This window comes from Panthera pardus, unplaced genomic scaffold, assembly GCF_024362965.1.
Source record: "Panthera pardus isolate Hobbes unplaced genomic scaffold, ASM2436296v1 HiC_scaffold_22, whole genome shotgun sequence".
NCBI classification, from domain to species: Eukaryota; Metazoa; Chordata; class Mammalia; order Carnivora; family Felidae; genus Panthera; species Panthera pardus.
Window position 1 is genome coordinate 85,072,559 of NW_026526788.1, and position 286,908 is coordinate 85,359,466.

At 53.9% G+C, this 286,908-nt stretch overlaps 1 protein-coding gene across 1 annotated transcript; it reads right to left on the reverse strand.

Annotated features, from left to right (window-relative positions):
• Positions 1-21,472: 21,472 nt before the first annotated feature.
• On the reverse strand, positions 21,473-216,542 carry TCERG1L (transcription elongation regulator 1 like). The gene is made up of 12 exons (XM_053910055.1): positions 216,049-216,542; positions 213,804-213,950; positions 212,866-213,046; positions 175,059-175,238; positions 90,316-90,407; positions 87,174-87,262; positions 73,654-73,808; positions 62,592-62,661; positions 42,729-42,864; positions 30,252-30,341; positions 26,279-26,397; positions 21,473-22,263 (listed from the first exon to the last, which is right to left on the reverse strand). Exons 1-12 carry the CDS (start codon positions 216,412-216,414, stop codon positions 22,107-22,109), a joined length of 1,782 nt encoding a protein of 593 aa, XP_053766030.1. The 5' UTR covers positions 216,415-216,542; the 3' UTR covers positions 21,473-22,106.
• Between the last annotated feature and the right edge of the window lie 70,366 nt (positions 216,543-286,908).

The following is a 286,908-nucleotide window of genomic DNA, read 5'->3' on the forward strand; positions in this document are numbered from 1 at the left end:
GACCGCACGGGATGCGGAGTGCTGGGGGACAGGGGGATGCCCAAGGCCTCCTTGTCCAGCTCTTAACGCACTCCCCACTATCAGGGGCCGCCTGCCAGGCCCCCTCTGCCCTCTGGCCCTCTGCAGGCACCGCACCCGTGGAAGCTCTTCCGGGGAACCCGGGGTCCGCTCTCCTCCCCTGGGGGTCCCCCACCCTCTGCACGTGAGCCTTGAGTGCCACCGGGAGCATTGATAACGCCTCCCCAAGGATATCAGAGGCTCGGGAACCAGGTTTAAGAAGCACAGTTCACAGGACACGGTCCCTCCAGGCATGTGATCTCGGCCGCTGGGCGGTGCCCTCGCTTCTTGGACCTTAGTTTGCGGGTCCTCCGAGGGCGCCTCCCGAGGCCCGGAGTCATACTTAGAGCACCTCTCTTCACGCGGACCGTGCCTGGCGTGAGTCTGGACAGGGGGAGGGGGAGGCCCTGATGCAGGAAACAGTAAGACTGAGCAGCTCCACACGCAGAAGGAGCGGCTACGGAACCCTGAAGTGTGGATTTCCACCGGGAAACCCGGACACCCCTTGTAGGAAATCCCGCCTTCCAGTCGCGTGCACTAACACGGTGACGTCAATGCTCAGGACCAACCGTGGTTGATTTAAAAAAATGGGAAAGAGACTGTGTACTCCACATGCGTCCTTAAGTCGGTTCGCAAGAGGGGACTTCGGGGGTGTTGACCAGTGCTGATTCCATGAAGAAAATGTTTGTCGAGAGCTTTGAGTGCAAACATTCTGAGAGGCAAACGCAGGAGTCAGGGCGATTCTCTGCGCTCCCGTGTCGGCAAACTCAGAGCACGACACGCGCACCGTTACTCCAGCAGGCGGACTGTTGACGCCGGATGGGCCCGTAATCTCCAGGTCTTGGTGTGGGACGCGTGCTCGACGGATGCTGGGTGAAGGAGCAGAAGGCAGGGCGTTGTTCTAGAATTCAGATCTCCACTGTGTACGGACGAGCCTCGCGCGTACATCCGCCGGGTCCCCAGAAGCGGGGGTGTGGGGGTTGCTATTCCACAGACGTTCGTGATGGAGGAGCCAACCTCCGCTCTCCGCGAGAGCCCCCCCGGGACCCTCCGGGACCGCTCGGCAAGCCTCTGCCCCCAGCCTGGAGCACCTCTGGCAGCAGATGGGCTCCGCTCGGGCGTCCTCACCAGGAAGAGGCGCCCTGGGGTTGTGGGGAATCTCTCCCCCGCTGACACCCAGCCGGTGGCTGTGTGGGGGTCCCCAGCATTGAGAACCCCACCTCTGAGTCTCTATAGAGCCTCTGGGCCAAGCGTGAGGCCCCCCCACGCCGAAGTGCTGACAGGTGGCCGCCCTGTGGGTCCCGCCCCTTCTGCCCAAGCCACAGTGGCTGAGGCTGTGCTGGCAGCAGCTGGGGACAGTGCCTTCTCTCCAGGTTTCGACCGGACAGGGTGGGGTGTGGTCAGCCACGGAGCTCCCCGGGAAGCTCCCAGACCCGGAACAGCAGGTGCAGGGTCGAGCGGCGGCCGACTCGCGGACAGTCTCTGGGCCATCTCCTGCCCCTTCCTGCCACATTCACCGCTGCAAGAACAGTGGGGTCCAAGACGGAAGGAGAGACCCTCCGTAAGACCAAGCCCAGCGTTGCATGCGCTTCGACCTGGGAGTTAACAGCACAGCTTTGTAAAGAACTGACCCTGACCCATCCGTGAATTCAGACGGCACTTAGACTCACTGGGCATAGCAGGTGTTCATCTAACACCCGTCCCCGCAGCCGGATGGGCGCACGGCACGGCACACTCTCCCGGCGGAAGTTTCCACGGAAACTCAGCATCCTCGGGGACCACTTCCACCCGAGTGCGCCCACCTGCCACGGCGGGACCCAGGTGCGTGTGGGGACACAGACAAGCTGCCGTCTCAATTCCTACCCCATCTTTTCCTCTTTCTGCCAGGTGGACCCAAGTCCCCCACGACCAGTTCATGATCGAAACAGCAACAAAAATGCTCACTTAAACAGGAATCACTTAAAACAGTAATATTCTGACATGAGAAAGTATCCTTCAGTCCCACAGCCTGAGCGACGGCCTGCAGAGAGCGCCCTGGTGAGACAGGTGCGCCCCGTACCCTCACCTGCGGGGCAGCGAGTCAGACAGGAGAAGCCCGCAGAGGCCCAGGAAGGGACCCTTCCATCTGCCATGGTGCACAGAATCCCCGCGAAGCCCAACGGAATCGAGGATGAAACTAAAGTCCCTAAAACTGAAGCTAAAACCAAAACTTAGAAAAGCAAACAGATTAAATAGTTGTGTGAAGTGTCAGGATATAAAATTAAAATAACGAATAGCCTTCACACAATGAGCTGAATAGAAAAGATAATGGATAAGAGAACACCGTTTACGCTGGCAATAAAAAGAAAAAAATACATAAAAAATAAACTTAACAGAACTGTGAACTTATGGGAGAAAAACTGAAATGTCTCCTGAACATCACACAATGACTGAATAGAAAAGATAATGGATAAGAGAACACCGTTTACGGCGGCAATAAAAAGAAAAAAATACATAAAAAATAAAACTTAACAGAACTGTGAACTTATGGGAGAGAAAACTGAAATGTCTCCTGAACAGTAGAATTAGACTTACCTACATAGAGAGTCACCCTCGTTCCGGGTAAGACAATTCAAAATTATAAAGATGCCGTTTCCTCTGGCAAACGTATAAATTTCTGAGATACCAATAAAAATGCTAATTAGTTTTTTTTCTGAAGCCAAACAGGTAAATTCTCAACTTCATATGGAAACGAATGCAAGATATCTTTAAAAAAAATATCAAAAGCAGGGCAATGAAGGGAGACTTATTAGATCTGAAAAGTATGATAAAGCCTCTGTGATTAAAACAGTGTAATACTGGAACATGAATCAACACACCAATAGGAGAAAATAGAAATCCATAAAGAGACCCAATTACCTGAGGAAATTGAGCATGTGTTCACGGCAACACCTCTCAAATCCTGGGGGAAACAGAGGTGTTTTCAGAGGTGCGAGAGACCCGAGAGCCCTGGGGGCCTGGACGGGTCCTCCCAGCACTCACCGCAGCCCCGGACGGGCCCCACGGTAAAAGTGGGTAATTGGAGAGTGAGGAGAAGGCAGGGTGAACTGCTTTTTAACCTGAGGTGGGAGAAGCTTTCTACGGGGAACTCAACATTTGGAAGCAATAAAATGCAATGGCCTCCTTTTTAGTCGTGTGGTAAAATCACCACAAATGAATCCAAGATACATCGCAAACTGCGAGAAAATATCTACAACTTTGCTCACCATGAAGGACAACGCAGTAAAACCTGCACAAGGTTCGGAACGTAGGAGCAGAGCAGACGCCCCGCACGGGGACCGCGACACCCGAGGACTCCAGTGGCGGGGAGCTTCTCTCCGCCGACACCGGGGAGGACCCGCTTTACTTCTAAGTGAGAAAAACGAAGTGCAACAGGGTGTTCATAGTGTGCAATCACTCACTCTTTCGGAAAGAACCACAGGGAGCATCAAGTGTGGAAATAAGGTGGAGGGGTAGGAACAATGAGACTTCTCTGCTTAATCGGGTGTACGGCTTTAATTTTCAACGACATAAATACCTTACACATGCAAAAAAGTTAACTGAGAAAGGATGACCGGGGGGGGGGGGGCATTAGGCACCTGGTGTGGCTCTGTGGGTTGAGCTTCCGGCTCTTGATTTGGGCTCAGGTCATGATCTCGAGGTTCATGGGATCAAGCCCGGAGTTGGGCTCCATGCTGACAGCACAGAGCCTGCTTGGGATTCTCTCTCTCCCTCTCTGTCTGCCCTCTCCCTGCACATGCTCACTTGCTTGCCCTTGCACTCTCCTCTCAAAATAATTAAGTAAACTGAGAAAGAAGAAAAAAGAAAAGGAGGAACGAGAAGGAAGGAAGGAAGGAAGGAAAGAAGAAGGAAGGAAGGAAGAAGGAGGGAGGGAGGGAAGGAAGAAAAGGAGGAAGGAAAGGAGGAAGAAGGGAGGGAGGGAAGAAAGAAAGGAAGGAAGGAAGGAAGGAAGGAAGGAAGGAAGGAGGAGGGAGGGAGGGAGGGAAGGAAGGAAGAAGGAGGAGGAGGGAGGGAAGGAAGGAAGGAAGGAAGGAAGAAGGAGGGAGGGAGGGAAGGAAGGAAGGAAGAAAGAAAAGGAGGAAGGAAAGGAGGAAGGAGGGAGGGAGGGATGGAAGGAAGGAAGGAAGGAAGGAAGGATGGAAGGAAGGAAGGAAGGAAAGGAGGAAGGAAAGGAGGAAGGAGAGAGGGAAGGAAGGAAGGAAGGAAGGAAGGAAGGAAGGAGGGAGAGGGAGGGAAGGAGGAGGGAGGGAGAGAGGGAGAGAGGGAGGGAAGGAAGGAAGGAAGGAAGGGAGGAAGGAAAGGAGGGAGGGAGGGAGGGAAGGAAGGAAGGAAGGAAGAAGAAAGGAGGAAGGAAAGGAGGAAGGAGGGAGGGAGAGGGAAGGAAGGAGGAGGGAGGGAGGAGGAAGGGAAGGAGGAGGGAGGGAGAGAGGGAGAGAGGGAGAGGGAAGGAAGGAAGGAAGGAAGGAAGGAAGGAAGGAAGAAAGGAGGAAGGAAAGGAGGAGGGAAGGAGGGAGGGAGGGAGGGAAGGAAGGAAGGAAGGAAGGCAGGCAGGCAGAAGGAGGGAGGAGGGAGGAGGGAAGGAAGGGGGGGAAAGGCAAGCCATGACTGAAACGGAAGTCCATGGTCCAAGTGTGTATCATCAGATTCACAACAGAAGTCACACCAGAAAGTGACAAACAGCTGTTACATAGCAAACTCTGTTCGTCCTTAGTGCCATCCAGTCTGGAGCAGTGACAGCAGAGTCTGAATTCCAGCTGACAGGTTATCGTTGACGCAATGCGATGCCAGCTCCGAGATGTGCCGCGTGGTGCATGTGGCACTTGTGGTGGCCCTGGGTGTGGGGCTGCTCGTGGGGGAGACGGGGGGGCCAAGCGCAGGTGGCGGAGCCATCAGATGAGCCCGCGATGCTGCCCTGGAAGTGAAGGCACCAGTGTGAACCACGGTTTTTAAAGATACGTGTTTAGGGGCGGCCTGGGTGGCGCAGTCGGTTGGGCGTCCGACTTCAGCCAGGTCACGATCTCGCGGTCCGTGGGTTCGAGCCCCGCGTCAGGCTCTGGGCTGATGGCTCAGAGCCCGGAGCCTGCTTCCGATTCTGTGTCTCCCTCTCTCTCTGCCCCTCCCCCGTTCATGCTCTGTCTCTCTCTGTCCAAAAATAAATAAATGTTGAAAAAAAAATTAATAAAAAATAAAGATACGTGTTTAAATTAAAAACCTACGTGTACAATTCCATAATTAGCTAGTATAATCACAGGTTGTGTGTATGATCTCCTATGTCTGCACATTAAAAGGAGTCGGGGCTCCTGGGGCGCCTGGGTGGCTCAGTCCGGTGAAGCATCCAGTCGGCTCAGGTCACCATCTCGTGGTTGGTGGGATCGACTCCCCGTGGGGTTCCGTGCTGACAGTGCGGAGCCTGCCTGGGATTCTCTCTCTCCCCCTCCCCCTGCCGTGTTCTCTCTCAAAAATGAATAAACATTTGGGGCGCCTGGGTGGCTCAGTCGGTGAAAGCATCCGACTTCAGCTCAGGTCATGATCTCGCAGTTCGTGGGTTCAAGCCCCGCGTCGGGCTCTGTGCTGACAGCTCGAGCCTGGAGCCTGCTTCAGATTCCGTGTCTCCCTCCCTCTGACCCTCCACCGTTCATGCTCTGTCTCAAAACTAAAATAAAACATTAAATTTTTTAAAAATAAACAAATAAATAAACATTTAACAAAAATAAAAAATAAACAAAAGGAATCAGGGTTCCTGACTCCAGCCCCCGCAGAGCACTTGGTGACCCCACACGTCTCATTTGCCTGCGAATGAGAAGGAGCGTGTGCACGAGGACACAGACGCCCGCCCCCCGGAAAGCCTTCCCCTGGCCGGACCCGGGACACTCGAGCGTCACAAGGAGTACTGGCAGCAGCGGCCGTAACACTCTGAAACATGTACTTTACAAAGACTGTGAGAGAGAAAAGGGGCGGAAAGGGACTGTTCTTTGTTCTAACGCTGGAGTGCACTCTCCAGACTTGGCCACCGGTCCCTCCGGTGAATGGGCCACAGCGATGGAGGCGGGGTGCCAGGGACAAGGTGTCTGTGCGGATCTGAGCGTGTGCCCCCCGCCCCGGAGCACACAGCACCACACAGGAAGGGGGAAGGGGAGCCATTTCCAGGCGCACTGACAGCAGGACCAGCAAAGCGCAGCGGCCTCGTGGCGCTGTGCGTGTCCCCGGAGGAGGCGGGTGACAGGACACGTGTGGCATCTGGGCAGAGATGGGGCAGCAGAGGCGACTCACGGAGAGGTGATCTGCCCATACCAGTGCTGGCACCGGTCCTCCACGGATCCGAGGCCAGGAGAACAGACGGGATGCTGGGAAGTCCGGATTTTATTTTCTTTAAGGTTTATTATTTATTTTTGAGAGAGACAGAGACAGAGCATGACTGGGGGAGGGGCAGAGAGAGAGGGAGACACAGAATCCGAAGCAGGCTCCGGGCTCCGAGCTGGCAGCACGGAGCCCGATGCGGGGCTCGAACCCACCAACTGCGAGATCATGACCTGAGCTGAAGTCAGACTGAGCCGACTGAGTCACCCAGGCGCCCCCATGGATTTAAAAATGTTCAGAGTGACCTGGTGACCAAATCTAACGAGTAAAATTTGGTTGGATCCTGGGCGAGAAAAAGTATAAAAGATACTTTGTAAAACGAGCACAACTTGAGTGCGGACGATTAGCTGACGATTGAGTTATGGTTGGAGAATCTTGGGTAGACGGTGGTGTCTTGGCTGCGGGGACGGGACTGCTTGCTCTTTGGGGACACATGCTGTGGTACTCAGGGGTAACGTGTCTTAAATTCACCTGCAAGTACCTGAGGGAAAAAATGTGTGTGTGTGTTTCTGGCTGCGTGTGTACGTGTGTGTGCACGTATGTGCCTACAGAGAGAGCTCACGTATGACATTGTTGCAAAGTTACGAATCTGATAGGTGTGGCAGTGTTTCTTTAACGATTTTTAACAATTTAAGAATAGAAGTTGGGTAACAAAGAATGATTATAAACACACAAACTGTCCATTTCCTTTAGTCACGGCTGTGAGAGTCGAGTCAGAGCTGGTTCTGGTTGGGAAGCAAGGGACCCTCCGATAGCAGGTGCCTCAGGACAGGACCGCATGGGCCCGGGACCGCCCCTGGGTCTTTCGTACCCGGAGGCTCTCCGGGCACATCGTGGATGGCCGCGACCTCCGCCGGTCATGGGGACGCCTCCAGGTCCTTCCATCCCTGCCCCGGGCTCCGCGGTCAGCTCGCCCCTCTGACCCCGGCTGCGGTTTGTGTTCGGGGCCCAGTCGGAGATCCCTCAAAAACATTCACCTCCTAAGCCACATCCCTTGGAAAAATATGCTTGTAATATTGTTCCGCTCGGATCTACACGCTCATGGTCCCATTTATACAACAGCTACATGATGTTCCATGTTTATGTGCTCATTACAAAAAATTTTACAGCAAAATAAAATCGATATTTCAAAAGGACATTATACGTTTAATGATTTCCGTGCCCCAGATGATCTCACACTTGCGTTTCCCCGTGTGTGCAGGTGTGTAGAAGCGGGGCACACGGGGTCTCTTGGTGCACAAACACAAACCCGGGCCCTGCCACGCCACGGCCTTCAGTCCAACCTTGTAATCCAGTCCTGGCCACACCGCCCTCCTGCAGCACTCTCGTTCCTTCCACGCACACGCACATGCACACACGTGAGTCCTTGCCCCGGGCTGTTCTCCGTTACAGGTGCACGTTTAGCCTGTGTAGCTGGGACCCTACAGTGTGTTCCTGCAGCCTCTGTGCGTTCAGATCACGAGAGCTCAAAGCACCGTGACCCTGGTCCTTGGTTCCAGTGGGGCAGCAGTCCCTGCCGCCTGATGGCCCACACTCAGTTCTTGCTGCCTCCAGCCTGAACCCACCCCTCTGCCAGCCTGGCCCAGGTCCGCTGCTGCTCACCTGCCGTCTAGCTCACTGAAAAAAGCAGAATAAGATGGCTGGGGAGGGGAAGGCTGTCCCTGTGTGTGTCCCTGCGAGCCGAAGGGACCGCTGTGGCCCCGAGGACGGGCACCCAGGCTGTCCATACCGAGGGAGGAGAGAGCCCCGACCGGGACCGAGGATTCCACCCGGAAGCAGGCTGCTCCACGGTGGGAGCTCCCAGCTCGGTCTGGGTGGGCGGGGCAGCCCCCCAGGGCACAAGTGTCCTGCTTGGGACCCCTGACCTCTGCCTCTGGCTTTACTCCAGCCTCCAGGCACTGCTAGCTCTTTTCTACAGAATCCCATGGCCCATTCCATCCTGACGGGAGGCGTCTCTGAGCACTTCCTAACAAGAGACCCTCGTCACCGGGAAAGCGCCTGCTGGCACTATCGCAGATGCGAAGGCCCCTCGAGGCTGGGGCTGGGCACCCTCCCACGGTGCCCTCCCCCGACCTCGACAACCCGCAGACACCTCCCCGACCGCAGGGCAGGTGCTCGCGGCCCCGACGCGGCCCTGGGAGGCAGCCTCCCTCACGTCCGGGCGCGGGAGTCACAGTGGCCGCTCCGTGGGCTCGGAAGGGCCTGGACGTTCCAGGGGCTCAGCACACCCCGACTGCAGGATAATCTGCCCCCCCCCAAGCCCCCGCCCCCGCTGCAGACGGGAGCTCTGGGGTCCAGGGGCTTCGGACAACATCCTTTCCCTGCGTCCCTAACTTCAGCCTGACCGACGGAGCCCCCGATGCATTTCTGTCAGGGAACGAAAGCATCTATCAATTAATCGATGTTTTGTACCACGACTCTGCTGAGGCTATCGATAAATGTTTCTAAAGATGTGAATTTTGTCATTTCATTATTGGACTTTGCTCACAAATGTATATTTTGAGTAGCTGATTCTAAAACGAGGAACGCAGCAGGAAGGCGGTCCGACCTTGAGGGGCCCAGGACCCCACCTACGTCCGCAGGGCCACACTGACGGGCCAGGTCTGCAGGCGCTGAACCCGGCCTTCGCAGGGCAGCAGACCGTTCCCACCCGGATCTCACCTCGGTGAAAGCCGTCTACACCACACAGGACAGCACGAGGGACACAGGCAAATAAGAGCCAAGCGCAGCGAAGCAGCCAGTTCCACCTGCTCGGGGGTGGGACTGCGCCGCGGGGGACGCCAGCTCGGGGGACGCGGACTGGGGGCCGGTGAGCGCGCCGCGGCCTCGCTGAGAGCCCGTCAGCACCGAGACCCTGCCGAGCAAGGGCGGAGTCTGGGCTCTGGTGCCACGCCTGCGCCAGTTCCCAGAGGGGCACCCGGGTCCCGCCGCTGCTCGTGGCCGGCGCGGCCGTGCGAGACAGAGGGACCCTCCTCCCTTTACGTCGGGCCCGTGGGGGCGGGCCTCTCCACTCCGAGCCCCCGGACGGGCACGAGGGCACCGGCAGCAGGACGCCGATGACGCCCCAGGGCGTGACCGCGGTGCCTCGCGTGAGCTCTGGACCCTCCTCTGTTAGCACTGACCCCAGAGCCCCACGGGCGGGGGTCTGAGGTCGGGACCGCACAGGGAGGGGGGCACCCGAGGGACCCAGCTTCGGGGTCTGGCGGCTCCTGATGGAGGCGTGGGCATCTGGGGGGCGATCCTTCTCTGCCCGCTCTCCCACGTGCATGAGCACCCCCCCGAAGGCCCGGCTCCACCTGGTTGAGCACCCAGAGGCCCCATCTCGGTACGTGCAGTGTTGTTCGGGGCCACAATGCACGAAGGCCGCCCCGTATCCCTCCACCCCGTCCGGCTCCTGCATGAAGCCCCCCAGAGGTGGCCCGAGCCTGTAGGAGCTGCAGGGTCTCCTCGCGGCCCCATCGGGCACAGCGCCGGCAGGCAGCGCCCCTCCCCGCCCCCATCTCTGTGTGGTGGCATGGACTTCGGGGAAGGTGGTTCATTCACGAAATTCGCACAGAGGCTTCATCAAGCCCGGGCCTGTTGCGGGCTGGGGGCCTCATCTGCTCCCCCAGCTGTGCTGCCCAGGGCCACGGGGACACACGTGGCACAGCACGACTCCCACGAGGACACGGGATTGGCCAGCTGTGGAGCCCGGGCCACGCCCCAGTCCTGGCCGGGACGGTCACCTTGCCTCTCTGGGCCTCCGCTGCAGACCAGGGTACGGACCGAATGACAACGAAACAAATCAGATGAAGGCCTCTCAGAGACAGGTGGGGCGGGCAGCCTCTGTGTGGGGCCGAGAGCTAAGTTGCCATCCAGGGGTCCGAAGTTTAAGGTGAGGCGTGGACGAAGGTGGTGGCAGCCAGTGGGTCACCTCTGCCCACCCCTCCTCGGCCTGGGGGGGGGGGGGAGGGGCTCCGGACGGTCCTCTGCTGGGGGTTGGAGGGACGCGGGTTGGCAGCACAGATGGTCAGCCCTGGCTGGCTGTGGGGTCAGCCAGCCCCGAGCTTTCTGAGCAGAGGGGACAACCGTCCCACTGCTGTCCCCTGTGACACAGGGAGACCGGCCCCGGGAATGGGTGTGAGTCAGGCTCAGGCAAGGCAGCACGTCTGGAACCGGCAGGTGGGAGCATTTATCACAGGCGGTTGGCCCCACAGGTGCGGAGGCTGGGCAGCAGGGAAGGAAAGGGGTCAGCGGGACCACCGGGGCGGGGCCAGCTCCCCACCTCCGAGCCCCCATCCTGGACAACAAGTGAGCCCAGGGCAGGAGGAAGAGGAAGGCAGGGCCAGGCGAGCCGCCAAGCCCACCGGGGCGAGCAAGCGGGTCAGTGGCTCCAGGGTGCGTGATCCCCAAGCTGCCAGGAGCTGTGCTGGGAGGGGACCCAGGAAGGCGGTCCGCTCAGCTGTTGGCACAGTGCACCCCCCATCACAGGCTTTGACCTTGGCAGGACCATCCTGGAATTCAGAGCAGAGGCTTAGAAATGATGGAATCTGAATCTCAGGCACAGGTGCATGGGGAATCGGAGGCCCGTGGAGGGGGAGGCGTTGATGGCTGACCCTGCTGCTACCTGCTGCGCCCCACCCGGGAAAGGGGGTTCTGCCGGCTGGCGTGCTGGGACGGGGAGCTGGGGACAGGTTCTGCCCGCAGCCACCAGCCCCCGCGTGATCAGCGACCTCCACGGAGCCCACATTGTAGCCAGTCTGCTTTCTGTGGCCGAAAGGGACTTTTAAATCCTAAATATTTTCATGTAAATTTGTCTTTAGACTTATGCTAAAAACACAATACTGTCAGAAGGGAACACATAGCTAAGAGGCTGATTTTTTTTTTTCCTGAAGATATTTTCATTATTTGATAAGGATTTAAATGGATTTTAACTACCTCCCCAGATAGTTCTTTTTAAATGTTTTAATTTTAAGACCTTCCTGGCTTAATACATTATATGGTGCATAATCAGGTTATATATTCTCTGTCCTATCTCAGCCTGAATAATAGGAAAATGGGATTATAATAATACCTCTGCAGGGCAATTAAATGCAGCAATCACGGTGCAAAGCTGGTCTCCTCCCAGCTCGAGCTGGCTGGGGGGCGGGGGGGGGTCTCCCTGCCTCCCACATCCCCACACTTCTGCCTCCACAGGGCCCGGCAGCGGCCATGCCTGGGGCAGCCCAGACCCAAGAGTCCTTTCCCGGTGACAAGGCCGTCATGCGGGTGGCATCGACGGAGCCCGTGGTGTGCCGGCCATCCTCACACATGGCCCCTCTCCCTTAGGGGCTCCTGCAAGACGGGAGCCGCTGTTCGGCGGAAGAAACTGAGCTTCTGAGAATTCCACCGGCCAGCCCGAGCTCACCCACTGAGCACCGACTCTGACCCCACAGACTCCAGGTTTAAACAGCTCTGCCCATTCGCCGACCCTGGAGGGAAACTGAGGTCGGGTGGGTGCTAGATCTGTGGCCCTGAGCAGGTGGCTTCTGCCTGAGGAGACGCTGAGTCTAGACGGAGCGCTTAGCTCAGAGCCTCGGGTGATGTCACCTGCCGTCCGTGCTGCTGGGGGTCCCGCTGAGCAGCGTCTGGACACGGGGCCCTTGAAACAGTCTGCCTGAGCCCCTGCCCCAGGTCAAATGCTCACTGCCCTTCTGTGAGTCAGTCTGCTCATCTGTAAAATGGGGGCAATAATCTCGACTATCTGGTGGGTCCACGTAGGGATTACATGAGTTGTGCCTCGAACCGGAACGCCTGGCGAAGGTCTGCGGTGAGGACATCCGAGCGGCATTGTTGCCCGGAGTGTCATTCCAGCCCAGGGCTCGGCGTGCGGGGCCAGCAGGGTTAACTTCCCCGCTGCTGCCTGAGCTCCACGGTGAGTTCCCGGGGGCGCGGGGCCTCTGTCTGCCCCACGCCTGAGTCCCCAGAACTTACCTCAGCAGGGACGCACCTTCGCCAGCCGTGACCTGCTCGTTCTGCCGTCCGCGAGTAGAGACACGGGGCATTCGGGCAGCCCGTGACCCCCCCCCGCACAAGGGACTCCCAAGTCAGTAGCCCAGGGCTTGCTGTCCTGGCCTCATGGGAGAGCCCCTCGGCCAGCAGAGCTCAGGCCAGCGGAGGGGAGGGGACGGACGAGGGGGGGGGCTTAACGACTCTGCCCGAGGACAATTTACGGCGAGCTGCTGCACCGGAGGCTGCCAGCGGGGGCCGGCGACTTCATTCTGCTTCCCGGCACCCGGCGATGTTGATGCAGAATCGTCGGGACCTTTATGGGCCGTTTCCAGTTCTAAAATACGGCATAAGTGGCAAAGTGATCATGCGCGTGGAGAGAACTATTTATTACGTGTGGGACCGTGATAAATATTTCTTTTATATCCTAAATAAAACCCCCAAATCCTGGGTGTTTTGTGGTCCTCTTTTATATCTTCCCATTATGGCCCTGGCCCTGGGATTTAGCCAAAATTTAGTGGCAGTGAACATGAGCTATGTGGAGCCCCCCCGACCCCGGCAGGTGTCAGCACGGGGTGCCACCGGCTGACTCGGCCGCTTTTGTCCAGAAGGAAGCCCGGCTCGGAGGGAAAGCGGTCGGACACGGCACAGAGGAAGAGCTTCTCAGAACACGGGCCCCTCGGTTGGACACGCCGCTCTCCGCACCCAGAACAACGGCCCAGCACACACCCCTTTCCCGAGAGCAGCGCACGGCATGCGTCCTAAAGTCGGTGAGGACCGTGTGCAAATACATTGGATCCAGACGGCATTTCAGTTCTGTTAGTCTGAGCTACGAAAAATGGCGTAGATCCGGCTCTCGTATTCAATGCGCACGGCGAAGGTAGAGGAAGTCCCAAGGGCAGGGGAAGTGACGCGTTCCTTGGCACACCTCGCCGGCAGGCGACTTGTCGAAGGGACCATCTGAGACGCCCACATCTGGAGACTCCCGGATGCGATCAGAGGACTGAAACGGAGCTCCGTCTCGGAAGGACATGGCTTTGAGAGAACGTGAAAGAGATCCGTCCCTCCTGGGGATGGCATCCTGTGCTTCTCAGGTCCCTGCCTTCTGTCCGCTTGGGGTCGAGGCCACTTTCCAATGACGGTCCCACATCCGGGTAGGTGCACAGGGAGAGCCACAAATATGGATGTTCCCCAGGGTTCTGTGGAGACACTCGCCGTCCCAGAGCCTCCGAGGGAAGGACCGGGCATGGGTAGGTGGGTGACGGAAGGTAGACAGAGGGGACAGTCTGGAGGCACAGATGCGCACACCCAGGCACACACAGACACAGGCACACGCCCCACGCACCTGTACGCAGTCCCGCAGGGCAGCGCTGGCCTCGGTGGGCGAGGAGGGAGCAGCCGTGCCCGGCAGGCTCATCGCCCTTCTGTGGAGTGTCAGTTCTGTCCCCAACTCCACCATCGGGCACCGGGCACCCAGCCGGCTACATCCAGCCCTGCCTCCAGCCCCCTCAAATGCCAAGGGGATATTTTCCTGGATAATTCGGCACAACGCCACTGAAAAGAAAACGTTTGGAATGTCTCTGCCCTGCGACCAGGCAGCTGGTCCTCGCTCGACCTCCTCCGAGACGGTCCCGGCCGGCTGCGGGGGCCCCGTATGTTCCAGGACAGAGGGACAGACTCAGCATGAAGTCCTCTGCTGGCCCGAGCTGTGCCCGGCGAGCTCCCTTCCTAAAGATAGCTACGTCCCAGGACACACAGCAGGTCAGCAGAAGCAGAGAAAACAAGAGCCCAAACTGAAAGGACCAGAGTCCCTTTCCAGCCGCCGCTGCACTGGCCGGCCCGTGGGAGGCGAGTAGGGACAGTCGGTGGCAAGAAGGTGCTCGTTTCTGTGGTGGGAGTAAACCTACGGGAGAAACACCCACCCCTGGGGTTCGAGCAGCAGGGCTGTGTCGTCAGGTCGGGGCCCCGGAGCTGGAAAAGCTCTGCTGTGTGTGCTGGGCACTGGGAAAGGGCAGGGCTGTCTGTTCCTTCTCCCCCAGCAGGTGGGAGCAGGGAGGGCTTTGGAGGAGACGGTGTTTGGATGGAGGAGAAAGAGATTCAGGCCCCAGAGCAGCCGGGAAGCGGGCCCTCCGACCGGCCACCCCGGACAGATGTCGCCGCCAGACAGGCCTCCAAGCTCCAGAGTGTCGGTGTCCCCGTCGGACGTCACCCGCACCCCCACACCCGGGCACCCGCTGGGGTCGCCCTGCCCTGGCAGGAGCCAGCGTGAGGCTCACCGTTTGTCAGGGAGCAGCACCTGTGGGGGGGGCTGGGCTGCCGTTGTTCGGGGCCACGTGGCTTCCGGGGCCAGCCGGCCTGGGAACCCCCCTGGGCTGGTAAGGGCGGCCGCGAGGTGGAGAGACGTCCCCCTGGGTTACGCCCAAGCTGCCAGTGCAGGAGCGCCCGTGTGCCCCCGAGAACTTTCCTCAGCTCCTTCCCCACCAGCGGCAACTTGGGCATTTCCAGGAGCGTGTGATTTCAGAGCAGCTCCCGCGAGGCTCCACTCACCTGCATTGCTGCTTGATCGCGGTAATGAACCTCCCGCCCATCAGTGAGCCGCTCGCGAGGCTTCCTTCCAGGGGCGCCTGGGCCAAGAGGTGACTCCCCCGTGCCCTGGGGAGTCTCGGGGCCGGGGGCCTGGGGTGGGGGGTGCGGCCTGGAGCACAGATTCTGGAGTCAAACGGACTTTTGGGCAAGTCCTGGCCGCAACTCTCTCCAGGAGACTTTGAGCAGATTGCTCGATGCCTCCAGACTTCGGGTTCTCTGTGAGCTGAGGACAGTTAACAAAACCCACCTCGGGGGATTGTTGGAGGCACGAAACGAGGCAAGGAACCAAGGCCCGGCGGAGAGCGAGCATTCGTCAGATCTCCCGTTAGAATGACCAGTTCTGTGATTTATAGGTCAAGTGTCACGGTCATCCCGAAGGAGGAGCTTGTTGGAGTTTCGAAGCCTGCACAGCAAGTCGCTGACACCGGCGGGCCTGCAACAAGGGCCACGTCTGCATTCGCTCGTGGGCCTGCCGGGGGGGGGGGGGGGGGGGGGGGGGGGGGGGGGGGGGGGGGGTGGGGGGGGGGGGGGGCTTGGGGAGGGGGGCTGGTGTCTGGGCCCCTTGGGGTCCGCGCCGCCCCGGAAGGCCGGGAGCTCCACGCTTGGCAGCTGACGCCGCTTGTCACCAGAGACCCCAGCCAGAGACGAGGGCCACGGCACCTTCCCCTCCCCATCCCGCCAGCCTGGGCTTCCCCGGGTCACGGTGGCTCCCAGGGGAGGCCGCCTCCGCTCTGGGGCCTGGCCCGGCAAACCCCGCGGCCCCGCCTCTGCCACGGGGCCCGCCCACACCCCGCCCCTGGCAGGCTTGCCCGCACGCGGTCCGGAGGGCATGCGCGGCGGTGCGTGCGTGTGCGATCGTGCGTGCGATCGTGTGCGTGCGTGGTCATTTTCGGGACGTTCGATCCAGCACAAACTTGCACCAGACGCGTGGACGCCGCCCAGCGCTGCGGGGCGTGGGGGGGGGGGGGCCGCCAACGCCCACGGGGGGCTCGGTCCACAGGCTCCCTCACTTTCCTGCAACAAGCAGGTGTTACTTCGATGATCATTAGACATCGCAATGTTTTCAAAAGTGTGATATGGTGTTTAAAGACTGTTTCTTGGCAAACAGAAAGTGGAGACAGAGAGGGTTTATACCACATGACAAACATCTCTAAAATTCCATCCAAACAACTCTCTGCCTCAAATTCCTCTCCCTCCCCCCGAGCAGGCGTCTCCACCCTGCGCTGGCTTGGGGCGCCCGCCAGCCGACCACCGTCCTCCCACGTCACCCCTCCACGTCCACCGCTCTCCCCTCCTCACGGGCTGTCTCACCGGTTGTCCCGTCCAACACGGCAGTGTTTATAGGCACTGACTCTCCAGCCATTTTCCCCCACCACTGACCCCAAGGAGGCATGACTCCATTATCTCAACAACCTTTCTTGAGTGATCAGGAAGCTTTAACCTGTTCACACTTTATTATTTTTTTTTAAATTTTTTAATGCTTATTTATGTTGAGATTAGAAGAGAGAGAGAAAGCAAGCCGAAGGACAGAGAGAGAGAGAGAGATGGAGGGAGAGAATCCCAAGCAGGCTCCACAGCACAGAGCCCAGCCCAGGGCTTGAACTCATGAACCTCGAGATCGTGACCTGAGCCAAGACCTAGAGTCGGTAGGGTCGACCAACTGAGCCACCTAGGTGCCCCTGGTTCACACTTTAAATACCTTATGGGGAAAATGTCAACCAAGCAAAGGTTAAGTATTTGGGGACAAAAGACAAATGACCGACTTTCTCCCGCTATTGTTGGGGGATTATTTGAAACAGATCATTCAAATGAAGCAACAGGAAAGTAAATAGTAGAGACAATAAACACTTCGTACAAAAATAAACCTTAAGCAAATCCAGGATAAGAAATCTGTCACTGCCGTCATCGATAAAGAAGCCAGTGAGAACGCATCCATGTGCTGTCCTTTTTATTCATTCACCAGCTCCACAGGGATCCCGGCTGCCCAGGGCCCAGGGCACCTGCTGAGGCCCCTCCCTGCAGGGCCTGGGGGGATGGGGTGGTGAGCTCTTCGAGGGGCTTCTGCCCACAGCAAGAAGATCTATGTGGGGAGCACGTGACAGATGTGGCTTCACCGAGAAGGCAACGGAAACTGGGCAAAGAGAGGAAGACGGGGGCCCCGTGGAACCAGGGGCCTGCACACCAGGACCCACGTGAGCGCGACAGTGTGTGGCAGGATAGCTGGGCGAAGGCAGTGGTCCAGTGGGCGGTGACTGGCTGGGTGACGCTTGGGGAGACAAGCAAAGGGGCAGGTGGTGTGAGAGGCGGGTGCTCTGGAGGTCGGGGGTGACGGACGGGACTCAGACCCCATGGCCCTATTGGGAAGCTCTGGCCTCTGGGACGTGGAGGGTTAATCCAACGATCAATGACAGTGACCCACCACTCCTTCGTTCGTCTTTTGACTGGATGCATTTTTACCTGATCGACAGGCACTCAGTTTCCTGCTGGGTTTTAGCAGCTCAGAGGGCACGACTGAGTTGCCCCACGTTACCCGGTGGTGTTTCCAATGAAAGGAAAAGGTGCAAAAATTAAGCAAAGCTGCCATTTAAAAGAAGTCTTCGTCTGTTGTCTTCTTATCATGTCTTAACTACATATCGATGGCTTAAAAATGGATTAATTCCACAGCCCTCAAAGTGGGCAAATGTTTGAAATACAGATCCCAGACACCTAGGAAGCAGCTTTTTCTCAAGCTGGTTCCCCTTCTTCTCCCTGAGGGTTTCCCTGATTACGCCAGAGTTGACCTTTCATCTCCAACCGCATGATGACTGACAGACAGACATGAGCATAAACATGGATGTCGATAGACTATCTGTCTACGACCTTCAATAATCTCATTTTCTGAGATTCAAAATCACGGTCAGAGGAACGAAAATGAAAGTTCCCAAACGTCTGGGTGAAAACCAGAAACACCTGGAACTTCCCATAGGGGCCAGGAGGTGCCTGTGTGTTTCTAGGTGCTAACATCATGGATGTTTTCCACCTCCTTCCAGCACAAAGTCTGGGCTTGTGTGATCTCCTATGTCCTCCCACTGATATGGTTTCTGGCGTAATTCTGTGCCGTCGTGAGCCTCGGATAACTACCCTTGGAGTGTGATGATGGTGGTGATTAAGTCGTGCTGACAGCAAACAGATGGCCCGCAGCAGGAACGACTGAGCAGGGTTTAACAGAAGGGCCGTTAGGGGCGCGGGAGCAGCTATGGTCAGCACGCGCGGCCGGGTGCCCGGGACCAGCCTTCGCAGGGACTGTCCTGCTGCGGGCCTGAGGGAGCAGGACGCGGTCCTCACCGGAGCCGGGGCCCCAGGAGGCCCCCAACCGGGCCGAGCAAGTACCCCAAATCCGCTGCTGCCCACGCGGAAGCACCAAAGGCCAGAGGTGTGGAGGGGAGGCTCCGGGGCCACCGGGCGGGGGAGAGGATCTCAGGCAGCGAGTCGGCCACCGGGCCTGCGAGGCGCTTGCTGCCATGGGTGTAGACAACGCTGTGGCCCCAGCGTGGCAGGCAACCGACCCAGTTCCCACACGTTTGTGGGGTGAGGCGAATGAAATCAGTCACGTGTCCGAAACCCACAGTAGTCCCTGACCAGGAAACAGTAGGGGCAAAGAAGGGAGAGAAAACTTAATGGGAAAGCATGACGCTCAGCCTCTGCTTCTGCAGACGGTCGGGGAGCCCAGATGGCGATCGCACCTTCAGCCGACCCCGCGGTGCCCCTCGTGGCACCTCGGACCCCAGTCTGCTCCCCACGGGCCCTCGGTGTCTGGCAGGCCCAGCTGTGTGCTGACTGGTACCCCGGGCGCCCGCTGAGCCCTCTGGCCCCGGACACTGTCCCTGTCCCACGGGATCCCGGAGACATAACTTGCCCTCGGCAACTGGGATAACAGCCCAGCAAGCGTAGCCACCGTCTTCTCCACCCGATGTTTCCGCGCCACGAGGCGTCAGAAGGGCCAGGGGCCCGGCTTCAAATCGCATCAAGATGGTGCGTTCTGCACTTGGGCCACGGGTTCTCCAAATCCACTAAGCCCGGGTGGCGGGGATGAGGGTTATCGGGTGGCATAATGAGAAGGGTCGCTCCCGTCTCCCCTTTTTGGGGGCCAGTGTCTTGCCCCGTGATTCCAGGGAGACGGCGACATATGCCAGCTGCTGGTTTAAGGCCAACAGGTGACCCCCGCAGGACCCTACCCGACCTCGCCCGACCTCGCCCCGTAGATGTACTGTGCCTTCAGCAGGCCGTCCCAGCACGGGACCAGCCAGCTGCTTCTGGGCCTGAGGGTTCATGGGGGTGCCCGTGGGGCCTGGGCGTGAGGGTTCGGGGGGGTGGGGGTGCCCACGGGTCCTGGGCGTGAACCTATTGTTGCGATGACTGTCCCTTAAAATGCATTTCCTGGTCAAGACCACACTGTGTGGGAAGCCGTGTGGCCCAGCGGCCATTCTGCGAGAGCGTGGGCGGTAACTAGGGGAAGGGAAGGAGCATCTGAGATTCACTTTTGTGAGGGGGAGTTTCTCCCCGGAACAATGGGGGGATTTGGGGGCGCCTGGGTGGCTCAGTGGGTTAAGCATCCGACTTCGGGTCAGGTCATGATCTCACAGTTTGTGGGTTCCAGCCCCGCGTCGGGCTCTGTGCTGACAGCTTAGAGCCTGGAGCCTGATTCGGATTCTGTGTCTCCCTGTGTCTCCGCCCCTCCCCCACTCTCGCTCTGTCTCTGCCTCTCAAAAAATGAATAAACGTTAAAAAAACAAAAACAAAACCAAATGGGCGGATTCACGGGGCCAACCCGGAACAGGGGTCTGGGTCGGTGCACACAGACCAGGAACAGTGGGGAGGGAGACACTGGCCGACGGGCCCACACACCCAGGACCGCCCACCTGGTGACCCGGTCTCAGAGCTCCGTACAAAGAGTGCGGGACGTGCGAACTCCCAGTGCTGCGCCCACCGCGCTCCCCTCACCTCATCGCCCACATCCCAGTCTTGCGCCTCGTAGACCCCCAACCAGCCGGCAGTTCAGCCAGCCCCCAAATCAGTGTAGACGCGTGCCCCGGGCCCCCTCTCGTCTCCCAGGCAAGTTTACAGAACTGTCGTTCGGTCTAGCCTGATGCTCCCCCGTGGGGACTTCCTTCACCTGCCCTCGGGGCCACTCCTGACCCGGGGGTGGGGGCTGAGGCCAGCACAGCAGGACGTGTGACCGCCACTCTGGGCCTGCCCCTTCCTCCTCAGCTGACGGACGGCAAGGAGCTGAGCAGGGGGAGGCAGCAGCCAGGGGAGCAGGGGTCCACCGAGGTCTTCCAGAACCACTCAGGCTCAGCCCTGCCGCTGGCCTCTCCATCTGAGGTTAAATGCTGCCCCGTACGTCCGGCTGCACGCCGAAGGGGTCAGGTCACACTTCACGCTGACAACGCGGGTGCAGTCACGTGGGATCTTGTGGCCAGGCAGCCGGCCTCTCTCGGGGCAAGCAGCCAGTCAGCTGGCTTTCCAGTGGACGGGACAGATGGCAGGAGGGCCGCTGGCTTGTGCGAACCTCAGGGGTTGCCGGGGGTTCCGTCTCTGTCCCGGCTCCGCGTCCCGAGGCCCGCAGAGCCCGCCGTCTCTCCGGGTGCTGTTGGGCGAGGGTATGCCACCAGACCCTCCACACGAGCCACTTTCCCGGCATCTTAGAGGGTGGGCTCCCGGCGCTCCCAGAGCCACGGCCGCGCCTTCTCCAGGGAGGTCCCCATCTCTGCACGGGTCGGGGGGGCTCCTTCCGTGGGGGCTTCTCTGAGCCCTGGGGGTCACGTCTGCTCCTGTGGCTGTCGTCTGTGCGTTCTTTGGCGGTCACCCGGACTCACCAGCCTCATTACCCGAATGCCTTTATATGTGATAACTCTTTCCATTAAATTTCTCTGTTCAGTTTACAAGGTGGTTTCTACTCCAGATTGGACCCTTACCGGAGGGTCGGCCTCCTGGCCCCTGCCCCAGATGCCCAACCCCACTGGCTGCTGCCTGAACCCAAGTGATGGCCCCAGAACCCAGATCTAACCCAGAAGCTAGCCTCACAACACTGGTGCTGAGACCAGGGCTTACCCCAAAGAAGAGAGAAACCCGCCCAATTACGTCCTAATATGCGTGGCAGAGAGCGTGTTCACCGCACTGAAGAGGGACCGGGGAGGCGAGGAGGTGTCGCTGTGCCCTGGGGCAGTGGCAGCGTATCTGAAGAGAGGCCCCGTAAGCCGCGAAATAAACAGGCGACAATTTAGAGAACGCGGTTAATTAGCTGGGTTTTAGCCACCATCGCTCCCCCCAGAACGGGCAGGTTGAAAGGCAGGACTTTTGTTTGTGCTCGCTCAGCCCTTGTGTGCGTTCACAAACACTGTCAGGAGTCTTTCAAAACAGACTGTCTTCAGTTGAAACACTGTTTTGCCGCTGGAGATCGCAGTGGAAATCTTACCACCAAAACACACTGGTTTAAAATATTTATTAATTAAAAAAAATTTAAAATTCTTTTTATACAAAGATGATGAGAAAAATCTCATGCAAACTGGGCATACAATAAAAATAACTCAACTATTCGTATGATGGTTTTGTACAAAATAATCCCATTTTGAGTAGGGCCCCCGACAGACGTCGCGGCCGCCCTGTCTGGGGCCCGGCGCCCCCTCGGACTGCTGCGGGGGTCCGGGGTCCACGTGTGGAGGCGCTCGGGGTCGTCGCTATGACTGGTGATGATGATGCTATTGCTACTACTCGGGACACGGACGGACACCCAGCACTCGGAAGGAGCCCCCGCGCCACGGGGCTCAGAACCCAGGGAACACACAAAGGTCTGGAGAAAAGTTTCGGGTACTCAGATCAACTCATGAAAACACCTTGAGAGGGATATAGATACTTCTGTTGAGCTACAAACCTGCGGTGGGTTTATGATTTGTACAGATTACAAGTACTTTGCATAATTAAACAATTAAGGGAGCGACCTACCATGGCAATTCGAAACGCATCAGACTCGGAACGCCGTACAAAAGAGAGCTTCAATATGAAACAGTAATCCTCCGAGAAGTGCTCCGCTCCGCACCTGTCCTACTGCGCCTCTCACACGCTCATCTCATCTTCCGCAGCCGCAGTCGGTTTTCCTTGTCCCGTTTCTTAAGAATAAGTATGAATTGGTTGAAAAAATGCTCCTGGTCCTTCTTTCTTTGAACAAGACGAAACCTCTGGTCCCGGCCGTACTTCTCCGCAAACTCCTTAAACGTGGTTCTGAAAAACAGGAACTTTCCTGAGGCCTGTCTGCCCGGGAGTGGTTTCCGCACCTCCTGACCCCTGCAGGCTGGCATCACCTCCAGGGGTGGACAGCGGCTACCACCCGATCTAGCTGTCCTCGGGCCACAGGGAGAGGACATGGGGAAGGTCGGGGACAGGGGCGGGACTTGGGGCAGGTCGGAGGAGAGGGGCGGGATCTGGGGCAGGTCAGGGGATGGGAGCGGGATCTGGGGCAGGAAATGGGCATCCCACACCTGCCCCAGCTACTCCCGTGCTGGGCGCCACTCCCCGTGGGGGCCCTTGGGATCCTGACCCCACCGAATACCCGCATGGCTACCTCTCCCCAGCCTCTGGAGATGAACCCAGACTCTCTGGCTTCTTCAGCCTCCCTCACTCGGAGCTCTCAACTGCCCACCTGTGTCCACCACTGCTTTGGCCACACGGGTCCCCTCCTGTCCCCTCTTAGGATGTCCTGGCTGCCACGGGCCACTCAGGCAGCCCCTCTGCCTGGCACACCGTCCCTCACGTCTGCTCTCGTCACTGGCAGTCGGGCTCCGCGTGTCTTTTTTGAGGAAACTCACCCTACAGACGGGGTCCCTCGCAGCCCTCGTCAACAGCCACAACCGTGGTAAGCCCAACTGTGCCATCTACTCCTCCCCGCCCCCCGCTCCACTGGAGGCTCTGTAATCCGTGTTGTTTCCCGCCAAAGGTCCCGGGCGCCTGGCGGCAGTGGCCGGCGTGTGGAAGAACCTAAGGTCAACTGAACGGGCCCGGGAGTCCGACGCAGGGTCTGGGCGGCTCAAAGGGCAAGTGGGTAAGCCCCTTGCAGGGACAAATGGCACCTTCGCGAGCACCGGTCCCCCCAGCCTCCCCCCTCCCAGGCCCGAACTGGCAGCCGGGAACAGGCCCGCAGGGCTACGTGAGCTCCGTCCGGGGATCCAAAGTCCTCCCGCTTCTCCTTGTGGAGGACTTCATACTCCGCTGTGGACATTTCACTCTTGTATCAAAGGATTATGATGTAACAGCTGTTTCACACATAAACAGGAGGGCTGCACTGACATGGCTGTCAGGACCCCGGACACATCCCCACCTGCCACCAGCGTCCCTCTTCCTGGTCCAGCCCCACAGCCTCCTGGGTCACGCCCCGGGGTTGTGCCTGCTCATGCGCGTCTCAGAAAGAAAGCGCTCCTCTCTGCTGCCCTCCTTCCTTCTTCCCTCTTCCTCCTTCTCTGGACTGAAAGTGTACATCCCCCAGGATCCTAGGTGGACCTCCCGGCACCCCCCGGTGCTAGTGTTGGGGGGGGGGGGGTCAAGGCCTTTGGGAGGTGACTAGGTCACTAAGGGCTCACCAGACCCTGGGCCAGAACGCTGATCTCGGACTTCCAGCCTCTAGAACTGTGAGGAATATCCGTCTCTTGAGGCCCCTGGTTTGTGTTCCTGGGAACAGGAGCCCAAATGGACTAAAGGACTAAGGCCCTTGTTTCATCCTTCCTTCCTTCCAAGATGAGAATCACAGGGACTTGTTAATCTCTTCCCTTGTCTGGATAGCAGCCTGCATATCTTCCATTCAGAGGCCGAGCACAGATCTTGTCTACAAGGTCCTGCTCGGGGCACTTCTGAAAAGAAGTGTCCCTGAGAAGAGAGGGAGAATTACAAATCTGTGGCCCCCCAGCCATGCCGTGGGGGCATCCTGGCTTCTGCTGGGCCTTCCAGTGGGCCGGGGGAGCCCCTGAGTCACGGGCACAGCACCCCCCTTTTCCCTCTGGCAGCTGGGGACACAGCCCACCTGCACCTAAAGGAGGGAGACAGTGTGGCCTTGGGAAGAAGCACAGAGTGCAGACCCCACAGCCTGAGCGGCAGACCGAGGGGAGGACCCCCGTGGCCCCTCGCCCCATCTCAGGACCCCCAGAGCTGGGCAGGACTGGGAGCTGGCTCTGGCTGTCCCCGTGGCTGTGGTGGCAGGGTCAGAGCATAGTGTCACTGGCAGAGCCGCTGAACCCCGAGAGGCTGCTTCTAGGGTGCTCAGATGGCCTGTGCTTAGCTCACCTGGCCACCCGTGTGCAGCGACTTGAACTGCACGTATGCTACTAGGATGCCTATGGAACAGTGAGAGGAGAGGGTGAAGCGGTCTGTAAAGTCTTGACGATGTTGCAGAATCAGCCATTCTGACGTAAAAATGGTTTAATAACCATAAAAGTACGTATGCACGGTGCACATTTTTAACACAGCAGGCAGTTTAATCTACCTTTAAAGAAGAGTAAGTTTAACTTTCTGATTTCCATCAGTCATTTTCCTTCTGTGCGTATGTGTGTGTGTGTGAGATCTTTCTCCTAATTGCCAGACGCGTTATGAGTATGTTCTCCTTTGTCTTCATGACAGGAAGGGGAATGTGTTGACTTATTGTTAACATTTTACCAATGGACAGATTGAGAATATTTGATGATGATGGTGACGGAGCTGGTGGTGGGGATGGCGATGATGGCGATGAGAGGCATCTCCGTCGCCAAGCTCCTTCTACCTGCCAGGTGCTATGTTCGCTTCCACATCTGCACCACCCGGGGAGTCTGCCGTAGCCGAACTGCCCACAGATGATGCCGGAAGCTCAGAAAGGTGCAATGCCTCACTCCACTGCAGGGCTGAGGAGGGCTGGGGTGGGGGGCTGTGCCCTAAGGCAGGGGCTCCACACCAACTCCTCTCTCCTAGGGTCACCATGTGGGGACACAGAGACGCCAGTGTTCTCATCTCTAACCACAGGAAATCACAATTTACAAATGTTTAGATGAACATTTGCTCTTCTAGATTAGCCTTTTGTGATGGGGGTAATTCATGCTACATTTTTCCCCATTCAGAAAACATCTGTCCTTCAAATACTTGCAGAGGTTTTATAAGGACCATATAACCAACATCCAATTATTGACCAGGTGAACTAAATAATTATCAATCAAAACATAGGAGCCTATGTCTTCACAGAAAGCAAACATCAATTAATGTTTTTTTTTAAAAAAATAATGTTGTATTTATGCATTATTACTAAAATGCCAAGGTGCCCGCATTATTATTAAAAATAATAATGCATAAACGTCCATTCAGATGTATCTCAACCCCAAATAAAAATAAACCGAAGTCAATTTTTTTGGCTTATAAAAGTTATAGTCCTATATTTCTAAAAGTAGTACAATGTTCATTACTTCTTAAATATCAGCCAATTTTAGGGGTGCCTGGGTGGCCAGTCAGTTAAACGTCTGACTCTTGATTTTGGCTCAGGTCATGATCTCACAGCTTATGAGTTTGCACTAACAGCATGGAGCCTGCTTGGGATTCTCTGTCTCCTCTCTCTCTCCCCCTCCCCCTGCTTGCATTCTCTCTCTCTCTCTCTCTCTCTCTCTCTCTCTCTCTCATAAATAAATAAATAAACATTTTTACACAGAAGCCAATTTTAAAGAACACTTAAGTTCATGCATTTTTCTAAGTTCTAACATCCAGTTTCCTATTGGTTTATTTCACGGGAACAGTGCCAGGTTATTTTAGGTGACTTTGGCAGCAAAATTACTTGGCTCATTTGCCCTGGTGTGTGTCCCTTCTTTCCACCCTGGCCGACTGGGAAGACGTCTGCAACCAACGGCGAGGTTTATTTTACTGCTGCTGTTCGGGCTCTGTATGCCTACTCTCCGAGTTCGTGTTCCATGCGCTTACTTTCTGATCCCTAGATTCGAGGTTAGCCCTCAACTTGAGTGCTGACCTACTGACTAGTTATTTAGGTCACGGAGTCAGGGTGGCCACGCTGGAAAACCAGGCAGGGCAGCAAAATGGAAGGGTGTGGGGAGCAGAGAGAACCGTGAGCCGCGCAGGCAGGCAGGGCTGGTGGCTCAGTCACCAACAACTTCACCATTACGCTTGTGAGGTCTCCGCGATGGTAGGTTACACGATTTAACCAGAACAGACTTTAAAAGCCCTCTTACAGTCATCAGTAAGTCTCCCGCCCCGAAGTCACCTGGCATTTCTGTCTCCATACCTGGGTGACACCTTAGATTCCTCCAGAAGTTTTTTGAATTCTTCTTTGGCGAGCAGCAATTTGTTTTTCTTCTCCTTATATTCTTCTTTTATCCTTGTCTTGACAAACTGTTCAAATATCTTGAAACACACACATACACACACAGAAAAGTATTACAGGTTGCATATCAGAAATGAAATCTTGTGCCTCAAACACAACACAAAAGAACAGCAAGCATCTGTGGCTAAGCCTTTTCTTTTCCATAAGGTGGAAGGCACAGTCCCTCCAGGGAGGGGCTCTCCTGAACCAAGCGTCTACATAAGTAAGCCTGGATTCCCAAGAGAATCTCGGGTCAAACGCTGAATCAGCCCCGCTTGGGGGCGGGGGTGGGTCCTGTTTCTTGTTTCGGAATTCCGTGAGCAGCTTCTAGGGTCATGCGCTGTCTGGCTGACCTTCACATCGCTGCTGGTCGTCCCAGGAACACATGAGGTTTTGTCATTTGTTCTAGTCAATTCCTACAGTGACACAATTGGTATCTGAGCCTCCAAACGTGATTTTAACTTGTGAAAAGAAAGTCAACCCAGCATCTCTGATCCCCCAGCCTCTAGTCTCTAAGAAGACCACTTGTGGTCTGGTCATCAGGGCGGGGGCATCACGCAGACACGGCAAGCCTCTCCTCGGGGTGTCACGGAGCCTCTGGGTGGTCAGACCCAAAGCGAAGACCTGACCCTCGGACACTGCGTGATCCCCAGTTGGACAAGAAGTGGGTTTTGAGCAGGAGAACCCCATCCCCTAGCCTGAAGGATACGAGTATCGTCTGGTGGGCAGGTGCATCATGGCCCCGGGACCCTCTCCCTTGCGAGCTGACAGTCAACACAGAGACGCGACACCGAGGACCCTCTCTGCAGCCGTCAGTCCGTCAATGGATGGGGGCAGCGCATCGTTGTGGTATGAGGTGCCATTTACAAACCGGAGCCTGAAGGAGGTAGGGACAGCTGCTTCATTCCTAATGCCATCCGAGCCTCAAGAGCATTAAAAAGAAAATACCGGAGATGACTTGAAAGTGTGCGCACACATGAATAAAAAGATCAATACAATTTTCACGTGTGACCCTGGAAGGCCTATAAACAGCAACTCTGTCCCAACCGGACCCAAGGCCACTGCCGACATTAGACTTTGACCCGAGCGCTCTGGGGGTCTCCTGCACTCCTGCCCCCGAGGGGGAGGCGGGGAAGACGCGGCCAATGCAGGAGGCTCTCTCGGCTTGGACGGGGATTTCACACTGCCTTTCAGTGGCCACTCGCCTTACGGGATTATAAACACCCAATGCTCCCCTGTCCTGAAGACTCTGCACGGAAAGGAAACATTCAGGAGCAGGACTTAAATGGAGAAGGTGTGCTTATATATTAAAGTAGGACTATATCGGCTTATTTCACCTTCAAGGCAAGTGGTGTGCAACCTCGCCGGCTGTCTTAGAATTTAAACTAATAAAACAGGTGAAGGAAGGGTTATTATCCACATAAAAGTGTGGGGCTCCATCATTAGAGCTTTTGCTCTACTAATTTTAAGTCTGGACAGAAACCCTGCCTGGCCGCGGGAGACCCGCTTCTCCTACCGCTGAGCCGCCCACCCATGGAACCCAAGTTCTTGCCTCTCCCTCTGCCCTGTCGCTCTAGTTACGCCGCTGTAATTTAACATAGCGGTGTTTTTCTCCCCGCTTTGACAAATTACACCAGCTTCACTCAAAGTGGGGCATGACTTTTTAAAAGAGATACCACTGGCCATTGTCTCTCTATGGCGTGTCCTCCCATAATGAAAAGGAAACACTATCTGTTACCGTGGAAACAGGTCTGATGAGCGTGGCCCGACCCCTCGTCTCTGTTTGGGTTCAGTCACTTCTCCTTTGCAGCCCCCTGTGGAGGACGGGCCATTGGCGGTTTGCCCACCATGAGCTCTAGTTTCCGCATAGAAACATGTGACAGCGGGGCCGGTACAGATTCTAGCCGGATGCTTGCCATCAACGGTGGGGGTGGGTGGGGTGGGTGGGGGTGGGGGGTCCTGTGAGGAGCACTGGGGTTTCGGGTGGCCTGGATATTGCCTCCTTCTCCGGCGCGGCTCCAGCACCAGTGCTCATAGGAGCTGCGGCTTCCCCCGCGTCGCGGGTGGTTTCTGATCCCAGGGCTCTCTGATGCTGCTCTGTGTCGACTGCCAGCGAGGCCCAGTTCCCGCTCTTCCTCCCGGGGCCTCCGGGGCCACGCTGCAGACTGGTGACCCTGAAGTTTCCTCTGTCTGATGGTGTCCCCCGAACAGCGCACTCCGGTCTGATCTGATCTGGTCTGATCTGATCACATCCAGGCGTGGGGGCCCGGACATCCCAGCCCAGGTGGCCACAGCTGCACCTGCTGCCATGGGCAGGGGAGGGGGGGAATGCGCAGCCCCATGGTGCTCACACGCACGAGTCTCATGCAGGATGCCCCAGAGCAGTTCAGCAGCACACCGAGTGCTGCGTGCTCCCATCACGTGGGGGGGGGGGGGGTAAGCGTAAGATCCTGGGGGTGGGGGGTGGGCTTCCTCAGCTTCCTTCAAAGGGTCTAACGGTCTCTAAAAACACCCCCGAACTGGCAACAATGGTGCTGACCGCGCCATCAGCAAAAGCACGGTCCGCAGATGGCAGCGTGCGGGTCTTAACCAAGTAAGGCATTCTTCACAACAACAAGCGGACTACGAGTGCTCACAGCCGAGCAGTCTGACCGTTTGCTCTTTAATATCGCACAGAAGAGTGAAATATTACTGATGATTAAAGTCTACAGTTTTCTTCAGCTGTGTGCACGCGTGTGTGTGTGTGTGTGTGTGTGTGTGCGTAATCTAACCTCCTCTGACTCTGTTGTAACTTTTTCTTTTTTGGAGCCACTGCTAACACGTTTCACGCGTTTTCAGATGTTTCCTTCTGGAAAATACAAGCCAGCTGGAATGCCACAAAAAGGTCATTAATTCTAAGTTCCTCAAAGGTCTAAGTTCCGTGTTCCAGTGTGGCCGACCCAGCACCATCCCGAGCCCCGGCGTGTGCCAGCGGGGCCCTGCCATCGGCGGGACGGGCAGGGGTCCGCAAGCCCGAGGCTCCGCCCGCTCGGTGTTTCGCTGATCGTGCCGGCGCGTGCTTGAGGAAACTTCAGGACCCACGACAGAGCTGGAAACGGGGTTGCCCTTTCTGTCCTCTGGGCCCCGGGCTCTGCTGTCTGATAGCACGCGGGCCTTGGAGACAGAGGCCACGTCTGAAACAGCTCTCCGGCCTTCTCTGTTTCCAGCGGCCGATCCGATGACCCGCTTTCCATGTGCGTCATTTCACACTCAGAAGAGTGCAGACAGAAGAGGCAGGACTGGAGCAGGAACCGGAGACCCCAGAGCCCTCCGGGGAACACCAGACCCCGGCCGGGCCGTGCATCAGGGCCCAGGCCCTCAGCCGGCAGTCAGCACCGCCCGTCCCTCTGTCCGTCCGCTTCGTCTTGGAAGCCGTATCGGCTCCATGATCTACGCTGACAAGGAGCCAGCGCAGACCGGCCAGGCTAACGTGTCCTCCAGGCGAGCTGCCTCTCGCCCACCTCTGCCCTTTCTGGGGACCTGCCCTCTGGACCTGCCACCCCTTCCCTCATACACCCTCTTACTGTTTCCGGGACCCTCCTCTCGTTCAATGTCATCGTGTAAGAGCTTAACTGAGTCTTAACACAGCTATCTGGGGTGCGGTCAGTGTTCCCAGCACGTGCATTTTCACCTGTCCTGTGGGGTCACCCCCAGATGGTTTGCTAAGACACTGAGGGGATGACCGTCCCCTGCACCGGCAACCACTGCCACGCACAAGCTCACACGCGAGACCACCGGGTCTACCCCTTCCCCTCTGACAAAATGAACGTGACAGGCGTGTGCGTGTCACGAGCGTCAGGAGGAGCGTCCCGCTCGCGCTGGGTCTCCAGGGCCCGCCAGCCCGCCACCACGTTACCTGCTTCCGCTCCTCAGAGTTTAGCAGGAGGTAACGCGGATCAAACACGATTTTGTGTAATTCTTTCTCCCAGGTAGAAAACGCTGACACCTGAAGAAAGATATTCAACAGAGTTGTTTTTAGCATCTAACACAGAGCCCGAGGTCATGCCGAAATCATCGATGGGGGCAAACAGCATCGGGGTGCCGTGGGCTCAGCGACGCAGCCTTGCACGAGAGCGTTAGGCACGCCAACGTTCCAGGAAATCAACACCTAGAGCGCCGGGAAATTAAATTCTACACTCGTGCCACTATTTCTTCCCTGGATTTCTTCCAGGGCCACGTGCCGCTGATCTGAAGCCCCCGTTCTATCTGTGCAGCTGGAACGCCATTCTGGAACGTCACATCTTGAAATCAGAAATAACGGTAAAAACTTTCAGAACCCCGCAGACCACGACAGAGGGCGATTTCTTATGGTCTGCACTTTGCAACAATTTTAGTTGATTTTTAGTCAATATTTAAATCTTTTTAGGTACGCCATGTTTTTAAAAACGAACCATGTTACTTTACAATAGTTTTAGATTTACAGAAAAGTTAACAAGAATATTACAGAATGACCACATATCCTACTCAGCTTCCCATACTGTGAACATCCTACGTCAGTATGGATGCCAGATCTGTCTACACGGTTGTTAACAAAAGTCCACATTTAAGACTTCTTTAGTTTTGGGGGCACCCGGGTGGCTCAGTCGGTCAGGCATCTGAGTCTGGCTCAGGTCATGATCTCGTGGTTCATGGGTTCGAGCCCCGCATCAGGCTCTGTGCGGACAGCTCGGAGCCTGGAGCCTGCTTCGGATTCCGTGTCTCCCTCTCTGTCTGCCCCTCCCCTGCTCACACACTCACTCTGTCTCTCTCTCTTAAAGATAAATAAATATTAAAAAAAATAACAAAGAAAAAAAGACTTCCTTAGTTTTGACCCAGCTTTCTTTTTCTGCCTAGGATCCCACCCAGGACAGCACGTGACAGTGTCATGTGAGTTTCTCAGACTTCCCTTGTTATTCGGGCCTTGACGGTTTTGCTGGTCAGGAGTGTTGTGAGATGGCCTCTATCAGGATTATCTTTTAGATAATTAGATGATTAGACCAGGGTTCTGGGTTTTGGGGAAAAGCACAGAACAAGGCGCTGTCTTCATCCATCACGTCACAGTACTTCCTGTCACCGTGACTGACGACACTCGGTGTGGACCCAGACCACTGGGCTGAGGCTGTGCTCAATAGCTCTGTCCTGCACACACTCACTCTTTGTCCCCTTCCCGCTGTGCTTTCTGGGGGGAAAGTCACTGTGTGCAGCCCACTCTTCGGGTTATGTTCCACCTCTTGGGGGGGGGTATCCCAATACGAGCTATTTGGAACTCTCAAGGGGATATTTATCGATTCCCCCACATTTACTTATTTATCCCATCACTTATTTGTATCATTACAGGCTCATGGGTATTTCTAACCTGGGTTATAACCCAATATCATCCAGATGCTTTGTTTTTGCCCACATTCTTCCAGCTTTGGCCGTTGAGAGGTTTTCTGACTGGCTCCTGCGTGCCTTTGGCGTACCCCATCGTCGTTTTGGGGGGCCCTTCCTTATTTTCTGAACTTCAAGGTGCCCCGGCCTCATCTTGTGTCTCTCCTGCCCCAGCCCTAGAGTCAGACCATTCTCCAAGAATTGCGGTTCCTTTTGCTGGAGAACAAATCAGAACCGTGACCTGGTGCGAGTGGTTCTCCGCCGTGGGACACGGAGCTTCTAGCTTCTCCCCGCTGACAGAGCAAGGAAACCTTTACGTCATTTACACGATGATGTAGCCACTTAAAAGCATGGACTAGGGATTGCCTACGCCCTAGGCCCCACGCTGCGTGCTGAGGACTCAGAGAAAGTCAAGGTCCTGACATCGGAGAGCCCGTGGCCTGGGGCAAGGCAGACAAGCGAGCTAATGATCCCCTGCGAGGCATCTGTGCCATACGAGGGACACTCCCGGACACGGAGAGGCCACGGCGAAGGGACATCCCCATCCCCAGGGATCAGTTTCCAGAACACTGACTCTTCTGGAACATGGACACTCCTCAGGCTCCCGAAGGGCCGGGGGGTCCAGGAGGGGCTGTCTGGGGTGCAAAGGCGTGCTCGTGAGCTGGGGGTATGTGACAAGTGCCAGCGGCAGAGCACGCTGGGGGGCAGGGAGGGGTCGGGGAGAGGCGGGATAGCCCCAGGCTGACGGAGGACCTGCACTTGACCTGGGGAGCCACGGCGGGCAGTCACACGTGCTGCGCATTTGAGGGAGGCTACTCCGGCCCGCCGGGCGGGGAATGAACCCTGGGCCCAGAGGAGACCGCAAGCTAACGGTGGCTTTACAAAAACAAAACCCGTTCACCCTCTCACCTCTGAGCACATTGACGTGTTGCTGGTAGAGACGCTATTTTAATAAACAGGTGCTTACTTGGTACACCTTAACGTGTGGGGTTTTTTAAATAGACGCTTTCTACCTTTACTAACAAAAGTCAAAACCCCTTGTTAATATTCATGAGCTCCGTTACTGGGCGGGATGACCCAGGCTCCACCCGGGGACTTCTTCCAAGGAGAACGTGGTAAAGTGTGGACATGCCCCAGGGATTGGGGGCAGGGTTCCCGGGGAAGCATCCAGGCAGAGCGATCCCATCATTCTTTGGCTCCCGACCACAGCACCGTTAGGGCAGCTGTGGAGAGAAACTGTGGGCCGCCTCGGCTCAGCCCAGGCACACAGGCTCCTGTCCACCTGCTAGGGACCGGTCTCTCAGCTCGCTAGGGAGGGCAGAGGATGTCACAGAATCGGTGTCACGTAACTAACTCTACCAGGATTATGAGAATTTGGGGGATTCTAGACGTATAATAAAATCATTAAAAAAAATTAATGGTATATGGTTGCCTCCAAAGGAATTTGCAATCTGTAAGAGGAGATAAGCCGCGTCTACAATGACTGTAATTCGCAGTGACAGAACAGGTGTTGTCACATTACCTGAGAGCCATGCTAACAGGTGCTGCCCAAGTTCAGAGGATGGCGGCCGTGGTTGCGAGAGGGACAACCAGGTGTGGGACCCAGGGCTGGGGATCAGAGCAGATGGGACGGATGGATGGCCATGTTGGAACATTCGCCACGTGTGGGGGCACAGCCTTGTCTGTGAGACCCAGCTGTTCCCAGAGGTCCCCGGATCATTGCCGTTAGGATCGATTACAAGCATCGCTGCAGACAGAGCCTGATCTCACTAGGCCTGCGCCTCCCACGTCCCCAAGGTCACGTCTAGGTAAGTTCATTCTACGGGGCCGGGAAGGAGGTCTCCCCACTCTTGCTGGGTGCCAGCAGGAGCCATTCTCAGCCCCAAGGCCACCGTGTTCCCTGCCGTGGCCCCCCACCCCATGCCAAGTGGCTGGCTTCTCCAACACCCACAGGAGAGTCTGTAGGAGCCCCGGCCTTACGTTACATCATGTGATGTCCTTCCGGGTTGGCCCACCACCCTATTCACGGGCCTACCCAGTCTCAAACGAGGGGGTTACTCCGGGGGTGCACCCGGGGGTGGGGACCTTGGGGCTGCCTCAGGATCCTGCCCACCCGGCGGGCCCAGGACCGACTCCAGCACACGGCTCTTTCTCTCTTATGTCCAGCCCACACTTCCCGACACTTTGGCACTTCCCCGAGATTTCGTCTTTGAACAGTGGAATTTTTCAGCAATTTTAAACCCTCGCGTGCAGAGTCCTGCCGTCCCTCTGCAGCCGGGCGGTGTTCTGTGCCGATTCCGTCTCCCCCGCGGGGCCGTGTTCCGTGATCCGCGATCAGCTCCCGACCATCAGCAACTGTGATCCAGGCACGTCTGAGCGCCTGGGTGTGCCAGCCACCAGGAGACTCTGCCGCCAGCCTCTCCTGAGCCCCGCGCACATTCTCTATTTCATCCACGCTGGGGTGTCGTCGCCGGCCAGCATCGTGGGCACGTGCTGGACGGGTCACTGAGTGCTGGGCCACGGCCCTGCCTTCTTCCCGCACAGCCTCCTGCTCCTGGCGTTCCTCGGGCACGCGCCCTCCCCGTCGTCTCTAGGTCCTGACTTGCTGTTGGTTCCCTGGTGTCTATGCTGCTGAGGACACTCCTGGCAGACGCAGCTGTAAGACAGAACTGCGGACAGGCCTTGACCTCCGGGCGGGGACCAGAGGTGCCACATGGCTGGCTGGGGGGGGGGTGTCCCTGTGTGGCACATCTGCACCCACAGACGTCGCTGCTGGGAGCGGCAGGGGGAGGAGGATGAGACGCAGGGGAGACGCTGGCACCATGGCCGCAGGAGCCGGGCCCTCTTCCAGCCGCTGTCAGTGTGCTCCCCGCGAAGACAACCTCGCTGGGAAAACCCCCGAGTGTTTTGCAGGAACCAGCTGCAAATGGAGGCTGGTCACTGCAGTGCTTGGAGACGGTGGTCTGGTCCCCAAACTGCTCTCCGTCCTCCAGCGCTTTTTTCCCTGGACCCCAGCACCCACCCTCCCGAGGGCTCCGTTTCTTGAGATCTGACTGGCCAGCCATTCGTTCAGCCAGGGCCCCCGTGGCGGCTTCTTGGCCAGCCAAGCCCTGAGCTGCTCCCGTGCAGGGCCCATCTTCCCTGAGCGAGGGACCTCCTCGGCCCCCTCCACCTGCTGGGCACAGGCGAGACCCACCCTCTATCAGAAGCCCCCTGAAGGTGACCAAGGTCTTGTGCACGAGGAAGAAAAATCGCCGATGAGACTGTTTCTGACCTCAGCCCCAGCGTCACCAAAGCCTCTGAAACCGGAGGAAAATGGTCTCGCATTGCGTTCCGGCCGGAACGCCAGGTGATATGCCAGCAAGAGCCTCCCGGGAGGCCGTCACAACCAGAAAGGCCCCCGCAGGCAGGACGCCGCGAAGGAAGCAGGCAGATGCTGCTTTTATCTTCAAAGCCAAAGGCCATTTCACGAACTTGTCACTCACTGGATCACACACAAGACCAGGGACCCTAAGGACCAGAGAAAATGAAGGAAGGCTGGAAACAGATGGCTCGTGCCCGGCCCTGAACTTGAGGGCCAGTTGGCAGGACGGCGTGCTCCGGGGCACACTGGGGGGTGGCAGGGCCACCGGGGCTCCCCTCTCATGCCCTGTGGGCAGACGATGAGCCTGTGGACAAGTGGTGTGACTGAGTCGCCTGTCCGTCCACGGCACCGCCCCCCCGCACCGTCCTGTCACCTCCTGAGGGCTCTGTCGGGGTGCCCTGGCTGTTGGCTGGGCTCAGGAACACGGAGCTGGGTGGTCTCAGGGTCTCGGGGGCAATTTCCATCTCAAACACAAAATGCACTTATTTCAGAAGCCAACGGTTTTGCCCAAATTTGATTCTCAAACACGTCGTGTTTACTCTTTCCTTCCTTTGCGTTCGTAAATGTGATACGGAGCCTGGAGGGTGGACGGTCCATCCGCAGGGTGGCTTTTCCCTCTGGTTTTCACGGCCTCCACACCCCGCAGAAGGGCATCTGTCACAAGCACCTCCCAGTTCTGTGACAAGGACACTGGCCTCTGAGACACGGGCCGCACCTGCCTGGCCAGTCGGCTCTTGTCTTAGGCTTCTGCCTGCACACGGTGTCTTGGTGCAGAGAGGTGAGCGAGGCTCCTGTATGACGTCTCCTTATGTCATGTGAAAAACCAAAGAAAAGAGAAACAGGAGAGCGAGACCCCTCACAGGCATGTGAGGTGACGGCCTATTCTCGCAGCTGCTAAGCAGTGGGCTGGGCTGGGCCCCGGGGACCCACCGTGCTCCCTGGCCCCTGGCAGGGCCCCACACTCCGCCATCGCTGGTCCCCTGGGCTCAGGCAAGTTCCCCAAAATATCCATCAGGGCAGCAAAAGGTATCTGTCACCAGATGGAGGGAGGCGGGGAGCAGGTGCAGGGGTCTCCCAGCCACCCCAAGACCACTGGGTGCAGGTGGACGTAATGTTTGCCTAGCCACACCGGAGGCCCAGTGGCCCCCGGAGAAGGGTCAAGAACCTCCCTCCGGCCTGAGCCCACTGACCTCTGCCTCCAGGACCAGAGGCTGGAGACGCGGCCCCTTGTTTAGTCTGTGTCTGCGTAGGGTGTGCCTGCCAGTCTGTCCACGCCACTCAGGAGCCCCCAGCCCCAGCTCAGCTCCCCACCCAGTCCGCCCACGGCTCCCCTCCCAGGACCGGTTCCTCCTGAGCACCGCAGTGCCCCCCCACCCCCCGCCAGCCATCTCCCACAAACCCGGGTGGCACCAGCTCTATGCGAACGAGTTCTGGTTCCGAGAATTTGCATAGCTGCCCTCCACCCTTGTTCCCGTCCTCCCTCTTCCCTCCTCTCCCGCTGCGTCCCACAGGCTCAGGCTGATACCGAATACAGTGTTCGCTGTAATTAGCGATACCATTACCCTCTTTACCCAATTTCCTGGAACGCATGGCTGTGTCTTCTGGAGCTCCTGACAATTAAAGGCAGCGTGAGAGGCCAGAAGGACAGGCGTGCTCCCGGCTCGGCTCGTCCTTGGTGGGGAGGCACGGGCTTCCCTGTAGGCCGCCGGGATGAGGCCTAGGTGCAGGCGGTGTGTTTGGGGGGCAGCCGCAGGCATGCTGGGAGGAGAAAAGCCAAGGACGCTGCACAAATGAGCAGGTGACCACGGCGGGCCACCGGCAACCTCGGAAGACTCCCGTGGAACAGGCCCACGGCTGCCTGAGATTTGTCCCGCGTAGGATGGAGACGTGGGGATTACCTCCTGGTTGAAAACCATCCACGGACATGTCCAATCTCTAAACCTAGACATGGGAGCGGTCCACACGAGCCCAGGTGAGCCAGATGAGCTACAGGTGGGTCCAGAGGTGAGCAAGGGGTCTGCCCGCTTCCCCTGAACTCTGGGCACTTCGACTCCCGCCCTCACCTCCCAGTGCTCATGGGGCTTTAGCAACTGCAGCTTCTTTCTTCTGTTTTGACAGATAAACAGAATTTTGTGCCATCGTTGCACAACATCCTCCGCCGATTTGATTTACCTTTGCGGGTTGTTTTCACCTTAGCGACGGGCGGAATCCTGCTCCGGCAGTGAGAGGGGTGGTCCGCCTCCCTCCCCAAGGGCATCTTCATGATTAGAACAGGGTCTCATCGCTAACCACACGGTATCTGAAGATCCGGATTGCCAAAGGCCACGGCCATCAGTCCAGGAAAGAGGAACCACAGCACAGGAGCGAGGCAAGACATAAACCCCAGGCAAAGAGCTTTAGTATTCAAAAAATGGTATTTACGTTTCTTACTATTCAGTGCTGCTGGGGCTGCTGGGAAACGCCGTGTCAGGAACTCTCAGACGTGGCCACCGAACTACTCTTCCCAGAGCAATTCAGTTTATCGACCACATGTTTGTAGCCCGTAGGAAACAATTCCGCACACAAAGTACACACGTCCATATGATCATCAGAGTATTATTTGAAACAGCAAATTTGGAGAATATAAGAAATGAATGAAAATGCAGGATTTCTGAATTGACAACGAATTGAATATTATGACCTCATCCAAGTGTTTTCCAAAGGATGATATGAATGCTTTTTAAAAATGCTGGAAAGGGGTGCCTGGGTGGCTCAGTTGGTCAAGCATCTGACTTCGGCTCAGGTCATGATCGCACACATGGTCCGTGAGTTCGAGCCCCACGTCGGGCTCTGTGCTGACAGCTCAGGGCCTGGAAACTGCTTCGGATTCTGTGTCTCCCTCTGTCTCTCTGCCCCTCCCCGCTCATGCTCTGTCTCTCTCTGTCTCTCTCTCTATGTCAAAAATAAATAAACATTTAAAAATTTTATAATGCTTGGGGCACCTGGGTGGCTCAGTCGGTTGAGTGTCCGACTTCGGCTCAGGTCATGATCTCACGTTTTGTGAGTTCGAGCCCCACGTCGGGCTCTGTGCTGACCGCTCAGAGCCTGGATCCTGCTTCGGATTCTGTGTCTCCCTCTCTCTCTGCCCCTTCCCCGCTCATGCTCTGTCTCTCTCTGTCTCTCAAAAATGAATAAACGTTAATTTTTTTTTTTTTTAATTTTAATGCTTAAAAAGGAAAAACAGTACACAAATTTATAAGTAGGTTAAACCTCATAAAATCAACTACATTAGAATGTTTGGTTGAACCATGTTCAACTACAGTTCAATCCTGGTTATGTTCTAAGACAAAAATACTTATTATTGATATTTTTAAGTCTAGTTTTAGAAACAAAAGACTGGGAAGAAATGTATCTGAATGAAAATAATGATCTCTTAGGACAGACAGGACTTGGGGTGAATTATTAGATATTCTTTTTTGCAAATTTTCTTTCCATGCACACGTCACTGTGCAGCAGGACTGTGTGTTATTACCGGTGTGACGTGTGCCCCGCGGGGTCCGCGGACTTGCCATAGGTCCACGAGGAGCAGACACCGCAGGTGTCCAGGCTGGGACTCACACAGGTACCTGAGACGCGTCGCCTCCAGGGCCGTCTCGCCTACGTCGGCCGCTGGTCATGAGGATGACGGAGCCCTCCCGCGTGCGTTCGGAGGCAACGCCATGTGCGTGTCTGAGAGCAGGGGCGCCAGACACGGCTCACGGGGAGGGAAGCGAGGTGGCGCTTCCTGCTGCCGGGAGAAGGCCTCCCCCGCCGCCCTGTTAGCCAGAAGGCACCCAGTACTGTTACTTTACGGCAACCTTGTACGACAGCATCATGGTGGACGGCCAGCCCAGTGCAGAGAGAGACCCGTATGGCCGGTGGGTGTGAATGTGTGGTCTGTGACTCAGATCCCAACTCCACGGAGCTCAGCTGCACAGTCAGCCACCATGCCAGCCAGTCTCCCCGAGGCCACTCACCGCTGGGAAGCTGGCCGAGGGTCACCCACACAGGGACCCCAGAGAGCACAGCAGGTCTGGGCCGTGGAGTCCCTAAGGTAGGATCTGGGACTCTCCAAAGGCCCTTGGAAAGCCGTACTTCTTTTTTTTTTTAATGTTTATTCATCAAATTCACCTGAAGCAGGCTCCAGGCTCCCAGCTGTTGACACAGAGCCCGATGCAGGGCTCGAACTCACCAGCTGTGAGATCATGACCCGAGCCGAAGTCGGATACTTAACCCCAGCGTCCTAATGGCTAGGTGCCCCAGCCGTACCCACTTCTAAGGGATACTTTGCAGGAGGAAGATGTTCTCAATAAAATGTTTCTAATACATTTGCCTGAATAGGAGGGATCACATTAATAATCTGCTGTTCGACGAGACCTGCCCCTTCACAGGCTGAAGTTTTTTTTTTCTTTTTTTTTTTAAGGCTCTACTGTGGTTTATACAGTAAAGCAAAACAAAAATAAAACCTTCCTTGAGCCGTCAGATACATATTACAAACACGCAAAGCCACAGGCCCTTCCCCAATCCGTGATCCCCATGGAAAAACCCCAAACATGCCCTTGTTAAACTACGAGAAACCCACAGGACCTAGCTCCATCGTTCCGTAAGTACATGAATTTCTGGACTGAAGCATTGTACAAATGCAATAAAAAACATTATTAATCACTCAGTCCATGAAAAGAGTGACCTTTCTGTGCCTCATTTTCAAGCAACAGGAAATCTTATGGGCTTAGCTATCAAATTCTCTTGAGCACTGAGTAACTTATAAAATATGCTGGCATATTTTATAAAGTCAAAAAGCCATAAATGGTGGCATTGCTTTATGACATCAGCAGTAAATTCAGGTTAATCTTTTCTATTCATGAGCTGCGTGTGGGATCCTTGCAAAATCCTCCTAAGACAGGGGTTCAGGCTTCGCCCAGGTCTCTTCTTTCCAGGGAAAACTCAGAACTCCGGGTGGGTACTTGGCATTTCTGTGTCGTTTTGCTGATTCGCATCTACACGACCTACACGAGGTGCTCATGCAGAAGAATCTACGAATCAAAGGCCGAAAGGAATCACCCACCTCGGTGAGGCAAGAGCGTAGTGAAAATCTCATTAGTAAAGCTGCTCGACCACAGCCGTTGGGGTAAATTCAAGAAACCGCACAGCCCTGGCTTGCCGGCGGGCTTAGCAAACACAGGTAGGTGTCTCAGGCAGCCCTGGGCTCTCCCGGGGGTCGGTCTGAGGCTGTGCTGGTGAGGCCGGGCTGGTTGGCTTCCCAAACAAAGAGGGGGACGTGCAGACGAGATCAAATACGTTCCTGCCTCCATTTCTCCAAGGCTCCTAATGCCATCACGTCTCAGGGAAGAGGGGTCACGTCTCCTGCTGGCTGGGTCAACTGGAACAGACTGGCCAGGTCGATGCAGACACTGAGTTACATATATTTCTGTGCGTGACAAGGGCAGACAGCCACCCGCGTGTTGATCGACGCCTAATGAGACTGGAGACAAGCCTCAGGAGTGTCCACGCCTATGGCTTCTCCAGAGCAGAAGCAGCCCATCCTGGCGATTCTGTCGGGGGAGGAGTGTGTTTTATCACTTCTCCCGAGTGATGCCGAGACCTGTCCCGCAGACGCCTGGTGGCCACGCGAGTGGGGAGAACAGAACGGGGAATGACAGGTGCTTCGGAGACAAGCCCCTTCGTCACGGGCTCGGCGGGCGGGCTCCGGGACCGGCGGGTCAGGGGGCACGTGCGGCGACACCACGGCCCAGTCCCCGATGGCATCCACGTGGACACTGAGGGAATCTCGGGAGGTCGTTCAGCGCCTGCTGCACACCAGACCCTGGGGACCCAAGGGAGCATCAGGCAGTCCCGACCCTGCAGGAGCTGAGGCCTCTCACGGCAGCTTGGACAATGTGGAAGGGACACAGGAGTCACGTGGCATCCTGTGTTAGCCAGGGGACGGGCGGCAGGGCAGGGGACCTGAGGCGAGAGTGGAAGGCGGGCAGGGCGTGGGAGAGACAGGACAGGGTGGTGGTCGGTGGTGACACTGGGCCATGAGGCCAGCCGGACCGTCACAACCCGAGCAGCCCCAGGGGTGGCGGTGACGGCATAAACACGCTGTTGGCAGCATCCGGGACCCCCCGGGAGGAAGGGGAAGCAGCCCGCAGGCCCGCGTCCCCAGCGGGCCCAGCTGAGCAGAGTGCAGGACGAGGCCGAGAGCAGAGCGAGGCCCCAGTGAGGGCCGTCCCGGCTCGGCGGGTCTCTCCCTGTCCCGTCGGAGATATGCAGCCGCCCGGGCGGGAGCAGGGGGCCCACTGCTCCCCGGGCCATTGCACACGGCAGGATTTGTTCCCCAAAGGGTCTCAACGTCTCGAAACAATTGTTTGCGGGGGGAGGCAGGAACTGACGTCCTTTTGAAGATAAAATTTCAGCCCAACACCTGCAGGTTCGAACATCGCGTCTGTTCAAGTAACCCGTCGTCATCAGCGCACGCAGGCCGGCCCCCACGGGCCTGTGCCCCCGGCCCCCCTCCCGGCACGGCCGTGTCCCCTCGCATCCGTGCCAGTTTGGGCTTCGCACACCCCCCCGCGGTTTTGACTTCATGAGGCGACTTCTCCCTCCAGGCCCTCACGGCCAAGGGCTGTATTTCATTTGTAAGCGAATGACAAGACCGATGAAGTGAGAGGCCCCCGCTGTGGGCCGCCTCCGTCCTACCTGTAACACTTAAAGCTGACACGCCCCAGTCGCCCTGCATCGCCAGGGCCTCCTGCCAGCCTCACTCTGGGGAGCCCCGCTCGACCTCCCGCTCCGGGGGAGGTGGGGTCTCCCGACCCCCGGCCTCAGGGCCCGTGGCACCTGCTGTTGGGAGGGGCCGGCCCAGGAGGCGGCCTGGGGACAGCTATCGACCAGGGAGGGAATCTGCTCCCTCTGCCAGGCCTCCCAAGGCCACCAGAGTGTCCGTGATCGTCACCACCGCACAGGGCCCCTGGTACCGCGTTCAGCCTCATTTTGTGAAGAAGTCCAACTGGGCTATTAGAGCTGACTCATTTTATACCCAAGAGCCAAAGCTGGAAATAAAAGTCATTGGAAGGAGATCTGGTTCTAAAATGTTTCTCTCTTAAATTCAAAACAAGGTTCACAAGCCAACTATAATGAAGACATCCTCATTTTACTAAAAATAGTTGAACGGATCCACAGGTGTGACAGTCCCGGCTTGTCCAAGTTAGAACAGGGGACGCCCCTCTGGGGGGCACGGACCCGAGACCTGGCCGGGCTCCAGCAGGAAGCTTATCAACACAGGTGCTGTCTGTACACAACGCCAGTGCCCGTCCCCCATCCGCCTCTCCGGGGCCGGCATGAGCGGTGGGGGGAGGGGGTCGGGCGACAACCACAGCCCTCAAGACCAGAAGCAGGGGTCCCTTTTCATGTCGCTTCGGCCTCAAGTCTTTTCGCACCTGAATTTCACTCAGCCCGATTCCCTGCACTCAGTGTGGGAAGAAAAGCGTCCCTCGGGCTGCGGGGGGGATCGCTCGGCGACTGGCTTCCGAGGGGAGCCGTGATCTGCATTCGGGACCCACCCCCTCGCTCCAGGAGCACGTCTCCGAAGCGGTTCCTTACCCCTCGCTCCAGGAGCATATCTCGGAAGTGGGTCACCCTCTCCTCCAGCGGCAGCAGGATCTGGGGAGGCGGAGTCTTGGTGTCCTTGTCCGCTCCTTCTGCCTCCTCTGGCCCGGGACTCGCGTGGCCTTCTGTCCTTTAGGGCACGAGACACAGACAGTTAGCCGTGCCCTTGGAGACCCACCTGCAACCCCTAAAAGTCCCCCAGGAAACTCTTTAAGAAGCAGACGCTCTGAGAACCTTTCAAAGCCTGGTGCAGGCAGCCCAGCAAAGGTGGCGATTTTTGCTCTGGGGCGAAGACTGCTTTGTTGCGTTTGGGGCAGAGCTGAGGCTGAGACCCTGACCCCAGGGGCGCCGGCAGGGAGCGAAGGCAGCGGTGGGTGAGTGCGAGGGCCCACGAGGTGGGAGGAAGCCCAGAGTCACCGTTTCACTGCCTAGACCCGGCCGTCAGAGGAGGTGAAGAAGCCTTTCCATCTGACAAACCACGGGAGCCCACACCCGGCTCTGTTCCTGTTGTTTGGGTTTGTTTCGTTTCAGGGAAGACCTTCCTTTTGGACAAATGCAGGAAGACAATTACTGGAGACCAATCCATCGACACTCTGGGTACAGAAAACGCCGTCCCGGGGTCTAGCCCGACAGGGAGATTTCAGTGACACAGGGGGAACTCGACCCCCACCCCAGGCAGTCTGCACAGGGATCGGTGCAGAGTGGGACCCACAAGCCCTGGAGCTGTTCCCTCCCTCCGGTTCCCCCCGGCCCACAGCCACCACCCAGACGCAGCGGGCAGCGTCGGGAGCGGGCACAAGCCAGGGCCCGGCGGGCACCAGGGGATCCAACAAGCCACCTTTACCAGGCTGGCGGCCGACAGGAAGGAAAGAGCCCACTCGCGAAGCACCAACCTGGCACCTGCCTTCTGTTACATACCCGGCCGCTCGACGGTGCTCTCGGGTCCACAACTCATGCCAGCAGCATTTGGGAACCTGCTTCCCAAACACCTGGGCATTCGTTGCTGCAAGATGTTCAGGGAACCGCAGACATGGCTCTCTCGCGATGCCCCTCTCACCCCGGACCTGGCCCGCACGGGAGCAAGCCCGTCCAGCCGCCGCGCCTGCCCTGCCTCACAGCCTGGGCTCTGCCCTGAGGCATGTTCTCCCCCTGCCCCGGCCTGGCGAGCCACGCGCTCTGACCCCACAGAACCCTCTGCTGGGCCTCCTTCTGGCCCACCCTGCCCCACGCTTCCCCACAGTCAGGTCCCACGGCCAGTGACTCCCGCAAGGACGGGTGCAAATCCATTGTGTCCCGAGACCCCCTGGTTCAGAGAACCTGCACTTCTGATGCGCTTTGGTCAGGTTAGACCAGCAACTGTAAAGAGAAGTCACCTGGGAAGCGCCTGGACTCAGCACCTCCTGCGGGCCCGCCAGCACCTACATGGAGACGTCAGAGCAGAGGATGTGCCCCTCAAGAGCACGGCACGTCCCTGCTTCTTCGCAAACCCAGCCTTACCCTGGGAGTTAGTCAGCGAGAGTCACTTACGCCAGATACAGGGAGGGGCTTCCTGACACAGGTGTGGCACGGTGCCCCCCCCAGGGGGACTGCGCTCCTGGGGGACACCCAGCGGTGCCTGGAGACATTGGTGGTTATCACCGCCGGGGAGGCGCTGCTGGCACCTGGAGATGTAGAGGCGGACGCGCTGCTAAATGCCCCGCATCGCACAGGACAGATGCCTGTGAGGGCTTGTCCGGCAAATCTCCACCATCACGCATTTGGGGAGGAAGGGGGCAGGCCCACTGAAGGTCATACCATCACTTAGTGGCCGGGACCAAGGTGGTCCCTGCCTCCTGACACCTGCTTTTTCCATCACTGTCTATCCAAGATACCGCGGAAATCTGTTAGTTACCGGCTTCAGGATGTGCCGAGAATATACAACGTTCTATGTCTAACACTCACCAGGGTTGCGCTACGGCTTAATCCAACCTAATACAAAATGTGCGAAGGGAAAAAAAAGAAAAAACATCGGCTCAGCCCATTAGGGAATCTTATTTATAGACCAACGATTTCAGGAGAACTTACATTCTTTGCTGCTTATGTGATTATGTGGAATTTCAAGAAAAAGAAAATTACCAGTGGGTTTGCAATTGTATCATAATCCAAAGGGTATAATTAGGAGTTCTTTGTAATAAATTTTCATTAGTTAAAAATAGAAGTGTGGAAACAAGACATGTATTGTAACTTGAAATAAGATTAATAGGAACGTTGTAAGCCCAGCAATGATCACATTTTACTGCTCATTCAACACAATACTTTGTTCAGAGGTGCTGGGTGCCTTCCATATTGTGAAGCTATGGGTTCAATTAGAATCGGTCAAAAGTAATGCAAACTTGCTAAATATATTTTTAGTAGTCTCATGGCTGAATGAGTGTTGTACCTTTACCAAAAAGCAAATTCTAGTACTTGGGATACAACTAGCTTCAGGCCAAATCACCAGGGACGAGAGGCAGAAACCCCAAGGACACGGTAACTGGTGCCCACGGGTCGTGCTGGCCTGGTGGGTGGGAAAGGCCTCTCATCCGGGAAAGAGTTTTGCCGCATGGCAGACCCCTCGCCAGGTCGACACCCTGCTTTGGGAAATCTTCCAGGTCAAGTGCATAGGTTGAGAAGGGCCTGGTCCTGCCCAGCCTTTCCCCCAGAGCAGGGGTCCCCAAGTCTGGGCCGCGGTGCTGGGGTCCCTTCACTCTGCGGGGCAGCTCCCTGGCTCCCGGCTCCCCCTGCCCTCTGACTGCTACTGAGCTTGTCCAGCTGAACCGCTAATGGCCTGCGTACGTGAGCACACGTGGCGTCCACCCGGCCGCTGAGTCTGTAGCGACAGGGTTTGCCGACCTCGCCCGTGTGCACAGGGCAGCAGGCTATTTGGTAAAACTCACCAGACGCATGCTCCGTGCAACCAGATTCTAGACGCGGCACGTCTGGTCACTGTTTCCTTTTTGTGGATGACAACCTTTAATGAGCTCATCTGAGGCTGAGGGAGCTCAGGCCGCGGGACTTTGCACATCTGCTGTGTGCCCAGAGGCCACCTCGGACTCGCAGACGCGCCTCTCTCCAGGAGAGGAGGGGAAGAGGCCCAGAGACGGCACCGTCTCCGTAGCAGGTGCGCGCTGGGGGGCATGGTGCTCAGCACGTCTGAGGCACCCGCTGTTGACCCCAGTGTCCATTCGCCAGTGTGCCATCATCCTGCCACCCCACGGGGAAGCTCACGAGGGGCTGGACGCATCAAAGGCCAAACCTCGGTTTGCACCGACGGACTGAGGTCCGCACACCTCAGGGTCCTCATGTGGGGCGATGACAGTGCTCACCTCACCGAGCTGTGAGGATTCGTGAGATAACCTGTGAACCCCTCTGAGCACCCGCCCCCCTCCCCTCTCCCCTCCCCTCCCCCTTCTAACACTATCACGCGAGAGGCTGTGCACAAATAGAAGGCATTCACCATAACGCTGCCCCGACGGCAGTACCGGAGCGGGAGGGAGGTGAAGGCCGAAGCCTGGTTCTGGAGAAGAAGCCACACGTGGATGTGCAGAATTCAACGTGCTTCTGAGCCTCCATGGGGACTGCTTGTTGCAAACTCTTAGGCAAGTTATGGAAGTTCTCTGGACCTTGTTTTGGTAAAACCAGGTGGTTTGGACGAGACGATCTTGACACGCCTCAAAGCACCTCCATTCTGTGATGCAAATGGGATCCTGCTCGCTTAGTCCTGGTGAAATAGTCCAGCACCTGGATTCTTCCATAGATTAGCTCTGCCTCCTGGTTTTGACTATAAATTTGGTAAGAGGCTTCCCACATCTTCATCCAGATGGTCATAAAACGTGCAGCAGGAAGTGCCCAGGGCAGTGGCCTCTGGAGGGACCCACCAGCCCCGCCCCGCGGCGACCCTGCGTTCTCCCAGGTGGGCGATGGGCAGGGGGGCGGCCACGGCGGGAGCAGTGTCCTGGCAGCACTGTGTCTGCACGTGCCACGGCCACCACTGGGGTCCCTGCATGAGACGGCCAGCCTGCGGTGCTCTCCGAGGTGCTGGTGGCCCGTCTCAAGTGACCTTGGTTTCATTTAAACCACCTCTCTCTCCCTCCTTGTCCTTGGGTCCGCTTCCCAGGGGGAGGGCAGCTTGGATGGCGTTTCTGCTTTACCACCATCGTCTGCAACCATTGACCACTTGGTGCCACACTCTGCCGAGGGCCGGCTGGCCGGGCGATGAGCTGACAGGGGTGGTTCCATCAGGTAATAAAGACTGTGTCTGGTCTTTGTCCTTGCTTTCTTTGTGAATTTCCTGAGTGACTGGGGTGTCCTTGTTAAGGAGCTCGTTTTGGCCACCCCTGAGGTTACGAGACACAGTGACTCGGGGTGTGCCCTCAGACAGGTTCAAGGGAGGGCCAGGCCCACTGGAAACACCAGCACGTGAAAAGAGGGCTGGAACCCTCAGGAAGGGAGGGGGCTGGAAGTCGAGTTCGGTCACATGGCCAGTGATTCAATCCGTCCTGCCTATATACTAACACCAGTGGGTTTGGAGGAGCCTCCTGGCTGGTGGGCCGGTGTCCCAGGAAGGAGGTGCACCCCAAATCCACAGGGACAGAGGCCCAGGACCCTTCCAGAACTCACCCTATGCATCTCCACCATTTGGCTGTTCCTGGGTTGTGCCCTTTATGATAAAACCACAACCTGAAGTACAGTGCTCTCCCGAGCTCTGTGAATCATTCTAGCAAGTCATCAAACCTGAAGGGAGGTTATGAGAACCCCCGGATTTACAGCCAAGTCAGACAGAAGTGGGGACAGGCTGGAGACCCCCCGTCTGCTGGTGTGTGGAGTGGAGGCAGTTTTGTTTGGACGTCACCTGCGGGGTCTGTGCCGACTGGGGGTAGTTACGATCAGACTCGAGTGTGGGACACCAGGTGACTCTCAGAGAATCACCCTCAGAAGGCAGGCACAGGTTTTTGGGTTTTTTTATTCTGTCAGCAGGTGTGCCTGAGGGCCTGCTGTGTCGCCCCCAGTGGCCAGGGCAGGCCGCATGGCTCCTGGGCTCCTGGGTCATTCATGGCAGACCCCCCCCAACCATGCAGCACTCGGCCAGGATCACCGATGGGTGCCTTTCAGAGGTCGAGAGACTCTGTCCCCAGTCCCTCCTGGCTTGGTGGCTCACCAGCTATACCTGGTGTCCCCTGGCCCGTAGAGGCATCCACCAGGTCTCTGCCCTCGTGGTCCCATGGCGTTCCCCCATGGGCATTCATGTCCAAATGGCCCCCTTTTTTAAGGACACCAGTCATTTGATTAGGGCCCACTTTAATGACCTCATCCTAACTAATTACCTCTGCAACGACCCTGTTTCCAAATAAGGCCCCATTCTGAGGTTCTGGGGCTAGGACTCCAACGTATGAATGGGGCGGGGGACACGATTAAACCCATAACTAGGTCCATCCTCACCGGGCAGGAAAGTGCCACACCCTCCAGGACGGTCCAGGTTTTGTCAACGCGAGAAGCAACGGGCTGGAAATCGGGGGCCCGAGGTCTCCCTGTGTGTGAAGTGGGGTCCCGACATGCCCCCCAACCCAGGAAGCACCGCACCAACCTCACTCTCCCAGGGATGGAGACCGCCTGGGTCATGGCTTTTTTTCTAAAACATTCACGTTGGTTCGTGCAGAGAGGTCTCAGCTTCTCCAGGACATGCCTCTGTTTGCCCACAGCCCACGCAGGTGTCCCCTGCGAGCCTCTTGGTGGCCTCACCACAGAAGAGCCACGTGCTTTCTCAGCTCCTCAGGCTGCCAATCGGTCCACCTGCCTCCTGTCTTCATGGCTGTCTCACCTCTGTGCCTTCGCCATGAGGCTTCATCTTGACACCTGCTCTTCCTGCCCCTTGTCCGCTCACAGGCCTGGCTTGGTTTCCATCTGGTCACCTGGCCTGCACGCCATACCTTACCCTGAGTGACTGAGCCGCTCTCTCCTCTGCACTTGCAGGTGTGGGGTTCCTGCAGCAGGTGGCCCGGACACACGATGCTTTCGTCGGAGCCACCTGGGGATCTGCCTCTCTGGCTGCCAGGCACGTCCCTGCATGCAGCATGAGGGCTTGTTGGTGTCTTCTTCTCCAGCCCTAGGCACGTGCTGGGTGCCCAGAAGGCAGTGGCTAAACTGTTGACTTAGATTCTGTGGTTGAGTTTGTTCCCTGCGATTTCCTAGGAGACACGTTAAATGCAGGAGAGCCTCAGGTCTCACTTCCTAAAGGGGACAGGTGTTGTGGTCTTTAGACGTCTTTCTTACAGCCACAGAATGGTGCCCTTCTGAGCGTTTCCTCTCGAATTTGTCCGGATGTAATTAACACATTTTTGTAAGCCTTCTGAATGCATGGCTGTTCTCTCTGAGAAGAGTTGTCAAAGGAATTCATAAAACAAGGTTGTTTTGTAAATGTCCTGTGGTTTGGTATCCACCGCTCTGTGCCATGCAAAGTGGCTGAGAGCAACGCTTCAGGACCCAGGCAAGACTAGAACCCCTCCATGGCTCACGGTAACTGTCTTCTGGATATTCATTAGCCTCTTCAAGCTTCATAGTCCTTGTCCTCAAAAGGGGAGGAACACGGAGGAAGAGGAGGAGAAGGAGGAGGGGAAGACAACAGAGAAGAAGAAGGAGAAGGGGAAGAGGAAGAAGAAGGAGAAGAAAAGGGGGAAGAGGAGGAAGGGGAGAGGGAGGGGAGGGGGAGGAATGGGTGAGGGGAAGAGGAGACAAAAGAGAAGAAGGGGAAGGGGAAGGACAGGAAGAGAAAGAGGAGGAGGGCAGATCTACACTGTAGGGATGACACAGGAGGCAGAGCGTTTGTTGGGCAAATAGTTTGACCTCAACAGACTTGTCTTTGAACTTGGACTTTCACCCAAACATGCTGTGTATTTTCAGACAAGCATCATCATTTTCCTTTTTTTTTTCATCTGTAAAATTGGAATTATAATAGTACTTGACTCTTAAGATCTGTCGTAAGAATTAACTGCAATAATATGAATACCTGATATTTGTTGACATTCTGTGTGTAAACCTTATCCTCCTACTTTGCCTACATCACTTCATTCAATCCCAGTGCTACAGGGTGACATGGTTATCATCCTCACTCTACAGATGGGAAAACTGAGATGATGCCTGAAAAGTAGTTAGCACAATGGCTGCTCTATACATAGTGCTGCTGCTGCTGCTGCTGATAGTGGTGATGATGATGGTGATGGTGGTGGTGGTGATGGTGGTGATGATGATGGTGATGGTGGTGATGATGCTGGTGATGGTGGTGGTGGTGATGATGATGGTGGTGGTGATGATGGTGGTGGTGATGATGGTGGTGGTGATGATGATGATGATGGTGATGATGATGGTGGTGATGGTGGTGGTGATGATGGTGGTGGTGATGATGGTGGTGGTGGTGATGGTGGTGATGATGGTGGTGGTGGTGGTGGTGATGATGGTGGTGATGGTGATGATGATGATGGTGGTGATGTCGGTGATGATGGTGGTGATGAGGATGGTGGTGGTGGTGGTGATGATGATGATGATGATGGTGGTGGTGATGGTGGTGATGATGGTGGTGATGATGGTGGTGATGATGGCGGTGATGGTGATGATGATGATGGTGGTGATGGTGGTGGTGATGGTGGTGGTGATGATGGTGGTGATGGCTATGATGAGGATGGTGCCACGTGATAGTGGTGGTAACAGTAATGATGATTCTTCACTTTCATTGTCTCTGGCAGCCTCTGACCATGCACACCAACCCTCCGAAGACTGGGATCCAGTCCTCTATGTGGCTGGATGATGCTCATCTTTTATTTGATTTAATAGAAGGGGAGAACTTGTTCTTTCTCCTGGCAAAGAAGGCTGGGAATTCATCATCAAAATACTGCCAGCCTGTAACTCTGGCATTAGACACAATACGAAATTCTGCAGGAATCAAAGTCTCTGTGAACCTCTGCCTTGTGGGGCCTCAAACGTTATGTTGTGTGGTTGTAACAAACAGTCTTCAGATGAGGCGAACTTTGAAAGATGCGTATTCTCTGCTCTTTAGCCCTGACGCCGAGCGTGGTAGCGTGCCCCTGGCCACTGTCAGAAGACTGGCACATCGATCAGGGTGGGCTCCAGGTCCCTTGACGGGGTGGGAGGGTGCAGGGGTGCCGGCTCTTCCAGCAATGCCCTTCACATGCGGATGGTCGGGATCCAGCAGCGGCCTCGAGCAGGGCGCCTCTCCCGGATGAAACGCAGCCACGGGCAGGATCCTGGCTGCGGGGCCTCAGCACCGGTCCCGGGCAGGATGGAGTGAGGAGCCGTGGGAGCACAAGGATGTGGCTGTCCCTGCCTGCACACAGAGGTGAGGCTCAAGGCTGATAGGGACACAAGGTGTGCCCGGAGGAGCAGGACTCAGGCTCCAGGCCGGGCCTGGGACCTCGGGTTCTCAGCGCTGCCCTGCTCTGCCTGACTGACCGCGGACCCCCTGGCAAACCTCTGTGTGTCTCCTCGCCCGGCCCCACCTTCTGGCCCTGATGACACCTTCAGGGGGGTGTGGGCTGGGGACCAGCACAGGCACCCCGGCTCTGCCGAGGCCAACCCCTCCGTGGCGGGCTGACCACTCAGCCGTCCCCTTTCTGTGCACACAGTTACGATTTGCCAGTTACCAGCCAGGACCTCCTACCACACGATGCTCTGCTGGCCACGGCCTTCGGAGGGACCGAGGGGTGCCAGCTGCAGACTTGTCAGCCTAAAGGCCATCTCTGCGCTCGAAGGCCAAGGTCCCCTCCGTGGAAAGCAGCGGCTGAAGGCTGTTTTCTGGCTCATGGCAGACGGCCCCATTCTGGGCTGCATAGAGCTCGGACCCCTGTCTCCAGAAATGGGTCAGTCTGGTTGTCAAAGGGCAGGTTCTGAGTGGAGTCCCGCTTCATGACCCAGCTCCGTGAGGTGCCATGCTGTCCTGGCTTCAGTGCTGGTCTTGGAGAAATCGGAACAAATTCCCAGCAGCTGGGGGTCCTCAAACGCCTCAGCGGATCCTGTGCGGTCTCATCTGGGAACGCACAAGGCCTCAGCGCCCAGGACCTGATCTCACACGATGGCAGCACAGGGGGCCCGCGGATGGGTCCTCGCTGTCCCCCGAGCAGGTGTTTCCTCCTCTGAATCCTGAGCACGCCCAGGCTTGCTGGGGGTGGGGGGCGTCCTCGGCTTGGGGGACGTGGGCCGGGGCCCACGGAGGCTGCTGTGTCACTTGTATTGCAACAGTCACGACAGAACTTTGGGGAAGCACCAGAAGGAACGCATCAGCCCAATCCCACGCACCTCGGGACACAAGACTCTTGGACATTTGAAGCTTTAAACCACAGGAAAACCTCCTGACGTGAAACAAAGCAAAGGCAGAGAAGTTCTCAGTGTCCCCAAATCCTCATGCTACAGCAGGCCATCAGGACCGCGGAAGACAGCCCGCAGACGACGTCTTCACAAGTAGGGTGGAGGCTTCCCTGGGAACTCTCACTGTGGCGGGCACAGCCAGGCCCCAGGGACCAGCGGGCCCTCGGGTATCAGCGACGGCCCCAGGAAGCAGGGAGGTGGCGGAGGCCCAGGGAGCCTGATGTGTCCCCGGGGCTGAGAGGCAGCCACGGGGCAGCGGCTGCCCAGAGGGGTGGTGCCGGACCTGGAGGGGCTCCGGCTTCAGAGAAGCCAGCATGGTGGCCGGGCTTGCGAGCTAAGGGTCCCTCAGGTTAAAACCCGGGACAAGGACAAAGAGAAACTGGAGTGAACTTATTGGAATTACACAGAGACACCAAGGAAAGGGAAAGGAGGGTGAAAGTGGGGGGCACCGTGGACAGGCTCCAAACACAGGGGCACATCCCCATGTCACGACAATGAGACAGAGTGTTCCAGAGCCCGGTGACCAGGAATGCCGCCTTGGACCATCTCCCCAGCACCCTCTCGTTTCACTCGAGCTGCAGAAAAATGTCACCGTGCAACCCCACGTACAGGAGTAAGAGAACAATGATGCCCCTGCAGACAGAAGGAGCAAGGCCCAAAGTCAGCCAAGAATCTGATGAAAATAGTAACCAACCACTTGAAAATGAGCTAACTTTTCTTTCTTTCTTTTTTTTTAAGTTTATTTATTTATTTTGAGACACAGACAACACGTGTCGGGGAGGAGCAGAGAGAGAGGAAACAGAGAATCCCAACCAGCTCCCAAGCTGCCAATGCAGAGTCCCACGAGGGGCTCGAACCACGAACCATGAGATTGTGACCCGAGCCGAAACCAAGAGTCGGATGTTCGACCAACCGAGCCACCCAGGTGCCCCGAAAATGAGCTCACTTTTCAAAGGCTATGGTGGAGGTTATAAAATCACAGCATATATCAGAGTAGATAATTCAGGGGGAAAAGGGCATGTTGTTGCACCAAATAAAGATCTGAAAAGAGAGCTGGATGATGCGGGAAATTACAAATTAAAGGGAAACAAATTAGAAATGAAGCATAAACCAGAAGGCGCACAAACACGCCTTAAGATTAACAGATAAGAACGAGAGGGAAAAACCTCAAGAAACCAGGAAAGGTACAAAGAGGATGTGAAAGAAAGTGACATAGAAAGGCAAAGAGCTACTTGTGTACTTGGAGTGGCCAGTAAGGAGGCTCAAAGCATAAAATGGAACAAATTCTAAAAAAAAAACAAACTCAAGAAAAATCTCCTCGTATTAAAAAGACGTTCACCTACATTTTGAAAAGGTACACCTCATGCCTGGGGCAGTCAAACAACAATCACCAAGACAGGGACAAGCGCTTCGTTGTTGTTGTTGTTGTTTTTAATTTTTATTTATTTTTGAGACAGAGAGAGAGAAACAGAGCGTGAGCAGGGGAGGGGCAGAGAGAGAGGGAGACACAGAACCCGAAGCAGGCTCCGGGTTCCGAGCTGTCAGCGCAGAGCCCCACGCAGGGCTCAAACTCACAGACCGCGAGATCAGGACCTGAGCGGAAGTCGGACGCTTAACCGACTAAGCCAGCCAGATGCCCCTCTTTATTTATTTTTGAGACAGAGAGACAGACAGAGCGTGAGCAGGGGAGGGGCAGAGAGAGGAGGAGACACAGAATCCGAAGCAGGCTCCGGGCTCTGAGCTGTCAGCACAAAGCCCGACGTGAGGCTCGAACTTACGAACCATGAGATCATGACCTGAGCCGAAGTCAGACGCTTAACTGACTGAGCCACCCAGGCGCCCCAACAAGCTCCTTGTTTTTTAAAGGACAGGACCCGTAACAGGTGGAAACACATCAACTGTTTAACTCTGGGAACTCATCGTGAGTTCATCACCTTTGCAGGACACTACCAAGTCAGCACAAGGCTTTGACAATGAGCTTGGAAGGGGAAGAATCCAGCTTTTATCCTGTTTTCTATCTGGGTTATAACTTAAGGGAACCAAAAAGTTTATGAGGCCATTGCTCTTTGTAAAGTGTTCAATCCAGCAGGTGCAAATAAACTGGGACGACTCACACACTGGTGTTTAACAACCCTTACGGAAATGACAGTCCTACACAAATCACCCGCTCACGTCACGAAAAGACAGGTGACCAGAGATGCTGAGGCTCCTGGCGGAGGGAGCTCAGTGCTGCCGTACGGTTTTCTTACCAAACGTGGACCAGACCGGAGCTGGGACGGCCTGTACGTGTGGCTGCACGCACAGAAGCTCAGGGGCGGTGGAGCCCATGGACGTGAGGTCACGGATGCGGGACTTGGGTCGGGGGAAATGCTGATTTCTTTCAAAGCAAATGAAGAAAACCAAACTGGGGCAGGAGAGGAGAAAACCGCAGATTAAAACAGACTCAGGAAGGTGATCAGCAGGGTGTGGAAAGCAAACCTGACTCGGACGCTGGTGTGAAAACGAAAAGAGTAAGAGAAAAGAAAACCATCAAGGGAATTTGAACAATGTCCGGGCGTTGATTTGATCACATTAAGGAATTATTGTTTGCTGCTTGTTTTCAGGCGTGACTACGGATAACTTCTAAAAATCTGGTATGTTAGTCCTGCACCCTGAAATACGTCCAAACGGAATTTATATGAGACCTGGGTTTGTTCCCAAATAGTCTGAGTGGGGGGCACAGACCAGACATGAGCTGCACTGGCCGTGACGTTACTGAGGCCGGGAACGTGGCCCCGGAGGGCGGATGTCCTGCTCTGCTTTCTATACTGAACTTTGCCCCGTTGAAAAGTTCAAGGATGAACTCAGGGCTGGGTCCGCTGAGTTGACCTCACCCGCGTTTTCCCCCGCACACAATCCTGCTCTCATCCCGGACCATCCTCTTGAGGCCGCACCTGCTCTGTGTCTGTCACCATAGAGGCAAACGCCGCCCTGCCGCCGCTCCAGCCACCTCCCCCTGCCTCCCGCCAGCTGAGCGATCTTCGCGGCAGACGCGATCGTCAGAGGGCGCAGAGCTGACCCATTACTTTTCCCAGGTCTGCAGCACGTACATTCTTGCTCATGGGACACAAGAGAAAAAGCTGCCTCGGGCTGTCACACGTGTACACCTCCTGGGGTTAGGGAGGGAGCCCAAATTCTTGATAGCCAGTCTGGAGAAGAGGGAGGTGAGACGTGGGCCAGCACGTGGCGACGTCTCTCTGTGTCCCCGCCGTGACACCGCCATCACGCCGCCGTAAGGGTCAAGTCCACTGGACGGAAGGGCTGCAGGAGACAGGCTCACTGTCACAGCAGGCGCCCGGCTCCAGGCCGCACCCCCTTCCCCTCACTGGCCGTCGGGCGCGCCCACACAACAACGTCTGCTGAGGCAGAAAACGCATTTCCCATTTCCCCTTCGAAGGGCTGCAGTGACTTTGGACATCCTAACTGCAATCGAGGCAATGCATGCAGGTTGCTGATGCTTGGTCGCTCGTTTGAGCGGCTTCTGGGGAGCAGCTGTAGCCGCGATGACCTCTCGGTAGGGACAGCCACCCTGGGTGCGCCACGGTCAGCAGGATGGAGAGGAGTCTGGGGATAGGAAACTCCCTAGATTCCGTTTAAGACGGAGAGTTTGAAAGTGGGAATTTTGAGGAAGAGGTAGAAATTGAAACTGTCTTCTCAAATCAAAGACCGTCTCCAGGAGCGATCCCGTCCTAAGCTCCCTTGGGAGCGGGCGGCAGAGGGCACCGCACAGGGGTCCCGGGGAGGCCCCCGGGGCTCATCGTGGCGGAAGGAGAGAAGGGCCAGTGTGAACCCAGACCCCACACGTCTCCTCGGGCTCCTCCGTCCTGGGTAAGCCTGTCAAAGTCCTGATTGTTTGAGACTCAGCTGACGCCTTGCCTCCCTGACCACCCGATGTCCGCGTGGCCTTGCAGGGACCCCCTGAATGCTTTCGCAGGGAAGGCAATGCAGACGGGCACAGCTCCGGTGTCGATGGCCCGTGTCACGCCCGCGCTGGGCCCTCCCTTCCTGGGCAGGGACTCAGATCAAACAACAGCTGTGGTTCTGTCATGCAGAGGCCCGAGGAGAAGCCAGATGCCCACGGAGGGATAGACCGGAATCGGTGACTGTGCCCGGCCCCGGTGCAGGGGCGGCAGGCGGTCCCGTGCCGAGGGGAAGGGGCTGCAGCTCAGCCGTGGTTATCGTACACCCGGCAGCTTCAGCACAGAGACACAGGATGGCAAGTTCCGGGATCAAGGGCTAGAGCGGGGAGTGCCGACATGGTGGCACCAGGGACGGAGACATTTCTGCTGCAACCAACTGGCCCCGGGGTGCCCCAAGCCAAGGAGGAAATACGGTTGGTCCAGCGGTGCCACGCTGCAGCGTCTGGGATGCTGGGTCCGTCTGGCGTGGCCTTAACACTCCTGTCTTCCTGGGCTAGAGCTGCCGGAGACGGAAAATGACACCCAAGTGTTTGTGTGTCCCTGGGCCCCACACAGCAGGTGCAGGGGGCATCTGCTCGGCGCACGCCCGAAAGACAAGGGGGAGAGCCAAGGATTGGTTATAATCTGGGAACGTGGCCACCTGTTTGTCCGTCCATCCGCTCTGTCTGTCTCTCCAGGAGCCATGGCCTTCCGTGGGAGGCCCCAGGCCTCCTATGCATGACCATTTGACAGACGTGGGCCTCATCTTGTCCCTGAAGTGTCCATCCCACCACAGAGATGGGGGCCATGGGAAGCTCCCAGACGGGACACCGGGGGTCCAGGCACACAGTGCAGCACATACAGCAGGTGCTTAGCATTTGACGGATGCATGGGCCAGAACCTAGCTTCTCTCCGCTGGCCTGCCTGTGGGCGGGTGCCACGTTGGACTTAGGAGGTCACGGCAGGCCGGGAAGGTCCCCAGGGTCTCCTGTGCACCCTGCATGTGGGTGTGCTCTCGACGGCATGAATGGACCCCGCGTGGAAGAAAATTCTCCAGCAGTCCCTCCCCCATGTGAGGGAAGACAGACTGATCACAGACATCAGTTTTATCTCAGAGTTCAGGCACCTGCTGCAGCACTAGAGGTCCCCGGAGACCCCCGGCCAGCCCTCCCGCGCAAAGGTAAGTGATGGCAAACCAGAGTCCCAGGAAGGAAAGGTAGGCTGAGAGTTCTGACGAAGAGCCAGCGAGGGAACTTTGGGGGGGGTGAGGGCTCCGGTCGACTCGGCCTGGCCTCCTGCAGGCCGGATTTCAGATCTCTCCATGGGAGACCCTTGCGTGACGGGTGACAGCAGAAGTCTGCCTGTTCACCCCAAGGCAAGGGGCAGCGCCCACCGCGTCTGCGTGCAGCTGGCGTGCAACACGGGTCTCCTTACCGATGCTGGTATCTGGTCACCCCTTCAAAAACACAGAGGTTTATAATTCTTTTTGAAGAGAAAATAAATGGCAGGAATATGTGTGTTCCAGTTCAAAAAGACAGTGAAATCCCAGCACAACTGATCACTCCATCCCAAAGGCAGCTGTCACAAGGTAACCTGTGTGGGACGCTCTAGTGACCTGTGGCACAGGTTTCTATACAGACCCCACTGGTCAGCTGAAATCATGAATTATGTACGAAGAGTAGCAGAAGGGCAGTGGGCGTTAATCGTTTGTTTTCCATGCTCGTCAAAGACCACAGAAAGACGGCGCACTGTCCTATCTTACGGAGTCGCCTGGAGAAGAACGCGAGACTCCCACCCTGACCCTGGAATGCGGAGCATTCTCGTTCTATCAGGGCCAATTAAAGATACAGTTTTATAGCAAGTTTATTTTTAAGCCCACCTATTTTCTAGCATTATCTGACGGCATTTCAAAGAGGCGATGCTCTCACTTTCTCAACAGCTAACCTCCGTGGGATTCGAGAAACCCGGTACGTAGAAAGGAAAGAGCTTGGCTCCTGGTTGTCTCTGTGGCGCGATGCCCCCGCCGCTGCCCACACTTACTGATAATCGTTTGCCTGTGCGCCGGAGACCAGCGGCTTTCTGACTGCGGTAGGAGGGTTTCCTTCCACCTGCCACAGTTGGCTCTGTCTGGATACGGGCTTGACTGGGGAACAGTGTCAGGGGCAGCGTCTGCAACACCTCCACACTTTATATTAGGCTTGTCTTTTGGATGGTAATGTTTTTTCGTACTAGATGGATTGTCCCAGCCCTAGATTGCCCCCAGGTGGGGTGTAGAACTCCAGGAAGACGGATCATAACCTCGCGGCTCTGCGCGGGGCACCTCGGGATCACGTGTGGACACGGAGGATGGGGGTACCTCCTCAGGTGACCCCAAAGATCCTTCAAGACCCAGCCTTGTCCAGAGGCCCTGCTTGGGGCGTGCCTTGGCCACGCTGGTTTGCCAAGAGAAAATATGCGGGACGTACTTGGGGCAAACAGAAAAAGGACCGGGCACTTCCTGCCGATTCAATGTTCTCTTAGGTCTCCAGCCCACGCTGCTCACGACCCCAAGAAAGCGCCCTATCGATACGACTTTTTTATGGGATGAGGCCAACTTTACCCCTTCTACCCAAAGCCATCAACTGGGCATCCCCAAACTTACAAACTACAAAATTTACAAACTTAGAAATAAGCAATACTCCAAGCCAAGAGACTTCTTTTGGTCACCCACAGGATAAAAAATCTGCGCCACAGCTGTGGGGCCAGTGGTAACTGAAGGAGCAAGGCCACCCTTTCGTGCTCCAGGAAGCCGTTAGTGAGGAGGAACCCGCAGCCCGTCAACTGGTAAAATCAGGCACCTTGTGAAAGAGCTAAAAGCCACACATATCGTTGACAATGTCTTCTCTAATGCATCTTGCGGATAATTTCATTCTGATGTTTAAACTACATGACGCAGTCGCTGGATCCTTGAGATCGTACCGTTCAATCACCTGACATAAACCCTAAGTTCTTAAAATAGACTGCACATGTGAAAAGCATGTCTGAACTTAGAGAAGACCACACAACCAGAAACCGGCAAAACCCGTAGACACTGCACAAAACGGCAAAACAGGGAGGCACGATCACTTTCCCACTTCCCAGTCCCGGGGAAGATGCAGGGTCACATGTCACGGGCGCATCCCATTAAGTAGTAAATAACAAGGCACTTGAAACTGCTCACCAGGTCATGTAAAATATTTTAGTAATTTGAAAGCTTGTCACTGGGACGTATTTCTCTTCCCAGGGAGTTTTGGGAAAAGTATGATCTAGACCCGAATTATTGGAACAATGGAGCTAATTCCATCTGTGGAAGAGTGTGCAAGATGTATACAAGTCGTGTCGGGGTTTGGAAGAAACGCAGGAGCAGAAAGCAACGTCCAATGTTTCCTGAACATGGCGGCTGCTGAGTCACATGCCGTGGGAGGATTTGACACGCTTCTCGATGACGAAAAATTTCATTAGTTATACAATAAAGGTAGGTCAGAAGGGACTGATTTCAGCAGGTCCTCTGAAGGCTTGTTCTCTTAATATCTATGCCAGAATCCGCCAATTAAAAATACACAAACGCAGTCAGGAGCTCGAGAAAAGCCCGCACTCACTGACAATAACCTTCCCAAAGACAGACACGGTGAACGGAGATGCCGGTGGTCTGGCAGCCCAGGGCGATTAGCTCTGAGCAAATGACACGCGGATCAGGCTGTGGGGGGAGTTTGGAAAAACCGCACAGGAGTGAGCCTTCCAAACAGAACATGTGGTTTGTGTAAATGGCTCAGAGATGAATGACCAGGACGGGTGGAATATTCTAGAAGCCCAGTCCAGATGCATTCACTACAGAGGAAGCACTTCCTGCTAGAGCTCAGCGGGGGAAAAGCGTGGCCAGGACAGGGACCCCCAGCCGGGGAAGGAGTCTGCAGGAGGAAACCGGGGCAGCAATGCCCACAGCTTCTGGGTCTGTTCCAAAGCTGGTGCTCATTTGCGGAAATCATTCAGACGAGTAAGACCAAAATTAATGTTCTGGCGTTGCTTGAATGCCAGCTGATCAGCATTCAAGGCCAGTCCCATGGGAACATGAGTGAAATGGGGCCACGTGTAGGCAGATGTCCCAGCTACTCTGGACCCCATCCAGCGTCTCCTCCAACCCAACTCCAACATCATCAAATGGGGGCTCCATGTGCATATTTCTGGTGCCTCGGGAAGCTCGTTTTGTTTTTCAGATCGTGGATACATGGATGCAAAGACCAACAGAGACTGGCTTGGCTGATCCCCATGGTCTAAACATAAAAACAAAGACATGACACTCTACTCCCTTTCCTGGAGCCGTCGGCCCCGTGAAAGGCACATGGCTACAGGGAGCCTCTGGCTGTGCGGACCGGCAGCCCTGGTCCCCTTCGTCCCAGGGAGGAGCCATCCCTGAACCCAGACAGCCCCCTGTCTTGGGGAGGACAGTGCTCACCATCCCCTGCAGTGTTTCTAGAAAGTTCTGTGCTGTCTGCTTGTGATCAGTTGAAATTACAACATGCCTGGGCCCTGGTCAGCAAAATGATTTTTTAAGGGGCGCATAATAGGGAGAGACCCAAAGGCATCGACATGAAAGGAATGGGGACCACACAGGGCTAACTCTGCAGGTCTGGGTCTCCAACCTCACTGGTCCGTCCTCAGTCCCAGAGAAGAGTCCCATCCCGACTGGGGGTCAGGTGTCAGGCGCCCGGTGCCCAGCGCTCGCTCTCCCTCCCTCCCTCCCCCTCCTTCCCTCCCCCTCTCCCACCTTCTTTTGCCAGGGAGCCACCCCTAAGGGCTGAAGAGGCTGGGATGGGCACAGGCTGAGACAAGATGGCATTTTCCTTCATCACTGTAAACAGGTGTCACTGCGGGAGTCTTACTTCTAAGGCACTTTTTTTTTTTTTTTTGGTAGAAATAATATTGAGAGTGTATTTTTAAGACTGTACAACATAAGGCTAAAGAAGAATCAGGTGAAAGAAGGGCGCCTGGCTGACTCTCTGGGTGGAACATGTGACTTGATCTCAGGCCCCATGTTAGGTGCAGAGATCACTTATAAAAGAAAATCTTTAAAATGTTAAAAAAAAAAAAAAAGAATAATTGGGTGGCATGAAAATGGTGACAGATAATGGTTTTCACCAAAACACATAGATCAGTGATGTGGGGTCTATTTTCCTCAGATATATAAACGATGATTTTTCTTTGCCACTATAGTGATCACACTTTCCGTTGTGATGCTATTAAAAAACCACCAATTTTCACAAGTTGGCTTTGGAGTCTTAGCCAGCACCTTCCCCTTGTCTCCCTCGCCCTCACAGCCCCGATGGCAGGCTGGAGCCCGCCCACCCGGCCATCTGCCTCCCTTGTCCACACAACGAAGCTCTTCTTTGCACTGTTTCTGTGTCCAGAGACTCGTCTGAAACGCTTTCCTTTCAAAATGACTTCAAACGTGAGGCTCTTTTCTGCGTGAGCAGGGTGGGGGCTGGGCTCTGTCTGCAGCACCTGCCTCCTCCGTGCTCGGGTTCTAAGACACATTGTGTAAGGAGAACGTACCCACGGTGCTCACCCTCCGGGGGCACGCTGATCCCTGCCCCCGGCCGAGGCCATCCCGTGAGAGGCGGGACAAGGGGGCGGCTGGTGCGTGGCTGGGAGCACCCACTGGGCCACGATGAGGGCCGGGCTCTGGCAGGACACGGGCACCCCCTGAGCTCAGGAAGCGGCCCGTGACTCACTCTTCACGGGTGGCCTTTTATATCCCCCTCCTTCTCTGCCAGAGGCGGGTGCCGGACAACACGGCCACGCCTTCTGCCTGCTTCCTAGGGGCTTAGACACACGGACCCGGGCTTCACCCCTGACGTGCGGGTCAGAAGGGAAGGAGCCACGGAACCGGCCCAGCAGGAGGGGCTGCAGGGGTAGCAGTCAGAGGAGGGTCCCGCACCTGCGTGTGCTGCCCGCACCACAGCCACAGGGTGACAAGCACAGAGAGCTGTGTATTCGCTAGTGTGACCACAGTCACAAGCCCCCCCCTCCCCAATCCTCTGTCACCTTACGCTGTCATCGGGAGCTTCCGCAATCTCGCGCAGGTGGGAAATCTGAGGTCAGGGTGGAATTACTTTGCCCAAGTCACAAAGCAAGAGGCACCCAACTCCAGCCCCAGACCTGCCTGACCCACAAAACGGTGTCCTCTCCTCCCCCCACACCTGGCACCTTCCATCCACGCCTTCAGGGCTCCGGGTGCCAGGCCAGGGCTGAGCACGTGGGCACCAGGGAGGGCCAGTGCGGGCCCGACGCTGGCCATTGCCCGAGGTGCCTGGAGCCCTCCCGGGCACCTGCCTGCCGAGGCACAGGGCACCCGGAGCAGCCACTGAGGAGGAACCTGGGACCTCCTGTTGTCTGTCTACTGGTTACACCTCTTCATTGCTCACTCGGCAGGGCCAGAATGATCCCTTTTCTTTCTACGCCCCCCAATTACCCACTGAGGAGAGACGCAGGAGCAAAAGGCATCGTCACCTACCGGTTCCTCTTGGTTCTCATGTTTCGGTCTTCCCTGCCATCCTCAGACCTCGACCCATCGCTGTGGTCGGCTGGAAGAAAACCAAGTTAACAAGATTGCCGGTCAGCGCCCATCACCCTGGCAAAGCCCGGGCAGCCCCCACTTCCAAGCGGAGTCAGCTGGAGGGTCAGGAAACATATTTCCCACAAAGACTGATATCAAATCCTGGAACCAACCTTCCCTTGGTACTCGCTCCATGTTCCAGCAGAAGAGAGATCTGATTCTCTTTCGTGCGGAGAAGGCATCTCTAGCCGCCGCCCGTGTGCAGAGGCTGCTAGACCGTCCAGAGAAGCCAGAGGCTGGGGACTGGGAAGCGGGCATCACCCCACCCCCACCCCCCCAGCCCCGGCACCTTGGGACTCAGGCCCTGGATAAGCCCTTCTGTGTCACGTGCCCCTGCAGGTTCTCACAAGTGACCCGAGAGACCTGGTCCCCCCTCTGTCCACTGCAGTGAATCACCCCACTTTCTTTTTTAATATTTTATTTATTTTTGATAGAGAGAGACAGAGCACAAGTGGGGGAGGGGCAGAGAGAGAAGGAGACACAGAATCTGAAGCAGGCTCCAGGCTCCGAGCTGTCAGCGCAGAGCTCGACGTGGGGCTCGAACTCACAAACTGCGAGATCGTGACCTGAGCCGAAGTCAGAAGCTTAACCGACTGAGCCAGCCAGGTGCCCCTCTTTATTTTTGAGATAGAGAGAGACAGACAGAGCGTGAGCAGGGGAGGGGCAGAGAGAGAAGGAGACACAGAATCCGAAGCAGGCTCCAGGCTCCGAGCTGTCAGCCCAGAGCCCGACACGGGGCACGAACTCACAAACTGCGAGACCGTGACCTGAGCCGAAGTCAGACGCTTAACCGACTGAGCCACCCAGGCGCTCCGTGAATCACCCCACTTCTGCACACGGCATGCACTTCACTACTGGCCATGCAGCTTCTTCAAAAACCCAAATTGATTTTGAAGACAGACCCCCTATTTCCATCCTGAGGAGGCTGGCCTTGTAAATATTTGATGAGCTTTTGGAATGAAAAAGTAAAAAGGTGCTTCAGCATTTCCTATTTGTCTCCAAAAGGGAAAGAGGAAAAATGAGTATCAGGATGCTTCCAGAGCATTATTATTTCAGTCCTGACAGATGAATGATTTCCAAACGCTCCCTGGCTTCACAACTGATTTCTGCCCTGCTTCTCATTCTGTGTCCATCGTGCACAGGAGACCACTTTCTTGTGCCCGTGTCCCGTGTGGGCAGAGGTGCAGGGGGCTGGGCTCCGTGGAGCATCCCGGGTCTCCGCGTCCCCCAGCCCACCTGGCTGCCTGAACTCCGCCCTTCCTGGGGAGGCTCTGCCATGAGAACGGGGCCACCAACGATGTGCTGTTTGGAATCCCAGCGAAGCCTCCGCCCCCCACCTTTTCATAGGCTTCTTTTTATGTTCAGTGTGGGGCTGCCTGCAGGAGGAGAGAGTCAGGTTCTGGAAGCTCCCGGCTGCCCCAGCCCAGCCCTCATCCTGGTTGGGGTTCCTCCCACGCACAGCCACCCACGCCAAGCTGCGTGCACTACACTACGCCATCACGGGACCAGTGGGCGCTTGCCAAGAACCTTCTGGAAGCACCTTCTGGAAGAGGCTCGCCCAGGAAGGAGACGTTACAGACACGGACATTGTCCAAATGAAGATGGGGAGCGGGGCTCCTTGTGGGACAGTGGGGAGGGGTGTTCCGGGACCTCAGCCCCGGCAGCCTCAGCGGCACCTCGGGAGCCCTCGCGCAGGGAGCCTCCTGCGCTGGTGACGCTTGGGGCTAGACGTGCTGCAGGTTGCTTAGCAGGGGGGACGGGTCCCAGGTGCGACAGCCAGAAATGTCTCTAGAAACTGCCGAACACCCCCTAGGGAACAGAAGCCCCCTCCTGGTTGAGAACCAGGTCTAGAGACGAGAGCATTTGTGACATCAGCTGATATGGGGAGGAGTCACCGTCTTCACGCTCCACACTCTCTTCCCACATGGCCCGTCCAGGGCGCCAACAGTCAGCCCTTCTAGGCCGCTGCTCCAACAGGCACACGCACCTCCCTGCCCCTACCCTGTCCTCCCCACCCGGCCTCTCTGCTTCAGTGGCCCACGGGCACCCCAGCCCTGCACACTCAACCTGTCCACCGCTGTACCCACTCTCACCTGTCCCTGCCTCCATGCCTGCCAGACCCCTGCACCTGAGATGCCAGGACTGGATCCCGGCCCCTCTGCCCCGGGGGGACAGGGGTCCCCCAGGGGCTCCGCCTCAGTGACCCCAGAGCAGCCGCGAGCCTGCCCGGCTGCATCTCAGGGTGTCTGAAGGTGCACCTCCTTCCCAGAGCGCCTGGGGGGAGGGGACGCTGCAGCCAGGTTTCGCAGAAAGAGAGGGACCGTGTTTTGCCATCTGCTGGCCTTTTAGGCAGAGAGGACGGGGGTGACGGGGAGCAGGCAAGGTGTGGCCAGAATAAGAAACCAAGGGGAGCAGAGGCAGACCACGCCCCTTGCTCCACTCCAGTACATACCTGAGAGAGGGCAAAGGGTAGACGTGAAAAATCAGAAGTTTTTTCAGGAAGAATGAGGTCATACAGTTATAAAGCTATTGATTATTTTTGAAAGATCTTTTGTTGGTTTGTTGCGGATAGTCTCGTCGTGAGGAAAGTAATCAAGACACAGAATCCAGAAGCCGTAAAGGAACATATTCGTAACTGCGACTGCCTTTAACGGTACACGACCAGAAGGAAGATCACGCATTCGGCAGAGCGGGGGGCGCTGGGGTCGGCAGCTCCTCCGGATGCCCACTGAGCTCTGGATTCGGACGAGACCGCGGAGCCGCCCGGATGAGCCGCCAGCCTTCAACAACCACAGAGATAATAATGGAGCAGAGACTCCAGAGGCCACACGCAAGGACCACACGTTTAAGAAAATTGTTTGGAAAACTCACAAACGGATGCCTCCAGTTCTCCACAAGCAGGAACCAGAAACCCGAGGATAGGAGAATCCGTTTCCCAGGATTTCCGGGTAATAAACCCAGAAAGTCCAGTCCTCAACAAAAAATTACAACCCATACAAAGAAATAGGAAAGCGTGGCCCATTCACGAGAAACAAGAATTGGACAGAAATCATTCCCGAGGAAAATCACCTCCGGACGGATGAGAGAGATAAATGTGGGAGCTAAAACCATAAAACTCTTAGGGGAAAACACAGGGAGACATCCTGACAGCAGATTTGGTAATGGTTTCTTACCCATGACACCAAACCACAGGCGATGAAAGGAAGAAAACCCGAGAAATGGGACTTCATAAAATTAAAAACTTTTGTACATCAAAGGACACTGTGACCACACAATGGGAGCAAATGTTTGCAAATCACATATCTGCCAAGGGATTAGCACCCGGACCATGGGTAAACTCCTCCCGCTCCACAACAACACCACAAACTAAGACAAAAACAACCCAATTATAAAAAGGACAAATGACATGAAGGCACGCTTCTCTAAAGAAACCATACACGTGGCCAAGAAGCACGTGACAAGATGCTACACACTCTTAACCATCAGGGAAACGCCAGGCCAAACCAGAATGATGCGCCACTTTACATGCACTAGGGTGGTGATCACAATAGCAGTGACAATAATACTAACGATAAAAACGAGATCAGCGGGTTCTGACAGGGATAGAGAAGGATGGGAAGACCCCCGTGTTGGGAACGCAAAACAGCGTCACTGCTGTGACAGAAGAAGTCTTGGCCGCTCCTCAAGAGGCCAAATGTAGCACTGCCCCTTGAGCCAGAAATTCAACTCCTCGGTATAGACACAGAAGAACTGAAAACAGGGACTCAAACAGATATCTGTGTGCCGATGTGTATACTAACACAATTCTTGGTAGCCAAACGGCAACAGCCAAGTGCCCATCAACCGACGGATGGACAGGAAATGGGTCCATCCACACGATGGAATATTAGCCGGCTGGAAACAGGAATGAACGTCCGACAGAGGCTACAGCCTCTGTGGATAAGCCGAGAAGACACTAAGCTCGGTGAAGCCAGTCAGACACTAAGGGGGCAGGACCGCCTGGTGCCACTCGCACGAGGCCTATGAGCCGGCGAGTCCATAGCCGTGGGGGGCGGGGAAGGGAGGCTCCCGGGGCTGCGGGAAGAAAGTCACGGGGACTTGCTGATAATGGTTACGGAGTTTCTGTCTGGGGTGAAGACAGAGCTTTGGAGGATGTAGTGATGGTTGTACGACAATATTAAGGAAGTTAATGCCACCAGATCGTACACTTAAAAATGGTTACAAAGACAGACGCCAAGTTACGTATATTTTAGTACAATCAGAAGAAATTCGGGACCGATTTTTTATGGAAAAAAAATCAAAAGATGAGGAAAAAAAATACTGTAATCGTGCTGTAGCCCAAATGCTGATATCTACAACACTCCATATATTTCAATAAAAGAGACAAAGACTTAAGCATGTCACGGAATACAAAACAAAACAAATGGCCAATAAACCTGTGAAAAGGTTCAATTTCACTCAAAACTTAAAAAACGCCAGTCGAAACAAAGAATGGTTTTAAAATTCAAATGTGGATGATCTCTGGTGCTTGCAGAAGTGTGCAGAATCTATTAGTGGGTCTGGGAGCTGGGCTATTGTGGAGGAAAATTTAAAAGGCATGTACCTTTTGACCCAGCAGTTCGAATAATATGAATCTGTACAATACAAATGCTTGTAAAGATGCTCCTAAGATAAATACATGTGCACAAAGACATTCTTATCAGCACGTCCATCTGAGGGAGAGGGAGCGGGAGAGAGGAGGGAACCTTGCACAGAGGACCTGAGCACTCTGCGGGAGAAGCCTGGGCCCCGGGAGCCAGGGTCAGGGCTGGCCAGATGTCCGAGTCCCGCCTACGGGACTGCCCCACGGGCACGCCCAGAACACAAGGCTCAGCAGGCCTGTCCTTCCGCTCGATGGGGGCCAAGCTTTGACGGGACAGCTGCACCCCTGACCTGAGTTCTCTGCCAATCGCCCTGGGACAGCTCTGTCTGCATTTCCTAAAATCCATGAAATTTGCAACGGATGAGTCATTCACTTAAAATCGTTGTCCCAGGGGCGCCTGGGTGGCTCAGTCGGTTAAGCATCCGACTTCAGCTCAGGTCATGATCACGTGGTTTCTGAGTTCGAGCCCTGCGTCGGGCTCTGCGCTGACAGCTCAGTGCTTCCGATTCTGTGTCTCCTTCTCTCTGCCCCTTCCTCGCTCGTACTCTGTCTCTCTCTCTCTCTCAAAAATAAATAAAACATTAAAAATAATAATAATAAAAAACACATAAAAGCTGCTGCCCTGTGCTCTTCAGGACTGCTGTTTGTGAGCCAACGGGAAGAACGGGCACCCCCGTTCCCTCCGAGACACAGAGGAGAAGCAGCCCCCAAGACCGTGGCTGCCCGGGGCGAACGGAGGGGCAAGGCGGGTGCACTTTCCTGCTTGGCCGCGAGCCCCGAAACCTGTCCCCCAGGCTGGGTCAGGGCAGCTGGCAGAGGTGGGTGGGGGTGTCAGCGCCGGGGGACACGAGGGAATGCCGGGGCAGATCCAGGGCCCTGCACCGTGCCTCCATCACCTCCACCAGCCGGGGGGCTCCTGACACCGAAACTGGTCTCTGCGTTTCTTGTTTGTCTGCAGGTGGTGTTCGGTTTACGGCCTGGCCGCTGGTCTGGGACTCACTTTGCTCCTCCCCCACTGCCCCTGGGCCCCCTGCTCGCTGCCGGGGCCGGGTGTCAGCCCCATCCCCAAGTACACAAATGACTGGTCTGGAAAGGAACTTATGTCTTCCTCCTTCCCCTTCCTTCCCTTCCTCCTCCGTTCCTGGGTCCGCAGTCAGGGGGTGACAGCTTGAAGCATTAGGTTCTGGGGAAAACCACTTTGAAAAATGCTCTTCCCGCGTCTCGGGGTTAACAGCTGCACAGACGGGACCCAGCCCCTGCATCAGCGCTAACTCAGCAGTGTTGCTGACCCCGGTTGAGCCTCTGCCCGGCCGTCCTGGCCACCCAGCTGCAGGAAACAGGGAGGTGACTGTGACGGAGCCTCATGAAGACCCCTGCTGTGATGCCTGTCCCAGCCGCCTGGCACATTCTACTAGGAGTTCAGGCCCCCTGACCCTGCTTTCTGGAGGCATGACCTGTCCCCACTCATCTGCCCCATCTAGGGTCTGGGTCATTCATCCCGCAAAGAGGAGCCACGGGAGGGGCCCCCACGTGTTGTCAGGTGTGGGACACATGTCACATGTGAAGGGCAGCGTCCCTCCCAAATAGCCGGGAAGGCTGAACTCTGCTTGGGGCGGGGGCTCTGCAACCTGATCCCCGGGGACAGGTGATGCCCACACTGGAGTGTGGAGGACGAGTCGCTGAGCCCGGCCACCCGGTCCCCCTGTGGCTCGGAGATCCTCGTGCTGTCCCTGGGCAAACAAAGCCGGGGAAGTCACAGCTGTGTTGACTCACGGGGATGGTTCCACGTCCTACTTGGCGAAATGAACGTCATTAGCATTGTACATCTGTCTTGAATATAAATGACTAAAATGTTTACAAAGTAATTGAAGCCAAGTGACGTCCGTGCCCCCTCTGCTGCAGGTTGGGGACAAAGCGGCATTAGAGGACAAAGCCGCCTGCACCTGACTGTGGGTGTGTCGGGCACAGGGGGCGGTGCGTTCCCCTCACAGGCTCGCAGCTCACGAGAAGCCTGGTGGAGTCGGACCCACCACGGTGCAAATCCGGGCCCCCCACCCGACAGAAGCGTGACCTTGGGCCATCTCTTTTTTATCCCCTCTTCTGTCAAATGGGTATAAAGCCAGTGGGTTGCAGAATGATGACCCCAAAGATGGCCGTGCCCGGTCCCTGGAGCCTGTGACTGTATCAGGTTAGGCTGCAAAGGGAGATTTGCAAAGCAGCCTTCCTTGAGATGGGAGAGCATCCCGGGTCGTCCAGGTGAGTCCAGTCTCACCAGAAGGACCCTGCCGAGCGGAGGAGGAAGGCAGAAGAGTGTCCAGAAGGATCTGAGGCACTGTGCTGCTGCCTCTGTGGTAGAGCAAGGGGCCCGGAGCCCCGGAAACCAGGCGGCCAGAAACACGTCTGCCGACACCCTGGGACTTAAGTACCGTGACAAACTGGCGTTGTGGCAAGCTGCTAAGCGTGTGATGGCGTGTCCCAGCAGCGACGGGTAGTGCACACAGACGGCGCCCGCCCGGTGAGGCTGGGGTGGGCTGGGGCCACCGGGCGACGCACCCGTTTTCCGTGCGCGCGTCCCTGCCCTCCCCCACCCGTGCCACCCGCAGCCCAGGTGCGAGGCCCGGACGGCCGGGAGCCCTCCACCCGGCACGAGAAAGGGGGGCTCTGGTGCCGCAGGTGAATGCGGCCCAAGAGCCGAGCGTCTGATGGGGCCGTGGACACCGAAGCCCGTGGACGAGCGCGAGCGTCCTCTGAACCGAGGCCCCGGCCAAGGCCCCCGCGCGGCCGGCGGGGTCGCAGGTGCGGGCTGAGGCTGGCGCCTCTCCGTTCACTCCGGTTCCGCAGGTGTCTACTCTCAACGAGCCGTGGACTTCGAGAGCCGAACCCAATCAGGACACGCTGCCAGACGGTCAGGAGACGGTCCCGGGCTCTGTCTGACTCTCTGAGCGACGCTACCAGAATGAAGGGGGCTCTGCTGCTCGTCTGCTGACTGACGAGCGGCTCAGCACTTTCGGCAGTGCTGTGTCCTGGACCCCGAAGCCGTCTGGCACCATCAGTCCCTGCTTGTTTGCCTCACGTCCCCGGCAGGCACACACGCTTCTAGAACCATCGCAGCTAGATGTGGCAGCTCTTTCATAAAACTCGTGTATTTCATTTGCCTCTTGAAAGATAATTGGTATCCGCTGGAAGGCTTAACTGTTCCATTCCAGACCAGAAACAGGTATTCATATATTCAAATCCATAATGACTCACAGTCGAACAAAATGTGAAAAACAAAATCCTCCACCAAGAACAATCTCCCCTGGAGCCGATTCTTATAATAATTAGGGTCAGATCACTGATGAGTCATGATGGATGAACAGCCAGGGAAAAATGTCACTTGCTGAAGGCTGGAGGTCATCAACTCTGCCCACTAATCGCTAATTAATCCTCCAGAAACACCCTCTGTCCTAATTGTTTTGCCACAAACACAACAATTTGGGCGGGTGGGTCTTAGGAAATTAGAAATTATGCACGTAAATGTCAATCCTACCCTGCGACAGGAAGTTGCATTGAGGTCATTTGCATATCTTGAAGATTCAGGTTAAAAAAATACTGGTTTAAGAAAATCTCTTCCTCTCTTTACAAGAGGAAGCAAGGTGAAAACTTGTTTTGTAACTACACATAATCTTAGTAATCACATATCTATCTAGGTAGAGTAGTTTGGGTCATGGTAGCAGGTTAATGGATGACAAAATATCCTGATATAATAAATCTAAATTCATCAGATATTTCTGCTTGTGTTTGTCAGACTTAAGACTCAATTCTCTACCTTTTTTAAGTCTAAAATGAGATTCTTGTTAAGAGACTCAAGTGGAGCACTGATCTATGACCCACGTAACTCAGATCCCTGCCGTTAAATTAATTAAACAAGGAGGCCACCAGGCTGACGTGGCTCTGATTCCTTGGAGGTCTACTTAAGCAAACCGAAATCTAAGCCAGTAAATATCTCAGGTTGCAACACCAATCAAAACACTAAGGATGACCGGGGCGCCTGGGTGGCTCAGCCTGCGAAGTGCCCCACTTTGGCTCAGATCATGATCTCGCAGTTTGTGGGTTCGAGCCCTGAGTCGGGCTCTGTGCTGACAGCTCAGAGCCCGGAGCCTGCTTCGGACTCTGTGTCTCCCTCTCTCTACTCCTCCTCTGCTCATACTCTCTCTGTCAAAAATAAATAAACAGTGAAAAAAAGTGCTAAGGATGACCAATCACAAATAGGCACCTGTGTCTGAAGCTGCCGCCAATCAAACAGCTTCCCTTCTTCGCTTCCCCACCTTGTCTGTCCCCCCTCGCCGCCCCGCCCCCGCCGGCAACCATCAGCTGCCCTGAACTGCTTCTGCTTTGGTACTCCCCAACTGGAACCGGCTTCTGCTCAAACAAATTCTTCAAATGTTTAATATCCCTCAGCTAATCCTTAACCCTGTCCTCCACCTACAATCCCCACAAGCCTTGAAATGGCAGGTGACTCAGCGGGGAGCTCTGTGCATGCCTCTGTTTCTCCTAGACCTGGCTTCATTCGACCCAAAGGACAGAAGCCACAGGGCAACCATGCGTTGACTGTTAATGAGCTCCTTCCTCATGCCTACCAATACTTGGGGGGGGGGGGGGGAAGAGAAAAGGGAGGGAAGGGAGGGAGACAGGGAGGGAAGAAAGGAAGAAGGAAGGAAGGGAGGGAGGGAGGGAGAAAGGGAGAGAGGGAGGGAGGGAGGGAGGGAGAGAGGGAGAGAGGGAGGAAGGAAGGAAGGGGAGGAGGGAAGGGAGGGAGGGAGGGAGAAAAGGAGGGAGGGAGGGAGGGAGGGAAGGAAGGAAGGAAGGAAGGAAGGAAGGAAGGGAGGGAAGGAGGGAGGAAGGGAGGAAAGGAGAAATAGCACCCAATTACCTAGAAGTACGTAAGCTAAGGACACTGCCTGCATTATCCATCTTCTACCAATCAAATAAAATCACGGCTACCACAACTGCACCCCGTGTTTCTAATGGGACTGGGCAGTCCTGTGAGGCCCCAAGGTGTGCAGTGTTTTGTGGTCCGTGAGTCAGGGGATGGTTTTCTAGAGGATTTGTTTGCAGACCTTCTGTCAAGAAAATATTCCCTGTAAAAATGGACACCACTCAGTCAAAGGAGGAAACAAAATCACAAACCCAATTCGTAGTGTCCCTGAATGCAGCTAAGTTTTTACAGATTCAGTTCACGATGCACCTAAAGCACTTGTCTTTTCCCAATGTGGGCTGCCCCAGGCTCTCTGGAGAAGGGAGGGCTGTCTTATGTGAAACAGGCATGTCACACCGTCACCTCTCAATCCTGAGGACCACCACCAGCTCCTGAAGGGCAATACTTTCCAGGCTCTCAGCGCTGTTAAAAATGCTAAGAAAGCTTTTATAATACCGCTTTCTAAAGTTGTACTTAACGCCTCTGCCTCTACCTTTGACTAAGAACCGTGGGCAGGTGCTGGCTTGTGTTGGCCCCATGTGATGGAATGAAAACCATCGATAAGCTCAATAAAGCACCCCATAAAAATAAAGACCCCTTTTCCAGGGGTCAAGATCCAGTTTCCTGGCCTCTCGGCCAAGCGCGTGCATCTCAGGTCGGGACACTGCTGCTGATTTCAAGGTTCTCCAGCGTAGCCAATGCTATTTTAACCCACATGCTCAGGGAATGGGGCTTTCCCAACACCGCAGCTAATAAAAAAAATATATGGCATCTAATCAGAAAGTATCCTTGCTGAAAATGCTGAACGTTCTTCTCAGACTCTGGGGAAATGAGATTTACATGGGTTTCTTCAGACACCGTCACCTCCCTGCCAAGTACCCCGTCCCCTACAGCAGGAACGCAGGAACATCCCCCACATGCCCACCTCTCCCTGGAATTCAAGCACCCCTGAAACAAACGATGGATAGATTTTGTTCAAGGCTCTAAAACGAAGGTAGAAGGAAGTTTGCTCTGGTTTGTGAGCATCTGGTCTCTCAAGTGGGGCTCACGAAACAGTTGGAATAAAAATTCAATGTTGGCTGACAACGATGCCAGAAGCTTCCAGAGGCGGACAGAAGGCCTCTCTGAGTTCACAACTTTCCATAATGCGGCAAGGAAGCCCCAGCCAGCCCCCGGGAAGGACGTGCCCTCAGCAGAAAGTGCCATAAAAATTTAATTCCTAAATTCTAGAGTAGCCAAAACAATTCTTTAAAGATAAATTTCCTGCATAACCGGGAAAACCCCACTTCCCATCACGACCATCAGGAACACGCAGTTCAAACGCTAGGAAAGAGGACGCAAACGGCCCCACTGTTAGTCACCTGTCGGGGCCTCCAGCTTGCGCTTGTGGGGCGGGTCCTCGATGATCCTGTTGAGGTCCCCACGGTTCTTCAGGTCCATGGGCTTCTCCCACACGGACAGCTGCATCGTCGGGTTGAAGAAGAAAACCCGGTCATCTCCCGTCCACACCACACACCTGTTTGAATGGAAAACTCACCTCAGTTACCCTCGGAGACATTTAGTTAAGAAATCATTGGCCTGCACCCTCACCCAATAATAAACCCTGTACAAATAATGATGACTGCGTCTGGCTTTTTAGGGGTCCTTCACAGAGATTCTCGTACTTCCCCATTTGATTCACAGGTCGATACTATCCTAACCATCCTTTGACGGACACCGAAGTGGAGCAAAGCAAGCAGCCTGACAAGGTTCAGGCTCCTCCTGGCCAACAGTCTCGGCTTTGACATAGCTCGGACCCTGCGCTCTGCCCCAAGGACTGCATCCTTTGCAGGGGGCTTCCCGGTAAACATTCTTAGGTACCGTACACGTGGGCAGATTCATGGGCCGTCGTGGCCCAAGGGAGTCCGCATCAGAGACATTAAAAGGGCTGCTTTGATTAGCAACTTTGGCCCTCGTTTCCTGGCTTGTTTCTAAAAGATCAAAGGGTGAAGCTTTGTGTTTTCATATGCAGGAATCTAAAACCTCCAGAAGGAATAATATGCAATTTTAGGACCCCGTATCTGGGGAAGGTTATCAGGCAGGAGAAAAGATTAAAAAGAAAAAGAAGGGAAGAAAACAAAAGAATTTATTTCACCTGTTCCGAAGGAGCGTGCGTGGGTCCGTAAGGACTTGGATCTGGGGTCCCAAAGAACGCAGCCGCTCAAGGCCACCAGCCCAGCTTCCAGCTCTGTCCCGAGACTCGTCCCGGGACGGGGCAGGGAAGCAGCGGCGTGCTAGCTTGGGCTCCCAGAAGCTTCCTCTCGGACAAGGCCTCTCCCCTCCCTGGGCCTCAGTTGCCCACAGTGGTCTCTCAGCACCCTGCAGCCCAGGCATCTCTGGACTCCCGGTGCTGGGGGCTGAGCGGGGAGAGCCCACGTGAGCTGAATCCCTCTGGCTATTGATTGTCCCCTGAGGTGGGGGCCTCTGCCCAACGGGAACCCGCCTGCCAGGCACGGCCTTCGTCTCCGATAACCAGCTCCTCCCCTGCCCAGCCAGCGGCACGGAGCCGTCTGCCATCAGGATAGAGCCAGCCGTCGCCAGCCGCTCCGCTCTGCACAGAGGAAACCCCTCCGGCCCTGAATGTACAGCCCAGCTCACCCAGGAAGACGTTTCCCACGGGCCACACAGAGGGCTCGGGCGCTGAACCCATGTTCTGGGAACTCGGAACAAATCAGTCTCCTTCCCGAAGGTGATGCTGAGATGGTCTGTCGATTTACTACCCCAGCCAGGCCAGGTTCAAGGGTATGGTAGGCAGAATGATGGCTCCTAAAACGTCCACATCTTAATCCTTCAAGCCTGCCAGCGGGTGACCTAACATAGCAAGGGGGGGCTTTGCAGATATGATTCAGTTAATATCTTCGGATGAGGGAGGATCCTGGATTGTCCGGTAAGAAGAGCGAGGCAGGAGGGTCCGAATCAGAGGGGGAGACGTCATGGAACCAGAGGTCAGCCGCGGGAACCCAAGAGACACAAAGACCTCCTGCGGCTCTCAGGAGGAGGAAGGGGCTCCTGAAGGCAAGACGCTCCAGAAGCTGGAAAAGGCAAGGAACAGACTGCCCCCTGGAGCCTCCAGAAGGAATGTGGCCCCACCCACATCTGCACTCAGTCCCGTGACACCAGGGTGGGACTTCTGACCTCCAGAATGGTGAGGTGATACATTTGTGGAGTTGAAGCACCTGGGTTTGTGGAGACCGCTCAGCGGCTCGCCTGTGGCCCCTCTCCGTCCTGGGCACCAGCATCGGACCCGCCTCCAGCCAGCAGTGACCCAGGCCCCAGGCACCGGGCCCACAGGCACTGGCCACCACTGGCCCAGGCATCCCAGGAGGAAGAAGACAGCAGCCTACCCTCTGGCTGACATCTTCAGCTCGAGACCTGTCCTTAACCTTCAGGTGACCTTGAGAGCTTCCCTCACCCTGCCGGCCTCTGTTCCAATCATCCGTGTAGGAGGGGGTTGGAAAGGAAGTCTGCATTATTCCAACACCCCCCGCTACGGGGGACGTGAAAGTAAGACGTCGGGGGGTCCCTGCCTTTGTCAGAGGCGGGAGGGCTCCCGGGCCCACAGGGGGTGCTGCCCGCGCTGGAGCTGGAGGTCCAGGGGGGAGGGCTGGGCAACCAGGAACACAGTGTTTCCCATCCCTCCCCCGTCCCAGGCAGCCTGGGTGGGCCTTGCCTAACCCCTGCAGGCCGGGAGGGGGGCGATGGCTTTATAGCACGCAACTCGAGGCATAGAGCTTTTATGGAGCGTGAAGCCGAAGGTAATCACGCTGGCCATAAGTGATGCACAGTTCAGCCACCGCGTGAGCTCCCCAGACGGGCTTCTGGCCAGCAGGGACCATAAACCCTGTCAGGGCCGTGAGCCTCCTTCCTCCTTGGATGCAGCTCTGGGGACAGAAGGCTCCCCGCCCGTCAGGGGGGCCTCGCTCCTCACCACACGCAGCCCTGGTCTGGGCACCCCCACGCCCTGGGCCTGTGACCTCCGGGGACTGGAGGGGGGCTGGTTTTCCTGTCGTCACGGCAGCTTCACCTGGAAAAAGGCTGTGGGTCAAGCCACGTCGGAGGCCAGCTCCGTGCGGAAGGCGACGGCGGGACCCCCGGCCTCTTCCTGCGCGCTGCCCTGTGTGCCTTCGGGCTCGGGGCGCACACGGCCCCACACGTGGTTCGGGAGCCTCCTCGGCGTGGGCTGTGGCTGGAAAGGGAGCTGCAGGCGCAGCGTCGTGCATGCTGTTCGACAGCACGGGGCCTGAGTGGAATGTTCTAAAGCATCCCTGGCCCCTGCATTCGTCTGCTCACTTGAACATAAAAGAGGGGCCACGTGGACCCACAGCGTCTCCCCGAGCCCTGACCTCACCTGACAGAGAATAACCTCTGTCAGCTTGGCTGTGGCTGACACACCTAACGGGTCCCTCGGCGCCCGGCAGCCGGGCGTCCCGTCCCCACCGCCCCCACCAGCCCCGGGGACCCCGCCCCCACGCTGACTGACCTGTTCCCTCCCCTAGAGCCATGGAGGGAGACGGCACTCAGCTGGGAGTCCAGGGGCCTGGAGACCTGCCCTCCGGGGCGGCTGTGCCTCTGCGTCTGTACCACCCGAGCCTGTGGCTTCATGCCTCAGCGTCCTCATTTTTGAAAGAAGGTTGGCGGACTGGGATCTAGTCCCAGACGGTCGTGTAAGTCCCTCCAGGCTTCGATTCCAGTTTCTAGACTTCTCTCGCAATTTTCCAGGTTGGTGTCAGGGACCCCAGTCACGGTCAAGCTGGTGTCCCTCCCCTCAGACCAACGTTCCGGGCAGGTGCGCCCACGCCTGGCTCCCTGAGCCCGGCAGCCTTGGGTCACGGCGCGCACGTCCGAGGTAGCTCTGCTCAGCCAGTCGCAACCTCACCGGGGCAGTCTGCAGCCCCCCACTTCAGCTAGGGTCAAGGGGCGGGTGCGGTCCGTGGTCCAGGGCCCCCAGGCTCGGCCTCAGCTGCCCTGACGCTTTCCCTCTCCCCTCTGCCTGGAAATCACTCCTTGGCAACACAGACATCCAGATCCTGCCTGCCGCTCCTTCTGGGACATCTGATCCGGACAAAGCCCAAAGGGGAGGAAGGATTGTACTCCAGGAGATGTTCCAACAGGTGAAACAGCAGGTGGTGCCTGTGCTGGGGGACACGGTTGCCCCCCTCTGCCCTAGAAAACCTGCACCTTGGGTTTTCAGAACGAAGACCTGATCCCACCAAACACAGCACTGTCATCGTTACGGTGGCTCAAGGACTCAGGCGTGAGATGTTCATGGAGAAATGGTTAACTAGGGCCTGTGGATGTGACACGGTCCTGGGGCACATCAGTTTTGTCCCACAAGTAGCTGGGCCATTTCACATGAGAACTACTGAGGAGCAGGCAGCCTCGGAAAGGCAGGTGCCCAGTGGCTTGGAGCAGAGAGGGGGCGGCATTGGCTCCAGGCCAGCCCCCCAAGGTCCATCACGGGGACCAACCTCAGATCACCCCCAGGCTCTCTCACCTGGCTCTGGGGAGGCTGTCCCACTCACGGAGCGGATGGCCTCCTAGGTTGTTGACTGTAAGTCACTGGTTTCCCAAAGGCCCGGGCAGCGTGCTGGGTCCTAAGAATGTTCTGGTCAACAGCAGGGAGGAGACTTGAGAACAAGAAGCTGAAGACAGATGAGGGAAGGATACCCACCACTCCTGGCTTGGGCAAGCCCACAGCTGTCATGCGGTTGCCATGGGGTTTAAGAGAGATGGGGTTTCAACTCTGGGCCCTCGGCTGCCACTTGCCCATATCATGTTGTCCTGACATTAGACTGAAGGGAGGCCGTGGGTCCAGGCAGGGGTCCAGGCAGGGGTCCAGGCAGGGGTGTCCGAGCAGGTGTGTCTAGCAGGTGAGTTTGGACAGTAGGTTCAGACAGGTGGCTTATGGTCAGGTGGGTCTAGGCAGATGGGCTTGGGCGCATGAGTCTGGACAGGAGGCCTGGGCGGGCTGGGTCCACGGAGGGGTCTGGACAGGAGCCTGGGCCAGCAGGGGGCTCTGGGCAGCTGTGTTCAGAGAATTAGGGACTCCGCTGAAGCCTACCCCAGATAGGCTAAATGGCGTCAGAGGGACCCCTGGGTACCCAACCTCCTCTAGTGTAGACAGCAAGGTAGGAGCTGCCCGGGTTGGACTGACCTCCAGCAGAGCCTGTGGGACCCTGCCCCGAATTCCTCCCAGTGTCTCGGTTTCCAAAGAAAACCAAATAACACTCCAGCAGGGATCAGGGCAAGCCGGGAAATCTGGTTCTCTCGAGATCCGCTGCTGAGGGCTGACAGTCTGACGTCCGGGGTCCTCCCTCTGCTGCCTCTCCTTTCCCCGGTGAAGCCCATGTACAGAGACGCTAGAAAACATGTGCTCCAAAGAGCCACACGATGGCAGGACCCCCGATGTTCTCCGTCAGGTGGACACGGCTCGTTCTGTCCTGAGGGGCTTGCAACCAGGCTCCAGGCACCGCTGTTACCGCCAGGAAGAGACTTCACACCCGGGGACTTAATTGGTACCATCCTCCCCAGCTCCTGGGTCAGTCCCGTTCCGGGGACATGCTGACTCCGTAAGCTCCCGGTGCCGGGTCCAGAGACACACGGCTGGCATCCGAATCCCGGGAAGGGCCAGCACCCTGACTGCCCCAAAGTGTAGAAGCAGTCACTGCCCCCTGACTTCCATCACCGAGCGTCCAGCACAGGGAAAGACGGCGGCTAATGAGACCCTTACTAGGAGATTATTACCAGGAAGAGAGCCGAGGGACAACAATAAACATGGCACCCACTTCCCATCCAGGCTGCAAAGAACCCAGTTCCTGTGCCGTAGGGACACGTGTGGAATGGAACCAAAGAGCTGGTGGCAGGGTAAATAAACCTGAATCCCCAAGAGAAATCTGCCCATCCACTTGTCACGGCTGGTTTCAACTAGAGCCAGCTGTAACATGGAAAATTAATTTTATGTACCATTTCATGCACATTTTAAGTAATATGTATACGTTCGCCTTCTTTAATCATGCTGCATAATTTTTGGATAGCTGCCATAGTCCCTCTTCTCCTTAACTGTCCCAGTATCCCAGAGGATGTAATTGGCACACCACAGCTATTTAAGTCTGGTACAGAACACCCACACTTAGCAGCCCTAACAGACGAAGATCCGGATCCCGTCGAGTGGAATCTGGGCTTGCAGCTGTGGTGCGCTGAAGGGTTCCCACGGTCGCCTTTTGGACGGCGAACCCCCAGGGCTGCAAGCTCCAGGGGTGAGGGGTGTTTCTGCTTCTCTCTCCAAGCATGCCCGCCCTCCTCCCCACATCCAGGCAAAGACTCGCTTCGGGTCCCTGCCTGTCCCAGGAGGACTGTCCTGAGGGGACAGAGCCTGATGTCCCTTGCACCTCACCCCCAGGGCCGAGGGCTCTGGACTGAAAGGCAGGGTGTGGGTGCCCTTCACTCTTCCCTCTCTGTCCTCACCGCCCGCATCATGTCCAGGAAGGGCCCTCTGGCTGGCGCACAGGCGGCTTGGATGGGGTGACAGGTTCAGGGAGGAGTAAAACCTTCCCTCTTGTGATAGTGTGATGTAGACCAAGACATGCACATTCGGTCTTGTTTCTGGCACAGGGTTCCTGAAACCCTAGGCGTTTCCTACGAGGTGAGAGCAGAGACAAAAGGCGAGATGGCCTTCTTGCTACTTGAATCACAAGCCCTTTGTGCTAATGAGGTGACTCTGGGGCAGCCGTCAAGGATGGGGGCAGGTGGCCAGGGAACTAACCATGTGACCAGAGGGTTGGAACTTTCAACCCCGCCCACCCCCCTCCTCGAGGGAGTGGAGAGGGGCTGGGGGTTGAATCCATCACCGATGGCCGATGATTTAGTCAATCGTGCCTACATGACGAAGCCTCCATAAAAACCCAAAAGGGGGAGGGTCGGAGATCTTCCAGATACTGGTGAACACGTGGAGCCTGGGGGAGAGTGGCCCCCGGGAAAGGGCACGGACGCTCCTCACCCTCTCCCCACACCTCGCCCCTGCATTTCTTCCACCTGGCTGCTCCCAAGTTGTATCCTTTTGTAATAAACCAATAATCCAGAAAGTAAAATGTTTCCTGACTTCCATGAGCCACTCCAGCAAATTAATCGAGACACAGGAGGGGGTCTTGGGACCTCTGATCTATAGCCAGAAGCACAGGGGACAGCCCGGACTTGGGATTCGGGTCTCAAGTTGAGGAGGGGCAGTCTCGGGGGACCGAGCCCTTGACCTGTGGGATCTGAGTGGCCTTCAGGTGGACAGTGTCCCATTGAGTTAACCTGCAGGACACACAGCTGGCGTCACCGAATGCTGGGCATGGGACAGTCCACCACGGCAGGCGTCGTGCTCTGGGGTCTCGTGACCCCAGCAGACCCGGGCGCGTGCTTCTGTCTGTGCCTCCTCGGCCTGCTCTCCACCCCACGGCGCTTACTCAGGGAAGAGCCCACAGGTAACCAGGTGGACACCTGCTACTCCAGACGAGGGCCCGGCCACGCCCCGCAGGACCTGTCATCGTGGGGAACCGCTGAGGACGGCTCGTGTGCGCTCAGCTCCAGGACGTGGAGGCCGGGCCATCTCTCCTGCGGAGGCCGGTCAGACCGGTGAGACCCCAGTGTGACACCAGACAGGTCGTCCCGCTGCTGGGAAGGGGTGCCGCCCAAGACGCCGAGGGCACACAGTTCACCCCACCGCGACGCTCGGTGCCCTTCGTCCTGCCGTGTTCCTGAGGGAGGAACGAGGCTCCTGCCCCCCACCCTGTGCGGGAGGCTGAGCGTGTGCGTGAAAAGACAGGAGCAGCGGGGGTGTGGGGGGTGGGGAGGGCAGGAGTGGCCGCTCCCAGGCTCCGTCCTCTCCGCAGCCCCCACGCAGGGCGTTTTCGACGACGAGGGTCCACGGAACCGGTGCGTGCCGGCCTGTGCTCCCGACCACAGTCACTTCCACGTCTTTGCAGAACTCCTGAGAGCATCCGTCTGTCCTTCTTTGGTTACTGCACGACACCTCTCTTCCCATTTTCAGATGAGCAGCACAGAAGCACCAGGAAGTCATCGGCAGAGCTGGGCTCCTGCTCCGGGGACCCGGCCTGCTGTTTGTCCGGCCTCTCGGAGAGGAGACGAGGAGCCCCAGGAGGCTGGCTCTCAGCTGCGGAACAAGGCCCAGGACCCCCAAACTGTCTTCACACAACAAAGGCCCTGGGAACCCCCATCCTGACCATGGCCGAGGCTTCCCGACGAGTCTGCCTTCACGGAGATCCAAAGCGCCGCCTCCCTCACTGTTGCGGGCGCAGGACCTTTTCACGGCTGTGAGTGCTGGCCACTCGGTCCCCTGTCCGGCCAGAGATGCAAAGAACCGGCAGCCTGCCCCGCGCAGGTGAGGGGCCACGGCAGCTCCTGACACGACACTCCATCCCCGCCTCGGCATCAAAGCGAGGCCGCCTGAAGACTAATAAACCTAAGCCAAGAGCAGAGCAGAAGCGGCACGTCTCGCGCTCCATTCCGGTAGCCGCTACCGGGAGGCCTCTTAAGTGCAGATCTAAATGGCAGCCTCCTCGTGCGTCTCCTCCGTCTGCCTTAACGAACCACTTTGACATTTCACTGAACATTAGAATCCCCTCCCCGACAAGTAATGTCTCACCTGTCCCCTCTTCCACAAAACGAAAGGCTCGAATGTGCTAAGGGGAAGGCGAGACACTTGGCGTCTCTTCAGTGGGACGTACGCGAGGCAGCGACGGTGCCCGGGCTCCGGGCTCAGCTGCCGTGACCGCGCGGGACCCGTGCGCACACCCTGCGACGCGACCAGCCCAGCGCCCTCGGGGCTGCGTTTTCCACTACTCCCCTCTTGCCAAACATCATCCATGCATGTGGTGCTTTGGGGAACGTTCCTTTCTTTCTGGAAAAGCGCTACCAACTTCCTCCAAGAACTTGTCTTTTATATTAATTCGTTTAAAGCCAAAAGCGTCCACTACCCAGATTTAGAAAAATCTGGAGAACCTACTTTTAAAACATCACACTCAGCAAGTTAGGAGTTTTGAGTGAATAAAGAGACAGCACCGATAGGTGCTAAAATATCCAGTAAAGTCAGAATAAAAAGTGTGGCATTAACATCAAGTCGGGAGGAGCAGGGAGCGCCCCCCCGGGATGCCGCACCTCCAGTCACCTGTTCCAAGGGGGGCCGCCGGAGCCTGACGCGCACAGTGGCTCCACCAAGCACGTCTCTCAGTGCCTCCGGGGCCTGTCGCTACTGCCTGACCTCTCGCTCCAGGGCAGAAGGCCACAACCAGCCAGCGGCTTCCCCGTGGCCGCACCACGGCCACGAACACGCACCTCTCGCAAGACCACCTCCGTCCTCACGGTAACCGCACGGAAGCCCGGCCGCCGTGGCACCTGCTGTCGGTGCCGGCTTCCTGACCGTGAGCGTCCCCTCGTCTTTGAGCACACCGTGGTCTCGTCCCACGCCGCTGGGAAAGGACTTCCCGTTTTGCTATGACGGCATCGTGGATGGAAAACTTGTACTACGTCCACCCTGACATTTTGGAAAATGGTACTATTTCAAAACCAATGTTCGTTTTTTTTTTTTTAATTGTACAAAAATAGTGAATTACTTGTAAACCCACAGTCTTCTCAAGAATTTTAAAACGTTAATCGCCGGCTTTGGCATTTATTGTCATTTAAGTGAAAACCTCATGAATTTTACACTTTGTTTGATAGTTACTCTTGACTTTTTTCCGTGTCTTCAACAATTCCAAGGAATATGTTTTAATTATTTTCCAATAAACAGAGTAATTGCTACGTGGGTCGAAAGCCAAGTTATGAAAAAGGAAGAGGAGGATGGGAAGGAGAAACAGAAATCTGGAAGACACTAAGGAAGACCGTTCTAGAATTAACACACCCGGAAGCAGGGGCAGATTGGGAAGGACAGCTCAGATGACGCTGTGTCTCTCCCTCTGGCTCCGACTCCCACTTCGAGGTGGATGGGGTGTCCCTTTTTATGAAAGTTCACACACTGTCTTCATTTTCTTCTTTCTCCTTAAAATACCATGCCCCCAATTATGCCATCCTTAAAACCTCCCAAGGGCATTAAGCTAAATGAGCCTCTCAATGGCAGAGTTGGCCGAAGAAATTTTTCTGGGCTCTGAAACCACGTCCAGTGGTTAAGCGGGCACACACTCTCGTCCCCGGTGTCCACTCGGTGTCAGGGCACTGACGTGGCATTTCTGAAGGGCTTAGCATGATGCCAATATTTTTAAGAAGGCTGTACATCTGGCCGTGTCTCCTGGCAGCGAGAAGAGCAGAGAGAATCTTAGCCGGGTGAGGACAATTAAGGAGGCTGTTGGCTCGGCGTTTAACGCACACCCATGAGTCCCCCCTGCCCGGGAGGAAGCAGTGCCTTCTCCGCTCTCACTTCCAGACCAGCGTTCGCACCGTCAGGGTCTTTGCTGACCCTGCTTCTTCCTCCCACACGTTGAATTTCTCAGCTCCAACTGGCTAAAAATGTGACCACAGTGAACAAGGCAACAGTAAGAATAGTTTGATTTCCATTTTACGTGTTTTGAGTAGATTGCAAAACTTTGACTTCTTTATCGTGATTCCAGCTTCCCCCTCACCCCCAGCTCTACAACAGTCAAGAGGATCCTTTCCGAGCCCATTTGGGCTGCACCACTTACCCTGGATCCTCGAGAATCTTCTAGAAATCCTACATTTTCTCTGGAGAACGTTGGTCTGAGGTTAAGGCTCAGGTTCCATAGGTGATGTATAATTCTCAGATCTGACCAGGGCTGGCAGGCTGACCCCTCACCCTTCCCTCCAGAGGAGGGTCTGCTCCCCAAGGCAGGAAGGGGGCCTTTTGACCCAGGGGACCACCACGCAGAGGGTGTGCCTTCAGGAACGAGATTTCTCAAGACCTGAGCAGGGAGCCCTGGGCATTGGACTGTGACAAGAGACCCACTTACGGAAGCACAGAGCTTCTTGGGGGTCCCGCCCCGCTCCTGGGTCACCTGACAGCACCTGCCGGACACACCAACACCCCCCACTCACCTCCAAGGGACCCAGTCACACCCCCCCAACCCTCCCCGGCCTCCACCTCACATTAACCCCTCCTGGAATACTCCATCTGGGTGAGGGTGTCCTTAAAGCACCAGGGGCAGGTTCAGGTGTCCAGACACACAAGTGGCCGGCGAGCACGACAGGTGATAGAGCCCGAATCCCTCACCCGCCGTGGGTCCCTCTGCCCCCTGACTGCCTGAGAAGCTGGCTGACCCTCGAGAAGGGCCGACCACCAGCAAACCCCAGCACGAGGCCGGCAGTGGGCGGCTCGGGTTAAGCTAGTGAAGCAGACACGGCTCCTCCGGGCGGGGAGAGCATCGCTGCCGGTGACAGATGGCGGGTGTCAGTAAAGAGTGTGGTTACAGAGGGTCCCACACGCACGACGCCACGATTAGCAGACGCCACTCCGCTCGCAAAGCCCCCTCCCAGATGGAGAGTGAGAGAGTGGGGGCCCCTTCACCCAGCAAGGTCGGGGGTCCGTCCCCATTTGCAGGGATGTGCAAACCCGGCCCCTAGGGTGTGGAGGGGGGTCCGTCAACACTCACATCCTTCACCCAACGGCGGCGCCACGAAGCCCAGAAGCTCCGCTGCGGGCGGAACAGGGTCGGAAGACACAGACGAGGCGGCAGCTCCCGACACATTGGTTGCAGTAACACAGGTTCCAGCCAGCGAGTGTCATTCTGACTCAGAAAGTGCGTCCCCGTGGCGGGCGGCCCGTCCCTGCACGTACACAGGGCGACCGCGCCTCCGTCCAGCCGGCGTCCTCAAGGCCTGCCCGCCCCATCCTGCCGGCGAGGCGGCGAGAAGACGCCGGAGCCTGGGCCCCGCTGCCGGCCGCTCGGCCGGAGGCCCGGGAAGGGCACGCATCGACGTGTAATTTGCGGGCCGAGGACCCACCCTGCAGCGAGCGATTTCCCCGACCCCACTTAGCACTCTGCGTCCAACACGGTATGACCTACGGGGCAGACAGACCACGGCTTCACAGTGAGAAACGCCCAGTGCTCAAGGTCACACATTCCACCTAATTATAACCCTGCAAGACAAGGGCAGCATCCCCAGCTGGGCGTGACAGGGCCGCTCCCCTGTGCTGAATTTACCCCAGCCCCCTACACACGACTTGTAAAGTGCACCTGCCTTAGACACACACCGGACAGAGTTTGCTTACAGAAGGCCCCAAAAGGCCCCGAGCAGCACGTGTGGCATAATAAGAAAGAAATGTTTGGTCTTCGTCCTTCACTGCACTCCTGGCACCGACCTCCTAAAGCCCTTGGGATTGGCTGAGTGATCGGAATACCTTTTTTTATTCGCCGGGAGCCCCTCTGACCACCGCTGGGTCCATGCAGACGAGGTGACTCCTGGGGGACGGGGCAGGTCACCAGAAAGACCAAGCAGGTGATTCGAAGGTCGGTCCTTCTGTTCCACCCCCAGCCGCCAGGGAGGGGCCGCAGATGGGAGTCCAGTCCCCCGGCCGGTGATGCAATCAGTCATGCCTTCGTAAGGAACCTCCCGGAAAGCCCCCGGAAGAGCGGGGTCCGGGGAGCTTCCTGCTCGTGGACACTCCTGCCCTGGCGGTGGCGCTCTCCGGGGCACGGATGTTCCTGGACGCCCTTCCCCACACAGCTCAGCCACCAGGTCTCTTCCGTCTGCCAGTTGGAGCTGTATCCTTCCTGATCAAACTGCAACCGTGAGTAAACCTTTTTCCTGGGCTCTGTGAGTCATGCTGACAAATTATCAGACCTGAGGGGAGGTCGTGGGAACCCCTGAATTTGCAGTCAGCCAGACCAAAGTGCGGATGGCCCGGGACCCCATTTGCATCCAGATCTGCCGCGAGGGTAGCACTGGGGGACTGAGCCCTTAGCTGTGGGGCCTGGGCAACTCTGAGTTGGAGTCAGAACTGAATTGAATTGTAGGACGCTCCCTAAGTGTTGGGACCACTGGAGAACCGGGTGTGAACCGTGTGTTAGCAGAAGGAGGCTCTTCCCCAAGAGGCGTTTTCAGGGCACACAGCGGCTGCGGCTGAAGACAGAGGGCGGGAGGCCGCCAGGTGCTGGCCGACACTGACCGCCGACCGCGCAGAGAAGGAATGGATGCCCAGTGGCTCCAGTTAAGACCGTTATTTACCACAACAAGCAGGTGATGGGGGCATCGGTGGTCACGTCAGACGGGGACCAGCAGCAGGTGGCTTTCCTACCCAGAAGGCACGTGAAGCCGACCCAGGGCGCTGTGTGTGCTGTCCGAATTAGCTGCTCCTTCCAGCTCTGTCCTACCTTCTAATCCTCAGGTTTTAAAACTAATTTTTATTATAATAACCTTTTTCTTCTGCTTCCAAATTACTCCATTATAAAAGGACATTTTAAAAAACCAAAGACAGTGGCTCCCTCGTGGAGGCTAGTTTGAGCACAGCATACTCAAAGATCAGGAATCCTCACAGGGCAGCTGGAGAGAGCCAGACACATCTTTAATTAACAGCCATTCAGTTACTAGCTTCTTGGAATAGAGGGAAAACAGCTCTTTGAAGCGTAATGCGTGCTACGTTTTCTTCAGACACCGTCTTCCACTGATAGATATGCAACAACTTATTATTCTAACACAGATTTGCAAACGCACGGGAGCAGGATAACTTATCACTTAAATGCTACTTTTCTTTCTGCAGCATTTGACAACAGTATGGTGCTGGTACCTGCCATGAGCCACAAATTAATTTTTTGAAGCACGGCATTATCTAAGGAACGTGCACTTTCTCTTTAGTGCCAACCAACCATCGCTCCCATGGCTTGAGGCATCTTACCAGGGGGATCCGGGCACCGGGGTAGAGGCCACGGGTCTGTTGCCCTTTGCTGCGCTGTCCTCTCTTGTGACTAGTATCGACGGAGGCTCCTTTTAACAGAAAGAGAAGGAGAGCACTTTTTTTTTTTAATTTAAACACTCGTCTTCAATTAGGCAACCAAGTGAAGGGTAACACGGTTCATGCAGACACCCGCTGGATAATGACCCGCTCAGTACAGCTAAGCCAATGGGACTGAGCAATTATGCCGAGAATATGGAATTTAAGGCACAACAGACCGTGCTGAGGAATTCAGACCAAGGCATCTCCCTGATCACCCCGGATTGGCTAGACTGTCTGCTTTTGTAGATACAGAGAAAGGCAGCCCCACCAAGAGATGGCCTGTGGATGCCTTAACATCTCACGGGCAAAACATCACACAGGATTCATCTCCAGAAATGGGCCGACCCAGAGGCTGGGGTCCAGTGCTTCCAAGACTGTGCGCTCTGGGAGGGAATCTAGAAGCTGCAAGGAGGCCTGGGTCCACCCGGACTTCCTCATCTGGGCCCCTGAGGACGGGGGGCGGGGGGCACGAGCCCACGTCCTTGTAGCCTCTGGTGATGTTCTCTCCTTCCCGAGCACCTAGCTGGGGGCGGAGATGGGGGGTGGTGCAAGGGATTCTGGGGCAGAGGTGGGTTTGAAAATCACTCTGTGTCTGTGGCTCTATTTAGAAAACAAAGAATGTTTGAACGTTACACCACCTAGAAGAAAATGAAGATGTATTCTCTAATATTAAAAAGGAAAAAAAAAAAAACTTTAGCGGTGTGGTAAGGACATGTTTTTCCTCTCCCGGCTGTCTCTACAGTTTTAATCTCAAACTTAGAATAATAACACTGTGTTCTTCTCTGAAAAAATCAGATGAGATTACAAAACACCAGAACGTTACTCAAAGCAACAACCAGGCTCTCAGAGGAGACTGTCATTTGCAATTAAAGCTCTGGATTCATTGAGTTGAACTGAATTGAATTGAATTGAACTGAATTGAATTGAAGAAGGCCATCCTAAAATTCCGGGATCTCTATTCCCACCACTGTTCGTGCCAGGACCTTATGGGATGAGACACTGTAGGTGAGGTGATCAGCGGCCCGTGTGGGTGACGGGGCCGGGAGGTCAGCGCTGCACGTGGCAGAGCCGGCCAGCGGGGAGGGCGCGGGCACAGAAGTCCACGCGCTGATACGGGCCCTGAGGGCTGCACCCCCTGTACAGCGCGTCAGCCTCCCTTCACACACAGGAGCTGGAAAGGCAAACGCTAGATCCTGGGGGCACGGGAACACGAGATCCAGACAAAAAGCCGAGAGAATCCCAGTGTCTCCAAAGGCCGGGCCGCAGTAAGTCCCATGCACAGAAACGTGGCATCTGCGTGGCTGACCCTGTTGCCATCTGCTCACCCACGAGCTGGGGACAGAATGGCCCACGTGGTCGGGGGTGAATGGCTGGCCGAGCGGAGCCGGCCAAGAGGAAGGACACAAGTCGTGGGATGAAAATGTTCCCCCGGAAGAGTCCCTGCATGGCCTCCGGGTGAGGGCAGAGGGCAAGGCACGTCTCCAACAGACCTAACGCCCAGGAGACAAGGGGTCAGGATGCCTCTTTCGCACGTATGCTTCCCTGCTGGGGGCCCCCTGCGACCCTTTGCTCACCCGCACAGAAAATTTCACTGAATACATGAGGTTTAATTTATATAATTATCCTTAAGTTGTACAGTTTAAGAATAATTTCTTTTAGACTTTTTGGGGAGTAGAAGATGCCTTTCCTTCCTGTGAGGGGGGAAAAAAAAAGGTCAGGATAAATAATGAGGGTAACGGGAAGGACTCAGACAGTGGTGTTAAAAATATATATATATTGAGACCACAGTTTCCATTACTAATCCAATTAGAAAAACGAGGGGAGATTTTCATTATGGAGCTAATTGAACAGTAGAAACCCAATGAGAGCCTCTGAGTACTAGATTACCCCAGCTAATTACTCGCGCAGATCTGGCGCGGCGTGATTTGTGACGGGGACTAACGTTCAAATGTGGCAATGCTGGGATTCTCTACTGCTAATTACCAGGGTCTCCTTCTTGTCGCACGCGCCAGTTATGACTTCCTGTTGGTGATGAAAATGGCTACTCGTGGCATAAAACCCCCTTTCCATGCTACAGGAATGAAACTGAATTAGAGGTGTGGAGCCCAGTGATGAAGTAGTTAAGGCACTAGAAAGGGCATTTGTCTAATAAACACGTACTACTGGCACGGATGCTGATCTCTTCCAGAGAAATCCCGCATCAGGGAGCAAAAAAGATGTCATCTGCACTAACATTCGTGACCCACTTACGCCATTTAGCGCCAGCCCTAAGGATGAGAAGAGGCGCCGTGTCCGTGACGGTGCCCCCGACCGTCCCTAAGGGGGGTTACCGGCAGGACAGCCGGTGGGTACAGGAGGGTTCGCGGGGCCGGCGGGAGCAGAGACGCACCCGTGGAGGTGAAGTCAGAACGTTCACAAGACCCTGGGGCGACCACAGGCCTCCGAGATACCTGACAGCTCGGAGCGAATGAAATTTGTGATTTTCAAAGGCAGCGATAAAAGCTAGTCCCTCGGGTCTTTTGTGGGAAGGTAAATGTGCCGAGCACATCCACGGTCAATCCTTAAAATGCCACTTGGCAGAGAGGCAGAGAGAAGGGCCTGAGACTGGAAAGTGTGGAGAAAAAAACCGATGTGTGTGGGGCTTGACGCACACGAATTTTAACCATCCAGAAACAGGCTCTGGCTTTGCCCTGTGGGGTCCGTGGCCCTGCAGCCCCGTGGCGTCTGGGGCCCTCTCCCGAAAGCGGGCGCGGCACACCCGGAAGCCCAGGTCACCACACGGAGCCCCGGCCTTGCGAGGCCTGGAGCCAGGACCTGAGGGGAAGCCTGGCGGCTTTTACCAAAGCCCGGGGCACCCACCCCTCTCGTCTGTGATCTGGAATCCACGTTCTCGCTGGATTTGACTCCGCTTCACAGAGCGGACCCCAAAGCATCAGCGAACGACAGGAGGGGTGAGGGGTAGGACCCGAGGGGTGCTCTGGGCCCAGTACCCCTGACCCCAGGGTTCAGGCCTGCAGAGCACAAGCAGAGTCCAGAGACCAACCTTGTCTTCTCCGTCCCCGGCCCGGCTCTTCCTGTCCGCGTGCAGCATCAGGCCGGGAGGACAGGGCGCTCGGCCGCGCTCTCTGCTTTTATCTGTTGGACCAAAACAATTGTATTAGCATCCCGTCTGTCACATCAATTTGGAAAAACAGGGACAAAAAGTGGCCTCGGACGTTCAAACTGGCTGCACACGGTGGACCTCCCGCAGAAAGGCCGTGCTGGCACAGGCCCTGACGGGGCCTTGTGACCAAGTCCCTCCAACGACGCTGAGCTCCCTGGCAACTACATCAGAGCCTGTGCACCGGCCACAGCACTACTGGCCACAGCTGACGGACCAGGCCCCGGGGGGGTGTGGGTTGACGGCCATAACCTGACGGACTTTTCCTCCTTGACGAGGAAAAGGGTCAACATGGGGCCGAAGAACCAGGCTTTCTTAGGCTTTGGGGGCTGGTGGCCATGATGGGCCACCCTTGGCCCCCATCCTGACCAGGTGACGGGCGGGGCCCACGACGGTCACACCCCAAGTCACCACAGTACATGACCCACACAGCACTTTGAAAAGTAGTTGTTTGCGATGAGGGAGGGGGAAAATGGCAAAAACACAGATTCTGGATACAAGAACAGAGATTAGATTTCACCTTCTTCTAAAATGTCCACTCAACCCTCAGACATTTGCAAGCGGGAAACAGGTGCAGTGAAACACAGCAAGACTATCCACTGTTTTAATACTAAGAATTTTAAAAATCCCAAGCCATCTAACCACACACCAACCTAACAGATTCATCCTGGAAGGGGCTTGAAGGTCAGGACCCCGGGGCTGCTGTCTGTCCCGAAGTTAGGAAGGCCCTGGCTGATCGTTCCCTGGGGAAGGGAGGAAGGCGTAGAAACAGCACCACTTCACACGTGTGTGTGCGTGCACGTGTATGTGCACACACATGCACAGAGCAGGGGCAGGGAAGGTCCCTGTGCTCACAGGGCGGGGAAGGGAAGGGCGGAGCTGGGAGGCCAGGTGGGGCCACCTACCTCCACCCACCTTCCTTACCCTGCTGCAGACTCTGGCTTCCTCTGCTGCCGATCCCAGCAAGGAGGCCACGGGAAGGGGCCACACGGGCGGGGACCCCACATGGGCCCTGCATCTGTCCGTGGCGGGCGTCTACACCTGGAACCCTTGGGGCCACAGACCCGGGTCCTGCAGGGCAATCTGTCCCAGAGCCCAGAGGCGGTCAGCGCTGACCACCGGGCCCCGGGGCAGCCAGCAGGGGACACGCGTGAGGGCCCGGCAACCCCCAATGTGGGTCCACCTCCGGATCAGCCCTGGGGAGGAACGATCAAGCTTTCATTGAACTGGGAAACCGAACCTGAGTCAAGAACATTCCAAGCTCACGGGCAGTGGACACATTTTATTGTTGCTCATGGAGATAAGCAGAGCCCAGGGCCGCGCCGACATCTCCAGAACCCATAGGGATTGCTGCCCAAGGCCCGTTTCTCGTCCAGGTGTGAGGAGCAGTGGGGAGCCTGGGCACCCAGGTCTCTGCGGGCCCACGCAGGCCTGTGCCGCCACCCGCACCCCCAGCCACACGGCACGGAAGGCGGCGGGGCCTCACGTCCACGCAGAGGGAGCGGCTAAATGGGGGAAATGACAGACACGGCAGCAAAACACAGCAGAAAGTGAGGCGCTGCCCGGGAAAGCGAAGGGGAGACAAGCAGGACTCAGTTTACCGAATGTCTCAGGAGGGTGGGTTTCTCACCCTGAAATCACAGGACCACTTCCGTCAGTGTTTTCTGTCGTACGCGGGGATGACGCGTCCTCACGTTAATGATGCCTGATTCACCAGCGTCAACGTCAAAGCTCCTTCTGTGCACACTTCCTCCCGCGGCTGCGCACTCCCCCCTCTACTCCGTGGAGACCATCTGTGCGCAAAGACTCATGATCTAAACATCCGGCTACCTCAGCCATGTTGTCTTCCTCCGCTGGAACCAGCCAAGAAGCAAGTGCGGGCGATTCAGCTAGATCACGGGCACACTTTCCGGATACCCTGTCCCCCGCACCCATCCCAGGGGCCCCTGCCTGTAACAAGACCCCAGACCCCAGGGATCCCCATCTGGGCTGCAGCCCATGGCCCCTCGATCCGGCCACCCACCAACTGTGCTCAAGACGGGAGAGGGCTCGTCCAGGAGGCCTTTGAGAAGCGGGTCTGGAGCCCCCAACTCCTCTCCCACCAGCAGCGGAGGAAACAGGGTTGGGAGAGAGCGTGCAGCCAAGTCTAGGTGTGGGCGGGGGGGATGTCTAGACGGGCCAGAGACATGAGTGGGCCTGTGTCAGGGGGACCGTGGAGGACAGGAGGACCCACGGACGGCGGGTGTCCCAAGGAGCCAGGAGACGGAAGCAGGTCGCCCACCTGCACTGCTGCTGAGCCCTCGGGGAACGGCGTTAAAGGGGCTCCCAGAGCCGCCAGGCGGGGCCCCGGACCCGTGCTCCTTATTGCGCGAGGGAGGCCACAGAGTGAGCTGAGCCCACCCTCCTGTGTCCCCGTAGAGACCCAGCCCAAAGCAGGCCTGAGGGGCAGAAAGACTCTGACGTGGAGCAGAGTCCCGCTCTTCGGTGATGGCCCGGGACTCCACCTGTTTAGCTACGGCACCGAGCCCGGCTTTGTGGCCAGAGATGAGGGGACAGAGCCAGGCCTGAAGGGGCTGTGCAGGGAGAAGAGATCGGGTCTCATTGTGCGTGACGGACTCCACGCCTCCCTGTGGTGTCTCCGCAGAAGGTCACAGCACTCGTGAACCAGGATGTGCATCGCTGACTTCTCCGCGTGAGAATAACACACACACCGTGGAAAGTGTGCTAGGAGACCTGACCACGGGCTGGGGTTCGCCCAGCTAATCTCAAATGCAAGTTGCCTTACTGAGGTTTGCTCCTTCGTTATCTCAACACAACATGAAAACAGTTGAAAATAGTTGATCTTGGTGAAAATCAGCTTCCGGAATCTGGCTTTGGAGGTAATGGATTTGCACGGCTCCCTGTGACTGGCTCTCTGAGGCCGGTGAGATCATTTCAAAGCCCCGCATCACAGCCCCAGACCCCAGACTCTGCAGGACATGTGCTCCCACAGAGTCTGCATCTTCTAACAGTCCTGGGTTTGCAGCCGCCCGCGGCACCGTGGGCTCTCACGCGTGATCGGGTCGGCGTCTGGGCCGTTCCGCCGTGGAAATGCTTGCTCTGCGGCTCCCCGTGGGCCCCTTGTGGGGTCCGCTCTGACAGGTTCACGGACTCCCTGCTCTGGGCCTCTCCACAGACTCCGCTGATGTCATAAAACACTCCCCGGGGTGTCAGGGAGAACGAGTTTATGGAGGGAAATGTACCAGCCGTGATAGCAGAGGCACCGAGGCCCCCGGGCCCGGGCCGTGTTTCGCCCACGGAGGGAGGCGGGTGCTCAGAATTTCAGGGCTATCTGCCTATTAATCATGCCCAGCTCCGCGATTTGAAGTGCTCTCAAATGGCCTGCTGTTCGATTTTCCTCCCGGCCGGGCTGAGAGGCGAGTGGGCCTGGAAGGACGGACGGAGGAAAGGTGTCTGCTGAAAATCGCCACGTCCGTCCACTGACAAGTAGTTATTTGCTGCTTGTGTGGAGTCCGCACAGCCCTGGTGCTGGTGGGGGAGGTGCGGGGCAAGTGAGGTGAGCAATTATACGTCCGTCAGGGTGACCCGAGGAGACCACGGAGGAGGACTCGGAAGGCGAGCAGTGGCGGTCATTAACCCCTTGGAAAAAACCGAGGTTTCCGGCCCCAGATCAAAGGCAGCTCTCAGGGCACAGGATGGGGCAGCAGGCCTGCTGGGAGCTCTGCCCTCCATTCAGCAGATGCTACACATATTAGATAAAGTGCTAGGCTTTTTTAAAAACATTCAAAAAACTGTTTTTTTTTTTAAATTATTAAAATGAACTGCAGACAAGTAAAAGTGCCTAACTTATCAAAAAGATATGAGAAACGGATCAGTATCTCCTCATCCACAGGAAAATCCTACATTCAGTCTAGTTCCAACTCAGTAAGTACTGACCTCTCTTGCTCTGAGTCTCTCCACCTACAAAATAAACTAACCTCCTGAGTGTCTTCCGGTCTGGGGACTCGAAGAGTCATCTCCATGCTGGGAACTCTTGGGGGTATATCTCAAGGAAAGAGAAGTGACCTTGGGGGGGATGGTGAGAACAGTTTTTGGGGTTTCTGCTGGGGAGAAGGGCCAACTCTGGAAAATGGATTAACCCCAAGGAAGAGGGCAGGAGAGATAATGAACCGTTTCTATTCTGAAAGCCAGTAATGACCTCTGATGGACGGTTCCTTTGGAACCCACCCTCTCCGATGGATTTGGAATTAAGTGGGAAGTCTCCTCGTAGGCCGAGGGACCCCTAACTCACCCACGTCTCCCCCAGGGTGCCACGAGGTTGAAGGGGACCGCGAGACATCCTGAGTCCTCTGGCTGTTGCAGACCATTGGCCGTACAGGAAGAAGATCCACATCACCGACCCACCACGCACGCCGGCCTCAGCCTGCAGCATGCTGGACGTCAGCCGTGAGACGGGTTCAACAGAGGCCCACGGCGGGGGAGCCGTGCCTACACACAGGTGTCTCCCCCCAGTGGCCTCCACTCCCGAGAAGCCTGTACACGTGGGTGTCAGGGGACACCCCTGCAGTCACGGCGGCTCCGTTGTCTGTGTTTGCCACAGTCTGGCGACCTCATTTCCGTGTTTGAATGTTCTCACCTCCGAGAACAGGTAGTTCATCACGTGCAAACAGCAGTGTCTTATGGAGAACAGTGGGTGTGATTTCCACCTTGCACACGGTCTCCCCACGAGCACCATCTTGAAATTATCTCCCCGACGCTCGAGCAAAGCAGGGGCGATCATCTCGTTTTACATGTAAGGAAAACAGACCAGGTGAGCCGTTTCCCAGGTTACAAAATAACCCATCAGGGAGGGCAGACTTGGTTTGTCAGTTTAAGTGGCATCGGGCTCCCCTAAATATTTGACAATAAAATAAGGAGAAAAGTGCAATTGATGGTTACAATAATAAAAATGACAGACTCCGGCCTGTCGTGCATGGTTCCAAATGAGGCTGGGAGAGCACGTTGGTTTTCAGAGTCTGCTTCCGGGGAACTAACGCCTCGAAGGGAGACCCCGCCCCTGCCCGGGAAAGTGGGGCTTCCCCTTGACTGCTGCCCCGTGGTGAGTCAGCAGGGGCTGCCGGTCCGGGGTGCCGACGGACAGACGGATGCAAGCAGGAGAGGCACGGACTCCAGAGGCTGAAAACAGGTGGGGTCCCAGCCTCGGCAGAGTGACAGGGGAGCGGCTGTGACGGCCTGGAACAGGAGGTCACTCCTTCCGTCCCTCTGCCCTTCATCGTGCCACCGGCCCCGAGGAGCCCCTCACCCCGTCCCTATGGGCCTTAACAAGGTCACCACGGAAGGACGAGCCCTGCTGTGAGGACTGTGCGGAAAGGGCAAGGCTGAGCGGCTGCCCTCGGGTTCTCAACCCCCAGCTCAGGGGCCGGAAGGAGGAGACGGAGACCCAAGTTCCTGGGAACCTCCCCGCCGTGCCGGCAAGCTGGGCAGTCAGCGTGGCCGCGCACAGAGGAGACAAAGGTGGGCGGTCACGGGGATCCCGTTCTCCTGTCCCCTCCTCTCACCAGGGACACCCAGGCCGGGTCTCCCACCCTCTCAAGCCTCTCAGGCCACACAGAGCGGCCGCCACGGCCAGGATCGGGAGGCCACGAGTCAATGTCCCCGGACACCTGGGAGTGTGGCTGCCTGGGTGTGAAGACGAGGCTGCGAATGTCCACTCCCAGCAAGCCCACCCCCCCGGGCAGCAAAGGCAGAAATCCCGAGACTGCTCAGAGAGTCTCATGGGGACGGAAAGACCTGGTAGCTGCCAGGCAGCGGAGCCTCAGGGACCGTGACCTGGAGCCTGCTCAGCGGGTACAACATGGGGAGGCCGGGACAGCACGTGCAGGGAGGGCCTAGGGTGCAAAGGGTCACTCAAAGGGGCCAGGGGTGTCAGAAACCTGCCGTGTCCTGGCCCGCCTTCCGGTTCCCCCAGCAGAGGCTGCCACATGAGGTCTAAGGGCACCTTCTGGAACTCTGCTGCAACTGAAGACTATTTTCCTATAAACGGCAAATCATTTCTGAGTCCTTCTAAATTTTTCATGGACAGTGATTCCCAGAGTTGACAAGCTGCAGAGAAAACTCATTTTCTGCCCGTTTGTAACATCCTGGATCTCACTTTGCAGGAACAAAGGGTTTTAAAACACTCAGTTTAGAGGCCGTGAGCTTGGCTGTGACAATGGCTTCACCCCGGTGACGGGTTTCTGTCCCCTCCGTCCCCCGCCAAGCTCCCACACCTGCACGTGCAGATTCTGCTGCTGGTCTGTGTGGGTGAACAAGGAGCTGATGTCTCCCCTGTGGAGATGATGGGTCATCCTCACCAGATGATTCTAGAATCCGAGCCCCTGCAGCCCTCGGATGAAGGCAGGCTTGTGATGGGGCACGCCCACCTTACAACGGGATTACGTGGAAGAGGCCAGGCTGTGGAATGCTGGTGGGGACAGCGCGGCCCCCCTGTGTCCGGCAGGAGGCAGAGAGGAGTGGGCAGTGCCCCTCTCGCCTGGACGTGGTATTCTGGCCCAAGGGGAGGTCGGGGTCTTCCAGAGGAATGGCTCCAATGCTGTGCCACGGCCGGAGACCTACTCCAAAGTCAGCGGGGCCCCGAGCAGAGCAGGTCGGCACCCGGGAGCATCTGTGTGGGGAGGGACCGGGAGGGCCAGTGCCCGAGCCACCTCGCTGACCCCAATTAAAGTGTGTTCAGCGAGTGACCGAGTGACCTACAGGTGAGTCCCACGCAACTTCAAAACCTATGTCCGAAGCTATAATTATTATCCAAAAGTAAGGATATTAAAGGCAAGAGGGACACAGCGAAGGAGAATTTCCATGAGAAAGGAAGCTGCGAGCCCTCTGTCCACTATGCAGTGGACTTTGCCACCAACTCGGACCAGGAAGAGGACAGGAACGGAGCAGGTGGAGACAGGGGTGCGGAGGGGCCTGTGGGTGGCACAGGGGTGACGTGGAGATAGGCAGAGTGGGGGGGAAGAGAGGGAGAGGGACTCCTGTCACACGCAAACCGTCGTTTACGTCCCCTCGGGCTCCGGTAGAACGTGCCCCAAAAGCCCAGCGTCCGAGCTTTTCCAAAAAGCGCGCCCGTTTCACAGTCCGGCTGCATCACCCTCGCAGCACCGACCGTCCGGGCCGCGCAGAGTGATGGCCTCGGAAGGCCGAGGTCACCGCCTCGCTCCCTCCACGCGCACGCGGGCCGTTCCGCCAGACTGGCCCCGCGAGGTCACGGCAGCGCTGGTCACGGCGGTTGCTCCGGGGACGTGAGCTGCTTGGGTGCCCCCTGAGACGGACGCTGCCCCCCTCCGCGCAGATGTGTGCGTGGAGACAAGGCTGGTTTGGGGATGGCTTCCTAGCCGTCCCAGAGGAGAAATACGCTGGCCGCGGTCCCCTGCTCAGTTAGTAACTCTCAGGCCCACACGGCCGGAAAGGAACGGAAGAAAAGTTGTCTCTGTTAGGAAAACCACGCATGCCACGCACTGCTTCCGAAACACAGACGACATCTGTGAACGCTGCCCCAAAGCACGTCTTTGGCGGGAGCCCCTCCTCTGACCCCGAGGGCACGCGCCACGTTCTCTTGCGCTCTTGCTTCCTCGGTGGGTCGGGGGCAGGGTGCGCGGTCCCACTCACATCCGCACGCCTTCCAAGGCCCCAGCCAACACCTGCTTCTGGGGCGCTGAGCGGGTGAGCAGGCAAGGGGCTCGGGGACGTGACCCCACAAGGCTGCGGGGCAACAGGCTTCCCCTTCCGCACCCCCGTCGAAGCCTTCGAGACCCACCCTTCTGTGTTCTTCAGTCTTTCACGAGGCCCGCACCCCAAACGGTAGCCACCCAGCCCCTCCGGCCTCTGGGGTCAAGCAGCTCCCCTTGTCTCCTCTGCTGACAGACCTCGGCCTGTGGCCACCTCTAACCTGACCAGCCTGTCCGTCTGGGACAGCCGCCCCCGGCCCTCCGCCCTGAGCCCTTCTCAGGCTTCCTGGCGGTCTCCTCGGAGCTTTCACAAACCCAGGGCCTGAGGTCCGCCCCTGGGCCGGCAGACCCTCGCCTCACCCCGGTGGAGGTTTCCCGGGCTAACGCAGGAAGGAGAAAGCTGGCGCGAGGCCCTCGAAGTGGCTTTGGAAAAGGCCGGCTCGCAGCGTGCACACCTCTTCCCGTCAGCCGAGCCGCGATCGATGTGAAAATGAGCCTCTTGTGGCTCTGGAGTGCTGCTTGAAAGGCCGGGGCTGAGTGTGCTTCCAGGGGCCTCGCCGAGAAGGCGGGGCTCCCTGACCTCGTGCACAGGACACCCTGCTCTCACAGGCTCTCGCCTGGATTCGGAAACTGGCCGTGGAGACACCGGGGCACGCGGTGCGGAAGCCCCCAGTCGGGCAGACGTGCTGCTAAGCACCCGCCTCGGCATAAATGCTCCCAGGTTGACGATCCGGTTTTCCACACTCGATGGCTCTCTTTTATCAAGTTAAACAACAGAATCAACAGATGGGACTCTGCTGCACACTCCAAAGAGCCACAAATTAATTGTTTAATGAGAAAACAAAGCAACTCTGATAGAGCCGCGCAAAGCTCCGCATCGGACTCAGATGTGCTCGTGAACGCGTGTTTGGGTCCCGCAGGGACGTGCTCCCCTCGAGGGACAGGAGTCCAGCCCTACTGGCAGCCAGTAAGTGTCACGCATGGGGGCTCGGGGCCCCCAGGATCACACGGCCCCTGGCTCTGCCCACGGTAGGAACAAAGCAGGTCTGTGCGGGGTGAGCCAGGCCCACCCTGCACAGCAGGCTGGCCGCCACGACCCTGTGGCCCCCTGGGCTCTGAGCCGCACCTGCGGGTGGCCCGTGGCCAGGACGCTCTGTTTCCTTCTCTGGGTTGTGGAGACAATCCGTGCCATGATTACGGGCAGGACTGGCTTAAGTTATAAACAAAGAAGCATCAAAACGTGGATCATTTCAGTCGGTTTTCAGACTTTTCTTTCAATTTGAGAATCGCTAAACAGGGGTATGAAGAATGAGTCCCTCAGAGTGCCCTGTGTCCTGGAGAGCATGGCCCCTCCCTCCCCCAAAGGCCACAGGCAGCCTGGGGTCCACCCTGGTGGTGGCATCTCCAACCTCATGACCCTGAAAGTTCAGGCAAGGCCCCGCCCACCAATGGGGCCACCACGGACAGCTGGGGTTGGGGGTTCCCAGCAAGCAACCTCTTCCAATCCCAGGTTACTGAGCAAGGACCACACAACATACTCGATTTGGGTTTTGAGGTTCATGACAACTTTGCCAGTCTATGATCTACAGCAAGGGAACAGAACCCTCAACAATACAGCACCATGAGTTGGCGACGGTTTATGGGATGGTCTCTCCGTGAGGTCACAGCCCACACACCCCTGGTGGTCCCGCCACAGAGGGGTGACCACCATTTTCACCTCAGTGCCCCCGGACAGTGGTCCTCCCCAAAGACAAAGGGTTTACTGCTGTTTCTTCCTCTCTTGCCCCGAAGCTGGTGCCCGGCACTGCCCTGCTCTAAGCACCGCATGAGGCGTGAGGGGGAGCGAGGGACAGGAAGGGCACGTCTGAGGCCAGCGTGAACTTCGGCGGTCAGCGGTGAGTGGCCAACCGACGTGTCGCCAGGGCGCCTGGGGGAGGCCAGGCCAGTGGGGCGGGCAACTTGCACACACAGTGAGCACGGAGAGAGTCCCCAGGACGTTCCACGGAGACCCCAAGATGGGAAGGCGTGAGGACAAGGGGGCAGGAGCGCCACATGGAGACAAGGAAGAGCAGAGGCAAAGTCCCGGAGCCAGAGTCCCCTGTGTCAGCTCCGACCCTGGGGCGGGGCGGTTGGAGGGGCGGGGCCAGCGGGGAGCCGGCCCCCCGCCGCCCAGCGGAGCAGTCCCCTCCCCACATCTGCACGTCCACGAGCATCAAGAGATGGAAAATGTGAGGACAGTGACTGGGGCCAACGTAGACAATGCTTCCAGGATACATCACGCATAGAATGTTCCTGTTTCTGCACATAACAAAAGTGACTCAGCTGTATTTTCACACTGAAAATTATTTTTCAAGCCCCCTAATTACTGTTCCTATTACTTCCCAGATAAAAGGAACCTCGAGGGGGGCCTATGACATCCGCGGCTGCGTTCTCACAATGCGGGAACCGAGTCTCGCAGCCATACGGTTCAAATAGTGCCTTAACGCTGTGGTGATGCGGGCGCGGGTATCTGAGGCTTCAGATGTTCAAACATCTCCAAAGCACCTTTTTGTAACCTTTAGTTACAAATGAAAGAGAAAGCATGACTCAACATATGCATACTTTAAATTACATCATTAAGTTTTACCAAACGGGAACATTTCTGTAGAACGATGGGATCCAACATTAAAGCAATTGTAACATGATAGGGAGGTTTGCGCTCCATATTTCTGGAACAGGAATCATGATCGCTGAGTGTGTCCGGTCATGGCCGGGCTGTGGCCGCAGGCTCAAAGTGAGTGTGGGGCTGGGTGTCTGGGTTCAAGAGCGCCTGCTGGCTGTATCTCCTGACAGGCCCTTCCGCGCTCAGGCCAGGAAGGGCATGGCGCCCCCCCAAAGTCACTGCCCCGTGAAACTGACCGGTCTGCCCCCCTACCCCCCACTGCTCTGGGTCGGCCCAGCTGGGACTCCCCAGTCCTCCAGCCCCACCACAGATGGAGCCCGGCCTGGGAGGACAGAACTGCGCTGGGGCTCAGCGAGGAACCCCTCCCCCTTCACCTGGTCGAGGAGGCCCAGGAATCAGGGAGGATAGGGCAGCGGCTGACGCATCCTCAGGGACCAGACTGGACAGGGGCTCAGGACCCAGGCTGGGCCTGGGAATCAAGGCTCAGCTCAGCCACTTCCTACCCCGAAGTATGGGGACGAGGGGCAGAGGGCAGGCCACCAAGGAATGTGCCCCTTTGGCGTGTGGATTATTTCGAGCCAAAGACCATTAAGGCCCAAGGAACAAGAAAGGCCGTTGATCTCCCCCTTCACTGCCCTGGGGAGTTTAAACAGGGGTCTGTACCAGGAAGACAGCTCTTCCCAAAGGTTTTTACATAAGAAAGACTTCTCCTCACAGGGCCCTGCAAACACCTGGGATTCCCACTCCCCATGAACTGTCCTCCCTTGGAAGCCGGACCCCACCCCTTGTCCTTAGCTCAAGGGGGCACGTAAGCCTCTACTGCCTGACGCTGGAGGGGCCTCTCGCGTCCTTGTGGGGCTCCGGTCCGCACAGGACCAAATCTGTGTTTCTCCTGTTAACGTATTTTATGCCAATGTAACTGTTGGACGAGCCAAGGACACAGAAGGGAAGGTCTTCCTACTCTCCAGGGAGAATCACGTCCCTTCCCTGAGTTTCAGTGTTCCCAACAGAATGGGACAAATAATGTTCGAGCTCTCATATCAGAATACCACACGTCAAGGGGACGTTCCAGAGGCTGGGAGTTCCAGATCCAGGTGCTGGCGTTGTGGGAGCCTGGGGGAGCCTGGGCCTGGCCGGCAGGTGCCACCTCTTGGTGCGCCTTCACACGGCAGAGGAAGAGCGCTTTCTGGCGACTCTTCTTACAAGGGCACTGATGCCATCGTGAGCGCACCCCCCCCCCCCAAGACCACATTTAAAGCTAATGAGCTCCCAAGGGCTCCACCTTCAAAACCATCACCCTGGAGGCTGGGGTTCAACAGGCGAGTTCGGGGAACACGGGCATCCAGTCCATACACAACCACAGGGAAGATCCCGGTGACGGGCAGTCCTCGGCCACGGCCGGCACGCACGCAATGGGATTCTAGCAATTGTGGCGGCAAAGTCATCCTAGAGCAGCTTCATCTGGGGTTGGGCGAGCACAAAGGACCCCTGTGGGTCCGCAGCAGAGGGGCTCTCTGGGCCCCGGCTCCCCCCATGGTAAACTCGGGCCCCTTGGGCCCTTTGACAAATGCAGCCTGTGTCTCCAGCGGGGTCTTTCAAAAACTTGTCGTTGCAACTGTTCTATCACAAAGAGTTTAAGGGAAACGTTGACAGTTCCTTTCAAATGTATTGGGAAAGAGCACCCAATCCTCCCAAAGCATCCTGGCTGTACTAAAATGCAGCCGGGTATCAGGACGCAGAAACCAGTGGTCCTCTGACGTAGCAGTGAGTCTAACCGTGCGCAGGTGCCAGCTTTCCCAGGCTTTGAATCAAGCCACCTGCGGAATGTCCTAGACCCTTCCCCTGGCCCCAGGGCTCCTTGTGAGCAGACATAAGAAGCAAGTCCTGAAGAATTTTCTCACGTGTCCTAAGAGCCGCATCCGGCACTGGCATCGTATGGCAGAGATGAAACACGTAACAAGGGGACATCACAAGACCGTGGGAGGGTGCCCTCCTCACCCGGCGTCTTTCTGGTCCCCGCGCCTGCCTGGGGGTGGGGGTGGGGCGGGCACCGGCTGGCCCCCATCACGTACATAAATTGAAAGGATTAGCGTTTATTTAAAAAAACGTCTTAGCTATAAATCATGATTTGTGATACATTCGTCCCGACCGAACTCATCTGCATGGTTTCAACGAACAGGTACTTACCAGGGTGTATGCCCTGTGCACAAAAGTTGTGTTTCTCGTAACTCTGTGTGCCTGAAACAGCAGGAGACAGTAAAGGACGGTCGGGGGCCACCGCACATCCGATCTTGGTGGCCCGGCTCATGTGCCTGCCGCCCCAGCACTCGCAGTCAGCTTCTCCGAAGAGCTGATTCGGAGTCCGCTCGGACTCTGCAGTCGCATCTATGTGAAAATGCAGCCCTCACCTAGCTGATTCATGCTCACGCTTAGATGTAATAAAATTAATACTGCACTTCCCATTTCAGTTGATGAAACTAACTCAGACTTTCTAAAAAACCCAACTTCCTTCAAGTATTTTCTTTATTTTCAGAAGGGAAGTTATTCCAGTCATTTGATACAAATGGCTTTAATTAGTTTGAAGGCAAACATAACCTTTAACGAATACAGGCTGGGGATCGCTCGTCGTGTGCTGAGGGATAAAAAGCAGTGCTGCGCGCACAGTGATTTGTGATGTGAGCCTGTGTGATCTGATTCGGTGGCGTCAGAGTAAACCCCCGTCCCCCGAAAAGAATGATCCCCCCCCACCCCCGCGGAGGCCACGGGAAGCCGGCCCATCTGCTCACGCACACAAACCCAGTTTTACAACAGGGGGCGCCGGGAGCAGGACACCCAGCACGTCTGTGTTCTGCGCGCTCTGGTGGCCTGAAAATCAGACTTGCGCTGCCTTGGAGAATGGTAGATGCCTTCTAAGGAACCTGCATTTTTAATGACTTTCTTGTAAAGGTATTAAAAATTAAAAACAGTTAATCCTACTCTTGCCATGAAACACGTGGTAAAAGGAAACCTTCATCTCAGAAATACTCAAATGAAGTCTTGAGTTGACCTTCCCCCGGCTCCCCTGGGCTGGTACCACAGCGGGCAGCTCTTCGTGGACTAGAATCATCGACCAGCACATCTACTGCACGTCTGACCGTGGACCCTTTCAGTGGCACCCCCTCCTCTCAAGACAGACTCGAATCCCCTCCCTTCCCCTTCAGCATCTTGTTCTCTAGGAGCCCCCGCTGCCTGAACCCCCTCCCCAGAACAAGGGTTCCAGTGCTTTCCACACCTGCTCTGTGCAGAATGCCTTCCCCACCCCTCCCCCGCACACAGCTCAGCTCTCCTCCTCCCTGCGACTGTCCGGGACTCTCCACGGTGAGCCAACATCCTCGCTCTGCCCTCCGCTCTATTTCTCACGTCTTTACAGACTGTACTAAAATTGTTGGCTAATGAATCTCTCCTTCTTGGGAGATAAACTCCCGAGGCAGAAACCATGTCTTAGCATTTTTGTCCATCATGCACCTGCACGGGAACTGGGGGTTTCACGGGGATCCCCCAGCTCCGTTAGCCAAAGTGACTTTTCTACCTCGGTGACCATTCCTTCTCTCTGCGTCTGGCCAGGCCGAGCTGTGGGCTTTTCCATCTCACCCGCTATCTGTGCCTGTGTCTGTGTCTGTCCCTGTCCCTGTGTCTGTGCTTGTGTCTGTCCCTGTCCCTATGTCTGTTTCTGTGTCTGTCCCTGTGTCTGCATCTATCCCTGTCCCTGTGCCTGTCCCTGTGTCTGCATCTGTCCCGGTGTCTGTGCCTGTGTCTGTCCCTGTCCCTGTGTCTGTGTCTGTCCTGTGTCTGTTTCTGTGTCTGTCCCTGTGTCTGTTCCTTGTCTTTGTCTGTGTCTGTCCTTGTGTCTGTTTCTGTCTCTGGGTCTGTCCCTATCCTTGTGTCTGTTCCTGTGTCTTTGTCTGTGTCTCTCCCTGTGTCTGTGTCTATCCCTGTCCCTGTGCTTGTGCCTCTGTCTGTGCCTGGGCCTGTGTCTGTCCCTGTATTTGTCCCGGATATTACTGTTTCCTAGAATTTGTCTCCCTTTCTGCCTGACAGCCCTTGTCCTCTGTGCAGTAGAGAACGCCAATGCTCCTGTCCTCTGCAAAGCCTTCCCATAGATGGCTGCACAGAGTAAAGACCTTATTGTCCTTCTGTATTTTCAAATATATATATTTCTATTCTAGCATATCACATTTAAATGACTCATTTCATGTCTGTGAGCTCTCCGAAAACAGAAGCCATGTCTTTTAATCTTTAAATCTACTTTAAATCAACTGTGTGATGGATGCAAAATAGATGCTTAATGAATGCTGGATGGCTGATTACACTTATACTCAAATGAATGAACAACCACCCTCTGGAAGAGAGAAGCGGGCTTATCCATCTGCCCCCTCCCGTGTGCAGAGCAGTCAAACAAAAGAGAAACAAATCAGCAAATAAACAAGAAACTGGACATAAAATTCTGCAGAAGCCAAGGCAGCTAGTGTGGGGATTCTCCATTCTAGAGAAACACTGATCGTTCACGGGTCCCACCACCGAATGGCTACCTCCCAGCACACCCAAACTCCAGCAAGATCTGCCTCTGGACGCTCCCTGAGGAGACCAAAGTCATAGTCAACTTTGTACCGGCTGACTCTGAAGGCCGAACGGGCAGCCCGGGGCTGCCAGACACCTGAGCACGTCTGCGGCACGAAAGAACGAGGCCACCCGTGGGACGCAGGTCGGGGGGCAGCGGACCTCACGTAATGGAGGAAAACGTGAGTGTTCTTATTAGGGTCTGCTCGTGCTTTGCATGGCGCCCTCAAAGGGGGTTAAGAAACTGCTGTATCCATGAAACAAGAACAAAATGCTGCCAAAAATAACTCTCAGAAAACATAACTAACCCTGGGAACAAATATATAAAGGCGGTAATACACGTTATATTCTATTACGTATAGATACACACACACACACATACACACACACGCATATATATATATATATATATATATATATATATATATATATATCTTTCTTAGTATATTTACATAAACTTCCATTTCAGCTTCCACCTATATGTGTAGTACAGATATGACTTTATATTAATATATGTGTATATACATAAGAAAGACCATATCAACTATCTCCAAATAGAGAAGAATGTGACCGAGACTTTTAAAAAAGACAGAAATGTGACCTTGGGTTTGGCAGTGGGTACTGGCTAGGACACCAACAGCACGAGCCACAAAAGAAAAAAACTGATAAATTGTACCTTCTCCAAAATGAAAAACTTGTATGCATCAAAGGACAGTGTCAAGGACGTGACAAGAGCCACAGGATGGCAGAAGGTATTTCCAAATCACTTCTCTGAAAAGGGTTGAGCATCAGAATATACAAAGAACTGTTACAACTTAACAAGAAGACAACCCAATTCAAACGTGATTTGCTCAGAAGGCCCCAGACCTGCCCGCCTCTCGGCACTGGGAGCCCCGCAGGCACCCTTCCCTTGCAGCCCGCAGCCTCCCGGCACCCTGACACGCGCTCCGGCCCCCCCACAATCACGCACGTCCACCAGACACACACCACAGCACCACAGGTAACCGGAAGGACGGGCCAAAAGCACTTTGGATGGAGGACCCATGTCCCTTAATACAGATGACAGTGACTTCAGTGACAGCAGGGCGTGCCGGTCAAGGACGCCATCACCCCCACCCAGCCACCGGTGCAGGAGGGTGTGACACACGGAGGGGCGAGGACGGGAGTGGCAGGTATTTGCTAGGGCTCATCCAGGGTCGTCTGATGTCCAGGGGGCCCGGCCGTGAGCACTCGGTCTGGCGCTCTGCTCTGCTGATATTCAACCCCATGGCCTTGTTAAGGACTGGCCCTCATCCCCACCCCCGTCACCCCTGCTCAGTGTAGGATGTTTGCTAGGAGGAGGTGTGTGTGCCCTGCGTTCTGTCCATTCCACAAGGAAAAACTAAAGGCCGAGATAATCTGCCCCTTGCGGGTCTCCTTGGTTCTCCCTTGAATTTCCCAACTTCCTTCCACCTCCCCCCCACCCATCACCCATCTGCCAGCGACAAAACAGCCCTGCGTGGGATGTCTGGGCCACGTGAGCGCCCCTGCGGGCCCATGCAGCACCTCTACGAAGCGCTGGGTCCCGCTGCCACTTTGGGGCACTTGGGGTGAGCCCGTCAAAAGAAGCCAGAGAGCCACAAGGTCCCCGGCAGAGGGCAGCGCCCCACGCGGCCCGCACAGCCACTGCCCCTTCCTGGCTGGTCTCCGGCCTGGAGGGGAATCGGTCTGGAAGTGAGTCAACGTACGCTCTCCTCCTGGGAGGCATCGTCTCCGCTCCGTCCCCAGCGCACACCGTCACCGCCCACCTCTGGTGCGATTAGAGCCCTGAGCTCGCGGCTTTTGACAAGAAGGAGGACTCGGCAGTCCTGGCGGTTAATTGGCGGTATTATTTATGGGCGTTGAATGCTCTTGAAGTTCCCTGGCCGTTTCTGATGCAATTAGCTTCACTGGTGGCAAGGTTTATGAGTTGAAATGGTGGAAATCTAAGTGCCGCCTGGTACAACAGGACACGATAAAATATGGGCACGCGCTGCCACTTTCCACGCAGAACGCCGAGAAAACGGGCTTCAGAGTTTTTACGGGAAGATAAAGAGGCCTCTGGCTCAACTACTGTATCCACACTGGAGACGCACAGACCACAGCCAGAGGGCGACGAGCCTCCGGAACACAAGGCAGATTCCGCTCGTAGCCAGCCCCGCATCTAAGTGTCCCAAAAACAAATCTGAATTTCTGTATTTCGGTGACTCCTACATTCAGTAACGGGCACATGATTCACATTAATCCAGGACAATTATTGCAGAAAACTCAAAAGACGTTTCACATAAATGCTTAGATAGTTTCGACTTCGAGTGTTTTGCATGTGACAGTTACATATGTACGCGAATGCGGGACCTGATTCCCTACCTTTCTTTTTTAAATCAACTTGTTAATAGATAATTACCCAAGGCCTAACTATTCAAATTCCAAACAATACAGAAGAATATAATGGGAAATAGCTCCCTCACTCCTCACCCCAGACACACAACTGTCTTTGGAACCAGCGGGTGTCAGCCCTGTCTTCTGTGAGCTTCCTTGGGTGTTCTGTGCATTTACACACGAATACGAGTGCACCTGCTTTCTTTTTGTTTCTGTACACAAACATACAGTCACACATTCTTGCGTTGTGCCTTTTCCCTCAAATCTAATAATGTATGTATCTTTGAGATCCAGGTAAAGGGAGTCTGCGTTACCCTTGGGAACAGCTCTAAATAGTCACTGTATGGATGACTGAAGTTTGCATAGCACTCCCTCCCTCCCCATTTCTAGGTGCTCTGCATGAAAATTAGCGGAACGTGCTGATTTTTATTGTGTTCTATTGTTTTGGGCATGAAGATTTTTCCAGTCTTTTGCTATCACTGCTATTATTGCCCCCGCAGGTAAAGCCCCAGAGGCCAGTGGCGGGGTCAGAGGCCATGGTCTCTGTGATTTTGACCTTTGCCGGATTGACCATCCCATTTCTCATTTTTAAAAAATTTTAAATGCTTATGTTATTTTTGAGAGAGTGCGAGAGAGAGAGAGACAGAGTGTGAGCAGGGGAGGGGCAGAGAGAGGGAAACACAGAATCTGAAGCAGGCTCCAGGCTGTTAGCCTGTCAGCACAGAGCCCTATGTGGGGCTCGAACCCACAAACCCTGAGATCACGACCTGAGCCAAAGTCAGACGATTAACCAACGGAGCCAGCCAGGCACCCCCTATCTCTCATGTTAATCAGTGACCACACCTCCCACCGAGGGGAGTGCCTGGCTGCCTGGCTTCCTGGCCACACAATGGGGCATCAGGTGCCGCCTGGGGCCAGTGGGAGACGTGATGCTTGTCTTAAGAGAGATCGCTTTACTTTGTTTCCTCCATTGAACAAATGTTTGTGGAGAACCTCCCCGAGTGCCGGCCACAGTTCTGACGCTGCCGGGGAGTGCACGGGGAGCAAACCACATGAGATCCCCTGCCCCCCGGACGTCCGTTCTGATGCAGACAGACCTGGCATCATTATGACTGTGGACAGCATGGCCCCCGGACATCCATTCTGTGGGCAGCACCTTCCACAGCTGCCCTTCCTGTAGCCAGCGGCCCCGCACACAGACACAGACACACACACGTGCACACACACACACACACACACACACACACACACACGCTGTTTTAAGATCAAAGGGCAAAGAGAGCTGATGGTGGAACCTGGCAGACGACACACCCATGTTACTAAATCCGACCCCCCCCCCCCCGACATTTTTGCTGCCCCTCTTCCTGGGGTCCTGCCAGCAGCAGAGACCCCCCAAAGCCAGGGCCTCTGGTGTCCGCAGATGCTGCCTACGTTCCCGCTGGCCCAGGCGAGTGTCGGGGTCAAGCGGCTGGGGACCTGCCCCAGCAAGCACGGGGACGGTGGTGAGACGGGGAGCAAGTGAGTCCTCTCGTCACATTGGCCAACCTCCCAGGAGCCTGGACCCCTGAACGGTAAGCCGGGACCACGCCTGGCCGTCCTCACGGGGCAAGCGGTGTGGCCGTCCTCCTCGCGTGAGCTGCACATCTCCGCTCAGAAACCACAGCGGGACGCCCACAGCAAGGCCGATCATCCGAAAGGCTCAGGCCCCTGTGAGTACAGCCAGAACCCGGCTTATGAAATCAAGCTCAAATTGAAAAAAGGAAATCCCCGATTTTCAAGGTTGATTAGAGTTGGGAATCCCTTCCTGAAATGGGCGCCATTTCAGGCGCGAATGCGAGCTTATTCCTAGGGATATTCTCCCGGATGGTCTTGCAGCTCTGCTTCTCCCATGGCTTCCATGGTAGGGGTGGGGTGGGGGCAGCACAGGACCAAGAAGGAACCCCCTGCCTGGTCCGGAGCGCCCGTCAGAGGGGCTGTGGTCCCACCCGTGCCGCCTGAAGCTGCCACACAGGCAGACACGCCTGCTGGGTGCAGTGATGCTGAGGGCTCTGCCCAACGGCACAGGCATTCTGGAAAGTTCTGCCTTGTGGTTTTGTGGGATTACCATGGGAAGTCACGGTGTGCTTGCCATGTACATGCTTCCTGATGGAGTATATTCAGACAGGCTGCTTGTTATAAATAAATCCTCACCGGGGTGCCTGGGTGGCTCAGTCGGTTAAGCATCTGACTTCAGCTCAGGTCACAATCTCAGGGTTCGTGGGTTTGAGCCCCGCGTCAGGGTCTGTGCTGACAGCTCAGAGCCTGGAGCTGCTTCAGATTCTGTGTCTCCCTCTCTCTCGGTCTTTCCCCTGTTCACTCTCTCAAAAATAATTAAACATTAAAAAAGAAAAAAAAAAAAGGAATGAATCCTCACCTTACCATTGTACACATCTGAGGACTGAAGGACGTTTTCACCCACCTGCTTCCCACCTGGTCCCGAGGGACTGGGCACCCACATGCTTCCCCCGTGCAGGTGAGAGCAGAGGAGGCTCCCCTGGGAGCCGTGCCCCCCTGGCATGGCTGGCCCTGCCCTGCCGGAGGCAGAAAGGTGCCCCCACCGCACCTGCCACACTAAGCGAACTCCCCGTTCACTTCCCCACGCCGCATCCTGAGCGCCCAGGAGCACCCCACCCCCACCCTGCAGAAGAAGCCGAGGAGGGGTGGTGGGGAGAGACGGCACACAGCGCCTGTATCTTTGCAGAGTTGAAGTGAGCACAGGGTCAAGTGCACACAGTGCCAGGAGCTCCCCGGGGGTCTGGGAGGAGCCTGAGGAGGGGGCCCTGGAGCTTGGGCTTCATTCAGGTCTCTGCAAACCCGTGGCTGAAGCAGCAGGACTGTTTGCCTTATCTGCTATTTTAACAGACCACGTCCATGCTTCCAAAGCCGTTCACGACACGAGCATGATTTTAATAGCTGCCTAATCTCTCAACAGAAACGTAGACTACAATTTGCTCAGTCCCTGCTGTTGGACACTTAGACTTTTATTATTTCTGATTGCCCTATTTTACACCATATTCTGTGGCTGCGGACCTGTCATCATGTTCTAAACTTTCAGCTGCCATTTCAAGCTTGAGCTGGACAGGTCACTTTGCTAAGGAGCCTGATCCCTACCTCACCCCATGTCCAGGCGAGCCCCGTGCGAGTGGTCCACTCAATCGGCTGATTTTTAGAGGGGAGGAAAGAACGGATCGAACAAGAAGGCGTCAAGCCCCAAGGCTATGCAGGAGTAGCCGGCTCGACCCATCCAGGGGGCTGCAGCCCTGTCCTGGATTGCTGACAACAGGGCTTCTTAGGACCGGGTCCCAGGATTGCAGCTGCTGGGCTCAATTATTTGTAACATTAAGCATCTTGATTGATATGAACCCATTTCTTTCTAGAAGCATTGTACCAAGTTACATTATCGACAGCTACATGATACTTTGCCACCTGCTTGAAGAAGCGTGTAGAAAAAACTCACCAAGGACTGTTTGTGACGGGTCCACATTAGGAACACTTTGTCCAACAACAACAACGTATGTTTACGCCCATACCACGGAATATAACAAATACGTTTATGCCCATACCACGGAATACTCCTAGAGCAGTTAAGATTGGAAGCTCTTTCTGTGTCACTGCATTTTGATCTCCAAGGTACGTGGCTAAGTAAAAAATTAGAAATACCTGCACTACAGAACCCCATGCAAGACAAGCATTCTCCACACAATCGTGAATGAAAGCGTGTGCACATAATGCATTCAAAACATTCTATCACATGAACCTTCTAACAGACGTCTCTTCTGTGAGAAGAACAGGGTTGAGAGCAGGTAGATTTCTATATGCTTCTAAATTGCTCCCCTTTCTTAAACAGAATATATTCACATCTTATACTTTAATTAGAAAGAAGCAAACATTTAACTAATCAAGTCTCTAGCCCAGGAGACCCACACCTCGTTTGAGACTGCCTGACAGAGCAGACCAATCAACCGCCACCCTAAGCGGAGGTTTGGGCTGAGAGGTTTCTCTGGTCCTCAGACGATGGGAGAGTGGCGACGGCCCCACTGGCAGGCACACGTGTGACGCAGCGCGCCGATGCCACTCAGGAATGCAAGAACCATCGCGACAACAGCCCCGGAAGAATCTGGAAGAGCTGGGGCAGGACTCGTCAAGGAGCCGCAGTGGGAGTGAGTGGTGCTCACACTACATCAAGGGCCCCCGGACCCTGTGATTCCCTGAGTGCGTCTGCGGCGAGAGGCCCCTTCAAGGCGGCCGGTGCGTCCCCGCAGAGCGCCGCACAGCACTCGACGTGGCTCATTCTGGTGAAGGACGAGGGACCGGGCGTTAAAGGAGGTTGACGGCAGAGAAGTGCCAGATTGCTCTTTTGTCATCGGCCAAACCGTTCCTGGTAGATTCTCTAAATTGGCCCCACCCACACGAACACGTTTCTACTTTAAGGAAACGCGTGTACAGGACTCACCGGCTCTCCCTGCCGTGCGAAACCGCTCGAGTTTGGAGATGATTCATCACTGTGTCAGAACCCATCAGCGTCAGCGACGACGACTCCTTCCTTTTCGGGAGCCCGCCATCCCCAGAGCCTCGGCGTGGCCGGGATCGGAAGGAAGGCAGGGGATTCGAGGTGGGGGACACACATCCCCTTCCCGGCTGCCGTGCCAGGGACCTGACGCTCATCACTTCTGCGTACGCCCCCGCTGGTTGGCCTGGCCGCCTGAGCCACCCTGGCTCTGGGTGTCCAGGGCACCGCAGTCTGGTCCCAGGAGCCACTTCCCAGCTACAACCACACAGCCAGAAGGGACAGCTGGTGTCTCCACCACAGCACGGCTGAGACGGCCGCCGGCGGGCGGCACATTAGGCCACAAACCAACACGTGGGCTGCTGTGACCACCCTACCTGCCAGGTGACCACAGGTCATCAGGCTCCCGGATCTCAGCTCCACCAGGGACCTTTGGGAATCCCTCATCAGGGTCCTGGTGGGGGTCTCCTAGAGTCCAGGACGAGGGTCCTGGGCACCGACCTGGCACCCTCTCTCCTCACACCGTTCCTTGAAGGGGGACAGAGTTTCGCTGCCATGGAAAGCTGGCTTGCCTGGGGATAAAGTGAATGCTTTCGGAGGAGAGGATTAACTATAACGTTTGCTCTTAATTACAGCCGTTGTAATCGGGTCATCTGGCCCTGGGCGTGCTGCCACCACCAAGTGTGGCCTCCGGGACATCCCAGAGATCAGTAGGATTTTGAAATCCTCTGGTGGACTTCACCAATCTTGAACACTTCTGCGCCCTCACGGGCCGCCGATGCTGCTGCCAGGCCTCAGCAATAAAAAGCCGACCCTGCAGTGGGAAGGGTCCTGGGGGGCCCTGGCTGGGAGGATCAGCCTTCCTGGATCCCAGGACAAGCCCTTCCCCTCCATGGCCTGTGCAAACCGGAAGGAAATAAAGGGGCACCTGGGGGTTCCAGGAAAGAACATGGATCTCGACCCAGACCCGCCACTGGCAGGCGCCAAAAACTAGTGACTTACTTGTCCTCATAACCTCCGAGTTATGAGGGAGGCCGAGCAACGGGGGGGATCACGGTTAGATTCTTCCCCCGCCTCCCCCCCCCCCCCACCGCCAGGTGCCAGGAAGCACCTGTTGAGCTCTTTCCAAAGGGAGGAGTTTTCTCGAATGCTAGCTGACCCCCACTGCTGGCTCACCGCCCATCAGCTCCGATGCGATGCGGGTCTCAGGTAAAGCGCATGCCCGTGTCCTTCCACGGGAGCCATCTGTCCAACGTTCTTCCTCTGGTGGCTAAAACGAACCACGGAAGCCGCGATGTGATAAGGGGAAATTTGTTTTCAGAGCAGAAGGCTTCCCGTAAGGGAGAAGCCCCCTTGGTAGGGGACTTTGTCCATCAGCCTTGTGCTTCCCAGGCCCCCAGTCAGTGGGGGGCCACAGGCCAGACCTGTGACCGCCCAGCCGGTGAAGAGTCCCCGCGGGAGCAGAGAGGAAAGCCGCGGCAGGACGGTGGGGGAACCGGGGGTCGGGGAGGGGGGCAGGACGTCCTGCGCTGTGTCACGTACATCACACACTCTCCCAGTATTTCCAACAAATTTCACTTTGCTCATTGTACTAGTGTCCTGGGGCTTCCTGAATAAATTAGCACAAACTGACTTAAAACAGCAGAAATGTGTTCCCTCATGGTTCCCGAGCCCAGAAATCCTAAATCGAGTGTCAGCAGGGCTGTGCTCCCTCGGAGGCTCCAGGGGAGGGTCCCTCCTGCCTCTTCCAGCTCCTGGGGGCTCCAGGCATCCCTAGGCTTGTGGCTGTATCGCCCCTCCCCCAATGCGGATCCCTTACTCTGGCCATGTGGCTCTGTTCCCCATTTGTGCATCCTTCTCCTTTTCTTGAAAGGACACCAATCATTGGATTTAGGGCCAGCCTAAATCCAGCCCAGCGTCCTTCTGGAGTGGGTTTCTTTTTAGAGGATGCTACAAAGTATGGTTCCTGCTTCCAAGTTATTACAAATTGAAGCCACCAAGGGGTTTGCGCAGAAGAGTCACAAATGTATAAACTGAGATACTCAAAAGCTTAAATGTCATTTAGTCCTTTATACCAAGAGAAAGTCTGGGGAATAATGTCACCCACCTCCCGACTTTGTCAGTGGATGGAGGGAGAGGTTTGCAGGCAGGCTGGAGACGCTCCAGACCCTGAGCCCAGCATCACGTCCGTGGACCCAGGGCTCGGCCGGTCCACGTCCAGGGTCTGGCCCGGGGCCGGGCTCCATCTCCACACTGGCCCCCGTGTTCTCTCTGGGGCCGCCGTGGGAAGCCAGCCGCGTCACATCAAACGGCTCATTTCATAACCAGACCCATCCTCCCTCAATCCAGTCTCATCAGACCTGATTTCATTGCCTTTTGTGCTTGATAAGTGGCTCCCTTAAAGAGACAGAGAAAATGTTCACCTTAGCACTTGGTGCTTTCATCCCCGCAGACCTCTTTGGAGGGGCGCTGCATAATTAAACAGGGACGCAAGGCCCGGTCGTGAGGCACGAATCAGATGCGTCCTGGCGACCTGGCAGAGTCACTTACCTCTAAAATGTGAAGCTATAAAACCTAAACGGGCTTTCAATTCCTCCTGACGTCAAAAAACAATGGCAATAAAATCAAAAAGTGAGGGAAAGGAAAAGGGAGGCAGGCTCTGGGAGCGGCACCGGCCACGAAACCACATCAGACGCGAATCATTCCCACGACGATCCCGCGGAGCGGCCTCGTTCCCACGTGGCTCCCACACGGACACTCGTCAGTGGGCAGAACGTGTATTTGGAAAAAGAATAGAAACTTCCTCCTCCGCAGCTCCAGCTGCAGAGGGCACCTCTTTCCGTGGCCTCCTGTGTGGACCTAATGAGGGCCACAGCCTGGAACGGTGGACCTTTCCCCGGAGCCTCCACGACGACGCCCCCGGGGCCTGCAGGCCCAGTTTTGCACAGACCCGACTGCCTTACAAGCCGTGCTCGAGTCACCAGAGGCACAGGAGCCCGAGACGCAGAGCCGAGGACGTGGCTGCTGTCCTGGGGCCGAGGTGATGGCCCCCGCCCCACCCACCCGACCCCCAGGGGCTGCAGATCTGACCCTGCAGACACTCACGGCCCCCACCATTCCCATCTGGGCAACTGGCGGGTAGCCCTGCGTTCTAGAATAACCAGCACAGGCAAGGTCGCCAGCACACATCCAGCATCAACTGCCCTGCCCTGCCGGGTGTCCAGCCAAGGTCAGGGAGAGAACCCTCACAAGAAGGCTGAGGGGCCCCCCTCAGAAGGACCAGGTCTGGCGATGGGCGTGATGGCCCCACAGACAGCTGTCGACCTGGGGTAGACTGAACGCAGCGGGGCGCAGCGGAGGGTCCTCTGGGTGGACACGGAGGCGGTGCGCTCAAGCACGGGGCACGGGGGTTAGGGATGGGCTGGGGGGCTTGTCACTGCCTCCAAAGCCCCCCAACATCCAGGAAGGACAGAACTCGGGACGGGACACCAGCCCTCCTGGACAGGCACCTGGGCAGCAACCAGCCATCAGCGCGAAGGGCAGCTGCTGATCCGGGCGGCCACCAGGAGGGGCAGAGCGGTGGACCTTTGATGCACGTGGATGCGGCCAGCACCTGGGAGGCCGATCGGGAGCCCGGGCAACGGATGAGAGTCCATGAAGACAGAGACCCCCATCGCTGGGCTCACGGCCCGCAGCAGGGGGAGGGGGTGAGGCAACCGGGCCTTGTGTCCCCATCAGTGACTGAGGGCCGGACCATCGTGGCTCTCGGAGCTGGGGGAGACAGGTGGGCACGGTGCGGGCTGGAAGGGGGCGGGACACAGCCTGGGGGGTCTGCACATGGGGGTGAGGGAGGGGGTGCCTGGCCTCCGCATGTGGTCATGCAGTCATCGCTATGAATCAAATTCTGGGCATAATTTTAACACAGGGACCCTTGGGACCAACCCCAACCACAGAGCCGGCCCCACCTAGCCCCCCAAGGACAACAGGGCACAGGACCCGGAGGCTGGGAGAAAACAGATCGACCTTCCTAAGTGACCTCTGATCTTCTTGAAGGTCCAATCCTGCACCCTCCTCTGAGGGATCCCCCACATCCTGGACCCTTCCCTCAGGGATGCCCCAGATCCTGGCCCTCCCCTGGGGGATCCCCAGACTACTTCCATTGGAAAGCTCTGAGGGCTCTGTCGTCCGGTCGCCCTGGCCGCCATGTCCGGGAGGGGCTGCTGGCCTTCCTTCCTCTGCTCCCCCTGGGCTCTAGCTCCCCGGTGCCAGCAGGGACACGACCCAGTCCAGGACCACAAGCTCCACGGGCATGTGCTCTGGCCAGGCAGGAATGGCGGCGTGAGCCCCCCGGCCACCGAGAGACCCCGGTTCACACAGGGCCTCTGTTGCCACAGCACCGTCTCCACGGTCTGTGTTTTAGCGGACAGATTTTCACCGTAGGAGTCAAGTGCACACAGTGGGGATGCACAAACCCTGTGTGATCCGTCCGCGCCCAACCACCGCCAGTGAGGAGCAAAGGCCAACGTCCACCTCCAGGAGGGCTCTCGGCCCAGCCCTCACACCCCTGCAAAACCATGAGCCTTTTCAGGAGAAACGAGAACGAAACACAAAGTGGATACTCGCCTACTGTAATTAGGATAAAAAAAAATTGGAGATTTGCTTAAAAAGCATTAGGGGATCATTATTAGAACTTTGAGGAACAGACATTTTTCTACGCACATGGCTTGACTTGTAAAATAATTCTATTATCACAAATGTGAATGTTCTAGATAAACGTCCTCATAAATACAAAATGTACCATCCTCTCTGCCTGTGCGGGAGCCAGCCTCCTCCAGGATCGTCCCTGCCCTGCACGTCCCGGCAGCTGAAGGCCCATCTGTCTTCCCCCTATGCTGACCAACACCCCGGAGCAGCGACCCAGGAATCATTACGTTTTATAATCATTTAAATTCTTACGACAACACATTATTAAATAAGCCATTTTATAATTATCTAAATAAATATCAGCAAATACTTTTAAGCTGAAGGAAGACTTTACGGTTTTAATATTAATTTTCAGAGGTAAATGCTTTCTCAACGTTATTGTCTAATAAATCAGAATCTCGACAAGGCAGCTCCCGCGGTAGCAAGATCCCAAATATATTCCCACCTGCAAATGCAGCTTTCATCGATCAGAGCTTATTGGGAAGCTATCGTTATTTTACCGGGCCGGCCACACCGACAAAAGTGACGATTAAAAATCTAGAGGATGTTGGGGCGCTTGGGTGGCTCAGTCGGTTAAGTGTCCCACTCTTGGTCTCGGCTCAGGTCATGATCTTCTGGTTCAGGAGATCGAGCCCTACGTCAGGCTCTGTGCTGAGAAGACCCTGCTTGAGATTCTCTCTCTCTCTCCCTCTCTCTCTGCCCCTCCCCTCCCTCCCTCTCTCAAAATAAATAAATAAACATTAAAAAAAAAATCTAGAGAATGTTATCCTTTTACTAGTTTTCAAAAATGTGTTTCTGGTTAAGCGAGGAACATCAGTGAGGTAAGACTGGCCGGAGAAAACCCGGCCCGACCCGAACTGGGAGCTGCGGGAGCCCACTGCGCAGATGGGGACACGAATGCTGGAGGTATGCGGTGCCCCCAGCCTCCAGCTCTGAAGCAGGTGTCCGCTCACAGATGGACACCTCCCAGTCCCTCGCGGCCCCCCAGCCCGCCACCACCTAGGGCAGAGCTGAGAACCTGCCCAGCTCTCACCTCACCCCCTGAGGGGACCACAGCCCCGCAGAGCCCTCTCCAGCAGGGGACTCCCAAATGATGGGGACTCCATGGGCAACATCCAGGAGAAGACAGGAGAAGTATGATCGTCTCCGGGTGGGGTCGAGCTGTGCCACTCACGAGTGCCACTCTGCCCAACAGATACTAAGAAAACTAGAGCGGAGCCTTGCAGGATTCGATTGCCTGTCAGGTCTGTCCTGGGGGCACACCCTCCCCTTCCTCCGCCTACGGGGACTCCCTCCCCTCCCCCACTTCTTATTATTCTTTCTTCCAGCTATGCTAACTACCCCATCAGGCCCGGGTTGCAGACACATTTTGCTTATTAATAATAAATTATATCTGCAGTCAATAACTCATTTTCCAAAAATTAATTTAGGAGCTACAGTACACAGTTCCCCATGTAAAATCAAGCAGGCATGGCAAGCCACTGAAACCCCAAGTCATTATATCACGTCCTTCCCATTTTCTCATTTTCCTCCAGTGAAGATTTACAATTTCCACAAGGAGCTGCCATGCACTTTAATGTTTTAATCAAAATAAAATGCCTAGAGACGTTTCGTTCAATCTGCCCCTCTGACTCACACCCACCTGGGGACACTCTAAATGCCGGTTTGCAGACGTTGCCCGCCGTGTAGACACGTGTGCTCTGGGAAGGGCCGTGGAGGGTCGTGGGGTTGACGGGGAGACAGGAGGATGCCGTCTGGGTGCTGGAGCGGTCAGGGCCACAAATGCAGGGATCAGGCCAGCCTGGAGGGACAGGGGCCACCCTGGGCCTTCAAGGTTTCCACAGGTAGGACTCTACTTAGACTAGACTCCCCAAATCAGGACAGAGTCCGATGAGCCTAGAGAATCTGACTGGGCCCTTGAACATGCAGCCAATCACAGCTCTATCTTACTGACCCCTGTGCCTGGGGTGGGGGCGGGATTCCTACTGCGATTCCCTTCCTGGCGTTGTGGACCCATGCGGTGCTGGGTCCCCGTGTCTCACTGTAACACTCCTGCTACCACTGACATGAGTCACCGTCGCCACCATCACCACCACCGTCGCCTTCACCGTGGTCACCGTCATCACCACTGCCATCACCATCATCATCACCGCCGTCCCCACCACCATCACCGTCCTCAGTACAGCTGCTAACACTCGTGGAGTCTTACTCTGTACGAGGCCCTACGTTAAGCATCCTTAGATACGGTGCTTCGCTTAATTCTTCCATATACCTCTGCCCTTCACAATCCGTACCTTCAACTGAAGAAACTGAGGCTCAGAGAAATGAAGGAGCTTCTCTAAGATTAGATAAAGCTAAATTTTGAACCCCAGATATGTGCCTTCAAGGCCATGGATTCCAAGCCCTCAACCACTTAGGGACCTATGCTGACCAGGGCCATCCTCCTCGCCTCTGGGCCACACATCTCTTCTCCGGTACCGGCCCCGATTTGGGGAGGCTGAGGCTGCCACCCCCAACCCCGCTTAGCCTACACCCTAGACCCCCATCCAGGCCCCATTCGTGCCCCCCACCCCCCAACCCTTGCTCTTGCTGGGTCCTAACCGAGCTGGAGGTGTCACGGTCCACTGGACAGCAGCTGGCTCTCCTGGAGGGAATAAATGAAATAGAGCCAGTTCTAGAAGCCCACCCCACCTCAAGTGGCTTCTCCTCCGAGCCTCCCCAAGGCTGGGCCGGGTCACGCACACTGCACCGTCACACTCACGTGCGGTCCCCTGGAGGCAACCCAGCGCCAGGGACCGAGCGTTGGAGCCACAGGGTCAGGGAGGACTCAAGATCCAGGGAAGGAGGAGCCACAGAGAGTCAGGGAGGACTCAAGATCCAGGGAAGGGAATGTGACTGGAAGCACACACAGGCAGGGCCCCAGCCTAGGACTTAAGGGCCAAGAAGCAAGAGCCCACCCTCCGCCCTCAAGGCCCCGCAGGGGCGGTGCTCCAGGACGCAGAGCCAAAACGCACAACACGAAGGACAGGTTCCCACGGAGTGTCCCCTGTGCTCAGCCTGCTCTCTCCCCCGCCCCCCATGTCTCTGTCTCTGTCTCTGTCTTTCTGTGTCTCTCTCCTCCCTCTCTCTGTATGTCTCTCTCTGAGTCTCTGTGTTTCTGTCTCTCCCTGTGTCTCTCCCTGTCTGTCTCTGCTCCTCTCTGTGTTTCTCTCCCTGTCTCTCTCTCTGAGTCTCTCCCTGTGTCTTTCCCCCCACCGTATGTCTTTCTCTCTGTCTCCCTCCTTCCTCTCTCTCCTTGCACTGTGTGTCTCTGTGTGTGTATGTGTCCCTGTCCCTGCCCCTTTCTGTCTCTCCCCCCCACTGTGCGGGTCTGTGTGTGTGCGTCTCCCCATGGCACCCGCTCACCTACGGACACCGCCCGTGGTGGAGAAAAGCGGAAGGCCGGGAGGCAGTTTCCCCACCATAACCCACCATGAACCATCAGCAAAAGGAGACATTTTCAGAATAAAATTAACTAACGTGCAAAGGGACAGAGAGCCACAGTAATTATCTGCATCTGCACAAGTTCAGATCCATCCCTGGTGACAAGCCGGCCTCCTTTGACGTCATCAGGTGTGCTGGGGGCGTCCCTGTGCCTTCCTGCTCAGTGCTCAGTAAAAACCCCTCAAGCACTCTGAAGTCAGACACCGAAGAGTAGAGGCTCTCAAACGGAGGAAGCGGAGGGCCAAGGCCATGGGGCAGTGAGAAGTTCATGGACGGTCTCCCATGTCTCAGAGCTGCCACCGAAATGGAAGGGCTCAGTGCGGTGACAGTGATGCTCGGGTTCAGATCTGACCAGGGAGTGCCTGGCTCAGCCTGGGAACAGAATTAGGACGTGGATGCAATTTATTCCGCCACAAAACCTTTAAAAGAAGGATCCGTGGTGTGAGTGGTGTAGACCGATGGGGCCTTGGGTGGTAAAAGCTGGAGGGGCCAGAACTCACACCAGATCTGGCGCAAGCTCTCACGTCTGACGAACGGCACGACAGGAACACCCTGCTACGTGGTGACGTCTTCACTCGCCTCCCAGACGGTGAACGGAAGCCAGGTCCTGTGTTTCAGCCACAGGAAGACATTTGCCAGAAAGATCACGAATGGACTCTCTCATGCATGTGATGTACGTTATTAACATGTAGGGCTTCAAACTGCATAGCCAGAGAAAGGGCATCACTAGGACGTGGCCTCAGGCCTGGCAATGGGGCACACCCCGACAAGCCAGAGAACTGGCTGCCCACCCCCAGTAGCCTCTCGAATGCACAGTGACTGGTGGCAAAGGATTGTCCGAAAAGGTTTCTGTCTCGCATCTGTCTCTCTCTCTCAAAAATAAGTAAACGTTAAACAATTTTTAAACATAAATAAATAAAATAACCACTGTGCCAAGGTGGCACATTTGGGGGCAACCTGCCCTTGGGCCCCACAACGCTGAGAAGGACCTTTGAGATCTTTTCCTTAAGACCCTGCAAAATAAACCGTGTTGTGGGTCTGGGAGCACGGGGGGGGGGGGGGGGGGGGGGGTGGGGGGGGGGGAGGGGACAGCCTTCTAGCCCAGTCCCTGAGTCTGTGTCAAGATGGTGTCAGCAGGTGGAGAGAGGGGACAAGGAGGCTGAAAAGGATTGTGCGAGGATTGTAAAACAGCAAAGTAATCCAATTAGCAGAAATTTCCACAGCATTAATCCTAAGTGAAATTGTCTTTTTGCCTTTGCTGGGAAGCTACACGACCACCGTAAGTCCTTCTGGTTTCTTTCCCGGGGTCAGGAAGCAACGACAGATGATAAAACACAGCAACTCTAAGGATTTTGTGCAGAGAAGCACCCAAACAGGGTCAAGGACACGAGGTCAAGCAGCGAGAGCTGCTGCCACCTGCAGAAGCATGGGGAGGGGGGCCTGCAGAGAGAAACCGCTTTGCCCCTCTGGCTGTGTGGACACGGGAGAAAGGCACGGCCTCGCCGTGCCTCAGCTCCCTCATCTGGGGAGGGAATCATAATAAACACCTCCCAGTGCCTTCTCCCTGAGCCAGCAAGGAGAACAAGATGGGTGAGTATTTAGAGCCCTGCCTGCCCTAAGGTAGGGTTAGTGATGGCTGCTACACTTGCCGTTACTCTGGGGTGGGATGGCTGAGAAGTTTAGGGGAACAGCTTTGCGCTGAGTTGGCTCAGAGCGAAGAATTCTGTTTCCAGACTAGAAGGGTACAGTTGCTCCCGCCGCTAAAATCTGCCAGCTGAATTCAATTCTCTGTGTTGTCTTGGCTCCAGGAAAACTCACAGACACAAAGCACGAAGAGTCTGTGACTCAGGTGTGCACTGGATCACATCACCCTCATTTCCAGGCTGGATAAGAAGATGTCGGTCTCACCCCTTGTGTGAGGCGCGAACCCGCGGTCAGGCCGGCTGAGTGCGTGTCTGCCTCCTTGTCCCCTCTCTCCACCTGCTGACACCATCTTGACACAGACTCAGGGACTGGGCTAGAAGGCTGTCCCCTCCCCACCCCCCCCCCCCCGTGCTCCCAGACCCACAACACGATTTTGCAGGGTCTTAAGGAAAAGATCTCAAAGGTCTTTCCCAGCGTTGTAGGGCCCAAGGGCAGGTTGCCCCCAAATGTGCCACCTTGGCACAGTGGTTATTTTATTTATTTTTAAAAAAATTTTTAATGTTTACTCATTTTTGAGAGAGAGAGACAGATGTGAGCAGGGGAGGGGCAGAGAGAGGGAGACACAGAATCGGAAGCAGGCTCCAGGCTCTGAGCCGTCAGCACAGAGCCCGACGCGGGGCTCGAACTCACGAACTGCGAGATCATGACCCGAGCTGATGTCAGATGCTTAATTGACTGAGCCACCCAGGCGCCCCAGCATATCGATTATTTTAAATGAAAGTTACCTAGGAGATAGGCTTGTACAAGGACACTCAGACTTCCCTCTGTCCCCTGAAAGCAGGGAATAAACGTCCCACACAGAAGGTGCCCTCCCTGTACCAGGAGGAGGAGACTTCCTCATCACCAGAGGTGGGAAACGAGGGCTCAGAGGGCGTTATTACTTCTTACTCATTTACTACGCCAGCCACATTCGGTTCAGCACTCTTCCTGACCGAAGCTACTGGAGACAAGTGTCCTCTGTCCTGTCGATCCCCCACAGATTTATTATCTCTTTGTCTAAAAAGTATAGAAACTGTCTGTCTTGGCTATTTCTCTAGGTCTCAATTGCATTATTGGGCCTCCGTGTGCACACGATAAAACTTTGGGTTTTTTTCTCCCATTAATCTGTCTCACGTAAATTTAATTCTTAGTCCAGCTAGAGGAATTCTGAAGGGTGAGGAAAAATGTCTCCTTCCCCACGGTGTCCACACCACACGACCCGAAGTGAAGAGCACTTCAAATGCATGATGGGGAAGTTCACTCATTCATCTTGGCATACGCAAGACCAAAATCACAAGCCCCCAGCTAATGAGCTTATCATTAAATTAACCTCCAAAGTGGAATGACAAACAGAGAGGGTGAAGTTCCAGGTGAAACATCAAATACACATAGACAATGTGAAGGGTCTCAGACACCCGCCGGTTTATACACACACACGGCTGCTATGCCAAGATTCTTAATTACACCTGGAACTACCAAATTAGGCCTATTAACTGGTGGCTAATAAAACAGCTAATTAACTTGTGAATGCTGTGAGCAACCACAGATGCGTATAAAAGCTCATTTTACAATCAGATGAAGAGAACTGAGGCACGGGTACTTCTGACAGTTGGACGGCATGTGCTGGGGCAGGTGCCGAAGGCGCCCTGTGTGGGGCCACACCCCTAGAGCACTCTCCACAGAAGGGCTCCAAACCCACTCTCCTCTCAGCCACTTGACCTTCAGCTGCAAGCTGGAGCTGAAGACTTTAATTACTAATCAGCTTGAAAATGCTCCCGTCTGCCCCTGGGAGGCAGGAGGCCCAGAAAGCCATTCCTTAATCAGCCCCAATCAGCGGCTGCATGGGCAGTGAGGGGTGTCTGTGGGACTGAGGACCGGCTGCAGCCCCCGGAGTCTAGGACGGGTCCCCTCCTGGGATCAGCATGGCCCTGGCGCCCAGAAAGAGGGCGCATTTCAGGCTCACCACCTGCACATCGACCCTCCCGTGACCTTGGTGGGGCTTGATATCCAGGCGGCCCACTTGTTCAGAATTTCCAGAGAAATGCAAATATTGAAAATAGATATAATTGGAACAATAGTTCATACTATAAAATTTCTTCACTGGAACTAGATATTTGTCAATGCCCATAGGTGTTTAAACATGATTCTGTTCTGCAAAGTCCTCGTGACTATCAGCCAGGGGCTCAGCCCTGGAGCCTCAGCTCTGATCCCAGCTCAGCTGGGCCACCCTCTGCCTGGCTGGCTTGGCTGTGTCCCGTCTGTGGAAGGGGGACAAGAAGCAAAGATGCCGAAGCTCCTTGCTGAGAAGGTTCAATGAGCTAATTTATGCAAAGCACTCAGAACTGCACCTGGCCCAGGTAAGCCCTGAGCAAATGCGACTGTGTATCCTGCTCTCTGCTGTGTTTGCTGAACAAAAGCCCAACTGAAATAACAATTTACACAGAAACGTGAGAAGTCAGTGGAGCCTGAGCTCGGGGCTACTGACGGGCTGCACCGGGCACAACACACGGAGAAAACAGAACCCCTGCCCCAGGCAGGTGCGGCGCGAGGACTGTGGTCCCAGGTCCCGAGAAGGGCTCACAGCGCCAGCCTGTCCTGCAGGGCGGACGGCTCCAGTGAGCGTGGGAGTGAATCGATAACACAGCAGAGGTTTCCGTGCAAGATGAGGACACACCTTTAACGTAACATCAGCAAAGCAAAACACAACAACGTCTCTCGACAGAACTGGGCACTCACTGGTGAATTTCCAGCTCCTTGAGAAACCCGCAGGCTCCCGGTGTCCCGGCAGGGGTGGGGGGCTCACTTCCGAGCCCTAGGCCGGTGTGGCTGGCTCTGGAGACGTCTCCGCTCCTCTCACGGCCAGAGGCCCGCCGGCACCCTGCCCCGCTTGGTCTCTCTGCCTCGTGGTTTGGAAGTGTCCCTCCTCCCAGAGTAAGGCCCTCCTCCTGGAAAAGCAATCTTTATATTTGCTATTTAAGAAAGGATTTACCATCCTCGACACTTTGATTTCCACTGATCAGTGAGCATCAGGAGGGAAAGGGACTGCCTCCCTCCTGGGATTGTTTGCTGCAAGGCTCATCGGGCCCTTGGCTCTTGGGAAGTGAGGAATCCACTGGGGGAGGGGGGGGAGAAGCTTCAGTTCAGCCTAAAGGAGGATTCAGAATCCTCGAGATGGTCGGGGAGGGCGTGGGCGTCCACTCTGCCCCACACGCCTCCAGCGCCCCCCAAATGCCTCAGGAGCTGTCACGGCAGCCCTGGTGGTGGCCCCGCTCACGGACGGGCAGCTGGCGCTCCGAGCCAGGCTGAGCGGCTGGCCCAGGATGGCACAGGGCCAGTGGAGCGCGGGCTCAGCCAGGCTGGCGGCCCCCTCCGGCACCTCTCTGGATGCCTGCCTGCCGCACTCAGGTCACAAGTGGGACACATCCCCATACAGACGTGTCCCAGTCAGTGCCACTTTATTTAGTGGTCCTGACCCACTAACTGATGTGGGAAACAAAGGCAGAAGGAAACGGCAGATAGGAGAAACGTCCTTATAACCTGCAGCCCAGTGACAGATACTTGTAGAGCAGAACATCTCTCCAGGAACTCCCTATGACTTGATGCTAATACTTTGCTGGAGGGCAAACAACCTTAGCTTGATGATGGCTAGGCCTCCGGTATCCTGGGAATCTTCTTTAGCAGATGAAAGTCTCACTGGAAACGCCCCCTGGACTTTACCTCCCCCCCAACTCCACAGTATATCATTAGTCTCTCCTCCTGGCCGTGGGGCAGCTCTTCCTGCCCACAGGTCCTGTCCCCATGCTTCGATAAAATCACCTCTTTGCACCAAAGATGTGTTTGAGAATTCTTTCTTGCCCGTCGGCTCCAGGCCCCACAAGCCCCACTATCACCCCAAAAACCCCATCACTAATGATTTCTGATCCTATGGAAACTCCAGGCCGTGGGTCAGCCAGGCTTTCGTGTCACCCGCACACCAGTGACTCCCCTGCAGAAGCCACCACACCCCACGGGGAGCCAGGACGCACGCCAGTCACCTAAGACTCTTTCTAAGTCATGCTAGTGTTTCGAGTTGGGAATTCATCGCTAGACAAACATAACTGCTGAGAGAAAATTTCCCTAGATGTATATTTAAACATAAATGGAAACTGTCACTCCAATGCAGCTTGATTAAAATGGAACAAACAAAATTGGTGAAAGCAGCAGCCTTTCTGTCTGGGGAGGTCCTCGTGTGTACGTGAGACCTGGGGGGTCTGACCAGTAGGGACCCTGGCCTGAACTGGGCCGTGCTGGGTGGAGGGCCGCTGGAAGGAACGTGGTGGGGGATGCGAGCTCCAGGGGTGCTTGTCCCCCAAGAGAGCTGGCTGCTGTTGGATGGAGGCAAGAACGAGGGGAGAACATGGTCGTGGGCCCGGGGTTCACGCTCATAGGTCAGAGACCCGGAAACTAGACACAGAGAAGGACAAAGCCAGTATGTCGCAAACAAACACAAAAATGTCTTCAATGGCAAAACCGCACGACCGAGAAACAGAGTGACCAACTGGAGTTCAAGGGAAGCCAGGCCTCTTGCACACAAGCAGCGACCTGAGCGAAACTCCGCCCTGTTTAAGTCAGAGAAACAGGACAAGAGTCCTGAGCAAACAGAGAGCGTGTGCAAGATCTGTGAAGTCAAAGCGGGTCAAGTGCACGCAATAGGAGGTGACACGGGGACCGCAGGTGCCTGCAGAGACGGTGGGCACGGCTTTGGGAGCGTCAAGCCCACCACAGACCCCACCGCCGTCGCTGTTTCACATCAGCGAGGCCTTCAGCTTGGACACGATTCGGCCTCTTCCCGGAGTGGTTCTGAGAATCTTGGATAAAACAGGCTTGCCCCGGCCTTGTGGACTCCAGCGGGTCTTATCATGTTATCCTGGGTTACAGAGCACGAAACGGAGTCTCCTCCCGCCAGAGTCAGGACGGGAGCCAATTTTTCCAACAGCTTTCTCTTCCACTTTACTGGGACTCTAACAAGGGCAGCAGGAAGACAAATGGGAAACGGACCTCAGGAAGCAGCCCCACACTCGGAGCAGGACGTGGGATTTCACCTGCGCCGACCAAGGTGGGTGGACAGACACTGATGGCACTTATGAAGCGACGTATGTTTTGCGGACCACGGGCCAGCCACGGGAGGCCGGCCACATGAATTTCCAGCGGTCCCCACAGCCGGGCGCCCCCGCCGGGCTGCAGGAGGAAGACGTTGCTGCTCAGGGACCGCGGCTGCAGGGAAGGGGACGGGAGGCAGGGCTGTGGTCTGCTGCAGTCTGGCTCCCAGACACCGCTGGGGCTGTGGCACCTCGCAGGGAACCCCATCTTCCCACCTGGCACTATTGTGTCGGGAGACCAGGGCGGTGGCCACACTGCAAAGCCAGGGGAAAAGTGGGGGGCCCCCGCAGGCCGAGTGTGGCTCCCGTCTGGCCCCAGGTGACAACGGGCTTCTTAACTGAAGGTTGAAAGAGGGTGAACCCTACAAGTAGGAGCGTCAGGCACAGTCAGGGTCCCTGTTGCTTGTGGGGTCAGCGGTCTGTCTCTTCCCCAAGGCCATCCCTTCTTGCAGACACCTCCCCCCCCTTCCCATGCCCCCAGGGCGTCCCCAGTGCGTCCACTTTCATTGTTTTAACAGCACAGGAGTCTCGCTTATACTTCTCTGTAAAGTTCTGGGAGTGCGGTACTGGGAAGTGCCAATCATCTGACAGATACATGAAACTGCTAGAGAACCGTGTTTTGGGGTTTTTTAAATTTTTTTAATGTTTATTTCTGAGACAGAGAGAGACAGAGCATGAGTGGAGGAGAGGCAGAGAGAGAGGGAAACACAGAATCCGAAGCAGGCTCCAGGCTCCGAGCTGTCAGCGCAGAGCCCGACGTGGGGCTCGAACTCACAGACCGTGAGATCATGACCTGAGCCAAAGTCAGATGCTCAACCGACTGAGCCACCCAGGCACCCCAGAGAGCCGGTTATTAAAACACATAACAGGGGTGCCCGGAGGTTCAGTCGTTAAGCGTCCGACTTCGGCTCAGGTCATGATCTCACGGTCGGGGAGTTTGAGCCCCACGTCGGGCTCTGCGCTGACAGCTCAGAGCCTGGAGCCTGCTTCGGATTCTGTGTCTCCCTCTCTCTCTGCCCCTTCCCTCGCTTGCACTCTGTCTCTCTCTCAAAAATAAACAAACATTAAAAATAAAAATAAATCTTCAGACTTTAAAAAATAAAATGAAATAAAATAAAGCATGTAACAAGACAAAGCCCCATGGAAACACCATAGCCCTATTAGCTGTCCTCCCTCACCCCAGAGAGTGGGGAGCCCAGGGGCTCCTTGCCTGCAAAGACCCCACACCCTTTCTGACCTGCAAGGAGCCACGGCATTGCCATTGCGCGTCAGTTACAGCTGATGCAGGAAAACTCTGAGTATGCTCAGATCTAGCAACACTTTAATTCGCCTCTGTAGTTGCTTTCCATGGAGACACCACCCCTTTCTCAACCTGCGGATTTCAGGCACCGGGTGTGGAATGTCAAGGCATCAGTGGTTGACACAGGCCCATGCATCACCCAGAACCCACTTCTCATCCAGAAGCCGACCATCAAAGCACAAGGAAGGCAAGCTGCTGTCAAACAAGGAGGCAGAGGTGGGTGTGGAGAGGAGACTGCATGGGATTCTACGGGCCCTTGGTACCGAGAGCTGCACCCACGCAGCCTCTGGAGACACGCCTGAGTCGGTGACCGGCCGCGGCACCTGCCCTGGAGGGCTCCGCTAAGGAGGGTCCACGGCCAGGAAACAAGAGCCCCCTTCATAGGAAAGCTCCCCCTTCTTGAATTCTTCATAAGCACAAGATTTGGGGAGACGCACTCCCTCCCCGATCAGACAGAGCCCTATGACAATTTCTATGAATTCTGATTCCTGGGGAAACACTACCCAATTCCATCTAGTTAATCAATATTGGCCTATCTTCCATTATAGTTGATTCTGTTGGTTTTCATCGGTTTATAAACGGCAATTAATTTTCTAGGGTAGGTTCTGAGAATATTCCTCTTTTTATCATCATATGCATTTCTGTGGGGTTCTCCTTTTATAAAACTTCCAAATATGAATCCTGTAAAACCCGGACCCTGGACTCCACCGTCGGGCACGTGCCCACCTGCGAAGCACGCTGCAGACACATACCGTGCGATGACGATCCTCCCAATGGCTCTCATGGATGGACATTCTAACTGCCCCACTCATAAACGGGAGAAGGCACAGCGTCAGGAGTACATGGACGTCCCCCTGGAATCCCAGATCAGGGGAAGGGGGGCAAAGCCAGATTCACCCAAGTCACTTTTTTTTCTAAGTTTATTTATTTATTTTGAGAGACAGAGAGAGAGCGAGCAATCAGGGGAGGGTCAGAGAGAGGGAGAGAGAGAATCCCAAGCAAGCTCCATGCTGTCAGCGCAGAGCCCCACGTGGGGCTCGAGCTCACGAACCTTCAGATCACGACCTGAGCTGAAATCAAGAGTTAGCCACTTAACCGACTGAGCCCCCCAGGCGGCCCCCAAATAACTTGTAAATGCGCTTGTGCTGTCCTTTGCGGGGACACCAGCACGCCCCCTGTGGCCCTGATGTATTCCAGCTGTATTGAAAACTGACAGAGCGACCAGATAAATGAGTCCAGTGTTAAAAAGAATCAATTGTGTAAATACAGAAAGATATTTAGGTGTGGTAAAAACAAGTTATCAGGTGTAAATTAATTAAGTTGCTTAAAGACGAAGAAGTCTGAAATCAGGAACCCACAAACATCACCGTGTCCCGCGTGCAGGGCTGGGCGGCCCTCACACCCGGAGCCCTGTTGCAACCACGGTCCGTTCCTTGCTCCGCTGGATTTTCAGAAAAAGACCCTCAGAAAAGGGCCCTTCCATCCTGAGCTCTGGGCCTGGCCCCGCAGGCAGTCGATCGCAGCCCCCCAGCGCGGGCCCCGGGCCAGCAGGGCAGTGCGTGCCAACGGTGCCCTCTAACCCACCTACTCCCCCAGGGTGCTCCACCCTGACCAGCTGGTGTAAGTAGCTTCCCCTCAACGGAGGGAGATTCCGGTCACTAGTCTTAACTCATCAGGACACCCCCGTTCAGTGGGCTTTGTGCCCCAGACACCAGTGGGAGACTCCTGGGGGGCCCCCTGGGAAAGCTTTTCAAGGGGACTTGGGCACAAGGGGGCAATGAGGAAGGCAGCCCAGGGACCTGAGCACACACAGCCCCCACAGAGCTTAGGATCCAGGCCACAGGCTGCAGGGAGGGCCACGCATCACTCAGCTCACCAACAAATACTTGCTGAACACCTACTATGCGCCAGGCCCCTCATCGACACGGGATCACACGGGAGACGGTGAAGTGTGGACACAGTCCGACATCCACACAGCCTGCTGCTGGCCGAGGCCAGGGGGAACTCAGACGAGAAATCATGCACCAGCACAGGTGCCTGTCAGCTGGGGGGTGAGGTCAGAGCCCGGACTGAGTCAGGGCTCGGGTGGAGGGAGGCCCTGCCCTCTGGGGGTAGTCAGCACCCACTTCCTGCCCTTTGCACACCGACTGGCGAATCATTAAGGACCGTGAGACCCACGTCGGCCCAGTGGAGTTCTTCTCCTGTTTCTGGTTTGGACTTGAGATAAAGAGAGACGAGCTGGGCTTCCTGAGCCCCATCTGTGAGCCGGGGACAGGCTCCAGACAGAAGGGGGAGTGTAGAGACCCTGGGGGTTGGGGACACTGCCCTGTGCCCCTGGGACCCTTCCTCGGCTGTGGGGAAGGGGCTTGCCTGAGCTCCCACAGCAACTCCAACCTTGATAAACTGTCCATCCCCTTGGCAGTGCTTGAAGGCCAGGGTAAGGGAGGACGGTGGGTGGTGGGGGCAGGGTCCCGGGGGGCAGACCCCACACTTTGCCAACCGCTCTTCTGGACAAGTGCGTGTGTCTAACATCGTGGCTTCTGTCCTGGAGTCAGGGCCACCACCCGTCTAGGGGACATACAGTACTGCTCCATCGGGTGGTCCTGCATCCCTCCCACCCCCGGCCAGCGTCTGCCTGTCTCCATTTCCCTGCAGCCACAGAGCAGCTGGGAACTATGTCCCACCCGAGAACAGGTGTAGCACCCTCCTGGCCAGGGAGCCTCTGGGCAGGAAAGCTGTGGGAGTAAGAGCAGCCTGGGACCGGGAGGGCCCCAGGTGTTGGGACACACAGGTGTCCCAACCAGCGGGACCCCTTCTGAAGGACAGGACCCCTCAGCCTCCCCACCTTGCACCAGGCCCGGCCAAAACACGCTCCAGTCAGTACCCTTTGATGGCCGATCGTGCCCATGCATTAACCACAGACATTTATTAGGGGCCCAACTTCAACAACACCCTGAGTCAGGCATTAGGGACACGCTGATGAGAAAGTTGCCTGTAACACCCAAGGCAGCTGACCTGACAGCTCACATTTTCCGGGTGACAGCAGGAGGCACACTGACAGGTCCAGGAGGTGCCCTGAGTCGTGCTCCGGGGAGAAGACAGGAAACACAGGAAAGAAAGACCCCGTCCAGGTGACGGCGTTCCCCCAGAACCCACTTCCGCCGGGTAAGTAGAAGCGAACGGGCAATTTCCCAAAGACACACAGCAGGGAGGCCGCCTTTGGAAGTAATGTGCCATTTTTTACAGCTGGCCGGGTCCCCGAGCTGAGACGCGGGTCAGACACCAGAGCACGTCACACCCAGACAGGGAGTCCGTCGCCCTCGCCGTCCTGCTGTCCCGAAGGCAGAGGAGGCATCTCCACAGGCTGCTCGGCCCGGCCCGTTGCCACAGCACACGGGGCTCCATGTGGCCTCCCACCGAGAGCCATCCTGCAGCCAACGCGCGTGGCTGACTGTGGTTGGGGGTGTTCCCGTTTTTACCCAGGGCCTGTGGCACGCGGAGGACGGAGTCCCATCCCTCATTCCTCAACAACCCCAAATCCGCAAGAAAACGGCCTCACTCAGTCTGGACCGCGACCGTGCAGCCCATTACGCAGTAAATATGAAACGGCCTTACAGGTTCCAGCCCATTAAGACGGCCGTTGCTGGTGTTAGTCTGGCAAATGTGCCGATTCATCAAATGAAAGAATGACTGATGCCCACTCAGTCATCCGGGGTGTCCAAATCTGACAAATGCTTCAGAATCACCACAAATGGTGTCCTTGTTTGGGCAGCGGTGGCCGCCTTTGGACCATGACCCACTTACCATTCACGTATGAATCCGTGCTGTTCTAACGGGCCGTGAGCCTGAAAAATGTGTTGGCTTCTTCCCGCAGGATCCAGCATTCTGAGAAAGGCACGTATCTCTACCGGCAGATAGCAAACCCACTAGAATTCTCCACCTACATCAGAAGCCCCCGCCCCCCAGCGAGGGTGTGGACGCCAGTCCTGAGACTCCCTGAGGACAGAAGGCAAGTTCCAGGTTTTCAGGTGGCTCATTCAGCACAAGGGACCTTTGCAAAGGCTTCCGCACGAGTCCGAGTGGGGCTCCGTTGAAACAGCTCCGGCTGTGCGGGACCGTCCCCCTCGGGGAGCGAGACCCTCGTGCCACTGTGCCACAGCCTGTCACCCGGCCTGCCCCCCTCCCCACGTGGATTAGAGGCTGGACCAGGTCCTTCCCGACTCAGCCTCCGGGCAGGTCCCGGGAGACGCCCTGCAGATGCTCTGCGGGGTTCACCGTTTCTCCAGGGCAGGTTGCGGGCCGCTGGCCCGGCGGGTAGGGTCCCCCAGGGGGCACTGAGGCAGAGGACAAGCTGAGCCGTGTCCAGCACAGGGGAGACCCTGGCGAGGCGTGCCAGGGCGTGGGCCATCTCACCCCGACGGCCGCCCCCCCATCAACACCACCGCGGGGCTGAGCCCGGCTCCGGGGAGGGCGGAGCCACCGCCCAGAACGACTTCCTCTAAAGTGCTTGCAAGTCCATCCTTCCTCTCTCGCCCTTGGCCCTTTTTTCGTAGAATATAAACATATCCCGTGTTTTTTACCTTAAAAACCAACAGCTACGAAAATGAAAAAACCAGAGTGTGTGTGCTCACACCCACATACACATGCACTCACACACAGACGTACACTCATGCACACACGCGCACTCACACGGACACATGCACACACTCACACACGTGGTTTTGAGCCAGGTGAAGTCTAGTTATCACTTGATTAGCTTTTTCCCAGCAAAATCTCCTGGAACATCAGACCCTGTGCTCGGCGGAGCCTGTGTCCTGCCCCCTCTGGCTCCCACCAGGAGTCTGCTAACGGGATAAACTTTGCTCTCCCCAGGGTGATTTTTCGGACGCCTTCCCAGGCTCTCTTGGGCTCTGTCCACGCGGCTGTCTGCACACTCGGATGCGGGGACCAGCCTGCCCTGGAAAGCATCCTCCGGGACGACCGGCCTGCAGGTGTGGCCTGAGCTCCGGCCAGCCCCTCGCAGCCTCCAGGGTCATCTCCGAGTCCTCCGCTCCCCGGGCCCACTGTTCCTGGGGACCCGCTGTAACCGGCACCCTGAGGATGCACACTCCACATGCCCACCCCAGGTCCCCCCGCGGCACCGTGCTGGCCGAGTCCTGGCCGTCCTTCCAGGCCCCCCGCTCCTTGCTCTGTCCTCTGGGCGGCGGCGAGGGCAGCCCCAGCCCACCAGGGCTCTACGGAGGACACTTGGCATCTCAGAGATCCTTCCCGCTGTCTGCGGGTCCTGCAACATTCCCAGCTCCTGGCAATGCTGCCCCAGGGCTCCCCCGGAGCTGGTCTCCAAGCCCCAGTGGAGGCCCTTCCGTCCACCCTCCCGGGCGCAGCTGAGCACCTCTGGCCCAGTTATCCGACCGCCTTCCAACTTCAGCTTTCTCTCTGGGACACGGACAGTGCCCCCCTCCAGGGACCGGCGGGAGGGTGACGGGGGACACACCTGACGGCAGCCGGTGTCTCCCCAGGGCCCGGTGGTCTCCCCGTCCCCGAGGCCCCTCCCCCAAGCCTCCAGAGGGAACACCAAAGGCAGGACAGTCTGGCAGTAACAAGGCCTCACATGCAAAGCCTGGCGGAGCGTATCTCTGCTCGGAGCAGAGCGTGTGGACTTCGGGCCCTCTGCACTCCGCAGTGAGCAGACGTGCTCGGCGGGCAGCTCGCAGGGGCAGCGAACACCATCCTGCACTTTGACTCGTTCACGTTGTCCACGTGTCACCCTGGAGAAGTCTGTGTATCATCCCATCTCGCAGCCAGGCACAACGAGGCTCTGGAACCCGCAGCCCCCGCGCAGGGCGCCGCTGGCCGTGCAGAGCCCCCCGGACGCTGGAGCTTGCACTTCCTTCTACATCAGCGGGGGGCCGGCGTACGGGAGGGAGAAGGCTTTGCGGGGAGCAGGGCCGCTGCAGCCCCATGAAGCTCCCTCTGTGACGGGCCCTGCGCCCCAGACACCAACGTCCGGCAGCAAAGCCCAGAGAACAGACACCCGGCCGGGCCACGCAGGCTGGAAATGCCGCACTACAAGCAGCGTCGTGGGGAGGGCCCCCCAGGATGCGCTCAGAGCGGGAGTTAAGTCTGTTCACGCCAGCACAGTGCTCTCCCCACACACAGAGAGGCGAAAATCAGAGGCGTCCCTCACGTTTTTAGTGTCATGACCTCAGGGACGCCAGCCCAGAGCATTGCTTCTGCCTTTTGAGCTGCCTTCGGGACACCCAGCTGGCTTTGATTTCCGAGCAAGGATGCACTTTAATGCTGATGGCCAAAGCAGGACACGTGAAGGGAAACCCCAAATCCCACAGCTGGAACGGAAGTGGTCAATCCAAGCACGAGGGCAAGGACTCCCTGAGGGGCAGATGGAGAAAATGCCCAGGTCAGGATGCCACATCCCTGGACGCCGACCAGCCCCTCACAGGAGCGATGCTCTGATCTCTGCACAGCAGGATGCCCGAAGTCAGCGTTGGGCCACGAAGGCAGGCAGACTCAAAGTTAGCGACTTGTTTTAAATCTCCCTATGAGATGAACTGACTTAAGGAACACGCACCCCACAGTAACCCACACTGGACCCCAGATATTAACTGTTCTTCAACCTCTACCTGGCCTGGTGCTTCCTCACTCCAAAGAACCCCACTCGGTCCCAGAAACAGGTGACTACCTTTCCAGAATAATGGGGAATCCAGAAAATGATTGGGTTTTCGACATTTCCTTTGGACCCTTTAGAGTTAGGATTACACCGTGAAAATCAGCATTCAGGAGGAGCGGGCTTTCTGCTTGGCAGTCGGGGAACCGAAGTTCTTATTAAGCAGACAACCGAAGGAAGTGGGCCATCATGGCTGGGACAGCTGGTGGCAGAGGGAGAGACACATCCCACAGATTCAATTTCAAGGCACTCAAGGTAAATTAGCCGCATAGTAAATACACGTGATCAAAAATCATTATGGTTTAGAAGTTTTAAAGCCGAGGCAACAAAAACTGGGTTGACCTTGAACACAGAGGAATCCTGTCCTTCTGCCTAAGGGTAGATGGACAGACAAAATGCTCTATTTTAATGTGGGGGTGAAACCTGGGGGGGGGACTCAGGTTTCCGGCTTCAAACTAAAAGCACCAAAGCCAAACAGAAGACCCAAATGTGGGGGTTCTTACACTGCTGGCCTCCGTCACTCCTGCGGCTGGCGGCCACTGCACCAGGCCAGGCAGGCTCTGGGCGGGAAGGAGGCACCCCTCCCCTCTCCCCGGTGCTCACCTCCTGCCCCAGGTGTGTCCCCTGCCTCTGGCCTCCTCACAACAGCAATGTTGAAAACTGGCTTGGCCCTTGGCCCTCATAGGCCACAGGAGAGAGCGACTCTCCATTCAGAGGCCGGCTCTCCAGAACTTTCTGTGGGTGTGGTCACGGGAAGGGGGTTTCCTTTCACGTGGAGCTGGCCACCAGGCTTGGAAATGCGATGGCTGGTCTGAGCTCAACCCAGCACGTGACCCTGTGGAGGGCCGCCCTCTCGATGCCCGTCCACGGTGGTCTCAGGAAAGACGCCCCCTCACTTCTCATTCTCCTGGGCGGGGCTCAGAGCTGGCAATCAGGAGGAGCAGAATGCACTCAGCTGGGCCAGGAGGTGTGGGCAGAAGTGGACGGGTCGCCCCCACACACTGGTCCTCAGTCTCCCTGCCGTCTGGGCTTGGGCAGGAGAGCACAGCCCCTCCCCGACCCCAAGCGCGCACGCGCACGCCGGAATCAAACCCAACGTGGCCAGCATCTCCACGGACCACCTGGCTCAGGCTCGGGGGAGGAAGGATGGAGAAGCTCGAACCATCTGCAGCCGCAAACCTCTGTGCTCTGCATCCAAGTGACCGCTCAGCTCAGCCACACAACCAGACCAGACCGAGAGTCTGCAGCAGTCAAGCTGGCCGTCTCGCTGGATTGGCCGTTTGGGGCTGAACGGATGAGCAGACATGAGCACACATCTAAGACACACACTGTGGTTTTTCAAAAAAGAGGACAGTCATATTCATTAAAATATTAATCACTTATAAGTGATATTCTTTATTTCACATTTTTTAAGCAGAAGGGGAACCTGTTCTCCTGGTGTCTGCATAGCATTTATATTTCAACTTGAGCACCGCTATATTTAAAGCCAGGGCTCACCAGTGATTCAGACGGGACAGGCTGGGACCCTTCTCATTCACGGATGGTCCTGCCGGCTCCTACCATCACCCTTCTCCCCCTCCTGGTCCTCCCTGGGTTCCCGCACCCTGACTTTCATTCTCTGCTCCCTGATGAGGCTGCACCTGTCCTGCCCAGCCCTTAGCCACCTGGTGCTTCTCAGGGACATTCCAGTAGCATCACCTGGGCTGCCTCCACGTGCCTCAGAGCAGAGGAAAGGGACTCTCCACTCATTTGTGGGTCTCTATTCCTGGTCTAGCCTCTGGGTCATCATCACTACAGGGTCCAGCCAGGGCCCTGCTTCTCTAGGATGACCTCCGTTGAAGGACAGAGCCCACATGGCTAATGCTTCCTTCAGAATTCCCTTTTTTTTATTTTTAATTCCCTTCCTAATGGATGGGTTGGGGAAGTTAAATGCCTTCACATATCATACCAAGATCTTTAAGAAGGGCAAGTCGTGGTGGTCAATAACACATGTTTTATGCTTCCCACCCTCGATGCCCATCGCCAAAACGCCTACTCAAACGTTCATCCCACAGCGATAAGGCGGTCCAACCTCACTACTCACGAGTGAAGGCCAAAGTAACAGGGAAGGTTAAGAAACAGGTACAAATGCCGACTACTCATCAGCTGCTGATTCTGGGAGGTGAACGAGACCCCAGGATAACCCGAGATATACAGGGCTCTTCTACCGTGAGAAAGCTAATGACTAAGAACCACGGCCCGGTACGCGTGGCCTCCTAGCTCTCGTAGCAGCCTGGCTGCGGAAGGTCACGACTGCACTTGGCTGCACTTTCCACACTTCCTGTCGCTGCATTTTATGAGGACAGGGTAGTTCATCCCTATCCTCCCTGCACAGACCCGGTCCTGAGCCCTGAAGCATCTCTGGAGCAGAGGGAGGACTGTCCTGGGTCACCCACGAACCCCACACTCAGCTTCTCAGCACAATTCCTGGGTGAGTGTGGTGTAGCAGGGAGGCTCCAGTCATCCTGGAGAGTCCTCGCCCCAACCGCAGCCAGCCGTTCCACAGCCCAGGAGAGCAGAGCGAATGGAGACACGCCCCAGGCAGCGGAGCTAACACCCTTTCACCCCGGGCCACACAGGCGCATGCTCTGTGGACTGCCGCTGGCCCCAGTCCTCACCCTCGACAAGCGCTGGCTGCTCTCAGAGCCTGGTGCTGCAGGTGGTGCCAAGGCTCACGCCTTCGATGTGTCACACAGGCCACACACCTGCTTGGTCAGAGCACGTGTTCCGGAACGTACCTTTAGAGACTGTGACACAGCCTATTCAAAGCACCTGGGGTTTTGCTATTTAAAGGCACTTTTGTGAAACATTCTATAAAGAGAGTAAGACCTTGCTTACATAATTAAGTTTCTACTTTACCAGTTTATGTGTACACACAATAGTTCATTTTACGTGTCAACGCGACGGGGCCGAGAAGTACCCAGACGTTTGATCGCATGCTGTCCCGGGTGTGTCTGCCGGCACGTTTCTGGATGCGGTTAGCGTCTGTGGACTGAGTGAAGACGCTGTCCCCTCCCAGGTGTGGGTGGACACCGTCTGATCGGTTGAGGGCCCGGATTGAACAAAACGGTGGGGGAAGTATGACTTAGCTCTGCCGGACGACTGAGCCAGGAATCTATCCCCTGCACCCTGTGTTCCGGGTTCTTCAGCCTTCAGACCATACCTCTGGCTCTCCTGAGTCTTAGCTTGTAGCCCGCACAAACACGTGAGCCAGTCCCAGCTAACAAATCGCATTATATCCCACTATGATTCCCAGGATGTACCTATATAGTTACACAGATACATAGACATACGCGTCACCCTGTTGGTTCTCTTTCCCCGGAGAACCTTAATACACAGACAGACACGTGTGATGTGCGTGCACGGGCACATGTACGTGTGGGACATACACAAACATGTATCCGTACAACGAAATACATGTGCACCTTTAAAGTCTCACCTTCAGTTTCACAGACAGGCTCGAGATTCTACTTGTTAATATGCAAATACATGCTGAAGGAAAACCTCATCCATTTCTCATGGGGCATCTCACTGGCCCTGCTTCCTGATTTCGGCCACACGAAACCCAGGGCAAACACGGGGCTCCGTGGCTATGTATCAGGGATGCCGCACCCACACCTGCTGAATCGGAAGCTGCATTTTAACCAGGTCCCCAGGGGATTCCCAGGGGTGGAAGCGTGAGGGGCGCTGGCCTAGAGCACCTCTGAGCCGGAGAAAAGTCTGTCCCCACGGGCTCCTGCTTCAGAAGCCTGCCGCCAGCCTATACGCCCACCTCAGGGCCCCGGCCAGAGGGAGCCGCTCCGTCCCCACAGTCGCTGGCAGGGCCTGGATGCCGCTCTCCGGTGCGGCTCCGAACCCGCTCACGGGCCGTCCAGCTCCCAAGCGCCTCATTCTACCTGTGTGAGCATCACCTCGCCCGCACCTGTCCTGCCTCTGAGGCCGAGGCCACAGGACGGCTTCCCACTCGAGCCTGACGGCTCGTGCCCATGAGTCTGAACCACCGGGTGCGAGTGGCAGTGAGTTCAGCAGTGGCCCTTCAGTACATACGAATGAGAAGAGTATTGGTGCTGGACGCCTGCTCAGAGACAAGAGGACAGCAAACACCGACAATTAGTACAGCATCCCAGCTGGGCTGTGTCCTCACCCCCGTTCACACCTCTGGGGTCTGAGGTGGGGTCACCCACCCGGATCCCACCGGTGGGCTGGCCGCCTGAGCTCTGTTCGGACACTGGCCTGGGATTATCCCTGAGGCGATCGGCCGTCTCAAGGGCCTGCTCAAGGCTGCTCGTGGCCAGAGGACCCAGGAGCAGCGGAAGCACAGAGCTCCGCGGGCCGCAGGGAGAGGCGCGGGCGTCCACCAGGCTGGGGAAGGTGGCTCCCGAGGGGAGGAGGTGCCCCCGCCCGTGCAGGGGGCCTCTGCCGAGAGCCGGGTGCAGGGCCCGCACAGGGCACCTCCCTCTGTGTGGGGAAGCCCCCTGAAACTACACGAGATTGGGATTTGGCCTGAAAACCACATAAAAAGGTGTTGTCAGTAGACGGTCCGGCCCAGGGGACCGCAGGCAGCGTGACAGTCAGAGCAGTAGGGGGACTGTGGCCTTGTCGGCCTGCCCGGCCAGGGCGAATCAGCCGACAGGTGCTCAGTAAGTGGGAAGCGAGAGGCCCTCGGCTGGGGTCACGTGTGGGTCCGGGAAGGCTCGTGGGAGGCTGGGATGTTTGCACGGTTGACGCCGGGGGCTTCTGACAGTCACGAGCCACCAGTCCGTCCAGCTGTCCTCAAGGTGGCTCCCACGTTGATATCAGTACCGGGTCTCAGACAGCAAAGAGAATTCAGTCAGTGGAGACAGCTTGGTGAACGCCTACCGTGTGACAGGCCTGCACAATGTCACATCTGGACACAAATGTCATTGGCCTTGCTCCAGTGGTAGACAGCTGGGGCTCAGAGAGCGTGCACCCCGGGACCCAGACTGCTTGGACCGCCGGCTGCAGAATGCTGGTCCCAAACCGCCACGGCCACACTGCGGAGGGGAGGCAGTCCGTCCACACCCCTGCCATCATCCCCGGCGTCCCGGCTGGCAGGCGGCCTGAGGAGGAGGAGGACGTGTGGAGCCCAGTAAATCTCCCATCCCTCCGCCTGGGACCACCCAGGTCCCACAACCACCTGCCAAGACCTTGACCTGCCAGGAGCCCAGTCAAGGTGAACCGCTACCCAGATGACTGGGGAGGACCGCCACGGGCGCCTGTTGCCTCCTGCCACCAAGGTTTTGTCCGTCACACACACACAGAACAGATCACTAATGTTCCCCACACCCCCGGCCCTTGCACGCACACAGCTGAACCCCGCAGGACCGGCCGGGGCGAAGCCTGCACACTCGACTGACTGCGTGTGCTCTGGTCCACAGCCCATCTTTGTTCACAAAAAACTGAGTCACGGGAGTTGATGAATCCTGAAGTAAGTTTAAAAATAGTGTTTGTTCCTTCTCTTCAAGATCGCATTGGATAGAAAGATTTCCAGGAGTGAAGTGACTGTGTGCACAGAAAGCCCTTTGCCAGGAGCTGCTTGTGGGGGTGGGGGGCGCCTGCAAAGCCCCCCTCCCTCCGGCTCACGGGACCGAGGCCAGGGAGTGAGCTCGCACTTCTCACCTCTGCGCCTGAAAGCGCCAGGTGTGACCAGCCTGTAGTCTTTGTAAACAGCTTTTGGAACAGGCTACACAGCAGAGTTACTTCAGAGAACGACGTATACATACACGTTAGAACGGGATACACAGCTACGGGAGACGCTGGCCGTCCGAATGTCACAAATAGCTCTGCCTGGGGCCAATCTCCCGGCTCCTGAGACCGAATTCCCCTGAGGAAGATCGTGGGTCCGAGGCTGTCAGCGTGCGCAAGAAAGACGACTCGAGGCCCCAAAATTCTGGCACAAAGACACTTTGTTCTGCTGGAAGCTGTGTCTGAGCCTGTTGCGAGGCCTCCGGGGCAGTGAGAGCTCACTGTTACAATTTGTAGTTTCTGATTATTAACAAAGTTACACTGACTCTGTATTTTCATTAACTCGTGTATTTCTACTTTCTTGATCCCTTTATGTTTCTCTGCATTATGTTTTTATAAGAGCTAATGTTAATATACCTGTGTGTATAATATACGTATAGAGAGAGAGAGAGACTTAGGAAATTTAGATTATGCATTCACATTTCTGTCTTTTTATAACTTTTTTCTTCCACTGTACAGTTTACTAGTCTTTTTTTGGTCCCCATATTTTCTCTCGTCAGTGCTGGTTTTTATGTGCGACTTTATAATCCATTTTTAATGCCACATTAAAGCATAAATTTTGAAACTATGGAATACAGATTGCAGGGGAAAGAGGATCTGTCATTTTAATTTTCATTAAACATTTAGGAACGTCCTTAATTCCTTACAAACTCTTGAAGGCAGACCATCAGGTACTTTTGCTGTGATTCCTTCCTGCTGCATCAACCCCAGTCCGTCGCTCCTGAGACTCAGGGCACCTTTTAGGGACGCTGCCAGGAAAATATGCCACGGTAAGACAAGCTGATTTCACAAACGTCATTTCAGGAATGGTTGCCATGACAAATAAGGACAAATAACTTTTTTGTTGTGGTCGTCTATCACCAGCGGTTAGGCACACGGAAGGGTAAAATGGCGAATGGGATATGAAGGGCTACGGAGAAAATGACTAAAGTGTTTTATGGGAAAGTTCTGAGAAAACTGGAGAGGCTCCGGGGGTCAGGAGAGCGGACCGGAGATGAGCTGAAGGGGCTGTACGTGTGCAGGACGCGCACACTCCCTCCTTCTTGCTCCGATGTTGCAAGCAGTGAGCGCCCCCTTGCAGAACGCCCCTGAGGAGCCCCTGCAGGTTCAGAGGCGCGGGGACAGCGGTGTAAGGAGGTGGCCACTTGCCACGAGTGGAGAGCCGAGAGTGGCAGGCAATCCAGCGCATTTGCCACACGAATTTCAGTGACGACCCCTTGACAGGGAGACAGGCTGGCGGGGCCTTCTGGGAAGCCACTGGGCACCATTTTTTTTAATTAAAAATTAAAGAGTGCTTAACTTTTGGCCCAACAATTCCATTCCTGGGAGTCTGTTCCAAAGGAGGTGCACAAGGGGCACCTGGGGGGGTTTGGCTGGTTAAGAGTCAGACTCTTGATTTCGGCTCAGGTTATGATCTCACGTGAGATCAAGTTCCACCTCAGGCTCTGTGCTGACAGCTGGGAGCCTGCTTGGGATTCTCTTTCTCTCTCTCTCTCTCTCTCTCTCTCTCTGCCCATCCCCTGCACTCGCTCACTCTCTCTTTGATCAAAAGCTAAAAGCAATATTTATAGGCCGGTGAGTCACAGAAGCTCCCAAGTGGGGAGTGTTCACATGCACTTTCACAGAATGAGGGGATCCACGTGTGCTGATAGGGAAGCCATTCCAATAGAAATGATTATGGGAGGGGCGCCTGGGTGGCTCAGTGGGTTGAGCAGCCGACTTCAGCTCAGGTCATGATCTCGTGGTCTGTGAGTTCGAGCCCCGCGTCAGGCTCTGTGCTGACAGCTCAGAGCCTGGAGCCTGTTTCAGATTCTGTGTCTCCCTCTCTCTCTGACCCTCCCCCGTTCATGCTCTGTCTCTCTCTGTCTCAAAAATAAATAAACGTTAAAAAAAAAATTAAAAAAAAAAAAAAAGAAATGATTATGGGAAACTATCAGTTTTCCCATAAACACTGCAGAAGAGACTACCCTTCTCCCTGTGTGTTCCCGGCACCTTGTTGCTGATCGGTTGACGGTAGCCGTGGTTTACCCCCCCTACGCTCTTCCATCCGTCTCCAGGTCTGTCCTCACACCAGAACCACACTGTTTCGATTACTATCCCTTTGTGGTGTGTTTTGAAACCAGGAGGTTGATGCCTCCAACTTGGCTCTCTCTCAAGATTTTTTGGGCCAGTCAGGGTCTTTCCGTGGCTCCACGTAAATTTTAGGGATTGCTTCTACTTCTCTAAACAACATCACTGGGATTTTGATACGTACCGCACTGAATCTGTAGACAGCTCAGATTTCAAAAATAAAAGTCTTTCAGCCTGTGGACATGGATGTCTTTCCATTCATTTGTGTCTTTAATCACTCTCATTCAACTTTTATAGTATCCGGTGTGGTCCCTTCAACAGAGAGTCGGGAAAACTGCCCAGGCACACGTGAAAGAATGAGATTGGCTCCTCATCGCACACCATACACAAAAGTCAACTGAAAATGCATGAATGAAAGATTTACATGTGAGACCTGAAACCATAAAACTAAGTGAACAGAGAAAAAGCTTCCTGGCTTTGGTTTGGCAATGATTTTTTGGGTCTGACACTAAAAGCACAAGCAGTAAAGTGTAATGAATTGATTGAATTAATTTCAATTAATTGATTGAATTAACTGAAAAGGCAATCTACAGAACGAGAGAAAATATTTGTAAACTATACATGTCATAAGAGATTGATACTCAAAATATATAAGGAAGTCCTACAACTCAATAGCCAAACAAATGAACAAATCACCGACTTAATTAAACGTGGGCAAAGGACTTGAAAAGACATTTCTCCAAAGAAGCTATACAAAGAGCCCACAGGCATCTGACACTGTGTGCAACGTCCCTGGTCATCAGGGAAGACAAAGTCGTCACACCTGTTCGGGTGGCTGTTCCCAGAAAAGCAAAAATAGTAGGTGCTGGTGAGGATGTAGAAAAATTGAAACCCTTGTGCCCTGTTGGCGGGAATGTGAAATGATGCAGTGACCAAAGGGGGGAAAGTTTATGGAGGTTTCTCAAAAAATGAAACATGGAAATTACCATAGTATCCAGCAGTCCTGCCGAAAGCGTATCTATCTACTGACATCAGGATGTGACACCAGGATCTTGCAGAGACATCTGCACCCCTACGCTCACTCAGCACAATTTACAAGAGCCAAGACACAGACACAAGCTAAACGTGCGGTCACAGATGAACGGATCAGCAGCATGTGGTACGTGCGCGCAGTGGAACGTTATACGTGACAGCACGGATGAACTTGGAGGACTTTATGCTACACGACATAGGCTACGCACAGAAGACAAATACTGCACGATTCCACTTCCAGGATGCACCTAAGAGTCAAAGTCACAGCTGCAGGGAGAAGGGAGCTGTCCAGGGTTCTGGGACACAGAGTTTCAGTGATGGAGGATGAACACACTCCGAGCTCTTGAACGACACGATGCCTGTCGTTAACATCACTGCCTTGTGCATGTAAGAGCACAGTAAGTGGGTAGGCGTCATGCGAGTGTTCTAACCCACAATTTTAAAAAGAACTACTTATAGAACAACGTTTATAATGCCCTGTTCTTGCAAGCCTTCTGAACAGGCCTGTGTCTGCTTGTAGCACAGAAATAGTCTGGGAAGTTCTGCAGAGGCCACCAAAGGCAGACAGTGGGGCCAAAGTAGTGATGTCTTGCTCTGTGTACCTTTGTTCTCTATGAATCTTATAACGTGAAAATGCAGGGGCCCCTGGGTGGCTCAGTGAGTTAAGCGACTGCTTCAGCTCAGGTCATGATCTCGTGGTCTGTGAGTTCAAGCCCCGCGTCGGTCTCTGTGCTGACAGTTCAGAGCCTGGAGCCTGCTTCGGATTCTGTGTCTCCCTCTCTCTCTTCCCCTCCCTAACTTGCACGTTCTCTCTGTCTCTCAAAAATGAACAAACGTTAAAAAAAGAAAAGAAAATGCATTTGTCTATTACTTTAAAATAACATGATCTCTAGGAAACAGTTTCTGAATTAAAGAAATCTACAGAAGGTATAGCAAAATGAGAATGCAAATGGTGTCTTTCCATGTGAACAAACGAGAGAGATTTCATCACATGGAGGGTCACCTAGACGCCTGTGCCAGGCAGTGAATATACCTGCAATACCTAATTAAACCCCAAATGCCACGGTGATTCTTGCCCTCTCCATCTCCCAAGATATTGTGTATTGTGTCTTGCTGACGTGCAAACCTCAGCTTTTGAACCTTGTTAGCCCTGCTGTGGTTGGTGGTCCTCAGTGTCTAAACGTATGTACAAGGTCATACACCCCAGTCTGTGATCTACAATCCAACGGATTCAACCATAAAGACCATTAAAACAAGGTTCTCAGAAAATAAGTCATTACTGTGATTTGTTCAAGCAATGTAATGAAAACAGCCATTTGGTAACGGGCCATGGAAGCCAGGCTCACAGTGAGAACGGGGCACGTGCTGTCATGGCACCAGGAGGTCACCACTGCTCAGAGAAGAGCCTTTGAAGGTGCTGTCCCACATGTGTCACAGCATCCAGCTCTTTGTCAGTAAACACGACATGTGTTCCATCACAGCCATCCCCACAGGGTGGAAGGACTGGAGGTCTTTTTATCCGCGGTCCCCCTTGGGTCACAGCTGTGGACTACCCAGGGGTGGAGACACTGAATAGAGACAACTGAGTCCATGGAAAGAGCCTTCCAGGAGCTGAGGCCCCGAGAAGAAAAGGACCAAGTCAGGGAAGCAGGAACATCTACCTGCCCCTATAGGCTGGTGCAAGTAACAGGTTCAACTGACATGTTGGTTTGATATGAATTGAGGACCCACAATTCTTATAAATTCCATCACATGGACACCTGCTTCCCCCTTGACCCCGATGGATCCTTCTGAACAGCAAGGGCAGTGAGTAGGGCTCTGTGTCCATGGCCACCGTGAAACAATGGGAAGAAGTCTCATCCGAGAGAGAGAGAGGCTTTCTGCAAGTTATGTGGGCTCCTATTGGGAGCTTTTCCTGGTACATTCATTATCTCTGGTTTTCCTTCCAAGATTCTGCGAAATAGAAATCACACTTGTATTTGCAACCCTGCAGCATGAGCCCCAGCAGGGCGAGTAAGGACCTCCGTTAGAAGCACACTTGGGGGAGGCCTGTGAAGACTGCTCTGAAGTCCTGGGGGCTGTGCTGGAGAGACGGGCCACCCTGTCCTCGTCGGGAAGGCGGGGTCAAGACAGGACAGGGCCCGGCTGCTGCCTCAGCTCCACACAGCTGTGCCGGAGCCCCTCTGCCTGGCAGCACTGGTCACCGGCACGTCCCCGGCACAAACCACACACCAGGCACATGTGCCTGCTGGTCCCGGAGTCTCCTTCCTGCCATATACTCGAACTCTGAGAACACGAAAACAAAAGCCCCAACTAGCCTGTGTGCTTTTTCATATGCTGTTAACCAAACAGGGAGCCTTCCCCAAAGGACACTGTATTAAGGGCTGCCAAACGCCAGGAAGCTGGGATATAACGAAACGCAGAGCTGAGCGGTCACCTCCACCCAGAAACAGAAGTCAGGTCTGCAGCTGCCTTTCGAAGGTCTAATTCTACGCCTTCGCTTGAATGCAGCCTTTATCAGACATAAAAAAGAAGTAACAGTCCAAAACCTGTTTGCTTCATGGGAACCAAAGATATGCAGATAGAAAGGACCTGCCGTAAAAGACGTTTATGTAACACCCAGATTAAAAATGAGAATTAAATGTCAGCGTACATCTTATCTCCTAAAAATAAAGGCATGTCAAACAAAGAATACATTCCCTTGTTATCTGTTTATTTATTTATTACTCCGAAAGAAAGCTTGTTGCAGATTTGACAAGTGGTCAAATAAAGGAAACAAGTTTGGTAATAATCAGACATCTCTCACCAACACCACACTCGACGATTTGTATCTGCAGGGGCTTCCGAGCCCCACGCACCCAGAGGAAAAGGAGCCAGAGGTCCGCAGGGCAGCATGAGCAGAGGGTCCTTACGGGACTGACCTTGAAGACCTCAAGGCCGGGCACATTGGGGAGAAATCGCCTTCAGCGCTGTGGAAATCTCACCGCTTGGCTTCATGCCCAGCTTCCTGCACAACGAACTGTGGTTCCTTCCCAGTCTGCAGAGACCCTGCACCAACTCGGGTTGGAGTGAGGATCCCCCTCAGGGCTCCTCGTGACCCCCTAGCATGCAAGGTCTTCAAAAAACCTCCCAGGACATGGAGTAGAGCAACCCCATCCAGACAGACACAAGTCAGGTGGTGCCAGAAAATGGGGTACTTGGGGTTGGGGAAAGTCCCTCCCCAGAATATCCTTCCTGCCCTGCCCCTGTGAATGGACATGACTGTAGACCTTAGAATTTCTGACGCTGAGAACCCAGCAACACCACATCGACCCACCTTTAATTCTGTGCAGAGACGCACGGCCTCATTTCAGGACTGCATTCCCAGCCTGACGCAGTCCCTTGTTACACCCAGTTCTGGGCACGGGCCGTGCACAGAGCAGGCACGCGCCAGACTGCCAGCAGTGTTCCTGCAATGTGACAGACACCTGTGTCCTGCTGCTGGTAGTGGGCGCTGTCATCCACATAGGAATTAAGTTTCCTCCTACTCCTATACTTTCCCCGTCCGTTCATTTATGGAATACGTTTATGGGCTTATTTTTCGTGTCTCCTGTGGCTAACCCAGAAGCTTCTGGAAAGCAGGGACCCTTGCCTCTTCTTCAAACTGACCATCTCCAGAACCTGGCACAGTTTCTGGCACAGAGTGAGTGTTCAGTACGTGTCTGGTTGATGAATGGATGGACGGGTGAACGGGTGAATCGATGAATGAATGGGTGAATGGATAACTGGGTGAATGGGTGAATGAATGGGTGAATGGATAAATGGGTGAATGGGTGAATGGATAAATGGGTGAATGAATGAGTGAATGAATGAGCGAATGGATGGGTGAATGGGTGAATGAATGGATAAATGGGTGAATAGGTGAATGGGTGAATGTGTGAACGGGTGAATGGATGGGTGAATAGGTGAACGGGTAAGCGTCTACCCAGGAAGTCAGGCCCAGGACAAGGAATAGAGATGTGACAGTGAGCACAATCCCATCTGGGTGGAGTTCAGTCCCATAGGAGGGACACTGGTCAAACCTTCTCAAAGCACAATACCCAGCTTGAGGCCTCAAAACTTCAGGGAGACACCTGTGCTTCAGGGCCTCCTGATACAGATATGGAACGGCCAGAAAGACAAGATGGGGTCAGGGTGGGCAAAGGGGGTCCCTAACAGGTGAGACATTCCCACAGGTGTTAGGAAGGAGAAGCAGACAGGAGCCGGTCCCCTGGGAGGGCACAGAGGCGGCGGGTCCCTTGGCTGGACTCCAAGACGCTCCACGCCACTGCTCCCACACAGATGGGACCCACGCCCGTCTGGAATTTCTCCTCAAATCAGGGGGAACAGCTGTGCAGACCAGGCAGAGGCGAAGAGGGAGCAGGAAAGACAGACTGAGGCGAGACGATCCAAGAGAAAGTCAGCAGGGGGACGGAACAGAGCGGCAAGTGAGACAGAGTGAGTCACACGGATGCCACGTGTGCCACAGGAAGAACAGAAAAGTGTGGGGGTGAGACACCTGCTCGGAGAAGGCAGAAACGCTCTGGAAGGTGCAAACAGGTGTTTTAAAGCTTCAGTAGATTTGGAAAACAAAGACAAGGAGGTCTTCCAGAATGTGGGGAAAAGTCAGAGAGGCAGAAAATACAAGAGAAAAGAGACAAGGAAGGATGACCGGTGACAGCTGGCAGTCCGCTGACAGGAGCCCCCAAACCAAGCATGTAGCAGCGGGGGAGGGGAGTTACAGAGAGCGCGAGGTTCCTACCACACTGTACGTAGTATGCATTTTACGTTCTAACGTACATAACGTATATAATGTACTTAATACACGGTACAACATACAACACATAAAATATCACGCATCGTGTACAATACGTAATACGCAATATGATGTGCAGCGTAATATAAAAATGTAATATGCAATATATACTAAGAGTACTGTGTGAATGCATGTCTGTGTATGTATAAACAGAAGAGAATTTTCCAGAAAGCCAGAAATCTCTCTGTTGAAAATGCTCATAGAATGTTCCACTGAATTAATATTTAGAAATGTGTAGATAGCATCAGAAAATCACTGAACGTCAAAGATAAACGAGATCCTGTCACCATAGCACTTTTCCAAAAACAAAACAAAACACCAAGACAAGCCACCTACGAAGTCACACAGACTGGAATGCGGCCCTTGGTGAGTTCAGAAGGGACTCTGAAGATCTTAGAAGATGACACGGTCATTTCTTTAAAATTTTGAGGGAGGGGCGCCTGGGTGGCTTCGTTGGTTAAGCATCCAACTTCGGCTCAGGTCATGATCTCATGGTCCGTGAGTTCGAGCCCCGCGTCGGGCTCTGTGCTGGCAGCTCAGAGCCTGGAGCCTGTTTCAGATTCTGTGTCTCCCTCTCTCTGACCCTCCCCCGTTCATGCTCTGTCTCTCTCTGTCTCAAAAATAAAAATAAATGTTAAAAAAATTTTTTTTAAATAAAAAAAAAATAAATTTTGAGGGAAAATCAGTTCAAGCAACTATTAGCATCACCTGACAACCTACAAGTCAAGCGTGAGGGAACGTGAGAAAATGTGAACATCAGAGCAGGACATCGTGCTAGGATCTGCCCCGGGAGAGGGCAGGCGTGACCAGGAAGGGGACGGCGCCAGATTCAGGGGCAGAGGCTCCACACCGAGCCCACCCGCAGCTGCCCTGGGGAAGGGCAGGAAGGAGACAGAAAGGGCGGTGAGCAAGTGGAGAATGTCCCTGGTAAGAGGAGCGGGGAAACAAGGAACGGCAGGGCGCCAGGCAGGAGCCGGTGGGAAAGGCATCCCGGACATGGTGGAGAGAAGCCCCTGACGCGACAGGAGGGGCCTGTCTGACGTTGATGCCACAGCGTTTTCCCCGGGGGGTTGGGGGTGGGGGGGACTCTCCATGGCTGCCATCTATTTCATCAGGATGCTGAAATCTTACGTATTTTCCTAATTAACACATGGATCCAGGTTAGAACAAAGCAGGAAACTAGGGGCGTGGCTGTGGGCAGGTGTAACCCTTCCCACCCTTGACGATGGAGACGTAGAGCTTAGGACTCAAAGTTGAGGGGGAAACGGGGAGGTGACTATCCCCACGTTATTAAGAAAAGGAACAGAGTCACCATCTTAGGGACGGAACTCACCTTTTTACGGAAGAGGAATTAGACATTTAAGTATTCGATTTACGTTGCCACTTATTTAAGACTATTTGGTTTGAACTGTCTAAAGTGCTATAAACAGCATCTCGGGGGGTGGTGTAGGGAACCATGTTCCGGCCGTGGGAGCCACGAGCCTCCAGTTTTCTCCCACCTCCGCGTCCGTGCCCTTTGGAAGTCCACCGTCACCAGCCCCGCACTGGCCGGCGGTGCAGCCGCAGACTTGACGTGGACATCTGAACATGGCTCGCGCCTCGAGGCTCACCCGCTCTTGCTGCCCCCCGAGCTCCGTGTGAAAAATGTGGTCTTGCTCAGGGGAGGCACGTGGCCAGCGCCCCTCTCTCCCTGGCTGCCCACTGGGCACATGATCAACGCCAGCCTCGGTCAGCCAACCACGGCCAGGGGCAGAGTGACAGCTGACGGCGGTCCCCGAGGGCCACAGCCAGGAGCAGAAGACCTGCCACAGAGCCCGGCCTCCGGCACTGACCACGTCACCAGTCAAATAAATACTGGCTGTTTTAAGCCGCAAGTTTTGGGGCACTTTGTTATATTGCGGTAGAGGACGGTCACAGACATGGGTACAGAGGAAGCTACCAAAGCAAAAACCTAACAAAGGTGGTGTTTACGTAAGGACGGGTCAGAAAGCGGGCGTCACACTCTGTCATGTGGTGCGAGTGACGAGGGAGCATTAAGCCGGGCTGAGGGCAGAGCCCGAGCTCACAGCCCTGCGTCCCGAGGTGGGATCTGCGGGACTCCCCTGGGCTCTCCGGCTGCCCAAGAACAAAGCAAAGGGAAAAACCCAGGGTAACTGATAGAGATCACAGTCCTGCAGGACAGGCGTCTCCCTCAGTGTACGTGTCTCGGTAAATTACAAGAAAAAGGCAATCTTGTCAACAGCCTAACCTCCAGACCCCTGTAGACTCAGTTTCCTGGAGCCCCAACGTCGTGCTCCCCTTCAGAGTGATGTGGGAACAAAGGCCAAAAGGAGATGGCAGGTAACATTACATTTCCTTCTAACCTGCAGCCCTTGGGCAAATACTTGAAGCAAATACAGAACAGGGGTTTCTCCAGGGCCCCCTGCTGCCCTAATGTTCATTCCTTAGTAGAGGGAAAACAGCCTTAGCTCCACAAGGGCAAGCCCTCCCCTCAGGGATCTTAGGCTTCCTCGTTAGCACATCAAAGTCCTTTGACTTCACCTCCCCAACTCATAACCGATCACTGCACAACTGTGGGTGCTGCTCTTTCTGCCCCCGGGTCCTGTCCCCGTACTCTAAGGAAGTAACCTTTTTGCACAGAAGAGGTCTCAAAAATTCTTTCCTGGCCATGGGCTCCAGACCCCACCATCACCCCAAAACCTCATCGTGAACACCCCTCACCACTGCCTGTGGGATGATGTCACCCACGGTCCCGGAGGAGGATTCTGAGAAAAACACCGTGTGAGCCCGCCGTCTGCTTGGGATGAGCTCCAAGAAGAAGAAACTAGCTGAAGAAAGGAGCGGTCTGTTTTCAAGAAGACTTGCCAGGGGCCAAGACTTGCAGGGTCGGGGAGAGCAAACTGCTTATCTCTCGCCCCCCCGTTGGTAAGTGACTGGTAACCGCCCCCCGATCAAAGTGCAGTGAGGCCGAAGCCGGAGACCAAATACACAGAGCTCCTGTAAAACACCGCGTAGGACTCGGGGGGTCTGGGGCCCTGTCTGGTAGCGGGACAAGAGTCTTGTGAGAAGTCTGGCAGGGATCATCCTCCAGTTGCTGCAACTGGAACGGAGACGGGCCTCAGCAACCTGTCTGTCGCTTCTGCCGCATCTCATGTATAGAAAACCCGCACATTTTTAAGAGTGTCGTACTGCCTGAACTCAGCCCAGCCTGCTGACCCAGGAGGTCACGAGACGAGTACGTGGCCACTCTCCGCACCCCGCTGCACATCGGGCACTTTGCCAGCCAGTCCGCTCTGCAGCCACTGACACCACACGGTAATCTTCATCTTCCACACGAGGCCAGAAGACGTTGTCTGAGATTGGCGGGTCAAGAAACAAAGACACCAACGGTCCAGCTACAGTGGAACATTAACCGGCAAAAATGCACGACCTAGAATAAAAGTAGCAGGCATTGAGGGACGCCCCCTCTGGGGTGGGGGTTCCAGGTGCCGGGGGCAGGAGACCCTCACCCTCACCCTTCACCTGGGTCTCTGTCCCCATGAGCACAGGCGTGTAGATAAAAATAAATGTGAGTAGGTGTGAAATCACAGCTACGGGGAATGAATGCCACAGGTCAGAGGCGCTGGACGCATCCCATCCTATGACAGGCATGTGCTCCGTCTGGGGCTTCAGGACCATCAAAGAGACAGACTCCCGGCAGCCCCCGGGGAGGTAACGGTGCAAAGGGGGAGAGCAGGCTGGGGGTACGTGAGGGAGGGTGTTCTTGCCGCCTGCAGAGATTATCTGAAGTGTGCTGGGTGAAGGGACACACAGAGTGCAGTGTCACCAAGATTCGCTAAGGGGTGTGGGGGGGGGAGGGCAGGGTACAATTAACTCCGGCTCCAGAGCGGCCAGCGGCCAGCTGTGTCCCCGACCAGCCACAGCCCGGACTTCAGTCTCAGGGATGTGGGAGCATGTCCTTGGTAGGTTTGGCTCAAGAGCATCAGCTGGGCCCCTCCAGCTCATGGCCACTGGAATCACGGCGTGACTGTGCTTTGAGCACAGGGTGACTGTGCTTTCCCTGTGGACAAACTGTCAGTGTGGCTTCGACACACTACGGACTGCAGGGTCCAGGGTCCCAGTCCTGCTCGGTCACCAGGAGGAGTCTCACGGCATTTCCCCCAGGCAGGGGAGGCAGTCATTAAAGACCAGCACATCTCGCTTCTCGTGACCACAGGTGGGGTCGGGTGTCTTCCTGCCCAAGACGCCCCGGCCTTGGGGCAGCAACGCAGGGAGCAGGAGGTCCTGCAGGGCCTGAATGCGGAAGGCTCCGGCCCGGGGTGAGGAGAGGCCCCATCTGGGTCCCCAGGGCATCCCCTCACACCCTCCCGGCCAGGCCAGCGATGGGCCAGCAGGATGTGGCGAACTCCCCAAGGGTCTCACTGGCACCCATGCCCCGCGTGTGGAGCGGGCGCCTCGGCCCATGTCACGGGGAGAGCGGCTCGGAGGAACTAATTACAGAGACCGGCGAAGGGAGGCGGCAGGAGCATATTAATTACAGCATTTAATCCATTAGGCAGAGCCGCCAGCTTAACCTCTTTAGAATTCTTAGAGTTTGTCTATGATTAATTATTTTTGGAAATAACAGCCAGCATCATAGCTTGTTAATAGGCTTAAAATAATAAATTTCAAAAACACCGTGAGACGTTTGCACGGGATTTAGCTTCCAGAAGGCCAACAGTAATTTCACGAGACACACGGCCTCGTTCCCCTGACTCGCTTCCTCTGCACGAGGCCACGGCTGTCCGCACGCGGGAGCCAGAAATGCCGCCACGTCAGCAGCTCCTGGCCCTCCCCCACCGGGGACAGAGGAGTGGGGGTCCTGAGAGATGCAGGCTTGCACATTAGCAGGCCCTTCGTGGTGACAGCCCAGGCCAGAGACGGGCTTCCCAAAGCAGCCACTGTGATCCATTCTGATTACCCGTTAAATATTACGTCTTCACAAGGAGCCGGTCCACGGTCCGCGTGCGTGGGAGGGATGTAGCAGGTGTTGCACAGATTGGGAAATGCACCCGGGCCGTTGTCATCTTAAGAAGGGAGCTGTGTGAGGTTGCACTGGGATTCAGCAGGGGTTCGGGCTGAGGGGCTGGCTGTCAGCGTCACTGATGTCTGGACTCTGACGCTCCTGAGCCCGAGAGCCACTGCCGGGAAGAGGCTGGTGCCCCCAACAGGATCTCCATCCTGGCCACCATGCTGACAGGGCACCTCCCGGGGCTGGGCCGTGCCCGGCAGGAGGGAGGTTACACTTCAGCCGGGCCCTCTGGGGCTCCCAGTCCGGCAGGGAGCAGCCCTGCACGATTCCCCGATGGCAGGTGGGCGCAGTGCTGTCCGGGGCACGAGTAGCACGTAAGCTGAGCGCAGGGGCCAGGCTGGGGCAGGTGCACTGGGGAAGGCTTTCTGGAGGTGACACCAGCTGGAGGTTTGAGGGCAAGCAAGAGCTGGCCAGGACCACCGTGGACAGGGGAGTGGGGCTCCCGAGAGACGCGGCGAGTGCTGGGCTTGGGCAGTGATGGAGAGAGACATGCTGGTGAGGGCGCAGTGGCCGGGCCAGGAGGCATCCTCGCAGCAGGCCAGCACCTGATGCTGGAGCCCGAGGGGCTGTAGGCTGGGAGCCGCATGGTCTGGACGGCGCCCTGTGCTTTTTGTGGCCCTGGAAACAGGCAGGGAGAGCTACGGGGTGTTTCCAGAGGGGAGCCTGGGCACCACCTTCTGCCCTCAGGCGGGACCACCCCCCGGCCAGACGCCCTCACCGCTGCAGACCCTCCACGCGCTGTCCTTCTCGGGGCCCTGCGGGCAGGCGGTTGGCGGCCAGTGACGCAGCCCAGGGACGTGGTTACCAGCAGTCCGTGTTCAAACATAACCAACTAACGCCCTTTCCCGACACCGTCTCCACCCACCGCTCGCGAATTCCCAAGCCGGTGGATGTCGGGGCGCAAAGTCACAGCACCTCTCAGATGAGATGCAAAGGGGCAGTTCCGTGCCCCCACGGCACACGCTGCGATTGGCACGTTTCCATCACCAGCAGCAGCCGACGCGGCGGTCCTCAAACCTGCCTTGTGTCGGGCAGACGCAAAGTGTCTTGTGTGTAAATTCATTTCTATTAATTACTGTAAATTAACTATTTATATACTTAAGTATGATTATGCATGAGCTGTAGCAAATCACATCTGTGCTCTCTTGCTCACCGTTGTCAAATTTTGCAACACGTGCACATAAATCAGCGTCATCTGACCTCATTCTCCTCCTGCCTGGGGACTCACTCCCTTAAACGACCTCAAGGGCCCACAGAACCCCCCTGGACGAGCCCCTGGGGCACAGACCCAAGCCTGTCACCTGAGGACAGGCAGGACTAAAACGTCATGTCACAAAGGGCTGTTAGCACGGGTCATCTGTGACACCCTCTCCCCACAGCGCATCCTTGGCCCCCCCATGTCTGTCCCCTTACTGTTTTCCAGACCCTCAGATCCACTTCTCACAGCCATTTCCCCCCGTCCCCCACCCCTACCCCATGCCCAGCATCACCAAGGCCACCCGGGCCCCTGTGTGACCCTCACACGCACGCACCCTCACGCCTGCACACGCACCCTACAGCTCACACTTACTGGCACACACATCCTGGCACGTGTTTTCACACACACGTGAATCCAGGGTCCACAGCCTCAGCCGCATGCCGCTCTGGGGTCCAGCAGCCGGATCGCTCTCCAGAAAGTGCCACAGGAAGCAGACGTCATCCTGACCTGGCAAGCACTTTGGGGTGTCACCCGCAGCCGTGAGTGGGGAGGACCGTCCGTGGGAGGAGCCTGGGAGACCGAGCTCGCGTGTCAGTGAGGGCTGGGGGCCAGGGAGCCCTCGCTCTGGGCTGAGGACCCCTGACTCGCTGGGTGGGGACCTCATTCTGGCTCGAGCTTTTCCCGACTGAGGAGTTTGCTACATGGGAGCAGCGTGAGCTGACAAGCGTCCCCGCCGGGGCCTCAGCTCCGCTCAGGCAGTGCCCGGCCCAGCAGTGAGGGCAGGACCCTACACAGAGCACAGGGCAGCTCTTCGGGCTGGAGGGACATAAACAGCCACCGTGACAAACACAGGCCCTGCTCTCAAGGCAAAGCGGGGGCTCCCGGCGCCCACTCCTTCCGGGAGACATCAAAGGGCCTCCCGGAGGTTTTCGCCGGGACGGCCCCGCTGCAAACAGAACCAGAACACCCCTCACCTTCCCGTGTCATCGCCGCAAGAAAAAGATTTACAAAATGATCCGACACACACGAGCCAAATAACGCAAATAGTTGTATACGCGCTTGGGAAATTAATGAAATCGCTTTCCAAGTCACAGATGTACCAGTTACTAAAATGTGTCGGAGGACGTGCGCGTGATCACACCGGGTACCAGATTCGCTTTCCGCGGGTCCCCCTCCACGACCATCCCGGCTTCACCTTGTACCAGGCCATGACTCGTGCCCCGAGGGCCTGGAGAGGAAGGGCCGCCCAGGATCCCCTCCCCGCGTTAACTGCACAAGAACCCACACCTCAAAACCTGGCCTCCTCACCCAGACTCAGCACCTTCTCTTCCTGACCCCAGGCTCAGGGCTGCAGGGGCGTGCGCTGCCTTTGAGTCCTCTCTCCTGCCCTCCTCCGTTCCCCATCCCCCCAGGCCCACGGGCCCTCGCCTATACCCCATCCCCCACCCCCAACCCCATGGGCCCTCGCCTGTACCCCATCCCCCATCCCAACTGCCTGATCCTGGGGAAAAGGCTGGAACCTCAAGACGACCAGGCCAATGCAGCAGGGCAGCGGAGGGACTGAGACCTGAGACCTTCCCTTGCAGGACCCGTGGACCCTGGGCCTCTGCTACAATGACGGCCACAGTCATGCAAATTTGCAAAGCTACCAGGAAAGAGCTAAAAATTACTTGGAAACATTCACATAGAAAATTACTGAAATTAGTCGCTTTGACAGAGTGCTCCTGCACTCTCCCCAGGAGGGGTGTTTAACTGCTGGGCTCTGAAGAGGTTTGCACCCCAGAGAGATCCCGGCACAGGGCCGCGCAGGGTCGTGAACCGCCCCCCAGCAGAGCTGCCCGTGGGGGCTGCAGAGTAAACGGGCGCCTGCACTGTTTGTCCTCCCATAAAGGGTTCATCAAGACACGGTTCACGTACCATAAAACTCACCCACTTGAGTTGGACAAGTGGGTGGTCCTTACTAGATTCATGGAGGTGTTGAAACCACCAGTTTCAATCAGTTTCAGAACACTGTCACCCCGTACCCATTTGCAATCACTTCCCGCTTCCACACACCCTCCCCACCGTCCCTCTGCCCTACAGGACCTGTAATATTCTCCTTTCTGTCACTGGATTTCATGGTGGTTTGGGTTTGCATTTCCCGATGACTTAATGGTACTGAGCATCTCCTCATGTGCTCATTGGCCATCCGTATGTCTTTTTCTTCGGAGAAACGTCTACTCAGATCCTCTGCTCATTTAGTCACTGGGTTCTTCATCTTGCGTGTATACTTTCACAAGTAAGTGAATCTTTAACAAACTTGATAATTCTACAGCGCATGGAAAGGGACAGTTACATACGCAGAATCAATGCAGACTGGATGGTTTGTGCACATGCTGTCAGACCACAGGTTTCTTAGCACAGTCTCTAGATCCCCTCCAGGAGCGAGGGCACAACCTCAACGGCCATGAAACTCTAACACAAGGACGCCGTAAGCCTCCTGCCACCTGTCCCTTCAGCCACTGCCCATAACCTATCTTCCGTGTTTTATACCATAGATACTCTTTCCATTTTCCCCCCAGATGCCGCGTTGAGAAGAATGAGTACAATAAAAATGTGAGCTTGTTTGATAACATTACAAGGACATTTGGGCCCCGTCTGGGATCGGTTCAGCGCGAGGTGGTTATTAAGTATGCAAGGGGGAACGTCACGTAGACATTTGGATGCACAAGTCGGGAAGTGGGGAATGGTCCAGCGTCCCAGGACAGAAATTTGGGGCAACAATGCAGACGTGCTAATTTAGCCCCAAAGCTGGATAATTTTATTGGAAGTTGCACCAGCGCAGGTGCTTGTGTTGGAGAAGCCAAGTACGGGTCTGGAAGGTAGGAAACGATGACCCAGCTGGGGGAGCTTGGCATTTAAGGGTGGTCAGTTGACAGGAGTAACACCAGGTATGGAGGAAGGGCATCCGGGAAGGTGGGATTAGCCCTGCATGCGGGACGGCCTGGGGGCACGCTGGCAGAGCCATTTCAAGGAGAAAGTGATTAACTCTGCAAATGTAGATACCAAGCCAATAGCAGTAGGACTAAGTATTCACCACACCATTAAGATTTTGGAAAATCCGGGTCTTGGTTACCTAATACAAGCAATTTCAGTGGAACCGATGTCTGCTTGGATTACGTTCAAAAGAAAATCAGAGTTGGGGCACCTGGGTGGCTCAGTCAGTTGAGCGTCCGACATCAGCTCAGGTCATGATCTCATGGTTCCTGAGTTCAAGCCCCGCGTCAGGCTCTGTGCTGACAGCTTGGAGCCTGGAGCCTGGAGCCTGCTCAGGATTCTGTGTCTCCCTCTCTCTCTCTCTGTGTCTCCCTCGCTTGTGCTCTGTCTCTCTCTGTCTCTCTCAAAAGTAAATAAACATTAAAAAATAAAATAAAATAAAATAAAATAAAATAAAATAAAATAAAATCAGAGAGAAAGAAGCTGAAACCAGCACGCATAGGCCACGTATTTGGAGGAATGTTGTTTAAGACGAGAGGGAAGCAGGCTGATGCTACAGGAATTCGGGGTCCCGGGGTCTGCCTTCCCACGTCCACGCGGCCCAGGCGCCCTGATGGATGGATGGCGCTCCCACAGGCTCCTGACGCTCAGGAAGATCACCGACACCACTCTGGACTCCGTCTCCTGCACAAGCATCCCGCCGACCAGCCTGCTGAGTGAACCCCTCAGTTGGTGCAAAGTCGGACCCCTGCCCACCCCCACCACCTGCTTGACCCAAGCCTCCAGCATCTGTTATTCATGTCATTATCACAGCTCTCTGTTTGTCCAAAGTCACGTAAGTAACTTAATGACGACTCCACGGGACCAGTTAATTACTGCGAAGAACTGACAGGGCTGGGGCAAGAACGTTAAGTCGCGGACACACTCACAGGGGCTGCACCTGACGGCCATGGCCGTGTCCGCCCTGACCTCGGAGGCCGTCTGGCTCCTGCGTCTTGCTCCCCTGGATGCATGGACCCTGCTTTGTGGACTCGTGGCCCCTTGGAGGCAGGGAGCCCCCTCAGGGTTGCCCTTACCCTGGCGTCCCTCTTCACCACTGAGCAAAGCAATGTCAGGGAGAGGAGTGCTGTGACCAAGCTCGCAGAGCCCTTGAGACTCGGACCCCCGAGTCCCTTTTGTGCCGTTAGCCTTAGCATCACTAAGCTCTTCGGGCCAGGGGCCGAGCCTGGTTCCTGACCCGCCGTGGGCTAGTACCTAGCCCTGCTCTCTACGGTGATTATGCCCACAGGCTGCCCCATCATTCAACGGACACTCACCAAATACCCATCATGGGCCGGATGGTTCCATGGGCTGAGCCAACTGTGAAGTTGTAAAACCCTCCACCCTTCACCCCATTTCTCTGTGTAACCATCATCTACAAGTCCACTCTGGCTCTGTGTCGTCTGGGCCAGTGTCACTGCCCAATCGTTCAAGAACAGTGGTCCCGAGGACAAAAGAAGCCTGGGGAGAGCCCTGAAGAATGGTCTAGAGTTGGAGGGCCCCCACCAACATCTCAACTCCTCGCGAACTAAGGGGACTCCTTTTATAAAAACCACCATTTCAGGCGCCGCCCAGGCCCGGGCCCTGCCCCTGGCCAGAAAGGTCATAGTTCCAAGATGGCAGAAAGGTCTCTGGGTCTCCAGCTTGGAACCCTTACTAATTATGACCTCTAGAAACACCAGGCTTTATCCAAGCTTCATGTCACCGCCCCACCTTGTTCCCAGGGCACACACATTCCCCTGGGCCACCGGCCACACCTGCTGTGCCACCATATTCCCTGAGGGCGCAGCTCCCCCACACAGGCCGATGGCCGCTGCCTGCTTCCGCTAAGTCTCTCTCGGCCCTGGGCCTGTCAGGCTGAGGGTGGTCTCGGGCCAGGTGCAGGCCTGGAAGGAATGCCATGAAACTGGAGATGCCAGAACCGCCCTTTGACCAAACACAGGGGAGAGTCAATGGGAGGGAGCCTAGCGCCTTGGAGCCTTGAGGGGAACGCCCTGAAGAAGATGCTAGAACTTCCGCCCGAGTCCCCAGCAAGCCTGAGCCCCCGCGGCTGAGAGGAATTATACCCCACGGAGACGCCTCTGCACCCTGATACTCTCCTCCCCCTGCGGTGCTCGCACCACACCTGCATCCAGAGTCTGCTTCCGGGAGCACCGTCTGCTCTGGGCCAGCCCTCAGCGGGACTGGCTGGTGCCGAGAAGGGCCGGGTCCCGGTCTGCGAGGCAACTCCCCTGACTTAGGGCACCTGACTTAGCGTCCTCCCGGGGGAAGACGGTCTCCTCTCTTTGCTCACAACTGCACACGTGGAGCCTAGCCTCGCGCTGGGAATACAGCAGGTGCCCAGAACTGGGGGGGGGGGGGCTGGTGGTTTATTGAGCAGGGAACAGAGCGCAGTAATTCATTCAAGAAGGTGGAGATTTCCTGTCTACACCGTGCTGCCGAGGAACCGCCACCTCCGGCTGTCCCTGCCGACCCAGCAGGTGCCACTTCCAGCTTCTAAAGAAAACGGGGCCAACAGAGGCTCCTGCTCACATGGTGCTTGAACCTGTGAGACCCCGACAGCGGCCTCCACCTGGCTGGCTACAGTCTAGTGTCTGCGAGCTCCTGGACAAGAATCGTCCTTTCCAGGGAAGGGACACACACACACACACACACACACACACACACACACACACACACTGGGTCCTTTCCAGCAACGAAACATGGGTACTACTGTAATTTCAGTTCTTTTTTAATTTTGATTTTAGAGACAGAAAGTGTGAGCAGGGGTGGGGCAGAGGGAGAGAGAGAGAACCCCAAGCAGTCTCTGTGCTCAGTGCAGAGCCTGACATAGGGCTCGATCCCACGACCCATGGATCGGGACCTGAGCTGGACGCAAGATTCGGACGCTCGACGACGCCCCCCGGGCACCCCTCGAATTTCAGTCCTTGAAAAGCCTCAGACGGAACTTTTGGTCCCCCCTGTATAAATTACCAAACCGTCTATGTCTCCACCAGAAACCGCAGAGCACTGCTTCACGCGGGCACGTTGGCCACTGTGGCTGCGGGGCTGGTGCACGCTGGGGGTGGGTTCAGAGAAGGCCGCACAGGCCGCGTCCTCCTGCCCTTCCAGGCCATCGCAGGATACCAGCTGTGTGCCCGGCACACGAGCGCCTGGGGACAGAAGGCGGTACTCCGCCCTCGTTTGCGGGATGGTTCAGACACTGGTCTTCGCCCCGTGAAGACGGCTGTGCCTGCAGAAAGCGGTGTGCACCTGCCCAAATGCCCATGTGAACGCCGCACCCAGACCTGCTCCTGGGCCGGCAGAGCCTCCGGGAGAGGACAGGGCAGAGCGGCTCTACTATGTGCTTAACCGTGAGGGCGAGCGGACCAGAGCAGGGGCCCCGCTGAGCCCACTGAGGACACATCTTGCCTCATGCCCGACGGGAAGCCGGTGGAGACCACGTGGCCCCCGAACGACCCTCTTAGAGACAGTCCAGCTAAAGCCACCGACCCGGCCGGCTGCGCGGGCTTTCCTCCAGCGGCTGCACCGAGCACGATCGTGAGGACGTGGAGGGGAGCGGCGAGTGCTGAGAAGTGGGTGCTAATCCCGCTTTGTCCCGCACTGCCTGCATGGAAAATAGATGTGTCAACGGTTCTCAGAGGCCGAGGGATTACGGGCAATTTTAATTTTCTCATTTATGCTTCTTGACTATTTTCTAAGTGTTCTAAGTGAGCATTAACCACTTTAATAATTGGGGAAATCTATGAAGGATATAATGAAAAGGACAACAACAGCCACAAAAAATGCCTCCGGTTTTCCAGCAGCTAGACCGGAGGCCACTGTCACCAGGGCCCTGTCACAGCTATAAAGGATGGACAACCTGTTCTGCCCCTGTAGGCGCATTTCTTGCTGTAACTGGAGTCAGAGGCGGGGCTGGGAGTGGCTGGGCCAAGGGAAAGGGGAGAAGGAGCTTGGCGGGGCGGGGGGAGAATTGAAACATGAGGGGCCCCTGCCCGGGGTGATTGGGACGTGCCCTGCACACCGCCGCCCTGGGGGCCGAGTCCCGTGCCCCTAACGCTGGGCTGTGTGCAGGAGACTCAGACGGACACGCCCTCAGAGCCCCCCTCTGACCCAGGGTTTGAGAGTCCGTGGGCCGCACGGTGACGTGCCACATACTCCTTACGGCTACTGACAGAGAGGATTCCCACAAGTTGTCGGCCCCCAGCATTAACCCCGGCCCAGTTTGCCCCCAGGAGGTGGCAGTCTTTCCGTTCCACGGCTCCTCTGGGCAGTGGGAAGTGACCGCACCCCGCACCCCACCAGGACCAGGCCTGGCGCTTAGGGACCATGGCACTGAGGCTCCTCGTGGCATGAGCCCACAGTCACGGACTCGGCATGGACTTGGCCTGCTGGGGGGCTGGATTTCGCGCCCTGGAATCTCTTCTACTTTCCCAGGCCCTGATGAGACCCCACTCCCCACGCCCCGTCTCTGAGGGGCCCGGGCTCCACCCCTCTGAATGCTCACAACAGGCCTCTGGTGGCCCGTAGGTCCTTCCAACATCTGCTTGGTCCTTCCAACATCCCAGCAAGGGAGGGGGGTGCTGTTCTGCTCCCCCGGTTCCCTCCCCACCGCCACAGTCTCATGCACACAACCTGCCTCTCTCTCCTCCCCATCCTCCCACCAAATCATGTGAAGAAACTTTGGGTGGGTCTGTGTGAAGCAGGAGAGAGAGAAAGCAAAGGAGAAAGTGTCCCTGTCTTCACAGGCTCAGCCGGGGACAGCGGGTGGTGGCCACAGGCACGTCCACCCTGGAGGCAGACAGCAGACTGGCTGGGGCTCCCAGAAAGGCGAGGCTGATCATTCTACAGCAAAGCCTGTTTTATTAAAGTGAATTCTATGCAGGCACAACAGAAATTTAAAAATCATGAGAGACACAGAGAGAGAGAGCGAGCGAGAGAGGAAGGGAGAGAGGGAGAGACAGAAAGCCTGGGAATGCCTTATATCAGTAAATTTAAAAGTTTAGAAGAAATGATCAAATTCCAGGAAAGAAACATATTCCAAAACTGACTCCAGAAAACAAAGAAAACTTAGTCATGTGGTTAGAAAAAAATATCAAATTATTACTTAAAACTCTTCCAATAAAGAAAATTCAGAGGATCAAATAGATTCATAGGAGAATTCTGTCACCCTTCAAGAAACCAACCATTCCAGGGGCACCTGGGGGCTCAGTCGGTTGAGCATCCCACTTTGGCTCAGGTCATGATCTCACGGTCTGTGGGTTCGAGCCCCACTTCGGGCTCTGTGCTGATAGCTCAGAGCCTAGAGCTGCTTAGGATTCTGTGTCTCCCTCTCTTGCTCTCTGCCCCTTCCCCGCTTACACTCCGTCTCTGTGTCTCTCTCTAAAATAAAAGACATTAAAAAAAGAAAGAAAGAAACCAATTACTCCCGTTCTACATAAATTCTTCCAGAACAAAGAGAGAGAGAGAGAGAGAGAGAGAGAGCGAGAGAGAGAGCGCTTACTACTCTCCGAGGCCAGGACGAGCTGGTCTCAAAGGGTCACACGCTGACTGCAATCGCATGGAACCCATCACCACAGCTCAGAGGCCGCCCAGGGACGAGCGGGGCGGCAGTGGAAGGGGCTGATAACGAGCTCAGGGGTTTCTGGGGGTGCAGACGTTCTGGAACCAGACGGTGGTGTTGGGGACCCAGCACGCGACCCCTAAAGGACACTGAGGCGCACACTGCAAAGTAGCTGATGGTTAATTTCACGTGTGAAAACTCAATAAAACTGCACATCAGCCTCACTCATAAAGGAAGACAGACTTTCAGAAGTTGTCTGTGGGAGATGTTTCTGAGCAAGGACCCGGAGGTCTTTAATCCAGCACGAAGGAGCAGGGCTCCCAGGCCAGGGGCCGGGACGGCAGGAGCCCCCTCCTGCCCAAGGGGACGGCGGGGGCCGCCCAGGTGCAGCAGACCAGGGAGGGACCTGGCGTGTGTCCTGTGGGTGCCACCAGCTGACCTGACCGGGGAAGAGAGCAGAAAGCTCTCTGGGGCTGGGCTGCGTGGGGAGGGCTGGCTGACGGTCCGGACCCTTTGTCAGCCTCTTCTACAAGATGAGGGGCTGCTCCTCCCCGCTCCACACCCACGTCCTCCCTTCACCCCCCTTGAGGGGGGAGGGCCTCCCCACCACAGGTAGCAAATGGTGACGCCGGGCAGCTTCCCGGCCGGTACAAAGGACAGTCCCCGAGAGTGGGTTACACGGTCCTTCTCAGGCTCCGTGCCTGAAACTCTTTCTTATGTTGGATGGCACAGGAGATCTGCCAATTTCTGTGCAGCACAGAGCAAACGAGATGGCTTCTGAAGACCCCTGAGTGGCTGGAGAAGGAATGAGGAGCACGTTCCCTGAGTAAAGCCGTGCGGGTGCCACGGGCTCAGGGGTCTGAGCAGACCGGAGAGGTCGATGATGCCTTTAGGGGGAAATGCAACATAATGACCGGGCTGTTTCCTTCTCGGGGCAAGACTGTATTCCCAGGACGGATAACAGGAAAGGACCACGGTCTGTGCGTGTTGTGTAAGCAGGGAAGGGGCTATTTTATGAAGTGGTATAATTTTAACAATCCCGCCTAACTTGACCAGTGGAAGTCGCTGCGTCTCCTCCGGCTGCCGAGTCTCCTGCCTGGAAAAGACACTGAGCCGCTGCCGTGAGTGTGCACATGAGCCGTCTGAGCCCGAGCGGGTGTGCAGGCAGCACCGGGGAGCCCAGGTCTGGACTTGTGAGCCATTCGCCACCAGGTAAGGGATGGGAGAGGCAGGCACAGGATAAGAGTACGGAGCCTGGAAACGGTCTGGCAGCAGACAGGGCTCAAGGCAGGTGCCGCGGACGAGGTCGGCACTCCCCTGGACTTCCAGAAATGGGCTGGGGTGTGGATGGAGGGAGAGGAAAGGCCACAGAAAAGCAGGGGGGAAGCACAGCACTTAGACGTCAGGCTGCGGTTCTAACCCTGCGTGCCTGCTCTTCTCCGAGGGCCCCCCGTTGCCACAAAGGTGGTCCTGCAGCCCGTCCCTAGATGGGGCCCACTGCACGGGGGGGGGGGGACACGGTGTCAGGAGGGCCTGGGACCCACATGGCTGCCAGCCCTTCTCCGCCACCAGCTGGAGTGACAGACATCAGGGAAAGGACGAGGGTCCTGCCCGTGGGCGTCCGCCCGAGGGGAGGGGTGAGCCCCCAGCAGCTAGAGTGACGGTCTCAGCAGATAGGGTCCCAGCAGAGCGCGGTGCACGGCTCAGGGTGTCAGTCTGCTCTCTTCCCCCTCTGTCTCCCCTCTGGGTTCAGGCGAGACGGGCTAAGGATTGAGCACCAAGCTGCACTTTGCTCCCCGGGGCACCCTGCCGGCCCACATGGCCTCGGGGAGAGCCACCGCCTTCTGTGTGTCAATCTCGTGACCGATGGCCCACGGGGGTCCCCGATCAACTAGTTCACTGGGTGACAACGTCGACTAGCGCGTTACTCCCTCTGGATGGGTCTGCTGCAAAGCCCGCAGCGCCCGGCCGGATGTTCGGTGCAGCGACAATCCACTGGAGTCGGGAGGGACCGCCCCGGGGGAGGAGGCCGCGGTCCGGCACTTCCCGACAGACTGTTTGTGCGGCAGGTACGTGCCCGCAAGAACCTTTAAACCGTCACGCTGGCCCCCGAGGAACGCTCAGCACACAGCGGGTGGCTTGGCTGGCCGCCGTGGGCGCACCAGCGAATGGCAGGACGGCCGAGGGCCGAGTCCTGGGAACCGGGAACCAGGGAGACCACACTGGGCGGGGAACGGGGTCTTGGGTCAGTCATGACCCAGTCCGAGCACTGCTTGTCCTCCCACTGCTTTGGGAGGAGGGAGGAAATCGAAGCAGGGCTCGCTCACGATCGCTCTGTGATGGGACCCCCCGCCGCCCCCCCCCCCGCCGCCCCGAGAGGGAGACTGCAAGGCCACTGGCCGACTTCCTGGGGGTAAGTAGCTCACACTCCCCATCGCCCGCCTTTATAGAACTTCAAGTACTGTCGGGGTGTCTCAACAGCACGCGTCCTTCCTGGCTTAGCAGTTTCCCAGGAGCACACTTCTCTCAGGACCTAGGACCATGCTGAGCCTGCAGACCGCCCGCCCTATGCTGGGGGACAGCGTGAGCTGGCCCTGCACCGGGGGTCAGCGCAAGCCCGGCCCTGCTCTGGGGGTCAGCGTGAGCCCGGCCCCGCACCGGGGGTCAATGCGAGCCCGGCCCTGCATTGGGGGACAGCGTGAGCCCAGCCCTGCTCTGGGGGACAGCGTGAGGACCACATCCCAGCTACTCCTGCCGCGGAGGGTGGAGGACCGGCCAGAGTTCTCCAGTTCATTATGTCAGTGGGCTGACAGTCAGCAGGGGCAGGTCCCGGAGCCCCGCTCACCATTATCGCGCATCCCTCAGGGCCGGGGATCCCAGCACAACACGGACAGCGGCTTCACCGTCACAGGGCTCTCCCAGCGTCTACACAGACAGCCTGCGCCCTGGCGCCCAAGTCCAATGCCTTGGGTCAGCCTGTCCGCACTGATAGCAAACCTTGACTCTTCTATCCCACCCTCCCCACACCTGCCCCTCCTGCCCCCGCCCCCCAGGATGACCCGACCCTTCCTCCCTCTGCCGCTCCCGTGACCGCAGTCCCACTCAGGCCAGCCCGGGTCTCCACCACCCCTCTGCTCTCTCCAGATCCCACCCAAGCTCTGCCAGGTCGCCTCCGAGGCCAGGAGAAGGCACGCACCTTGCGACAGCGGTTTTCCCACACTCGGAGGACTTCCTTCCTCCTTCCTTTCGCCTCAGTTTCTACTGTGTTCCAGATGGCTCGGGTTGCCAGAAATCCGGCTGCTGGAACGGCTACTATCAGGGTTTAATCAGGGGACGTGCGGATACTATGTGGTCACAAATGTGACTTACAATGAAAGTCATAAGAGTAAGACGTTTCGTCTCATCCTCCTCAATGCTGTTCTCCTGGGACTTTCCAAATCCCTGAAATAATTATACTTGGTGCCCATACATTTTATGCAGAGTGTTTGTGTGGCCCTGATATTATTTCCTCACCAAGTGGGTCTGTTTGAGAGTCGAGACCAAAGCAGCTCAGCCCAGAGACCCTTGTGGGTGGGTCCCTGGACCGGCCGCCTCCGAGGGCACGTCAGGGCACGATGCCCCTTCCCGAGCCCTCGAGCGGGCACCGCCCCCTGCCTCGGGTGGCCACTGGCCACGGCCACGGATGCTACTTCAACGGTGCCGTTCTCCCAGATGCGATGGAAGGCCCTGGAAGGAACCCGACGCGAAGACAACACGCTGGCTTGTGGCCACAGCCACCAGGCCTCCTTGGAGGAGGTTTTCCATTAAAGCAACAGCCGACACGTGGCTGTCGTCTCACTCCTCTGGCTCAGACCAGCCCATTTTTCCCACAGTCCCTCCAGGGTCCCCTGTAAAGACAGAGCCCTTGGAAGATCACCAGGCCCACCAGGGTCTGTACCACGTACACCGCTGTGTGTGAGTGTGGCTTGGCCACCGTCCTCTGCCCGGGCTGGCCACAGCCTCCCGGTGAAGGCCCCCGTGCAGACGGGACCGGCCACAGGGCTGGATTCGGTTAACAGCCCCACCGCCGGAGTCCTGGTCACCGACTTTTAGCATAAAATGGCTCGATGGATCGCGGGGTGTGAATGTGGCTGCCGGGAAGGAGGGACTGACGGCTCCGGGACAGGGGCTGGGAGCTTGCTGCCCTGCCCTTCCCAGCACCGGGACGTAGGTGAGGCGGCCTTCACCAGCCCCCCACGCTGCCTCCCGGCCGTAAGGATCAGGATGGGTTATATGGGGTCCAGGAGCCTTTTCAGGGTGAAAGTCTGGAGTTTCAAGAAACTCAGATCTGACAAGAATGTAGCGACTGAGGCATGGCCTCTGCTTTGAAGTCCTTCACCACTAATGCTGAGCTGATGAGCAATGTCAGGAGCACCTCTCTGGCCCAAACGGTGCTGAGAAAGCCCGAGGCGTGGAGAAGTCTCCCTGTGTCACGACCCTGCGGGTGAGGCCTGGGCCGGGTGGGGTGGGGCACGGGGTGAACCCCGTCAGAGCAGACTGTCACCTCTCCGGAACAACACGCTGTTACTGGGTGTACCGCGTGCAGCAAAGACGGAGACAGCTCCGCCCTGAGCACTGGCCTTGGTTCTAGACTCACAGTGAATAATTCACGCAAAGCCCCTGCCCTTCTGGATCCGACACTCAGGGTTGGAGGGTGGAGAGAAAACAAGCCAGAAACAGACATTACGGATAATTCTGGATGATGAGAAATGCTACAAACACTGCAGAATGGGGTACCGGGGGTCTCGGACCTGAGGCCTGAATGACAGAGGAACAACCAGCCATGTGTAGAAGACACTGAAGGCAGAGGGAGTGGCCAGTGCAAAGGCCCTGAGGCAGGGCGGGAAAATGGAGACTGGCACCAGTGGCAGCCAAAGCACAGGCCAGGATCACAAAGGGTGGGTTCCAGAGACTCCGGAGTTTGCTCCAAGCTCCTGGAGACAACCCTCCTGGGAGTCTCAGGCAGGGGAGGCTTGATCTGGCACATATTTCTGAGAAGCCACCTGAGGCTCCCACGTGGAAACCAGCTTATACCGAAGGGCGCATTGGGAGCAGAGACTGTGTGAAGCAGCCGCAGTCTGAGGGTGGCGCTGGCCCAAACGCAGAAGGCGGACTTGGGCGTGGGCTTCAGGAGGGGCAACGGCGGCTGGGCTGGACGTGAGGGGTCAGGCAAGGGGAGGAGCCAAGGGCGGCCCTCAATCGGGCAGACTGGCGGGTCCCCTGGAAGAAGCAGGCTTAACCAGAACCCAGCAGGAGGAACACATTCTCGAGTTCTGTTTTGTCTTATGAGCAGGCCCGTGGGTCGGGAATCAATACTTCCTTCATAGGAAAATGCAGTTTGAGACATCGATCAGAAAGTGCAGGTGCCCAGTAGGAAAGCAGATCCGTCAACGCTGAGGTCAAGGGAGAAACGGGCCCTGGAGACAAGGCTGAGTGAGTTACTATCCCCGAGGGTCTGGGACACCAGAGAGGCCGTCTGGCACCCTGCAGAGCCCTGGGCACAGCGCCCCGCCCCCTAGGAACACCAGCAGGGGAGGAAAGTGCTTCCAGAAGGCAGGAGAAGGCCACGGTGCTTGGCATTGCGGAAAACGGCCCAGACGCCCACCAGCACCGGGACACGGGACGCATTACGCGGATTCCCACAAACGACGGAAGGCTTTACCTAAGGGACGCGATTGCGTTACAAGCACATGCATCCTGGTATGACTGAAACAAACAAACAAACAACAACAAAACCGTCATTTTGAGCAAAAAAGGCAATCACAGAAGAACGCGTGGATTATGATATTTACGTAAAATTCAAAAACGCCTAAATTACACGACACACGTTTAGAGATAACACATGCACAGGAAGCACATTTCTAAAAACGTCAAAGCAACGACTGGCACACAGTCCAGAGTACTCGCCCCGGGGCAGTCAGGAGTCGAGGTTCCGGGGCACAGGGGTACGGAAACGTCTACGTTCTCAGGCTCAGAGGGAGGTATTTGCGGGTGCTACTGTGTCGGCGTTCTTTCCGCGTGGCATAAACACACGTGCTTTTGTGTGTGCGACGGATCTCCAATTTTTCCTTTCAAACCGAGAGTGAACCAGAGCTAACTGAGCTGAAGAGTCAGGCATTTCTCAGGGTGGGTGGCAGGAGGGGACCAGCCCCGGGGCGAAAACAGGCCAGGGGAGGACCTTCCCCAGAGCACACGCGCTCGGGAGGACGCTGTTTGAGAGTTAAGGCCAAAGCAGCTTAGCCCAGAGACCCTTGCGGGTGGGTCCCCGGACCGGCCGCCTCCCTCTCTAGGGCACCTCAGGGTTCTAGGTCCCTTCCCGAGCCCTCGAGCAGGTGCTGCCCCCCTGCCTCCGATGGCCACTGGCCACGGATGCTGCTTCAACGGTGCCATTCTCCCAGATGCAGTGGGAAGGCCCAGGAAGGAACCGACGCCAAGGCGACGTGCCCGTGCTACGGTGTGTGGCCACAGCAACCAGGTCCTCCAGACCCCAGGCCCTCCGGGCCCCCGCCGTGGGACGTCCTTTCAGGAAAATCTGCACTTTATGTGTGCAAAGCTCATGTTGCCAACTTGGCCATTTGTAGCTGGAACCCTTGACCTGAGTTCACCGTGGATAGCACACTACACACAAAGCCTTTTTGTTTGTTTAAATCCAATACCTTTTCTGCTAAAAGCATCTCGATCCCTGTATCACAAACACGTACGTCTTTCTCACAGAAGCCAATGAGTCCCAGGCACTTTGGGGGGTAAGTAATTTCGTCGTGACGGTATTTCTGTCTCTGAAAGTCTCTAAAATGTTGATAGGTGCCACAACGTTTTTGATTACAGTGAAGGAGGAAACGATGCCTGGATGAAACCAGAAAAGGCTTCCTCCCCAGTCGCCAGGTCATTGTCATGAACCTATTTTAGCATCTGCACATGCCGCTAACGAGGGGAGCCACGGCCCCATGAAGGCGGCGTGGCGGCTTTTCCTGGCTTGTCGCAGAGCTCGGGCGGAGCGTTTCTGATAGAAGAAAGAACAGTCACTTCCCAGCTGCTGTGTGGCAGGACAAAATGTGAAATTTAAACCATTAAATAGTTCTGGAAGCAAAAGAACAGGTGGTAAATGGTCTGCAAGGCAGATGGTGCTTTTTAATCGTTGTGTTCGATCGTCATCCGCTCGGCTAGCGACCGTAACTATCACTCATATTTTACCTTTCTCACTCGAATGCTTGCAAAATGGTGGCAAAGGTTTAAAAATAACTACCGTCATTCGTAAAAAAAAAAAAAAAAAAAAAAAATCAGTTCATTTATTTCCTTAAATAGGGACACCAGTGGAGCCCGGCTGCACCGTGGCCCCACGTGGCTGGAGGACAGAGGCTCCAGGCAGGTTGGGGGGGGGGGGGGCTGGAGCCCCGGAGGCCAGGACAGCAGCCCTCCACTGGGTGCCTCATCGTCCCCAGAAACCCCAGGGTCTCCATAAATGGAACACAAGGTACATCTTTCCCCTAAGCTCTAACACATAAAGGCCAGTACGAATGGAGGGAGGCAAGCTGCATTCGGCTGCAAGCCCACAGAGAGGTGACCGAGGACGCCCGCCTCTGCTGGCCCTCCAGCTGCCACACGCCCTCATCCAGGGGCCCTGCGCTGCCAGCATCGGGGACGGGACAGTCGTGTCTCCAGGCCGCCTTCCCCGCCCCGTGAGTCACCCGTGACTTGGGAGCACCTGTGTGAGCAGCAGCCGATCGTGTGGCTGACAGAACTGTGGGTATTCAAGGTGCCCACGTGCGGTCTGCAGGACGGTCGCCCACGTCGGGAAGCCACCAAAGGATGCGGTGCCCGGAGCCACGGGTTCAGCAGACGCAGGTGGGGCCCGGACAGGAGGACTTACAGGCCAGGGAGGGGGACAGACGACTGACAGACGCCAGCGCACGGCCCGGGGGATTCCCAGGAGTGCGCGGGCCCTGCGAAGAGCCACGGCCAGGACCCACTGAGCCGCGCGAGCAGGCAGCGGTCTGGAAGGAAACAGCCGTTTGCGATTGGTGAGGAACAGCGCGTGGGGCTTTTCAAATACGGTGTCTCCTTCAAAACGTTAAACCACGTAAAAGGCACATAATCAAGTGTGGCTCTTACGGCTGATCGTCTTGGCAGCCACCAGCCTGTTTCCTTCAGGCTCCTTCAGTTCCTAGATCCCTGACTCTCCCAGGGGAGCCTAGTCACACGCTAGTGCAGGTTTTCACGCTTCGTTAAGTGCGGTTCTAGAATATAATCCAGGGTTTCTCAGCAGAAGCACTACCACCTTGGGCCAGATACTTCCGTATCATGGGGCTGCCCCGGGGGTTGTGGGGTGGGGAGTGCCCCTGGCCTCTGCCTCCAGACCCAGGAGCACCCCCCCCCCAAGTGATAGTGACCAAAATCTGTCAAACCCCATACCTACCTCCAGGTGAGAACAGAAAGCTAACCCCTGTAGGGCCCCTAAGGCTCTCTGGCTTTCACGACCGAGCCAAGAGCATAACGAAAGTAGTCTAGCTCATTTACCGGATGGGAATGTTGTGAATAAAAACAAGGTTATTCATCTGCAGATGAAGGAAAGTTCCCACGCTTTTATGAAATCAGCTTCAATATGGAGCACGCTTCACACACAGGTGCGTCTGTCTTCGTCTGTGAAATCTGCTTTGCTGGGGTTGCTGCTCTGTCTCCGCCCCGCTGGCCCCACCCAGCCCTGACGGGACACCTCCTCCTCCTCCTCCCCCTGTCCCCATGCCCCCCACCCCGTCACCTGTGTAGGGGTGTTGGGAATGTCCCAGCTGGCCGCCTGAGCCTGCACCAAGAACGTCCTTCAACCTCACTGAACCTCACCGTACGGAGTTCCTGACTGTGGTTAAGACGAGTTCTGAGGCACGAACCGCTCAGGCGCCTCTAAGCTACGTTTCCCAGAAAGCGTTCAGGGAAATTCTGGAAAGGCTTCACCCCAGCTATGGCCAGTGTCGCTCACTGACGCCAAGGGGACACCGCCAGCTCAACACTGCTAGGCGTTGTTATCTCGCAAGCACCCTGCTTTCCGGGGCACCCAGGGAGGCCCACGCCCACACTGGCTCCAGGGAGGCGCACAGAGCTCCGCGGTCGCCCAGCGGTGCACAGAGCTGGGCGTCATGCGTCCGGACCAGCCCCCTGACCTGTATTTCATTCCCCCTCCCCGGCCCCTCTGCGTCAGCGTGAGGTTTTGGGATCAATGCCACGGGCCGTTTGAGAAGCCACCTCTGGAGTGCCGCCCCTCCCTCCCGCTTTCCGATGGCACATGTTGGCAGTTACGTACGAGACAATGTAGCCGCTGGTCTCCTGACTGAATACGCGTTATGGCAAATTTGATTACGGGGCCTTATAAAATGCAAACACAGAAAGACACCTAATTATTATGTCACTTTATAAATCATAGGAGGCATGGAGAGTGAAGCCACCCAGGGGCACGTGGGTTTTGGTTCTGAGATTAATTTTCTCAGAAAATACGAAGTCATCCTTAATGAATGCCAATGGACTGATGGATTTTAACTGAAATCTTGACACAACTGTAAATTATGTTCCACACAAGAGATTATTTATGTGTTTTATTTATTTTCCCCATCACACCCTCAATGCGTGTTCACTAACGGCCTAAAATAAGATTTTGTTCTTGAGACTACAATGTCCCAGCGACCAACTAATTTATCAAGCCGGTAGGGAAATACGGGCTCCAAAGGTCTAGTAAAAAGGCGACATTAGACTTAGCAAAACCAATGTCAGCAAACCAAAACGGGAAAAGAACGAAACCAGGTTTTCCTGTTTCTACCATGAACTTGGATGCGTGTGTGTGTGTGTGTGTCTCACAATCTAGTGATGCTTCCTATTAGCAATAACCTAGCAATTGATGATATTAATGCTAAAATTAGAATTCTAGCAGAGGATTAATATTAGGACACACAGAATATTTTTTAAATTTTTTTAAGAGAAAGAAGAGAGCAGAAGCAGAGGAGGGGCAGAGAGAGAGAGAGAGAGAGAGAGAGAGAGAGAGAGAATCCCAAGCAGGCTCCACACTGTCAGCTCAGAGCCTGACACGGGGCTCAAACCCATGAACCGTGAGATCATGACCTGAGCCGAAATCAAGAGTCAGACGCTCAACCGACTGAGCCACCCACGCGCCCCACCATCTTACCCAGGTCTTATCGCATGCGAACCCAACACTGGAGCAGCAGTACCAGCTCTCAAGATTGAGTCCTTCCTAAAAGTCCTTCCGAATCAATGTTGTTCTTGCCACATTTAAGGGAAGGACCTGAGCCCGCGTCCACGGGTGGCTTGGACACACGGCCCGCTGGTCACCGTTAACGGACACACCTACAGCTGTGACCACACACGGACAACGGAGCTGCAGCCAGCCCAGGACCCGGAGCCCTCCGTGTCCCTCCCGAGCCCCTCAACACGCACCTGGGTTCCGCCGGGGACAGTGGAGTGTCTACCAGCCCCACGTCCGCCTCGAAGACTTTCCGGAAGAAGCGCGCAGCCGCGGTTAAGGAACCCAAGACCCTTCACGGCCACGCACGCCTCACGGTCAGCCCTGCGCCGCGGGGACCGCCCAAGCCCCCCACCCCCGTGCTCAGAACGAGCCCAGCCGGCAGGCCCGGGGGAGGGCGCGGCGAGCACTGCGCGTCTCCGTGTGTCACGGACTCAGACGCTTAGCTAGTTTCCGGCGTGCCGTCTTCGCTTCCTCCCGAGCCCCGTGCACCAAAACTGTAAACCTCCGGGGATCCTGACACTGTGAGTCACTACGGTAGTCCCCAGAGACCCTTGGTAAAGGGAAGCCTCGTCTGTCCAGACGGAGACTTCGAGCTAGGCTTTACGGCAGAAAAAGCCCCGCTTGGCTTAGCAAGAGCTTCTTCGAAGGAACCAGGGTCCATCTGTGCAATCTGACGACGAGCAGCACCCGTACGACCGCTACCGACTGTCCCTGCCTGGGGGGCCGCGGGCACGGGAGTCCAGGGCTCTGCGGCCAGAGGCAGGTGGCTCCCGCCCGCTCCCCACACCGTGAGCTCTGGACCGGCTCCAGGCGCCGAGCGCCCGTGCTCTGTGCTTACCGGAGAAGGGGGTGGTCCGCAGGGGTATTTTGATGGGGGCCAACGTCAGGAAGTGGCAGGGCTGCGTGCTGGGGGGGGACGGGCCCCCAAGTCCCTCGGGCTCCACAGACAGCACGGCGGCGGCGGCGATGGCAATGGCGGGGCTGCTGCCGACGGGCTTGAGGCTGTCGGGACCACCACCTGCAGAAGAGGGACAGGGAGGTCAGCCCGGGGGTGCCCGGTGGCCGCCAGAGAGAGGCACCGCCTCATCGGGCCACACTCGAGCGCCCGGAGAACACAAGCAGCCCGCACCCCGTTCTCGGAAGCCGATACCCAGAAACACACGGGATGGTTCCCGACCTGTCACAATGTCGACTGGGCACAGAGCACACGCACGCTGCCGTGCGACGTTCAGAGGCACAAAGCCCAGTCACCAGGGGACGTGCGTGCCCTGGACAGAAGTGGCTTTGCCGCGGTGCACGCGCGTGGCACACACAACCGGGGCTGCTGGCGCCAAGGTCACAGTGACTCGGAGCCGCGAGAGGGCCCGGGAGGGGCACAGAGAGGCGGGCGGCGGGCCCGGAGCGGGACGCCGCTGCGGGTCGGCGTGGGGAGGCTCAGCTGCTCCCCGAGGCTGCCACCTGCCCAGCCTCTGCGGCGGAGAAACGCGGTACCCCCGTCAGCCTGGATGGCTCCTCGTGAGGGGTCGGGCCCCGAACTCGGAATTCAGGCCGTTTGTTGTCTGTCCTGACATAACTGGAAACCTGTGACAGTTTGCTTCTGTCTGTGCCTTTCCTGTAAAGTTTTAGTTATCATTTATTTATTTATTTTTATTTTTACATTTACATCCAAGTTAGTTAGCATCTGGTGCAATAATGATTTCAGGAGGAGAGGCCAGTGATTCCTCCCCTACACGCAACGCCCAGTGCTCCTCACAGCAAGTGTCCTCCCTGATGCCCCTTCCCCCACGTAGCCCATCCCCCCACCCACCACCCCTCCAGCAACCCTGTTTGTTCTCTGTATTTCAGAGTCTCTTTGTTTTGTCCCCCTCCCTGTTTTTATGTTATTTTTACTTCCCTTCCCCTATGCTCATCTGTTTTGTTCCTGTAAAGTCTTTTGGTCCCTAAAAGAATTGTGGTTTCTAAGAAATATTCTGCAGCTACCAGCTTACATTGATGGTTCCAGTTCTGGAAAGCAGTTTGGAAACATGTTTTTAAAATGTTAATATAGATCACAACTTTTGATCTAATGTTTCCCTTCCTATAACCCGCCCACATGTCCAACGTCTTCAGATAAAGGTTTGTAGTGAGAAATTAGAAATACCAGCAAAGGGCAGGTGGTTGTATAAACAACGGTGCATCCACTCAGTGAGACACTGAACGGTCCACTCAGTGAGACATTCTCACTGTGTGAGAATCACACGAGGAGAAACACTCAGTGCCACGGGGGACGACCCACAACATGCTCCGTAAATAAAGCAAAGTACAAAATCATTTCTATTTCTACACCATTCAGTCAACAAATCTTTATTTGGTTGACTAGATGCCAAGCATATTCTAGCTCTTAGGGACGGAGCAGTGAACCAAACAGATAGAAGACCTGCCCTCAGGGACCACACCTCCCAGGTAGGGACGATACACGGAATACGCTTTCCTTGTTCATTTGCTTTGTGTTACAGGTTGATGGGCACACTGCCGAAAAGTAAAGCAGGGAGAAAGGATTGGGAATTGGTAGGTGGGTTTCATCTTCACACGGCGTTGTCAGGAAGGTCTGCCCTGGGACGGGAACCCACAGGTGACAGCCTGCAGGAGGCAAGAGGGGACAAGCAGGCCAGGGAGAGGTGAGGATGTGCGAAGGCCCTGAGGCAGGCGCCTAGCCATTGTGTTCCAGAAGCCGCAAGGTGATCAGGCAGGTGCAGCGGAGGGGCAGAGATGAGAAAATGTGAGTGGGGGGTGGGGTGTGGGGGTCGGCGCGTCAATGACGGGAGGGTATGATGCGCAGTGGGGGGCATGCTCTGACTTCCATTTTAATGCATCGTCCCGGCTGCTTCGTTGGCAACAGACAGAAGAGGGCAAGCTGGGTTCTGGCTGCCCTCTGCCAGACCCTCCTGAGTCTGTCTTTGTTTCCGCCTTTCCGTATTTTTCACATTCCCTTTGACGGGCATATACAAGTTTTACAAATTTAATTTCTATAGAGTAGTTTCCAGTTTATGGAAAACTTGAGCAGCAGGTACAGGGAGTTCACACACGTCCCACTGCACCCGGCTTCCCTATCACCCCGTCTTCCGCTAGCTGCTGCACCTGCTGCCACTGAGGAGAAAACACTGATATGCTGTTATGAAGGGAAGCCCCGGGTTTAGAGCAGGGTGCACTGTTTGTGCTGCACACGTGCGAGTCATAACGCCACGTGCTCCCCTCCACCCTGTCGCACAGAAGGGTCTCACTGCCCTAAAATCCTGTGCTCTGCCTGTTCATCCCTCCTCCCACCCCACCCCTCAAGACCACAGATCATCTGTCTGTGTCCTTTTGCCTTTTCCAGAATGTCTTATGTTTGGAACCACACGTTATGTAGCCTTTTTAGACTGGCTTTGTCCACGTATCGACGTATCTTTGACGTCTGTCTTTTCATGGCCAAGATAGCTCCTTTCCTCTTATCACTGGGCCACATTCCACTGTTTGGAAGGACCACAGGTTACTTACCCATCACCTGCTGAAGGACATCTTGGTGGCTTCCAAGCATTCACAATTATGAATAAAACAGCTATAAACGTGTGTGAGAACGCGAGTTCTCTATTTGGGCAAATACCAAGGAGTGCGCCCGCTGGACCGTGCGGTACGACAACAGGTAGCTCTGTAAGAAACCGCCAGACGGTCTCTCAAAGTGGCTGCACCATTTTGCATCCCCAGCAGCAGCGAACGAGAGCTCCTATCGCTGCTCATGCTCGCGGGCCTTTGCTGTCCGTGTTCTTCTGGATCTTGGCCGTTCTGACAAGGGTGTCGTGGTATGTCCTCATTGCCATGTATGGAGTTACAGAAAAAAACCAAAAAACCACTGTCCTGAATATATGATCTTACTTGATAATAAAAACCCATTATAGAAACTTTATAAGATGGAGTGAATAAGCGTATCAAAATGTCCCCGCAGCCTCCCCAGCTGAGCACCGCTGGTCTTTTGTTTTGCAGGAATCAGCAGCTTCCTGGCCACATGGTCCGGCCACCGTCACAGCGCAAGCACAGCTTTGTCGCGAGCTTTACAAAATAAACACTTCCCCTACCATCAAATGGCTCACCCACGTCCAATTAGTAATCGGGGTCTTGTCTTCCAGGTGCTAGACCTGGCACTCCAATTTGCCGTATTCACTACTATCCCCCGTCCTAACAGACATTGCCTCCTATAAATAAACATGACATAAACGACGGTTTGCCAAAAAAGTTCATTTCTGCATATATTGTTCTAGGATAGATGTTCAGGGTCAAAACAGTGTATTTTTGGGTGCATGTATCACTTTAATGAGGTAGTCGACTTTTGTGGAAGTCGACACACTGCGGAGGCCTCTGCAAATGTTTCTTATTAAGTGTGGCTTCTCTCCCTCAGGATCTATACGTTGAGATGCTCTCACCAGAGGTGTTTAACCACCTATTTGCGCTGCTCAGAGACAGACTTGCCGGTGTAACTCAGCACCAAGTTCCATGGCCCCGGGGACGTGTTGCCTGGCGAATCTGTCTAATAAACTCAACCTGTTCTTTACAATGAGGATGACCTCTTAGCAATAAATGGCAAAGCAACTGCTGATGTTCTCAGAGAAGCAGAGGCTAAACGCAAGAGCGTTTTGTAGATGAAAGTGTGGGGACGTTTATACTATCGTGTGATTTTGTTGTCAGGAATAATACGTCGCTTCCTGATTTCAAGCTATACTATGAAGCTCTACTCACAAAAACAGTATGGTACCGGCATAAAAGCAGACAAATCAGACAATGGAACAGAACCAAGAGCCCAGAAACAAACCCAAACATAAATGGTCGACTAACATTTCACAAGGGAGCCAAGAACACTCAGTGGAGAAAAGACGGTCTCCTTAGTAAGCGGTGCTGGAAAAACTGGAGAAATGAACCTGGACCCCTATTTTTAAAAAATTTTTTTGATGTTTATTTATTTTTGAGAGAGAAAGACACAGACAGCGAGCAGGGAAGGGACAGAGAGAGGGAGACACAGAATCCGAAGCAGGTTCCAGGCTCTGAGCTGTCAGCACAGAGCCCCACGTGGGGCTCGAACCCACATACCACGAGATCATGACCTGAGCCAACATCAGACGCTCAACTGACTGAGCCACCCAGGCACCTCTAAATTGTTTTTAATGTCTATTTATTTTTGAGACAGAAAGAGAGAGAGACAGAGAGACAGAGTTCAATGGGGGGAGGGGCAGAGAGAGAGAGGGAGACACAGAATCTGAAGCAGCTCCAGGCTCCCAGCTGTCAGCACAGAGCCCGACGTGGGGCTTGAACCCACAAACCACGAGATCATGACCTGAACTTAACCAACTGAGCCACCCAGGCGCCCCGGAACTGGACCTATATCTTACACCACTCACAGAAATTAACTCCAAGTGGATTAAAGACAGAAACATAAGGCCTGAAACCATATGAACCTAGAAGAAAGCAGATGTGTTTTGGAAATCGTACCTAAAGGTCAATCAATGTGAACAAAACCAGCAAGCAGGACCATGTCAAACGGCAAGATAAATCATCAACGAGGTGAAAAGACAACCTGCAGAATGGGAAAAACAGTCATTTGCAAACCGTACATCTGATAAGGGGCTTATATCCAAAATATATATTAAAAGAAATATAGCTCCTACCACTCAACGGCAAACGAATAAAAATCCCAAATGATGCAATTTTTTTTTTAACGTTTATTTATTTTTGAGACAGAGAGAGAGCATGAACAGGGGAGGGTCAGAGAGAGGGAAACACAGAATCTGAAACAGGCTCCAGGCTCTGAGCTGTCAGCACAGAGCCCGACGCGGGGCTCGAACTCACAGACCGCGAGATCATGACCTGAGCCGAAGTCGGACGCTCAACCGACTGAGCCACCCAGGCGCCCCCCAAATGATGCAATTTAAAAATGGCAAACGATCCCGATGGAAATTTCTCCAAAGAAGATACATGAAAGGCCAACAGGTATGTAGTGAGGTGCCCCACACCACTCATCACCAGGGAAATGTGAACCTGAACCACAATGAGGCATCGCCCGCACCTGTTAGAACGGCCATCAACCCCAGATAAGATGGCAGGTGCCGGCGAGGATGTGGACAAAGGGGAACCCCCCCCCCCCCCCCCCCCGCGCTGCTGGTGGGCATGTAAGCTGGTGCGGCCACCGAGGAAAACAGTGTGGAAGGCCCACCAAAAACTTAAACATAGAACTACCCTGAGATCCAGCAACCCCACTTCGGGGAATTATCCCCAAAGGTAGCGAAAACGCTAACTCACGGATCTATGTGCACTCATACCCCGACTCACAACAGCCAAGACACGGAGGCCACCCAAGTGTCCGTTGGATGAATGGATGAAAAAAATCGTACATAATAGACTGTTAGTCATAAAAAAAATGAGGAAATGTTATCATTTGTGACAACATGGATAGACTCTGAAGGCGTTATTCTGAGATCGTTCAGAGAAAGACACGTGCCACACGATTTCACCTATATGTGGAATCTTAAAAACTACAAAAATAAAAACAAAAAACCAAACTCATAGAAAGAGATCAGTCCTGTGGCTAAAGAGGCAGGGGGTGGGGGAGGGGGAAGTGGAGGGAGGTGTCAAAATGTAAAACTTCCAGTTATACTATAAACAAGTGCTGGGGACCTCACGGACAGAGTGGCGACCGTGGCTGACACCGATGTACGATTTATAGGAATGTGGTTAAAAGAGTAAATCCTGAGTTCTCATCATACGGAAAAAAAAGTTTTCTTTCTTTCTTTTCTTTTTGTCTCTATATGAGCAGGTGGGTGTTAGCGGAGGCTATCGTGGTGACCATTTCACAACAGATGTAAATCACGCCAACGTGCTGTACGCCTTAAGCCTATACAGTATGTCAATTACTTCTCAATAAAACTGAAAAAAATGAGCCAATCACAAAGGAACACTGGTAAGTTGACCTGAGCTGCCTCTTCAAAACGCAAAAACAGCTTGGAAAGATATTTTTTAACCTGCTTTCAATTCACTTGGTTACATATGAAAACGCAACCCTCTCCAGGTCACAAAATCGACTGATTAGTATCAGTGAAGTCAGGACGTTAATAACCAACATCGGCAAAATGATGGTCATAATTGGTGCGTGGGATGGAAAGGAGGCCTGGTCTTCCCGCTGCAAGGGTTTGGCCAGGCTCCAGGCGGCGGAGTAACGTGCGAACTCACCGTGTGACACACGAACCAGGCGGCCGGTGTGGGAGCAGAACGCGCAGCCCGCCTCCAGCACGCCGGGAGCGCGCGTGAGCCCGGCCACGCATGCGCGTGCGTGGAGGAGCCCGCGCGGGCGGGCCGCGCATGCGCGTGTGTGGAGGAGCGTGTGTGCGCCTGCACGTGTGTGGAGGAGCCCGCGCGAGCGGGCCGCGCATGCGCCTGTGTGGAGGAGCGTGTGTGCGCCTGCGCGTGTGTGGAGACGTGCGTGCAGGAGCCCAGGCGGGCGGGTGCCTGGAGAACGGTTACAGGTGAGCGCGCGGTAACAAAATCCCGCGAGCCCAGCTTCGGGAGGCAGTTGGCCGCTTTGTGTTTTTCCTCTCGGTTTCGTTTCCCGCACCCCTCGGCCGGGCATTTACCAAGCATCTCTACCTGCCAGACTGCGCCCAGCTTGCGGCTGGGAAGACGACCGGATGCAAACAGATAAGCGCCCGCAGGTGCCTCCTGCCCGTGGACACCGGCCGGCAGGTGCGCGGAGCCAGTGAGAGCCCCGGGACGCCGGCTGCTCCCCCGAGGAACGCCCCCTGAGCCACGTCTTGGAAGATGAGCAGGCACTGGATAAATTGTGTCGACTGATAATAATTATCATAACTTGCTTTCCCCAAAGGACTGCACAGAATCCCTTAGTTGAGTAAATAAACAGTGAGATAAGAAGTCCAGCCAAAAGAAAACTGCTAAGCCAGCTAAAAGATAAGCCAGGAATGCTATCCCATAAGGATTACTTATTAAAAAATCAACGTTTTAAGCAGAACCGTAATTAACCGTGAGCTCTGCTTGAGGACGGGCTGAGGCGAGTGCAGGCCGGCTGCTGGGGGAGCTCCGGGGGCCAGGCCCTCGGCCCCAGGCTGCTGTTTTATCACTGTTCCCACTGTCTACCTCCTTCTCTGACTCCCAACTTGCAAACGAGCTCTGTTTGCATGTTTTATTCCCAGTAGTCCCTCTAGTACCGCATGAAGGAGAAATTCTCCTGTCTTTGTGGCCAGAGACAGCGGGGTGGGCGAGGCTGAAGGAACTTCACAAGGGCACCTGAACCCCAGAGCGGGTGTGTCTGACCCGAATACCCCTGTGGAGCTGGCGCCGGGGCCCCGCCTGGCTGGCCATGGGCAGTCCGAGACACATGGTGGACAGCTGTGGCTGGACGCCTTCCTCCTTTGCTGGCCAGAGCCCACCGGGGGCCACACGCACAGGGAGCCCTTGGTCATGGCTGACACGCTGGCTTACTTAACCCAACACCAGCCTCAGGACCCTGGAGGGCAGGCAGGCTCTCGTCATCAGCTGTGCTCACAGGCAGACTGGCTGCGGACACCCTTCCAGAAGCTTCCTCCCAAACCGGAAGTCAGCCAGCAGCTGCGTTTTGCTTTTCTCAGGACTGGACAAGGAAACAAGAGAAAGGCTGGTGGCCGTGGGAGCCGGGACGTGGGAGCCTGACATGGTCAAGGAGTCTAGAACCAGTGCAGGTACACGTTCTAGGTACACACTCAGTTCGGACGGCGCTGTCTGTCCTGGTCCCCGGGTCTTACCTCTGCTCCAGGCGTGCTCTTGGCCCACAGGGCCTCAGCTGCATCCTGCAGACCGAAGCAGGGGCAGGCGGTGCTGGAGGGGATACACCCCTGCTCTGGGCCTCCGGCCACCCTGCGGAGGGACGCATCACAGCGTCACCAAACACGAAGTTGGGGTTTGAACCGCTGGTGGGTTGCGGAGTAGATAAAGGCTAACCGATTAGCTTCTGCGTCTTCTCGGAATGGGAGGCAGGCAGTGCCTGCCACACGTCGTGTGTCTGTGAGAGCGCCCGCAGAGGCGAGGGCCCCTAGGTGTCCAGAACACAGAGGGTGCAGAGTAAACAATGGGCGGCTGGCAAGTCCTCGGAGGAGGAAACCTCGCCTGACAAATGCCAGCTGCCGCCTTCTCTGTGCTGAGCCACACATTCCAAAAAATAAACAATCATTAGTTTATTATGTCTATTTAGCAAATGATTTCAGCTCCGGTGGAAATCCTTCAGGCGATATATCTACCAACTGGTAATTATTTCTGCAAAAACGACTGTTCGATGAGAGCGGTGACTTCAGGCTCCTGGTGCGTGTGCATGGTGCTCACGGAGGCAAGTCCAGGGACTGCGGCGGGCAGAGGGGAAGGACGCAGGGCTCGGCCTCGAGGCTCCAGCTGCCATCGCCCTTCCTGGCCCCTGAGAGCCTGGACACTCAGCTCCCGGGAGTGAGGACATCCTCTTAGCAGGATGATGACGGGCTCTGTGCGTCCACACGATAAGCCAGCTTTCTGAGGAGCTGAGTCAGAGCTGGGTGGCATTTTGTCTCCTTGTATCGACACTCGGGTGCTATGGTGAATGTGGACCTATAGAGACCCCATCGACATCTCTAGTCTCCCCCCAACATTCTGCCTTGTTATCTTGGGTGAAGCTGGGCAGACTCAGGATCTCGGAGTCAAGCCCACAGCTGTGGGTGCAGAACTTGAAAATCCATGGTGGTGCTCTGAGACCCACACCCCCTGATCGTATGATGAAAGCTGTCCATGGTTCTTGGATCCTGGCACTGAAGGGGCCACCAGCCCAGATGAATTCAGCTCCTTCTCACAGCCACGGGGACCCTCTGGGTCTCCTCCCAAGGAGCTAAAGAGCAGAAGGTGTAGCTTTGACACGTGTGTCTCTACCAGGGACACCTGACGATGGTTGTTCAGGACGTTCACTTGATCCCAGCACATCCATATGAATGAGCACCCCATCCCCCAGTGGACAGAAGCCCGAATTCCTAATCACTGAGTTAACCTCCTGGGAGCAGGAGCACGGAATTAGGTCTCCTTGCCTGGGTGCTGCAGACGGTACAAGACAAGGACAGATGAGCTATTTAATGCTAACCGGGTGGCAAATTCACTTCGCTTTGTGCATCAATTTAGAAATACTAACTTGTTTTATTTTTATGATGTCATGTAACTTGGTACACAATAACGTGAAAATTCATTTCATTAAAACCAGAGATTAATTATACTACCCCAAAGAACAAATTGCCACTAATACTGGGTAATCTAAATGTACTGATTGTGGTAATAAACTGAGTCAGGGAAGGAAAGGAGAAGAGAGATCAGGGTGGCAATTTGCTTAAGAAACAACGGACCGTCTAATGGTAGCTTCTACTGAACGCTGTGAGCCCAGGCCTCCTCCGCTCTGGGCCAGCACCTCCCATGGCAGCCGCTCTCTGGAACCCCAGTACCATCACAGGAAGGAGGTGATGATGGCCGGCCAAGCTGAACCCAAGGGCTGGCTCGGCAGAGCGCCTGGCCTGCTCTGGACTCACTTGCCATCAGAACACCCAGGACCCAGGCACCCCTACCACACACATAAATTCCTTGGGGGCGAGGCTGTACCTGTAAGACATGACCAGGTACTGTGCACGCAGTAGGTGCTTACTGGATGCATGCCAATGAAGCGGCTCCAAGACAGCATTTGTCTCCTGAAGGACTCACTCCATAAGTGGCTTAGCGGGTTTCATGGGTCCATACGGACTTGTGAGTCTACTGCTGAGAGGGGCCTGCCCTTGGGGGGCCAACGGTGCACGCTGTCCCTAAAGGCAGCGCGTTTTCCTGTGGAATGCAGTGGCTTTGGTGAAAGATTAACCTTTCGCCTAAAAATAAATGTATTTACATTCCTGACAGGAAGCCTGAGGTTTTGCTGACCTTGAAGCAGGACAAAATCTTATTTGTTTGCACGACAACAAAAGTTGTGTGAAGGGTTCTTTAATGCGTTAAGCAAAACTATGCTGTTTATCATCAGGCAGCTGTTTCAACCCACTTCACTATGCTCAGCGCACACATGATTTACACTCACCTCTTACCTGACTCATAATATCCCCTGGCAGTCATAAAGCACAGGAAATTATTCTCAGCCCGTGTCTCTCTCTTCAGAGACACATTTAGACAGCGATGCCATCAACCAGCTGACGAGTTTTAGGAACCTTCCTGCTTTGCTGCGTCTATCTTCATTATGAAATTAAGATGATTGAACGCCTCATAATGGAGACACCAAATATGCCTTTCCCCTCACCACCTGCCACGGTGGTTCTGTCCCCTGAACTTCCCCAGGTAGATGCATGCGGCTGTTCACTTGCAAGACGGCTCAGGAAGGTAGGTGGGGCGTTCACGGACCACGCCAGGGTGACCGTGGCCACGCTGACTACTTTCTTCCTCGCGACCCAAGCGCCGTCCCTAAACACAGCCTCTGGAGCAGGGTTCCGTACACATCCCCGATGACACACGGTACTTGAGAATGAACATTTTAAGACAGAAGCTGCCGCTGCTGAAAGATGCTGCACGGAATTCATGTTTCCGTTACGGCAAAATATGCCACAACCATGTCTGTCCTTGAAGAACTGATACCCCAAGTGAGACGAGAGTCTGAGTTTTCAGAGTCCAGGCGCAGGTAGAAATAAGGGTAATCACAGTTCTGCTCACACCGAGACCGCAGGGAACAGGAGGATTCGCGGGGCCATTCTCAGAACTTCCGCTCCTGCAGCCCACACGCTGACCGCCAAGGACGAAAGGGACTTGAAATCAGCAGGCTCATTACAGAGATTGTGAAAGATACGGAGGAGGTTTTAGTCCACTTTTGAGCCCCGGCCCCTGAATCGCGAGGACCCTCGGTGGCAGGTGTGTGCCCGCCCCAGAGCCCCAACAACAGCCCCTGTCACGGAGCCACTGCAGCTACAGGGATGGGCGGCAAGGACCTCCTGCAGGAGGTGAGGTGGTGGCTGGGCCAGATGCCAGTGACACGAGGGCCGCTCTCTGCTTCTTGCCACGAAGGTCGGTGTTCCCCGTGGCCGTGTTCATGCACTGCCTTAGCGGATCATACTGAGTACCTCAAGGATGGCCTGCCTCATCTGGGGAGCAGTGGCTAACAGCCAAGGGCAGGGTTTATGGTGCAAAGTCAGGCGCTAGCTGGGCTGGGCAAGGACGTGAGGAAAGGACACAGAGGCCTGGGCACTCTTCCGTAAAAGGGCCGGGCAAGGAGGCTAGTCCCAGAGGTCACATCTCAGCAGATCTTAAGGAAGCAGCAGGCGGTGAGCTACAAGGATTTCTGGAGGAAAGGCGATCCAGGAGGAGGGAATAGCAGTTGCAAAGGCCATGAGGCAGGTGCTTGAAAAGTGGAGGAAGCCAAAGGGGCAGGGGCTTCCTGGGAGGTGGGGAGGAGTGACGGGGTGGGGGGGACCACCATGCGCTTTGGGATTCATTCCCCATGTGGACGGGGGCTTTGCTCACTTGCCAAGGCTCAGGCTGAAGAAAAAGCTAGAAAGCTTCACAGACGCTCCCGGAGAGAAGCTGAAAGAACCAGGCTGCTCAGGAGGCCACGTGCAGTGGCTACTGGCTGCACCCCGTCCCACGGGGCCCCAAGGGCTTCGACTGGGGACCCTGACCCCACAACTCCAAGCCTGCGGTCTTGGGAAGGACCTGAGCTCCCAGAGCCTGCATGGGTCACCTGTCTGTAACGCACACCTCCTCGGGGTCACATCTGTGCAGTGCAGGCAGGGCACCCCACCCCCACCCCCAAATTATCTCCACACCTGAGCCCCTGGGGTCTTTTCAACACTCACAGCTGACCACCCTGCTGCCTCCAGGCTGCCCCGAGAGAGGCCGTCAGGTCCCTGAAGGCTCAGGCTCTGTCCTGCCACAGGAGCTCTGCCTGGTCACCCCGATGCTTTCCCATGTCCCCCTTCATGATGACCCACGCCCTCTAGTCCCCAAACACTTCCCACCCCCTCCCCCCCCCCCCCCACATACCGGACATCGTCAGCTGCGCACGCACTTATGAGTTCATCCCCTGAAAGCCTGTCTCTCTCACAGCCTCAAAGCATAACAGACAGGAGACCTTAGCCGGCTGGTTTAACAACGCCCTTCCAGAACCTGGTCTGGCCTCACGGCAGCACCAAGTGTCCCCAGACACTGTGGCGTCCACAGAGCCTGTGTGAGGAGCCGGTGACCAGTTCCCCTTATAAAGCGGTATGAACTGCACACAGTTCATGCTCAAGTAAAAACGGGTCATCGTCCTTGCAAGTTTCAGGTGTTGCAAACATGTGCTGCCTTCACAACGGGTCGGAGGGAGGGAGGGGGGACAAAAGGAAGGCAGAGGCAGGCAGGTAAGCAGGAACATGAGATGCTTGGTGCACTGTATTGTCATAACCACCATTCCTACGTGTAAATCCCAGGCATCGCGGTATGCCTTGACTTCTTATGACCAAAGCACTCCCAGGAGGGGCCAAAGAAACTCAGTACCATCATTGGCAAGAGCAAAGCTCACAAGCCCTGGAAGAAATGACGTTTGGCGAGATAGATGTGTGCCACGCATGTGACAGCACCCGAAGCGGAGAAGACCATGGTGACATCAGTCTGGAGTCCATGAAAATTCCCAACAAAGGAGATGGAAAATCAAGATGGACCCAGAAGGAACACAGGCCACCCAGTGTCCTTCAACAGACCCACCTCAACATACTGAGTCCCCAAAATGATCCAAAGGAATGGAAGGTGGATGAGTGAGTTCAGAGCTTTAGCGGGTCCCCAGTGGCCATAACACCCAAGGCAAACTTGTCTCAGCCCACATTCAACCTCCCCTTCTGCCTTCCAATGTAGTGGTGAAGCCACACCCTCAGGCGTGCACCCTAAGCCCACTGGAGATTCCCACCGGGAGTCCACTTGGGGGAAGCTTCTCCCCGTGTAGTGGGGCCCAGCAGAGCGAGCCTGCATCCCTCAATATTAAGCTGCGCACGGCATCTGCACCTGCACAGGAAGACACCTCTGCACACACCCCCGTCCCCTCTGTGGCTGCAGTGCGTGGAGTCAGCGGCACCTTCACCCGAGGGCCGTGGAGAAGCCCTTGTGACAAGCTCAGGGTGGGCAGCGGTGGGCCTCACCACCAGAGACTCTGCAGCCAGAGGCGGACCGTGGCAGGCTGTCCTGGGCCCTGTCTTTTCCTTCCTCCGGACATAACCGTGGAATCCAAGCCAACCCTGTGACCCCGCCCTTCCTCTCCTCTCTAGACCTTTAGACTCAGTCACAACGTTTCATTCATAAAATGTGTGGTCCTCAGCAGGAACCGTTTCCCTCTTCGTCAAGTCTGCATCAGTGTCTCTGTGCCTCTTTCTTGTGATCTCAACGGCAATCATCTACCGCCAACAGTCACTAACCTGCTTCCTTCCCTTGCAAACTGTAACACTCCATTCTCTGCATAGTCCAAACCACACTCGGTCTTCCTTTTAATGAATCAGCAGACGTTTTCTGAGTGTCCATTATGTACGAGGTCTCGCAAACACGCGCCTAAAGGACACCGTGCATCCCCCACCCTGCATAATGAAACGTTGGAGGCAGACTTGTCTCTCTTTCCTGGAGAATGAATGCAAATGGGCTAATTAGATCCGAAGAGATTCCAGGTTCATTTCCAATTAAAAAAATCCTCTGTATTGAAGATAACACTACCTGAAGTGAATACTTATTTTCCTTAAAAGAGTGACTAATGTATTGTTTATATAAGAGGAATTCATATTGATGTAAGGAGGAACAAGGAAGTTACAGGTAAAACTCGGGACCACCAGGTCATTATCCCAAGAAGAAATACAAGGGTTGGTCATTGGGAAACACTCAGATATTTATTCTTTCCAAAGGCAGATCTGACTTGACATTCGTGAGGCTTAACCTCCAGAGCATTCATGCACACAAACTCTCCCAAGCCTCTATCCTGAATTCCTATTAGTGATTTTGTCTTCTCTTCCTTAAAAAGGAAACAAAATTTGCATAAACGTGATGGTCGGAAACACCTGGTCCTCCACTTCTTACCACCTTCCTTCAGTATCTAAAAGTAAATATTGCCCAGTACTGCTGAAAACCCATGTTTCTGCAAAGCTGCTTGGAAAGAACTGATCCCATCCCCCTCTCCTGGAACACACGTAGGAGCCAGATACTGAGGTCTTACGCTTTCAATTTCCTCAGAATTCTAACTGAAATCACATTTACATGAATTCAGCAAATTTAATTATGAAAACTATGACCATGACTGCAGGGCATCTTAGAAATAGGCATCGCTTTTTAGGAGATCTAGTGCCATTTTCATGTCGTTTGTTTTCATTTATAGTGTTGGTAATACCTAGTAAGCAGAAGAGAACCGATTCCTCATTATAGAAACCAGTGAAAGTAGCCTTGGGTGTCGCACCAGAGAGACTGGGTGTGCCTATCTGAAAACTTTCCACCAAGAGTATTTTAATCTATTCATGAACGTGATACACTAAAATGTTAACAAAATAATAAGCTAGAATGTAAGACCTATGGAGGCAGACCTTTTAATCTTCTTTGTTTACATCTGTCCAGCATTAACAGATGCCCAATTTTATCGACCATGATGAATGGACATTTATGAAAACAAATAATGTATCAGACCATAAAGCAAATCTCAACAAATTTCAAAAGAACTGTTGTTAAATAAGCCACCTGTCTGACCACAACTTATTTAAATTATAAATGAATAACAAAAAGAAAATTGTAAATCTTACAAATTGTAAAATTAATTAAACAGATATATCCTAAAAATCCACGAGACATAAAATTGCAATAAAAATTTAAAATCTATAAAACTGAATGACAAATAGACATTTACAGATTTACGGGAAGCACTGAAAATGGTATGTGGAGAGAAAGGGGTAGCTTTAAATCTTTTATTAGAAAAGAAGACATAATTATTGTGCAAATATACAACTTAAGGAGTTAAGAAAAGAAAAATCTGAGTAAATCCAAAGAAAATGGAGGAAACTAGAACGAAGGGCAGAAATAAATAAGATTGAAAAATATCTATAGAAAATATCTTTAAAGGGTAAATGTTATTTCTTTGAAGCTCTAACAAAATGGACAAATCTCTAGTGAAATTGAGCAAGTAAACTTTTTTCAAGTAAAGAGGTTTGTATGAGCGCCTGCCTGTCTCAGTCCATTAAACATCCGACTCTTGATTTCGGCTCAGGTCATAATCTCACAGTTTGTGAATCTGAGCCCTGCATTGGGCTCTGTGGTGACAATAAGGAGCCTGCTTGGGATTCTCTGTCTCCCTCTGTCTCTGCCCCTCCCTCCGTCTCTCTCTCAAAAATAAATAAATAAACATTAAAAAAATTATATAAAGAGGTTTGTAAATAAGCAATATTCTATGTTTAAAAGGAGATAACTATTAATACAGTATATTAAAACAAAAAGTAAATAGCATAAATAACTGTATACCAAAACAGTTTGAAAATTTAAGTTCACGTATGAATTCTAGAAAATATATATATAACTTGCCGACCCTGGCAAGAATAAAAAATAGAAAGCATGAAGAGTCTTAAGACCATTAAATACATTAAATCAGGAGTTTAAAATCTTCCCACAAAGGAAAAGCCAGGACTTTATATTTTGACAGAAAAGTCCTACAAGTTGTTGTGTTGTTTTTTTTTTGAAGCATCCGTTTCTAGTGTGAAACACTTCCAGAGAATTAAAAAAGAGGGTCCTCTTCTCAATTTATGCCATGCAAGCGATACAACTTCCACACTAAAACCAGGTGAGTAAGAAAAAAACGAAGGTGCAGGAGCACAGATCAACCACCCTAAACAAAAGAATACCAATAATGCAGCACTCTATGTAAAAATGGCAATTTGTAAAAAGGAGCTTGGATTTACCCAAGAATGCAAGTGATTTAACATTAGAAATCTTTTTTTAAACTTGATTGATTGACGGATTGATTGAGAGAGAAAGAGTGCAGCAGGGGAGGGGTAGAGAGAGGGGGCAAGAGAGAATCCCAAGCAGGCTCCGCACAGAGCCGGACGTCAGGATCGAAGCCACAAACTGTGAGATCATGACCTGAGCCGAAATCAAGAATCAGACGCTTAACCAACTGAGCCACCCAGGCGCCCCAGCATTATAAATCTTTTTAATAGCATGTACTACAATAACAAATTAAAAGAAGAAAAATGTGCTTATGTTAATAGAAAAAGAAAAAAATTGACAAAAATTTACTTCTAAATCATGATAACAAGCAGTTACCACCAGCAAATGAGGAACAGAAGGAACTTTCCTAAGCTCAATAAAGGGTAATTAATAAAATCTACAACATGCATCATTGTTAATGGGAAGGATTAAAAGCATCCCTTCAAAATGGGAGCTGCACAGAGCACCTACAATCACGACTAGATTAGTTATTGCACTGACAGTCCTGGACAGCAAAGGTAAAAATAAAAATTCTGAAAGTAGAATTAAAAAGCATGAGAATGGAAAGGAAGAAACAAATCCTTTTCCTAATCATCTTGCAGAGCAAGATGTGGTTCTTGCAAAGCAGTCTCGTGTCCTATAAAGCAAGGCAAAGACTGTGACAGTTTGGCTGGAGAAGTCTTTAAGAAGACTGGGGAATTAGGGAAAGTTTATGCTAAATGCCTACAAAATACATATGCACAGTGAAAATGTGAAAATAGTTTCTTGTGGTGCATTTATGGTAAGTAAACTCTGCTTCATCAGCTGGATTTTGAAAAAAAAAATTAAAGGTAACATTTAGTAATTTACTAAATTATTCCATCACGGAGAAATACATATTAAAATATTAAGTCAGAGTCGAATGCAAAACTGTGGTTATAATATCACATCACATCTGGCAATGCGGCCACACAGCAGCAGCATTGCTCAGAAACATTCCCTGGAGCCTTGGGTGACTTTTTTTCCTTCCTTCTACATTTTGCTAGTTTCTAAATTTTCCCATACCTAACAAATGTGGATAATTCTTAAGTGGGCAAAAATGAAATATGTTAAAATGAAAGGCAGTCCATTTGTGCGTATAAACACCACACACGCTTATTACCTTCTAAATATTCTAGATGTAGGATACAATTGGTGCCTTAACGGTTTTTATAAGATCATAGACATGGAAAGGTCACATTTAAATTCAAGTTGTTTGCAGAATGGGCATTGAGTAAATTTCCTTGAAATGCTGTCTCAACACCTTATTGAGCAGGCATTCTATAAAATATCCCGACAAATAGATCTCTAAGGCCTCCACAGATACACTTGGTTATTATCTTCCTGTGCTGCCCTGTCCCACACAGGGACATTAGCCACATGAGGCAATCAAGCATCGGCTGGTCTGCACTGAGGTATGCTGTGCGTGTAAAACACACTCGACTTCAAAGACAATATAAAAAAAAAAAAAGGAGGTAAATACATCATTAATATTTTTGTACTGATGACGTGCTGAAATGACAATGTTCTGGATATGTTGAGCTAAATAAAATTAATTGCTAAAATTAATTTCACCTCTTTCATTATGCTTTTCAAAATATGACTACCAGAAAACTAAAAATCCTATATAAGGTTCACGTTACATTTCCCAAGGGGAATAGTGCTTTTTTTAATTTATTTTTTATTTTTAAAATTTTTTTAATGTTTATTCGTTTTCGAGAGATAGAGACAGAGTGCACACGGGGGAGGGGCAGAATCTGAAGCAGCTCCAGGCTCCAAGCTGTCAGCACAAAGCCCGACGCAGGACTCGAACCCACGAACCGAGAGATCATGACCTGAGCTGAAGTAGGACGCTTAACTGACTGAGCCACCTAGGCGCCCAGGGAATAGTGCTTTAGAATAGGTACCAGCCTATTGAAACTTCCCCTGAGAAGAAACTAGGGAATAAGCATGTCTAAATTAGATCTTGAAGTCCACAGTTATCATGGAATTCTGACACTCCCCTAGTTATTTTCTGAATGGGGATCAGCACTAATACAATGACTCAGGATCAAATCTGTAACTTACAATTCTCATCTTTAGACAAACTGTTCCATTACTTTGGGGAATGTCACCCATAAATTCAAAGAGTAAATGATCCCAGGATGCAAACCCCTAGTTCTGTAGAAGGAGACGACTTTAATTATTTCATTATCTAGGCAACCTCTCAATTGTTGTTGATGTCTGAATACTTCACCACTGGTTCTAGGGACACAACAGTGTTCATACAGATGGAGCCTTGAAGTACAGTCTAGACACAGAGAAAATATAAAGTGATGACTCAGTCTCCAAGAAGGCACTGTCCCCACCCCGCCTGGAGAAGAATGTCTGCCCCAAGCAGCTGAGAGAGCGCCAGCATCCAGGATGATGGGGACATGACCACTTACATCGATTACTAATGTTACAGTAACAATGTATCTAAGTCTTGAAAGAAGCCCACTTTACAGATGAGGAACACTGAGGATCACGCAGTTAACAGGTGGCAGGTCACCCTCTGAACTCAGGCCATCTGCCATCTGTGATGCCACGTCTCTAACGCAAACTTTCAAGCCACTTATTAGAAGATGTCTTTCAAATGTAAATATTTTTCTGACTTTCTGCCTTTGGCACAATTCACAGGGATTCCTGGCTCTCCCCCCACCCACAGTTTTCTCCGGAACCGGAGGGAAGCATGAACCTACTCGCTGGGTGCGGGGCAGACTCTAAACTGGCCACCGCAAGCCCAGAGTCCCTTGAGGGCTTCCTGTTTTCTGGAGGGTCAAACACATCTGCATCGCCTACTAAAATGCCCGCTTCTCAGTCACAGAAAGGCGGTGTGTTCCCCCCGCCCTCCAAGTAAAGTTGGGGGTCCTGGAAGGTCTACGTGCCTTTCCTCTCGCCGCAGAAATCGCCGGGCCCTGTTGGCACAGGGGCTGCGACGTCACGGCTGTGCTTCCCACTGAGCTGGGCTGAGTCCTGGCCGGCAGTGATTAGCTCTGTGCACATCCTACTCTACCCCCTCGCCCGACCCTGGCACCTGGACATCCAGTGCCAGGGCACGGATCAAGCCGCCCAGAGCAGGTTACACTGTGGGGATGCCACCTCCAGGGAGTGCCTGTGCTGGCCCCCGGGATCCACAGGGCTGTGTATCCAAGGAGGAAATGAAAGCCATCTCCTTGGGTTCTCCACCTGTCCAAGGCTGCGCGGCAAGACAGAGCCCTGCTCCTTCCCCGGTAGGGCAGGGGCTGAAAGAAAATGGGGCACGGCCATAGCCAGGCCCTTTCTCGGTGGCGCAGATGGGCACAGCTCCACTGTCTTCCTTCTGCGGGGCTCTGCTGAGAGGCCCTGGAAGCAACTCGTATTCTCACGTTCAATGCCATGAAGGAGAAAGAAGCATTCTCGTGTATTTTGTGGCACTTTTCTGATTATAAAGTAACAGCTGCTCATTAAAAATGGAAAATAAAAGATACTCTATAGTTGGACGTCAAAGGTTCCCCCCCAATCCAGCATCCAGAAATAAGTACTACCGTTTTGGAGTGTTTCCTCGTCATTTATCAGTGTGTGTGCCAGTGAGTGTGCGTGTGTGAACGGTGCTCTCAAACTGAACTATCCTGCCCATACACTTCAGAACCTGCTTTTAAACCTTTTAAACTAATTTTTTTTAGTTTCTGAACCAAGCTTTTAAACTAAACTAAACTAAAAAGCTTTTAAACTAAGCTTCTTAAATTAAAACAAACAAGAACATTCCCTTTTGTCTAAATAATCTTCCAAACAGGATTTTATTCAAGGTTAAAGACCATTTACTTTTTAATACTGATGTATCCTAACTCACTGGACCAAATGTCTAGTCATAGACATTTGCGATTTGATTTTCCTTCTTAGTGGTATAAACAATGATGCGCTGAATCGCTTTACATATATATTTGCTCTTTCTTGAAGAAGTAGAATCATTGGGTGAAATTATATTAACTTTTTTAAAAGATCTGAAGGTCAGACTGCATGACCCATTACATTCTAGATTTCGTAGCATTAAGAATAAGTGTACGTCCCATTGCACTATTGCAAACACGGAACAGAGCCAAGGGTCTTGAAAGTCTGCACTAATTTAACAGGAATATTATATTTGGTGGTTTAAAGTTGCATTCCTTGAATTACTTATGAGTCATCCACATACCGCATAATGATCATTGATAATTATTCTCTAAGTCATCTGCTTATGTCTGTTCATTTTTTATTATGTATTAGAATGCCGTCCTAGGTAACAATTCTTTTAACACTCATTGCATTGATCTGTATGGAGGTTAGTACCACGTTTTTAAAACCTGATGCAACTTGAGAATAAGAAGTGAAATCCATCTTACAGATTCTTAAAAATACATATTTGTCCATCTCATGTGCATATTCCATGATCAACCCTTATAAAACGATTTTCTCACATTCCAAAAAAGTAGTTTCGTTAGCATTGTGTTACATCCACAAGCTAATGTGAGAAGAACTGATCACTTGGCCACGTTCCATTTTCCCATCCAAACACATAAGGAGTCTCTCCAGCGAAAAATACCATTTTCAGTTTTCTTTGTTTAGAGTCACACACAGGTGAAGATTCTGAGTCATCTGCCCCTGTCGATGGCTCTCGGCTGTGTGCAGGTACTTGATGTATTTTCCACGTGCACTTGCCCACAGCAGCCTCTAAACAACTTTTAATATGTAGGAAAAATATTGTCTTTTGTATGTTTGCATTTTATCCATCTGTCTTGCTGAACTGCCTTTCTAGTTCTCTGTTTTTAAGCTGAATGTTGTGAGTTTTCAAAATATTAAAGCGTATAAACTTCGAGCGGTATTTCGTATTTGTGTTTCGTTTCTTATTGCATTGGCTGGGACTTCCAGCAAATAGTCAAAAGATAAACAGGGATCGATTACCATGGGAATAACGGTGATGTTTGCCATGCGATATGGCAGTTTTTAGATAAACATCACATATCGTGTTGAGAAATTACAGTTCAGTTTTTAGTGTTCTCACTTTTTTTTCAACGTTTTTGTTTGTTTGTTTTTTTTTTAATTTATTTTTGGGACAGAGAGAGACAGAGCATGAACGGGGGAGGGGCAGAGAGAGAGGGAGACACAGAATCGGAAACAGGCTCCAGGCTCCGAGCCATCAGCCCAGAGCCCGACGCAGGGCTCGAACTCACGGACCGCGAGATCGTGACCTGGCTGAAGTCGGACGCTTAACCGACTGCGCCACCCAGGCGCCCCTAGTGTTCTCACTTTTTAAATGGTTGTTGAGTTCTATCAAACAATACATCTTCCTAAAATGCAGTTAAAGAATATTTTTTTCTCATTAAACCTACAGACATGACGTTGTTGCCAATGCCCTTATTACTATACAATTTCCACAACCATGAAATGTGTTCCACTGAAACCTGGCAGATGTTATTGTTACTATATTGTTACATTTTCAATAATGCTTTTAGGATTTTACAGCCACCTTTCCAACTGAGATCTGTCCAAATCATTTATTCCCTTCTCTTTTTTTTTTTTTTCCTATTTTTGAAAAACATTGGTGAAATGGGTGGCCGACTTCATAATCTGTCAGCATCTCACCATTTTCTACATTCTGAAACAAACTCTGTATGAGGAGAAGACCCTGGCTGGAGTCCGGGAGACTTTACAGGTCACACCTGGGGGTGCCAGGCTGCAGAGAGAGACAGGTGCAGGGAGCCGTGAGGGCGAGTGTCTGAGCACCTGTCCTGGGGGCTGTGACCCAGGCTACCCCACCCTGATCCGAGTTGAGTAGCTCATTGCGTCCCAGAAAACAGTTCACCTAATTATTTAAAAACTACTGGTATTGAGCAGAAATGTTTCCACCTAATCTGTTTTTTTTTCTGACCACGGGTGGGGCGTGCTTTTTAAAATCATTTTATTTGTTTTTAAAACTACAAACGTATGCCTTTATTTTTATCATTTGCTTCCTCACATTTTCCCTATTTCTGTCTCCCTTCCTGCTGCCTTGACGGAAGGCGAACTGATGCTGGGCTCTCCGAGCGGCACGGCCGTCACACCTACCGCTTCTCATGCGCACACATCGTGTGTGGTCACTGCATAAAGCGTTTATTTTTGTAGCACTGATTCCTGCTTTATTCATTTATTTTTGGGTGGTGTCTTCACTTCCCGGATGCTGGGGGTCTCCTTACAGTTCACCTTCGATTTTCAAGTTCGATGAGAGTGACAGGCGGGTGATGTGCACAATCCCTCTTGTAACTCCTTCAGGTGTGCTTCCGGGTGTTATTTTCTTGTTCTTTTTCCTTTAATTTTTACTATGAAAACTTTCAAATAGTGATACAATAGAGAACAGTGTGACGAACCCCAGGGCCCCAGGGCCCCACAAGTGTCAGCTCACGGCAGGCTTTAGACCTGTCCACGCTCACACCCCAGCCACCCCAGCCCCACACCCGGATTCTGATCCGGTAAACCCGTGACTGGCTTCAGCTCCGCCCACATGGGGTAACAGGTGTCTCTCAATTAGAAGGTTCTTTTTAAAAGCATAAGCATGGAACTCTTATCACACCTACAAATTACCAAATTAACAATAATCCCCTAGGGGCGCCTGGGTGGCTCAGTCGTTAAGCGTCCCCAACTTTGGCTCCGGTCATGATCTCGCCATTCGTGAGTTCGAGCCCCGAGTCGGGCTCTGTGCCGACAGCTCGGAGCCTGGAGCCTGCTTCGGATTCTGTGTCTCCCTCTCTCTCTCTCTGCCCCTCCCCTGCTCACACTCTGTCTCTCTCTCTCAAAAATAAAAATAAATAAAAATAAAAACATTAACGATCATTCCTTAGAATTATTAAACACTTATTGTTCAGATTTCTCCAGTTGTCTTACAATTTTTTTTGTTTGGTTTATTCCAACCAAGGTCAGACAAAGTTTACATATTTTACTGGGTACGTCTCTTATGACTCTGTTTAAAAGAAAAAAAAAAGTTGGGCACCTTCAGACATAATTTACGTATAGCAGCATTCGCTCTTTCTAGGAGTAGAGCTCTCTGAATGTCCACAACTGCAGTCATGCAGCCACCCTCACAGTCTGATACCTGTCCACACCCCACAACATGCCCTCTGCCCCTTTATGGTCAATACCTTCCTGCCACCCCAATCAGTCCCTGGGAACCACTGATCTGGTTTTGGTCTTACAGCTTTGCTGTCCATGGCATGTCACAAAAACGTAATCGTATGCAACACACATTTGATTCTGGACTCTCACTTAGCATAATGTCTTTGGGATTCAGTGACATCGCTGCGCGTACCAGGGGTCCCTTCCTCGCTGTTCCCGTCAGGGCCCATTGTTTGGACGCGCCCAAGTTCGTCAGTCCATTCAACAGTCAACGGGTATTCGGATTGCCCCCAAGTTTGTCGCTCACCAAGAAAGCCAGTACAAACACTCGTGTCTAGGTTTTTGTGTGGACACGCCTCTCTGTTTTTCTTGGGTGAACACCTAGCAATGACATCATGGGGTATATGAGACCCTGCCAAACTGATTTCCCAGGTGACCCTCCTGTGTCGAACTCCCACCAGCAAGTTGGGAAAGTTTCAGCTGGTCCCCACCTTCACAGGTGCGAGGGGCCGCCAATGTATTGTCTAAATCACAGCCGTCCTGATACAAAGGGGCGCCTCGTCATGGTTTTTCATTGGTATTTCCCTAATGATAGAAGACGTTGAACACACTTTCATGTGCACAACTGTCATCCATGCATCTTTGTTGGTGATGTGGCTCGTCACATATTTTGCCTATTTTTGTTGGGTTGTTTGTTTTCTTATTGTCAACTTGCAAGAGTCCTTTGTGTATTCTGGATATCAATTCTTTATCAGATAATATGTTTTGCAAATATTTTCTCCCAGTGTGTGGCTTTTCTTTTCATTCCATTAAAAGTCCTTTCAAAGCACAACATTTGATGTCGATGAAGTACAATTTATTGATACATTTTCTTGTATGGTTCGGGCTTCTGGTGTCCTGTCTAAGCCATCTTTGCCTAATTCAAGGTTAAAACTTTTACTTTTATGTTTCCTTTCAGAAGTTCTAGGGGTTTGGCTTTTATAATCAAGTCCGTAATCTATTTTGAGTTAATTTTTGTATATGATACAAAGTATTGGTTAGGGTTTGTTTGTTTGTTTATTTCAAAGATGAATGTTCAATTGTTCCTAAACTGTTTATTGCAAGAGGCAAGTTTTCTGTACCGAATGCCTTTGCACCTTTGTCAAAAATAAATTAACCCTACCCGTGTGTGCCTGTTTGTGGAAGGTCTCTTGCTACGTTCTATCGATCTCTGTTCCTATGCTTCTTCTTCATTCCTGCATCTTTATCGTGAACGTTCAAATCAGTTATGCACGATTCCTCCGCAATGTTTTCCAAACTGCTGTGGCCGTCCCCCTTTCTTCAGCTTTCCAGATAGACTCAGCTTGTCAATTTCAAGGACCTGGCATTTTGTCAAGATTATGTGGAGTTTATAGATCAATTTGGAGACAACTGATATCTCACCATTATTAAGTCTTCCAGCCCATTAATGCAAAACATCTCTCCACTTATGTATGTCTTTGATTTCCCCCCATCAATGTTTTGTAGTTTTCAGGGCATATATTTTAGTAGGTTAACCCGTTTTTGGTGTTTTAATGCTCCTGCTATTTTATTTTAATTTCCAATTGTTCATCAACAGTAATACAGGAACCAAGTGGATTTTCACAAACCTTGTGTCCTGCAACTTGCTAACGTCACTTATGAGAACTAGTGGCATTTGGTAAACTCTTTGAGATGGTCTATATGCAATCATTTTGTCTATATATTTTTGCATTTTGACTGTATGCTTTTCTTTTCTTTTTCTTTTTTTTTTTTTTTTTTTTTTTTTTTTTGTATTATTGCATTGGTTAGGACTTCTAGTAAAATTTTGCATGGGAGTAGGGAGAGCATAAATCCTTGTCTTGAGAAAAAGCATCAGGAATTCACTAATATAATATATTATATTGTAAATATAATACTAGCTGTGACTCTTTAAAAGATGTCCTTTCTTCGTCTGAGGAAGTTCCCTTTAATTCCTAGTTGACTTCAAGGTTTGTTTGTTGTTCTTATTTTTCTTAATCTGAAGAGATGCTGAATTTGACAAATGTATTTTCTGCATCTATTGAAATGGTCATATTGCTTTTTTTTCTCTATCCTTTTGATAAAGTAAATAACATTGATTTGCTAATGTTGAACCGGCATTGATTTCCTAGAAGAAGCCCTGCTTGGTCATGATGTATTAGCAGTTTAACATATTAGCTAATATCATGTTCAGGATATTTGTATCTCTGTTTATGAAGTATACTGTTGTGTAACTGTCTCTCTTTGCACTACTTGAGTTCTGTATCAGAGGAATGCTGACCTCAAAAAGAAACATATGCATACGTACATTTAATTAATTAGCTAATTAATTAATTAAAATTGGGAAACGTTATTCCCGCTTTTATTTCCAAACAAGTTTACTTAAATTTAGTATAATTTTCTTCAAATATTGGGTAGAACTATACTGAAGCTGTCTGGGTCTGGAGTGTTCGCTGTTGGAAGGATTGACTTTACGAATTCAATATTGTTAATACAGTGCCATTCGTGTTTTTCATTTCTCGAGTGAGCACGGGTAGCTTGTGACTCACAACAAATTTGTCTCCTTGATCTAAACTGTTGAGCTTATCATCATGAAGTAGTTTATAATACTTTTCTGTTTCATTTTTATGTTAAGACTCATAGTGATGTCCCTCTTCTGATTCCTGACATCAACAATCTGTGTTGTCTCTCTTTTTTTTCTTATTCTCTCTAGCCAGGGGGTTTTCAGTTGTATTGACCATTCTATAAACAAACACATAAATAAAGCCATTGGTTTCATTGATTTTCTTTATATTTTTCTGTTTCTGGTTTCTTTGATTTCTGCTCTTGTCAATAGTATTTCCTTCTTTCTGCTTGTTTCTGGCTAATTAGCTCTCTCTCTTTTCTGGTTTCTTAAGGTGGAAGCTTTGATCATTGATTTCAGAACTTTCTTCTGGTTTTCTTTGTTTCTCTGTTTTTGGTAAGAACATTTAAGATCTAGTCTCCTAGCAACTTCAAAGTATATAATACAGTGTTGTTGAGTATCAACGCCAAGCTGGGCCTCGGATCCCCTGAATGTATTTGTCTTCTAACTGCAGGTTCCTGCATTTTGACCAACATCTGCCCTGGTGATCCCCAGTCTCCTCTCTGTTTCCGTGAGTTTGGCTTTTTTAGATTGTGCTGGGAAGTGAAATCACGCATATTTGTCTTTCTCTGCCTGACTTATCTAGCACGACACCCTCAAGGTCCATCTGTGGTGTCACAAACAGCAGAATCTCTTTCTTCCTCATGGCTGAGTAACATTCCATTAAGTATACGTACCACATCTTTTTTATCCTTTATCAATTAATCCATAGACAGACACTGAGATCGCTTCCATACCTTGGCTGCTGTGAATAATTCCGCAATAAACATGGGAGTGCAGGTGTCTCCTCAAGATCCTGATTTCAATTCATTGAATATATACCCAGAAGTGGGATTGCTGGATCATAGGAAAGTTCCATTTTTAATTTGGGGGGGGGGGTACCTCCATATTGTTTTCCACAGTGGCTGCACCAATTTACATCCCCAGCAACAGTGCAAAAGTGTTTCCTTTTCCCATACAGCCACCAATACTTATCTCTTGTCTTTCCGACAGCGGCCATTCTCACTGTGGTTTTGATTTGCATCTCCCTGATGATGAGGGATGTTGAGCATCTTCTCATGTACCTGTTGGCCATCTGGACGTCTTCTTTGGAGAAGCGTCTATTTAGTTCTTCTGCCCATTTTTTAACTGGATCGTGTGCTCTGTTGTTACTGAGTTGTAGGAGTCCTTTATATATTTTGAACATTAGCCCTTGACAGATGCGTGGTTTGCAAATACTTCCCCCCATTCCATAACTTGTTCTTTCATCTTCTCGATTGTTTCTTTGGCTGTGCAGAAGCTTTTAAGTTTGATGTCGTCCCACCTTTTCATTTTTGCTTTTGTTGCTTGTGCTTTTGGCATCATGTCCAAAACCTTGTTGCCAAGAGCAACATCAAGGAGTTTTTTCTTTGTTTTCTCCTAGGAGTCTTACAGTTTCAGGTCTTACGTTTAAGTCTTTAATTTTTGTGAGTGTGTAAGATAGGGGTCTAAATTTGCCTTTTTTATTGAAGTATAGCTGACCTACCACATTATAATAGTTTCAGGTGAATGACATAGTAATTCAACATTTATATATTATGAAATTTCATTTTTCTGCTTGTGGTCACCCAGTTCCCCAGCACCATTTACAGAAGAGACTATCCTTTCCTCATTGAATATTCTTGGTTCCCTTGTCAAATAGTAGTTTCATACATATGTAGGGGTTCACTTCTGGGCTCTCTAGTCTGTTCCATTGGTCTATGTGTCTATTTTTATGCCAATGCCATGCTGTTTTGGTCGTTGTAGCTTTGCATTATAGTTTGACATCAGGACATGTGATGCCTCTGGCTTTGTTCTTTTTTCTCAGGATTGCTTCGGCTGTTCAGGGTCTTTTGTGGTTCCATAAATATTTTGGGATTTTTTTCTATTTCTGTGAAAAATGCCATTGGAATTTTAATAGAGATTACATTGAATCTATATATATGGCTTCGGGTAGTATGGAGATTTTAACAATATGAATTATTCTGATCCATGAACACAATGTTTTTTTTTTTCTTTGTGTGTGTGTGTCTTCTGCAATTTCTTTTGTCAAAGTCCTATGGTATCCATAGCACAGATCTTTCACTTCTTTGGTTAAATTTATTTCTAACTATTTTATGGGTTTTAATGCTATTGTGAATAGGATTGTTTTCTTTCTTTTTCAGATATTTTAGTGAAATACAAAGGCAACTGCTTTCTGTGTGTTGATTTTGTGTCTTGCAACTTGACTGAATTTGATTAGTTCCAACAGAGTTTTGGCTTACCCTTTGGGATTTTCTCCATATAAGATTATATCATCTGCATATAAAGATAATTTTACACCTTTCTTTCTGTTTTGGATGCTATTTATTTCTTTCTTGGCCTGATTGCTCTAGCTAGGACTTCCAGTACGACGTTGAATAAGAGTGGTGACAATGGACATCTTTGTCCTGTTTCTGATCTTAAAGAGAAAACTTTCAACCTTTCACTGTTGAGTACAATGACACCCGAGGGCTGGTCACATAGGCCTTTATTATGTTGAGGTATGTTCCTTCTGTACTCAGTTTGTTGAGGGTTTTTTTTTTTTTTTTATCATGAAAGGATATCGTATTTTATCAAATGCTTTTTCTGCATCTATTAAGAGGAGTATATGATTTTCATCTGTCAGTCTCTTAATGTGATGCACATTTATTGATTTGCAGGTGTTGAACCATCCCTACATCCCGGGATGGATCCCACCTGATCATGGCGTCTGCTCCTTTTAATGTGTTGAATTCAATTTGCTAATATTTTCTTGAGAATTTCTTTTTTTAATATAGGCATTTTAATGCAATAAATTTCTGTCCATACTCTGCTTTAGCTATGTCCCACAAGAATTTTTAAAATTGACTTTCATTTACATTCAATTCTAAATATTTTTAAATTTCCTCCATCACTTCCTCTTTCCTCTTTACATCTTTCCTCTTTCCTCTTTCCTCATCACTTCCTCTTTCCTCTTTACATCACCTGGCAGTTTCTCATTTAATTTCCAGATACCTGGAAATTTTCTGGACTTTTTTTTCCCCTGCTACTGATTTCTAAATTAATCATATTATGGCAAGAGAACAGATGATATACATCTTTAACTATTTAAGGTTTGTTGACTTGTTTTCTGGTCAGGAATATGATTTATATTGGTGAATCACACAAAAACCATGCACGCTGATCTTGTTAAGCAGAGTGTTCCATAAATGTCGATTTGATCTGGCGGATGGTCCTGTGTGAGGTCTCTACGTCTGTACCGGTATTTCGCCTTCTCACTCCGTGAATTCCTGAGAGATGAGTGCTGCAGTCTCCAGCTACTATTGGTCTACTTCTTTGTTCAATCCCTCCTCGTTTCATGTATGCTGATGTTCTCTCACTGGATGCAGGCGCGTTTAATATTTATTTTTCGGAGAGAGACGGACAGACAGAATGGGAGCAAGGAAGGGGCAGAGAGAGGGCGAGACACAGAACTTGAAGCAGGCTCCGGGCTGTCAGCACAGAGCCTAACGTGGGGCTTGAACCCATAAACCATGAGATCATGGCCTGAGCCAAAGTCGGAGGTTCAACCGACTGAGCCCCCCAGGCGCCCCACATGGAGACACGTTTAGAGTTGTCATGCCTTCTTGGTATGTTTTTAAGGATGTTTTATTAGTGACATAATGTCCTTTTTCATCCCTGGTAATACTTCCTGCCCTGAATTCCAATCTGCCCAATATTAATGCAGGCACGCCAGCCTTCTTCTGATTGGTGCCTGCATGCTGTGTATTTCCTATAGTCTCACTTTTATCTACTCTATGTGTTTATTTTTAAAATGACTTCCTTATGGACATCACATACTTGAGGATGAATACTGCCTTTCAATTTGGGAGCTGATACTTCTGTATTTAAATCTAGCACATTGTAGTTACTGTTTTTTTTAACATTTGTTCCATCTGTACTTTGATCCGTTTCTTCCTATTTCTGCCTGCTTTTGTGTTATTTGTTATGATTCTAATTTTATCTCCACTATTGTTTTATTAGTGACAACCTTTTCAATAATTTGTGAGTGCTCCCTTCATGCTTTATAATATGCATTTACTTCACCAGAGTTTGCCTTCAAATAATAATATAACCCTTGATGTGTGGTGTGATAGACTTACAGCTCTACACCTCCAATTTCTCCCTTCCCTTCTTTGTGGTCGCCGACATATATTTGATTTTATATATGCCATCTACATATATTATATCACTACTGCTCATCCTTTACACAGTTAGCAACTAAGAGCAATTAAGAAGAAGGACAATATACATTACCTTACTGTATTTAATCTCTAGGATTCTTATTTCTTTTTGCACATGCTAGCTTCTCCCTGCTATCATATTACTTCTGCCTGATATGCTTCTTTATATTTCTTGAACTAACTACAGGTTTACTGACAATGAATTCTCTTCAGCTTTACTTTGTTTGGGAAAATATTTATTTCACCTTGTTTTTGAGAACTGTTTTATCTTGGTAAAAAGGTCTTGAAGGCAGATTTTTTTACATTTTATTTATTTATTTTGAGAGAGAGAGAGAGCAACAGCACAGGAAGGACAGAGAGAGAGAAGCCCAAGCAGGCTCCGTGCTGCCAGCACACAGCCCAAGTCACGGTTTGAACTCACAAACTGTGAGATCATGACCTGGGCTGAAGCCAGGAGTTGGACACTTAGCCAACTGAGCCACCCAGGTGCCCCTTGAGAAGAGATTTTTTATCTTGGTCCTTTTCCGATGTCATTTTGTGCCTTCTGGCTTATATAGGTCCTGACAGTAAGACTACAATTTTAATCTTTGTTTCTGTGTAATGTGCCTTTTTTCTTTATTTGTCTTCAAGATTTGATTTTAATCTTTGAATCAGAAGTTTTAAAGTGATTTGTCTAGTTTTCAGTCGTGGAGTTTGCTGAGTCTCTTGGAGCCATGCTTTGACAATTTCCCTAATTTTTTTAAATCATGTTTGGTCATTATTTCTTCAAATAATTTTTTTTTTTTTTGCCATGGTTTCTCTCCTCCTCCTCAGAGTTCAGTGAATACATGCGTTAAACCATTTGTTATAATGTCAAACCTCTATCATTTCACTCGTTTTCTCTTTGCGCTACCATTTCAGTAATTTCCATCGATGTGTCTATACATTGGCTCATTCTTTCCTCGGACGCAATCATATCTAGTCATGAACCCACCAAAGTAGTCTTCGTTTCTTATAACATGCTTTTTTTCCCCTAGTATTTCAGGTTGATGTTGTTGTTGTTTTTATTTTCCATACCTGTGATGAAATTCTCCATCTGTTCATGTCCTCCTTTTCCATAAGCGCGTGAAGATATGAATCGCAGTAACTCAAAGTCCCCGTCTGAAAGCGCCAACATCTGCGGCATCCGAGGCTCTGGTTCTGTCGCTTGCTTTATCTCTTGACGATAGTTTAGCATCTCTTGCTTTGTTTGTGTGTGTTGTGACTTTTTAATTGAACGCCACACATCGTGGATAGAAAACAGAGAGTGGGGCAAATAGGATTTACTCCTAGAAGTGGGCACGCCCTCTCTTCTGAGAAGCTGCTAGTGAATGAGGCACGTCCGCGTATTCGGGGGCTGACCTGGATTTGGATTTTGTTGCCGCAGTTGCCTTCAGTGTCCCATAGGCTTCAAAGCCCTTTAACGATGCCTTTTGCTGAGGATAAGCTCTGGGGTATCTGACAGACTTTCCTAATATCTGAGCACCCGCCCCCTCAATTTTCAGCCATCCTCATATTCCTGCCCCACAGAAGGGTCCCTCTCAAGGTCTTACCCTGGTAAGTGGCAGACGGCTGTCACCCTCACTCATCTGTGCTAGGCTGGGCAGGAGCCCTGGTCCAGTCTCAGATGCAGATAACGTTATCTGGGCTTCAAGTATGAGAGTTTTCTAGTGTTTCTGCTGCTTTGAACAAAGTTGAGGGATTTTAAAAGAGTTTGTACCTTCGTACTCACATCTCTCATTTCTCGTCTCCCTAGTTACACACAACACAATCTGAGGTAGTCTATTCAAATCACTGTTATTATTGTAATTCCTTCTCTAGGAAGAATATTGCTTGGACTTTTTCACTCGTTCCTGTAACCAAATTAACAAGTATTCTGTACGATTGACAGATGGTTGATAGTTATAGATACTTTGAAGCCTAACTAATCCCACTCTTGGTTCTTGCCTTAGATTAATTTCTCAGTTAGTAGAAGATATTAAAGAGAGACTATACATTTTTATGACAAAATTTTCCCAAACTTCTCATATTCTATAGAAGAATTCTGAAGTTGGTAGTACTGTCATGGTTTGGAAATCAGAGGAAACAGAGGATCAAGTCTGCCTTTCAAAATCTTACTGGTAATTGCTTGAGAAGAGAGGATCAGTATTGACACATTCCGAATCACCATATAAAACACACGTGAACAAAGTCAAAACACAAATAGCACAGCAAGAGAGTAAAAAGAGAGTAAAAGAAAGGAATTACAGAGAACAAACTGATGGCTACCAGAGAGGAAGAGGGTAGGAAGACGGGTGAAGTGGCTGATGGGGATTAAGGAGTGCACTTGTCCTGACGAGCACCGGGTGATGTATGGAAATGCTGGACCACTATATTGTACCCCTGAAACTAACATCAGTTAACACCGTATGTTAACTAACTAAAATTAAAATAAAAACTTAAAAAATTATTTTAAAAAAGGAATCACAAAATACCATTAGAAACAGGATACAATAGGGGCGCCTGGGTGGCGCAGTCGGTTAAGCGTCCGACTTCAGCCAGGTCACGATCTCGCGGTCTGTGAATTCGAGCCCCGCGTCGGGCTCTGGGCTGATGGCTCGGAGCCTGGAGCCTGTTTCCGATTCTGTGTCTCCCTCTCTCTCTGCCCCTCCCCCGTTCATGCTCTGTCTCTCTCTGTCCCAAAAATAAAAAATAAAAAACGTTGAAAAAAAAAAAAAAAAAAGAAACAGGATACAATAATATGGCAGAAGAAATATAAAAATAGGAAATCAACTCTAAATATGCTGAGCTACATCTCTAAAAGGCAAAGGCAGAGGCTGTGCCTTTAAATGATTAACCTGAGCTTAAAACAAATGACGAGGCAACACTGACAGGAAAGAGGAAGCCGTGTCGTGGGATAGTTGTCCAGGTAGGACAGAGGCAGGATTCACTTCCGACAAAGTCGAACTTGAGGTGAAAACTTGCTGCGACAAAGCTGATCGTGGCTTACTCGAGAACGTCTTTTCCCTGCTTACGCCTACGACTTTCCCGTTGGACATACGTTTCTTCAATCACAAACTTTTTGCTCATGATTCTCTAAAGCTTCCCCAGCAACCAATCGCATCTAATACTGTAGGATGATGTGAAGCTGTGTCCACTCCTGTGTTAAGTGGTGCCCCTACCATGCATAAAATTTATCAGGAAATAGCGAGAAAGATATCCGGCCCGGCCACGGGTAATACTTGAGCCGCACTCCCTTTCCTATGGAGGTCAAATAAAAATAGACGTGCCGTTTGCTTTCTACTTTACACATCACTCTCTCTAGCTATTCTCATCTTTTTTGTTGTCCCAGATACATACGCTCGAGACTTTTCCTGCGTTGTCATCTGTCATTACGTCCAGAATTGGTTCTTCTCTTTATTGATTTTAACGGCCAGAGTTCAAAATTTCCCTGTATTATCTCCTCATCTCTTCAAACTATCTTCCCCACGACTTTGCACCTTGACCAGCTCCCTTTCAATCTCATCTTTCGCTGCTTTTTTCATAAAACTTTTTTTTTTCCTACTGAGGTAAACCAAAAGTTGGTTTACCCAACATATTTACAAGTTCCTGTGCAAGAACCTCTTCCTAGGTTTGTTTCTCTTCCTCATCTGGTGAGTAAATAAAACTTTCATGAAGCAGAGTTCCGCACTTCAGCTTCCATTTTCTCTCCCTCTCTCCCTGGTCATCTCTGACCAGGCGTTGTTGGGGGATTTTCCCAAGGGAGGGAAGCCGTGCTGGTGGCCAGCCGCCTCTCCTCCCCAGCAGTCCTGCCCTGAATCACTTTCTGATGTCTGGGAATGAGTGAGTCCTGGCTCGTTTCTCAGTGCAACCCATTCACACTTTAATTAGGGATAATTCCTTAAAAAGCCGCTAAATTATTCATCAGAGACTTAAGTTTCTAGTACAGCTGTAACTTTGCATATTTTTAAACGCTGGGATTTACTTTTCAATGAGAAAACTCTCTGTCTTCTCTGTGTCTGTTCTGCTTCACTGTGCTGAAGGGACCACGGGTCCTCAGCCAAGGAAGGATGGAAAATTCCGCAGCACTCTGTGAACAGCAGCGGCTTCCTCACAACAGAACCAGAGGGATAATGGGGCCCGTCTGCTGATCCCAGATCCAAGCCCACTTACCACCCATCCCTTCTCCCCCTACCTGCCTCTGTGGTATCGCCACACCCAGCTGCTTATAATGACCGGATGCAACATTTCCCGTGTGTTTGTGTCTGGGGACATTCCACTCCCTTTCTTTGGAATCCCATTCCCCTCTTCCTGCCCCGTTAAAGTTCTGCCACGTCTTGCTCGTGTGTTTCCGGTGGCGTCACCCTCCTGGGGGTCTTTCCTGACAATCCCCCTCCTAAGATCTCCTCGAAGGTCTGCAGCCAGCATACATGATCCGTGTGGTGTAACTTTATCTGCCAACTTGCCTAAGCCCCACTGGAGCATGATCTCCCTCGTGGCGCCTCGCACGGCCCTGGCTCAGGCGTCACCCCTGCGGGGGGGCGGGGGGAGGGGTGCACAGTGACAGCCTACCTGATGAAAGAAGGCGGGAATAGGATATTAACTACCCGCTTCCATGATTAAAACTGGTCAGTGGGCTTTTTTTCAGACCTGCATATGATGGCGGACCATCACTATTCTGGTCAACATGAGGGAGACTGGTATGTATCAAAATAAAGTTAAGTCCTTTATAATATTTACTAGACTTCTGAAGACTTACCCAAATCCGAAGTTGTGCTAATATTACATGAGACCCTGTTGCTGTGCAGTTCATTCTTTTTTTTAAAATTTTTTTAATGTTTGTTTATTTTTGAGAGAGAGAGAGACAGAGACAGAGACAGAGACAGAGACAGAGACAGAGTGCGAGTCGGGGAGGGGAAGAGAGAGGGAGACACAGAGTCCGCAGCAGGCTCCAGGCTCCCAGCTGTCAGCACAGAGCCAGATGTGGGGCTTGAACTCACGAACCGTGAGATCATGACCTGAGCTGAGACTGACTGAGCCCCCCAGGCACCCCAATTCCTAACCAACAGTACATCTGGGGGGTGCGATATTAATAGGAGTCTCAGGGATCACCTACCCACACCAACACCTCTACCTGTTTCGACCTCTAATTCAGTTCGACAAACAACACGCTTACTCAAACAGCCGCATTCTAGCGTCATATCACGTGGGCTCACGGTATGCTCTGACCGTGCCCCACACACAGCACAACACTGCGTACAAATCATTACTTCGAAAACAATTATTATGCAGAAATTGCTATGCATCCAAGAAAGGAAAATGAGCTTCCCTCGGTAGGCCTGTTCAAAATGAGGGGGACTGACTCATTCTTCTGGTTCTTTTGGAGTTCTAACAGTGCTTCTTTGATTAATTGAAAAGAGATCAATAAAATAGATCTATGATGGAAGGCCATTTACTTATGAATATAACGATTTATAACAAGACCGATCAATTTAAAATATCAATTATGTAACATATTTATAGATGATACATTAATATACCACATATAGTTTTATATCTAAAATGTGTAACTATATAATAACAAATTAATATAATATTTAAATGTATCAATTTATAACAAGATATAAAATTTCATAGCAATTTTAATAATCACTTTTAATTATACATCCAAAACTTGACATGGAAAATGTTTCATAAAGTTTTATTTTCTTATTAACTAGGGTGCTCCTGACACGATGCATTTTTTCAGTTGACCTGGAGCTGACCTGCCCCGCCTCGCCCAGTTACTGGCACCCCTTCCCAGTTCCTCTGTTATGCAGTTAGTAACATATAAACAAACCCCTAAATGTGCTCTTTGGACACAAGACATTTAACACATACTTTCCAGAACAGTGATCCCTAAAAATTCTGAAATTTATCAAAACATCAAGTTTTTCACAGAGTTCAGCAACTCCCCTCTCAAAACACATGCATTTAACTGTTATAAAATTATCTATGAAGGCAGACAAATATTCCCCCAGAAGACAGCAAAAGTGTAAGTGCTATATTATTATGGTTTATAAGTAAAAAGAAAAAAAACAGGGAAAAATGAAAGCAGAGATTTGACAGATGGGAAACCAAGTCAGAATGGTTATTCTATTATCCACCATGTTAGTAAGAAATATTACTTTCTTTTGTTCTTTAAGATAGATTAGCCAGAAGGCAAAGGTAAAACCAACACAAATATGCTGGGAAGAAAGTGTGATATGTTTCCCAAACAATAAACGATCTCCATATGAAAGAAAAGCGGCCGTCAGCTTCTTCAACTGGATATTTCACACATTCATAGTAGGGGTTTCCTAAGAGGACTAGGTCTACTGAAAAATGTCTCTCTGATATTCAAGGATAGCACTCAAGCCAGTTAAAGTCACAGAATCTTGATATACGACGTGCTATTTGATCATCTTTTATGGTCATTAAATTAAATAGGAAACAGGATCATCTCAGCGTAAAGTGTTTATAAATGTATGTATGATACTCATTCAGATTTTAATAACTCAGTAATGCATAATTACAAGGACAGAAGGGAAGATTCAGTCAAGAATCATTAAAGCCTGTGAAAAACACTAATAGTTGAGTTGTTCTTCCTGATTTATTACTAAACAAGATCTATAAGCAAGTTAGAATACATAAGATAGGCAAAGAGAGAAGAAAATAAATACGTCTCCTAAACCAGCACTGCGTTATCCACAGGAACATGTCCTTATTACTAAATTTTAGAGACACATATTGAGAAAAGCTTGGTAGGTAGGAAATTATAGGGAGATAATGTAATTCTGAAGTCATAAAATATTCCATAATGGAAGGCGTTGCAAGATAATCTTGGCATGGACAACATTTGCTTTTATAATATGATCTACGTTAAGGTGATTTTAAAAATCAATTTAAAAATTCATAAGATGATTTTATTCCCCTGTTGCTATATAGGGTTATTATACAATCCTTCATCCAGAAATTGTTTCATGGAAGTCTGTTCCAGGACAAATGTTCTTTCAGGCCACCAGACTCCAAAGATAGAACAAAATCCATCTTCCAAACGGTATATTTTTACAGGCCAGTCCCAATATCACCCCCAACGTGCAGGCAAAATTCATAAACATCCTGCATGTGCCCCTGCCCCTAGATCAGGGAGCTTGCTACACGCACCTCAGTCTGCATGGCAACACGTGTTTAACGGGTTCGATTAGCGCTCCTATCAAGAGCTATCGGCAGAAGATTTGGTCCTATTCTAAAATTTGAGCGCCAAAAATATATGATTCTGTGCAAATCCCCTCTACCATATCTTCATCTTAAAAACAGATTCCATAGTCTAAAAATGCAGTAAATGGGATACCTAACACTCAGCTTCTTCATAAAAAGGAATCACGCTCAAGAAAAACTCTATAACTTGAAGTAACCATTTGTTTAAAACGACAAATATGGTTTTCATACCTAAAATTAACATGACTAAAGCAAACATATATATGTATATATATTTGCTGTATAAAAGTATGTATGTATGTATATATATACATATGTATATGTGTGTGTATATATATATATATACTATATATACATATACACATACACACACACACATATATATATGTGTGTGTGTGTGTGTGTACAGGGCACCGGGCACCAACCTGGTATCGGCTGAGGCGCCAGCACCAGTGTGGGAAGAGGCCTGGAGGCAGGAGCTGGTCTGGACAGAGACATCGCCACTTGATTCGCCAATAAGTGAGGCTTTTCGTGCCCATGGAACAACCTTGATTCCTCAGGATATATCCACGTTGAGTCCAGAGCAAAGGAATTGTTAAAAAAGATCTGTCCAAAAATAAAGCAAGCATAACATTTAAGACAAGACACACGATAAAAGCTAAACAGTACTATAAAATATTTCTCTTTCCTAACATTGATCGAATATTGGAGATTCTGTAAGTGGGCACTCTGTAAAAGCATCATTCTAAAATCTAAAGATCCACAAGGCTCTGATACCAGTCACCTTCTGGATAAAGTCTCCTGGGCTGGTCTTCAACTACTGACTTCGTCACTTCACCCTGGCAGCCAGCTTACAGATTGAAGAATCAGCCCACTGAGGTCAATAGTCTGTCGTAGAGCAGCCACCATATCAGCTGCATTCAGTTTTCCGAGTAAACAAAGTGTGGCCATTAGGTTCGGATTCAAAAGCCAAGATTGAGCATCGGAAAGATGGACACTCAAAGCAATAACAGCAAGAAAACCCCGCTTTCAGAATTTATACTTAAATTATATAATGTTTAAGGCTAGATTTCGATCAACGGTTATAGATTCAAAAACTGAAAACTTTTAGAAGTAGATTCTGATTGGAAGTAGAAATCTCATATTGTTCTATGGAATCCACATTTTTAAGTTAAAACAAAAGGAACCCCACCCCCCCACCTCTGCTGGTGCTTTCGAACAAACTGATTTTACTCTGAAAAGGTTTCTCTCTAGACCTACATATTACAATCAGAAAATGCACACTGTTTTCTGCTGTTGTGGTGAGACCCAACAAATTAATAATTAAAGGTCCCCTTATCTAATTAAACTGCTTGCATTTTACCTTACAATTAGGTATCCTTTTGTCTATCCAACTTTTCCCAACAGGAGGAGGAAGAGCGGCTGGGCAGACGTGTGGGAAAATGGGCACCAGCTCCACAGTGGAAGAAGGGGTCAGTCCTATGGACGGAGAATGGCCACCAAACAGCCACTGAAAGCCAAGAGAAGAGAAGGGAGTGCTCATTAGCCTAAATAGATCAACTAGGTCGTACCACAAGATACCGGGGGAAATGCTTTTGAAAAAGAATTTAAAAATGTATGCATTTGACTAGGAGAGAAATTCCCTCCTTCAACAGTGGAGGAAAACTGTAAATGTTCACAAAATTTTAAAAATTTAAAAGTTTTCCTATTTGAATCATCACAACGCATCACCAACATTGCATTCTTCCATACCGAGAAAGAATTTCCAAGCACAAAACCGTAAGAATGTGGTAAGAAATGGGTTTCTGCCTTGAGATAATGAGAAACCACAGTGGAAAGACGAAATGCTGGGCATTCCTCTTACAATTCTTGAATTCTTTTCATAAGCAAGCAGGGAGTTATATTTTATGATAATCTTTTCAACACAACATGTTGTATTATGCTTATCATTTAAAAAGCCAACACAACTAATATTTTCAAAATAAAATCAGCTAAGGGGTTAAGATTCAAAGTTTCCCAAGGTTCACAAATGCAAATACATTCCAAGGCAAAGAAAAGGTAAGTGAGGTTATCACATAACCGAAGATCCCAGTGCACAGAATAAAATAGCAAACACTGAAAGGGGGCAGACAATTTAGGAGACAGTCTCCCTAATCCAAATAACTGAATCTTCATCAGTGGAGAACCAGTAAGATCACTGCTCAATGGTACGGAACGTTTCGATATCTATTTGTTTTAAGATCATAAAAGCGTTTTTTATTTTCCTGTTATGGGAAAATATTCTTCTGGTTCTAAATACTGTTATTTAACAGAAAACATGTAGCACGAAAATATTTAGAAGATAAGAGTTTTGGATTTTTCTTTTTAAATTTACACACACACACACACACACACACACACACACACAAATGCAGTGTTCTATACAGAAGAAAAAAAAAATCGTAGTTCCTTGACATTATACACCTCTAGTGGTAGCACTCTGATATAACAACCCCTTCAAAACATGGAAAAAGCTACCAACGTTTTATTCAATAAAACCCAATATGAACTGCATCACACATCAAAATGTGATATCCAGCACCGCATATGTGATGTATCATTAAGTCTAAAGAGCAAATTAGGAGGAGTTTAATAATATCTTTTAGAAAAGGCCACAAGATAATATTGGAATTAAATTAATTAAATGATGTATTCTAACACACCACTCATTTGAATATGCTAATGAAGGTAATCTTTGGAATAAAATACATGTTATTCCCTGATTTAAATGCATCTGCATAGTTAGATAGCAAACAATGGGTCTTGCCAAAAGCAGGCTGCCTTGCTCTGTTGCACCATTCATCAAAGGCACAGTCACTTTTTCTTTTTAATTCCAGGCTTTCGACCCCAAACTCTTCTAAAGTGCATTACGGCATTAGCTAATCTGGCGGACTCAGGCTGACCAAGGTGGGAGGGGAAATCGCCCGTAATATTTCCCAATATTAAAGGCAGGATTTCCTTGCCGGCTTCCATTGGTTTGAATTCTCTCAAGCATTGTCCTGAGTCTATTTTCAAAAAAAAAAAAAAAAAAAAAAAAACCCACCCAGATCAGAATCAGAAATAGCTATTGATTCCCAGCCTGCTTTTCAAGTCTGGCAGAGACTGTAAAAGTATTAACTTCTCTGCGATAAGTCAGCCCCGGCTCGCGGCCGCCGCGGCGGAGACTTCCGCACCGCGCTCTGGACAGCGACCCCGGCCCGGGCGAAAGTTGCGGCCAGGGCGGCCCAACTTGGCCTTGGGGTGCGGGGTCCGGAGCGCTCGGCCCACACAGCCCGGCGCCACCGGCCGCGGGACCTGCCGGGAGGCAGCGCGGGCCGTCGAAGCATGAACTTTGTCGCCGAGGCATGGCTGCCAGGCTGCGCCCTGATGGCTCGGGAAGCCGAGGACCACCGGGGGCGGGGAAAGGGCGCGCGAGCCGCAGGGCCAGGGGCCGCCCCCCCCCCCCCCCCGCCGGGGCCAGGCGCGGGCCGCGCCCGGGGGGGGGCGAGGTGGGGCGAGGTGGGGCGGGGGTGGGGCCCAGCCGGCGACCCCGGGGCCGGGGCCGGGGCCGGGGGCCGCGGACACGTTACCTGCCCGTGCAGCAAGGGGTAGTGGAGCGCGGCGGCGGCGGCGGCGGCGGCGGCGTGGTCTGGCGCAGAGGGCAGCGGCAGCAGCGGCGGCAGCAGGGGCTCGCCGGGGGCCGGCCAGCCGGGCGGCCCCGGGAGCAGCGGGGCGGCGGGGGGCTGCGCCGCGGCCAGCAGCACGGGCGGGGGCGCGACCCCGGCGCCCAGCCGGAGCAGCCCGGCCGCGCCGGGCACCATCCATACCCAGGGCGGCGGCGGCGGCGGCGGCGGGTCTGCGTTCATCGGCCAGAGGAGAGGCTGCCGCCGCCGGGGCTGCTGCTGCTGCTGCTGCTGCTGCCGCCGCCGCCGCGGGAGCCTGGCGCCCACCAGCATCCTGCATCCCCGCGCGGGCGGCGGCGGCGGGGGCGGCGGGGGCGGCGGGCGCCCGAGGTGCGGGCCGGCGGCGGCGCGGGCTCCGGAGCCAACTCACTTGGTTCCGCGGCGCGGCCGCTCGCTCCGCCCCTGCCCCGCGCGGGGAGCCCCTCCTCCCGCCCGCCGCCCGCCCCCTCCGAGCGCGGCCGCCCTCGCCGCCGCCGCCGCCGCCCCCGGGGCCCCGGCCGGGCCCGTGCGCCACCCCCCCCCCCCCCCAGTCCCTCGCCCCTACTCGAGGCTGCGGCCGCCCGCGCCCCTGGACCCCCAGCGGCGGCGCGGGCGGAGGCGGCGGGGCGGGGTGTGGGGGGGGGGGTGGCGCGGGCGCGCGGACCCGGGTCCCGCGGATCGCGCCCCCGGCTCCCGTGCGGCGCGGGAGGCCGCCGAGTGGCGCGGACGGTGCGCACGGAGGGGCCCCGAGCTCGGCCGGGCCCGGGAGCGGAATCCACGCGCGGCGGGCAGCGGAGGCCAAGGCGGCGGCGGTGGAGCCGGGCGGGGCTGGGGGCGCGAGCAGGCACCGCGCCAGCCGCCCTCTGCCCGGATTAAGCGGGGCCGGGGTCTCGGGTCTCAGGGCTCCGAGGGGGTGCCGGCCGCGGGCCCGACGCCCCGCAGGCATCCATCCTCACTGGGGGCGAGTAGATTTATCTCTCGGGAGAATCTTCCCAACATTTCCCTGAGTCCCCAGCAGGTCCTCTGCCCCGGCGGCCTGTGCCCCACGCCCCACTAGCTCCGTTGCGACGCAGCAGGCGGGTCGCCTCCGGGCCTTTGCACAGGTTGGCCCCGCGGTCGGACCGTGAACTGGTCCTGGATTCCCCCAGGCACAGGATTGTGCCTGCACCCACCGCAGGCGGCTTCTGCCGAGCACCCTGAGCTGCCTGGGGCTAAACACGGATCCCTCCTCCCAGGACCCTCGCTCAGCCCGGGGCACAGCCTGAGCCCGCACAGCCGGCAGGTACAGCGCCGGTCACACGCAGTCACCGCCAGGCGGCGCGTCGCAGCCGCTCGGGCCCACCTCCTGCTGCAGACCCTGGTCCCTCGGAGCGCCATCAGCATCACCTCCGTGTGCTCCTGGCCCCAAACAGCGGCTCGGACACCTAGCCCAGCCCTGGGAGACTCGTGTGCTAATAAATCGCTTAGGTCGCTAAGCCAGCAAAGCCCACCAGCAGCGAGCAGAGCCCGGGCTTCTGTGCAGCATTTGATGAAGGGGCTTCCGGCCGCCTAAAGCGGAAAGGAGGGCGGGCTTGGGATGCACGCATCCAAGAGCTTGTCTGGAAAGCTCACCCTGACCTAGAGGGACAGCATGCGCCCACCCACCCACACCCACGGACACAGTTGAGACCCCCTCGGACCGCATTATCTCATCACCTCTGAACTGGTGGCCACATCCCCCCCCCCAGGGAAGGTAGACCACCAGGGCGCCTTCAACTTGCTTCTGGCCTTGTGTGCTCGTCCTAATTTGCCTAATTTCCTCCTGGCCTGGCACGATTTCTGGTAGATCCGGGCATATGCTAATTTACATAGCTGGCATCCCCCTACTTCCCTCCATGCAAACCAGCTTTCAATTAGCAAGTTTAGCTTTCTCTTTGATGCGAAAGTACTGGCAAGATTTTGGGTTTTTTCTCACCTAAAATCAGAAAGCTCTGCAGATTAGAGTCTGTTACTATTCAGCTTAAGCCCTTAATTCATGTGCATATATTTGTACGTGCATACACACGTGATCTTGACGGCCACAGCCAGACTAGGCTTTTCGGGGCGGGCGTCTTTAGGCAGGCTAACGTGGACCTCTTAAGGGTCCTGCTTGAACAGGAGTCTTCGTCCCTTCTTCCTCACCGGGGGACTGGAGACCGGGGACCACTCGTGGCAATGTCCAGCTCGTTTGCTTCTGCGTGAACACAGGGCTACGCGCACTGACCCCCTGCCCCTGGGAAGGCAGGGTCGAGCCACCATCCCAGGCGCTTCGGCAAGCACTTGGGGAGGACTCTCGCCCCATCCCTACACAGCACTGTCCTTGGAGCGGTTCTACTGAAGGCAGCTTTTGTCACCTGCTGATATCTATTCCCTCCCCGGGGATTCCAGTGCCCTGAGTGCAGGTGCCTTGGGCAACCACTTGGCTCTGAATGACAGCTAGAAAATCCCAAGTAACTGTTCACTCACATAAGCTCAAAGCAGTCCAAACTCTTTTGTCGTTTCCTGCCATGGGCTTAACTGTACCCGGTTATTACAACGCTTTGAATTCTTTCCTGTACCGTGCTCGATTCTGGCGACAGCGTAGATGCAGAGTGGTTTCCACTAATGCATTAACGGATATGATGGGGGACCCGGGAGACGGGCTTATCTCCCACTTCTGGCTCTTGTCCCACTCAGCCTCATCCCAGGGTCTCCCCCCTACACCCCACTCAGCCCGGGAACAACCCTAAACCCTCCGAGACAGTAGAAGCTCTCCTCATAGACACTCTAATCCCAGCGGGATTTAAAGGACTCTCTTCCAGCCGGAAGCCCTGTTCTCCTTGAGGACCAGAAATCAAGGAGCTGCCCATCCGCAGGTGGAGGCTCTGTGCCAGGTAGATACTGTACTACTGGTAAGCAGGTCTGCTTGCCCGCCAGTGCCCCTGGGGGAGGGGGGGGTGCGCCCTGGGCGGGGCACATGGCTGGCACCCCACAAATTCAGGTCGGTTGTCTCAGTGAGACATTTTCTTTATAAAGACTTTTATACACAACTAGTGTCAAGGTCTCCTGACCAATAAAAACAGCCTTAAGTCCACCTGTGTTATTCAGGGAAAACCAGCAGAAATTTCTAGCTGAGACCGACAGGGAAGAGGAGATCCACACCATGAGAAAACATGTCAGTTATTGACATATGCTAACGAGTTCTGGATTGTTTCTCACCTTTCAGGAAAAAATAATGTTGAGGGTTAGGGAAAGATCAATGAAATAAGATTTTGCAGGCTCTAAAAGGTTTTTCTTTTTATTCCAAGTTATTTGGTTCTGTTTTCCTAAATAAAAAGTAATAGAATCTGAAGAATGGGAAAGATAAAGATGTTCCCTTCCAGACCTTCAGAGTTAAAACAAGCCCCCGGAGCAGGGGAGGAAGGTGGAGGCGTCCCCCCCAGCAGCGCCCCGCCCACCCGCCCACACTGCCAGAACATGGTCACAGAGCAAACACAGATGCCACCTCGTCCTCCCCTGCTGAACACTCACCAACTGTGGCATGACGAGGTCCTGGACAAGAGCCAGGAAGGCCGCCACAGCAGGGGCAACAGCTGAAAACGTGGTGCCTGACTCAGTGCCGGGTCAGAAGAAGAAGCTTCCGGGTAAAGCGCTGGTGGACGTGGGAGAGGGTGCAGCTGAGCATCTCTCCTGGAGGTGAGGACTTCGGGGGTGACCGGCGGCGAGGAGAAGGCGGCCCCAAGCAGGACGACTCAGAAGCCCCTGTGGGAAATCGGGGAAGATGCACCGTGTCACAACTGGAAACGCAGTCGGGAGTTCGGGGGCAAAGTCGTGGATGGGGTGCGGGGCTTGGATCAGCCCGGGAGCTGAGGGTGACAGCTGTCGGCGTCCCTGGGGGCAGGGATGGGGGTGGGCTCACCCCAGCTGATGACGTGTCTTGGGTATACATCACACGGAATGCATCCTATAATATCGCATCTCACACTGAGTTGCATTTCCTAACAAAATAGTTTTGATTCACCTTGTGCTGTATATAATTTAAATCTTATTTTTCACCCAACTTCATAGCGTGAGCATTCCTCCACATTATTAAAAATTCCCAGAGGAGCCCACTTATCAATAGCGGATGATTCGGAGTTAAGGTGCCCTAATGGGAATTTGGTAGCCGACACAACTCTGCCTGTGTTTCATTTTGTAGTTACAAAACTCTGTCTATCTGTCTGTCTGTCTATCTATCTATCTAATCTGTCTATCTATCTAATCTGTCTATCTGTCATCTATCTATCTAATCTATGTATCTGTGTATCTATCTATCTATCTATCTATCTATCTATCTATGTGTCTATCTATCTAATCTATGTGTCTATCTATCTGTCATCTATCTATCTGTCTGTCTGTCTATCTAATCTGTCTGTCATCTATCTAATCTGTCTATGTATCTATGTATCTATGTATCTATCTGTCTGTGTGTCTATCTAATCTGCCTGTCTATGTACCTACCTACCTCCCTATGTATCTAATCTACCTATCTACCTGTCTATCCATCCATCTATCCATTCACCCATGACACATGTAAAGCGTTCCAAATAATGGAGGGTGTAGAGGCGTGTGGAACAGAGCGAGGCCGCTGTGAAACCAGAGCCCTAGGCGGTTTCTCCCTGGATTCTCAGGGCAACTTGGGAACCATGCTCCTCTCCCCGTGCCCCCAGCCTCCACCCTGCCCGGAGGCACGTCCCCAGGTCCACACTGATACTGGGTCATGGCACCTCTTGGCTCACCACGTGCACCTCTTGGGTCAGCTCAGCTGAAAGTCCAGGGATGGCAGAGACCAAATGCGCTTCTCTTTCCTGTCCCCCAGCACCCAGCGAACGGAAGGTCTGTGCGGGAAGCTCCACTGAGCCCCCGCCGGACCAGGAGACAGATCTGTCACCTGACCGAGTCCCAGCCAACAGACAGTGACACAGCCGGGGCTTTGCGGGTTGTTTCCAAGGAGAGGGGCTGGGACCCAGCCAGGCCATCTGCCAACCCACATGCCAGGTGTGCCCACCCAGAGGGGCGGCTTCCTGAGATCCACAGCGGGGCAGCCTGGGCGCTGGGCTCCAGAGAATGACAGAGAGAGACAGCTGTGCCTCATGAAGTGACAGCACCAAACACTCGCGCGTAAAAAGCAGAAGGCCCTGGGCAGGGGGTACAGGAGGTCCTACGTGCTCTGAGAGCACTCATTCCTTGCTTTCTGCTCTTTAGACAAGGATGACCTGAGAAGTCAGGGAGGTCAGGGACAGGGGGAGGGGGGGCACCCCCAAGACAGGCTCCGGCAGTGCTGGGGGTGAGGGGGGTCTGTCTTAATGCCCTCGCAGCTCCCGGCCCCTCCCTGTGCCTTTTACTGTCCCACCACTGCCCGGCAGCCCCAGCTGCTGGGTGGGGGGTTGGGGGTCTACAGTCTCAGAGCCTGGGTTACCCGGCCCTTACGATGAGGAGGGAGGAGACACACAGCGCAATGAATTCGCACAAGCCCGACGATTTATCTGCCTCGTTGTTGGCACACATCTGGCGGCATGATTTGTGGGTTTTGGAGACTCGAAATGGTTTGCACTCTCACTACGAAGCCCGACCAGACAACGAGAGAGCGCCGTGATGCATGCTAAGCAGACCCAAATTTCCCATTCCGACGCAAACGTTTACACTTAGGTGTGCTTTTATTTCGTTCTGTCAAAACACATTGACCTCATGCCAGACAAAGCCTCCGTGTTAACCCGGTTCCAATCTGCCCGGCGTGAAGTGCTCTTTCCCCAGATTTCTTAACTAGGTCGGAGAAGGGGGTGGGGACTCCCAGCATCCACGTCCCTATGGAGAGGCACATTTGACCACCACTCCGCTTAATTGCCCTGTGGCCTTGCCACATGCTGACCTGTAAGAGGGGCCACGATTCGAAAACCTGTTGGAACATTTCTGCTGATTGGAAATAACTCAGGAGGAGAAGCGGTGTGGTCTGAACCGGGAAGAACGTAGAGTGTCGAGTGTGTTTTTCACACAATCTGACTGTTTCGGGGCATAACCAGTAGCACGAGGTAACGGGAGGTCAAGGGGAAGCCTGCCACGCCACCTCCAAGCAGGTGAGAGGCTTTGGCAATTACGCACCAAAGGCGTGTCGTTCCTCTTTGCAGGCTAATCAGCTTCCTCTGTACACGGGGCGCACTTTGCAGATTCCAGCCAGGTTCAAATTATTTTTTTTACTATGAAATTTATTGTCGAATTGGTTTCCACACAACACCCAGGGCTCATCCCGACAGGTGCCCTCCTCAAAGCCCATCACCCACTTTCCCCTCCCTCCCGCCCCCCCCCCATCAACTCTCAGTTTGTTCTCAGTTTTTAAGTCTCATATGGTTTGCCTCCCTCCCTCTCTAACTTTTTTTTTCCCTTCCCTCCCCCCCCCCCCCACCAATGGTCTTCTGTCAAGTTTCTCAGGATCCACATAGGAATGAAAACATATGGTATCTGTCTTTCTCTGCCTGACTTATCCCACTTAGCGTAACACTCTCCAGTCGCATCCACGTTGCTACAAAAGGCCATATTTCATTCTTTCTCATTGCCAAGTAGTAGTCCATTGTGTATATAAACCACATCTTCTTTATCCATTCATCAGTTGATGGGCACAAACCCCCCAGCACAGGATCCGGATTCACAGCATAACCCAGAGCACATTTCTTTAGAGGCACGGGACAAGATTCCCGGGGAGCGGATGGTCTGCACCGCTCCTGGTGGCTCAGCACCTATCTGCCAACACGGGCCCGAGCTGACCGGAATTCTGAAGCCCCACAGCCCTCGCTCCCCCCAGCAGCATCCAAGCTGCCCGGATGCAGGGGCCATCATGCCGGCCATCACGCGGGCTTCTGTGTGCCCTGGCTGTGAACGTGGGGGTCCAGCCCGCGGTCAAGCTGCACGCCGAGCTCCGAGCACAAAACCTAAGGGCGGAAGTGGGTCAGGCTGAGCTGTCTGTCCGTCCTCAGCCTCTGTGCCTGATTCCACTCTTCCCTTCTCTTCGGAAGCATCTGGGCCCCGCAGCCTCTCTGCACAAATGTTTGGTTTTATCCAGCACCTCCCACTCCCGAGAAATGGCAGGTCTGAACTCAGCGACCATAATCCTCCAAATCCAAATTCTCCCTTCTCGATAATAAATCACATTTCAACCGAAAAAAAATCGAGGATACGACTAAACGTGCTCTCTGCACCATTGATTGTCTTAATATTTTTCACCTTGATAAAATATTCTTAGGGCAAGAAAAAAAAATAGAAGTTCATAGAAGATCATCTGTTTTTTCTTCCCTGAACCATTAAATTAAGTCATTCTCTGCATTCAGCAAATTCTGCCACTTAACCTTTTCTCTGACTCCTCCAACTCATTAATAAATATATCGAAATATACTTGCTTTGGGACTAATCTCTGGGGCACCCGACTTCTGACCTTCTTTCCACGTTCAGAGTTGGACAGGGCAGAAGTTTGGAGTATTTAAAGAGCTAAGTGGTAAAGTAGAGGCACAAACATGGAAGTCCCGGGCCCCGAGGGTGAAGTTTTCACAGGGCGCTGGTGGAGGGACAGCAGGGCCACCGTGCTGCTGAAAAGCTGCCCTGTGAGCTCCTGGGGCTGCCACCGTGCCAGCCTTCACGTGAGACATCCACAAGGGGCTGGGGGCAGGTGGCCCACGGCTCCCCCTTCAAGTCCCCTCAGCAGGTCATAAAGATCCTGTGGCTCCCAGTGTCCCCCTGGCCAAGGCCCTGACACAGCTGGACCTCAGGTGTCCGCGTGGGAGACGGGTTTGGATGGAGTCAGCAGTCTCCAGCAGTGTTTGTGCGTGTGTCTGCGGGGCCCTGTGACTTGGGACAAGTTCTGCCACCTGCCCAGACTCAGGTTCCCCAGACAGAAGCCAGAAGCAGGTCGCACAACTTGGCAAGGCTCCCGTGGAGGCACAGCGAGCAAATGCTCACGGGGATGTTTGCCGGGGGTTGATAAAGTCCCTGGGTTTCACTGTTGTTCCCTGTGCAACGGCACAGGCACAGCTCCTCAGCTCCTTTGGCGACACCGTGTCCCCACTGCCCGGAACGATGCCTGGACCACGGTGGCTCAGGGAGAAAACATCCACATCTTCGTCCGTCCCAGAATACCGCGGACGGGGGCTTGTGCAGGAAAACTCTCTCCTCAAGGCTGCGGGAGGCAGGTCTGGTGCCGGGACGTCCTGCTTCCTGGCTGGCAGACAGCTGTGACCTCACATGGCAGACAGCAGAAGGAAGCGAGTTCTCCTGGAACTCTTACAGGGACACCAAGCCCCTCACGGGCTCGTGACCTCAGCAAACCAAAGCCCTCCCGAATGCCTGATCCCCGAATACCACCACACTGCGGGGTAGGATTCCAGCACATGAATTTGGGAGGGGCGGGGACAGACATTCAGACTGTAACAGCACGCATACAGAAAACCCCCTAAACTCCATTCCACAATAAACAAGACCTGCCGGGAGCCCGGGGGAGGCCGGTATTGTCAGAGGGACTCTGTCCAGAGCCTCTCTGGACTCCCAGCAGCAAAGCTGGCTGAGAGATTCACCCACCCCGAGCCCCCGGACTCGGGACGCCCCGCACCCTGGGCCAGGTGCGGAAAGGGCCTGCCCCAACACGCCTCTGGGGCCTCGGAAGGGACACCTTCCACCGCAGTCAGAGAAAAAAGCAAAATAATAACAATAAAATAAAAGATCCCTGAAAGGGGGAAAAGAGTGACGCGTACTGGGCCCCACAGCCCTTCATTTCGAGGGGAGAGCTCTGTTCACGGGACCAGACACGGTCCGTGCATTCCCGAGCCAAGCCCAGGCTGGGATGCAGAACCCTTCTAGATACTGCTGCAGCTTCGGCTCTGGGGGCTTTGGGGGGCAGGAGGCCACGCACACTGGGCTCCCGGGCCCACCCACAGGTGCCAGAGCTCCACGAACCCCACATCCCACCAAGCCCCACGGCCGCCCCTGGGGGCACGTGAGGCCCTTCCGTCAGCCGAGCCGGGGCCAGGGTCCTGGTTCCACGGCCGTTGTTCTTTCTACCGTCAGCAAGGTGAGGACCCATGCCAGGCGGACAGACTGCTTGGGGAAGGGGACGGCTGTGACGCATGAACGTCCCAGCCCCGCCGGAGCGGCCAGAGCCTCAGTGGGGCAGCCCCCGGGCCCCAGGCGTTTCTTTCGAGGGGCTCCCCTCCCTCCCTCCCTCCCTCCGCCTCTGCCCCTGCTTGCTCTCTCTCTGACCAGGGCGACTGCTTGGATTTGCAGAAGTTAAGTGTCCACCCAAGTGCCAGCCCACTGCATCAGCAGCACCGGGCCGCGAGGGCCCGAGGTCAAAGGTTCCTGTTCAACCTCAGCCCTGTGCCACCCGAGCAAACGTTCCGATCTGACAGACGGGGCGGGCGAGGGCGGGGCCCACAGCACAGTGACGCCACGTTGCTTTTCCTCCTTTTCCTCATGAAATCGTGAGCCGCCTGAGTGCCAGCACACACCTGGTGTCCTGCTTAGCTCACCTCCTGTCCCTCGACCTCCTGCCGGGGACGTGCCGGGTCAGTGAGCCGGCCTGAACCCCTGTGTGGCCCTGCACCCCCCTAACTGTGCAAGTCCCCCGCTCCTGATTCTTTGGGACAGCGGAGAGCCTTTCCTTCCCGCCCCTCCACCCCCACAGGCTCCAAGGACAGTCCTCCCTTCTCTGTCGGGGTTCCATTTGCCAGCCACCGAGGAGCACTTTTGCACAGCCACGCCCCCCGCCTACAGGCTCTGCCCAGGGGCCACCTGTGGCCCCTGGTCCTTCTTCCCGGAAACACCATCCTCCTCATCACTGGCTCCCTGCTCACTGTCCGCACGGAACAGCCTGTGTGGGGCCCTCCTGTGGGGTGGGCGGGGGACAAGGCACTATCCCTTCCTTCTGCAGCCAGAATCTCTAGACTCTCAGCTTGTACGCATCACGTTCTCAGAACCAAAGCACAGTCGGCCGGCGGGTATATGCACTTGCTGAATGAGGCTCTTACAAAGTCTACATCGTGAACAAAGTTTCTAGAATGAAACGTGGAAAGAAAGTATGAATGCAACTCTTGAAAAATCCAAGGCTGAATTGGTTAAAAACAAACAAGTAAAGGAAAAGGTCAGGGGCCAAAAATGACAAGAAAACCCAAAACGGAGCCGTGACAATCAGCGGCTGTCATCTGACCACGTGGCATTCACTGCCCACGGGGACGCCTGGGCCCCCTGTACTGTCGCTACGGAGAGCACACTGGGGATAGCAGCTACCCCACGTCGTGCTGGGAACCCAGGAGTTGTGACGGCCACCGCGTGAGCCAGGAAGAGCGTCCCGCGAGGCGCGACAGGAGCCTGCCCACTGTGCACCTGCCGCCGGCTGTCAAAGGAAACGTGTCCTCTGGAAATTCATAACTGCAGACGGTCCTCACGTGGAGTCAGAATTCACACCGCCCCCGCACAGAAAACCATTTGAAGTGGCCCGTGAAGGAAGGAGGCCCCAGGCACCTGGCAGTGAGGAGTATCAACCTCTGGGAGGAGACAGTTAGATCCAGGCCCCGGAGGTAAGCCTCAGAAGGAGATCAAAGGCACCTGTCTGGACGGGAACCCCCCGGGGAAAGAAGTCGTCCTCACTCAGGTTCGAAGCGAAGAAATTAAAACGGAAGGATCAGACCCCAAGACGAAAATGTCAGAATTACTGGACCTGGAATATAGAATCTGTGTCCTTGACACATTTAAATAAAATCGAAATATTTTAGCTCACTCTGTAGAAACTATTTTTAAAATAGTTTAAAGTAATGTCTTGGGGCACCTAGGTGGCTCAGTCGGCTAAGCGTCTGACTTCGGCTCAGGCTCGTGGGTTCGAGCCCCGCGTCGGGCTCTGTGCTGACCGCCCGGAGCCTGGAGCCTGCTGCGGATTCTGTGTCTCCCTCTCTCTCTCCCCTCCCCTGCTCACGCTCTGTCTCTCTCTCTGTCTCTCAAAAATAAATAAACATTAAAAAACTTTTTTTAAAAAGTAATTTCCTAAAGTTGCAGCTAAAGAACGAGATTATGAAAAACAACTAGGTGAATTTGTAAAGTGATTTAATGACCCTCATAGAGAAAAGCTCAGTGTCCATGGCATGTGGATTAAAAAGCAGAGAAATGGCCTGAGAGAGGAGGAGCCTGGGGGCGTGAGTGCGGGCCGGGAGGTTCAGAGGATACGGGAAAAGGGCTCGTGTGTGTTTAGTAAGAGTTCTGGAAAGTGACCGAAGGAAGAGAAGGGGGGACGCAATCTGTGAGAGATAATGATCACTTTCCAGAGCTTACAGGAATCACAGGTCCCTGCTTCTGGAGGTGCGAAGGATCCAGACGCATTTTCCACGTGGGTGGCCATCACCGAGGAGGCCCCAGGACAAGCCCTGATCGGGGGTGGGGCAGCAGGACCGACGGACAGCTTCCGGAGCAAGGATGCAGCTACAGTTCACGCAGCCGCGCAGGTGGGAGGGAATGTGCACACGGCACCAGCCACACCCTCGGAGCAGCCGCGCTCTGCGAGTCACAACAGCTCTGCCGCCCTTCTTCCCAAGTCCGGAGTTACGAGATTGGCCGGGAACGATGCTTCTGGCAATGAATAACATGCAGGGAGCACTCCTGGACCCGACCAGGAAGACATGCTGTCTCGAGATGACCAAGGATCTTCACGGGCGCCTGTCGGAGAATAAACCAACACGCGGGGCCTTCTGGTCTACCCGCTGTCGTAAATCTTCTCGGATAAACCCTAATACCTCGAATGGGTCCCACGGATTTTCTAAGACATTTTAAAATCAAGGTACTCGCATAGACAAGACCCCACGTGAAGTATTTGCCCAAGGCCCCACAATCACGAGGGGCAGTGCTGCGTACAAGCAGAAAGGAAGAAAGCTGGTGTAGGTACACTGATATCAACGAATACTTGGAGACAAGAACTACGATCAAAATGTGCAGCAAATAATGAGTAACAAGACAGAACCTTTCGAAATGTGTACGTACCTAGCAACAGAAACTCAGAATACATAAAATAAGTATTAGCAGATTTTTTAAATAGACAACTTAGTAATCATCCCGGGGAAGTCTAACGCATCTCTCTTAGCAACTGGTAGAACAGCCAGGAGAGTATGGAAATCAGCAGGGTGCATAAGAAATGAACATAAGATAACGGCGTCCGCCTTTTTGATAAATACGGAACACGGGGCCCGACATCTGTGGAAGACAACGGCAAGGGCAAAATAGAGCTTTGTGTAAACCGACAAAGACTGAGAGCGTTTACTCCAATGGACCCTCGCTATCGGGAGTTACAGAGAGGCTCTGGATAGAGAAAGCAGGGTCCCAGGAGGAAGGTCAGAGATGCCGGCAAGAACAGTGAGTAGAGGAAACGGTAGACACGTGCGTAAAATATGCACCTGCACCCACCTGACAATCCTTGGTGGAGGAAAAAATTAAGTTAGGAATAACATACTGGGCCAAAAAAAATAGCACATAGATCTGGAGAGAAATAAAGACGCTGAATTTTAACCTTGTTAAATTAAATATGCATGTTAGAATTTCTAGAGCGAATACTAAAAGAATAAAAATAGAGTTTGGCAAGCTTTTAAAAACCAATATATAAAGAAATTATTTGCATTTCCATAATACATGCAAGTGGAACATAAAACTTAAAAATATGTAATATTTAAAATAGTAATAAAAATGATGAGGTTCCTGAGAGTAATCTACCAGAAAATGTGTAGCTTCTTTATGGATAAAATCGTGTAACATTGTTGAGATATTGAGAAAAATCTTAAAAAGTGGCTAAAACATATATACAGATATGAAGACTCATATTTTAAAGCTGTCAGTCCTTCCCAACTTGATGTATAATTTTAATGCAATCAGGATAATCAAAAGTTGTTTCTTAATAGAACTTGAGATACGAATCCTCAAATACATCTACAAGCACAGGGTTAAGAGTAACCAGATGTGAGGCACCTGAGTGGCTCAGTCTGTTATGCATCCAACTCTTGATTTCGGCTCAGGTCATGATCTCATGGGTTGTGAGTTTGAGCCCCGCATCCGGCTCTGTGCTGACAGTGCTGGGCCTGCTTGGGATTCTCTCTCTCCCTCTCTCCCTGCCCCTCCCCCCTCTCAAAATAAATAAACATTAAAAAAAAAAAAGAATAGCCAGACGTAATGAGCCATTCAATAAGGAAAACTACTCAAAGGTCTTTTCAACAAATGGCGTGGAATTCCTGGATAAAAGTATGAAACGCAACAAAACAAAATTTGAACTTTTGTTCTTCAGAAGAGACCATTAGGAGAATTAAAAAAAAAATTTAATGTTTATTTTTGAGACAGAGAGAGACAGAGCAGGAGCAGAGAGAGAGAGGGAGACAAAGAATCTGAAGCAGGCTCCAGGGTCCAAGCTGTCAGCACAGAGCCCGACGCGGGGCTCGAACTCACGGACTGTGAGATCATGACCTGAGCCGAAGTCAGATGCTCAACCGACTGAGCCACCCAGGTGCCCCCCCCATTAGAAGAATTTTTGAAAACAACCCACACACTGGGAGAAACAAAATTCATAGCACATATATCTGACAAAAGATCCAGAAAATATAAAGAATATCCAGCCTACACAGAGAACTTCTGTGCATTAACAGCAGTTCAACAAGAAAAGTTGATGGGACATTTTATAAAATTCATGGCTGATGCCCATGAATGTCACCAAGCTCTGAAAAGTCACAAAACATCATTAATTACTGGGAAAATGCAAATTAAAACCCATGGGAGATGCACCGCACATACCCCCAGGATGAATAAAATTAACTAACAAACAAACAAAACTGAGCATTGCAAATATTCTGAGGCTGTGGTGTAACCAGAGCTCACATACTGCAGAGAATGCCGATGGTCCCGCCAGCGTGGGATTCTCTTGGCCAGTTTCTTTCAATGTTAACCTTGGTCGGGTGACCTACAGTTTCATTCTGAAATACGATAAACATGTGAGCAGGAAGACTTGCACAAAATGTCTGAGCAGATTCAGTCACGACAGCCCCAGACCGGAGACCTCCCAAACGTCCATCAACAGCGGACAACGGATTTTGGCACATTCAGACACTGAATTACTACTCGGCGATAAAGTAATGAAAGTCCCTGAAAACTGCAACATTGATCAGCATTGAAAACATTATGTTGACTGAAAGGAGCCAGACGTAAGAGAATACGTACTTAGTTCCATTTTTTTACAAAATCCAAGAACAGGCAAAAACTGATCTGCAGCGATAGAAATTACAACGCAGGTTGTGGTGCGGGTGGGGATTGACCTGAAAGGGACCCAGAGAAATTGTCTTGGAGGACGGACATGTCGTGGATCCTCCGTGAATGGGGTTACGTGGGTGCAAACATTTATCAGAATTCATCAGACGTTACCTCAAGATACGTGTGCTTTACTCTCTGTACATTTATCTCATCAAAACATAGATAAAGGACTCCTAAGCAAGAAACACTTGTTTTATGCCTTTACAAATTAAACTTTTCGTTTGAGCTCGTTGCTGGTTCGCAGGCAGTTGTAGGAAATCATAAAGAGACATTCTGTGAACCTTTAGCCAGTTTGGTAACATCTTGCAGAACTGGGGTACGATGTCACAACCAGGGTACCGGCATGGACACAGTCAAGAAACAGAGCACTGTCATCGTCCCCAGGACCCACACACTGCCCTTCCAGCCAAGCCCACCTCCACGCCCTTCCCGCCACCTCCTTACCTCCAGGTGGACGCTAATCTATTCTCCAGAATTACAAGCGGGTCCTTTTGGGATTGCGGTGCGAATAGAGTCACAGGGCACGTAAACTCTGGGGTGGTGTTGTCATTCCGAGTAATGCTCTGAGGACTCACCCAGCTTGTCATATGCATCGACACTGCATTCCCTTTAGCTGTTTGTTCAGAGGTATTTCATGGCCGTCTGGATTGGTTTGCATTTTGGGCTGTGATGAACAAAGCATCCGTAAACATTCATGCACAGGTTCTTGTAGAAACACATTTGCATGTCCCTGAGAAATGCCATTTCTGGGTCATATGACAGTTTGGCGTTCAAAGAAACTGTCAAATTGTTTCCCGGAATGGCTTTACCATTTCATGTTCCCATACGAAAAATCAAGTTTCTCCTCATCCTCACCAGCACTTGGTGTTGTCGCTTAGAAAAACTCAGCAGCCATTCTGACAGATGTGGAGTTGGTGGGTTTAATTTGCTTTTCCCTAATTGGTGGTAACATCGAACCTCTCTTCCTGCGTTTTTGCCATCTGTATATCCTCTTTGGTCAAATCCTCTCTATACCTTGGGCCATTTTCTAGTGGGATTGTTTTTTAACATTGAGTTTTGAATATTCTTTATATATTTGAGATAATCCTTTGTTGGACTGCTGATTTGTAGACACCTTCTTGCAGTGTTTACCATTTGTCATCTCATTAGCAAGGTCTTTTGCAGAGCAAAATATTTTAATTTTTATGTCTGGGGTTTTTTTTTCATTTTTTTCCATTTTATGAGTCATAGTTTTGGTATCAAGTCTAGAAACTCTTTGGCTGGCCCTAGATATCGACGTTACCTCCTGTGTTCTTTTAGTCCTTCCTAAAAGCTCCATGGTTTGTGTTTTACATTAAGCCCATAACTCATTTTGAATTAATTTTTGAACAACGCGTGAGAATTAGGTTGTTTTGTTTTTATTTGTTTGTTTTGCCTGTAGATTCCGGTTGGAAGCAGTTGCTGAGAGGCCCTCTTTCCTCTCTGGAATTGTTTTTACTTCTCTGTCAAAAGTTAGTTAGGCAGGAAAAACCAACCCGAATGCGCAGCAGCTGACGATGCGCACACGAAGTGTGGTAGATCCCTACAACGGAATGTTAGCGATCAGCAGGGAGAAAGCGCGGACGTGCTACACGGGTTGGCCGTGAAACCGTGATGCCGAGTGAAAGAAGTCAGACACGAGAGATCACGCATTATATGACTCAGTTCTTATGACGTGTCCAGAATAGGCAAACACGTAGAAACAGAAAATAGATTGGTAGTTTCTTTTTTTTTAATCCTTGACTCCATATTTGTTGTATTTCTTTTTTTTTTTTTTTTTAATTTACATCCAAGTTCATTAGGATATAGAGCAATAATGATTTCAGGAGTAGAACCCAGTGATTCATCCCCTACATGTAACACCCAGTGCTCATCCCAACAAGTGCCCTTCATGACCATCACCCATCTAGCCCATCCCCCCACCCACCTCCCCTCCAGCAACCCTCAGTTTGTTCTCTGTATTTAAGAGTCTCTATGGGGCACCTGGGTGGCTCAGTCAATTAAGTGTCTGACTTCGGCTCAGGTCAAGATTTCACGGCTCATGAATTCAAGCCCTACATCAGGCTCTGTGCCAACAACTTGGAGCCTGGAGCCTGCTTTGGATTCTGTGTCTCCCTCTCTCTCTCTGCCCCTCCCCTACTTATGCTTTGACTCAATCTCTCTCTCTCTCAAAAATAAATAAACATTTAAAAAAATTAAAACAAAAAAGAGTCTCTCATGGGGGCACCTGGGTGGCTTGGTAGGTTAAGCGTCCAACTTCAGCTCAGGTCATGATCTCACTGTTCATGGGTTCAAGCCCCGCGTTGGGCTCTGTGCTGACAGCTCAGAGCCTGGAGCCTGCTTTGGATTCTGTGTCTCCCTCTCTCTCTCTCTGCCCTCCCCTTCTCATAGTCTGTCTCTCTAAAATGAATAAATGTTAAAGAAAATTAAAAAAAGAATCTCTTCTGTTTTGTCTCCCTCCCTGTTTTTATATTATTTTTGCTTCCCTTCCCTGTGTTCCTCTGTTTTGTATTTTATATTCCATATATGAGTGAAGTCATGTGATATTTGTCTAAACAGGCAGTTTCCTAAGGTTGGAGAGGAAGCAGGATAGGGAAATAAATGATAGCTAAATATTGGGGGGGGGTTCTTTTTAAGGCGATGAGAATGTTCTAAAATTTACTGAAAGGATAGTTGCACTAAAAACCACGGAAGTGTGCACTCTTTGTGGGCAATGTGTCCCCAGCGACGCTGTCTGGGGCGTGAAGAAATCCTTCGGGCCGGGTCGCCCTGTGTGGTGGGGGCTGTCCTGCTGTTACCAGACCTTTGGCAGTGTCTCTAGTCCTTCGCCATGGGTTCCAGTAACAGTGTTCTGAGTCACGATGATGAAAGAATGTCTGCAAACATTGGCAAATGTCCCTTACAAGGAACCCCCTCAACATGGAGACCCAATGCCATTGAGTCAGAAAACAGCAAAAAAAAAAAAAAAAAAAGCAAACGTTGAAGCCACGTCAAGAGACCCACTGTCAAGACAGCCAAAGCAGAGCCACCCTGGAGTAAAGGCCGGTGGTTATTATGCACACCCGCACACCCGCCCAGCACTCACGTGACTGACAGCCATGTGGACCACTTTGGGAGTCTTCTCCTTAAAAGATGGCTTCCTCACTCCTGGGGTTCTGTCTCTCTGTCCTGTGCTTGATCAGGATCCACGCAGAGGCTGGGAAACAGGGCCCTAAATCTCCCCACCGCTAGTTCAGTGAAAAGGTGGGCATGACTTTGCACAAAGACAGATGCCTGCGCTACTCCAGTGGGCGTCCCTTTTTTCGAATTCATTTTGACCAAGACGGTTCAAGCTCCCTGGTGAAGACCCCCTCCCCATGGCTGACAAAAGCATCATGCCCCGAAGGAGGGTCTGGCTTCGGTCCTCTTACACCTCCACTTTGTGCAGGAGCGACTTTAGTGGATGCCACAGAGTGTCTCCGCTCTCGGGGAAAGCCAGGCTGAGTTCCTGCCACGGCATCAATGCCTCCGAAAGACACCCGAAAGGGAGAATTCCTTGTTCGTATTCCTTAAGGAGGAACACAAGCAAAGCAGCAACCAGCCACCAGAGATGCCCCTCCTGCTATTCCATTCAAACTGGACCTTCCGTAGGAAGAAGCACTAAAAAGCCGTATCTCGAGATTGATGGGTTGCACCACAAGAATAATTCCACTTTTACTATCAAGTGGCAAGATGCTTTTAAATAACATCAGTCACGCTGCTGTGGATGTCCCCTGGGAGCCCGCTTCACGAAGAGCCCATGAATAAAAGACACAGAAGAAACCTCAGCAGAGGCTTGGAGGGGTGAGGGGTGAGGGGCGCACGTCTGCCGGCCCAGAGACCCTCGCTGTGCGGTGAAGCTGTGTCAGGGCCAAGTCACCCTGATGTGGATGGGGTGTGGTCCCGGGCCCCTCCTAAGACCAAGCACAGACTCCTTAGGAGGTGAAATTCCCGCTAAGGATGAGCACACCGCGCGGTCACACGTGCAAACCCGCCTTGGAAGTCACGGAGAAGAATGGGTTCTAAACAAGCAGGGTTTCACGTGGGTTTCAAACCACTTAGTTTTGTGGGGCTGGAGTTGCGTCCTCTGTTCCCTCCGAAGCCTCCTCCATGGGACAAGACTATTCACCAGCAAACACTGCCAGCCAATGGGACCGGCTGAGGAAGGACAGGGGCCACATCGAGGCCACAGAGGATGAGTCTCCCGGGGTGGGCTGGGGGGCAGGTGTCCAGCCTCAAGGGTGAGAAGGCAGTGGAGGAAAAGAAGGACAGCATTGCCCATTGCAGGGGGAGCAGGATGGGGCCTGGGCAGGGTCACCAGGGTCATGTTAGGGGCGACTTCTCCATCCAGCTGGCCTGGGCACTGGCCACTCCCAGCATGCAAGAAAGTTTGCTCTGGTTTTGGCCTTTGCTGTCCTCTCCTAGAGTGTTCTCATCCATCTATGCACATCCTACTGTCTCTCCAGTGTCTACCTCCAGGTCACTTTTGTGGGGACCTGGCACTTCCAGCCAAGGTGGTCACTGCCTTTTCCACGTTCACACAGCATTGGCACTGGTGGCCATGAAACATCCATGTGGGCCATTCCTCCCAAAACTGTAGGCCTCGGATTTATTCAGGACCCAGCGCAGTGCCTGGCATACAGCAGGCATCAGTGTGTGACACAGTAATGGATGGAAGAAAGAAAGAAAGAAAGAAAGAAAGAAAGAAAGAAAGAAAGAAAGAAAGAAAGAAAAGAAAGGAAAGAAGAGAGAGAGAAAGAAAGGAAGGAAGGAAAAAAGAAGGAAGGAAAGAAGGAAGGAAGAAGGAAGGGAGAGGGAAGGAAGGAAGGAAGGAAGGAAGGAAGGAAGGAAGGACAAGAAAGAAGAAAGCAAGAAAGAAAGAAAAAAAAGAAAGAAACGAAGGAGGGAAGGAAGGAAAAGAAGGAAGGAAGGAAGGAAGGAAGGAAGGAAGGAAGGAAGGAAGGAAGGATGGAAGGAAGGAAGGATGGAAGGAAGGAGGGAAGGAAGGAGGGAAGGAAGGAAGAAAAGTTTATGCTGTCACACACGGCTGTAGTCCATGGCTGGTGATGCAATCAGCTTGTTAAATGCACACCCTCACCACCCCAAATATGATTGCATAAAAACAAACAAGAAGATGCAAATATGTAAAAAAAAAATATTTTCAACAAATAAAGAAAGGGTGCTGTTGGTGTCGTCATCTGTCAGTCCCTGCACGAAATCCTTCCCAGCAGACGGGAGCTGGCGTGGGAGCAGCAATGACGGTAGAGAGAGCCCAGGCAGGCGATTCTAAGACCAAGAAGTGCCCCAGGACTGCTCCCGGTGCCGGGCGTGGCGGTTCAGGGGACGGAAGGCCCTCACCCAGCTACCCCGCCAGCATCGAGCAAGCCTACACTCGTTCCGTTGATGGGGAGAGAACCATATTCCATGCCAAGGACAGATTTTCCTGATGCGTTAATTACCATCAACCCACACACTATTTCATCCTTTTTCACAAATTGCCAAGAAGGGGTTGCCGTGTGAAGCCTCAGCATCGGAGGACAGTTGGCGCGCGGATCGCTAGAAGTTATTTAGAATATTTTATGGGGGCGGATGGTGGGATGCAAAGACGTGGAAAAATGCTATGTGTGCCTATTTTCCATAGCAGTGTTAGTTACTTCTGTCCACTCGGTGACCCACTCCACCTTGGCAAAGCGCGTTTGGGTTCCAAAACTCCCACGGCACGTGACGTCGGTCCTCAGGTGTTCTCGGATTTGTGAATCTCTCCATGAGGAAGATGCCCGGTCCCGATGCCTCCATTTACCTAGTGTCTGTTTTCTTTTTTATTTAAATTAAAAATTTGAAAACGCTGGAAAAATACACAACACATAACAGTTCTCCAAACACTGGGAAGTACACAGTTCGGTGGCACTGCGTGACAAGTGTCGTTGTGATACAGGTGTCCCCACCATCCATCTCCAGAACGTGGTCGATCGGCCCATTAAACACTAGCCCCCCGTTGTTCCTGTCTCCCAGCCGCAGTCCCCACCATCTACTCTCTGTCTCTCGAAGGACAACTTGAGGGACGTCATACAGCATTTGCCCTTTGGTGCCTGGCTTATCTCACTGAGCGTCGTGTCCCTGGGGATCATCGGTATTGTAGCAGGTGTCAGGGTTTCTTGCCTCTTTTCGGCTGAATAACGTTCCGTTGTTTGGATAGACCACATTTGGTTCATCCGTTCATCCCTGGTGGCATTTCCATTGTTGCTGCTTTTTGGCTAATTGTGAATAATCCTGCTGTGACTATGGGTGTACAAATACCTTCAAAGACCTTGCTTTCGATGCTTTCGGGGACACACCCAGAAATAGAATCGTTGGACGATACAGTCATTTTATTTCTAGTTTTGTGAAGAACCACCCTGATGGTTCCCACAGAAGCTGCCCCATTTTGCATGCCCACCAATAGTGCCCAGGGTTCCAATTTTTCTTCATAAACTCTGACACTTGTTATTTTCTTTTTCTTTTTCTTTTTTTTTTATTTATTATTTTTTTTTTAAGTTTTTTTTTTTCAACGTTTTTTATTTATTTTTGGGACAGAGAGAGACAGAGCATGAACGGGGGAGGGGCAGAGAGAGAGGGAGACACAGAATCGGAAACAGGCTCCAGGCTCCGAGCCATCAGCCCAGAGCCATCAGCCCAGAGCCATCAGCCCAGAGCCTGACGCGGGGCTCGAACTCACGGACCGCGAGATCGTGACCTGGCTGAAGTCGGATGCTTAACCGACTGCGCCACCCAGGCGCCCCTCTTTTTCTTTTTAAATAGTAGTGCATGTGGTAATGTATCTCCTTATGGTTTTAACTTGAATTTCCCTAATGATTAAGGAAGTTCAGCATCTTTTCATGAGCTTACGGGTCATTTTTATGCCCCTAGAAAACTGTCTATTCAAGCGCTCTACCCATTTTTTAATCAGGTTGTGGATTTTTTGTTGTTGAATGTAGAAGTTCTTTATCTATTCTGGATATGCGCCCCTTATCGGATACATGGTTTTAAGGTCTTTTCTCCTACTCTGTGGGTGCCCTCTTCACCCTGATGCACACGTTTCCGGTCTTGATGAGGTCCCACTTAGCCATATCTTTTGCTGTTGGCCTGTTCCTTTCTGCATCCTTCTCGGCTCCCAGCTCTGTCGTCGTCTCCCGTCCTCCGTGAGCTGCCGAGCTCCAGAGGCACTGCACTTTTTGGGAAACATGGGCATTGGAGTCTGGCTACTAGAGTTCGAATCCCCGCTCAACCACTTTCTGAGTGACAGCAAGCAAGGCATTTTACACCTGCCACTCAGCCTGCCATGGGAAATAGGACAGGCCCCCTAACGTTTCCCTTACTGTGTTGTAATGACACGGGCAAAGCCGTGCTAAATATTCACTCTCTGTAAAGGTCCTTGCACCCCGCTTTCAGGAGCACGTGGGCTGGGTCTTCACGGTCAGGGAAGCCCCGTGGACATGTTACATATTCCCTGAACATCGGGTAAACAGAGAACCCCGTCCCCCATCCCATTTCACATCTGGTGACTCAGGCTTCCCTTTCTTTTCTCCTCTGCTCTCCTCCATTTGTACATAGGATAGATGGATTTCTCTGTAAGTGCACCTGATATAAATGCCCCGTAGGTAAGATTATCCTCAGAAATAAAATTGTATGTGCTTTTTACCCATCATTGAAATCAGGTCCAGCTAAAAAGTAGCACAAATAAATATGTTTGCTTTGTGTGTGTATCTTGTTTAAGCACTAATGTTTCCGGTTTTCTCTCTCGCACGTAGAAGTGCTGGGGACAGCCACCCAGGACAAAGGGTCTGCTCCCAGACGACTCTGAGCCTTACTGGCGTGTTCCAGACGGTCGCAGGTGGAGCTCCAGCTACGGATAAGAGGGACGAAGAAAGGGAGAAGAAACGCCAACAGGGGCGTGCCAGCTGATGTTTAAGAAGGTTTCCAAAGACTGCCACGTGCCTGAGGGCCCCCTGGCCTGTCTTTCCTCCTGTGGCCACACCTGTCTGCCAGAGATTCTGGGAAGTGCAATGTTTAGATTTATGAGATGCAGGTGTCTCAGCTGAGAAAGTCTCTCACTCTGTAGGAAGGAAAAAGGCTGTTAGGTGACAACCAGCAATCTCAACCACAGAGAATCTCTCATGAGAGTTTATGCTTTGAGAAAAGTGCAGACTTCCAAGGAAGCTGTGTCGGTGCTTTCCGAGCAGACTTGGGGACAACCTCACCGACATTTTCGACGACACGAGATACGAGAATGCCCTTTTGGGAGATGCTGCACCCCACACTGAGTGGTTAAGTGCCTGTGGGCACCCTGACTCCCATGGTCATTACTCTCTGACCTCGAGCTCTCTGTGCCTGGCACGTTGCAGGCATTCACATTAAATCTGCGCAACTCGTAGCTGGGGTATCATTTTTGTCTTGTACACAGAATGAAAGCGAGGAGTCCAGCACCCTGGTCATGCACATGCACCGAGCGAACAGCCAGCTCGGGGTTGGGGGGCCAGGAGAGAGAAGCCACCTTCAACGGGCTCAGGCACCAGGTGTTTTGGCTGGTCAGCCGTCCCCAGATCGCCCCCTTTCCAGCCACATACACAGTGCGCTGTGATTTCTTCACAAAGGTTCCCAGAGGCCGCCAGGCATTTACCCCATAGGGCACACATCGTTCTCAAGACTGGCAGGTTCTCCTGGAATTTGGAGAAATGCACGGTATTTCTCCTGTTATTTTTGGATACGTGAATTTGCTATAGGGAAACACTAATCATTTAGATTTTTGCTTTTTATAGGTTTTGTTTTTTGGGGTGTTTTGTTTTGTTTTGTTTTGTTACTTCTTAAATTATCTTTCCTGGGATGTATGTTATACGTATGCAACAAAATGCATCCATTTCCAATGGCTTGACAGCTATAAACACCGATGTAACCACCTCCACAATCAAGATGTAGGACATGTCCGCGACCCTCAAACAGTGCCCTGTGAATATCGTCCCGCAAGCCATCCCCCACCACAGGCTCCGGGCAACCCCTGACCTGCTTTGCGTCCTGTTAATTAGTTTTGTCTGCCCCAGAATTTCACATAAAAGCATTTTTGCAACTTTCACCAATTTATGTCGTTTCTTGGGCTCAGCGTGATGTCTGTGGGACTCACGCGTGTTTTTGTGAGGACGAGCTGCACACTCCTGTTTATTAATAAGTAGCGTTCCGTGTCTAAGTATACCCAGACCTGCTTATCAGTTTGTCTGCTGATGGGGTTTTTAGTTGTTTCTAACTTAGGGCGTCATGAGCAACACTGCTATAGACATTTGCATGCAGTCATTATGCGGACATATGTTTTTATTTCCTTTTGGTAAATATATGAATGGAATCTCTGGCTTATGTGAAAGTGTGTGTTTAACTTTATGATCAATTGCCAAACAATTTTCCGAAGTGGTTGTACCACATTTAATCTCCCCAGAAACGCAGAAGGGTTCCAGTTTTTTTTTTTCATATTCACCTAAATGTGTTTAAGATTTTCTCCTTGCTACTGCACCTGTGAGCCTGTCTCATTGGGGCTTTAATTGGCCTTTTGATGATTCCTGATGATACTGAACATCTTTTCATATGCTTATTGGTCACTTTTATATATTGCTTTATCAAGCTGTCCTCAAATATTTTGCCAAGCTTATAATATTAAAATTTTAAATTAATTCCACCGAGGTTTAATTTATGTAGAATAAAATGTGCTGACTTAAAGTGTGTAATTCAATGTGTATAATGTAAGACCTTATTTGCTGAAGTGCCTGTCCAAATACTTGTCCTATTTTCTCTCAGAATGTTTATCATGTTATTGGCTTGTATGAGTCAGTTATTGTTTTGGATATGATTCCAAGATTCAGGCATTTTTCTGGAAGAAATGCTCCTTGGATTGTGGAAAGCCTATGGTTAATTTATAGGTGTTAGTATTAAAAATAGATGTTGGTAATTCTTTACATTGTTTTCATCACTTTTATGGATTTTCAGAGGTCCTAGCCATCATGGAAGTGGCGTCTAAAAAGACGGGCCCCACTGACTTACTTTGACATTATATTCTGTTAATTTGACCCATCAATCTACCCTGAAAGCAAATCGCACATGTTCTCGATTAAGGTAGCTTCATCGTAAGTCTTCAAATCAGATAGTATGACCATTATGAAAATTAAAAATAACCAGCAGAGCCAAAACAATTTCAGAAGAGAACAAAATCAGGGAAGTTATACATGAATTTTGCAAGGGCAAAGAATACAAGGTCAATAGTTTATTTTAGATACCCTTAAGCAGGGTGCGGAAATGCCCTTCTATTCATAGTTTGCTGATATCATTCCTCAGGGATGGATGTTGGGTTCCATCAAATGCATTTTCCACATATATTGAGGTCATTTATTTTTTACTCTTTTAATATGGTAAGCGACATTGGTTGATTTTTTAATGTGAAATCACTCTTGCATTCTGAGAATAATCACCACTTGATAATAATATATTATTCTTTTATATATTGCTTGATTTGAATTGCTAATACTCAGCTAAGGATTTTTACATCTATATTCATGAGGAAAATTGGTCTGTAGCTTCCTTTTCTTGTAATTTTCTTTTCATAAATGAGCTGGGAAGAGTTCCCCCTCCTCTATATTGTGAGGGATCTTACGTAACGTTAGCATTACATCTTTCCTGAACATTTGGATAAGATTCACCATGAAAGCCATCTGGGTCTGCAGTTCCTTTTGTGAATGAGTTTTCAGTATAAATTCAATTATACTACTAGATAAGAGATATTTATTTTTGTATCATTTGTGTTACATTACTGTTTCTCAAGGAATTTTCCAACTTTGTTTATATTTTTATATTTATTGGAATATAGTCACTCATGCTACTATCCTATTGTCCTATTAATTTCTGTAGGATCTATAGTGATATCACCTCTTTTACTGAAGATATTAGTAGATTGTATTTTTTCTGTTTTTAAAAATAAGTCTAGCTAGAGACTCACGGATTTTATTGATTTTTCAAATATCACTTTACATTTATTTCCACTGTTTTTTGTTCACTTTTTTACTTCATTGAGTTCTTCTCATATTTATTGTTCCCTTTCCTCTACACTCTTGAGTTTATATTGTTCCTTTTTCTGCCTGCTTCTTCATGTACAAGTTTAGATGATTAATTTTAAAACTTTCTTCTTTTCTGACACAAGTTTTCCAAGCTCTAAATTCCTTTCTACGTCAGCTTTATCTGTATACCATAAGCTTTGATACATTGTGCTTTGTATCACTGAGTTCAAAATATTTTTGCTTAATTTTCAAATATTTAGAGATTTCCCAGATATTTTTCTTCCTGATTTCTAATTTAATTGCAACTGGTTCACAAAAGATAGCTTATGTGATTTCAATTCTTGTAAATTTATGTGGATTTGTTTCAAGGAAACATATTATCTATCTTGGTGAAGTTTCCTATGTACTTGAACATGTGTCTTGCTGTTGGGTGGCGTATTCAGTGAGCACTAGATCAGGGTGACTGATGGCACTGTTCGAGTCCACTGTTTCCATACCAAGTCTATAATTGTTGATTTCTATTCTTTACTTTTGAATCCTGAGCTTTGGTCTTTAAGTATTGGAAGTCTCATTCTGGGCACACACACACACATTTAGGACGTTATGTCTTCTTGACGAACGGATCCATTTCTTGTTGCAGAAGTTTGCTATTTACCTCTTACGATAATCTCTCTCAAACATGTTTTGTGTAGCAACAATAAAGCAGCTGCAGCCCTTTTATCATTAATATTTACATGGCACATTTCATTATCTTTCCATTTCCAAGTGTTTCCTTTTTTTATATATTTAAAGCACATTTTCTGAAGACTGCATAGGTTTGTGTTGTATTGTTACCCAGTGTGATCATCTGCTTTTTTATTGTAATTTAGACCATTTACATTTAGTGCAACTATTGACAGGGTTGGGCTTAAGTGCATAATTTTGCCATTTTCTTTCTGTTTGTCCCATTTGTTCTTCTTCAGCTTGTTCCCCTGCTTTTCCTCTTTTTTTACTAATTGTTTAGATTAATTGAGAAATTTTAGTATACATTTTCTCTTTCCCACAGGCTTATTAGCTAAATCTTCTTGTTTGTCTTTTTAGTAGAGGCTATAGAGACTGAGCATCATTAAAATATCACAATCAGCCTTCAACAAATACACAACTTCACATTTAGTCCCATAAACTTACAACCATATACTTCATTTTTCACTTCCTCCCCGCCCCCCCCCCCCCCGTATGTTACCTGTACTCACTGGACTCCAGTATGTGCTGCGAACTCCACAATACATCCCTGTCTTTATTGTTGTTTTCCCTCATGTCTCTGATAGATGATCTGGTGTTAAACAAGACCACCTTCCTTTGTTTGGCCAGTCAGAACACAAACATCTTCCAGCTCCTGTGAGCCACAGGAATCGCTCGTTTTACATCCACAGGCAGTTTTCTTTCAGTCGTTCTCACTTTTTATATAGATTTCCGGACTGTGCATGTGCAGCTTAACATTCAGCCAAATTTTCATAGGACTAGCCAACGGGAGTCCTATGAAAATTCGTGGAGCCCCTTCTTTACATAGCTTCTTCCTGTCCAGTGACCTGCTCTGCAAATTCCAGACACATCAGCCTTGCTAAACTCTGACTTTTGTCCTCAACTCAGAAAGACTGTCATACACCATCTATCTGTATGTCATGCACACAGGCCTCCACTGCTTGTGCCACAGTCTGGGAAATACCTCCAGGGAGAAAGGTGAAGTGATCATAGGATCTCAGGGACTACACTCCTGAGTTGCCAGTTAGTGAAAGACTCCAAAATCATATTTATATATTTTGTCCAGTTTTCTAATTTATGGAGTAAAGATAAGTTAGTTTTTATAAACTAATTTGTCATAAACAGAGGTGGAATGAGAATCATATAATATTATCTTACACTTTTCTTTCCCACATTCTAGCTTTATTTAAATACTTTTTGTTTAAAATTATTTTTGTTTAAAAAAATAAAATAATTATTGTCTCTAACCATTATATATTTCAGCTTTAAAAACTATAGCCCTGAGGGTTTTTTTTTACACACTCTCTTTTACGAGGTTTTATTTATATGTTCTTGCCTTTTATATGCTATGATAGCATTCATTATGCAATTTTGTGACAAATTTTACTTACACTGTCTTTATTTTTCCATGTTGCAAAACATTTCTGACAAACGTGATTTTAAACAGCCACAGAATAGCCCATATGTGAGTGTCCCACGTCCCCGTGATGAATATTTAGGACCTCCCAGTCTTGCTAATCTGCACAATACCGTATGACTGTCTCTGAGTATAAATCTTTGTCTTCACATTACAGAAGGCCAAAAGGTAGGGGCCCTTTTAACATTCCTGATACACATTGTGAAGTCGCTGGTGTGGGAGTGTAGTCAGTCCATCTCGTGTCGTTACAGAGCATTAATCGTTTTTGAAATCGTTCAAGCCTGGCAGGCAACAACTAACCCTTTCTTGTGGTTTCAATTTATATATATTGGATTCCTACTGAGGTTGAATCGTTTTTAAAAACATGCTTATTAACTAATGTCCACGCGTATGCCTTCTGTTGTGAATGATCGGCTCATGTTCCCTGCTCCTTATTCCGTGGTACAAATGTCTTCTCCTGATGCAAACTCCGCCAAGAAAGTTGCCCACCGTTTTTTCCCCTCCTCATACTTCAAGGCTTGAATCAATTATCTTTGCCTATGAAAAGCATCTTATTACCTCTGTGACATGTCTAATCCCACAGCCTGCTCTACTCCCAGAGCTCATCCTATGTCTTGATTGTACGACTGTGTCCTTTTATAGGATTTTGTTGAGGACAGGAATTCTTTCCCAACTGTCCATGTACAGCAAGCCCTCACCTGGATGAATGAATGAATGAATGAATGAACGAACGATTCGTGCTCTGATGATGCTGAGGCCCCTGCCTCCGTGTTCACAGGTGTGAGGAACGGACAATAGCAGGGATACTTGGTTCTTCGTCCGAGGGGGAGCTGAGGAAACCGGCCAGTGTTCTTGTGTGGCAAATGTGAGGCAAAACGAGGAAACCGGCCTTTGGCGAGGACAGAGGCAGAGATAAGGACAAAACACGTTCTCTGAGTGAAGAGTGTGGTTGGAAAGCTGACATGGCTGTTTGGCAGGCCCAGCCGGAGCAGACAGCCTGCTGGTCAGACTCCGCCGCCTTCCGCGCAAAGCCACGGTCCGTGAGTCAGGGCGAGGCTTGGGGACACAAGTGAGAGGTCCCCCGACCGCCAGCCTTCCTCCTTGCAGAAGCCGTGTCTTTGAGGCAACGCAGTGCAGCCGCGGGCTGACGGACCTTGTTCACGGGCACGCCCAAAAGCGTTGGAGGGAACGAGGGCACACGTCTCCGGAGGAATCCGTCGGGTCTCCGTGGGGCCCCCCTCCCCTGCCTCACTCGCTGAGGCGCCCGCGCCCTGGGCTCCGGTGCTATGGGAACGCTGGCTGCGTGCCCCCTTCGCCGATGAAAAATGTCCATCCTTTCTTTGGATCACGGAAAAGCCAGATTAATGTGATTTTTCTTCCTTGATTCTAAGAAGTACATTTAAATGTCAACCGTCTGAAAGGAAAAATGCACTTCAGTCGATACGGTGTGCGGTATATTTCCCATAATGCGAGGTTTCACGCAAGGTCAATAGTATATGTAAATTTTACTCATTAAAATAAAGTCATTTTTATGTTTTCCTCTGGCACTGAATAGTTAAAAGAAAGATGTTTTAAATTGCCAGCTTGTCTCATTTTCAAGAGTAATTGAGATCCCGAAATAACTTGGATGAAACCTTTTTAAAAAATGTTTACAGAAATGAATTTTTCTTTAGTTCAAATAATGGGAAGTCAGTGTCTGCTTCTGTTTCAGATTTTTGTTTAATTTAATTCCACCAATGCTCTTCTCCTTTGGTTCATCCCTGTCCAAATGCATCATTTTATCTTTTTAGTATTGATTATTACATCCCCGTGTTGTAAAAGCATGTCGTCAGGCAGCTGCATTTATGGTGAGACGAGACAGTCCATTTCAGAAAGAAAAATCAGGCTTTGGCTTTCTGAGACTCATGACTATGATTCATTCTTCCCCCGGACGTACAGTTTGCTCCCAGGAAGGTGCCACTCTCATTTCTTAAAAGGGAACACGTCCACTCCTTTGCTTATTCCTTCCCTGTGAAGTATGCAGGGTGATCATTCAAGCCACAAAACAGGAGAACAGTAGTTCCCCAAGCACCCAGGGGAGCGTGTGGCAGAAAGGGCTGGCAGGCGGCTTGCTGTCCCTTCCTGCGACGAGCTCTGTCTAAGGCAGGGGTTGGCGGGGTCGATGGCTCCACGGCGCCCACGGGCAAGTCTCTCGTGCAGCTCTTCTGGCCTCGGTGAGCACCCTGGCCTCAGCGGGAGCGGCCCCCCGGGCCTGTGTTTGCAGCTCTCAGCTCAGATAGCGCAGGTGCACCGGTGACGCTTCAGCACCGCGTCTGCTTCGTGACACATGAGGCCCACGCGCAATGGCCCGAAACGCAAACATTTATCCGGCTCGTGAGTCATGGGTCTCTGGCGGGTCTTTTGGTTTCAGCTGGACTCGCTCACTCGTCTGGAGGTGGGGTGGCTTCCACAGGCCCACGATGGCTTTCTTCCGTGCGCCCCCTCCCCCAGCACGCGGTGGGAACGTGGTGCAAAGGCAGGAGGACAGACGGAGAAGCCCAACCCAGCAAGGGCTGTCCAGGCTTCTGCCCGTGCCGTGTTTGCTCACAGCCCCTTACACAGCACGTCCCCGGCGGAGGCCGGGGATTAGCGTGGGGGGACCGTGAGTCGTCACAGGGTTGGGAATCTACCACAGCGGGATTCCCTTCTGGCCAGCACACGGGGGCTTCACCCTGTCGGTGCCCTTCCCCCTGACAAAGTGAGCTTGGTCTGCGCTTGGGAGAGGGGGTCCGCCTCTGCAGCAGGGTCTCAGGGGCACCAAATGCTTCCGTGGCCCAGAGTAGCTGCCCCTTGGCCTCTGTGGGCCCGTCCACGGGCCCCAACAAGGGCCCGGCCTTGGCACGCCGTCACCCCACCTCAGTTATCACCTGCAGGGGCCGTGGGCGGGGCTGACCCTTGGGGGCAGGGTTAGGGAGAGGATAAGAAGACAGGACATGGAATGGGACGGATGGTCCATGACTGAGGAAAGGGGTCTAGATGGGGAAGCCAAGCCTTCGATGCCCCCGCCGCGGCCTGAGGCTGACTCCACGCGGTGAGACAGAAGCCTGGGCGGGACCCTCCTCCCGGGCCGCACGGGCACACCTTGTTCTGACGGGAAGGCAGAGACGGAGCCGGCGGGTCTCTGTGAGGAGGCCCCTGCGTTTGTTTGCAAACTTGACCCCCACCCCGGACGCTCACCCGGCTTTCCCCAGCGTCCTCACCCGGGACGCGACCTCTTCCATCACGGGCAGACGATCCCTTGAGATTCAACAGCGGCTCGCTTTTAATTCTGCCCTTTCGAGGCCAGTTACGTGGTCTTGGGTTACTTAGGCGAGATCTGGGGCCTTCTTGGACCCCGCCTCCCAGATGGCAGTTACGAGTCCTGCTCTTTAGGATTATCTTGAGAAATAGAGATTTTGCACACCTACTCACGTGTGTGTCTACACAGAAACGTGCATATATGGTTTTGGCATGTAGCACGTAAACTTATCACTGACGTGCCCTGACTTTCAAAATCACGGTGTCCTCAAGGCACACAGGGGGGACGTGTGGCCTAGATTTGGGGTTGTCTCTGTGGTTTTGCTTTGTTATTGTTTAAAACAAGGTGGGGTCCAGAGATGTTCCCAGGGAGCAACTTGCTCAGAGCATCGTCCTGGGGGAGGCCTGCTCTCTCCCGTCAGCCCCACGGGACACCTGCTGTCCCCCACTCAGCCCTGCAGGAGGCCGGCCCTTCCCAAACTCAGCCAGTCGGACCCCGGGGCTCCTGAGGGAGCGTCACCAGGGCTCCAGGAGCATCTGGAGGAGGTGACAAAAGCCTGCGCACAAAGCGGGAGTTTCCTGTGTTAAAGGGAGCCTGGGGCGGACGGCGGGGGCGCCGGGCCCATCAACACCACCCGGGGTGATGCCAACAGCTTGGTGTCACATGTGGCAACAGGCACCGAACTAAATACAATCAGTTAATAACCATTTGCTGAACAGTTTGACTTTTCCACTTAACCACAGCTGTGTGTTGAACTGTTGGTAAATACATAACGTCACAGGGCCCAGTGGTGGGCGTAGCCTAGGTTCCTCGAGCACGGACACAAGACCACCCTGCAGAGCTCACTGAAACGCGGGGAACGCGCAGGATCAAACGGGCAGGGGCCGAACCCGGGGGGCTGGCTCGGTATTTAGTGCGATCTTCCTGCAACTCTAGCCCAGGGGCCCCAGGAGGAGTTGCCAGCAGCAGGCGAGCACAGCGTCTTCAAAACATCAGCGTCTGCAGAGCTGGGGGGCCCGCACCCCAGGGCCTGGGCGAACCTCGTTCCTCCACCCCTGTTCCTCCCTCTCTGTCCTCCTCCAGCGAACACCCCGCTTTTCCAGAAGGACAGCAATCTGGGACGGCGGTTCTCCAAGTGTGCTCCTGGCAAGGCAGCACCAGCTTCACCCGGGGGCTTGATAGAAATGCAGATTCTCAGGTCACGCCCCAGACCACCGGCTCCAACGCTCCAGGCTGCGTCCCTTCAGGGTGTTCTGAGGCACCCAAGGTCTGACACCCATTGTCCCTGACGTCAGGTCACCACCGAGGGATCTGGAGCATGGAGTTTGCCTCAGACGCCGGACCCTGAGGACACAGGGCATTTTATTGCCTGATGGGCTTCCTGCGGTCCTGAGATTTGCTCGTGGAAATCCTTCCTCCCAGGCATCGTGCAGAATCTGTGGATCCCACAGGGGCACGGACTGGGAGCTGCCACAGAAAGCTGGTGTGAAGATCAACCATCTCTGTCGTCCCCAGTTTCAGGTGGGGACAGGAGCGGTGCCGCCCGCGTGCACAGAAACAGTGCCCCCTTCTCCGGGTCTAAGGGACCCCGCAGGAGAACGAGCAAGCTAGTTAATATGCAGACAGGCCAGTGAGGACTTTCGCGCCCCCAGGGGGGTGAGGCTTCACCAAAAATAATTGTCCCATTCCACCAAGAGAAAATCATATCATACAGGGAATCTGCAGTTCAATTCTCAGGGGCTGGCGGTAAAACTGGAGATAATTGCGTGTGTTTACTGAGCCAGGCATCACTCTCCGCCCGCATGTGCACACACGCATGCAAACCTCCAGCAGGACTTGGAGATGGCGGGCCAGCCGCTTACTTGGCACATGGAGACACTGGACAGAAGCACCGAGTAGCCTGACCCGGCTCACGAGGCTCGGAAAGGGACAGGGCAGGATTTAAAAGCAGCAGCCGGACTTTGGGGGGTGCCCCAGCGCCCACGACACCAGGCTCCTGGGGCAGAGAGGAGACCAAGCCCTCGGCTGGTCCTCCAGCGGGGGCTTTAGGAAATCACTGAGCGTGCTCCCCCAGGGTCCCCCCACTGGCCGTGCGCTGTGCACACACGGGGCCGGCTCATCTCCAGGGAGATGCTCACACGATGGTCACAGGGAGGCACCGTGGTCCAGGCAGGCCCCCCGTCGGCCTCCTCCGGAGGGAGTCCTTCCAGCGAGGACACTGGCAAAGCCCCACCAGGTCTCGGTAAATGATGAAGGGTCACGTTAATGTCAGATCGGACCGGTCACTGCAGGACACCACGAGCTGCCCGGCAGGCTCTCCTGTGGCAGCCTCCGATCCCCAAGGCCCTGGAGTTTGCAGGAAAAGCAAGCAGCAGTTGGAAGCGGAACCCGCCTGGCCGACCTGCAGGGGGCGAGCCACCCGGTCGCTGCCCTCACTGGCCTTAGCTGCGACTCCACACTGAGCACACCTCCGCGGGGGGCCTTTTACCATCCGGCTCACTGCGCGGCTTGTCCTGGGCACCTGCTGCAGCCCGGGACCCTCCCCTCACAGGGCTCTGCAGCTGACCCTCAGCAAAATCCCAAACGCCCCTCCACGGCCCGACCAGCGATCTGTCCACACGGCTCCCACAGGGGCCTTTGCGGGGAGTGGGGTTTCCCAAAGCCAGTGCCTGTCGGATCCCCACCCCCTGCCCCCATGACACAGCCACCCACGAACCGCCTTCATGCTGGCCTCCCTGTCCCCTCCAGCTGGTGGCAGCCACCCCCACCCCCCCAGTTCTTGACCTCAGCCCCCTCCAGCCTGACTCTTGTTAGAGGAGGCAGCACGTAGACTGGGGTCCGTCCTTCGTTCATGCCTCTCTCACCGAGTGTCCAGGCCTCCTGCATCAGATCCACCCACCGGCGTGTTCACTAGGCCCCACCCCGGCGTTCGGGACGTCGTCTGCCCTCGAACCCGCGTGGCCGCCACTACGCCATGACTGAGGGTGAGCGCGCTGAGTCCCCGCGTCCCCCTCAAGCGTCCCTCGCTGCCACGGTGGAGGGGGGCAGTGCACGTGCCGCCGTGCAGCCCCCCGCCCCTGGCACGCCTCCCCCCGGGTGCCCTGCCGCGTCCGCCAGGTGGCGCCCGCGCAGCCGCACGCGCGGACCCTCATTCGGCTGTAGCCGTGCGGGGGGGTCAGTCTACATTCCAGGGTAAGTTACGCAGGTCACGTCCGAGGGGGACTTTGTGCTCAGTCCTCATCCCCCGGGGATCAATGGCCCTCCGGAGGCCTGCTGTTTGGTCACCATCTATCCCCCGACTCGGGCCATCGTTGCGTGAAGCCCGTTTCTCTCCCGGGCCCCCTGCTCGCCCTCCAGCGGGCGCGCTCCGCTGAATGAGGATGCGTTTACATCCCTCAGCGTCAACGCAGACAATCCGCCCCGAGGTGCAAAGGTAGCGGGAAGCAGAACCGCGTCTCCGCTGCCGGACACGTCACGTGGCCGTGCCGAGCATCTCTGTGTGCGCGTGAGGGATTTTATTGCCCATAAATCTTGAAGAGCCAAAGTGTACTTGTCCTTGCAGGAAGGGAATGATCCCTTGGTAGCACCTCGTGGTCTCCGAGGACGTACCTAGTCCCTGAAGCTGGAGACCGAACTTCGGGCGGGTCGGGGGTGCGCCTGGGGGCTGTGGAGCGTGGGGGCCGCCTTCCCCTGGCCGGTGACCCTCTGACACCCCTGTGCATCACGGGGGAGCACGCGGGAGCCCATGCACCTGCTGTCAGGAAGGCCCGGTGCTCGCAGAGGCGAGGTGGGGAGAGCCTCCATCAGCCTTCATTTGGCGGGGGAGCGGGATCTCGGGGAGGGGGAGCAGCCAGCCCGATCCCTCGGTGGGGAGCCCCGCAGACCGAAATTGGCCTACATTCGAGGCCCTTCCTAATCGAAACTTGTTTCTCCTCCCAGAGCCCGATGAGAGCAGCCGAGGACCGACACGCGGACGGGAACGGGGTCACAGGTGGGCACACGGGGTGTTTGCAGGTGCGCGGCAGGGGGACAGAGGCCACCGGGTCCTCAGCACATGAGGAGCCCGCATATGATCTCAGCACCACCCTCCTGGCTTCCTGGGAGGAGAGCTTCTTAAACATGAGGATTTCTTTCTGTTGTTACTTTGACCTACTTCGCTCCTGTTTGTGTGGTTATTGAGAATGGGCCACGCGGAGCCCTGTGGCTTTTTTGGGTCACCTGGGGGAGGCAGGCAGGTTGATAGCTTATCACAGCCTGCGACGGGGCTCCCAGCTCTACCTGGGGTTCAAATCACTGCCTGAGACCTGAGCCACGGAACATTTCACTCTAATTTGCAAAGACTTAAAAAGCTGCTGCACAGAACAAATCTAATCGGAACCTGTGCTGTGATGACCGGTCTCAAGCACTTAGGGCAAGCACCCATCTGTGCTCAGTTGTGCAGGGCACTGCGCTCACTCCTTTACACACATAACCCCTGGGGCGCTGGGGAGGGGGGAGGGGCTCAGTCGGTTAAGCACCCAACTCTTGGTTTCGGTTCAGGTCATGATCTCACGGTTCGTGGGTTTGAGCCCCAGGTTGGGCTCTGTGCTGACAGTGCAGAGCTTGCTTGGGATTCTCTCTCTCCCTCTCTCTTTGTCCCTCCCCTGCTCATGCATTCTCTCTCTCTCTGTCTCTCTCTCTCTCCTCTCAAAATAAATAGATAAACTTAGAAAACTAAACACACAACTCCTTTGATCCCCACAGCAGACCTGGGATGTAGCTGTTTCCATTATTATCATCCCCATTTTACAGCTGAGGAGCCCAAAGCACAGAGAGGTTAAGCAATTTCTGGAAGGTCACACAGCTAGGAGGGGACAGCAGGGATTTGAACTTGGTCTTGGCATCTGTGTTTATACCTTCACTCTCCAGTCTCCAAACACATTATGAAAACCACATGAAGTGGGGCACCTGGGTGGCTCAGTGGGTTAAGCGTCCGACTTCGGCTCAGGTCACGATCTCGCAGTTCGTGGGTTTGAGCCCCGCATCAGAGGGCAGACAGCTCAGAGTCTGGAGCCTGCTTCGGATTCTGTGTCTCCTCTCTCTCTGCCCCTCCCCCGCTCATGCTGTCTCTCTCTCTCCTTCAAAAATAAATAAAAACATTAAAAAATAAATTAAAAAAAAAACACATGAAGTCAATACCGCGGGTCTGGGCTCAGCCATGCTCAGGATCCATGGAGCAGGGAGGGAGGCACATCTAGGTGGTGCTCTGTGACAGCACTCGACTGAGGACTGTCAAAAGTCATTCCCGTACAAGCTGCACCCAGAGAGGCAGGCTTATCCAGACCCATGGGGTCCTCCTCACTGAGCAGAGGGAAAGTTCGGTGGCAGAAGAGGACGGTCTGGTTCCAGGCCACTTCCCTGTGCCTTGAGGAAGATCCCCTGGGGACAGGTTGTGCTTGGGACTTGCAGTCCGGCTGGCGTTGGACCCCGCAGCCTCCCCGCATCAGGACCTGGAGGCCGTGGGGAGCACGGTGCTGGGCTCCAGGGAGCGGCCTGGGGGCGCTGGAGGGCCTGACGTGGGGACGTGGGACAGAGTCCCAAAGCGACCAGAGCAAAGCTCCATAAACCGTGTTTCACTGGCCTTATTGGCATGGATCCACTCCTGAATATAATAATGATAGTAATAATAATAATCAGTAATCTCGTGGGACAAATAGCACAAGAATTAGATGATTCTAGTTACTGTTTTGTCTTTTCTGAGTCTTTGGCTGTTTTGTCAGAAACAGGACGCATCAAGGGGCACCTGAGAGGCTCAGTCTATTAAGGATTTGACTTCAGATCAGATCATGATCTTGTGGTTTGTGAGTTCGAGCCCCATGTCAGGCTCTGTGCTGACGGTTCAGAGCCTGGAGCCTGCTTTGGATTCTGTCTCCGTCTCTCTCTGCCCCTCCCTGCCTCATGCTCTGTCTCTCCCAAAAATAAACATTAAAAAAATTTTTTAAATCACTAAAAACAGGGCGCCTGGATGGCTTAGTCGGTTAAGCGTCTGACTTTGGCTCAGGCCATGATCTCGGGGTCTGTGAGTTCCAGCCCCACGTCGGGCTCTGTGCTGACAGCTCGGAGCCTGGAACCTGCTTCGGATTCTGTGTCTCCCTCACTCCCTGCCCCTCCGCTGCTCACACTCTGTCTTTCTTTGTCTCTGTCTCTCTCAAAAATAAATAAACAGTAAAAAATTTTTAAAAGAAGCAGGATGCATCAATGCACTACATACTTAGTCTTAAATTTCTGAAACTTACTCGATGCGGGATCCCTGACCTGGGCAGCTGCTCACAGGAGAAAGGATTTTTTCTTTTCTCTGAAAAAAGAAAATCTGTAAGTAAATTAGTTGTGGGGCCACCGATAAAAATTAAATAAATGTTTAGTTTATTGTGAAATTTGAATTTTCAACTGGAAAAATAGCCTGGGAAAAAAATTAAATGATTTGAGTCCCAGCTCAATAAAATCCCCCAGAGGCAGCTTCTGGGAAATAAATTAAGTAGTGAGTGAATTGTACTCGACGACATTCAAACGATCTATTTTTTTATTTTTATTTTTTTTAATTTTAATGTTTATTTATTTTTGAGAGAGAGAGAGTGAGTGGAGGGGAGGGGCAGAGAGAGAGAGAGACACAGAATCCGAAGCAGGCTCCAGGCTCTGAGCTGCGAGCACAGAGCCCAACGTGGGGCTTGAACTCATGAACCGCGAGATCATGACCTGAGCCGAAGTCGGTCACTTAATCGACTGAGCCACCCAGGTGCCCCCAAACTATTTATTTATAATTTGGCTTTCCAAATTAACAATTTCACTTAAAATAATTCTCCCACATAAGGAAGTGGCCGAGTTATGTGGCCCGTTGTGGAGCAGGTGACAGAGGTCTCAGGCTCCCTTTGTGGGGGTCTCAGTCCCCAGTTAGGTTCACTCCGTGTAACATCTGGGCAGATGGACGCTAAAGGTTTCCCTGAATATGGGCCAAGACAAGTTAAGAGAAGGCTAATTTGTGCTTACATGCTTTGTTATGCCGAAGTGCGTCATCAGTGAGGGTGTTCTAGAGAAACACCACCAGAAGTGTGTGCTTGTGTGTGTGTGTGTATACCTACACCTGACCTGTACCTGTATTGACCATCTATCTATCCTTCTGTGGAGAGAGGGGTATAGGGAATGAGAAGGCTGTAGTGTCAGGTCCTAATCTGTAGGGCAGGCTGGAGGCTCGGGCAGGATCCGGGGCTGCAGTCTTGAGGCAGAATTCCTGCTCTGAGACACCTGAGTTTTTGCTCTTAAGGCCCTCGCCTGATTGGATCAGGCCCACCCACATCATGGAGGGGGACCAACTGTGTGTCGTCCCTAACACCACACCCAGACTGCTGTCTGGTTCACTCAGTGGCACTACAGCCTGGCCAGGTTACACGTAAGACTGGATCACCCTCCTCAAAGCTGTCAGGGCTCCATCTGAGAACAGACATACCTCCTGTTTTCTTAGGAACAAAGGTTGAAAACTCTCCCCGCCACGTGCCAGGCTTGTCCCAGAGCAGGGGTGCTGTTAGGTCACATGAGAGCCCTGACTGCAGAGCCTCAAGCAGGCAGGGGGTTCTGGGATCTCTCCTGTCAGAGCTGGAAGAGAAGAGACCCCCATCGGGCACACAACGGAGGCAGAAGGAAGGGCAAGGGGGGGAGGAGAGAGATCCTGGGACCAGGCTCAGGGCAATGTCACCTCCCCAGGTGCCTGCCCTCTCTCAGTCTGGGCCAGTTCCCGCTATGCAACTCCATTCCGGGGCACCCCTGAAGTCTGGACTGCTTTATTCCGGGGCACCCCTGAAGTCTGGGCAGCCCCATTCCGGGGCACCCGTGAAGTCTGGGCAGCCCCATCCGGGGCACCCCTGAAGTCTGGGCAGCTCCATTCCGGGGCACCCCGGAAGTTTGGACCCGCTGCTCCTTTTTGCCATCTCTCCACTTAATGATACAGAAATGAAAGCAATCTCCAGCTCTCAGGACTCTCTCCCCTGCTCTTCTCTCCATGCTTGGGAGAAGGTAATGACCGCGTGCACTGCCCTGGCATGGGGACGGTGACCGCGGTATGGGGCCTGGGGTCGCAGGGAAGCCCGCGAAGCATCCAGTTTATAACTTAGAACCTCTTCACCTAACATTTGGACTTATTTTTATGGTAAAGAGTATCTGAAGAGGTTTTTCTTTTTCCGAGTCTAAAAAGAAATTTGAGGTTATTTTCAATGTCACCTTATTAAAGTAGAAGCTGAAAATGCTTTGAAGCCGTGCCAGACGCAGTAGCTTCCCGATCACTGAGGCTTTTCCCAGCGTGAGCCGAGAGCCCCTCTTCTCCCCTCAGCCACGTGGCGGGATAAGAGCCCTCCTTCCAAATTGGTTTATCTCCGCCCACGGCAGCTTCTAGCTCAGTGTCAGGGAAAGAAGCCCTCCCTCGGCAGTGTCTCAGCGTAGAATGGGGGACACGCGGCCAGCATGGGACGCCGTCTCCAGCAAGACGCCACCGACGTGCCCGTGCCCACCTCCGTCACGGTCGGCTCTGTGGGGGTGGGGGGACACCATGCCGCAGGGACACAGACCCCGTCCTCAATCCCCTAGCTTCGTTTCCACCCCGAACTCCGGCTTCCACACGACGCACCCCCTTCGGTGCTCCTGGGACCGCCGTCCGGCCCTGTCGCTCCACGGTGCCGTGGCCTCCCCCCGAAAGGGCTGGATGGGGAGGGAGAGTGGTCCCGAGTGCCTGACGCCGTGGCTGTGGTGAGTGGGAATTTGATAGACTTCCCCAGAGGAGGTGCCCCAGGGCACGAGGGTCCCAGGAGGGCTGGCCCAGCAGCCCCCCACGTCTAGAAGCCCACCCCACAAATCCTGCTGGTGTTCCAGCTACCTGGTGTCATTAAAACACTACACCAAGAATGAGTTAACACAACACAGGTGTATGGGCCTTCGGTAGGGATGCCTTCTATCAACGGGCGACTTCAGCTGTACGCATGGCTGACATCTCCCACCAGCCAACGTGCTACTCTCTGGGTTTCATTTCTGTGCTCACAAAATTGGTAGTTGGCACCCGGACCGTCACTGATTTTCATCCCCGTTGGAGCTCTGTGTGAGGGATGCAGGGCCCCCACCACGGACCCCACGGGCCTCAGTTACCCCGGGCACCTCCCTTGCCCTCAGCTGGACACTAGGACCAGAACGGATGACGATGACCACAGATGACGCGCCCTCACCCCACTGTCAACGTGCACTCTCCTAGAGATGCTCACGCCCCGGCAAGGGGACGCCCGCAGTGACCACGCATCACACGCATAGCTCATTATAACCACAAGCCCGACACTTTGAGACCAACCACATCATTCCAGATTTGGGCTCCCAAGAGCCTTTGACACGCTCAGAAGATGTAACATATTTTATTTTGTAAGAGATACTGGGTAAGCAGAGCCTTCCTCTGCTAATTATTTGTCAGGCCCCAGAAAAATCAGTCAGCCATTCCCATGGCTTCCCCGTCATTTCGCAAAGACGGTCTCCGACTTTCTCCCTCCAGCTCTGCTCGGGGGGCCCGCCGCTTGCAAATGAAGGTTTAGGTGCAGAAATATGAGGGCGCATCCTGGCAAGAGAATCTGACAAAATTATTAGTTATTGCGTGGAGACAGAAGGGGATAGGATCAGAAATGTGTTCGCACACAGCAGTATTTTAACAACAAAGAAACGAACGGGAAAGATAGCATTTTCTACGGGAGCTTTAAAAATCAATTACTGCAGATTTCCAGTGGAGAAATATGTCTGCTCAGCATAACTGTTTTCATCTCCCACATTAACAAGAAATATTCTGCTGATTCCCTGGCTCACCATCCCGCGTGGCCCCGGTGCCGAGGGATCTCCTGTTTGCCCCCAGAGGGAGAGGGCGGCCGCTATCTCCCCTGGTTTCTAGAGCCCACTGTGCACTTGTGGGCCCACGGGCTCTCCGGCCGGCCCATTGCGTTCCTGTCCACAGCATGAAGGGATGACGGGTGGAGAGCCGGGAGGACAATGTAGTTCGCTGCCCGGGGCCCCTCGTGCGTGCGGTTTCCCTCCCTCGTCATCGAGCATTTGTGGCTGTGGGAGAGGAACGGCCAGTGTCACCCGTGGGAAGGGAGCCCCTCATGAGCCGGCCTCGCGGCGCTCACCTCCGCGGGGGGCCCTGCCAGGTGTGTGCGTGGCCCCCCGCCAAGGCCAGGAGCACCTGCCTCAACCCAGAGCCTGCGCCTGGTAGACACCCACGTGAGTTTCGAGGAGGCTTCACACGCGAGGGCTCTCTTCCCCCACCGTGGTCCCTCCCGCGGAGCTTCTGAGCCGATGACTCAATAGACGTGTTTGAGTCAGTCCCCGTTGGAACTTCTCAAGGAAACAAAATGGCAGGTGCCAGCCCTTGATTTCGAAAGAAGGGCTACGTGAGTCACCCAAATAGGCCCCCACCCAATTTGTAACTGTCTCTGAATTAACTCTGCTCACAGGCTGCATGGCGGCCGGCAGAGACCTGAGCTCAGGGGACCCCCGTCCCTCTCCCCGTCAGCTGTCTGTCATGTGTCTCTTCGCACGGTCTGCAGGCCAGCAGGGGCTTCCTTTTGAAGATGAGGAGGATCGAGAACTTGGTGAAATCCCCCAGAGCAGATCACGCCCCTCTGGTCGAGCGATGGTTTAGGGAACTTGTCCTTGTCCACACAGCACGGAGACGGGAGTGCCCCCGTGAAAAGTTCCTGGTGATCCATGGCTCCCTTGAAGGTACTGTGGACAAGATTTCGGGCCACTCTGCCACGAGCCTCACCCTGCCCCCGTGGCGCTCCCACTGCTCAGGCACCCTGGACGGGGCAGCCCGCCCCTGCCGGGCAGTCTTCAGAGTCTGAAGGTGTGCACGTGTGTACGTGTGTGCACGTGTGGCTCCGTGCGTGTGTACGTGTCTCTGTGTGTGTGCATGCATGTGTCTGTGGGGCTGCACGTGCGTGGGTGTCCATATGAGCGTGCACGCGTGTGCACGTTTGCAGGTGCGCACGTGTGTATACGCGTGTGCATGTCTCTGTGTGCATGTGTGTATGCACGTGTGTGCACAGGTGTGTGTGTGTAAGTGTTCTAGCGGAGAAGGGTTGCAGGTGGACGGCTCCGGAGAAAGGCGCTCTGAGCCACCCCCAGCACCCCCAGCACCCACATCCGAGTCGCCTACATGGTGAGGCAAACGCAGAGGTCTGTTCGTGAAAGTCAGGCTGCGGAAGGGAAGGTAACACGCAGAAGTGTTCACGAGCAACGTGAGACATTAAAAGATTAAACCAAGAACAACTTCGGCAGAAGTGCCTGCTTAATTAAAATTAAATTCTGGGGGCGCCTGGGTGGCTCAGTCGGTTAAGCGGCCGACTTCGGCTCAGGTCACGATCTCGCGGTCCGTGAGTTCGAGCCCCGCGTTGGGCTCTGTGCTGATGGCTCAGAGCCTGGAGCCTGTTTCGGATTCTGTGTCTCCCTCTCTCTCTGCCCCTCCCCTGTTCATGCTCTGTCTCTGTCTCAAAAATAAATAAACGTTAAAAAAAATTAAATTAAATTAAATTAAATTCTGGTGGTGGTATAACATATGCCCCATTTAAAGCAAACCCAACATAAAATATCCCTAATTCACATAAACAATAAATTAGCAAGCGGTCATTTCCATTAATACCGTCCTTCTTCCCTTTGCAAAGCTTTCGTTCATTCATTCGTTGCACAAACATTCCTGAACACACACTGGGGCTATAACCATCAATGAGACAGTCACATGCTTGTCCTTAAGGAGCTCGTGCTGCAGACGGGAGGCACACGTGCAAAGGGGCAGCTAGAACAGAGCGTGACAAAGAGCCTAATGAGAGCTGTGTTCCAGTGACAGCAGGAGCCCCAGGAGCCGGCAGAAGCCCAGCGTGGTGCGGGGGGTCGGGGGTGGGGGGAGGGAACGATTACCGGGTGCAGGGACCACGCTCGGGTGGCGCTCAGAAGAGGGAGATACTCGCGCTCGAGGCGGGTGTATCTGTCAGCGCGGGTGAGGTCGCACAGTCACCAACATCTCCACACCTCGGCCTTGGCAAACAGAGTTGAATTTCCTGCTCATGTGAGATCTGCTGTGCTCCTGGGAATGCTTTAGGGTAACGCCCCTTCGGGTGGTGGCTCAGGAACCGGAGACAAAGGCCAGACCCAGAGGCTACATGATCTGGGCGCTCGGCTTCCTCTGTCTGCTGGAGGGTCTCGCGTCGATGATTAAAAACTTGGCCTGGTGGTGACGCACGGTGGTTCTGTCCCCGCCGGCCGTGTGCCCTGCCTCACCCTGAGCGGTCACGGGAAGGTGCCCCTTCCGCTAGTCGGGAAGGAGGAAAGGACCGGAACTGCCGAAGAGCAGGAAAGCCCACCGGCGTCAGGAGACGTGCAGACCCCCGAAGCGTGAGCGCAGAGGGTCATCGGAGAGCCTCGCGTGGGGACGCGCGGCTGCCCGCGAGGCGGAAGGGGACTCAGCACTTTAGGGGTGACCCAGCATGCCAGGCCAAGGACCCCATCCCACTCCTGGTGCGGGACCACCCGAACGGTGCACGGTGCCCAGGGAGACCAGGCCAGGACTCAGCTCTGGGGACAGGAGGGGACATCTCTTACAAAACGTAAGGCTCGCCAGCACTCGAGGGGAGGAAAAACATGGTGACATCATGCGGAAGACATTGCGGCTCCTCCCATCGCGATGTTATCTGCACGGTAACATTTGAACAAGATGTGACTCATGGACAGATCAGAGGAGTTCCTGTGGGCGAGAAAGGGACACTCGGAGGAGGGTCCTGTCGCCAAGTAGCAATCACACATCGGGGGAGACTTCGGAGATCAGCGGCTTCTTTCTCACAAGGTCGCCTCGAGCCTCCTGCAGATGGAGAGAGGGGCACAGATGTTCCTCAGCGCCGCCTCCGCTCCGGATGGAGACATCCCGCAACCCAGGAGTCCACCAGGAGGCGGTGCTATAACTGGAGCCAGGCGCTTGGGATCTCGGGCCGCGGTTGTTGCCGAGTCCCTACTTCCCAGGGGAGGAGCCGTGCCGTCTGTGGGTCCCAGCGTCTTTGTGGGTGGAGAGGTGGTGCCATCCACGGGGAGCACCCTTGGGACCTGGAAGGCAACGATGGCAGCGACGCTGAAGGGGCGGGGACTCCAGGTCAGCTGGCCCCTCGATGCTCACTGGTGGGGCGTCCTCGGGCAGGGGACCCTCGGCGTTGCTAGCTCCCACGTCGTAAACGCCCTGGGGCAGTGATCTTGAGAGCTTTAGCGGCAACAGTCGCCTCAGTTCATCTTTCGCCCAGTGAACCAACGAGTCTCATTCGACCTGAGGACTCAACGGGTGCAGATCTGTAACCGGCGTCATTTTAGGCGCATTGACAGCTTCTCGATCTTACGAGGAAGAGGGAGCCATTCCTGAACTCGTTCATTCAACACCCTCTATCGAGCACCAGGACTGGGATTCCAGACGGGAGGACGTGGCGGAGCACCGTCTGACGGGTCCCGGCCCGAGCTTCGTCCCGAGCACGATGACGGGCGATGGCCGTCGCCGCTCCCTCTGCCTCCACTTCTGCCTCTCGGAGCCGCCTCCTTGACCTTCTCCTCTCTTGGGCCCGGGATCCAGACCCTTCTCTGGGACACCCCGCACGGGACACCCCACGCGGTCTCTCACAGCCTGACCTCTACCCTTTGGTCCTTCTCAAACTCCTCTGCCCTCTGCCCTCTCTTGATGCACCCGCCCTGAGGGACCTCAGCCACCTGCCGCTGAACCCCCCACAGAGCATCCAGCATCCTGCCCTCCAGCTCCCAGACTCCAGGCTCTGCCGAGTCCCACCTGCACAGCAGGCACCTCGGGATAAAGCCCAAAGCTCCCTATCGTTTTCCCAGACCCTAAACACCTGCCTCTGCCGAATCGCTATCGGACGGGGATGCCCCAGCCTCTCAAACGCCCACTCCAGACATTTCCTGCCATCTTCGGAGCACACGTGCCCCTCGCCGCCCACCCGTGCTCGGCCCTGAATCTGCCCCGTCCACCCACCTCTCTTCCGTCCACCCCCTCCTCCTGCCTCGGCGTCCGAGCGACAGGCGACGACTCCGTTCTCCCAGGCTTCCCCGCTCTGGGGACCTTCCCTTTGCGTGTGTATCGTCCACACGGCTTCTGGCTAGACTGACCTCCACCACCGACACCGGCGCGGGTCATCACAGCCCCTCGTCACCGCCAACACGGCCCACGGGCGCCTTCGCCGCGCTCGCCCGCCCACTGGTCCTCTCCCGCCGCGTGCTCTGTACCCCGCGTCTCTCTCCGCAAAAGCCCAGGCCTTGCGGCGCCGTCCACGGGTCTGGCTCCTCCTGCAGGATCCAGGTCGGATGCACCTTGCCGCTGATGTCTGCCTGAACGCCCCAGCGCGGGTGGCTGATCCTCCTCGATGCTTCTGGAAATAACAGGCACGTGTCACGCCGTGCTGCGTGCTTCCCTAGGGCCAGCTGCCCTCACGACACTGGGACTCTGTTGGGGCAGGGCACGCGTCCTCGAAGGGCTGCCCCCGCTGCCCAGCTGTACCCGGCGTGCACGCGGCACTGAGGGCGTCTGTAAGGGAGAAAGATACACCCAAACTTCTGTTTCGTGCACCGTGTCCATCTGTCGTCCACGGCTCCCTCCCTCTCTGTCTCGAAGCCGCGTGGATCACGGAAAGCAGTGTGCAGTCTCTCACATCCAGCTGTTCCCTTACGGGCACCAGACACCCGAGTGACGAGAGACTTCGAGTCCACGGGACAAGCAGGTCCTACTTCCTGCCACGGCTCTGCCTCCAGCTGGGAGTGAAACCCACACCAGCTTTCGTGGCCACTAGGAACCCGGACTCATCATCTGCTGTGAGGACCCACGAGTCCTAACACGGTGCCTGGGACACAGGGGTTTCCGAAGCCGTGCGCATGAACGCTTCCTTCTGCTGCGATCAGCATCATTACCGGATCCCTTTAGTGAAGAGACTAATCCGTTGAGCACCTATTAAGTTCCAAGCGCCGTGCCACACTGGGGGACAGGAAGGCAAATCAGACACGGCTCTGCTCCCGAGAATTCACGGCAGGGTCACGTGGTGAGTCGGTGTTGTCAGATCTCACCGTTCTAGACCCTGAGCCTGGGGACCAGAACCTGGTTTCTGAAGCCCAACGTCACGGTCATTCATTTGTCCTGCTGGTTGACGAGGCAGAGCATCCTGCGGCTCAGGACCACGGGCAGCCGGTGACACTCAACCACGGAGCACGGCTCTGAGCCCGTCCTGTCCTCCGGGCAAGGTGCCTGGACAGCGCCCACCTGCACCGCACCTGCTCCTTCCAGGGGAGATGGGCACCTCATGGTGACTGTCACCACTGTCACCCAGCCAGCAGGCTTCCCGGGGCTTCTCCTTCTGTGCTCTGCAGAGGTGGGAGGAGAAATATTTTCTTTACAAAGTTGAGATGAATTTTTAAATCGTGGCAGGACTGCATTCTCAAGCTGTTCTATGTTGTCTTGGCTGCTTTTCTGACATGTAAATTAAATCATCATTTCTGCCCCCGCTATTTTTTTTTTTTCCTTCTGGTTCACAAAGCGAGTGCTGTGTGAAAGTTACTGCCATGCAAGGATTTTAAACGTCTGAAACATTTTACTCCATGGGGCGCCTGGGTGGCTCAGTCCGTTAAGCGTCCGACTTCGGCTCGGGTCATGATCTCACGGCCTGCGAGTTCGAGCCCCGCGTCGGGCTCTGTGTTGACAGTTCGGAGCCTGGAGCCTGCTTCGGATTCTGTGTCTCCCTCTTTCTCTGACCCTCCCCTGTTCATGCTCTCTCTGTCTCAAAAATAAACAAATGTTAAAAAAATTAAAAAAACAATTAAACGTCTGAAACATTTTACTCCTTCATTATCAGAAACATAATTGTTCCAAAGTAAGCTTCCTCATCTCCAAATAGCATCCCTCCACCCCCCACCTTGGCGAGTAGCTGTGTGTTAGGATGATGTCCCTTAGAAAGGGGTGTGGAGAGCACTTTGTCCCTGTGCAGCAGGGGAGGGTGTGTGGGGAGACCCCGAGTGTGGGGGCCACGCTTGCATGTGGGGTGAGCGTGTCTGGAGTCCGTCCTGGGTGTGAGATGGGAGGGGAGGGCGGGGTGCTTAGCCCACCACCGGGCTTCCAGCAACTCTGAAAAAAGCAGAATGCCTAATTACGGGCATGAATCAGGTCTTCTGCTTGGCCGGGTGGGTAATTGTGATATTTGAAACATAAAAACCAAAAGCCCTTAAAAACAAAACAAAATAGCATGGAATAGAAGCAGCGATGTGGAGCCTGAAATTTGGGATTCAGATTCCCTGGCGTCCAAATCCACGGCCCGGCTTAGCCGAGAGACCGCACTTCTCTGTGCCCCGATTCCTTCGTTTAAAAATTGCCGCAGGATCGCCAGGTTGCTGATGTGACATTCCTGGAACAAGTGAAGGTGGTTCCCTGTCTTCTCTTTTGTAAGTCGCTGTGTAATTGCTGGGAACAAAGTCTAAGCATGAGGCAGAGCCCGTGGAGTCCAAACGCGCCTCCCTCGGTTTTCACTCTTTTGCCCGCGCACCTCAGCTTGACCTACAGAAATAACGGACGTGCGCACTCCGCCCCCTCCAGAGCTCTCCCTCTGCCAAGACTGCAGGGGTGGGCCAGTCTTCCCAGCCGGTTTTGTCCCACACGTTGAGAGCTTGATGCGTTTGTACCGAACCCCATTCAGCCTCGCTGGGTTTGAATCGGCGCGTGCTTCTGGAGAAAAAGGTGACGTGCCCGATTGGCATCTGCTTTCTTCATGGGCTGTCTACTTTCGAATTATTTTTCTGACAAATAAATCATCCCTTCCCAAAGCACAGACCAAGCTTTGAGAGCACATTCTAAAAATAACTCAGGAGACCGCAGAGCCAGAAGAGCACAGTTAGGGGCATCGCTGTCGCAGACACAGGTGCGTCCGGGTGGCCAGGGCAGCTGCCTCGCCTCGCCTCGCCTCGCCTCGCCTCTCGGGGGGGTGTGTCCACTCCCGCCCGTGGTCTCCCTGCGCCGCTGCTGAGTGCGGGCTGTTTAGACTTATCCCGACTGCCTGCAGGCTCTGTCTTTCCAGCTCGCTCTCTCATTGACGTGAAGGGGAGCTATTGACTTCGGATGATGATGCCGTGTCCATTCCCTTTGCTGAATGTGTTCAGTTTATTAGAAACCGATCAGTAAAACGCTTCCCGTGCCAGCGCAGGAGCGTTGGGTGGGTGTCGCCCCTGCGGCCAGCTGCGCTCTCCGAGAGCGTGAAGTTGCCAGGGTCGCTCGTGAACCGATTGTACACACAGGAGAGCACACACCAAGCACATCTGCCAAGTGTCTATCAACTGCCACCGATGGATCCGCTACGTGTCCATCCGGAGCGAGGGGGCCGGGCCCCAGGGTCCCGCCACATCCGAGAGCCTGCCGTCGCCCTCGCTCGACCCCCCAGCACTCACCACCGCCCGCTGGCTGATATACAGTCAGCCCCCCTGTGTTCCTTGATTCCAGCCAAATAGTTCGTCCACTCTTCTCCTGAGACATTTATATTTTTCCTCGTTTTTGACACTCGGTGTCAAGGAAAGCCTTTATTAAGCATGTGAAGCTTTCAGAACACCACACGGAACATGAGGATAACGTGGGACGAGGCTTCACCGGGCAGTGTCGGGGTGGCTGCAGCCAGATGAGGAAACAGAGGCATTCCCAGAAGCCCTCCCCACACGTGGTCACCCACGCCTGCACCCGGGGCCCCCGTCCTCCCCGGTGGCTGCGCCGGGTCCCCACTGTGCGCGTCACTAGAGGCACACGGGGCGCACGTTTGAGTTTGTCCGCTTACGGCCAGAACTAGGTTTGTGATATTTACCCGTGTCGTCAGGTGTAGCTGCCGTTCAACTGCCCATCGGTAATTGCCGTACGGGATTCTGCTGTGACCCTTCCCGCCGTCGATGGGCAGCTGGGCTGCTCTGGGTTTGAGCTGCGGCCAGTAAGGCTGCAGCGAACACTCTAGAGGGTGTCCGTAAGGGCTCCAGTCACTCTGGGTTTCCGCAAACACCCAGCGTTATCCACTGTGGTAATTTTAACCATTTCGTAGCGTGGCCATAAATCAACACAACATGGCCATAAATCGAATTTACGGAAGGACAATTTGCATATTATGAAATGCACTTATTTTAAGTGACCAGTTTGAAGAGTTTTGACAACTAGATACATTTCCATCATCTTAGACAGGCCCTGCTGTCCCTTCTGGCCAGGCTCCCCGCCCCTGTGCTCAGGCAGCCACCGGCCCACCCCCGTCTCTGTGGGTTGGTTTCACTCTTCCAGAATTCCGAATAAACGCACGCGGGGGCATGCGGTATGTTCTGTCCTGTGTCTCGAGAGAATCACGGTTTTGTGGTGTGTGTGTGTGGTCATGTGAACCGGCGTTTTGTTCATGTCTATTGCTGAATATGACCCAAACAACTTGTGTATTCAAGTCTCTCACTGAAACGCATTAAGGTCGTGAGTGAGGCAGATACGGACAAACGCGAACAAGCCTGTCTTCGACCTTCAGGTGTCCCTTCCCCCGGGTTAGTGCCGAGGACAGGGATTCGGGGCCAGGTGGCAAGTGTGTCTGACCCTGTAAGAAATCGCCCAGCCATCCAGCCGGTTGCAGGGTCTGGGGCCCCAGCCTACAGGTGCGGGTTTCCGGTTGTCCCACGATCTCGCTCTACTTGGATTGTCGTGAGAAGAATGTTAGCCTTTCCAGTGGATGCATAGCGGCAGCTCCCTGTGGTTTTGTTTTTAGTAGACGCTCGAGCAGTTTGGGGTTCACGTCGACATTGACCGGAAAGTGCTCTCTGTGGTTCTCCTTCTCATTCCCCTGAGGACTCATGGTGTGGATCTTTCCATGTGTTGATCAATCATTCGAATATCTTGTTCCTGAGAAGCGTCCGTTCTGCCTATTTTTAATTACGTTGCTGTGGATGGGACATTTGTGTCTCCCTGTCCCCAGATTTACACGATGAACCCTAAATCCCCAGTGATGGCTATTGGATTAGGTCGTGAGGGGGGAGCCCCCGTGGACAGAATCAGTGCCCTCATAAGGGGATGAGGAGAGCAGAGATGTCTGTCCACCACGTGAGCACAGAAGGGGGCAGCAGTCAGTGTGCTCGGAAGGGGACGTCCCCAAGGCCAGACCCCAAGGCCCCATCACTGTCTCACAGCCTCCAGGGCCGTGTGAAATAAACATCGGTTAACCCGTCTGCAGTATCCTGTTACAGGAGCACGGGCACCCCTGTGGGCTCAGGGTGTGCCCCCCGCCCTCACAGGCCTGCGACACATCCCTGGGGCTGCTCCTCTGAGAAGCCCTCCGTGCCCAAGCCCCTCGGTCCTGCAGGTGCCACCCACCCACCCCCGTCCCCGCCCACCATCAATGCACCCTGTTCCAGAAAGTTCTTGTTGATTTCTCACTGAATTTCGCTTCTTTCCTTTTACTCGACATTCTCACTTCGGGGTTCCTGCTGCTGGTATTTGGGAACTTTCCAGCATGCCTAATGTTTCTTTTGAGCCCCCGATTCCACGCACCCTCCCTCACGGTGCTTCCGTTTGGGGGTGCGGGGTCTGCCGGCACCTTCTGCGGCCGCTGGAAATCTGCGGTCAGGGCCTCCTGTCTGTGCGTAGTTCCTTGATTCCAGAATCTCCAATCGATTCATCTTCATGAACGTCCGATCCTTGTAACAGCCTCCGTTTTTTCATGAATTCACCACATTTGCATCTACTATCTTTAACACAAGTCACATGGTCACCGTGAGGTCCTTGCCACCAGCCTCAGGGTCTGCGTCAGTAACAACCTGTTCTGGGGTCTCCTTTCCCCCCTGGGTCTGAGTCCTGTGACACCGTCTTCTGGAGACACCGTCTTCTGGAGCGGGAGACATGAATGTCCATAAAATGTCGTAGCGTCTAATGACGTTACTCCTTCTAGCGGTCACCTGGTCCCAGCCCGGAGCTGTGCCCCTGACTCTGAGTCTCGGCTGGCCCACCCGAGGCCCCCAGGTTCCTACAGGCCACCCGTGTCTTCTCCGCAGCAGGCCCCTCTGTGGGTCAGGAAGTCTAGCCTTCGGCTCACGACCGTGACCGGAGCTCCCACGGTTTCTAGGGGCTTTCTGCGACGGCTTTTGGTTTCCAGCTTTGTGGAGGGGGAGCCCCGCCCTGCCCTGAGGCTGCTCCCTGCTCAAGCGTCCCCTCGGTCCCCTGCCCACGCCCAGAGCGGTGCCTCAAGGGCCCCTCTCCTGCCGCGGTCCAGCAGGTGGCCTCTTCCTCCGCTCTCCTCTGTTTCTCTGTAGGAAACACGGTGTCCCACCCGCCCTCCCGCCTCCCAGAGACCCAGGTGCCGCAGCAGGACGCCTGAGTCTCCTTCGTGGCTCGAGGAGTCACTCGGCCTCCAGGAGGCTGCCCTCGAGCCGCGGGACGTAAAACAGCGTTTTGCCTTTTACCTCCTTCTGGCGCCGTTTCTCGTCCTTACACGTACCGTTCTGTCCACGGACAACACGCGCAGTCCACGCGGAGAATGGGACATGGGGTCCAGGCTTTATTTCTGCTTCCTCTCGAACGGAAATCAGGTCTGAGACTCTGCCAGGCACCGAGCTACCTCCGTGTTTGCGACATCGCCTCCCGCCGGGGCATCCGCGTTGTTGTTGTTTGGTTCGTTTGTCCTGCGCGAGTTGTAGCTTTCATCCCAGGGACAGCTGGAAGGCGCTTTCTGACGTCCCGAAGAGTGACTTCTCTCTTCCTATCTTTCCACGCGTTTTAGGATCAGTTAGTGCGTTTCTTGAAAAAACAAAAGGAAGTGCTGGACGATTTTGATGGGAATTGCATTTGAGAGTGATTAAGGGAGAATTGACATCTTTACAATATTAAATTTGAAATAGTCATTGTTAAAAATAAAAATTTGTATTCCAAGATGCCAAGTGATAAACTGAGAATATGCCACGGAGTCTTTAAGTGTGGTTATTGTAATTCAGCATTTTCGTGTCTGATGCTCCGGGGAAATGTGGCTCTTACGCTGTCGATGCTTGGGGTGTGGTATCGAATCTTCCCCGAGTCTGAATTTCTGTCTGTCAGAAGCACACAGGTGCCCTGCCCAGTCGGTGGGGGGGGGGGGGGGGTGATGCCCTAACACACCGCCCCAACCCCCACCTTTCAGGACAAAGATACGGCTGCCCCAGCCCCCGGGAGTCTGGCCGGGGCTCCCAGCCTCGTCCCTCGCGGGAACATCAGAGCCGCTTGGCCCACCGTCCTGCTTCTCCACTGGGGACGCCTGGTCCGTGCATCGGCTCAGCCCCGAGCCGCGGGCTGGGACCCTTCAGAGGGGCCACAGCTCGCCTTGCCTCCCAGCCTGCCCCTCCTCCCCACGGGTGTTGTTGGCGAGAGCACCCCCTCCCCGTCGTCAGCTTCCCGCAAGCAGATCTCACTTCCCGACTGTGGGAAACACTTTCGAGGAAGGAAGAAGGGTCTGAAAGGAGATTAGGGAGCGGGACCCCGGGGACAGGGCTGTGATCCCCCTGAATGCTCTGCACCACCCACATCCCCCGCCCCGTCCCCCTTCGGGCCTCAGCTCCAGCATTGCCTCCGTGAGCCGGTTTGGCGTGAGCTGTACGAACCCCGAATGCTGACACCTGGGTCCCTCCCCCGAGTTCTGACCCGGTTGTTCCGAATGTGCCCAGACTCGGGTTTTTCCAAGCTTCCCGGGTGACGCCGTTGTGTGGCCAGGGTCCAGGCCTCTGTCCTTCGGGAAATCTTCCTGCCGCCCGGGAGGCCCTGGGGCCCGTGTGTGCCGAGGTGATGGCATCGACCCACCAGCCTTGACGATGTGGGGGTCGCCCCCCCCCCCCCCAGGCCTCGCAGCCGCTGTCATTCGAGTGTGGGCACCAGTGTCTGGGAAATGCCAGGGGGCTCTCTCGGTCCTGGACTGAGGTCGTCCCCTTTAGATGAGGTTTAGAACCCAAATCTCTAAAACCTTTAAGTGCAAAGAAATGCCAATTTTAAACCTTATGCTTTCTTGACCATTTTATTCACACAGTGCTAAAGATTGAGAGAGATTTTCTCTTCTGTGTGGAGCTCTCTGGACGTCAAACTCCGCTCACCTCCCGTCTTGGAGAGCACCAACCCCCCCCCCCCCGCCCACACACACACACACACACACACACACACACGCAGGGAGGCCCGTCTCTGAAAAGGTGACCGTCTCACAGACTGCTTTCTTCCAATGAGCCTCGGTCTGGAAAATCTGGGCCCTTCCGAGAGCCTGGAGGTGAAAACAAGTATCTTTTTTGTAGCCTCTGACAAGCCTGTCCCCAACACATAATAAATGCAGAAAATGTCTCATCACAATAAAATTTAAAAATACTCCAAACCAGTTGCTAAATATGATTTTTATAATTATTGGAATACTCTTATTTTATATTATTAAAGTCGGATATTTTAAATGAGATTTTCTATCCCCTTGAGCAGCCCAAAATGCAGGGTTTTTTTTACAAAAAATAATTGAATTCTTCTACATTTTGATTAAACCCTTAACCAAGATTACCATAAATGAATGGTAAAATGAAATTACTTCTAAAACTGTAGTTGACTTCCACATTTCTATCAATGGCCTGACTTTAAACACTATTTATTTATTCAAAAACCTAGGCAGAGAGCTCTTGTCATCATGTTGTAATTGTCTGGAAAGGCCCCACCCCAGTCTCCTCTCACACCTGCTGTGGTCTGTTCTTTAGGCTCTACCCCACCTGCCTTCCTGCCACAGGCCCTTTGCATGTGCTGCTCTGGCAGCCTTTCTGCTCCCCCAACAGAACATCCTTTCTACCATCCCCTGCTCGTCCGAGGGCCCTCACCCCAGATACCACTTCACAGAGACTCCCTGACCCCTGTCACCCCAAGCATAGCTTCTTGTCTTTCCACACTTCTTTTGAAACTTCTCGTCTGGTGACGCTTATATATAACACTGAAACCTTCATAGTCAGTTGTGCAATGACAGGACTTGTGCCTGTCTCCCTCCTGGACCGTGGTCCCCGAAGCCAGGGCTGTCTTCCCTGAGGGGTGTGCACCCCAGGGCCCGGCGGCCATGCTGTGGGGGGAACACAGCCCCAGCAGCCAGACGTCTGGTGTCACTCCTGCCACCACGGCAGGACACGCCCCGGCCACCTGTCAGGAGTAAGTTTCACGGACTCAGAAAGGCCGGACCGGAACTTACTTTCCCAACAAGAGCCTGGAATGACGACCTTTCGTCTAAACGTCTTTAGGACCCTGAACATCTAAACTCGAATGTTTATCACTATCGCTGCACACAGCATGTCCTCGTTTCTCGAGGCTCTGAAAATAGCTGTGCGATATTTTAATTAAGCCAATTTTTTCTGGTGACAGAATTTTTCATACTCTCATTCATGGAGAAGAGGCTCTGTGCCTTCAGATAGATTTTACCGAAATGGCTCCGGAGGCTTCCCTCTGCCCACAGAATGGCCCTTCCCTGTCGGTGCTGTGACCGCGGAGGAAGAGATTCCCGCCCCGCTGTCCTGGGGGAGCCCTCGGCCCCTCTGCCGGCCCGGCCTCTGCGGCTGCAGCCACCCCGCTTCTTCCCCAAGTCAGGGCAGCGTGCACGCGGGACCCAGGAAGGAGCCCCCGGAGGGGGGCCAGGTGACTCTGGGGGGCGGGCGGGCCTGTTCCCGAGGTGTGCCGGCCGCTCCTGATGGCTGATTAGCCCAGGCACCCTGAATGAGCCGGGAGCCTTTGCAGGCTTCACCGACGAGGCATCGGTTTCTCTATCTGTGGCTCCGAGTGGCTCTTCAAGCTGGTAAATAGAACCTCACGCCATCGACCGTCCTGGTCGCTGCTCTGAGGGATCTGCCCCCCCGAGGGGACCACATTATCTGTGCCCAGGATGGGCTGAAACACATTCCAGCACAGCAGTCCGTGTCTGTGCTCCCCAAAACCCCGACGCCTGCCTTCCTCTCCTCCGTGAACACTGTGACCAGAGCCTTCCTCGCTCTCCCGCCAACGAGGATGCCCCCGGGGGGTGTCATCACATGCGTCTCGTACCGGCCTGACCCGCGCTTAGGAATCCGTGTCACCTACCTATCCATTGGTGAAGAAAGCTCGCTGTCGATGCGGCCAGCAGAGCCCCGCCCGATTCCTCCCTCCCGGGCCATCCAGACGCGGCAGCACGCGCACGGCCGGCCGGCTGGAGCCGCCAAGGGCTCTGCCTTGCAGCCACACATCAGTAAAAATGGGGACACGTGCATCCATCCGCGTGCCTGCATTTCGGATGAAAACTTCCACCGGTGAGAGAAGGTGTTGCTTCCCTGTGGTTTATCCCCACAGGGTTGAGCGTGGGGGTCCCGGGCTGCTGTCCACTTCTGCACTGTCCGATCCTGGGGACGCATCAAGGGGGCAGAGGTCAGGGAGAGCCATGGTCTCCAGGTAGGTCTCCGCGCTGGCCCACGGCGGACGGGAGCCGCAGACACAGTCTCCCCTCGCCCCTCCTCCGTGCCCCCAGGGTTCCCCGAGCGCCTGGGCCTCAGCCCTGGTCAGGGCGCGGTGTTCCCATGCCATAGATGGGCTGGTCGGAGAACAGAAGGTGGCAGGTGGGGGCAGGGAGGTGACTGGTGGGCGGGACTGGCCTGAATTTGGAGCTGGACAGGGTGGGGGCCTCAAGATGGGGTCACCAACTCTGACCGCAGCTGAGCCAGCTGGATCCCATCAGGACCCCACCTGGGCTGAGCCCAGCTCAGGCGTATTTTACACGTACGGACGGATGGGTGTGTGTGTGGGTGGGTGGGTGGATGGATGATGGATGGATGGTGAATGGGTGGAGGGACAGACACACCTAAAAGGAAAGAGAATTTTAGAAGCAAATAGAAAAATAAATGTCTAGGCAGAAAAGACAAATAAAAACAAATAATGCCAGCAAATCACTTATATTTTAAGCTCCCAGGAAAATCCTGATGCACAGCCAACGCTGAAGACCAGGGGCTGGGCTCGGCTGGGCAGAGAAGGGTCCTTCTGGGAAGAGACACCAATGTCGTGTGGTCCCCTGGGGTCCTGCTGTGGGCTGGCACCACGCCCAGGGCCTCCCCAGCACCCCTCCTCCCCTTTCTTCCAGAAGGTTGGAGAGTGCCTTCTGTCTAAAGCTGTGGGGGAGAACACCCACAGACCCTGCTGCTGAGGTGGTCCTGCCTCGAACCTCAGTCCCCGGCGCCCAAGCCCACGGCCTACCTGCACCCCTGCCACCCGCTGTGGGCTCATAGACAAGACGCTGCTCTGCTGGGAAAGGAAGCGGGAGAGAGAGGGGGCCTCACGGGGGCTAGGGAACCTGTAGAACGCGGAGTGAGCAGAGCAAGTCTTACGAAGAACACCGTGCCAGCCTCTCAGTCCTGTTTCCCGGGAGAACCCAGCCCCAAAACAGGGCACAGAGACCGGTAGGTGAAGAGAAGGACCCAGGCCCCACACCTGTCACCCCCAGCCCGGGGCTAGTCCCTCTGGGCGTGCGGGCTGGTCCTGGGAGCAGGAAGGACCTGGGAAGGATGGGTCTGGGCTGAGAGGGACCTGTGAAGCGTGAGACTCGGCCACAAGCCCCCAACCCAACCCTGATGTCACCCCCGAGGCCAGCGCTGGGTGGACAGCACCCCACCTGAGGCTCCCACGGAGGCAGAGCCCGTGAGGCAGAGGGGACGGTGCCACAACCAGTCTGTTTGCAGCCCCCTCTCCACAGACAGTCCAGTGACTGGAGAGAAGGGCAGTGCAGTTCACGGGCAGGACTTACGCATCATCCTTAGATGCCCGCGTCATACGAATAAAGCTTTCTACCTCATTTTCTCTCATGTCCCATGCAGAGATCCAAAAGAAACGTTTGAAGTCTGAAAATGTCAATTTTATTTTACTAACACGGGAAGCTAACACCAAGAAAAACAATGCCATCAGAAACTGCAAAATTTTCAAAAAGGGGGTGAAATTGGTCGTGCTGACTGGTGGCCAGTCCCCCGCGTGGCTCTCTCCCGACGTAACACCGTGGGGAACACCTGATTCACATCCCGATCTACCGGTCGGCAGAGAAGCGTCGCGGTCCACACGCACTCGCCCAACTGCCCAAGCACGTTGTGAAGGGCTCCCGTTCGGTGATCGGATTTTCACCAAGATCCTCAGCCTCATTACTGAGGAGCATCTTCCCGCGTGGGAGCTTGAGATGTGCTGGGCCAGCCGGAAGTCATGCCGGCAGAAGATCCAGGTGCGTTGGGAGCGGTGTCCCCTGGGTCCCTCTCATCTCCTGGGGCAGAGGTGCCCCCACCAGCCCTCACTTGAATTTCCCCAGCGCCTGAGGAGTCGTCACAGAGACTCTCGTGAACGCTGTTCTGCCATTTATTGGGAGGGCCTGTGAGGCCCGGACATGCCCAGGTGCGGCTCGGCTGGAGCCCTAGCAGGAGACGTTCAGATGCGCCTTTTCGAGGGATCCCCCCAGGAGACCACATGTTTCCCCTTAGGGCCAGTGCCCCCCCCACCCCCCCAGAGCTGGGGGTCTGGCTCAGGGGGACCGTTCTCGCCCCGGGCAGCGGTCTCGCTGAGGGCCTCCATCACGCATGGCAACACCAGGCAGGAACGCTTGTGATTTTCCATGAGACACACATTATTTTTGTTTAGTGACTTCGAGTAGCTACTTGGAGGCGATCGACCATTATGGTTTATGGCTTTGACTCTCAGGTTGAGTGAATGTCACCCACGGGCGTCTCAAATGAACTCAAAACGTTTTGTGAATGTCTCTAATGTTTTCAAGTGTGTGTGTGTGTGACAGAGAGAGAGAGAGAGATCAAAACGATGCTCACAGCTCCCTGCTATCTTTACGCCTCATCTGTTTTGGGTTTTCTTGTTCCGCAGGGGAGGGCGTGGGGAGCAGAGGAGAAGGGGGGAAGCTGCCCCACAAAATCGGGCTCGTGGAGCTTCACCAAGCCGCAAACTTGGCACGTCGCTCCCTGGAGCCATTCAGCCATAGCACCACGAGGGTGACCTACGGCTCTCTTGACCACGACACAGACACCCTGCCCCTGATGAGCGACCGCTGGTCACGGTGCCCACAAGGGCAGAAAGCATCTGGCTCTACTCCAAGTGCCGTGCCGAGATTTTACATTAATGTTGCACTTAAGAAATTTGAGCTCTGTAGCGTTTAGCATAATTTTCCTCTTTTACTGACTGTTTCCAATGAAGCGGCCAGGCAGCAGCACATCAGAGAGTAGGGCCTCCTATAGCCACGGGCGATGCTGGGGTCGTCGCGTCCCAGGTGGCCGCTGCTCGGGCAGCGGAAGGGCCACGGGCATCCAGGGCCAGGAGGCTCCCCCTTGCAGACCGGAAGGCTCCGCCCACGCGTGGGCTGCAGGGGAGAGCTGGGCGGGCAGGGAGCCCGGGGGGCGGCGTGAGGAAGGACGCCCGGGAAGCGGTGGCTTCCTTGTAGAGTGTGCGGGAGCGTGGACGGATGGCCGTCAGGTGGGGGAGGCCACGAGGGGCAGGCTGAGGACGGGACGCCGGCCCCGGTTTAGGGCTGGCCAGGCGGTGGGGGCAGGGCCGGGATCCAGACATCTGAACGGCACAGCGGATGTGATAAAACCGTCAGACGCGCAAGTCCCTGACTCAGGTAAGCGTTCCGCATCCCTGACACAGCCTGGATGCTGCTCCGCGGAAGCAGCTCTCCCCTAACTGCCCCAGGGTGGGTGGCCAGCCCAGGAGGGGTCCTCGGGGCCCACGTGGTCGCTGTCTGGGCTTTTAGCTTCCCACACTGCCCCCATTCTGTCCACACGGTCCTATGTCTCTCCTCTCCGCCTCGCCTCTCACCTGTCCTGACCCGTGTTCTGTGTGGGTCCGGAGGCCACCAGCCTACCCATGGCCGCGAACATCCCCCAGCCCCACACACTGAGAAATCCTGGTGCCAGCCCCCAGGCCCCTCGGTGTCCGCAGCACGCACCCGCACTTCTCCCTCCCCGGACTGGAAACCAGGCACGAGAGGACACTCTCCCCAGGGTCTAGGTGACATATGAGACTGCCAGTGTCAGTGGGGACCGTCCAGAGCACCCCCAGGACAGCCCCTCCACACGGCTGGGCCGCCAGGTGACAATGAACTCGGGGAAGCTGTCAAATGACACCTGCCTTCTGAGAATGTCTCTCCACTGCCCTTTCTGCCCGCAGACTTTGCGGGAAAAGGGAGTCAGCCAGTCCTGACCCCCTCTTCACTCTTTCCAGCAGCAGGGACTACGGGTAAAAGTACCCATATTAAATCCCCATACAGATTTATTAGTTTTCCGTCACTGTGGTAGCTAATCACAGACTTGGTGGCTCAAACTCAAAAATTTACCACCTAACAGAGCTGCGGTCACGTGTACAAAACGGGTCTCGTGGGGCTACAACTGAGGCTCCCGGGGAAATCCATTTCTTTGCCTTTCCCAGCTTCTAGAAGCGCCTGCCTTCCCTGGCTGGTGGCCCCTGGCCTGCCTCTCTGGCTCTGCTTTGGCCGGCGGGGTGTCTCTGTCTGTGACCCCTCTTCCTCCGTCAGGGACCCCTGTGATGCACTGAGCCCGTCCAGATGGCCCAGGACCATCTCCCCAGTTCCTCGGAGCCAGCTCATTCGTAACCTTAATTCAGTGCGCAGCATCAACTCTCCTCGGCCACGTAGCCCGACCAGCTCCCAGGTTCTGGGGTTTGGACACGGACGCTGTCGGGTGTCTGCGCAGATGCCATTCTGCTGCCACAACTGGTAACTATTGTAAAGCAGTGACAGAGTGATATATGGGCCATGGTGGAACACTTCCTAGTACTCCGCAGCCTTTTTGAACAAAAGAACCTGCAGAGAGATATTTAGGCAAACATTCTCACTACATATATTTAAAGAGAAAGAAAGAAAAACCCATCATCCAGGGCAAAGTCACAGGGCAAGATCTGTCGGTGCCAATAAATTAGCTCTTTGTTTACTTAGACTGCAAAGGGCTTGAAGCAGTCACAAACACTTAACAAGGAGAGACCCATCACTCTGCTGGTACGAAGCTAATCAATGAGGTAGGCCAGACTGCGTTTCCAGAGCCTCTGCTCGCAATAGCCTTCTCACCAGGATTATAGTAAAATTCTGTCCCCAGATTCCAGGGGTGAGGAAAGGCGTGCGTCGTTGTGGCAGTGGCCAAGGCAGGGGACAAGGGCGGGATGAGCGGCCGTCTGGTTTACCTGGGACTGCCGGTTTCCCGGGACACGTTTCAGTCTGTAAACCAGGAAGGTCGCGGGCACACGGGGACGGCGGCTCACCTGCCTCGGGTGTGAGATTGCCCAGAGTCAGGCGCAAGGACGCTCTGCCCATCCTGAGACACGGAAAGACAGGTTTACCGAACGCCCACTGCGCATTTCGCCCCATCTCCAGGGGACGTAGCCCAGCTCATTTCACAAACGGGAAGCTGAGGCTCGGAGTCCCGCATCTGGCCCACGGCACGGCCTAGGGCTCGAGCCCAGGCGTGTCTCACCCCGAAACCCACGCTCTGCACCTCAACATTCAGGGGCTCATTTCAAAAGCTGTCAGCTGATGTACCGTTCCATCCACTACCTCCGTGGCGGTGGCGGCTCACTGAAACGATTGCTCGTGGCTTGTGCGTGTGCGTGCGCGTGTGGATGTGCGGGTGTGTGGGTGGGGGGAGAGATATAAAGCCATGAGAATCCCCATCTCTCTCTGGCTCTATTTAAATCCTTCACGTAATGAAGGCTCTCCGGCCTTAAACTTTAACCGAAGCCTCAGCCAAAATCAAACGCGACCGGCTTCCTCCCAGAAATCGTCTGTGTCAGCCCCGCAGACTCGGAATTGAGCCTGGAACCCGGGCACGTGTGCGCATTTCGCTCGGGTCTTCCGGAATGTCTGACACCTTTGCCACAGATCCTGGATGTCTGAGGCTCCAACGGCATCCTGCTGAAAAATAAGCCATTTGCGTAAAAGGTGTCTTGGATTTGAGGGGAAAGAGTGGGATATAAATAAACACGAGGGAAAAGAAAGCGCATAAATTGAAAGCTCAGAATGATGTGCAACTATTAAAGATTTTGAAAAATCCACGTTATCTCGTGAACAATCTCTGAGGTGACGGGGAGGATGACAATCTCCAGCTGGAATTATCGGCTAATGTTATTCATAACCAGGCTCTATCAGCCTCCATCCAGCCGCATGTTTTTATATTCTGTTAAATTCTGCATCCAGTAAACGGGCCCAGCGGGAAGATTCGTGCGCTCCTTCGCGGACACACGGAAAGGGTGAGCAGAGATTTTTAACTGATGAGCCTTCAGCCGGGGACCCTCCTGAAGTTTTCATCATCCCCCTAATTGTAGGACTAGCGGTAACAAACGTGCGGGATTTTTCCATGAAAACCCTGCCTAACAACCTTACTCCGGGAGCTGCTCTGTGGGCGCCCTGACCGCGCAGGGGACCCGCCGTCCTGGCGAGGGGGCAGACCGCCCCCCTCCTCTGCAGCTCTGGCTGGAGCTCACCCCTTGGCCTGCTCACATTCATCCCAGGAGGCCGCCTGGGCATTTCTCTGTCTGTCTCCGGCAATTTGAAAAGTCAAAGCACGGACACGGGCCACATACACACACGTTACACACATGTGCACGTGTCTCCTCAAGGACTGAAGTGCCTGCAAAGCAGATTGCTTCGTGTCAAATACGGGTTTTGACCCATCTGTAAAAATAAATCTTTTTCTTATTCTAGTCTTTTTCTTTAAAAAAAAAAAAAAAGATTATTTATTCATTTTGAGGGAGAGCGTGCATGCACGTGTGAGGGGGGAGGAGCAGCGAGAGAGGGACAGAGAGAAGCCCAGCAGGTGCACGGCCAGTGTGTGCTTCCTGAACTGAGTCCGAGGTTCTCTGTAGCCCCCAGGGCCCTTTGCCTCCTTTGACCCACACGGCTCTTCTCAGACTCTCGGAGACCCAGGCCCACCTTTCTGGTCTTCCGACTCGTCTTTGATTTGTCAGCACTCGGCACCCTCTCCCCCACCACGCGCTGCGTATCTTGGGCACAGGTGCACCGCGAGTGGACTCACCGCGACCTGCCCTGAGTCCTTTTCCTAAGTGATTATTGAGTGTGAGCCAGGATGCCGCGGGGCCGGGCCACCTGCTCGCTGATCCTGATGTCACCAAGGTCTCCAGGTGCAGAGTTAGCAACTGGGATCAATTAGGAATTGTGATTGAAGCTAAATGTAATTAATTATATAATTTGCGCGAGTCAGGTTTTAATTATACTAAAATTGCATCGAACACCCAGGGCATTTGGAAGGAGCCCCAACAAAAGGCATCCAGGCAGGAATGCGGCGCCTACACAACCTGGGTCGCATTTGCATCACGCCTCCCGCTGCGTGCCGGCGTGGACCGCTCACGCTCGCAAACGGCCGTGCGCCCTGCGTACGGGACACCTCGCTCGCTCGCTTCCGCAGCGCACCAGCGGTCAGTGAGCACAGTGATCTGTGGCACGGCCAGCCTGACTGCACTGTCCTCCCTGTTGCCGACAGGAACGGGCAGCAGAGCATCGCCCTTTCCATCTGTGCACCGGGCTTCAGGTCGCTCTAGGATAACACGGGCCTGCACCTCTTCAAGGTAAAGCTTAATGCAGATTCCAAACACTCAGTGTTATACCCTGCACCTCTATGGGCTGCTTGAGGGGCAGTCATTGATTGAATGACGTGAGTCCCTTGTCATTGTTTCTGGCACTACTTGGAAACCTCTGGAAAATGGGGCATTCGTTCTGGCAGTGATTTCTTATTCCTCAGAGTAGCTCAATAAAGTCCCGCGAATCGGACCATCGGCCAGCCTGGATTTGCTCCACTATCACTGGGGAGCAAGTGTGGCCAGGAATGAGTGTCTCCCGGGGTCCCTGGGGGCCTCCGTGGCGTGAGTGCCCACTGTGTGCACGGGGAACAGGGCCTCCGCACGGAGAGAGCCCTCTGCAGTGTCCTCTCCCCGCTACAGCAGGGCCGTGCTCCTGATGGTCGGGAGCGCCTACTGACCCCTTGCTCACTGGAGCGGTCACTTCTCTGGCCGCTGGCCCTTCTGATTACACTCCTGACACCGCTGAATCAGCCTTCGCAGAGGGGAGAGCAGAAGGGCGCCACACTAGGAGAGGACGCTGGTCCAAGAGAAGCCTTGTGGATCCACGCGTCTGGCCCCGGTTTGTCTCCTGCCTGGGAAGCGAGCTCAGAGGGCAGGGATTTTGCCCTGTCAACACTCAGTTCTCCACCCTGGCTGGTGCACTCACTCCCTCATCCACCTTCTGCCTCCAGAGCCTCGTGAGATGCCTCTGCGAGGCGGCCTGGAATCTGACACCTGCCCGTCCTTGGCTCCGCTGGCCTTCCCCCTAGAATGCGTGCTCCAGTGACAGCTATTTGTAGAAAGTGTTGTCTGTGTTCTTTTTTTTTTTTTTTTGATGTTTTTATTTATTTTTGAGACAGAGAGAGACAGAGCATGAGCAGGGGAGGGGCAGAGAGAGAGGGAGACACAGAATCTGAAACAGGCTCCAGGCTCTGAGTTGTTGGCACAGAGCCTGATGCGGGGCTCGAACTCACGAGCTGTGAGATCATGACCTGAGATGAAGTCAGATGCCCAACCGACTGAGCCACCCAGGTGCCCCGTGTTGTCTGCATTCTTAGGAGCAGGTGTACCACCTGGGCTTCAGCCTTGAGTAAGCGGCTAGGTCTCAGTCTCCCCAGGAACAATGAGGCCCGTGGTCGGCACCCACGGTGTGGGAACGAAGCAGGTGATGGATGCCAAGTTCCTCATAAGCTCTAATACGCTGAACGAACCTGGGGTGTTCGCGTTTTACACTCCATGTTACGTTCCCTACCGTCCCCAAAGTACCTTCAAGAAACGTTGCGCCAGTAGACGGCAAAGTGAACCGTTCGTGTCGCTAAAATCACAGAATTCTCAGCTAGAGAAACCCTGAGCTCATCCTGACGCCCAGGTGCCCTCGCTCAGGCACACGGGCGTTCAATTCCTCTTAAAGCTATGAAGTCAGCTATCGGCCACCTGAGGCACGGGCTAGGCGTCCACTTGGGGAACCTGGACACCGCCTTCCAATTCATATTTCCAAATTCCAAACATTAGGGAGAGCTTCCTAGGTAACGACAGACGTGCTCCAAAGCTAAGTCAGTGCAACGCGTTGTTCTTCGGGTTTCGTTCTTGCAGGCGGGATGGTTAGCGGTCCGCGGGGGGATCTGCGGGCGTATCACCTTGATCACATTTGCCGATTCAGCTCTATGCGGAAAAGACCTTCACAAATAATCATTACCAGCCTCGTCGATCTTCTTGCGCCCCGATAAATCACACGGCACAAGTGACAGGATCCACCGATCCGTGCTTTAAGCCATGCTCCTAAAACATCGGGCCACCGCCAACTCTGCCCCCATGCTCCCCGGTTCATCCCGTCCCTGTGGCACACCTATTTATTGAGCTGTCTCCATGGGGTGGAACGAGGCCACTGGCGCCTCTGCCAGGACAGCCAAGGCTCACACCCTGCAGGGTGTTCATCACAACGAGCAGAAACACGGGTACGGCTGGCCAAAAGTTTGAGGCAATGGCCTTTCTGGGCATGCACACCCCCCAAGAGAATCTGAAGATATGTAAGAATCTTTAAACCCCAGGATGCTCGCTAAGAAGTGAGTTTTGCAGTCTCACCAATGGTAGCCCTCGCTGCCGTTGCGTTGTTCCTCAGAGTTCACGGGTAGGAAGCTACGATCGCAGATCTGTTGCAATAACTCTCTTCTGTGAAGCAATACACCAGCAAAGTATCGACGAGAAGTCTGATTGAATCAGGACGATTCATAAACACATGGAGTGATAAAAAAGGAAGAACACGGAGGCAGACGACGCCACTTGCAAGAGTGCGTTGGACAGCTTGCTGAGCTCAGCGCTGAGACTCGGCACGCTCGTTCCAGGAACCAAGTCACGTCTCGGTGGGGCCTGCTGTCCCCCCAACCTGGCCTGCCCAGGGCAAGGCGTTTAGAGGTCAGATCTAGTCACTAGGAGATCTCTGGTGAAAGTAATCACCTGCGAATGTTGCTGCCCACGTCTGGGAGCTCATCGGTCCAAAGCACGCACTTGACTTTGTCAGGCGGTCTCCCGCGATGTCCTAAAGGAGGGGCTCTGGGAAGCTCCCGAACACACAGCCGGCTGGACTCCAGCGGCCCAGGACCCGCCCCTCTGCCTTTGCAGCGGTGGGCTCCAAGCTGCCTCGTCGTCTCCCAGAGCCCAGACTGCCGGAGCGGCTTGCCCTTCCCAGGTGGGGACATCCCTCTGGGTCCAGCCTGTGCCCTGGTTTTGAGCTTTGCACTCTTCCTCACTAACAGAATCACTGTGGTCAGGACCCACCGATGGGTTGGGGGCGAGGCCCACGCCTGAAACATCCCAGCGTGTTTAGCCTTTTTAAACTGCAGCTTGTCACAGACTGGGGCCCAAGGTGGGGGTGCAGGGCGGGGGCTGCGACGCAGGCACTGGGACCGGACGACAGAAACGGGAACAATGGAGGAGCACCTCAGCGTTGCTCGATTGTTCCGGAACGAGCATTCGCTGCTCTGAACGGAAAGTTACCAACCGAACGCTGCACACGGACGCTGACTGAGCGTATGAATGACAGAAGGAAAGAGCTGACACTCAGTTAGGACAGGAGATATCACCCCGGCTGGCTCCCCTCTTGCCGTGAAGGGACCGTGAATATCTGGTGTCCGTGTGAAGGCCCAGGGGCCCCATCTCAGGAGGCATTTCCATAGTTTCTTATGGATCCTCAGGGTATTTCTAACCCAATTCCCTAAGTTTATGAAATACAGAGGTTGAGGCACTCCGGGCCCAGCCCGCCGAGCCCGCCAAGCCCTCTCTGGGCCCTGCAGGCCTGTCCCCGCACGGCCCTGACCGCACTCAGGCCTCTGGCCCCGGCCTTCTCAGCTACCATCCACTCTCCAGATGGGCAGGGTGCACCCTGCCCTCCGCCTTCTCGCGCCCCCTTCTGCGTCCGAGAGCTTCTCACCTCTCCCACCACCCATCTTGAAAATCTCATGTTACACCACAGACAACATACAAATCATCCTTTCCTAAGGATTCACACCGCCAGTATCCCGCCCCCATGACAGACAAGGTTAAAATGCAAACATTTTAACAACATTAAAGAGGCTTCAGAGAGTCTACAAAGGAGACGCTCTCCAAAAGTGAGCTTGATCTAATTTATTAGAGGCTGCTTATCTTTGTTTTCCCAAATAATGCAACAAACTGGCAGCCGAAAAGAGATTGTTTGCACAGCCCAGAGAGGGGGGGAGGAAGGCCCACTTGTCACCACCTAAGTCATCAACACAATGAGCTCATCTTAAATTAATGTCCATGTTTAAGAAAAATCTTGTTATCTTAATGCATTGTTAATCCTTCCCGGATAATAGCTTGGGGAAAGCTGGCCTGGGGAGACCCAGGGGCTGCAATCCTGGGACATATGCAGGTTGTAGAAAGGACGGAACCGTCTGCCCGGGATGGGGAGCCATCGGGAGACAGGTATGACTTCAGGCTTGTTAGTAGCTGACATTTAAAGGCCATCAGCTCCGGTCCAAGCTACGTGTGACCTTGCAGGTGGCATCTTTGCCTCTTCAAGGGGGAAGGAAGTCAACTGTGGGAGCAGAAATGCCATTTTCAGAGGATGCCCTGGGTAATCAGACCTTGTGGTTTCTGGGGCTTGGACGTCCTCGTGGCACTCTGGGCAAGGATCTGTCCTTGGCCTCAAGTCAGGCGTTCATAGGGTGCACGCTCAGTGGCCCCCTCATCATGCTTGTGCACGTATACTGGTCACCTATTTGCAAATCTTTGCTTTCTTGGGTCACTTTGCCACGGAGACTGTTTTTTTAAGTTTGATAAATTAGTCAAGTGTGTTGTGCAATTAGAAAAGACCATTCTCCCTTCTCCTATTTGTGATTCTGTTCTATGCCCTGGGGTCAAAGTTCTACGAGAACACGTGCTAAGTCCAGAGTCCAGATGGCGACGGAGCTCTCAGAGGTGACAGTGAAGATGGGCTGGCTATGTTGATTCTCAATGTATACTTGTACACTGAAGAAATATGTTTGAAAACTCTGGAGGCCAACCAAGAGATGTGTCTGGAATTAATGATGTGAAGATACGCTTACACATAAAGCACCCAACACGGCCACGCAGAACATCCCGCCCAGTAGATTGAGCAGAAGGGTGTTCCTGCCAGGCTCGGGCAATCGTCTTCACCAGTGCCATGCCTGCTCTCTTCTCACCCTGCACACTTCTTGATTATTTATTAATACTGATTTTGCTTTTTAATGTTTATTTATTTATTTTGGGGAGAGAGAGAGAGAGAGAGAGAGAGAGAGAGAGTAGAGGAGGGGCAGAGAGAGGGAGAGAGAGAGTCCAAAGCAGGTTCTGTGCTGTCAGTGCAGAGCCTGATGCGGGGGGCTCGAACCCACGATGACCTGAGATGACCTGAGCTGAAACTAAGTCAGACGCTCAACCAACGGAGGCCCCGCCCCCCGCAGTGCCCCTACACTGGTTTTAATCCTGAAGCTCCAGGCGGCCCCTCTGTTCACAAGAGTCATGAGGACAGAGTTCAAGAGCTCGTTACAGTCTGGACCCCCGTCCACACAGCTGTGGAGGGTGTCACTCGGTGACCCTGCGGCTGACGGGACAGCTTGTCTTGTGAGGGCCGAGAACAGCAGGCGATTAACACAGGAGCAAGTGTTCCTCCCTAAGCACCCGTCATGCGGGGACGCAGGCCACCCTTGCAATAGTAACCCACCAGCCAGACACAGCTGTCACCCCACTCTCCACGTGAGGAAGCCAGAGGCGGAGAGGAGCAACCTGGCCCAGGAACACCACTAGTTCACCAGACTCGGCTCCGTGGGCCGTGCTCTCAACCACCACAGGTGCTGTCCTGACAAAGGACGTGGCCCCAGTTACCGCTTCCTGCTTTTATTCCTGGTCCCCGGATGGGAAGCTGGCAGCCCCGGGCATGCTCTCTGGATGGGTGTGGCTCCCCGTGGATGGCGGGGCTTCTCCAGACAGCGGCTTGGGGACCGCTGAGCCGGACTTCAGCGGGAAGTCCCGACGGGTCTCGAGGCCTCTGCCGGACTGAGCAGAGTGTGCCCGTCGAGAGTGCAGACGCCGGCCCAGCGTCCTGTGCCCACAGGACCCCCACTTTGGCGCCTTGGCCTCCTCACCGCCCTCTCCATCTCCGCTCTGACACATTCACCCTAAAGACACCTCAAACAGGCGCTCACCTACACCCATACCTCTACTTGGTTGTCTGGCCTGTGCCCCAAATCAAGGCAGGAAAGTGATGCTCTCCTCCACTCGGAATGCACACGGAAGCCTCAGACCTTCCTCACCCCTGCTCTAGGGCAGGGCCCTCATGACAGCGTTTTCATTGCACTCGTGTCTACGGGAAGCCGACTTTCCCACGCCTCGGTGGACCCCTGCTCACCGACATCGCGCTGTCTGTCGAATCTGAAAGAATGGGGACAACTGCAACGTCATCATAGAGGACACTTCATTTGCTTACTTGTTCGTCTCGCCGTGCAGCATGGGTGCCGGTGAAATGTGACTGGAGGCTCCAGGAGCACCATCAACCCCACATCGACGTCCCCTCAGCGAAGCCCCTTGGAGAACGATCCCAATCTGGCCTCCAAGCCCTCGTTCCCCAATTGAATAGTGTAACCTGACAGCAAATTGATGTAGGGTAGCCAAAATAAAAGCTCGTTTCAGTGTCGACACCCGCTCTGACGTGGAGTCAAGTTTCCTTCCACCTCTCGCGGTGCATCGGGAAACCATCTGCCGGAAACGCGGCCTTGCTGTGGACTGAGACTCTGGCCAGTGTAGACTGGGGTCTGAAAGCTCCCTCAAGAAAGGCCAGGTTTCCTGGGGGAAGGGTCTACAAGACCAGCCGGTAACCCCGGGCACTCGCAAAGCCCTCAAGCTCATGAGATGTGGCAGCAAGGAGGGCGGCGGGTGCAAGCGTAAGGAGGAACAAAACTCGGTTCCAGAGAGGCACACGGTTCGTCCCAGTGCTTGGAGTAAGCTTGGGCTCAGCTGCGGGTTCTTTGGCACCAACAGCCACTCCTGCTCCCGCAACTAGGAGGAAACTCTTGGTGTAAGAGCCGTGGGCGGGGGCGGGGGGGGGCATCCTTGGTTATGGGTCAGGCTTTGTCTCCATTTCAGACCCTGTCCTCTGAGCGCTGAGATGGATCAGGCCTGGACTCTGCCCTCAGGAACTGGGTCTCCCAGCTGAGAACAAGGCCAACACGTGTTCAGGGAGAGAGGGCAGAGCAAGCACGCCCAGGTCAACCGCCAGCGATGGCGTGGAGAGTAGGTGTGGGCGGAGCACAGCAGAGAAGTCCACGAGCGCTGAAGAAGCCGCGGCAGTGAACCAATCACCACTCAACTAACAGTGAGGACAAAACGGATGTGAAACCTGGAGCACGGCCCCAGCCAGCGGAGGACGAGGGCAGCTCAGATGACCAACCCTGGCAGCGCCTCGTGGAAATGAGTCTCCGTGTCCACTGGGCATGCGACGGTGCCAAGGGGTGCCCGGATATTAGTCTAGGCGTTTCTGAATGAAATTAACATTTGGATCTGTAGACCGAGTAAGGCACATTGCCCCTCCCAGCATGGGTGGGCCTCACCCAGTCAGTTGAAGGCCTGAAGAGGACAAAAACTCTGATCCTCCTTCGAGTAAGAGAATTCCTCCTGCCCGACGCCTTCGAGCTGGGACAGTGGGGTTTTCCCTTCCTTCAGACTCAAACTGAAACATCGGCTCTTCCTGGGTCTTGAGCCTATGTGGTTTGGGACTAGAATGACACCATTGGCTTTCCTGGGTCCCCAGCTTGCCGACTCACCCTGCAGATCTTGGGACTCTCTGGCCTCCGTAATTGTATAAGCCAAATCCTTACAATAAATCTATGTATCCATCCAATTGGTTGTGACCCTCTAGAGCACCCTAATACTCTGTGCAACCCCCCCCCCAGGGGCCGTTTTCATTCGACCTGCATCCGTAGACATTCAAATGATGCTGCCTGGAAAGACGGCACAGTGGTGACTTCGATGCTTTACTCTGTGATTAGGAACTGAAAATAAATGTTTGATTCGTCCCGAAAATAAGACCGAAAAAACCTACAGCAGCTGTCTTCACAGAGCAAACCTGGTCGTAAGCATCCCGATGTTGGACAGGTGTGGGGTGGGACAGGCGGCAAGAGGCACCAAGGAGGCCTGGGGCGCGTGTAGGACAGAGGCCCCTGGGAAGGGCCTGGGCTCGGGGGGCGGTGTGGGGTCGCGATTCTGCAGAAGGAGCCGGGAGGCATATGACTTGGGATTCAGCAGGAATCTACCCGGAGAAGCCTCCCCCAGCACGCACATCCTTCTGCCCTGAACCATATGCTAGTACAGTTTCACTTCTCATCCCATCTCCATATGTTCATTCATCTACTTACCCTGTACTGTACCCTGGACGGTAGTGTGGACTCAGGTACCATTTCCTGACCGAAGTCTTCACCACCCTCCCGTCTTCCTGGGTAAACCCTTCCGCGCCCCCATGACCGGGAGCCGTGTTTGCTGATCCCTCATAAGTCCGGGGCGGTTCAGCCCACAGACAGTTCCTGTATCTCGAGTCCCTCTTAATATTGATTGCAGCCTGTGAATGATCCCCTAAATCCATATCAGACACTTCCGTTGAGAATGCGCAGATTTGCCAAGACGGGCCCATTCCTGATTCTAAATGGTGCTAACAGGTGGGGTGGCCACTTGCAATCTAATTAGCATGATACAGATGTGACAAGAATTGGCCAGCCTCACGCGGACC

Coding starts and splice junctions, on each gene's coding strand:
- TCERG1L (XM_053910055.1), bottom strand. CDS start 216,414: ATGCTGGTGGGCGCCAGGCTCCCGCGGCGGCGGCGGCAGCAGCAGCAG. Junction 26,398..30,251: donor ACTCTGAGGAGCGGAAGCAG/GTAACGTGGTGG, acceptor GTGTGTTTCAAG/ATATTTGAACAGTTTGTCAA. Junction 22,264..26,278: donor GAATCTAAGGTGTCACCCAG/GTATGGAGACAG, acceptor CCTGTTTTTCAG/AACCACGTTTAAGGAGTTTG.